Below are 288,358 nucleotides of genomic sequence, written 5' to 3'. Positions count from 1 at the left end.
GAAGGGCAACAAAACTGGAAGTAGAATATCGTCGACGTATCGCTCTGCTGTATGGGTGACTACTAAAGAGGTCCTGCCCTGAAAGTGAATGGTACACCAGACCATCACTCCTGGTTCCTGGGCCTTATGGTGGGCAACAGTCAGGGTGGTACCTCCCAGATTCCAAGGCCTCTCCAGACACGTCTTTGCTGGACATTGGGGCTCAATTAGAAGTGGGGCTCATCGCAGAATACTGTTCCAATCAATGAGATTCCTGGCCAAACTCGCGTCTGGAGACGACCCAGATGGTCATGGGATACCAACCTTACTGTGGTCCGCCATATGTTCTGACAACCCTGAGTGATGCTCAGGGGTGTCATTTGTTTTCACAGCAGGACCTCTCTGGTTGCCATCTGTCGCACCCTTACAGCACACCAGTTCGTCTATGGTGTTCTACACCCCGTTTTGCGTAGTGTATCCCCACCTACCAATAGTATCACCAGGAACATCACTTATGTGAGGTTTTGGCGGTGTCTGGAACATCCCGTTCAGCTCAGTGTTAACACGCCTTACAGCAGTTTTTACCCAGGACCAATCCTGGCGCTGAAAGGCCTCCACAAACACGACATTTGTTTGGCCAGTTCCTGCTCCTATTTTATTCAGATTACTCCCAATAGTACACCTTGGATTCATACCCTAGGTTGTTTCCTGCTCCCCCAAATATAATTAAATGATCTCCCTTCTCAAAGTCCCTCCATAGCTGAGCTAAGTTTTCAGACACCTGGCTAAGGCTAGCATTTGGTTTCACTGAACTTGTGACCTGGTACACTGCACTGTAATATTAGTAATTTTCGCTCACAAACATTAATATACGCTCAATAGTAAACGGCTGATGGCCTGAAGTTATCGAACAATTGTAATGTAAAAGAAATGAACCATCGCATAGCAGCAACTAAATCTATTAATATTTATATTTGCTGCTCCTGCACGGTTGCTGTAAATCTCTATGTACATGTATCGATTAATGATAAAAAAGGAATTCTGTTGTTTCAAGACTAATGAGGTCTTGAGCGCTTCACCTTTTACTGTCCCTATTCCATGAAAGGCGGACGCGGACTTGTCGCGTTCCGCAATCGGTATTTTATAATTTGTGAAAAATGCTCTGTAAATGTGCTAATTGTTGTTTCCCAATCAGAGAACATGTAGTTTCATATAACTGATTAGAAACAGACATCATCAAGAGGATATTATGATTGAATATTGACTGTTATCTGTAAAACATTTGTTCATATGAGCCATCCATTGTAATTTAATATAAAAAGGTACGCAGCATTTAAAAAAAGTGTCTCAGAGATAAGTGTGCTTATTTTAACAAATTATCCTTAAGTAACTCCATCTCCTCGTTACCTGAATGTTAATCATTTTGTATCATTTTATTTCCAGAAACTACCATCATGCTGATGGACCGAACGCAGCATGAGGCAGGAAGAACATTATCGTTTTCCTATCATTTCTGAATCAATTCCTTTCTTAATTGCGTAGTGATGCTTTTATTTCAAAGTCAATAAATCTTTTGGGCCCTTAGTGTCGATCCGGGTATGACTACATCGTGACCACGAAAACGCACGGAAATGATTTTCTTGTTTCTTACCATTCTCAAGTAAACTAATCTGCTGGTATTGTTCAAAATAATGCAATCAGGTATTTAATGATTACCGTGAGTTATTACAAAAGTACAATCAATCCCTGTTTCTGTTGCCAAGTTACCCACCAAAATATTTAATTACATTTTCAAAAAAAGAATTTTTTCCTTTTCTTTCCTCCACTTCATAACACTACAGCATCTAATTCCTTCTGAAACTCCTGGCCTACACCCCTCCCATGACTGCTGCCTAGAAGCAGTATTCTTTTTTTGCTATTCTGATTTGATCCCGACCTGTCTTTTTTCTTTAAGCGATTGTTCTGCTTCGACCTACATTCAACTACATCTGGATGAGGAATTTCCTCTACTACTTCAGATAGCAAGCCAAATTGGTTTACTAACTGAATTTCGAAAGGTTGTTCTTTTTGATCCTTTGGTTCGACCTTTTCTCAGCCCCCGTCTGTTTTCTTCCCTTAGCCTACATAATTCCTTAACTGCATATTCCAGTTCAGCCATAAGGGCACAAATTTTTGGCCCCTGTTCAGTGATTTTTCTGTCCTTTCTACATAACCTACATTTCCATGGAGAAGCCTCATTATCTATCCCCGATTCCTCGTCGCTGTATTCATCCCAATGAAACCACAACCTACAGTCTTTACACTCCCTCCAGGTTTCTACGGCAGCCACCACATTTATTAGATATGTATTCATAGAAAAATTTACGCAAAAGCGGAGAATAACTTTGCACAAGAACACTGATGTTTCGTAACCTGTATTAATACGTAACTAAACGCTAATGTAAACAAACTTTTCAACATCTCAAAATCTTTATAAAACTACCCTTGTAATTCTTCCTAGGCCAGAAAGTATTTTTCAAACGTCGCATTTTCTTTAACGCCAGTGATCTTAGTGAATTGGACTGTCTGTGTCACAATGTGTCCCATCCAGAAACGCGATTTCCTTTTTAAATGCATGCCCACCACATCAAGAAAAAGTTACTTTGCAATGCCTTACTATGGACAGTGTGCAGTCAAGTCCTCCTAAAATATGAAATCTGCACTCGATTCCATATGTTTTAATTTTTGTTCCAGCACTCCTTTTTCCTTCAAAAAATTAAACTGTAGGAAGTGTTATATTTAACGTTCCTGGCATGACCCTTGGCTTAACTTTACGTACTTTGCACTACCATAGTCTCCGTAGTCATTGTTGACTGAAAACTGTTGCAAATGAAAATGAAAAAATGCGTATGACTTCAGAAATTTTACTATTCGCACTATCAATTCTTTTACGTGCTCCAGGCCTGCAAATTTACCACAAAGTGCTTTCTAATGTACAAAACAATGAATACCGTCTGTCGACATTTGTGTTTGTCATTGCCAAAATCTTTAAAATTTTTCTGCATGGTACAACGACGCCGAAGTAGATATTCCAGCACTTGAGTCAAGAACAGTTCTCAACATGAGTAATTTAGAGATAGATATCCTCGGAGTAGTGAAGCAACTTAAATCACTTAATAACAGCAAGTCTTCCGGTCTAGACTGTATACCAGTTAGGTTCCTTTCGGAGTATGCTACTGCAGGGGCTCCATACTTAACAACTATATACAACCGTTCGCTGGACGAAAGATCCGTAACCATAGACTAGAAAGTTGCACAGGTCACACGAATATTCAAGAAAGGTAGTAGGAGTAATCCACTAAATTAAAGGCCCATATCATTAACGTCGATGTCCAGCAGAATTTTGGAACATATATTCTGTTCGAACACTATGAATTACCTCGAAGAAAGCGGTCTATTGACACACAGTAAACACGGATTTAGAAACCATCGTTCATGTGAAACACAACTAGCTCTTTACTTGCACTAAGTGTTGAGTGCTATTGGCGAAGGATTTCAGATTGATTCCGCATTTCTGGATTTCTGGAAGTGTTTTTGACACTGTACCACACAATCGGCTGGTAGTCAAATTGCGAGCTTATGGAATATCGTCGCAGTTATGTGACTGGATTCGCAATTTCCTGTCAGAGAGGTCACTGTTCGTCGTAACTGACGGAAAGTCATCGAGTAACACACAAGTGATGTCTGGTGTCCCGCAATGTAGTGTTACAGGCCCACTACTGGTGCAGATCTACATAAATAATTTGGGAGACAATCTGAGCAGCCGTCTTGGGTTGTTTGCATATGATGCTGCCGTAAACTCAGCTAGTAAACTCATCAAAAGATCAAAAAAATGCAAAACGATTTAGAAAATATATCTGTATAATGCGAAAGCTGGCAATGACTCTAAATACCGGAAAGTGTGAAGTCATTGAGATGAGTGCTAGAAGAAATTCATAAACTTCGGTTACACGATAAATCAGTCAAATCTAAAGCCCCAAATTCAACTAAAAACCTATTAATTATAATCAAGAACAAATTTAATTGGAAAGAAGACATAAAACGTTGTGGAGAAGGCAACTCAAAGACTGCGTTTCATTGGCAGAATACTTAGAAAATGTAACAGATCTACTAGACAGACTGCCTACGTTACGTTTGTCTGCCCTCTTTTGCAGTACTGCTGCACAGTGTGGGATCCTTACCAGATAGGATTAATGGAGTACATTTCGGAAGTTCAAAGAAGGGCTGCACGTCCTTTATTACCGAGAAATAGGGGAAAGAGTGTTACTGACAAGATACAGAATTTGGGGTGGACATCAACAACGTGGTTTTCGTTGCAGCAGAATCATCTCACGAAATTTCAGTCACCAACTTTTTCGTTCAAATACGAAAATATTTTGTTAACGCAGGCACACTTAGGGGGAAACGATCATCATAATTAAATAAAAGTAATCAGAGCTAGCACGGAAAGGAATAGGTATTGGTTTTCTCCGCACGCTGTTGGGGACTGGAATAATAGAGTGTTGATGTGAAGGTGGTCCGATTAATCTTCTGCCAGGCACAGTGTGATCTTCATAGTATCCATGTACATGTATATGTACATCTAATGTCAGTTCATAGCAGATATGCACTACCTGTAACGTATGCGAATTGAGAATCGTCTACGCTCTCTTCTGTCACTGCCATTCATTTTAAAGAATTCCGACGGTAGATCGCTTGACTGCCTCCTTCGTGCAAACGATCACTGGACAAGTGAACCTCCCCCATACCGCGGACAAATAGCGAAGGGTAAACAGCGCTGACGGCACGATACTGCCGAACCCCAGAGACTTGTGCCGGCCGAAAGACGCCGCGCGGCGACGCCGGATGAAGCGCCGCGCTCTCCCGGGCGCCTCCTCCTCCGAGGAGGACCGAGCGGAGCCGAGCGGCAGACTTATGCCGGGTCCGTGGCGCCCTGTGCTGCGGCCCACACAACACGCGCTGCACGCGTGGCGTCTGGCAGCCGCGGCCGGCCGTGGTCTGGAGCCTCCACCCAGCTGCGGCGAAGTCATTCATTCAGCGCCTAAGGCGTCATCAGTGGCCAGAGGTGAACAGCGGAGACAGGTAGGATGTAAGATGTAATACTTCACATGTGTCCGTTTCATATTTTCCAGGAAAAAGATGTCCACTGTGGTGTCACCGCCAGACACCACACTTGCTAGGTCGTAGCCTTTAAATCGGCCGCGGTCCTTTAGTATACGTGCGACCCGCGTGTCGCCACTGTCAGTGATTGCAGACCGAGCGCCGCCACACTGCAGGTCTAGAGACACTTCCTAGCACTCGCCCCAGTTGTACAGCCGACTTTGCTAGTGATGGTTCACTGACAAATTACGCTCTCATTAGCCGAGACGATAGTTAGCATAGCCTTCAGCTACGTCATTTGCTACGACCTAGCAAGGCGCCATTATCATTTGCTATTTATCTTGTGATGCATGTACCATCAGACCGATGTTCACCAATTATGGATTAAAGTTAAGAATTCCAGAAGCCGAGTACCTTTTTTGCTAGTCTAAATACCTTGGCCTTGTTCCAGACCTCAAGCCAGCCTGCGTGAGCTTAAACGCGTGCCTTTCGGCTACCTGTCATTGTGGGTTGGCGCTCTGGCCAATCCACAACATCCACTAAGGTAAAAAGACCATTTTTACAAGTGACAAACAGCCAGCGTGTAAAACACAACGCATCAGAATGACACACATTAAAAGCAGAAATATTATCAAGGAATACAGCAGTATCAAGAGCCATCAGCTAAAGATAATTACAGAAAACACTGCAATATCTTGAGAAATAACATCAAACCAGCTGAGAGCATCAGCTGTGCGAGTAGTATGTACAAACCTCAGAACAATATCAAAATAAGCTGGTATATAACGAGGACAGTTGCATGCGAGCAGCGGAAATCTTCGATTATCATTTCACTGAATGTGGTAGTCTGGAGACGTTATTAACATTAATGGAATACGGAAAAGTTTAAACAATAAGTTCTTGTACGTCGGAGAAAAACTCAAACTCCTGTGCCTCACGTACTCAGATTGCTTGTAACACCATTTTTAATGTGACCAACTGAAGGTAAAGCTAAGGGATGCAAATGGTATGGAAATGGAAGCAGTGTTTATGCGATAATTAAGGATGTGGTTGAGATCATATATCATGTGGGACAGTGTATTTTTCTAGATCATACACTGTCGCTGTACTCGTTATGTCAGTAACGTAGCAAATAGATTTTTTCCTATACGAAAGTAAATATTCAGCTATGGGGCTGTAAAAATAACATGTTGCTAATGTCTAAATCTACTACCACTGTGAAAAGCGTGGCAGAAGGTATTTCCTGCAGTAGCCCATACTGGGCTGTCTCCCAGCCCAGTTCGCAACAGTGTGTGCTGTAATTAGTGCCATCTCGTCTTTGCTGTCCCTACGAGAGCGACAGCCAGGCGTCCCTATTGTATTCTCAGATTCTTCGCTTAATACAGCTTCTTGAAACGTTGGGAGAAGGTATTCATCTTGAGGTGATTTGTCTCCATGAAATCTCAGGTTTTTTCTATCTCGTCTTTGATTTAGTATTAGGAATTTGAAAAGATTCAACCTTGAACAAAAGTGGTTTCTTCTCTTTTTACCGATACGTATTCTGGCGATATTTCAGTGTCATCTGTGTGTTTCCTTTATTCTTCTCCAGAGTAAAGAGCAAAATATCGCTTTGGGATACGCATATTTTTCGGAATGTGCTATTTTTGCTCAAAACGTTATAACAGACATCTATACCATAGTAGCACATGCCGTTGTTCATGTCGCTACACGTCATCTGCGACACCGAGATACCACCCGAACTGGAAATAGCAAACAGGGACATCAACAACAGCATGTATCATTAAGGTATTCATTTTCCGAGAACGTTTCGAATATAAATGTCACAATTCTAAAATTATACGTTTTCCCGTGTAACAATATACTCTTTGTTTGGCAGAAAAATGAAGGAGAACTCTGATGATGGTAAAACTTCGCCAAAACATGTGTGGGTTAAAAACAAGAAATTGTGCCTTGCTGTAGGAAGAATATTTTCAAATAATATTTATTTGCAGGTAGGCTTTCACAAAATATTTGGCCTCTACCTCAAGAGATTGCCAGTACAAGTTTCTGTATTGCATACACCACGTGTTTCTGTGAATTGACTGATTCCAGATATGACTCACTGCTATGGCAATCGTAGGATAACTATTAGCTGCTTTTTTTGAGGTGCACAATTTTCCATTTACAAACAATTAAAGGAAGTTCACAGCCTTTACAGCAGTTTAACGCTCGAGTGGGCGCGTCCATGTATAAAGTGCCCCAACCGCTAATAGCATTGTCTTGTGCAATTCTCTGCATAATAAATAAAACTTTTACTTGTTTTTACAAAATTACGGATATTACCAGTACCTTCATTATGGCATCAACTAACTCAGTGGTAAGTTGTGTTGTTATACGTCCAAGTGAGCAGCTGTTACGTAAAATAAACAACGCGTGTGCCATTCCAAGATGCTACTCCAGGCGGGTGTAAAATGAATTTGCGCAACGGAAAATAATAGACGCTAAAATGCTGATTTGGCCCTGTCTGACTACCCCCTGAAGCAAATCTTAGGATCTCTTAATTCTCTTTTTCATATAAATTACCATCTAAACGTGAATGAATGCTCACGGCAATTAATACTACTAAATGAAAAACGTTGTTGCTCAATATATTTTTATTATAGGTTAAAAACAACCCTTTAAGTACAACTGTCTATATTTCCTAACTAAAATTGCAGACCAATTGGCCACTCTGCCCCTTTTCTTTTATGGCAATGAGATCTAACTTAAATAACACGAAATGACTGACATCTACGCACCAAGCACCAGAAAACACTACTTATAAAGATGATCTACGGTGGTGTTGAACCTCAATGGAAATAAACTAACGTGATCACAGCTGTGTAGCTTTATAGCCCTAATAAACCGAAGCGATTAGCGATACCACCGTATGTATTGCGTCTGGTGCGTCGGCGTGCTGGTTCTCGTACTCGTCTGCGGCGATGGAAGGAGCTGCAGCCACAAAGTGAACTCATCCAAACACGAGGGCGGCAGAAGGCGGTCCTCTGACTAATATACTCTAATACTGTCTTCTACTCTCTTCTACTCTCTGTGTTCTACAGGCGAGAAACGTGAACTCCCAGCCACAGGGACGGAGTTCAGATAACGTCTCAACGTAAGTATAGGCAGAAGTTCTCTCAGTTGCTGAACGCTGCGTACTCAACGATGACTTACAACCTGGAGGTCAAGTCCAGAATCGCATAGGTTCGCAACAGTACAGTTCCTAACTGTTCTAACAATATACTCATAGCAAAGACAGCAAGTCCGTCTGTACCAACAAAAGCTGATAGCGAGCGACCGTTACTCACGGGAGCTCAACACGGAAGGGCACTTCTCTCCACTGCTGGCTTCCCAGGAAAGCTCGGCTCCCCACCCCCGTAAGACAGAAGGCAAATCATGTTCTCGTAACCACGGAATATTCTCCCCCTCTACAGATTCTTCCGAACGCCGACCAAGAATATTTTAGTCTTTCGTCGTCTATCGCGCAAAGTTTGCAAGAAAATACCTATACTCGTACAATGGTACGCTTCAGAGTAAAAATCCTTGGAAATAACCCCGCCAGCGTGGTTTCCGAGGTGACACTTCTTCGTTCCTCTCGGCTGCGTCCCAGCTTTGCAGACTTTGGAAGTATTATTCGGTTATCCTTCTACATGTACTACAATAGCGGCCGGCCGACCATGTATTATGTCCTCGCTCTCCGGCGTCCAGACTGTCCGTCTCGGCACTTCCTGTGTGGAGCTGGACCACCACACCCGTGTCGGCCTTCCACTCAGGGCTTGAGTTTCGCCTGCCATTACATTTCCACTGTCGTTCCAACCTCTACTAATATAGGCAATCATTCACTACCCCATTTATATAATGAAGAAATTCTGTCACCTTTCATGCAATAAGCCTTAACAATTATCTACATTCATATATACTATGTACAACCTGTAAAATGATACCTAATTCTTGTTGTAGATCACGGCAGAGTATGTGGATGAGTGCCTGTAAGGTGCGAAATTACAGCCGCCTTACACCAGCTTAGAACACAAGGTACACAGTGCACCCAGCCATGTAAGTGATATTCCTTCCACTGTCATCTCGCTACCTTTTTTCCACAAGCGGGCAGGGAGGGAGAAACATAAAAATTGAATCAATTATGCGCTAATGTGGCTGCAAAAACAAGAAGAAAGAATGTTGTAAAAATACTTCCTGAGTCTGAAAGTGTAGGCAGGAAGGTCGCAAGTGAAATGGACAGTACTTAGCCCGGAAATCACTGAGGAAATAGTAAGTACACAAATTTATGTAATCAATCTAAGAAAGAAGGTGTGCAGTATTCGAGAGAGAGGGATGCTGTAAAAGAACTACAAAATGTGAAATAATGGCATTATTGGGATTGCTTTATCTCTTTAAGTCTACACAAGCAAGCCATACTAATATTGTCGAAGTGTGGAGAGGAGATGGCGGAGGTATGGAGATTACGAGAGTTGTGATCAGCTACAGAAGACTCCTGTTTATTTTACTTTGCATCCGTTTTGACGACAAAAGCTCAAGGCAAGGAAGGAGAGTAACTGATAAACTTTCTGCAACAAGGCAAGGATTTCAATGTAACAGAGAGAGAAGTGTACATAGTCGATCAACTGGGAGGTGCGTATTCCATAGCACGGGAGACAAGAAGATGGCCATTGGTTGTATCCTATTCACTAACGGATATGGAGGAATTAAGAGCTCAAATCAGTTTCCATGCAAATGAGGTAAATCCAAAAAGGAAGAGGAGCATTTTCTTGGGAGATTTAGCAGTCTCCCTTACGAAGCCTCAGCTAGTAAAAACAGATAAGATTACTTCACTTCCTGGCGACGTAGCAACTTTCCCAGAGAAATTCTAAGATACTTGGGTTGAAACAACTAGTAACCTGCCACCAACAAAAGAAGACGGCGTGTGACATGTGGACGAGAAAAATAAAACGCCTCTACTACATTAAGTTGCAGCTCATGCCGCTGCTTTTTTTAGCAAAACGCACGGGAAAACAGCGCTAACATGTGAAATGTTTCAAGTAGTACTGGAAAGTGCGTAAGACAGTTAACTGTTCAGATCGAAAGAAATTTGTGATAACTGACACTGTCCAACTCGAAGGTTAACATTTTATCCACATGTGATTAGGTATACGTGATGCTTCTGCTTTGAGGTAGTACTTTTGGACGTGGTGGTAGCGAGTAAAGGAATATTTTAGGGAACTGGTTTAAAGAATTTACTTCAAAGGCCCAGCGAAATCTTTACAAGTTTTCTGCCAGAGCAACTTACGCTGTGCCTACGTGACTCGAGTTGCCTGTCTTCCATGACCGTGGCAGTTCTGTCCGGTTAAGACAGCTGAGAATTGACGCCTTGAGCCCTGCACTGAAACTGCTAGTGAATTCACGTCACCGGTTTTAGCCAACACCGTGCGTGGGGTACAGGTCACGTGTGTGGACGCTGGAGCACTCTGCAGTGCGGAACACAGTTACTTCTCTCTCTCGTGATCCAGACCTGGAGCAGAACAGACGTCTTTCTCGGGGGGCAGAGCGTCTGGCTCTCTGTTCCGTGACCGGCCACCAACATCAGTTAACATGAATCGCCTCCCCTTCCGTTGCCCACTTCAATTAGTTGTTCGACCTCATTTTTTTTGGTCATCAGTCTACTGACTGGTTTGATGCGGCCCGCCACGAATTCCTTTCCTGTGCTAACCTCTTCATCTCAGAGTAGCACTTGAAACCTACGTCCTCAATTATTTCCTTGACGTATTCCAATCTCTGTCTTCCTGTACAGTTTTTGCCCTCTACAGCACCCTCTAGTACCATGGAAGTCATTCCCCCATGTCTTAGCAGATGGCCTATCATCCTGTCCCTTCTCCTTATCAGTGCTTTCCACATATTCCTTTCCTCTCCGATTCTGCGTAGAACCTCCTCATTCCGTACCTTATCAGTCCACCTAATTTTCAACATTCGTCTATAGCACCACATCTCAAATGCTTCGATTCTCCTCTGTTCCGGTTTTCCCACAGTCCATGTTTCGCTACCATACAATGCTGTACTCCAGACGTACATCCTCAGAAATTTCTTCCTCAAATTAAGGCCGGTATTTGATATTAGTAGACCTCTCTCGGCCAGAAATGCCTTTTTTGCCATAGCGAGGCTGCTTTTGATGTCCTCCTTGCTCCGTCCGTCATTGGTTATTTTACTGCCTAGGTAGCAGAATTCCTTAACTTCATTGACTTCGTGACCATCAATCCTGATGTTAAGTTTCTCGCTGTTCTCATTTCTACTACTTCTCATTACCTTCGTCTTTCTCCGATTTACTCTCAAACCATACTGAGTACTCAGTAGACTGTTCATTCCGTTCAGCAGATCATTTAATTTTTCTTCACTTTCACTCAGGATAGCAATGTCATCAGCGAATCGTATCATTGACATCCTTTCACCTTGTATTTTAATTCCACTCCTGAACCTTTCTTTTATTTCCGTCATTACTTCCTCGATGTACAGATTGAAGAGTAGGGGCGAAATGCCTTGTCTTACACCCTTCTTAATACGAGCACTTCGTTCTTGATCGTCCACTCTTATTATTCCCTCTTGGTTGTTGTACATATTGTATATGACCCGTCTCTCCCTATAGCTTACCCCTACTTTTTTCAGAATCTCATAGACTGGCATAAACCTGGTAACTTCCGACTCTAGGTGCGCAGCTTCCACACTTTATACTGAAATATACTCTCTTCATTTTACCAAGTTTCCTGTCCTGTCATTTAACGGCAGCCCTGTATGCCCCCTTACAAGCCCTGCCTGCTCGAACTCCTGTACGTTGTTTCAAGCAGAATCCAACAACCTTCCCCCCCCCCCCCCCACCTACTCCCTGCCCATGCACACTTTATTACAGATAACTACACCATGTGTACAAAATCTGCGGCGGCTGCCGACTATGTCTGCTACATCATTAACGTCCTACATGTACAGCAGGAGCCCGGCAGCCCCCCTGGGACGCGCCTGTCAGTGGCCCTCGGCGTGCTGTCCACAGGTTGGCCGAGCCGTCGCTTCTCGGGCCTGTACCGCCACAGGCCTCGCGAGCTCACGGGACGACTGTGGAGGAGGTTCCCGTCAAGACGTGCTGAAGCTTTCAGCCACTCTCAGCCGCCCTCGCCCCAGTTCATGTGGCAGGTGTAGTACAATTTCATCCAGCCGAGGATCCATCTTTCAAGAAAACTGGACATGTGGTTGCTTTAGAGGTTGACAACTGAAAACATGACTCGTATGTACAGACATCTGGACACCTACAAGTCTAGTTTGGCAAGGATGGGGCAGACAGTCTGCTGTGAAGTCATAGAAGGAATTATCTGGGCGTTTGCTTGAAGTAACTTAGGGAAATTACGAAGTAACATAATCAGGACATCTGGAGGGAGTTACAGCCAACATCATCCTAAATACAAGGCCAGAGTGATGGAACATCGCAATGTCGTTCCATTTCTCCCTAACGCACAGTACTGCTTGATGCATGTAATCATGCAATGTCGTTACTTCATCACCTAAAAATCTAGCACTACAGTGTTCACTCGTTTCTTAACACCAACCAGTTCACACTCTACACCCCCTACATGCACACCATCAGCAGAGGATAGGGTCATATCGATATTGTTGGGTTTCACTTTTTTCATTAGCTTGCCTGAAAAATTGAGCGCTCATTACTGGATAATAAAGGAGAAGTTGAGGTCAGCAAGATGTTGGTAAATTCAATAAAAACAAAACATAGTGCGAATGTTAGTTGGAAATGACAGAGGTGTTTTACTATTATTTACTTGTCTTACATTGTTTACCAAACCTCTACTCTGTGTTATCTAAGAAATTCAACTAGCTGAGAAATACAGCTAGTTATTAACTACTCTGTGTTATTTAAGAAATACAACTGTCTAAGAAGCGAGTTTTTGTGACTGAACTTAGATTGTAATCTTTGTATATATCGAGAGACCGCATAAAGCTGCACTATCAGTTAAAGGACTGTCCACAGTGCCAGCCCTTCACGGAACGCTATTCACCATCACAGCATGTGAGATAATATTACAACAGAATTCATATAAGTAGCGAATGATGTTTTAGGCCAAAAGCGACCTGTCCATACGGTTTGTGGTGTAGTTCACATATATCAAGTACACTTTCATTTAAAGAGAGCGACATCCTCGTACTGACATGACAGCACATTTCATTTACTATGAGATTTTTGGATGCCAACATGCACTTGCTTGAAAGGAATAGTAGCAGACATTCAGAGTATGCAAGACAAAAGAAGGAACTGAGGTCTGGTAGAGTCGAACCTAGACACTCCGAACCTAAGCTAAAAGATTTCTCCTGGCAATGTGTCACTTCTTTCAGATACCCGAGTGCCTCATGTCTACTTCAAAAACTATAAGTCAACAAAATACATTGAAAAACTTGTAAACTGTTTGTCAAACAACGATACCTGTTCCCTCTATTGTGAGTTAGGCTTTCTGCTATTTGCCCAAATCATTCGGAAGAAAAGACAGGAACATACATACCAAAATGCCATGGTCCACATCTTACCATTCCGAGAATGAGGTGCCAGAGAAAAGATAATGCCACAATTGAACCTGTGAATACAATTCGTGAGTCATGTCTCTATACAATAATTTTATCTGGAGCTCTTCCACTTGCTCCTTGTTCGCACCAAAAAAAAAAAAAACCTACATAGGAATTTTGGGTCCTGTTTCATGCAAAACGCTTTTCTTGTTTATTTATTTATTCCACAAAATATTTACAGCGACAAATATCACCATCAGCAATGGGTTCCTTAAATCTAAAACATGCAAAAATAGCATAGTTATAAAACACTGTAAAACGTGATTACATGTGTTTGTTTTATGAATATTGTTTTCTGTGAGTATTTTCGTAATACCTCATTTATTGCACAGTACAACATGATTTTAAGATTGTTGTCGCTGTTTGCCGCATATTTTCTGTGTTTCTCTGTGGCCGTTTGTCTCGGAATACATCATGTCATCTGCAACTGTGTAGGCGGCTGTTAGTAAACAAATACAAAAAAGTGAACTTACGTATGTCGGCGTTATGCAGTTGGGATTGTAGTAGTGTTGTGGATACAGTTTTGGTGTATACTGAGTTCTTACTTAGTTTTTCGTGAAGTCACGTTTTCTGGACGACTTGCAGAAACTTTTATACACAGAAAAACATAACTTTCTCACTTCGTCCAAAATCCAAAACATTACACCATCTTGCCGTTAGCATGTGTCGCGAGAGCTATGAAAATTTTAGTGGAAGTTCTGACGACATCTGTTTTTCATTTATGCCTTTATGCGTGACAGGGGAATGGAAGTTCTGACGACATCTATTTTTCATTTATGCCTTTATGCGTGACGGGGGAGTGACTCTTTCACGTGTGTGTGCTCTCTGTTATGTGTAGATCACTTTCGATATTAATGAGTTATAGTTGCTGTTCATTAGCTGTTCTGCGAAAGTGGAATGTGTGCTGTCACTTTTTAGGGCTGTCATGTGCCTTGTGTATCTCGTTCGGAAATTTTTCTTGTTTGTCCTATGTGTTGGGCGTGACAGGAGTTACATGTGAGCTGTTATATTCCATCATTGCTAAATTTTTCTGAGGTTCTTTTGTCTGATCTTAGCCTTTTTTGAACTTTGTTCATTGTTTTGGATGTTACTGGGATCCCTTGCTTTTTCAATAAGTTTCCAATTCTATGTGATATTTTATAACTGTATGTTAGTGTGTACCATCTGTTTCCGTTTCCCGATGTGGTGTGGTTTGTTGTGTTGTCTGTGTTTTGCCTGTGGGTTTTCAGATTCTTTCCTTGTGCTCTTCAGTCGGAGTCAACTATTTTTGTGTTTCATTTTTACTTTGCTGTTCAGCTTGTTTATGTGGTCTATTTTGTAGTCATTTTCAACAGTAATTTTTTTGATTATATTTAGTTCCTGTGTGTTGTCTTCCAGTTTAAGACGTATTCTGTTTATCCTGAGGAGCATGTGTCCGAAACTGGCATATTTACGCAGTGTCGCATGGATGGATGACCTATGGATAACAGTGGTTGTGGATGTGGGTTTTCTTAAGATGGAAAACTAATGATGATGCTTGTTTCTTGCAGTTGTAAGATCCAAGAAATTTAGTTTCTTGTTTTCTTCTCTTTCTCTTGTGAAGTGGATTTGTGGGTGTACTGTGTCGTTGTTTCTGTGTAGCTCTTCTGTTTTGTGTTTCATCTATAAGACAATTATGTCATCCTCGTATCGGTACCAGTAAGTTATTTTGTACCCTTCTTATTTTGAAATGTTGTTGAATATTGTTTTCTCTACACAAACCAAGAAAATGCTGACAAATGTTCCACTGATGGGGGAACCCATGGCTAGTCCCTCTTTTTGCGAATAGAAGTTGTTGTTTAAAGTCAGGCAGTTTTGTTGAGTGATTAACCTAAGAATGGATGAGATTTAATTTATTTGTATGTCCGGGAATTTATTTATTTTTGCTGTTGTTCTACAATGTTTATAGTTTCTTCTGTCGGTATGTGTGTGTACATGGATGTATTGTCAGAAGATACTCAGTTTTTCTGTTGGGAGGATGTTGATGATCTTAATTTTCTCTATTATGTCTCCTGCCGTTTTAAGGCTTCTGTTGCTTGTGTATGTGTATGTTTTCTCTAGGAATGTGTATATGTGTCCCTCTGAAGTCCACTACTGGTCTGACTGGGGTAAGAGGTTTGTGGACCTTTGGGACGGTTGTTTAGAGTAAAGCTTTAGGATTCTTTTGTATCTTCCTTTTTGTCTGGTTCTGTGTAGGGGTGCGTGTGATGCTTTTTAAGAGAGTCTTTAGGTTCCTTTGATATCTTTGTTGGATCATAGGTTATCTTGGTTATTTCGTTCTCTTCTAGAAATTTTTCTGTTTGTGCCAACAATAGTAGAAGAAAATTATTACATACAAAAGGCTATAGTAGAAGCGAAAAACGTAATAAACAAAAACACAACACTTTGCGAAATCACAACCTTTCCTGCTCTGTGAGAACAGGCCCAGGACACATAACAGAAAGCACACACACGAAAAGAACCACTCGCCCATCACGCACAGAGTCATAAATGAGGGACAGAAGTCGTCATAACTCCAGTTGCAATTTTCATAGCCTTCTTGCAACATTCGATACATTTCTTGCGACACACGCTAATGGCAAGATAGCGTAATGTTTTGCGTTATGAACGAAGTGCGAAAGTTATGTTTTTCTGTGTATAAAAGTAGCTGCAAGTCGTCCAGCGAACATGAGCATACGAGAAACTAAGTAACAACCTAGTATACACCAAAACTGTATCCACAACACTACCGCAATCCCAACTGCATAACGCTGACATACGTAAGTTCACGTTTTCGTATTTGTTTACTGATAAGCGCCCACACAGTTCCAGATGACATGATGTATGCCGAGAAAAACGGCAACAGAGAAACACAGAAAATATGCCGCAAACAACGACAACAATCTTAAAACCATGCTGTAGCGTATTATAAACAAGTTATTATGAAAGTACTCACAGAAAATAGTATTCAGGAAACAAACACTACACGTGTAATCACGTTGTACAGCGTGTTATAACCATGCTGTTTTTTGTATGTTTTAGATTTAAACAGCTCACCGATGATGGCGATATTAGTCGCTGAAACTAGTTTGGGGACTAAATAAATAAACAACAAAAGTGTTTTGCATCAAGGTGGACCCCCAATTCGCACATTGTTGTTCACATCTCGATACTTTAGTTGGTGAGATGAATATCCCCAAAAGGAGGAGGACTGGGTTTGAGTCCCAGCCTGACACGCAGTTTCCATCTGTCAGCAAGATTTTCGTCCGTCCTATTACTGATATACATTAATGTGAAATAACTTTATTACCGTTATCAATACAATATTTGTAGCTATTTGTTGTCGTCGTCGTTAGCTCGAAGACTGGTCTGACGCAGCTCTCCTTGCTACACTCTGCTGTGCGAACCCCTTCACTTCCAAATAACTACTGCAACCTGCATTCATTTGAACCTGTTTCCTGTTCTCATCACTTGGTGTTCCTCTACAATTTTTACTCCCCGAACTTTTTCTCCATCACCAAACGGACGATTCCCTGGGACCTCAGGAGGGGTCCTGTCAACTTATCCCTTGTTTTAGTCAAGTTGTGCCATATTTCTTATTGTCTCTAATTCGACTCAGTATCTCCTCATTAATTAAACCATCTACAAACCTATTCTTCAACAGTTTGCTCTAATACTACATTTCAATAACCCTATTCTCTTCCTGTGTCAACTGGTCAACGTCCATGTTTTACTTCGATAGAAGACTATATTCAAGGCAAATACCTTGAGAAGCGAATTCCTTACAGTCAAATTTATGTCAAGCAATAAAATTTCCTCTTTTACAGAGCTTCTTTTTGACCTGTAGCCAGTCTGTATTTTACATCCTGTCTATTTTGGCTATCAACAATTATATTGCTGCCCGAATAGTGCAACTCTTCCATTGCTTTAGTGCCGTACTTCCTAATGTAATTACACTTTCGAATGTGACAGCCCAACGTTTTAGGAACCTTATTAGCTCGCTTAATAAGATCTGGGTATGTTGAGATGTATTTCACTTCTAATATGATGGAGACATAACCGCATTTGACAGAAAATGAAACTAAGTAAATGAATTGTCGTTCGATGCTTGACAGAGCGTGACGATAATATCACAACGGAAACATTTTCCCGATGTTGTGCAGCTGTTACGAACTTAATCACAACCCATCATGTTGTCACTTGATCATAGCATAAGAACCTGACTCCTAGTTTGTGATTACGTAAATAGTACTTGCAGAACGTAAGAGAAGTTTTCCTTTATTATATTAAAAGGGCGTTATGTGTTAATGAGGAGCTAAGATTTGAAATTTGTATATATTCAGTGAACAATACAAGTATGCCTCTAAAAGCAATAACAACACTTGTGTGGTGATCGTAAAACGACACGTCTTTTGTAGAAAGAAATTAATTTACCGATAATGATACACAATTTATGAGTGAAACTAAAAACAAACGAAGTGTGCTTCAGGACACCAACTACAAAGTTATTTCCAACCTGATGCTTATCATGGCGAATTAGGTGTAGGCTGAAGGTGTACAAAACCCAGATCCTCTGGAAAGCATGAAATAATCTCCTCAGACGAAATGATATGCCTGCACTTAACTGAGCACAGGGGTCGCTTTGGAGTGCTGGACGCTGTGGTGCAGGGGAGGCACCAGGCGGTCACGTGACCCTCCACCTCTGACGTCAGCGGTGACGGTGAGGTGGCGATCGCGGTGTGTACGTGCCAGTCGCTCGCGTGGAATCAGCGCGGTCACCTGGGTCGACGTGGCGATGTCGAGGAGTGGCAGGAAGGAATTTTAGCGTTTGGACATGTCCACGACCACACCACGAGTAAAACTCGTCAATCTGTTATTGTGTCAACGCGGACTGTCCAAGTATCTGCAACAAATAGTGAACCACTCGTAGTGATGTAAGGCAGTGGCGTAAAAAGATTCTAGCCGACGAGGCTGGTGACGTGTGTCACTCCAGGTCACCGGCGATCGGTTTCAAACCAGACGCAAATTGCCACTGCCAGTCGAAGCAGCTCCTTCTGAACCAGCTGCCGAGCAATCGTTGCGAAGGCAGCTGCACAGACTCGATATTTCGAGTCAGCGACCGTCGCTCACAGAGACACACACAGATGTGCGCCTTGAGTGGGCCAAAAACACAGTGGCTGGTTGGAGGTGCGTTATACGAGTCGCGATTTCGCCTATTCTGAAGTTATTGAGGTGTCGATTAGACCGACGGCTTATTGAGGCGTTTAAGATACAGTGCGTAGAGGATGTAGTTCAGGCCAGTGGTGCTTCCATGGTGTTATGGGGGTGTTTCTGTCACCATGACTTTGATTAAGTCATTAAGGTTAATGTGAACCTGAACCAGCACGTTTATTTCAGCAATCTCGGTGACGAAGTGTTGCCATATTTTCTGGACACTTGCACTGTAGCAGATGATACAGTCGTGTTGTCAGCGCTGCGTGCATACACTCCTGGTTTCACGAACAATCAGGCGTCCTTCAGCATCTCGAGACGCGCACTAGACAACCCAGTCTTATAGCCGCAGACGTTGTGCGGTACTGTTTGGAACAGCAGCTGCCAGGTGGCAGCCGACTTCCCCGCTGGCTGGTAGCTCTACGGGATCTGATCATCAGTGGCAGGGTTCGGGTAGATGCTGCGCGTCTGAAGAAAATTTCCGTACTATCATCCGTGCCGAACTGACGGAATTTTCGAGGCTAGAGGCGGTAATATCGTGATGCCATTGCATGATCCTTCAACAAAAAGTTGGCTTGAATCTGGCTGTCTTACTGTATCTTAATGATGTATGGAAAGAATGGAAATCATGCAACCAGCTAGTTGTACGTCAAAAGTTTATTCAAATCTTTACATATGTTTCAACAGATATAAACCGGTCTTCCTTGGAATTAGTAGTAACACATGTTAACTTATTGTGTAAAAAGAGAAACCAGCTCATTAGGCTCAGTCAACACTAAAATGATCTGCATAAATGCTAAGGTATAGCCACATGGCTTAATGAACAGTAAACCAAGGTAAAAGTTTGAATGAACTTGTGATGTGGCACTGGTTGGTTGTATGATTCGTATGGCTTCCATAATTTTACTGTTGTTGGCTGCTGCCATGTTAGAGATTTTAATATACAGCAGATGATGTGGAGCATTACTATTATCTTATGGTGCAGGGTGTTGACTCTATAATTACTACTTTTTTGTTGTTCTATTGTCAGCAAAATCGATTTTCGTTCACTTAGTGACCAACCTCAGTGCTGGAAGTTAAAAATTTCCACATAACGATCAGAGATTATAAAACCGAAAATCACAATTACATCTGCGTATGAACATAACAGTTGGTAGGAACACAACTGTAATATACAATTAAAATTGGTAGGCACTGGTATCAAGCTATAACCACAAGCTTAGAGCGATCACATAAACTGAGGCCGCTGTTTACATGCATCTGTACAGCAGACCTCGGTTTGACAGGGCTTAGAACGCCCTCTACGTGACGTGTGTCGCGTGAAGAATTAATATTACTGGTTTTGGAAGATATTAACACAAAATACTTCTTGTGCATTTGTCAGTCATGATGGTTTCTCGATGTATGATGTATACTACTTGTTCACACCTTTTATTTTAAATTTATTTCCATAACCTCAATTAGAATTAAAGGTATTGTTAGGTCTGCTTCTATTTCATATGGGTCCAACTGCTACTATTAGTTATGTAAAATTAAATTATTTTTGTTAGTATTCAAAACCCGTTGCTTGGCAATTTTATTACTCTTTTATCAACCTGTGAATGTATATATGGGTTCTGACCCAATGCTGATGTGGAAGCGTACAACCAGTGTTATAAAAAATGCTAGCTTGTCCAAATGGGACAAATGATATGTACACCATCGCATCGTTAAGTATAACAAAATTGTTAGTCTGCACCCTCAAAACGTTTTTTTTCTTTTTTTTTTTTTTTTTTTTGCTGTAATGAATATTGTTTCATGGTATTTGAATTGTTTCTTAGTGGCATTTTTCGTACTATTACTATTTCTTATATGTTCGACACCACAGTTTTAACGTAATATTTTACGTAAATCAAGAACGATATAGGTACTTCTGACTTCCCACGCCAAATTTTGGGTGCTATGTTTTACATTTAGCAACCGTATATGTTTGATGTCATGTATGTATGGGTTATGACCCAGTGCTTATGCAGAAGAGTATAACCATTGTTATAATAATGTTAGCTTGTCCAAAGGGACAAAAGAGATGTACATTATCATGTCGGTTAAATATGATAACAAAATTCCAGAATGAGATTTTCACTCTGCAGCGGAGTGTGCGCTGATATGAAGCTTCCTCGCGGATTAAAACTGTGTGCCGGACCGATACTCGAACTCGGGACCTTTGCCTTTCGCAGGCAAGTGCTCTACCAAGTGAGCTACCCAAGCACGACTCACGCGCCGTCCTCACAGCTTTACTTCTGCCAGTACCTCGTCTCCCACTTTCCCAACTTTACAGAAGCTCTCCTGCGAACCTTGCAGAACTAGCACTCCTGAAAGAATCTCATTCTGGAAACATCCCCCAGGCTGTGGCTAAGCCATGTCTCCGCAAGTGCTAGTTCTGCAAGGTTCGCAGTAGAGCTTCTGTACAGTTGGAAAGGTGGGAGACGAGGTACTGGCAGAAGTAAAGCTGTGAGGACGGGGCGTGAGTCGTGCTTGGGTAGCTCAGTTGGTAGAGCACTTGCCCGCGAAAGGCAAAGCTCCCGATTTCGAGTCTCAGTCCGGCACACAGTTTTAATTTGCCAGGATGTTTCACGATAGCAAAATTGTTTGTCTACACCTTCAAAACTTTTTTATAATGAATATTGTGTTTCACGACATTTTAATTATTACGTAATGGCATTTTCGTACTATTACTGTTTTTTTTATATATTTGACTCCTTAGTCTTAACGTAACGGTTTACGTAAATCACGAACGTTGTAGTTCTAACTTCCCACGCCAGATGGTGGGTAATATGTCTCTTAAAATGCTGTGTTATACCTCATTTCATGTTATTCATGTATTATTCAAAAAAATGGTTCAAATGGCTCTGAGCACTATGGGACTTAACATCTGTGGTTATCAGTCCCCTAGAACTTAGAACTACTTAAACCTAACTAACCTAAGGACATCACACACATCCATGCCTGAGGCAGGATTCGAACCTGCGACCGTAGCAGTCCCGCGGTTCCGGACTGCGCGCCTAGAACCACTAGACCACCGCGGCCGCCTCATGTATTATTCTTTTTCCTTTTCTTTATCTTTTACTTGTCCTGCACGCTGACAACTTATTATCGATCTGTCTTTCCACCTTCGTCTGCTATGTTTTTTACGTACATTTTAAATTTGAATTACTTCATGAGTCACAAATGCACAAGAAGTATTTTGTGTTAATATCTTCCAAAACCAGCAATATTAATTCTTCACGTGACACACGTCACGTAGAGGGCGTTCCAAGCCCTGTCAAACCGAGGTCTGCTGTACAGATGTATGTAAACAGCGGCCTCTGTTTATGTGATCGCGCTAAGCTTGTGGTTATAGCTTGATACCAGTGCCTACCAATTTTAATTGTATATTACAGTTGTGTTCCTACCAACTGTTATGTTCATACGCAGATGTAGTTGTGATATTCGGTTTTATAGTCTCTGATCGTTATGTGTAAATTTTTAGCTTCTAGCACTGAGGATTGTCATTAAGTGACCGAAAATCGATTATGCTGACAATAAAACAACAAAATACGGCAAATGCTGATTTTCTTTCAAATTCTATCCACTATTTGGTCGTGGTGCACACAACACGCCATGGAGTCGCCAATCTATAATTACTTCTTTCTAAAAAATAATTAATTTAGCCACTGTTTGAGTTTATTGTTCATTTTTGAACTTATTTACAACTAACTACGAGATCAAGCTATAGCTGTTGTCGTCGCAAGTGACACAGTAGTTTTATTGATTTTTGATAATACGGTTGGGAAATAGGGATATAAATTAAATTTTAGTAAGGCAATCAATCTCGATCGCAAAATGTTTTATTGCTGGTCACCGCTTTCAATGTTTGACTATCTTCATCAGACCATTTATTGTCTCCTGTAGCGATATGTGGAGACAGCGAACGAAGAGAGACATATGCCTCAAGGCACACTGACTAATCGGTGGAAAGTGTCAACAGAAGAGGCGGAGGCAAAAGGTATTAGCGAGCTGCCTCCTTGAGTCTCACTAATGAGTACTTATTGCCAGAGGTTTAGCCTCGGAAAATATGAAATGTAGGTGAGAGCATTGAGAATAAATTTAAGGGAAGGGGAACAGGATTAGTTGTACAGTTAAGTAGATACGGCGTCGAGTGGCGTACGTACCTCGGCACAGAGCAGGAGTCGATGCAGTCGCCGGCGATCCGGCAGTCGAGCTCCTCGACGAGCTGCCAGGCTTCCTCCCACGCGAGGCGGCGGAGCTCGGCCAGGGCGCCGGCGCACCCCCCTCCCCCTCCCTGCCGCCCACCACCTGCGGGCGGCGGCGGCGGCAGTCCGTAGTCCCAGATGCGGGCCGACAGGCGCTCCACAGGTGAGTCTGCGGCGGACGGATGATGCTCTGGGGGCCCGTACGCTACGGCCACCGGGAACCATTCTGCAAAACGCGACTCACTCACCTCGAGGTCAGCACGCTGACAACTGACACGAGCTTCCATTGACTACTGCTATCCACACCAGTACTAACAGACACTGAAAGTGAAACACTAAGAAAGCAGCGGCCAACAATACTCGACACGGCGCGAGGTGTACTGCACACTTTTGCAAGCAAACGGTCAGCAAGTCAGCTGACTGTCAGCACGGCGGCCACTGCTGTGGATCCCCTTGACGAGGAAGCGGGCAGAGCTGCGCCGACGCCACAACACTGGACACTCAACACTGTGCCGTCATTCCAGACGAGCCTTCGTTCTGATCGCAGCATCGCAATGGACGATCCGTGCATCAAGGACCCGAGCAGAGTGGAGGGTGGCACGGTGCATTCTTCGTTCTCATTCTCGCCCATCTCACGGGGAGCCACTTGGTATACAATACGTAATTTCTTACATGGGTCGCAGCTGTTACATTTCTGAGTCTTTGAGACAGATCGCTTGCGATGTTTCCGACATCCTTTCCACAAGATAATTGGAGGCCGCATGTCAGCCGTGCTGTTCTGCACGGCTACAATGGGAACGTGGGATGTAGCTGGCTACGCGCAGGCAGTATTATTCAAGTGAAAAATACACTTATGGTTAAATGATTTGATTGGCGAGATTGGGGATAAGACATATGGACCCCTGCTCATAAATCTTTGCAGAACGCCAGGGCAGAGACAGTTTTACGTTGGTATCAGAGCTGGCAGTGCGGGGCTGGACAGGAGACTCCAGGCTGGACGAGAGGCAGCTGGACTGCAGGCTCCAGGCCGCTCCAGACGGCACCCCTCACTGCAGCGGCAGGCGGAGGGAGCCTCTCCTGGTGACTCCAGAGCTCCAGTCCAGGCTGGGCCGTCAACGGTGACTCCACACATTCTGTACTCTCATCTCCTGGAGCGCCACACAGTTAGCCAATCTCATCACAGTCTACCTGCCAAGGATTGCATCAAAGTCACAACAACCGCAGCCAGAAAAGCTGCAATTCTCATTGATGTAATCGGCATACCACTCTTTTTTCGCTCTAATCGCTGGAATACGCCTCTGAACAGTATTTTACCCTTAGTTGTGGCCGTTTTTACCCAGGGTATCTCATTAGATAAGTAGCAGACGCGCTGTCGTTCGTTGTTCTCTACACTTCCGAGGCAGTACATGCACTTTTGTTCCTTTGTACTTGTGTGGGAACGTTCAGCTATTACGAAACAGGGAGGAAACAAATGTATAGCGAAGTGCTCATCTAATATTGAGATCATTTTAGAAATAATCAAACTGAAATTGTCGACCGATGTGCTAGTGCGGTTGGCAAACGGTTCCTCGCCGCAAGTGAAGCAGCAATGAAGGCACTCAGTGCCTGAGAGTGTCTCTGCACTAAAAAGTGCTGATCAGTTTTCATCTGCCAGAAAGTTCACGGCAGAGTCTCTGGACACACAAAAGGTATTGTGCCTGCTCATTCTCTCACGAAGGACGAAACAACAACGGACGAGGGCGACTCAAGTCTTTTTGAGCAAATGCGTGATAAAATCCGCAGTGAGTTAGACTGCAAAATGAAGCAAAGGGAAAGAAGAAAGCGTAACGTCACAGTAGGGAAACGACGGATGGCCCGCGCAGCTACACCCGACAGATCCGCTTCGCTGAGGGGGTCAAGATGAGGTTACCTCGCCGGTGAGCTAACCTCGCCAGAAAGCATTCTAAAAGTTTCGTACCTGTCCAGTGAGCCCGCTAATTCTGATGATGTCTCTCGTAGTCGGTGTGGCTACCGGGCTGTAAACATGCAAACACTGGCTTGTGATGGGACTGCGTGCGGCTACTACTTAACCGAAAAATCGGGATGCCAATAGCGTACGTCTATTGTAATTAACCACTGTGAACGTTCGAGTAATACACACCTGATACCAAGAACGTAATTGACTCGTACAGTGGAGAAGTCCACGCTCCTGACCCAACCCGGAGACCTCGGCCTCGTCGTGTCTGAGAGCCGACTGACTCACTTGGCGCGCTACGTAACCTGCGATGTACTCTTGTGTTTCTCGTATATTCTCGCGAGTGCCTGCCCCCGTCAACTGAGCAGCGAAACTTGAAGCTTCCCGTACTGGAATAACACCACAGTTACGGCCAGTGGCTGAGGGACTTTTCCTGACAAACTCTGTAACGAAAAGAAACTGCTCCTAATATCACTGAGCGAGCTACGGCCGGCTGGCGCGCTCCCTCCACGCACCCCCCGGCCTGCGTGGCCGGCTGCAGGCAGGGCGGCTCCCCACGGCCCGCACCCCCGCACTGGACGACTTGTGCCGGAGGGCCGCTAGCGTTCTCCAGCCGTTCTCCAGCCACAACCTGGAACCTCTACAGGCCCGGAAACCCTATAAGCCCTGGAAAAGAGCTGGCTGTGCAAATTACAAATGTATGTAACTAAATAATCGCCCTTCGATTCTGCCTCCGTATGAGATCGTTTTATCTGCATCTTCAGTTTCTATCGTTTGATAAACTTTTACGTTGTTCAGATACCAAGCGTGTTTCTGAAAGCATTACTCGGGGACTGCTAAGGTTCACTTTGTCGTCTGAACCTCTGCGAGTAAGTTTTATGGGCTTTCCTCCAGCAGAGACGAGCGATGGGATAGCTCGCCAGTAATACACAGGTGGAGAAAAATCGCAGCACACAAAAAAAAGAAAAAAAAATTAGAGTAATGAAATTTCGGTAATACATTTCTCTAGATGACACACCTTAAAGCTTCGAAGGGAACTGTGAAACAAAGGCATTCTGCAGCTCCTTTAATGTAAATGTATGTAAAAGGAACATTTGGGTTTCCTGCTTCACTGCTACCAATAACTCATCTTGTTTTCCGTGTTTGCTGTTAGCGAAGGGTAAAGATACTACCTTGACATGTACTGGCATGTCAGATCTAACGGCATTCGATGCCCCATATATTGCCTACCATGGAAGTGATTGTATGGCGTTGTTGGCTGGGATTTTCGGCCGCCGTATTGCAAGTCCCTTTTAGGTGACGCCACGCCGGTGACTTGCTTGTCAATGATGATGAAAATGGACACACAACACCCAGTCCCCTGCCGGGAATCGAACCCGGGCCCCCTGGGTGGTAGGAGGTAACGGTACCGCTACGCTATTGAGGCGGACATTCCCAACCCAACACTGGCTGCTAATGCCAACAGGGGGCGGGACTGGAGGTATCGAATGCTGTTCACAGCACGAGGGTGCAGAGCGTAGTTGGACTGATTGGTCGACGAGTAACTCACGACAGTGCCACAGTGCTACTGGTGGCGATACAAAGAAGAGCAATGGCAACGATAAACAAAGCAAACATTCCATTATGTCTTCAATAACACTAGCCGAAGTTGAGATTTCGTCAGAAAGGAACCCAAGAAATTTCGCTGGGAGAGAAACAAGTCGCGGATGAAAGATTAGCCTTTCTGCAAGATGAGTCAGTGGAATGCTTGGTGCCGTGCGAACAATGCACGAGAGGAGTGCAGTGATGACGACACGTGCATAGCAATAGAAAGTGGTACTGAAACAGGTGTGGTGTAGTTAATCGTCGTTGTCGGACAGGGAGCCGCAATTCCCGTCTCCAGTGAAACGTAGTGAACGACAATCGTTGTCCAATGAGCGGGTGCTAAACATAATTGCGTACTTGGAAAGTGACACACAGCATAACAAAACAGCAATTACGAACATTTTGGACAAGTCCGCAGAAATACAACCGTTAGTGCGTAAGAAAAACTACGGACATTCAATGCAGGACAAGGCGCACTTATCGCAAAAACTGATGTTTGCACGTTTCAAGGATGCTCGATGCAATTTACGGGATGTACATGCTAGTGACCCACTACTTTATCTACATCAAATTGCGCGCGACATACATTACAGTGATTTCAAGAGAAGCAGTGGATGCTTGCATAACGTCAAACAGTGCCACAGAAGTGGAAGACATGAGATAACAAAATTTCAAACAAAGCGTCAACTTGACGATGCACAGCAAACTACGGAGTCGGCCCAAAAATTTGTAGAGGAGATAAACAAACTTATCCCATTGTTCAGTGATGAATTTCTTTTCAACTGCAGCCAATCGGCATTTGAAGAGGAAACATACGTGAAAGGGACCCTGGAAATTTGAGGTACCTAGAGAGATCTATCAAGATCATCTGATATCAATTCCTTGACGCATTGGTATACAGTTATGCCGACTGATTAACCGGTTGGTAAATTGGCTGGAACGCTATTTATTGCTCTGCGCCCTTTGATTCTTTCTCGTGTGTGTGAATTTGGCAAGGGCAATAGGGAATATTTATATCACAGCAAGAGCGGGAGATCGGGTGTGAGAGAACTACAGCTGTGGTATGAACACTGCTTTTGGCCAATAGCTCGTCTGAATGAGTTGCTTTTGTTTGATTCCTAGTCTGCGTATGAGAATCATACTCCTAAAGAACAAACTATCGCTTCTGGAAAGTGTCAGAGCCGGCTGAAGTGGCCGAGCGGTTCTAGGCGCTACAGTCTGGAGCTGCGCGACCGCTACGCTCGCAGGTTCGAATCCTGCCTTAGGCATGGATGTGTGTGATGGCCTTAGGTTAGTTAGGTTTAAGTAGTTCTAAGTTCTAGGGGACTGATGACCTCAGAAGTTAAGTCCTATAGTGGTCAGAGCCATTTGAACCATTTGAAAGTGTCAGACATTGCAGTTCATACCACCTGGAACCACCAAATGCATTCAGCCTCCAGATGTTTGTCTTTTCTGTGCGTATTAAACATATTACCGCACTATCTGCAGCAACTCCTTAAAGGACAGCCAGTTTTACGATTAGCTCCACGACACGCTGTTTCGCATTCGGTTGCATGCCATCACATTCCATCAGTTCCCGTCACCCTGTTACACCAATGCGATTTCTATATGCATTTCTTAAGAGTGGACACCTAGCTGAACGTTTTACACGGTTTGTAACTCCCAAGCAGCTCGCTTTTGATCTTTATGGTGCTAACCTTTGTTATCATTGAGACGAGCCATTTTTATTCGGTTTTCATGGTCCAAGTTAATGGTTTGTTTCGAACATTTCTTGAATGTCGACAATGTCCATTTTGTGAAGTGTAATAATGCATCCCATAGAAGGTTCATCTCCGCACCTCCTGGACTCTCGTTTTCTGTGGACGTGCTGAGTCATTACTAGTTAATATTTTTCCTGACGGAATTTTCACTTTCAAATAAGCCTCACTAAAGGTTGCTCTTGCGAACTGGCACTCAACAGGTTCCTTGTAAGTCATCTAACGGAGAAGCTTAAGAAGCGTGAGGAATCTAATGGACATAAGAAAGCTTATTTAGGTTTATCAGTCGTTGGAAAAGCAGAAATTAAGCAACACCTTAGCTTTCAGGCAAAATACAGAAAGACAGAACTGCAATATAAGAGAAAGTCGCAATGTTCTTTCCAAGATAACTGGCTGTATTAACTTATGCAGTGAGTCTGAACCTGCGTTACGTGTACATGATGAAGCAGTAGAATGTAACAATCCTAGAATATTCAGAAAGCGGGTAAATTTCACTTCCGCTTTAGCTGCGGATGTGAAAGAGCACGTTTAACAATGTTGCTGTCTTTTAGGTGCATCCAGTGGTATACAAAAGAATTTACTAGACTGTACGTTACGTGTGTGTCAGGACGAAAGTAATTCAGAAATACCTAAGACAGATTTTGTGTCTGTAACAGCAGATGAAACATCTGATGTACGTTCTAAATTTCAGTTGTTTGTAGTATTTAGTTTTCTGTTATCTACTGAGGACCCAGTTGAAAGTCTTTGCATATTTTCAAATCAATCGCGTATCAGTGCTTCCTCCTTGGCTGATTCAATTAAAGATGTACTCGCCGATGTTGTCCAAGAAACGAAAGAAAACGTAAAATCTCAAATTTATGACGGAGCCTGCGTCATGCGTGACTGTCATACAAAAATCCAAAGAAGTGTAAGAGAGGAGCATAATTTCGTGTATTATGAGCATTGTTGTGAACACTGACTGAACTTAATTCTTGCCCAAGCTACAATTCAAAACAAACAAATAAAACTGTTTTCAGAACTACTGCAGAGGTAGCAATACCTTTCCGTCATTCCGCACGAAAATTGTCTGTTCCATATGCAACTGTGAAACGAAGAATCCTTCATGTATCAACCATGACGGATTAAATCGAAAAAAGTCCTCACAGTTCACGAGCATAAAGAGCCCCTTCAAGAATGTTAAACACATTGAAGACGCCAACAATCAGTTGTGAATCAAACATATGGTGTAAGCCTAAAACTCGATGATACCACAGAGCAGTCAGAGGCTTAAATTCTGCAGCCACTTGTTGGCCTCCAATTTACTTAACCAGCACTTCTTCCCTTCACTGTAAAATAAGTGTCCTGAACAAATTCTTTCTGCTGTTGCGCAGTCCTTTCCATTTTTGAAGTAAAGCTGAGTTAAAAACAGAACTACAGACCATTTGTTCTGGAAATAATTTTCAAGAAAAGAAAAGCGCAGTAGCCCTCATAAAATTTGTCGTTGAAAATAATCTGGAGGAACCTTTTGGAGACGTCATGAATCTGCTGAAATTAGCGGCTGCTATCCCATGAGGACGTGTGAAGCAGAGAGGTGTTTCCGCACTCTGTCGCACATCAAACAGTTTCTTAGAAGTACCATAGATGAAAATAGGCTGTCCGCTCTTGCCATGCTATTCATTGAAAAGGAGAAAATTCACAGGTCTCCAGATTTCAACGACAGAGTCATTGATCCTTCACGAAAAAGAAAAGGAGGATGGACTTTCTGCGTGCGTCTACAGGTGATTCAGTCCCACGAACTTTCTCAGGCTCATTGTAATGTAATTTTAGAGCTACATAAATATTTTACTTAATTTAGAAAATTAAATTATTCGGAAAGGTAAGATGTACATTGCGGCAAAGGTAGCGAAATCCGTCCCAATCACTTTAGGCATCAGCCGACGCAGGCGACTGTTGATTTCCAACGCGCAGAATGCTGTCCGCCATTTTCCCTTGTCACTCGGAACTCTCCACTCTTGACTGTGTTTGCGCAACGATTGAAATTTTGTGCTCAGTTTGTATTTCATTCTCTTTCTTGCCGATGTATCCCTGTACTTTAAATAGTTAAGAGCCGTTTGACATCGCTATATTGATTCTGAATTGTTTATTATTGTAATGTCAATCTCCATAATTATTTGTAGAATACATAACTACAGAAAATACGTAAAGAGTGCGATAATGATCAGGCACGTCAGAACCTCTGCACGAAAGTGTTTTGGTTTTACAAAATGAACTCATTATATTTGGCAACATCTTACTTCCGTGTATTCTCACACATATGGAAAAAGTTTTGGACTCAGTTAGGAAATATAGATGGTTAATTTACCGTCTATCGAAATCGTACATCTTGTCACTCGGAATGGGATGTTACAAAGTTCATTGACCGAAAATGTTGAGAACGAAATGCAGTTTGCCCCTAATAAACTGTCAGGGACAAAACGTATAATCTTTGATAACAGCATGTGTAGGCCGAGCCGCCTGCCAGTGTGTGAAAACTGCACTGTACACAACGTCTTGCCGATCTGTGCTGCACGAGAAAGCACTTACCGGGATATTCACAGTAGTGGAACCAGATGTAGCGTTCACCGGCACTCGCTCCCCAAATGCTACCAGGGGCAGTGACGTGGCGGAGGTGGGTGCAGACGCAGTCCAGCACCGTCCCGTCTGATGCCAACAGAGCGGCGAGGGAGGCTACGACCACCGCCGGCTGCATTGTCTGCTGTCGACACTGGGGAGCAAACAGAAGCAGTGCGCGTCAGCAGGGAGCGCGGGCTCGATATCAGGACGAGCGCAGCGGAAGTCTGCCGCAGGACGGCCAAACCACAGGAAGCGTGGCTTCTCCCATCCGGATCACAGCCGTAGTCCCGTTTGCTTAGTAGCAACTCACAAAAGTCGTCGAGTAAAATAAAAGTGATATCTAGGCTTCCGCACGGAAGTGTTGTAGGCGTCCTGCTGTTCCTAATCTATGAAAACGATTTAGGAGGCAATCTGAGCAGCCATTGTTTGCAGATGATGCTGTCTTTTGCGATGTAGTAAAGTCATCAGAAGCTCAAAACCCATTGCAAAATGATTTTTCAGAAGGTATCGATGTGGTACGTAAAGTGTCAGTTGATTCTAAATAATGAAAAGTGTTACGTCATCCACAGGAGGAGTAGAAGGAACCCTTTAAATTTGTTTTACTCGATGAGTCACACAAGTCCAAAGGGTGCCATTTCAGCTAAATGCCAAGAGGTTACGATTAGGGCCAACTTAAATAGGAACTATCAAATAGAAAATCCTGTAGGGAAGACGAGCCAAAGACTGTGTTTTGCTTGCAGAACACCTAGACGATGCGACATGACCACTAAGGAGACTGTCACTTGGTGGTGCTAGAAGCACCCTCCGCCACACACCGTCATGTGGCATGTGGAGTACTGCTGCAGATGTAGATGTACGTCTACATCTCCACGCATACGCCATAAGTCACAATATGGTGCATGGCGGAAGTTGTTTTGCACCATCACTAGTCATTTTCTTTCCTGTTACGCTCGTAAATACAGCGAGGGAAAAGCGACTCTCTTTATGCCTCCGTCATCATCAGTTTTCTGCTATATTAGCAGGTCCTTTGCCTCTCCATTTTCTGCGATCCATTGCTTCCTTCTTAAGGCTGCTGTATGTTGTACCGTCCATCACGTCATCCAGTATCTGAAATCTCCTCCTTCCTCGCTTCCTTTTCCCTTCTACATAACCTTCTAAAACTGCTTTTAACAGTCCGTCATCCTTTATTAATATTTGCCCAATTCCATTTCATTTTCTTCTTTTTATTACATCTAGTAACTGTCTTTTCTCTCCAACTCTTCTCAGTACCTCTTAATTTTTTGCTCTGTCTATCCAACTTATTCTTTCCGTAATCCGACATGTCTACATCTCAAAAGCCTCGAGCCTTTCTCTCTCTTTCTTCCTCAAAGTCCATGTTTCAGGGCCATACAGAAGAACACTCCATACAAAACATTTTATGAGTCTTTTCCTCAGTTCTCTGTCCAGACTGGTGCAGAAAATTCTCCTTTTCTTATAAAATGCCTGTTTTACCATTGCTATCCTTGTTTTAATTTCTATGCTGTACGTCCAGTTGGTGTCTATGCTGCTTCCAAGATACTTAAAATTTTGCATCTGTTGTAATATTTCTCCATTCAGCATAATTTTTATTTCATTATTTGCTCCTAGTGCCAATACTTTTGTTTCTTTGTGTTAATTTTAACTCCATAATTATTTCTGTTAGCTTCAATGGTGTCCACTAAATCCTGTAATTCTTTTTCCCCTGTGGCTAGAAGCAAACCTCAAACACCCTACTCTTCTTCCTCCACTTTCTACTCCTTTGTCATCTAATGTGCATATTTTTCAAGTACAGGCTGAAAAGGGTAGGTGATAGACAGCATCCTTGTCTTACTCCTTTTCCTAGTCTAATCGAGTTTGTACACTCCCCCCTCTCTTTAACTGAGGCTCATTGATTCAGTTATAATGAGTTTACAAACCTTCTGCTTTTCCAGTCCACTCTCTTTTCCCTCATTATAGGCTTGTCCTATGTCACATTGTCAAATGCTTTTTCTAGAACGATGAAGCACATATAGAGGTCTCTTCCTTTTTCAATAAACCTTTCTCCCACGATTCGTAGGAGCCCTATTGCATCTCTAGTGCCCGTATTCCGTCTGAAGCCAAACTGCTCCTCACCAAGATTCTCCTCCATTACTTTTTCAAGTCTCTTATTAATTATTCTTAACATCACTTTGGCTGCATGTGAAATGAAGCGGATTGTCCTGTGCTCACTGCATTTCTTGGTTCCTTGTTTTTTCGGTAATGGATTCATTACTATTGTCAGGAAGTTCTCAGGCCATTTTCCACTGCGATATGTTTTATTACATAACTTCAATGTTTCTCTTATTCCATCTTGGTTCAAGCATTTTAATATTTATCCCGGTATCGTATCTGTACCTATTGCTTTGTCATTTTTCATTGCAGCTATGGCAGACTTTACCTCTTCCATTATGACGGTTGGTCCTTTCTCGTCATCACTCACACTGTTGAGTAATTCAAGTTCCAGAGTTTCTGGTTTGCGATCTGTGTCATATAGCTTTTTACATATTCTCGCTATCACTGGAGGACATCGTCAACATCTTTGTACACTACCTCTTCGTCTTTACTCAAAATTTCCATAGTAGCACTTCCTGTTTTGATCCCATGTCATAGTCTTTATTCTGTTGCATAGCAAGCCGTATATTCCCTTCCTGTCCAATTACATCACATTCCTCTTTTAGCCAATTTTTCCTAGCGTGCTCTGTTTCTCTTCGCAGTTCATTATTTAACCTTCGGTAAATCTTCTTGCATCTTGATGTCCTGCTTTAATGATTCCTTCTTTCAGCATATTCCACTAGTCGTTGACAGTATCAGGTCGGTCTTTGTCTCGTAATGTGTTTAGAAACTCAAGTGACAGCATTTCTGTAATATGTTCTCTGTTGGATCTTATCTTCTGTAGATCCCATTTCTTCACCATGCTTCCACAGGCACCCTAATTTCTCTGTTTAGTGCTCCTTACGCGAAATGAACGTTGACGCCAGTGAAATCGTACTGCGGTCAGCTTCGAATGTCGGTTTCTCTAAATTTCCTGAATAGTTTTCCTAGAAAATAACATCGTCTTCCCTACAGGGGAAACCACTTGCACAACACTAGCATGTTGTTCGAACGCAGAACAACTGTGGCTGCATAGTTCAATTGCTTCGACGTTGTGTGGATCCAAAACACTCCAACAACGCTCAATAATGCGTTGTACTAGTGTCCTATATTCTGTCTTCTACAGATGAACCGTTCTTGTTTAAAATTCTCCCACTCGAAGTCGAGCATTCACCTTCTCTGCTGCAGCCTTACATGCTCATTTCATTTCAGATCGCTTTGCAACGTTACACATAGATATTTCATGGACGTGAGTGTGTCAAGCAGCGCAATGATAATGCTGTATTCGAATATTTCTACATTTAGAGCTAACCACCATTCATCTTACCAACTGGGAATTTTGTTTAACTCATCTTGTACCCTCCTACAGTGAATCAACAATCACACCTCCCCGTATACCACAACATCATCAGCTCATCCTGTCTGTCAGATTATGCTCTGTGGCACTACTGGCGATACCTCTGTCTCTCATGAACACTCGCTGCCGAGTACAATGTAAGGGGTTCTGTTATTAAGAAATTTTCGTACCACTCACGTATCTAGACACCTATTCAGTAGGCTCGTTCATTCGATAACAGACAGCAGTGAGGCACTGTAGCACAGGATCACTGTGGATTGCGAGCCAAATCGCTGACTGAGGATGTCTCAGTACTTTTTTTCTGGTGTCATATCACAGCAGACACCACTGCTTACGTCGCCCTCCCGTCCGCTCACCATTCCCTTCCCACTCCAATCCCCCTACATTCCCCTCCCCCACACTGCTCTCACCCAATAAGGATCACTTCAGGTCTGTATACAAAGCGCTGGCAGAAGGATGGGCCAAAAACCAAATATATTCCATTGCACCTATGTATTTTTTCAGCAGGGCAACGAACTCCAGCTGGAACGCAGCAGCAAGCCACAGACTACCTTCCAGATTTACCAGACCTTCAGTCTTTCTACTGTTTCACACAGACATCAGAGCTTTCTCAAGTCCCCATGTCTCAGTTAAGTTGCAGAAGTGTACAGCTTTTGACCAACACATGTAATTTGACTGTTGGTCTATGTAAATGTGTGAATGTAGGTGCAGAACCCGACAGTGAGTTTGGGATGGCTGTAGAAGTAGAAAACTTTCGACGTGTTTTTGATAGCACAGGACTATCTGTGTAGCAAGACGGAGTATACAAAGTAGCAGATGTCAACAGAGTGTGGCGCACTACAATCACCAATCGACATTAAAATGTGTGGGAGCAGGGTTTCGTCAGTGGATATATACGGGGGAGCTATGAGTGAATCAACTTCAGGGGACACAAGCATTTAAATAAGGCATTCGAGTGTGCAGAATTTGGATGGTTTATGCTGTGTGTTAGCGACTGCTACAGACAGACTACATACAGGGATCTGAATTTAAGAGGGGCAGTGTATAAATGCATGTATTCTCGCAGTGCCAGGAGAGCCTATTAGTATCAAGGGCACTGAAGCAGAGTTCAGGGATGGTATATCTACTAATATATATGTTGATGGACTTGTAGGACTGAATACTGCACAAAGCCGAATGTAAGACTCATATAAAGCAACTTCTCGGAAAACGTTGCTCAACACAATGAGTATAAAATGGACATATGTAAATAAAAAAGTACGAATTAAATGGTTCTTTCCGTACCATCACATCCCAATCCCCACCACTCAACTGCCCATAAACGTGCCAAGAGTCAGTCCTTACTGGAAAGTCTCCAGCACTGTCGTCGTTGTCAGGGCGCAAGACGCCTCTGTGGGGAGGCCGCACTCCAGCAGACCGGCGCAGAGCTGCCTTATGCCGCGGGCCCCACCTGGCCACTGGTGGCGGCGAGCAGGAGGCGACCTGCATAGGTGGGAGGGGGGGGGGGGGGGCGCAGCCAGCTCCCCACCCAGCCTGTGCCTCCACAGTAGTGCTGGCGCCACAGCTCGTGGTGGACGCAGGAGAGCAGCCAGGGAGGCGCCACGTCAGAGCATGTGGCCGGCAGCAGTCAGCACTTTAATGTTACGATGATCAATTGTATTTAGTTACTGTAACTCAGTGGTAATATTTTACGATTCTGCTGCGACTATACATAATATTATTAATTCCTATTTTTTTACCTAGAAGTTTACTACTGAATACACTTTATGCTGATAGATAAAGGTATCTATTCATGAAGAAAAGAAATGCGTAATGCAGCACACAGTAAATAACTAACCACATCTTACAATATTGTTTAAGAAAATCCTTCTTTTTCATCATTTACATCTGGCTAGTCGTTTGTAGGGATTACGTTCTTTTCTCCGAAATAACAATGATATAACAAAACAGTAACTAATGGTTTTTAGTTAATGATCGATGTGTATTTTTTATTATGCACATTTCGTATATTACTTAATCACATATAATATTTCACATTTAATTCCATATACATTTTCAAACTAACAAACAATCTGTTTTCTTCCATTTAATTGTCTACCATATTTGCATTTAATTCAACGTACAAATTAAAAACTAATAAGGACTCTGTTTTCCCAGTCAACCATTTCTTGTTTTCTGTTTAACATCTGTATGTGAAAATAATATTGGTGGAATAGTAGCAGTAGGTGAAAAAAGAACTAGTCATAGACACATGCACACATATATACACTGAAGAGCCAAAGTAACTGGTACATCTGCCTAATATTGTGTAGGGGCCCCACAAGCACAGACAAGTGCCACAACACGATGTGACTCGCACTCGATTAATGCCTGAAGTAGCGCTGGAGGTAATTGACAACATGACTCTTGCAGGACTGTCCATAAATCCGTCAGAGTCGGATCGGGTGGAGATCTCTTCTGAACAGCACGTTGCAAGGCGTCCCCGATATGCTCAATAATGTTGACATCTGGGGATTTTGGTCGCCAGCGGTAGTTTTTAAATTCAAGAGAATGTTCCTGGAGCCACTCTGTAACAATTCCGGACGTGTGGGGTGTCGCATTGTCCTGCTAGAATTTCCCAATTCCGGCGGAGTGCACAATTTACATGAATGGATGTAGGTGATCACACAGGATGCTTACGCACGTGTCACCCATCAGAGTTGTATTTAGAGGTATCAGAGGTCCCATATTACTCCAATCTCACACGCTCCATACCATTACAGAGCCTCCACCCAAGTTATGGCGGCAAAGTTAGCTCCGTGTTTATGTCTCGTTTATAATCTACACTCCTGGAAATGGAAAAAAGAACACATTGACACCGGTGTGTCAGACCCACCATACCTGCTCCGGACACTGCGAGAGGGCTGTACAAGCAATGATCACACGCACGGCACAGCGGACACACCAGGAACCGCGGTGTTGGCCGTCGAATGGCGCTAGCTGCGCAGCATTTGTGCACCGCCGCCGTCAGTGTCAGCCAGTTTGCCGTGGCATACGGAGCTCCATCGCAGTCTTTAACACTGGTAGCATGCCGCGACAGCGTGGACGTGAACCGTATGTGCAGTTGACGGACTTTGAGCGAGGGCGTATAGTGAGCATGCGGGAGCCGGGTGGACGTACCGCCGAATTGCTCAACACGTGGGGCGTGAGGTCTCCACAGTACATCGATGTTGTCGCCAGTGGTCGGCGGAAGGTGCACGTGGCCGTCGACCTGGGACCGGACCGCGGCGACGCACGGACGCACGCCAAGACCGTAGGATCCTACGCAGAGCCGTAGGGGACCGCACCGCCACTTCCCAGCAAATTAGGGACACTGTTGCTCCTGGGGTATCGGCGAGGACCATTCGCAACCATCTCCATGAAGCTGGGATACGGTCCCGCACACCGTTAGGCCGTCTTCCGCTCACGCCCCAACATCGTGCAGCCCGCCTCCAGTGGTGTCGCGACAGGCGTGAATGGAGGGACGAATGGAGACGTGTCGTCTTCAGCGATGAGAGTTGCTTCTGCCTTGGTGCCAATGATGGTGGTATGCGTGTTTGGCGCCGTGCAGGTGAGCGCCACAATCAGGACTGCATACGACCGAGGCACACAGGGCCAACACCCGGCATCATGGTGTGGGGAGCGATCTCCTACACTGGCCGTACACCACTGGTGATCGTCGAGGGGACACTGAATAGTGCACGGTACATCCAAACCGTCATCGAACCCATCGTTCTACCATTCCTAGACCGGCAAGGGAACTTGCTGTTCCAACAGGACAATGCACGTCCGCATGTATCCCGTGCCACCCAACGTGCTCTAGAAGGTGTAAGTCAACTACCCTGGCCAGCAAGATCTCCGGATCTGTCCCCCATTGAGCATGTTTGGGACTGGATGAAGCGTCGTCTCACGCGGTCTGCACGTCCAGCACGAACGCTGGTCCAACTGAGGCGCCAGGTGGAAATGGCATGGCAAGCCGTTCCACAGGACTACATCCAGCATCTCTACGATCGTCTCCATGGGAGAATAGCAGCCTGCATTGCTGCGAAAGGTGGATATACACTGTACTAGTGCCGACATTGTGCATGCTCTGTTGCCTGTGTCTATGTGCCTGTGGTTCTGTCAGTGTGATCATGTGATGTATCTGACCACAGGAATGTGTCAATAAAGTTTCCCCTTCCTGGGACAATGAATTCACGGTGTTCTTATTTCAATTTCCAGGAGTGTATGTCTAGAAATAGGCCACGGAAAATCACAGAGGTAGTTACAATGAAGTAAGTCCGATAGACCTTGTTGCTTGCTGGATGTTCTGTAAAAAGCATCTGAAAAGATGATTGGTGTCAGACGGTCTTCTGAGTGGTGTGAACTACTAACAGCTCGCTTTCCGTGACCACTAAGAATGCTGCAAATGCAGTACAACAAGTTGTCTGTCCAGCCGCGTGAAAATACGTAGTCGGCGGCACGGTGTCGGTACCCCCGAGGCTCACGACGACTCTCGGTGGCGGCCGGCGCTGTTCTCTCAGGCAGTGGGGGCTGCGGTGCGAGTGGCTGAGCGCTCACTGTCGAGATAGCCGCCAGGGCTACGGCATCGTGGTAAACGTTCTGGGAAACTGGTGCGAGTTAACCATCTGTGACACCAGCAAAGGCTGCATTTTCTTTTTTTTTCCGAGGCTACATTTGGACAGCCAGCGTCCGCCATCTGATAATTTTTTGCGGACCTTAGTGCTCCACTGAGTGGACTCAGCCGACACCAACAGCCCCCGCCTCACAGCGATGGCTGGCTGCGCAGGTGACGTCACGGCCACCGTTGCCCGTGCACTGCCGCGTGGAGGTCTTCTATCATTTTTTTGTATAAGATACAGCTGAAATTAATTACTTCATGAAATTATAATATGTGCAATTTCGAAAAGGAAAATTATTAAATTTTTAATTTTTGAGAAGAGAAAAAAAAGCAATATAGGTATGAGTAGCAGTTGTCCTCTCACCGGCACTACTGAGGAAGGTGGTCTCAGAACATCTCCTGGAGCCCGACTGCCCTGGGCAGTGCCTCCCATAAACTAATAAGTTTATCACATGAGATATTTCGCGCCTTAAATGTCACGAGACCAGTCATCCCTCACATAACTGTTCTAATGTCTAAATGTACTCGTGGGAAGACAGAAAAGACGATAGAAAGAATCACAGAATGTGACGAGGTATCCAGAATTACTTACCCTGCAAGGTCAGCTTGATGGTATTACTTGCAGCAATTAACATCCACCAGTTTACCCATTGCTCACAAGCCACACTGGACAGCGTAGTCCCTGTTTTCCAGTTGGATTGATCACACAGCAATACACAAACTTTGCCACAGCCAACACTTGTTCCTCAGGGTGTAAATGAACCAAAGAGTCTGACTATGCCTAAGGTTTAACGACGTTGCGTTTGGGCAGAGATCTTCTTTCGTCAACAGTAGTGATCCTGAAAATTGCACACTGATGACACTAAACATACAGGGTGTGCCACAAAAGGAGCTGGTAGCTTTGGAATGATACAGAGATATACTGAGAAAACTACAGAATCGATTGATGTGTCATTTTGTAGCAAAGAACCTCAAGTTTCAAATAAAAGTGTAATTTTGTTTTTGATTTGACTAGCATTTATGATGCGGAAAACATCTCACTGGTAGTCAATTTCTTCCCACATTCGTTGCAGCAAATCGGGCGTAACTTGTGCAACAGCAGCGTATATTCGATTTTTCGGGTCAGCTAAATTGTTTGCTAGGCGAGGAACATAAACACGCTCTTTAATGAAACCACCTAACAGTTTCAGCAGCGTTCGCCTCATGGAACCAGAACACATAGCGAGCACACTCGACACCAGTGAAAGCAGCCATCTTAACTGTGCACAACGCTGGCGCTCCTGGGGGCGGAATGGGGTACTGATGGACTGATGTACATGAGGTTGTTTGCTCCAGAATCATACATCTACCAATTCTAGAAGTTATCTCAATAATTTTCTATATCATTGTAAAGTAGCAAATTACTTTTTGACTTCCCTGCAACTGGCACAGAGACAGTCTTGTAGAAGACGTTCTGTAACTTCAAATGGTGAAGTCTTCTGATACAAAAACTTTATTTGCCAAAATCAGAATTGATTGTACAGTGATGGTTGGTTGTTTGGGGGAAGAGACCAAACAGCGAGGTCATCGGTTTCATCGGATTAGGGAAGAATAGGGAAGGAAGTCAGCCATGCCCTTTCAAAGGAACCATCCCGGCATTTGCCTGAAGAGATTTAGGGATATCACGGAAAACCTAAATCAGGATGGCCGGACGCGGGATTGAACCGTCGTCCTTCCGAATGTGAGTCCAGTGTGCTAACCACTGCGCCACCTCGCTCGGTGTAGAGTGATGACTAGTTTCGACAAATTTGAATTGCCATTTTCAGATTATTCTCCCTTAATACATATCTATATATATAAAACAAAGTCGGGTTTGTTACAACACTTATAACTCGAGATCTGCTGGACCAATTTTCATGGTTTTTGATTTGTTGGATTTGTCTCCGCCCCGAATAGCAGAATACATCTTAAAAATAATGAAAAATTGACGAATACTTGAAAAATGCGTTTTTTTCCCTAAAAGTTCTTTAGTTTCGGAGCTGTCAAATTTTTTTGTCAAAATCTGTAAGTAATGATTGACATTTATGCATGCGTTCATAAACTATTTAAAATGGATGAATAAACTATTATGTGTATTTTTTTTAAAAAAGATTGAAAAATATTACGTGTGCGTTCAGAAATGTGTAATGAATACTTAATCATTTCAATAAATGCTCATTTGTTTATTACATGTCAAACATTTGTTGTCCAATCCTGTCAAATACTGTAACAACTATTTATGTGTGCGTTCAGAAATTTATTTTGTGTAAAATGTCTCGAAAGTTCAGGTAGGTACTGTTATATTTGTTTGTTTTAGACATTAATTTGTGTAAATTATTTATTAAATTAATTAAACATTTATTCTACAGGTTAACAAAAGTGTAAATGTCTTTTCATAGGTTGTCTATGATTTTTCTTGATAAGCTATTGTGTATGTCTCGATTGTTTTATGTGATTTTGTGCGAGTGCATATTCAGTATTACTATTAATAAAAATGCCGCGTCCTAGAAGATCTAATCTTTCCCAACGGAGCCGTAATGCAATTAGGCAACGGAATATCGCGAGTCAATTATCTGACGAAGAACGAGAAATTGCCCGAGAAGAGCGCCGCGTTAGGATGGAACAAAGAAGGACCTTAATTCGTGCTTCTCAAACACAAGAGCAAAGAGAGGCAGCCCGTGAAACGGCTAGATTAGAAACGAGAAATCGTCGAGCTTATCGTACAGATGAACAGAGGAATAATCTTCGAAGTGCAAGAAGAAATGGTTCAAGTATTGATTTGGATCGAGCAGCGTTTCGATATGATTGCACCATCGACTACAGCTTGCATCGCTTAGTTTGCATTGGTCCAATGGACGTTGTTTGCCAGCATTGTGGCGCACTGAAGTTTGCTGGTGAAACGCCGTGTTTGTGCTGCCTTAGTGGTAAAGTGACATTGCCATTAGTGGTCCCGCCACCAGAGCTATTACGTTCCCTGCTTTATGGCGAAACACTAGAATCACGACATTTTCTAGCGAACACTCAAAAATACAATGTCTGTTTCCAAATGACTTCACTTGGGGCGGAAATTATCGAAGAACACGGATATAATCCGACATTTAAGGCAATTTACGTTAAAAACTTTATTTTCTATGATTGTAAAAAAAATTTGGAATGTAGTTTGTTAGATTTCTGTATTTGTCTCTAAAATTAAAATGGTATGTTATTATTTAAAAAAAAGTGTTTGTAAATCTAACTATAACTATGGCTTTGAATTTACAGATTCAAGGCCAGATTTGCCATCGCATTGGATCATTGCAACCTATTGAAGGTGCACAGCACAAATTCTTGCAAATATACTTCATGGGCAATATGGAAGAACAACTTGACCGGCGTCAAGGGATCAACACAGCTACGAAAAGAGCAATTCTCCAAGATTTGCAGCAAATGCTTCATGAACATCATGCATTGGTCAGGCTGTTCAAGACTGCTTTAGAGCGCATGCCAAGTGATGACTATAAAGTTGTAATCAGAGCAGATAAAAGACCAGCTGGAACACATGAACGCACATTTAATGCTCCAGAAATCGATGAAGTGGCAATCCTGATTGTTGGTGAAAACTTGGAAACACGTGATATTGTGCTTACACGACGCAATACTGGGCAACTACAAAGAATATAGGAAACACACCGTTCATATGACGCGTTACAATACCCGCTGATGTTTTGGCAAGGAGACGATGGATATCACTTTAATATCAAAATGATTAATCCATTGAATGGTAAGATCAATATCATTGTTTTCATTTTAACTTGATATACATTTTATTCTGTTTGCTTTTGGTACACAAAAAAAGTTGTCACTCCTAATTTAGTAGAGAGCAGCTGTAAGAGTCGTTAACCTATTAGGGGTTCTAAAACACAATTTTTACTGTATTTGTTTCAGGTGAGGAAACTACCAAGAAGGTTAGTTCGATGAATTATTACGCATATCGTTTGATGATTCGTGAAAATTGTTGCGATTTCGTCGACTACTTCAACAATACTGAGTTGACATGTACGTTAAAATCGAAACGGAGCGCCTGACATTCATCCGGTTGAATCAAGCTAAATTGCGTTCGGAAGAGTATATTCATTTACGCGATGCAATAAGCACAGAAGGAGATTCAGAAAATGTTGGTCGATTGACTATTTTACCAGCGACATACACAGGTAGCCCGCGTCATATGCATGAATATGCGCAAGATGCAATGACATATGTTCGTCATTATGGTCGGCCAGATCTATTCATTACATTTACATGTAATCCGAAATGGATGGAAGTTATTCAATTGCTGCTTCCCGGACAAACATCAAGTGATCGACACGACATCACCGCACGGGTTTTCAAGCAAAAAATTCGGTCACTAATAAATTACATTGTTAAGCAACACGTCTTTTGGATTACTCGATGCTGGATGTATTTAGTCGAATGGCAAAAACGAGGCCTACCGCATGCTCACATTCTAATTTGGTTAGTAGACAGAATTCGGCCAGATCAAATAGAAGACATCATATGTACGGAGATTCCTGCTCCTGAAACCGATCCAGACCTACATGATGTTGTAATCACGAATATGATTCATGGACCATGTGGCACTATCAACCGCCAATCACCGTGCATGGTCGACGGCAAGTGTTCCAAACGGTATCCGCGAAAATTCACGGCAGAGACCATTACAGGCAACGATGGTTATCCATTGTATCGGCGTTGATCGCCCGATGATAATGGTAGAACTATCACAACTAAAGTGAAAGGAAATGATTTCATAGTTGACAACAGTTGGATTGTTCCATATTCGCCACTTCTTTCCAAAACATTCAAGGCACATTGTAATGTTGAGTATTGCAATTCGGTCAAATCTATTAAATACATTTGCAAATATGTCACGAAAGGGAGCGACGTGGCGGTTTTTGGTATCCAAACATCCAATATCAACGATGAAATCACGCGCTATCAGGTTGGTAGATATGTGAACTGCAATGAAGCAATTTGGCGTACATTCTCATTCCCTATTCACGAACGTTATCCCACTGTTGTACATTTGGGGGTGCATCTAGAGAACGGTCAGAGAGTATATTTCACAGCGTCGAATGCTGCTCAACGTGCCGAAACACCTCCAGCTACAACACTGACCAGTTTCTTTGCGATTTGTCAAAACGATCCGTTCGCACGAACTTTGCTTTACTCGGAAATGCCACGTTATTACACTTGGAACGCTACATCGAAGAAATTTCAACGTCGGAAGCAAGGCGATGCAGTTCCTGGTCATCCAGATATGCGTTCAGCTGATGCTCTTGGTCGTATTTACACAGTTCATCCGAAGAATGATGAATGTTTCTATTTGCGGTTGTTGCTGGTACATGTTCGAGGGCCAACATCATTTGAATCACTACGAACTGTTGTTGGTATAGTGTGCCCCACATTTCGTGCAGCATGTCAAGAGCTGAATTTGCTTGAAAACGATACTCATTGGGACACGACAATCGCTGAAGCAATTATTTCTGCATCTCCAAGTCAGATACGCACATTATTTGCTATCATCATTTCGACATGCTTCCCATCGAACCCACGTGACCTGTGGAACAAATACAAAGATAACATGTCAGAAGACATTTTATATCGAATTCGTGTCAGCTCAAGAAATCCAGATCTTGAGGCGAATGAGGAGATGCATAACCAGGCTTTGCTCTTGATCGAAGATATGTGTTACCTCATGTGCGGCAGTTTGTTAGTTAGGTTAGGAATGTCAGCGCCAGATCGCGGAATGAATGACGCATTTAATAGAGAATTGGAACGTGAACGTGAATATGATCCACATGAACTAATCCAATCAGTTCAAACGAATGTACCACTGTTGAATCCCAAGCAGAAGGAAGTCTATGATACACTGATTAATGCAATTGATGATGGAAATTGTGGCTTATTTTTTTTGGATGCCCCCGGTGGAACTGGGAAGACATTCCTCATGTCATTGATTTTGGCCACTGTACGTGCGAGATCCGAAATTGCGGTAGCAATTGCTTCTTCTGGAATAGCGGCCACATTGTTAGACGGATGCCGTACGGCTCAATCAGCGTTAAAATTGCCATTAAACCTTCAAACTACTGAACAACCGACATGTAACATTTCGAAACACTCCGCAATGGCCAAAGTTTTAGTAGCATCAAAAATCATCATATGGGACGAATGCACAATGGCGCACAAACGCGCATTGGAAGCACTAGACCGAACATTAAAAGATCTGCGCAATGACTCGAGATGTTTTGGTGCTTCAATGATTTTATTATCTGGCGATTTCCGACAAACACTACCAGTAATTCCAAGATCTACTGCTGCCGACGAAATAAACGCTTGCCTCAAAGCATCAAATCTGTGGCGATATGTAAACAAACTTCAACTGTCTGTAAATATGAGAGTTGCATTGTTGAACGATCTATCTGCTGATGATTTCTCGAAGCAATTGCTGACTATCGGTAATGGCCGTGTTCCTGTTGACGAATCGAGCGGTTTGATTTCATTTCCTCCAAATTTTGGCAATTTCGTCTCATCAAAAGACGAGCTTATCAACAAAGTATTTCCGGATATCATTGCTAACCACAAAAATACTAAATGGTTAAGTGAGCGAGCAATTTTGGCGGCTAGAAATAAAGATGTAGATGACCTCAATTTTATAATTCAAAATCAAATCGTAGGTACTCTGAATTCATTCAAATCTATCGACTGTGTAACAAACGAAGAAGAAGCCACTAATTATCCAACTGAATTTTTGAACTCCTTGGATGTGCCTGGTTTACCACCGCACAATTTACAACTGAAGGTTGGCTCGGTAGTCATCATGCTTAGAAATTTAAACCAACCAAAACTGTGCAATGGAACGTGTTTGGTGATAAGAAAACTGATGAGCAATGTGATTCACGCGTCGACACTTAAACGAAAATTTAAAGATGAGGAAGTTCTTATTCCAAGGATTCCGATGATCCCAACAGATATGCCCTTTGAGTTTAAACGAATTCAATTCCCGATTCGTCTTGCCTTCGCCATGACGATCAACAAATCACAGGGCCAATCCTTGACTATTTGTGGCCTCAATCTAGAAAATGCGTGTTTTTCTCATGGTCACGTGTCGGCAAACCATCCGCATTATTTGTTCTTGTGCCTGACCAAAAAACAAAGAATGTCGTTTACCACAAGGTGCTTGAATGAAAATCCGATTAATGAATTAATCAGAGTGTATCCTAACCTGCACAACATAGTTTTCAATGATTTTTTTCTGACATGTGTTTGAAATACTTAATTATTATTATTTTTTTAATTTTTATTCTCATTCTGTATGTATTCATCATCATTCATCAAAATAAAATACTTTTATATTTATATCTATATTAATATTATTTTGTATCATTGTATTACGTTCATCAAAGCCTAAATTAGTTCAGCTAAAAGGTAACACGACATTCATTGACTGTTAGGCGGTACGAAGTTCGCCGGGTCAGCTAGTTGATTATAAACTAGACGTCAGAACTTGTAACCCCACACCCTCTATAAGTTGCAAATCATTGTCGCCAGATCAGGATTACAGATAGAACAAGGCTACAAGGCTTCCACGGACATTTCCAAAAAATGGTGGAAGTGGTTCTGAGCACTATGGGACTTAACATCTGAGGTCATCAGTCCGCTAGAACTTAGAAGTACTTAAACCTAACTAAACTAAGGACATCACACACACCCATGCCCGAGGCAGGAGTCGAACTTGCGACTGTAGCGGCCGCGCGGTTCCGGACTGAAGCGCCTAGAACCGCGCGGCCTCAACAGCTGGCAAAGTTATCTATTTTAACTAGAAGTTACTTGTGATTTTATGTGTATGGCTAGCGTTAACTAGAGGTAGAAGATGGACGCTAATGATCTCACAGTATAGAATTATTGTCTGAAAATGTTGCGACACACGGTTGATAATACACTGCCAGAAAAAAAAAGTAGGTGCTTTTGGAGGTTGATAGCTCACTCAAGATTTATTGTTGCAACACTGCATGTGGAGTACGTCAAAGACTCTGCCATCCAGTCGATTGTACGGATGGTGAATACAGCCCTGTGATATGTTATGCCACGTAGTTGTGTAAGAGTTCTCGCTTGACATGTCGCACCTGTCACTGTCCCATCATATCCCACACATGCTCAACTGGAGAGATCGTGCCAGCTAGGGAAGTTGCCACACGTCTTACAGGCCAGATTGAGCTTGAAGAGCAGTATGTGGGCGAGCGTTATCCTTTTGGAACAACAGACCATCTTCCTGTTGCAAGAAAAGCGAAAGAACATGTTTAACAAGACTTTGCATGTCCTCTCCAGAAACACCATAGGTGAACGGAAAGGCCAGTGTGTTTTGGAAGAGTACACTCTTTGAGATGGCACTCACCAGCTCTGCATCGTACGCACAACCGAGCATCACTTGCACACAGGCAGGATCTGCCGCCGTCGCTGAAGACCACGGCGCGCCATTCCTTCTTCCAGGTGAAGCTCTGGCGGCACCAGTCGAGCTCTGCACGTCGAGGCAGTGGTGTGTGTGTGTGTGTGGGAGGGGGAGGGGGGGGGGGGGAGACGAGCCAGAAGTGTGGGTGCCCGTAGTCTCACTACTAATACGTGGTTCGGAACAGTTTTTGTTCACGCGTCTGGTCTCACGAGCTGTCTTGTCTGAGATGTGGTAGCTGTACTATCTGTCACTGCTGCCCCCGGAATACGGCGGGCGTCAGTGCTGTGTGGACGCGCAGAACCTCGTCTGTGAGTGCGAGAATGTTCACGTGACCACTGACAGCAGCACGACTGACGCAGCACGTCCACCTTATGTGGCAGTTCTCTGAAAGGACGACAATTTGACATCTTACAAATATATGAGTGTATGAAATATTTATGAAGAATGATCAGGGAAAATTTGAGTTTTGTGAAAAGAATATAAGATTTTTGGTTGGTTAATGTTACGAAACATCCTGTTCTGGTAATAAATCAAGAGACTCTCAACAGACAGTCAGCAAAAGCTTATGTAGCTGACGTGTAGTTACATTCATCGTTGAATGTAGAGGAAACATTTGGACTCCGTAAGGAAAATATTTGACCGTGATTTGTCGTATGAACTTAATGAGAATATTCGTTTTGCTTACTTGAAGAGCATCACTTTCACTGTTCTGTCTTTCATTTGAGTTGAATTCGTTGTTCAGTATGTTTCTTGAAGTGAATGGCATCGATATAATCCTGCAAAGTTTAAAAGTATGCGGCGGAACGCCATTTAAGTTTGACTGATACTGCGTTCTAAAAGGAAAGAAATGATAGCTGTTAAGCTATTTAGTCGCAAGACGGGCTTTGTGTTATATCCTAGCCAGTAATGCCATCCGAGCCCGCTGCCAAAAGGTTGGCAGCATCAAAGTCCGGACGCCGTCCGCATAAGCAGCGCCAGTGAGACAGGAAATCGCCGCAAAGTCTGCGCGCGCCACCGCTGGCTTCTGGGTTCTTAAGCGCTGGAGTCGCGAGCGCTAGGACAGTTCTGTATTCGCCGCTCAGTTGTGTACTCGCCACCGAATTGTGTACTTGCTAGTCAGTTGTGTGTTCATCGCAGCAGAGTTGTTGTTTGTCGTCAGCCGACGCTGACCTAGCCGCTCCGACTCGAACTAGACAGATTCTGTAGACACGGAGTTCACGACCTTGTTTCTGTATCTTCGTAATAAAGATAAGTACCGACTTTTATTTAATCTGAGTGTTTGGGCTTTCATCTTTCTGTTCACTGTTCCAGCGGACCGGTCGGCCCGCTATTAAAAGTGTGGCGGTGACTTCGTAAGCCGTTTCTACAGCGAATTGCTTGTCGCTACGAACACCGCCACAAAACTTTGACAGTAAATGCACTATTATTTTCACCTCATATCCTTACTGTATTGTTGAAGGAATTGAGCTACTGTTGTTGGATATTGGTACCGAGTTATTAGACCAGTTGTGTGTGTGTCTGTCAGAGCGGCAGAAGCTGGAGTCAGTGCAGCCGCGACTGCTAGAGCAGCTGGACGGCAGGCGCGGCCGTCCTGCGAGCTGCCGCGGCCCCCCAGTGGCAGAGCGGTCAGCGCCGGGGCGTCGCTCCGCCCCCACACGGCGGCGGCAGAGGCCGGCGCCGCCTCTGGTGTGGGGGCGGCCGGGGGCCGAGCGCTGCGCTGTGGCACCGCGGCTACCTGCCCGCCTCAGTTTGCGCAGACTTGCAGTCGGAAGCTTTTCACGTAGAACGGCGTACTGTAGAGCTTCATACACTGTGATCAATGTTGGTTCGCTCGCGTGTGTAAGCCGGAGGGACGTGAATAACACAGGGCGTAACAGCATCCACCAATAGTGGTGTACGCCGAAATTCTACATTCGCGTCGGCGATTTGTTCACTAGATTGTTCCGTAAACTTGTGTCTGTGATTCTATTAGTGAACGTAATGCAGTACTACAATCGCTAGAAGTGTTGCTTGATGAGAACTAATACCGACCACACCGAACACAGTTACTTGTTAAATCACTGATCCTGTATCAGCTGAAACAAAGAATAGCAGATGCCCACTGTGTTTTCTTAGCAAGACCACTGGTTGTAAGCTTACATATACGTTTACAGTACAGACGAGTACGGTGTCGATGACTGATTTGCTAATTTTTGACACAATACAACTTTCACTCCTCCAAATTATTCGTTCCTTTAAGCAGAAAAGCTGTTTTAGATGCGAAGAGCATTATTGTGTTGTAACATAGCTTCAACAAATTTTTATTTTAAATGGTGGACATCTATTAGTTCGTTTTTAACCCTGCCGGTTGCAAGCCTCGTCAAAAGGATTGAGCGACCTGTGTTGACGACGTGTTTACAATGGTGAGTTTTCTGCAGATGTGAAGACAAAAGATCCGTTGTGAAAACTATTAAAAGCACGCCGCATTGAAGTCCGCGCAATATTTTGTGTTTCTATAAAAATCACCAATCTTGCTGATATTGCGTAGTCTTAAATTTCCCAGGTTTTTTTTTCTTTTCTTCTGCAACAGTGGCCTGTTTTGTGCACCAAGGGACAATAGTGCCGTCTCTTATTGACATGTTTGGCACAAATCTGTCGATTAGTGGGAAGCTACTGTTGCAGCATCGCGATTTCTCGCCTCAAAGTCGTATTTGCGTAAGTGGACCATTGCGGATGTGCGCCAGCAATACTCCAGGCGTTGACGTGTGTGTGTGTGTGTGTGTGTGTGTGTGTGTGTGTGTGTGTGTGTGTGTGTGTGCGGGAAGTGCGTCATGTCCTCGCTGTGACAGCATGCGGTTAGCGGCCAGCGGTCAGCTAACATCCCGTTTGTGGTCTGGGGCGCTTCCCGCTTCCGACAGCCCGGCTGTGGGCGTCACAGCAACACAGGGCGAGGGAGGCCAGCGGGGGACACGGACAGAGTCCACACAGTAGGGGGCCCACTCTAGGGGCCAACCCAGAATCACTGCAGTGGTGGTACGTGACTGCAGTCGACGGTTACCGGTACGTCGATAAGCAGTACAGAAAACGAAATATAAAATTCAGAATTTTCCTCTTTTGCAAGAACAGTGAACCGGAAGGCGCTGCACAATTTTGAATCAGCATCTTCCAAAACGTTGAAGCCGTCGTCCTTGCTATGGCGGCACTGCGCTCTCTGACATCGAGACCTAAATTTTGGGCGTCACACCGTTTGTCGCTTCCATGTTGCGCGTGTCACCATGGGCTTCACGCAAAATGCCTACAAAGAATCTGAAATAAATTTCCTCTGTTTCGAACAGCTACACCCATTGCTAACGGCTTCATTAAGTTATAACTGTATATCTACAGATATAAATAACTAATTTATAAATTTTATATAAGCATATAAGGACAAGATTAATACGATTAAGTAGACATATAGATATCAGAGCAGCAAATCTTACCTGGCGATTAACAGTGCAACGGAGAATACAGAGAATCTGTGATACCCTCATGTCGTTTATGCACTAACTAAAATATTCGACAATGTAAATTAAATTACTCCAATCCACCTCCATTGTTTAGGGAAAAGACCCTCGCCACCGAGGGGTGGCGTGCGTGCCTCAGTGATGCAGACAGCCATACAGCAGCTGCAGCAGCGTGGAAGGGGCGCCTATGCGCGAGACAGACCGACATGGCGTTCCTGTTACCCATTTTTCAAGAGTTTCTTTACACCGCCCAACACCAGTTCGTAATCTGTTGAGGGACTTCCAGGCACTTCTTTTGGTTGTCTCCAGCCTAGAGGAGCAGTCTCTACTCTCTTCCTCCACGTTTCCAGCCTTTAGTTTGTGTTGTTGCTGTTTACATAGACCCCTACAAAACTTTTTTTTGGACTTGAAGCGAAACGGTGCTGGCGAATGGCCAAATAATGGGTGAGTGTCAGATGTCCAGGCTCTGCGTCACTTCACTGATCCTCACTATATTTGGACTGAGCCTTAGGATTTCATTTTTAAGTCTTCTGTGGTTCAACGCACCGACTCGTAAAATGTTACCCTTTTACTGGGTAATCAGTCTCTTTCTCATGGTCTCCTCACTCTCGGCAGTCCCCTCCAGAAGATCCGAATGGCGGATTAGTTTGAAATCTTTTGCCAATGCAGTGACAGTCATGAGACTCTTTCAGTTACACTCCACATGTCCTGTGGATTCACATTATGTGTCTTTGATGCAGTGGTTTTCATTACCTTCTACATCCTAATGCTGTTGATAACTACTAGTTCTTCCGTCTTACAGGGGCAGTTTCCCACCCGTAGGATAAGAGAGGGTCCTGAACCACCATCGCCTGTCCACCGTCTTCCGTCTTTGGCAAGGCCACTGGCGAAACGAGGCTGACTTGACTTCCTATGCCGGAAGTCTTCAGCTGACATTGCTGTTGATTTTTATTCAAAAATTAAGCAGAGCTGAGGTTAGAACCAGCGACCCAGGACGTTTTTATTACTGATAAAAGACACTAACCCACTTTTTTGTAATCTTATTATGGGAGGTTTGAAAGTGCTTAATAAACTAACGGATTTAGCACCTTCTGCTTACTTTTCATTTTTTTTAACAGTTTGGAAAGAATAACCCGGACAGGATTAGATACTGTGAGCCTACGGTTCGTAGCTAAATGGTCTACCACTTTTACTTTTTTTTAAAAATTCCATAACACATTTTCTATTCAAAAAAGAATAAAACAGTATTTCCTGCCGTTTTCTTTTTTCTAATTTGAAACGAGACCAACAATGTCAAAAGATTTGATAAACTGTGAATTAATATACCTAATGGGCGATGACGAGAATACAACAAGGACTCCCTAACTCAACCGATACCTTGACGACAAAATACAAGGCTCAACATATTGGCAAATAAGTCGCTATACCGTGCAGGCGCACACGCTTCCAGTATGCAGTACCCATGTCCTGGTAGAAGGCAAGTGGCTCCACATGGTCTCCTCATCTACACTGTAATGAGCACAGTGCTCCAGTAGCCACGCAATTGTATCTGACTTTGCCCTTGACAAGTAGGAGGAGACTAGATGCAAGAGAATACCACCCAAGAAGGCAGTCTCACCAGATAGAGTAGGAAACGCTAATTGTTTTTTAAGCCAGTTCGCTTTGACATAACAGGTAAATCAATCTTGTAGTGTGTCTACGGCAGGAAAGCGACTGCACTGATCGGTGACTCTAAATGCATTACGAAACTGACGCTCATTGGTGAACAGCTGTGTACCACGTGTTACCACAAGGACGCCACCGCCACCGTAGAACTGAAAGGCTGAGACGAAACCACACCGGCTTCCAAGAAGACTGCGGCGATGACTGTTCACCAGGTGCCGTACAGTCCACCCTCCCCTTCACATTAAGAAACGTGTGGCAATGTGAAGCTGCCTCTGTAGAATACGAGCCCCCAAGTAACTAACAGCAATATAAAATTCACGGTCACGTTTTAACTGGAAATTCAATAGACCAACATCGACAGGCGTATCTAGACCCCCCAGCCAACATTTTTAGGCTAAGAGCGCATTGAGATGAACGCCGAATGAGGAGCCCAGAACTGTTGAATTACATAATAAGGTTATTTATCTCAAACATTGATCCGAAACATTATAATTCATCCACTGCTACCATACTGTGTTTATGCTGCAGCAAGCTTGCAATCAAATTTTATTACACACTTGTACCCTAAGTACACTTCTTCGCGATCCATTACACACATTAAATTTTAATGGTGAAACCTGAACCATAAATGTTACCACCAGTCACACATTCACACACAACACAAATGGCGGCCATAAGGACAGACCCGATAACAATCTTTACAACACAAACACATAAAATAGACAGGTACAGTATGCATATTCACGTACAGGGGAGACATGTTAATTGAGAGTCGCTTCCCCGGTGTCGGCACATAATTGCGATGCTGCAGTTTCTGGGTTGTTCAGAAATACGAAGCGGTGTCTCTGCGGACATGCATGCGTGCATATATCCATGCATGTCCGAAAGAACATTGCACTGTACTTGTGAAGAAAACGGATAGAGTGTAAGTAGGCTGTTTAGGTTTTCATGTTGGTAACGCCACGTAGCACTCTGTATGAAAATCACTCTCTATGCTGTGTGCAGTCTGTGGCGGGTTGGACTCATTGTTGGAATATTCGCATGTGTAGTGTTGGGCAGTTAGATGTGAACAGCGCGTTGCGTTGCGCAGTTGAAGGTGAGCCACCAGCTGTGGTGGATGTGGGCAGAGAGATGCGGAGTTTGAGAGGTTGCCATAAGCAGACGATCTGGACGTTGGACGTGTGTCCGCCAGAAAAAGGAAATTTGTGAAGTTGGATGTCATGAATGGATATATATATATATATATGATGACCTTTGAACACTATTAAGGTAAATACATTGTTTGTTCTCTATCAGAATCTTTCATTTGCTAACTATGCCCATCAGTAGTTAGTGCCTTCAGTAGTTAGAAACTTTTATTTATCTGCCAGTATTGACGCTCGCTGTACTACAGTGCTTCGACTAACGAAGATTTTTTTTTGAGGTAAGTGATTCATGAGAGGTATAGGTTATTGTTAGTCAGAACCATTCTTTTGTAGGGATTATTGAAAGTCAGATCGTGTTGCGCTAAAAAATATTGTGTGTCAGTTTAGTGATGATCAGAATAAGTAAAGAGAGAAATGTCTGAGTACGTTCAGTTTTACTCAGCTGTATTTGTATCAAATAACGTAGACGTTTACTAGCACAGTCATTCGTAATTTTTCTAAGGGGACGTTGCAAGACTAGTATGGTGCTGACTGATGAAAAACTCTCGTCCGAAGCAAAACCTTTGACCAATATTTTAGTCACACTCTTTGTATAGTCGTTCGTAATCTACAGGGCCAGAAATAATGAACAATTGCCCTGCGAATCAGGATTAAACCTATGGATGCTAATATCTGTAAATAATGTTTTCAGTTGTAGCTAATGACATAAAGAATTCCCGATACCTGCAACCATTCAGCGGTTAGCTTCTTAGTTTTTCTGTACTACCACACACTTCGTTCCATTACCTGATTATGATTCCTTGATACTTGAGGATGGATGCTGTCAATCGATTCCTTCCATAATTTTCATGACTTCTAATCTGTAAGTCTTCATTATGAACTCGATTACCCATCTTATTTTCAGCATTATTTTGTACAGGCTATAAGTTGGCGCTTCAACTTTCGCCAAATAAAATATTTCAGAATATTTCTACCAGAATGAAGAATGTCGTCAGAGAATGGTGTTTGTAGCAGCACAACAGAGGATGTAGGCAGACTGAATTTCAGGAAATGTAATTAGCATGTTGTGGTTTGGTAGTCGCCCTATGCTGTATGATTGGTTTGAAAACTCAGAATTCTTTTCTGGACGACTGAATGACTACGATACAATTTTTTGCTTTGTTGTGAGTAGTCATTCAGCCTTTATACACCGGAAAGAAAACTTGATAGGTACAGTCGTGCTCAAAAGTATCCGAACCACCTGAATTGCATTTCGCCTGATTCGCATGCAACCCACATAACGCAGCTGTCTAGCAGGTCCTCTAATTGGTCCTTGGTACAGTCGTTTGACTATTGAAAATGGTTCCAACAATTCACCATTAGAAAGCACTGCTCTGTATTGCAATAACTCAAGATGTAAAGTAATACCAAGGTACAGCAAATATCAGGGAACACCTTATCACAGATAAGACTGTCCTTAAGGCTTGTAAGCTCACATTTATTACAATAAATGACATGCGTGAAATGTTACCACTCTCATTATTACATCAGATAGCTAATGCACGTAGTAAGTTCGTCGTATCCATGATTTCCTCTTCAACATAACATACTGTACTTATTGTCTAACACAAAATTTCATTAAAAATTTAAGTTATTCACGAGCAGCTAGTTGAGAATATGGATGAACTTCAAATGACACGACGAACTGTCTCGTTCTGCATATGGATTCAAACCCAGGTCATACAGACTAAGCAAAGACTTCATGCCTGACGGAAACTAACAGTCATTCCTGACTATGCACACAAAGAGTGATATACCTCGATTTTAGACAGTATCAGTTAGCAAATATCAACTTTAAATTACAAAACGTAAATATTTTTAACGGACGCAAATTCCTACCCGGCATCTATTGTCCCTGTTAACGAAATACAAGAGATGTTAAATATTGCTTTTTCACAAGTAACTTACTTGAAATGCCGTGAGGTAAAGCTTTGTGTTGGACAGGGAATCGAACCCAGAACCTAATCGGAATGTTATCGAAGCACAATCAACTGTGACATATCGAATTTTCTCGGCAGTAGCTACATGTTTTAACTGAAATGAGGAGGCGAAACATTAATTTTTTCCTTCCCAGGACTCCAACCTGGCACCTATCGCTGTTATAGTCTAGAGAAAACGAACGTTAAATATGGATTTGTTACACCAGCAATTATTTGTGGGCATCTTTGAACTAGAAATAATATTACGAAGAGTTCAGTGCTGACTGGGAATCGAACCCCATACATATCGTTGTTGACTGCACACAAAGAGGCCGGCCGCAGTGGCCCTGCGGTTCTAGGCGCTGCAGTCCGGAACCGAGGGACTGCTACGGTCACAGGTTCGAATCCTGCCTCGGTCATGGATGTGTGTGATGTCCTAAGGTTACTTAGGTTTAAGTAGTTCTAAGTTCTAGGGGCCTAATGACCTCAGAAGTTAAGTCCCATAGTGCTCAGGGCCATTTGAACCATTTTATTTGACCCTACATAGCGTTTGTTTCGTCACTTGAAATAAATAATTAGCATAAGAAAGGTTACTGGTGATAGAGTTCTACGAGTCGCGACTCCTGACTTTATTGTGGTTCAACCTAACGTCTACATGGTAGAGAAGGAATATCGTGATTAACATGAATTTCAGACCACAATGCCATTATACCTTCTTCACTTGGCGTAGCCAGAAGAGAATAGAATTTGTCTCTCCTTATCAAAAATCATCAGCAGAAGCTGGAATCGAACCCACACCATAAGTATATGAACCTATCATCAATACAACAGACCACCAATCCTCTTCTCTGTGACTCATTTTTCTATCATAACAACGTTGCGCCATACTGGATGAGAGTTCTCACACACAGGCTCCCTGTAGTGGTTTGCAACATGTTCAATACATTCATTGCCATGAACTAGCTGCCTCGGCTACCTAGTGCATACATTCGACTCTATTTTGTAATCACCGAAATAAAATCACGTACCTGCCACCTACGCAGAACTGCCAACAGTGCAGGATGCAGAAATTCAAATATCAAGTGTTCCTTTCCACTTGAGCTACTCTATTGCGCTATCCGTTTGTTGAAAACGTCGTACAGTGCAAAAGAAAAGCTGTAAATGCCTGTCTCTCGGAAGTCTATATCCGGCCATATGCATTAGCTCAAAGCACTGTGGAATGTGGAACTTCTGGAGAAATTGTTTTTGACTTCTGGACGCGCTGTAGCTATGTTTCAGCTCATATCGTAATGGTAAACGTCGCGAGTTCGAACACATTCACTGCTACATTTAAAAAAATGCAATTCTGCTGTCTGCTGAAGTTATCAATCTAATGGAACTTTGAACATAATTCCCTTCACTTCTCAAACCAAAATAGTCGCATGTGGAAAAAGGGCTAACTTCTGTGACATTTTGTTCTTTTCAGGTTCAATAGAAGGCCATGCAGCATATGCATCTCGAAACTTTTGTATTATCTATGGGGAGAGCACATCGTGCCCCAATACGTCATAAAAGTATTTTCTACATTAGCAGTCGTGTAGTAGTGGTATTTTCTTCTTCTTCAAACCTTGTTTGACAGCTTTAACTCAGAACAAGTTTTCTACATGCATATAATCAATAAACTGCATGTGCATTGTCAGACTGTTATAGATAACATCAGAGAATTCGCATATATCGTTGATGATTAATTTCTCTCGCATGTTTACCATTCTTTTAACAACACTAAAAGAAACCTTACGAAAATTGTGCACTGCATTATAAACAATGAAATTAAACTACCAATGATAACCTTGCGACACGAAAGTCTGTCGATAAAACTGAGTGTCTGTACACAAGCTTGCCCCTATCTGCACGAATTAGTAAAATACTACCCAATTAGATTTCGATTTTGTCTGTGTTTGATTGGTATGCTGTGTCATACTCAAGTGGTATGCAAATGTGGCATTTCATAAATAAAGTTATGTATTCCTAGAAACCCAAAATTTGTTTGTCAGCAGCGGAAAGAGGCGTTACCTGTTGTTCAGCACTGTAAGTTTTTCACCATTGCACTATGAGCCGAAAGTATTTTCTTGAGATTTCTTTACCGATGTTTGATCTGACTGTTTGTAGCTCTTTCACAGAAGGGATAAAAACGTTACAGTCCTCAAGACTGGAAATACAAACCATAAAAGACGCTTTTTCTCAGGTCAGCACATTACCACAGAGCTAGAGAAGAGACATGTCTTTTGACAATTTGTCCATTATATTTGGACTGTTGAGCTCCGTGGCCGTGGATAATGATATTTCATTGTAAAAATACAGCAACCAGCCACTTTTTAATGCGTTTTATTTATGCCAATATGCATTTCGGGTTTGCACCCATCTTCAGCTGGCAAATTACATGGATCTTCAGTTACTACAGTAGTACAATCTCGACAGCAGTTTGGATGCTGCAGCAGGCCTGTGCAAAAGCAACGATTCTAATCATTTTCTTCAATTTCGCGAGTTTAAAGTTACGCACTATCAGTTGTTCATTTTACTTTCATTCTCCTCTCCTTGTTTTTTCTTGGCTTTTCTTCTTTCTTGCAACAACACAAACACTTTTTACCACGTATTTTACACAGGCGCACTGCGTTATCCGCCATGTTATCGACTGACAGTTTTTGTTTACATACAAACGGTTTATTTATGGACAGAGTTACATTTTTCGAAAGTGTTGAGGTTATAAGATAAGCTACTGTTTTCCAAACATTGACTTGGGTGACAGAAGTATTCTAAGTACAATGTATACAATTTTTTTTGTTGTAGTATTGAAGATAATAAACTAACATAACACATTTATACAACGCAGTAATTCATACATTTACAATATAACAAAGATAGAATTAAGATTTTTATGTTTTATACTATTACATGCATTTGGTTAGGTTTATATTACATTATGTTATTTCTTGATTGTGCTTAGTGAGTGGTTTGATAAGTAGAGTGTGGAAGTTTTTAAGAAATATTCGGTTTGGTATATCTGTTTGGTCGTTAAGTATGTCAGAAGGGGATGCATGTTTATGTGAATAAATTTCGATTTCTTCTAGGAGGTTCATTCTTTTTCCTTTGTTGGCTAGGTGGAGAACTTGTAGGTTATGGGATATGTCTGTTACTTGATGTTCTTCTTCTGCTACATGTTGGGCGAATGTGGATTTATCTAAGTTTTTTAAACGAAGAGCATCCATGTGTTCTCGAAACCGTATGCTGAAGTTTCTCCCTGTTTGGCCTATGTATGTTTTTGGACATGAGTTGCAGTTAAGTTTGTATATTCCTGATTGATTGTACAGTTTGGTATTATTTTTAATGTTATGGATAGCTTTGTCCTTTATTTTGTTATTTGTATAGTAGCTGATTTTGATATCTGTTCCTCGGAACAGCTTTGCTATTTTATATGACAGCTTTCCTACAATTGGCAAGCTTACATATTTTTCTTTTGGCTGTGTTGTGGCATTCTTTAATGTTGTTTTGTTATTGTATTTGTTTATGTGGGGATTTATCTTAGAGTTTAGTTCATCTATTAATTTTGGATTGTAACCATTATTGCAAGCAGTTGCTTTGATGGTGTTTAGTTCTTCTATTTGATCAGCTGGTTCTAGTGGTATTTTGTGCATTCTGTTTAGCATTGCTCTGTATGAAGCCGTCTTATGTTTATCCGGGTGGCAGGATGATGTTGGTTTCCTGTATACTTGAAATTTGTGTTTGTTGTTGGAGTTACTTATGCAGAGATCCAGAAAATTTAAACCTGCTTCTGTCTGGTGTTCTACAATGAAGATGATGTTCTGATGCATTTTATTCATTATTCCGAGGAACAGATATCAAAATCAGCTACTATACAAATAACAAAATAAAGGACAAAGCTATACATAACATTAAAAATAATACCAAACTGTACAATCAATCAGGAATATACAAACTTAACTGCAACTCATGTCCAAAAACATACATAGGCCAAACAGGGAGAAACTTCAGCATACGGTTTCGAGAACACATGGATGCTCTTCGTTTAAAAAACTTAAATAAATCCACATTCGCCCAACATGTAGCAGAAGAAGAACATCAAGTAACAGACATATCCCATAACCTACAAGTTCTCCACCTAGCCAACAAAGGAAAAAGAATGAACCTCCTAGAAGAAATCGAAATTTATTCACATAAACATGCATCCCCTTCTGACATACTTAACGACCAAACAGATATACCAAACCGAATATTTCTTAAAAACTTCCACACTCTACTTATCAAACCACTCACTAAGCACAATCAAGAAATAACATAATGTAATATAAACCTAACCAAATGCATGTAATAGTATAAAACATAAAAATCTTAATTCTATCTTTGTTATATTGTAAATGTATGAATTACTGCGTTGTATAAATGTGTTATGTTAGTTTATTATCTTCAATACTACAAAAAAAAATTGTATACATTGTACTTAGAATACTTCTGTCACCCAAGTCAATGTTTGGAAAACAGTAGCTTATCTTATAACCTCAACACTTTCGAAAAATGTAACTCTGTCCATAGATAAACCGTTTGTATGTAAACAAAAACTGTCAGTCGACAACATGGCGGATAACGCAGTGCGCCTGTGTAAAATACGTGGTAAAAAGTGTTTGTGTTGTTGCAAGAAAGAAGAAAAGCCAAGAAAAAACAAGGAGAGGAGAATGTAAGTAAAATGAATAACTGATAGTGCGTAACTTTAAACTCGCGAAATTGAAGAAAATGATTAGAATCGTTGCTTTTGCACAGGCCTGCTGCAGCATCCAAACTGCTGTCGAGATTGTACTACTGTAGTAACTGAAGATCCATGTAATTTGCCAGCTGAAGATGGGTGCAAACCCGAAATGCATATTGGCATAAATAAAACGCATTAAAAAGTGGCTGGTTGCTGTATTTTTACAATGAAATATCATTATCCACGGCCACGGAGCTCAACATTCCAAATATAATGGTTAAATTGTTATTGACACTACCTAGCCAGGTACTAAGAGCTTTACATGACTTCAGAAAGTACAAAATTAAGTTAGAAAGAACAATTCTTAGTATCAAGTTCAATAAAAAGTGTTTAAGTGCGAATGTAACTCCAAAATATGTCAAAGTGAACATCAACAGTCAAAGCAAAGCAGCGAAAATAGCTAAAGAAAGAAGTGAAATTATATGGCTCCAATCTGAAATCCGAAACCAACACAGAAAGAAGCAGTTTTTAAACCACCAGTTATATAGATTACATTTAGAGCTAGGTAAACAACTTACTCCCACACAATTCAACCATGCATTCGATTTTGTCAGTACAATAGCTATGAAAGAACAGCATAAAGTCAGATGTAGGCATAACAATAAGTTGAAAAAGCTTATGTCACAAATTCCAAAGGTGAATGACAATGTACCTTCCACTAAGCATAAATTCTCCAAACGTCTAGTAAATTCAACAAACATCATCTTCAGTGATAAAGAAGTAAGTTTGCTGAATAAAGGGCTTCAACGTAATATCACCCCACCTCTGACTGAAAATAATATTAAAGAATTAATAGTAGGCACCAAAATAGCCTGTCATACTGCAAAACTAACTCAGAATGATCAGATTGCCATAGGCCACAAAGTTAACAATTTTATCACCAAACAAATAGAGAAAGCAAATAATAATAATAGTATAAAGCACCATGACACTACAATACTTAAAAGTGTTAATAAGAAACTAAGCGACAATAAAGCTTTAGTAGTAAAAGCAGATAAAAGCAATGCTATTGTTGTAATGTATGAAAGTGAATATGTAAGAAAAACCATTGAATTTTTCAGTAACAATAATATAGTAGAAATACAGTCTGATCCCACTCTTAAGTTACAGAACAAACTTAAAAATATGATGAAAAAAAGTGATTTCCTCTTAAATGCAAAAGATATACATAATGCACTGTTATGAACCCTTATGCACCACATCTACGAGCACAACCCAAGACCCATAAAGTTTACTGTCCCATACGTCCAATTGTTAATTCTCGGAGCAGCCCAACTTATAAAATCAGCATGAAACTGAATGAGATCCTTAGCAACACATTCAAATTTGAAGAGACATACTCAGTAAAGAACAGTTATGAACTTATTAATTGTCTAAAAGAAATTCAGATTCCTGATACTGCTAGGTTTGCATCACTTGACATCACAAACCTCTACACAAACATACCAGTCAAAGAAACAATAGAAATAATTAAAAACAATTTACTTAAACATAAAAATTTGGCATTACCAGAAATATATGAATTCATTGATGTATTAACACTAGTACTATCACACAACTATTTTTCTTTTAATAACAAAATGTACCAGCAGAAAGAGGGCCTGGCTATGGGTAGCTGCCTTGCCAGTTTGCTTGCAGATATTTTCATCAATAACTTAGAATGTAAATTTTTTAAAGAAAACCCCCAGATAGTAAACAAGATAATTTATTACAAAAGGTATGTTGATGATATAATAATCCTATTTGATGGCACAGCAGAAGAAATTGATAACCTTGCAAAAGAAATGAATAAAATGCATCAGAACATCATCTTCACTGTAGAACACCAGACAGAAGCAGGTTTAAATTTTCTGGATCTCTGCATAAGTAACTCCAACAACAAACACAAATTTCAAGTATACAGGAAACCAACATACACAGATAACACAATTAATAAATCATCCTGCCACCCGGATAAACATAAGACGGCTTCATACAGAGCAATGCTAAACAGAATGCACAAAATACCACTAGAACCAGCTGATCAAATAGAAGAACTAAACACCATCAAAGCAACTGCTTGCAATAATGGTTACAATCTAAAATTAATAGATGAACTAAACTCTAAGATAAATCCCCACATAAACAAATACAATAACAAAACAACATTAAAGAATGCCACAACACAGCCAAAAGAAAAATATGTAAGCTTGCCATTTGTAGGAAAGCTGTCATATAAAATAGCAAAGCTGTTCCGAGGAACAGATATCAAAATCAGCTACTATACAAATAACAAAATAAAGGACAAAGCTATACATAACATTAAAAATAATACCAAACTGTACAATCAATCAGGAATATACAAACTTAACTGCAACTCATGTCCAAAAACATACATAGGCCAAACAGGGAGAAACTTCAGCATACGGTTTCGAGAACACATGAATGCTCTTTGTTTAAAAAACTTAAATAAATCCACATTCGCCCAACATGTAGCAGAAGAAGAACATCAAGTAACAGACATATCCCATAACCTACAAGTTCTCCACCTAGCCAACAAAGGAAAAAGAATGAACCTCCTAGAAGAAAGCGAAATTTATTCACATAAACATGCATCCCCTTCTGACATACTTAACGACCAAACAGAGCTACCAAACCGAATATTTCTTAAAAACTTCCACACTCTACTTATCAAACCACTCACTAAGCACAATCAAGAAATAACATAATGTAATATAAACCTAACCAAATGCATGTAATAGTATAAAACAGAAAAATCTTAATTCTATCTTTGTTATATTGTAAATGTATGAATTACTGCGTTGTATAAATGTGTTATGTTAGTTTATTATCTTCAATACTACAAAAAAAAAAAAATTTGTATACATTGTACTTAGAATACTTCTGTCACCCAAGTCAATGTTTGGAAAACAGTAGCTTATCTTATAACCTCAACACTTTCGAAAAATGTAACTCTGTCCATAGATAAACCGTTTGTATGTAAACAAAAACTGTCAGTCGACAACATGGCGGATAACGCAGTGCGCCTGTGTAAAATACGTGGTAAAAAGTGTTTGTGTTGTTGCAAGAAAGAAGAAAAGCCAAGAAAAAACAAGGAGAGGAGAATGTAAGTAAAATGAACAACTGATAGTGCGTAACTTTAAACTCGCGAAATTGAAGAAAATGATTAGAATCGTTGCTTTTGCACAGGCCTGCTGCAGCATCCAAACTGCTGTCGAGATTGTACTACTGTAGTAACTGAAGATCCATGTAATTTGCCAGCTGAAGATGGGTGCAAACCCGAAATGCATATTGGCATAAATAAAACGCATTAAAAAGTGGCTGGTTGCTGTATTTTTACAATGAAATAACATGTCTTTTGGTTTCCACTTACGAGACCAATAGTGGCTAGAACTCGTAAACAGCTATTTAAAGTACGAGATTAGTTGCGATTTCCACGTGCAACGACTTTCCTGGGCAGAAAACTGTAAATTTACAATCTTTTGATACACCTCAAGCGATAATAACTCAGATTATTCAATGGAAATGAGAGGAAAAATCAAGTGTACTTTGAGGCTTAGTTCCGTGCACACCAGGAAGTAACTCGTCGATCACAGAGTTGCCAAATATACCTTGCCTTGTTGTCAAATCTCAGTTGCATTACCAGCAGGAAGAAGACGAACCGATGTGATTCTACAGCGGGCTGGGAAGTGACCAGAGCTGGCGTCTCTAAGTCGCAGCTGCTACGGCCTGGAATACGTGATGCGTCTGATTCACGTTTCTGTAACTAGGTTTAGGGATTGGAGCGTAGTTACTAATAATACTCAGAACTGACTGCAAACAAAGCATCATAAATAAGTAACTCTCATAGTTGTTTTTATATTTCTTTCGTAAGTGTACTCAAAACTAAGAAACTTATTGACAGACGTTCTTGGCCAAGAAATCTCACGCTAAAATATTGTTGAACCAAACTGTTATTACCAATGTGACAGAAAGCGAAATATTTTGTAGATTCGCTTGAAATACACTCATAACTTCAGCACCGAGAGGAAAGGGCCGATTAAAATTTTTTCGACACGTGCTTTCGGTTGCCAGACATCGTATTAGCTAGTCTCGCGTTTTACCTCATGACTACAGTCGTAGTCAAGAATGAACTACTCAGACTGCAGTCAAGACTTCCTCCGGGAGTAGCTGCAGTCTGCAGTGTTGTCAGATCGATCATATTTCCGGACATAGAATTCTGAAGGGAGCACAACTGTATTGTCCACATTACATGAAGGAATCGGTGGTCCATTTTTTTTTTTTTTTTGTCTAAGACTGTATCTACAACACATATTGCACACTGAAGACCCAGAAGAATTAAAAACAACAAAACTAGCTTATGAGAGCAACGGTAGCTACATCGTTTGAAGTATTCATGGTATTGTGTAAGTGTGTGTAAATGCCTTCCAATGCCCACTCAAGGAAGACAAGGATACACAGTGTAGCTTCAATACTATAAATACCGCTCAGTTTGTGGATGAACTCAGACTTTGCTTGATAATCATTTTGAATATTCAGCAGTACTTTACCCATTGGTGTTAAACTCGTTTTCAACCAATGATTCCCACAGATACAGGATCACTACTTGTGATACCTCTTAGGCAAAATACTTACGCAGTGCTGTCAGACGAAAAGATCAACCCGACACAAACTTTGGGAAGTTTGTTTACCGACCTTTGTACCTGGATACAGAGCTTGTCCTATTTGAGATATCTGTGAAAGTTGCTGCATAAGATGATTTGAGAAGAAACTAAATTCCTTCAGCTACGACAATGTTTAAAGAAATCGTCCTAACGGTGCTAAATCGTGGTTTGTGAATCGTTTACTGGCCATACTCTGCCGCATTCCTCTGGTTGGAAGGCAAAAGAAAAAAAAAAGCTTATTGACAAATTTCACAGAAGGGGAAATGGGACGAGATGTCTCCCACTGGAAGGTCATGTTGTTTTATTTAAATGATTACAAAATCAGCTAAAACGAACTGTGAAGCTGTCAGTATAAGCACATTACTGTTGTCAGTATGATGCACTGCAGAGGGTCTTTAATGATAAAGGGCCTGTTTAGGTCAGGCATATTGTATAAAGAAGTGGAAGAGAGAGCATCACTAAATTCTACAATCCGTATGCATTGAATACACACAGAAATTACTGTTTCAGTGTACTAATGGTGCCCAATGAGTGAATTGCATATTTTCCGGTGAGAAAGAGCACCGGTGAACAGTCTTCGCTACATTAGGTTCCTTACACTGGTCTCGCTCTGAGCTAGAATTTATGGTCAGTGACGTAAGGTCAATGAGTCGGATGAAGGTTTTGCAACTGTGAAATATTTTCCTACATTATAGAAGTGAATATTAAATTTGAACTAATATTGCGAAAATTTTGAACTTGGATAGCTTGAATGAAAATCTTCCTGTTCATTGCAAAGGAAAACAATTAATTTTCTAAAGCATGCTCTGTCACACACAACTTGAAACAGGTCACCTCGACCAAATCATATTGAAGAACTGACAGTGACGTATATCGGAATGCAGTAAGATCCCTTGGCTTTTAGGCTGGCAGTTTTCGACAGCCATTTCTAGGAGCAAGTAAATTAAGAAAGGCAGCGCGTTTTCGTTATCAAGTAACGTCTTCATCAATTACTTTAGTTTTAATCTAACCTACGAGTAATTGCTGATGTTAGGTATTAACATGAAAAGGATTCCATAGACAGGGAAAGAACCTGTTCTTGGGCAACTACTTCTATAATGACCAAAAGGCACTAAATGATCTTCAAGCACATGTGTTGCAGCAGCGGTATGAAGAAAATAATAGTAATAATGACGGTAATCATCGAATTACCTGGTAACATCACACTTCACAGTGTATTTTCTCGAACTAAGATATTTGCTGAATTAGTGAAAATTTCAAAATGGCTTCACATCGAGGCTATGATTCCTAGAAGAGTCTTTACATTCTGCTGACATGAGAATTGCATAATCTCCGTGACAGAACCTTGCTTGCTTCTTAACCATTTAATAGACTCGCTTTTTTTCCACTGTGACTAATTTTGTAAGCTAAGCACATCATCCGTTACAGCACACTCCTGGGGCTGGGAAATGTGGCCACAGTGGTCTGGTAGAACGAACTATCATAGGTGCAATGCGTGGGTTCAGGCATTTACTTTTAAGAGGCACAAAAATATTTACTTTACCTCTAGCAACCTCAAGAGAAAGACGCTATAATCCAGCGCTGATGACCTCGATGTTGAGCGCCCATAAACCCCAGCTATAATCCAGAATCCTCATTAAACCTCACGTTCCTTCATTACCAACTGCGCAGAGCTGGTTTACGTTGGGAAATGACATAGGTGAAAGTCATGGTAAACAGAAATATTGTCGCCAGTAGATTTTATTTTATTTGATGAACCGCTAGCCATTTAAAGGAACAGGGCTCTTCATTTACTTGTATTTGATTGAACTAGAGACGAAAAATTTGGTGCTGGACTGTGATTCGAATTCGTATCTCCTCTTTCGAGGATCTGAATCCCTTGGAACAGTATAGTTCAATCATTTCGTTCCTTTTCCCAAGGCCGAAATCTTCTTTAGGACTCCTTCAAAGATAAGTATGTTGGTCCGTATCCTGATCAAGTAAAAAAATTTTTATAATTTCATTTAAAGCCCTATCACGTGCTAGGATAGTGAAAATTAACGTGCATTTTTAATGTCTCTTCATGTGTTGCCAAAAATTTTGGTCAAACACGCACACATCTTACTGTTCGTGAGTAAGCAATTGATACTTAAACTATTTTCGTGGATGATAAAGAAGGACAGTAGGTGTGTGGTTCGATTGACGCTCAGGCACAAAAATTTGTATCCTTATTTTAGATTCCAAACCTAGCAGCTAATAAGAAAAACCAGATCGTAATATTTGATTTTACTTAGTTAACAATCAGATTACTTGTTGGGTTCGTCCCTCCATCACAGAACTTCACATCATGTGCTTCATCTTTAAACGCATGCACACTTTGTTACTTCTGAATGAAGGTATCTCAGACATCTTCGTGGTTAGTTAACAGGAACGAAAGGGTCTCGATAGGAGTCCCGGTTTATTACAAAAACCGTCGTCTTTTATTTTCAAGTTTAAATTTGGTTACTGATATTGGCAAAAATTTCGGTAATTCATGGCTCTTCATGGCTAGTCAGCAAAATGATATGATTAGATTAGATTAATACTTGTTCCATAGATCACGAATATGACATTTCGTAATGATGTGGAACGTGTCATTTTAATGAAAGATTTCTTTACATAACATGATTCAAATGGCTCTGAGCACTATGCGACTCAACTTCTGAGGTCATCAGTCGCCTAGAACTTAGAACTAATTAAACCTAACTAACCTAAGGACATCACACACATCCATGCCCGGGGCAGGATTCGAACCTGCGACCGTAGCGGTCGCTCGGCTCCAGACTGTAGCGCCCAGAACCGCACGGCCACTCCGGCCGGCACATAAGATGATTCAATTTCTTTATAACGATGTTTACTCTCTCTCTCATCCTTTCTTTATTTTTATCTCTCTCTCTCTTCTCTCTGTCTCTCTCCCTCTCTGTCTCTCTCCCTCTCTGTCTATCTCTTTCACACACACACACACACACACACACACACACACACACACACACATTCTTTTTTATTTTTATTTGTTTGTAGTGTTCGACTATCGGCAAGGCACAACAACGTCCATCAATGAGTTTCTTAGTTTTGAGTACACTTACGAAAGAAATATAAAAACAACTATGAGAGTTACTGATTTATGATGCTTTGTTTGCAGTCAGTTCTGAGTATTATTAGTAACTACGCTCCAATCCCTAAACCTAGTTACAGAAATGTGAATCAGACGCATTACGTATTCCAGGCCGTAGCAGCCGCGACTTAGAGACTCCAGCTCTGGTCACTTCCCAGCCCGCTGTAGAATCACATAGGTTCGTCTTCTTCCTGCTGGTAATGTAACTGAGATTTGGCAACAAGGCAAGGTATGTTTAGCAAATCTGTCATCGACGAGTTACTTCCTGGTGTGCACGGAATTAAGCCTCAAAGTTCACTTGATTTTTCCTCTCATTTCCATTGAATAATCTGAGTTATTATCGCTTGAGGTGTATCAAAAGATTGTAAATTTACGGTTTTCTGCCCAGGAAAGTCGTTGGACGAGGAATTACTTGCAAAACAAAACACACTGAATGTGACACTGTTCACTGAGGCACTCCAAGTGAGAGAGCAGACTTACGTGGAGCTGGCCTGAGGCTGGAATCGATGGACGCGGATTCGGTACCCAGATCATCTGAATGAGAACTCCGCCAAAATGCGGAATCTAAGGGATTTAAGGAGTCGCGTGGGGACACTGTTTTCCCACTTAATAAAGCAACCCAGACAATCCCGTAGGTATCTTGCAGGTGCCTGCCAATCACGGCTTAGTTAGGTCCCCTCTACTGCTCCTAAGTCGGGGATGTTAATGCAGTTGCACTAACTAAGTCAGTATTTGGTATCAATATTGTTCAGCTGAAAGTTAACCGTAACTGCTCTGCCAAATAAGACTTGCAACATTATTATACGTCATTTAGCCCCGTCCCTCGGGCTCCCTGCAGTAGATACTGCTAGGTCAACAGTTTTTTTGCGTTTTCGCTCTCTTTCTGCCCCTTGTGAGCCTACTGACGTTGCTGTTCTCAGGGCTGGTATCAAGCTGGCTTCATACGCTACTACGTGCCTGTTGGTTACAAAGTTCTACGGTCGCAACCTACCACAGCGTCTGGACGACATATGAAGTTACATGTTACTTCCTTGAAGTGGGACCACGTCTGGGGGCGTCTGCATTTTCGCAAGGCTCTCCCCTTACGGTTTATTTCATGTAACAATATCTCTCCAAGTTTCGTCTGCCCACAGCATCGTCTCTACTTCCGTGCCTTGGAGGTCCTGTCCTCCTTTCTCACAGCTTCAAGATAACACCACAGTAGTATGACAAATAAATATATTTCACTTCCCCTTGTGGAAGAAATTTGTTGACAATCAATAGCCAAGAAATTTGTAAACTCGTTTCTGTTGTGCTTAAAATATCTTACCTCTAGAAATGATATTTATTATATTCATTTTTTGCTAAACACTTCAGTCTATGAACAATCCTTTAGTGTCTTCTCACAACATAAAACACTTTTCACTGCACACATAGTGTGGGGCGGCGGGTGGAAATTGTTGTTAATGAAATGAATAATGACAAAAATGTTTTGTTTGTCTTTCCCGGCACATGCACCATTCGTGGGGCGGCGGGTGGAAATATTGTTATTAAAATGTTCCTATGATTTATTTAATGCTGTTGTTTGCCGTTCTCAAACTGGCTCTCTAACTACAGTATTGGCAACCAGAAAGTGATTAGCAAAACGTGAAGCCTGTAATTAGAATTCCTAGTCCCCACTTTATCTAAGAAATACACTTATAGCTACAGCTTATAGCTCTGAGGAATTAGGAGATCGTCTGGAATTCATAATCAAAAACGATTCACTCTAAAATGTTCACTATATTCTGAAAGCCACAGATAAAAAAGAATCCACACAATCCAGCTACCAGAGCAGTTCAGAGTCTAATGCGCTGATGCAACTGTAACTGTTCAAATTAAATGTTTAAGTGAATGCTCGCCATAATTTGATGATAATGTTCATCAAACGCCACGCTAAATAATGGTAGAATGTCTGTCCCACGGCGGCACGTGAAAATACGACATACGCAAACTAAAGATAGATCATTAAAGTCATCCCAGAATTAACACTTCACTCGAAAACGATTTCATGGTTACGCGTATCCCGAGTAACTTATTGCGGCACCTGAGGCTGTTTATAGCAATGATACCGACGCGATGCGACTCCCGGTACAGATGGTGCGCTGATCAGCGTCTGGAGAGAACTAGGGCCTTTTTTTCTCGCGCAGCGTTCTTACATATGAAGCCACGGTGCGGACGGCTAAGGGAACGCCTGATTAAATCCGCTCTCCCGACTAGCCGCTGGGCTAGTAATGCACCACTTTAAGTTATGAAATAAATCATTGCTTCCTTTGCTGATGGCCGATGAAGCTCTCCATTTAAATGTGCAATCAGCACACAGGTAAGTAATCATAATAAAAGTCTGACGTGGCTCAGTCAAATATTTTGGGCGAGAGAATTAATTTAATTACACTACACGCAGTAGACGAGCTCTGAACTTGCCCTTTGGAGTTACGCTACGCTATAGTTTTATAGTTGTTCTGTTAAAACTTCTCACATCTTTATGATTATAGCGGATCTCCCTTCTACTTAAATTTAAACATCCTAGCTTTATTTATTCGCCCACTTAATCCATCTTGCTTCCTTAATTTTTAAGATAAAAACCAGAAAATCATGAATTTAAACTAAGATTTTAATTTATCAGATCCAGAATACTATTTCTACTAAATTATTATGCAAAAGGAATCTAAATATAAATTTTTCAGTTTCTAGCTCTTTTCTGTTGCGCCAATGATTTTTATAGAAAAACGTCCAAATTTCGAAAATGGTTAAAGTTATTGAACTGATATTCAACACATACTGATTTAGTATTACTCCTGACATGCTAGGAACGTTTCAGGTTATTTACTTGATTTTTAAAGTATTGCGCAACATTTATGATGTCAGACAGCGGACTGGCTGGCACACAATGGAAAGACTGATGTGAATTTTATACGGCGTGAGTAGGCTGCTAGCCCAACAATAGGTCATCACTATAAAATGGTTCTCTTTTGTTAAATATACTTTAGATGAAAACATCGTTGTCACAGATTGTTTTACAAAATGTAAATACATCACATGTACATATACATCCAAAATTTAATACATTTACTTACTTAATTGCTATTTTTGGTTAATTGTTTTTCTATATTCCATAACTTCTTTTTTCATCACAGATACACAAAAACCAGAAGTTGAATGTTACATTTAATATATGCAATGTCAAAACAGTATACATTTTTACATTATTCAGTTTACATAGAGTGACATGAATCACAATATTGGTTTCTTATGTACAAACGGGGGTTTTCTGCAGTGTCTTTTTTTTGATCTTTGATCCCTACATGGAACTGGCATCGGTAGCAGGATATTTACTTCATTTCGTGCTGAAGTCCTCATTTCGCTCGTCACTACTTCGACCGTTGTTTTGGAGGGGTCGTCTACTCTGGATGCGTGTCATTTATGACCCTTCGCACATATTTACTATTGTTGTTCGCGCACATATTTGGCCACAACAATTATCTCCAACGCCTTTCCACAGTATTTGAAACAATCTCGGAAACATTTGCAATTTTGGTACAAACAACATTTAAACAAAATAGTCAGTAATACAACTCCTAGGTAAGACCAGAACGAATAATGATACCAAGAGATTTCCAAGAAACTGTGCTGTTCCTGGATTGCTATCTCTTCCTCTATTTCAGCTATTTTATGACCGGCGACCTTGAGGTCGTCTAAATGCTGTACTACATGTTCTAACGGCATGTCTAGCGTCAGCTCCGATATGTTTCTTTGTTCTTTGTTAATTATACAACAATCAATCTGCATGTTTAGAGCGGGCACCATATCCTCATTAGTCATGTTAGATCTTATGATTTGTTCAGACTGTATGAACTTGTGTTCCATATCCCTTGCACCTGCCATAAAAGGTCAGTTTTTCTGTACCTTTTACTCGTACATCTGTGGGCTTGTTATCGTTACACGAAACTGTCAACCCTTCCTCTTTTGGGGCAACGAACATCCATTGATCCTGACTCAAGGGAATCCATATACACTTATACAATTTCACACACTTTTGAATGCAATCGCTAGGAATTTTCCTTATGGGTTGCAGCATTCTACCTTCACACGTTTCATGATCGTACGTGGACATTAAAACAAACTTTTGTTTACAAATTTTTCAAAGACGATTTATTTCCTTACACAGTCTAGAACCGCGCGACCCCTACGATCGCAGGTGCGAATCCTGCCTCAGGCATGGATGTGTGTGATGTCCTTAGGTTACTTGGGTTTAAGTAGTTCTAAGTTCTAGGGGACTGATGACCTCAGATGATTATTGCTCAGAGCCATTTGAACCATTTTTTGACTTCTTGTTATCAAAGGCCTGGGGGATCAATTTTAACGTGTTGCTTATTGAAATACTAGCCATAGCCAGTCCGCTCTCAGTATAGGCAGAGTTAAGGGTCGTCAAGACTCATTGTGTTTGCAATGCGACGTGTTGAGTAGATGGCGCTGCGCTTTTCTGGTACCTACAGATGCGTGCCGATGTGCTGTCCTTCGAACCGAGTTGCTATCGCCTTTCCGCAGCCACTGAAGCCGCTGCCGCTGCTGAAGGCACCTGCTGACGCCTGAAGGACGTGTCTCGGCGCTGTCCTGGCTCGGGTCGTGGGTGCGATGCCCTGGCAGTCCTCCCAGGAACGCGATAAGGCCACGTCTCGTTGGCGCTCCGCCGCCCCCGTGACGTCCGCGGTGTCGGCAGCCGTGAACACAGGCTGCCCTGGCCCCGTCTTCCGGCGTCCGGCATCCACGTCCGGCCTCTTGTTCTTTCTTCTGTTCTTCTCGCTTCGTCTGCTCTCACTGGAGTGCCAGTGCTGCGTCTAACAGAGTCTCAAAGCCGTCAGTCCTGTCAAGACCTCGGGATGAGCAGGAACGATGTGTCTACCTATCTCAAAATTCAATTAAACCGAAAATAACCTCACACCTGGCACCAAAATATTGTTCCTATGTCATGTCCAGATATAGGTGGGAGAGGGAGCAAATGGATAATTGGTCAGTCTGCGCTCCCGAGCGGTACAGAGTAGAAGGCAGAAGGACAACTCACAGTGAAGGCATTTGATTGTTTTCTTCTATCTGAGCCAACACTGGTACAGGCATTTACTAGAAATGCAGGTGGTGAGACTCGGTAGGGAGTTCATTGTGGAGACTCTTGGACAAACGGGGTTTTCAAATAGTTGTTTATTCCAGACAGGACTAACTAATACACTGGCGGCTAATTCTAGGGTTAGATAAAGCATGAATAACACTGTTTTAACAGATCAGTGCATAAGTCATAAGTCCCAGGGGTGGGTGCTAACCACAGTAGCAAACACTAGCAGCATTTTAAGGCAACAACTTAATTGCAAAACAAAATGCACTGAATGTGACACTGTTCACTGAGGCACTCCAAGTGAGAGAGAAGACTTACGTGGGGCTGGACTGAGGCTGGAATCGATGGGCGCGGATTCGGCGCCCAGATCGTGTGACTGAGAACTCAGCCAAAATGCGGAATCTAAGGGATTTAAGGAGTTGCGTGGGGACACTGTTTTTCCCACTTAAAGCAATCTAGCCAAACCCGTAGGACTCCTGCAGGTGCCTGCCAATCACGGCTTAGTTAGGTCCCCTCTACTGCTCCTAAGTCGGGGATGTTAATGCAGTTGCACTAAGTCCGTATTTGGTATCAATATTGTTCAGCTGAAAGTTAACCGTAACTGCTCTGCCAAATAAGACTTGCAACATTATTATACGTCATTTAGCCCTGACCCTCGGGCTCCCTGCAGTGGATACTGCTAGGTCAACAGTTTTTCTGCGTTTTCGCTCTCTTTCTGCCCTTTGTGAGCCTACTGACGTTGCTGTTCTCAGGGCTGGTATCAAGCTGGCTTTATACGCTACTACGTGCCTGTTGGTTACAAAGTTCTACGGTCGCAACCTACCACAGCGTCTGGACGACATATATGATTACATGTTAATTCCTTGAAGAGTAACTAACACCCTGGGACCGCTTCTGGGAGCGTCTGCATTTTCGCAAGGCTCTCCCCTTACGGTTTACTTCATGTAACATTATCTCTCCTAGTTCCGTCTGCCCTCTGCATCGTCTCTGCTTCCACGCCTTGGAACGCCTGTCCTTCCTCACAGCTTCAAGATAACGCTACAGCAGCAAGGAATAATCAATATATTACAAATTGTTAAGAATGGGTACTAAATTTTTGTGGTCAGAAGAGTGCCAGCGTGCTTCGGAGGAATGAAAAGAGGTTTTAATATCGAGTCCGATATTGGTATTTCCGGATTTTAACAGAGAATTTATTTATCGTGTGATGCATGAAATCATACACTAGAATTTGTGTTGCCACAATAAATAGAAGCCATAGAACATCCGGAAACCAGTGCATCAAGATAACTAAATTTTGTGGATAGATATTATTCGACAATGTAGAAAGAGATGTTAAGCCCTATTTATGCAACAACATATTTCAAATGTTATCCGTACAGTAAAAAGTTTAGAGTAATAACGGATCATGCGGCATTAAAATGGTTGTTAGGATTAAAGAATACTTCCAGTAGATTGTCAGATTGGACTGTAAGACTAAGTGAATTTGATTTTGATGTTATTCATAAAATTTGGGAAGAACCACAGAAATGTGGGCAGCTTAAGTAGAAAAGTAGCAGTATTACATACTGGGGGTAATAAGCTTATGGATGGCAAGTTCCACAAACAGCGGATGAAGAATTAAGCAGTATTTTAAGCAGTCATAGTTTTGTATGGAGGATGGGATCCTATGCAGAGAAACCAAGTTGGGGCCGCAGAAGAAGCTAAGGAATAGTGTGCTACAAGAAGCTCATAATCACATATTATTCAGTCATGGAGGTTGCAGATCGACCAGCAGAAGAGTAGTGGAAAAGTGTTGATGGAGGAACAGGCAGACAGACGTTGCGGAACTGCATACAGTGCACACTGAGAACGGATTTGTGTCCAACGAGAGTTGTGGTTACCTGAAGCATAAGGTTTTTCTGGGGATTGATGTTTTAGGTTCATTTAATAAAACACCTGCAGGGAATAAGTACGTACTCACAATCATAAATTAGTTTTCACGACACTTGGAAACGGCCACAATGCCAAACGTGTAAGCAGAATCAGTGGCACTAGCTCTTTTGAGTAATAGGATATTGAATTTTGGATTGCCTGGAGTAATAACAACAGACCCAGGGAACGAACTCCATGTCAGATCTATTCAAGGACTTGCGTAAGTTACTGAATGTGAAGAAGTTAAGAATGAGCTCTCGCCATCGACAAGTCAATGGAAGAAGTGAAAGAGTGCATAGGACGATCACGGACATGCTTGGATACTGCAATGACTCACATCAAACCAACTAGAATGTCTATTTGGAGTACATCGTCTCCATCTACAATTTAAAGCAGCATACAAATCCAGGATTATGGTTATATGAAATAGCATATGGTTGTAAAACGACATCACCATTTGACATATTGAAAGTGAAGAAAGGGAAGACTAGAGAGTAATACAGAGATAATGTCACAGTGTAAGTTTGATCCGCGGATGACGCTGTCAACTTCATATACGCCTAAGGGAAAGACCAAGATGTTTTTTTGCAAAGTATCAGCGGCCATACAAAGTGATAGGCACTACGTCACCAGTAAACGTCAATATTCAGTTGTCGAGGAGACCGATAATTGTGTGTGTAGAGCGGTTGAAAGCTTTTCGAGAGAGTGCGGAAGTTAAATCAGGGATAGGAATGTGAACCAAAAAGGGAGAGTGAGGCGAAAGATATCAGAAGAGGAAAAAAGAAGTTGTCAAAGAAACAGTAATGAGGAACCCGTATAGATTAAGGCCTAGGAAACAGAGATTAACATTTTTTTAAGGTTATGTATACATTTATGGCAGTTAGTAGGAGCAGCAAAGAATTAAAGGAGGAGGGTAGTAATAGATACTCCTGCTCATAGACGAGATTTGGAGAAGGATGTATTGAATAACACACGACTACTACAACTCACCTGGAAAGTAAAGCAGTATGCCAGAGCTGCAGAAGAGGCACCTAATCAGAATACCAGGGAACTACAAACTGTGCTAGAAGTCTTACATAGGGATGTACCAATGACAAAGTGCTTGCAGTTCGTAGGAGTTGGTGTTTGGGAAGCACAAGGGAAAGGGAGAGAACTATAGGAGACTATGTAGCAGGCTGTAAGGGGTCAGTTAGGGGTAAATTTGCTGTCGGTAGAGCAGTATTTAAAGGATCTAATTAAAGTACAGAAGGAACTACCACCGTAGTTGAGGTTCGTTTTAGAATCCAAGCGCAAAATCTCACCCTTTTATTTCAAGATGGACATAGCATCAGTGAGAACGGATGAAGCAAAATTTTGTATTTCCGTTTCTATACCAGTAACAGGGACACAAGCACATTGTTGGTGCTACATAGTTCATGCAAATCCTGTAACGTGGAGAACATTGAAGAAATTTGTAAGAGTAAAAACGCAGTGACTGCTGTTTATTACAAACAAAAAATGATTCAAATGGCTCTGAGTACTATGAGATTTAACATCTGAGGTCATCAGTCCCCTAGAACTTAGAACTACTTAAACCTAACTAACATAAGGACATTACATACATCCATGCCCGAGGCAGGATTCGAACCTGCGACCATAGCAGTCGCGCGGTTCCAGACTGAAGCGCCTAGAAGCGCTCGGCCACACCGGCCAGCTTAATTACAAAAGACAAGGGAAGATATGTACAAATGGAAGAAGGAAAATTACAAAAATGCCGCCGAGGAGGATTCACAGTCTGTCCAAATATAGTAATAAGAGAGGGGCCGGATTCCTGCACAGTTAAATTGCTAATGGGACAAAAGGAAGTAAGAGAATGCAATAAAGAAGTGCTCGAGTCAGAATTGCACATTCAGAAGGTTGAGGCGCATTGGTTATACTCTAACAAGATGGTAGTAGCGGCTAGTTGTTTTGATCAGGGGAAGCTTAATCCAGCGAATAGGCTAGAATTAAATAGGAGTGATTTGTTATTAAATGGAACAGCGTGCAATACGATGGGGCCTACTGTCTGTCTGCCTGACCAGATTTCAGGGATAACTCACCTTTCGGAACCTCACTTGTATTGGCCAGGGGAGCTCAAGGAACTGCTACCTGCCGGAAATCTAAGCAGCTTAAATCAAACTCTAGGGTAGTAATTAACGCAGACCATAAACACGTTTCAGAACCAGCAGGAGGGACGATTCTCCCTGGAAACCCTATAGCAGCATTTAATTCATATCAGGAATATCAGTACAGGAAAGAGACAATATTGACTATTGTCCTATCAACCACTACAGCAGCACTTGTTCTGCTGTGTAGTTCTTCTTTTGGTACATAGAAGACGAAGCACAAGACCCAGCCGTTGTTCAGATTCGAGTGGATTAGACGCCCTGGGCGTAAAAGCAACAGAATGGAGCTGGGCGCACGGGAGGCTAGTATTAAGAATAATTGGTTCATTTCAGCTTTTAAGTTGGGCATAGAGAGTAGTATTTGCGCGAAAACCTTATAATGAACAAGTTCCAAGGTGTTTGAGTTAAAGAGCAGGACAAAGGGCCCTGTGGCAATGTGTAAGATTAAGTGATCGGCTTTAAGGAAACAATTCTTATAATAATTCTTAAAAGACGAAACAGGGCTGACAAAGCAGGTCGCCTGGAGCTCTTGTGTAAAGGATAATCTAGTCTGGTTGACCTGATGTGATAAACAGGACGGCAGTCTAGCGTATCGACCGTATTTGGTCCAAAAATACTCTGGAGCGGAAGTGATTTGCAACAGAGACCGCCGCAGGGAGGCGAGAGGGTTATGCGTTGCGAAGCAAAACACGGCCGGGTGGCATTGTGGTCCGTATAGCAACATGCGACGCTGCAGTACACTAGCGGAAGGACGGAAAAACTTCCCTCACTTGCCACCACGAAAATGCTTAGAGTACGTACCTTAAGTCTTTAATGAATATAGTCTACAGCATATAAGTACTCAGCCATTCGTTTAGTAAATGACTCTTGTCTTAGAATCACAGCCTAAACCATGAGCCTGTGACACTTGGAGTGGCATCCTGGAATGCAGTATGGACTCCAATGTTCAACCAAAAGACAGGGCAGCTCAACCTGAGTCACGAGAAAGCTGCCCACACACTACAGGAAGTTCACAGCCACCATCGGCTGCGCCGTCACGCAGTCTTCATGATTCCAGCCAGAGGAGTCGCTGACAGTGGCTTTAGAGTAACATCATTCTCGGCCTTGCTCTTCATGAATTTAAAGCTGCCCACACACTACAGGAAGTTCACAGCCACCATCGGCTGCGCCGTCACGCAGTCTTCATGATCCCAGCCAGAGGAGTCGCTGACAGTGGCTTTAGAGTAACATCATTCTCGGCCTTGCTCTTCATGAAGTTAAAGATGACAGCTGTCAATTCTTTTGCATCAGATCAACTGGACGCCTCCACCAAGCTTTTCCTGATGTACTATGGCCCAGCGCCAGAACAAAGAATATAATATATATAACAAACCTACTGTCATCCTGATGTCTCATTTCACACTCCAAACTCTTAAGTCTCATTTAACGTTCCAAAGATGGATTATGCAATGAAGGGCAAGATAAGAATTTTTGAAAATGTGAACGATATTCCTCCACTTATGGCGCCTGCTATATATATTTCGAAAGAAAAACATCCAAAAAAGGGCAAGAACATCACATCATAATGATTCCAGTAATGAACATTTAGTCTTAATGAGATTTGTATAAGTCTAATTCTCTAAACACCACTTTAAAATGTACAGTATTAATGGTAACTTTATTATGAAAATTAATTTGATCAACAACTCAAATCCATTTTGTCATTTTAAGTCTCTATTTTTGTACTGCATTGAGGGTTACTTTATCTAATATCCGGTGAGAAACTTAATACGGATATTTTCAGTGTAGAGATTGTTAAAATTGAAGACTTGTTGTTGTTGTTGTGGTCTTCAGTCCTGAGACTGGTTTGATGCAGCTCTCCATACTACTCTATCCTGTGCAAGCTTCTTCATCTCCCAGTACCTACTGCAGCCTACATCCTTCTGAATCTGCTAAGTGTGTTCATCTCTTGGTCTCACTCTACGATTTTTACCCTCCACGCTGCCCTCCAGTACTAAATTGATGATCCCTTGATGCCTCAGAACATGTCCTACCAACAGACCCCTTCTTCTAGTCAAGTTGTGCCACAAACTCCTCTTCTCCCCAATTCTGTTCAATACCTCCCCATTAGTTATGCGATCTACCCATCTAATCTCCAGCATTCTTCTGTAGCACCACATTTCGAAACCTTCTATTCTCTTCTTGTCTAAACTATTTATCGTCCATATTTCACTTCCATACATGGCTACACTCCATACAAATACTTTCAGAAACGACTTCCTGACAAATCAGTACTCAATGTTAACAAATTTCTCTTCTTCAGAAACGCTTTCCTTGCCATTGCCAGCCTACATTTTATATCCTCTCTACTTCGACCATCATCAGTTATTTTGCTCCCCAAATAGCAAAACTCCTTTACTACTTTAAGTGCCTCATTTCCTAATCTAATTCCCTCAGCATCACCCGACTTAATTAGACTACATTCCATTATCCTTGTTTTGCTTTTGTTGATGTTCATCTTATATCCTCCTTTCAAGACACTGTCCATTCCATTCAACTGCTCTTCCAAGTCCTTTGCTGTCTCTGACAGAATTACAATGTCATCGGCGAACCTCAAAGTATTTATTTCTACTCCATGAATTTTAATACCTACTCCGAATTTTTCTTTTGTTTCCTTTACTGCTTGCTCAATATACAGATTGAACAACATCGGGGAGAGGCTACAACCCTGTCTTACTCCCTTCCCAACCACTGCTTCCCTTTCATGTCCCTCGACTCTTATAACTGCCACCTGGTTTCTGTACAAATTGTAAATAGGTTTTCGCTCCCTGTATTTTACCCCTGCCACCTTCAGAATTTGAAAGAGAGTATTCCAGTCAACATTGTCAAAAGCTTTCTGTAAGTCTACAAATGCTAGAAACGTAGGTTTGCCTTTCCTTAATCTCTCTTCTAAGATAAGTCATAGGGTCAGCCTCACGTGCTCCAACATTTCTACGGAATCGAAACTGATCTTCCCCAAGGTCGGCTTCTACCAGTTTTTCCATTCGTCTGCAAAGAATTCGTGTTAGTATTTCGCAACTGTGACTTATTAAACTGATAATTCGGTAATTTTCACATCTGCCAACACCTGCTTCCTTTGGGATTGGAATTATTATACTCTTCTTGAAGTCTAAGGGAATTTTGCCTGTCTCATACATCTTGGTCATCAGATGGTAGAGTTTTGTCGGGACTGGCTCACCCAAGGCTGTCAGTAGTTATAATGGAATGTTGTCTGCTCCTGGAGCCTTGTTTCGATTTAGGTCTTTCAGTGCTCTGTCAAACTCTTCACGCAGTATCACATCTCCCATTTCATCATCATCTACATCCTCTTCCACTTCCATAATATTGTCCTCAAGAACATCGCCCCTGTATAGACCCTCTATATACTCCTTCCACCTTTCTGCTTTCACTTCTTTGCTTAGAATTGGGTTTTCATCTGAGCTCTTGATATTCATGCAAGTGGTTCTCTTTTTCTCCAAAGGTCTCTTTAATTTTCCTGTAGGCAGTATCTATCTTACCCTTCGTGAGATAAGCCTCTACATCCTTACATTTGTCCTCTAGCCATCCCTGTGTAGCCATTTTGCACTTCCTGTCAATCTCATTTTTGAGATGTTTGTATTCCTTTTTGCCTGCTTCATTTACTGCATTTTTGTATTTTCTCCTTTCATCAATTAAATTCGGTATCTCTTCTGTTATCTGAGGATTTCTACTAGCCCTCGTCTTTTTACCTACTTGATCCTCTGCTGCCTTCACTATTTCATTCCTCAAAGCTACTCATTCTTCTTCTACAGTTTTTCTTTCCCCCATTCCTGTCAATTGTTCCCTTATGCTCTCCCTGAAACTCTGTACAACCTCTGGTACTTTCAGTTTATCCAGGTCCCATCTCCTTAAATTCCCACCTTTTTGCAGTTTCTTTAGTTTTAATCTACAGTTCATAACCAATAGATTGTGGTCAGAGTCCACATCTGCCCCTGGAAATGTCTTATAATTTAAAATCTAGTTCCTAAATATAATGTATCTGAAACTTTCTAGTATCTCCAGGATTCTTCCATGTATACAACCTTCTTTCACGATTCCTGAACCAAGTGTTAGCTATGATTAAGTTATGCTCTGTGCAAAATTCGACCAGGCGGTTTGCTCTTTCATTTCTTAGCCCTAATCCATAATCTCCTACTACGTTTCCTTCTCTTCCTTTTCCTACTGTTGAATTCCAGTCACCCATGAGTATTAAATTTTCGTCTCCCTTCACTACCTGAATAATTTCTTTTATCTCATCATACATATCATCAATTTCTTCATCATCTGCAGAGCTAGTTGGCATATAAACTTGTACTACTGTAGTAGACGGGGGCTTCGTGTCTATCTTGGCCACAATAATGCGTTCACTATGCTGTTTCTAGTAGCTTACCCACACGCCTATTTTTTTATTCATTATTAAACCTACTCCTGCATTACCCCTATTTGATTTTATATTTATAACCCTGTATTCACCTGAACAAAAGTCTTGTTCCTCCTTCCACGAACTTCACTAATTCCCACTATATCTAACTTTAACCTATCCATTTCCCTTTTAAATTTTCTAACCTACCTGCCTGGTTAAGGAATCCGACATTGCATGCTCCGATCCATAGAACGCCAGCTTTCTTTCTCCTGATAATGACGTCCTCTTGAGTAGTCCCCGCCCAGAGATCCGAATGGGGGACTATTTTACCTCTGGAATACTTTACCCAAGAGGATGCCATCATCATTTAATCATACAGTAAAGTTGCAAGCCCTTGGGAAAAATTACAGCTGTAGTTTCCCCTTGCTTTCAGCCATTCACAGTACCACAACAGCAAGGTCGTTTTGGTTAGTGTTACAAGGCCAGATCAGTCAATCATCCAGACTGTTGCCCCTTCAACTACTGAAAAGGCAGATGCCCCTGTTCAGGAACCACACGTTTGTCTGGCTTCTCAACAGATACCCCTCCATTGTGGTTGCACCTACGGTATGGCTATCTGTATTGTTGAGGCACGGAAGCCTCCCCACCAACGGCATGGTCCATGGTTCTTGGGGGGATTGAAGAGTTATGAGGCAAAATTTAACATTCATAGTTAGTTGTTGCATTGGAAGTGTATGAGTTAGGGGTTGCGTTTTTTTTTTACCCAAGAACTTATGATTATATTTATTGTTTCAACATGACATTGCTGAGAAAACAACTTACATTTGTCTTATTACTGAAGTGCACTACTCAGTGGTAGTGTTGTATTAACAAGCATTGAAGCAAAAATATGTGAATAAATAACTGTGCACCATAATGTAACGAAACTACATTTAAAAAATTTACAAAAATCTATTCAGTTCAACTCAAAGTCACAGCCAAAATTTATTATTATCTGTGAACAAAGAAAGACACCAAAAGTAACAATCAGATCAACATTATTTAAATAGCTAAAACTTACTGTAATACTTGAGATAGCAGACAGTATTACATTGCAAGAACAAAAACAATAAAATTTAAATTTTATTCATGTTTAATTAAATAAAAATTACTACTAAATGTGATGATCAAACATAAGCTGATAGAAAAAATTATAACACCTAAAAATAATTAATGTAGGCTATTGAAATTTCAGGAATACATATATCTAGATAGCATATTTATTAATATTGCTAGATCACAGGTTAATGTAAGTGCAACAAAATCCATTGTGTATATGAAATGCTAGTACATTAATAACCACCATAACCGCCTAAATGTTGAATGCAAGCAAGCAAACATGCACAGATTGTGTTGTACAGGTGTCATTTGCCAGTCTCTGGGATGGAGTTCGATACCTGTTGCACTTGGTCGATCAATACAGGGTTGGTTATTACTATTGTACGTGACACTGGAGTTGTCGTCCAATAATGTCCCATATGTGGTCGACTGGAGACAGATCTGCTGATTGTGCACACCAAGGCAACATATCAACACACTGCAGGGCACATTGGATTGCAACAGTGCTATGTGAGCGAGCGTTATCCTGTTGGAAGACACTCCTTGAAACGCTGTACATAAATGGCAGCACAACAAATCAACTCAACAGCCTGACGTACAGATTTGCAGTTATGTGGTGTGTGATAACCATGAGAGCGCTCTTGCTGTCATATGAAAACAAACCCTTGCCCATAACTCCAGCTGTAGGTCCTGTGTGTCTAACAAGCAGACAGTTTGGTTGCAGGCCCTCAACTGGCCACCTTCTAACCAACACAAAGCTATCACTGGCACAAGCAGCTGTCATCAGAAAACACAAGAGACCGGCACCCTGCTCTCCGATGAGCTATCGCTGACACCGCTGAAGTCGCAAATGGCGGTGATCTGGGGTCAGTGAAACGCATGCTACAGGCAGCTGGCTCGAAGCTGTCACTGAAGTAGCCGATTTGTAACTGTTCGTTGTGTCAATGTGATGCTAAATGGTGCTCGTATTTCTACTGCAGATGCAGTACGATGGCCCAGAGCGATACGCCAAATATGATATCTTTTCTCTCATTAGTGCCACATGGCAATATGGAGCCCAGTCTACTTACGACCATACATTCCCATGACCACCGATATCACCAATCATGTACAGTGGCACAATCCCTGCCAAGTCTTTCAGCAATATCACAGAAGGAACATCCAGCTTCTCATAGCGCTGTCACATGACGTTGTTCAAACTCAGTGATGTATTGGTCGCCTTAAAAGCATTCTTGACTAAAATCAGCTCACCACGTCCAGCCTCAAAGGTAAGTTATAATCAAGACCATTACACCGTGCCGGCCGGAGTGGCCGTGCGGTTCTAGGCGCTACAGTCTGGAACCGAGCGACCGCTACGGTTGCAGGTTCGAATCCTGCCTTGGGCATGGATGTGTGTGATGTCCTTAGGTTAGTTAGATTTAATTAGTTCTAAGTTATAGGCGACTGATGACCTCAGAAGTTAAGTCGCATAGTGCTCAGAGCCATTTGAACCATTACACCGTGTACTTAAAATAAATCTGATATGGATTTTCGTAGTGGAGCTACTAACGCCACTCTTATGTGACTGGCGCGAAAGGTGAATAGACATCATCTTTCAGATGAGGAAACAAGCCTACCAACTTTCATTTATGTCGTACAACTCTTTCTTGGTGTCGCGATTTTTTTCAGTCAGTGTACTATGATACTCTAACAAAAACAAAAAAAAATTGTAATGACATACTGAGACGTTTACCTCAATACATACAGAATATACACAGAACTAATCCAACATGAAAAATATAGTGATTCTCTTGTACATGCCCTGCAAGCAGAAAATACATCTCATATATTTCGTGGCTGCACAGAAAACCGTTCAGAGAACTAGGTCTATATAATACATAGGTGATCCCCATAAATAAAAGATTGTAAGCACACCCACTGATATCATAACATAAGCTACTCACGGCCAAACAATCCATAAAACCAATACAAACTTACATGCTCATGGGTTAGGCTTGTCAGTGATATGTGCTCTCACACAGTGAAATAACCAGACTTCCACACACTGACATTATAAAAAGAGACAGTACAAAGTGCCTGCAGGGGCAGATGTCAGTTCATACATGATATGTCCCCTTTATGCAAAGATTCTGACTTGTCAATACTGCCTTCATGCACATACAGAACACCACAATTAAAATGTCATGTGATGGTCAATGTACTAGGCTGAGTGCACAATGGCTAGCATCTCACGGGAAAGCTGTAAGCTAGTAACCCTGCTATCATCATATCTAAGATGTCGTGAAAAAGCACCATCGCCAACACACTAAAACCGCCCATTAACAAAAGATGCACTATTATTACATATAGCAACACTAGTAGTAAACCAATTGCACCACTAACAGATGTGATAAGAAGTAAGTGAACATACCTCCTACAATGCCAATAATAGAATCTGATACCACCACATAACAGTACTAGTAATAGCAGTAACACCACTAATAAGGTCAGATACCACAATGTATCAAGACAGACATAAGATTGTCACTGAGTTGTAGCCAGTATGAGCTTTCAGGAAGCTAATGCCTCTTGGACCCAAGCCTTAAACGAAATTTTCAAAACCACCAACATATTAAGATCACTGTTACAATGGCAATATCAATTGAAATGCAACTAATAACCACATATTGAACGGAATGGACAGTGTCTTGAAAGAAGGATACAAGATGAACATCAACAAAAGCAAAATGAGGATAATGGAATGTAGTCAAATTAAATCGGGTGATGCTGAGGGAATTAGATTAGGAAATGAGACACTTAAAGTAGTAAAGGAGTTTTGCTATTTAGGGAGTAAAATAACTGATGATGGTCGAAGTAGAGAAGATATAAAATGTAGACTGGCAATGGCAAGGAAATCGTTTCTGAAGAAGAGAAATTTGTTAACATCGAGTATAGATTTAAGTGTCAGGAAGTCGTTTCTGAAAGTATTTGTATGGAGTGTAGCCATGTATGGTAGTGAAACAAGGACGATAACTAGTTTGGACAAGAAGAGAATAGAAGCTTTCGAAATGTGGTGCTACAGAAGAATGCTGAAGATAAGGTGGGTAGATCACGTAACTAATGAGGAGGTATTGAATAGGACTGGGGAGAAGAGAAGTTTGTGGCACAACTTGACTAGAAGAAGGGATCGGTTGGTAGGACATGTTTTGAGGCATCAAGGGATCACAAATTTAGCATTGGAGGGCAGCGTTGAGGGTAAAAATCGTAGAGAGAGACCAAGAGATGAATACACTAAGCAGATTCAGAAGGATGTAGGTTGCAGTAGGTACTGGGAGATGAAGAAGCTTGCACAGGATAGAGTAGCATGGAGAGCTGCATCAAACCAGTCTCAGGACTGAAGACCACAACAACAACAACCACATATTAGGAATCAATGTATGAATAAGAACATATTAAGAAACGAGAACCTTCAGCAAGGAAGCCTGTAAGCAACAAATGCATAATATAAGAACTAGTCAACCATCCTGAGGTGAACGAGTTCAAACCCACTGTAATACCTACTACACTTATTTAATTCGCGATGAGCAAAGCACTCGAACTATAAATCATTAACACAGCTTAAAAAGCCAGTGGCTTTCTCTTGTCCATATAATTACACATCAACATACGTGAGTCCCTTAGTCGGAGCTCCAGAAAAAAAAAAGTCGTGGCGGAAGTAAATGGAAAATATATAACAATATAAATATAAACGCAAAACACTGAGATTCTTTACCTTTTACATAAAATAAGGTTTGTCTACTGGGATACATTACCTCAAAAATGTTATATATATAGATACGAAGCATTGCATAAAACCTTCACGCAGTTTGTTAACATCACTCTCTGGACGCTTGATTTTACATTTCATGATTACAATTTCTTCCAAGATGTCAGTGTTCAGCCTATAGGGCATTTGTGCGAGATATCTGAATCTTCGCTAACAACCTGCAAGTTCTGTTTATTAAGCACTAAGTGGAAGTAAACGACTGACAGGATTATTCATTTCATCGTGCTCCCTACATCTGATATGGAAGCTTCACTCATCTGGCCTGCGCATCTCGTTCTTCATGATCTATAAACCATTGCCCATTTTTCTTGGATGTTAAATACACAGTTATTACATTTAAGTCTCTCAGCCACCGACCCACCTTACCTGAAACTGGTCGACGTTAATATACTTTGCAATATCTCTTCTTCTTATCGTCCACATTCTACTTAAGGAGGACACTACCCACTGATCCCTTTTTCGTACCATCTCTTTCAATATTCAGTTCTATTTGTTAACCATCTCCCAAGGATAATCTTTCACGTGGGCCATATGTCTAATGGTATCTAGTTCTCTCCTTGTCTCTCTATTGCTCAACGGAATTTCCTGCACTCTATAGAGGATTGCTCTAAAGGCAACGTGTTTAAGGTACGTGGGATGTCCAGAAGAACTTGGTGTCAAATTATATGTTGTGGTGGTCATATCATAAATACTGAACAGAATTTTTCTTTCATTCAGAGAGACGTTTAAATCCAAATAGGATGGCTTATCTTCCTATGATAATACGACGGTATATTTAATATAAGGATTTTGGCTATTAACCGCCTTACACATTTCATCTAACTGATCATTATTACCATAAAAATCTCAATTATATCGTTAGTATACACCTTATAGCCCACTGTCTTGTCCTTGAACGTGGCTGGGCATTAAGGAATCTTTGTTCAAAATGGGCCACGTGAGGCAGTGGCTGTGCGGGAGCCCTCGGCCAACTCCATATTTCATTCGTAAGTTTGTTCCCCTAATTAGAAAGAAGACTACCAATTATAATTTCGTAAGATCAGCAAAGCTCGCAGTCGTCTTGAAAAGTAGTGCCTCCAAATTTTTTATTCTGTCCTCAATATCGGTTGAGATTTTATATGTCATGCATAGCACTTGGTGAACCTTCTGGCATCTGAGGACGACATGATCACCACAATCCTCCTCTCCACGTTTACAGATTCGTGTGTTACTACATCCCAGAAGGTGCAGAATTTTGGGATATGGACCGTGCCCTCGACCTCGTGCACCATACCTAGTTGTGCAATTTGAATATGTTCCCGATGCTTGACTATATGTGTTACACACTCTTTGTAGTGCTCCTAACATCCCAATCAGACAGCTATTCATCTAACTTCGAGGCTCATAAAAGTCTTTTATCAATGATATGCATACCTGTGATCTCATACACATGATCATATTGCTCACACCCTAACCGAAACAGCACTTCCCTATAACAAACCACGATATCCATCAGACATATCCTAATTATCACGAATAAACCCTCTATAGGTGTAGTACAAAAGGCACAGTGAGCTCCACTGAATTTGTTGCAGTATTGTTTTGTTGCTCCCTAGTCTAAGATGATGAGTCAAGATGCTGGTAGTGACGTCCATAATGGTGTTGAAGTTAACTTCGTGATATAACCATACCACATGAAATGGTAATTTATAGTCAGTAGTCCCAGCACAGGCAATATTATGCATAATTTTTGCCGCTTTCTGAGTAACAGATTTTTAGTGTTCTAGATAGTATCTTTTCTCGACTAGAAGAAAGCCTAAATATCTGCTAGCAGTTCTGCGTTTTTCAGGTATTCCATCAAGCCTCACGGAAGGATTCCTACTTAAGAGAAAGCCTTCCCTTCAGAAGTATGTACGTGGTTCTATGAACAGCATTAGTCAGTTTGTTGCTCTTGCACCGACGCTGCATCTGAGGAAGAACATCGCTCGCCTTTGCCTTAAGTCTCGCCATGGAATCTGCAGACACACCTGCTAGGATGTCACAGATGTAACTGGGTTCAATACTAAGATCTCAAACCAGTGGACTACTTACAGAACTTTGAGGTTAGCCCTTGGCAATATTTTTAATTACCTTTCTCTGAAGCCCTGGCATACGATTTAGCAGAGCACTACTCCAACAAATGAGAAGTCAGCTACTACAGAGACCATTTATCCACTTTAAGGCACAAGTTGAATGAATATTTTGAAGTGTTTGCTGATCAGATATGAGCTGTGTCAGGTGGCACATATGTGTTAGGGTGGGGCGCCACATGTAATGACGTGTTAATTGAGGTAGCTAGAGCCAGAACAATTGACGTCTTCATATGTGGAATAAATCTGCAGATATATAGAGAACCAAAGGTGGCCTCACCTACTTCACTACATGAAGCAGTAAGACTGATACTTTTTTGCAAGGTGACTGCAAGGTTCGTCCCTACTCTGTCGCAAAGCAATAAGCTGCGCTACGTTTTTGTAAATGGTACGCATTCCAAACACTGGTATGCAAGTACTGCCTGTCCAAAAGATCAGAGACTGAATCTTCAATAGCTGAATTCTCCACGTGATAGTAGAAAAAAGTGTGAGTACACGTTGGGGAAATGGTCAGGGATCAGGCCCCACCACCCATCCTCCACGCAATGTGGGCAATGTATCCAGCCCAAGACAGAAGTGTAAATGAGGTGACAAACAGTTTTAAAGGCCAATATCAGAGGAAGAGCTGCCAAAGTGTCAGTAGACACAGGAACTCAAATTAAAGCATTATTTGTTTCTCTTAATAATAAGAGTGCACTTAAATCGTGCACATTAGTGTATTAAGAGCAGAAGTAATACTGCCCACAGGAATATGTTCTGTAAACCTGCAGATGCATGGTAAGAACTATGGTTTTGTTATGAAACTTGGGAGAAGAAGCAGAAGGGATTTCAGTGTCATTCTAGAGAAGGATTTCCTACACTGGCACTGAGTGGTGGAAGATTATGGGACGCATATTATTCGATTCAGTGTGGCAGCTATTTCTGTGGAACTCGCGACCCTCAATCGTTAGGAATTTGTGGAATGAGGCCTCTTCCACAACCTCCAACAGAACTACATACATGGGCATTTGGAATTTACACAACTGGTAACAATCAGCGCCTGGCACAGGACAGACTTCACGATCCAAATACTGCCTAGATTGGACTTTCTCGTTGGTACACTCAGTCTAAACAACGTTCTATACAGGTCGTAGATTCATGTGAGAAGTAGTGTAAATAAAATAGAGAGACTGGTAAAGAAGTTTTGTGCTCCAGTATTTATTGATGATTTTCGGTAAGGTGATATAGACATTACACGTGGAACAATACTTGCTAGTGCTCAGGAAGTTGTTGAGGAATAATTTCAGTGAGAAAATAAGTTAAAGCGTAAGAGCAAGAAGCAGCTGACAGAAGGAGAATTTGCACGGTAGCGCCCTTACTTGAAAATCAGGCCTATGAGAAGTTAGCACATTTGCCAGTGTCAGTGTAATCTTTTGTACTCGATATTAAAGGAATATGCTTGGCTGTTCGAGGAACAGCAGTATATGTCAGTCACTGACATTGTACAACACGGAATTCAAACTTAAGACATTAGGCCACTTGCTCAGAAACGGGACAGGTTCGGAACCGGACAGATTCCTATTTTATCTACAATCTGTTGTTCAGGATGTTACACAACAACTGCTAGTTGCAGGGATAGATCAATCCTCTGCGAACTCCTGCGAGGTTCCTATCGTTGTGGTACCCAAAAAGGCAATCAGTAGAGAGAAAGCCTATCGCCTATGCATTAACGTACAAGCAGTAAACAAGGTAACTACCACTGATACCTACCCTCTACCCCATATCGACGAAACATTAGACAGACTGGGAAACTGTAAGCATTTTACTACCTTTCATATGTATTCTAATCAGCACCAAATTCCGATTGCACCAGAATACCTAAAAACCGCATTTGTGGTTCCATGAAGGTTGTATGAGTTTTTGCACATGCCTTTCAGCCTTACAAATGCGCCTGTCACTTTCCAAAGATACGCTGACTTGTTACTAAGATGATTGAAGCCTACAACGTCTTTAGTGTATTTGGATGATATCATATTTTCAAGGAGTACTGAGGAACATTTGGTGAGATTGAGGTACGTTTTACCAAGGTTACAGCTTACACATTTGAATTTAAAATTGTTTTTTCTGCACAATCAAAGGTTAAGTACCTGGGACATATTATCAGTTCAGATGAGGTTAAGACAAATCCACAGCTATCCAAACCAGTTGAGACTCTTCCAGGCCCACTAATGTTAAGGAGATGCAACTTTTCTTGGCCTCACTAATTATTATCATCTTTGGTCATGGATTGTGCTATGACACTCAAACGATTAACTAAGTTGTTAAAGCAAGTTGCAGTGCTTTAGCGGACAGAAGGAATTGAACAGGCTATGAGGAAACTTAAATATGATTTGACAGGTACACATTATTAATATACTGATTCGGAAAAGCCTTTTATCCTTTGAACAGACACCTCGAATATCCTATAAGTGCTATTCTTTGTCAGGAATAATTGCTAGCACTTAAATTCGGAGACAACTATTTTAGATGTTATTTCTACAGAAGAAAATCACTGTGGTCTCTGATTATACTGCTCTTTTGTAAAGGCTCAGTTTAAAGGACCCCAATAGTCATTTGACTCGTTGGGCATTAAAAATCATCAAAGAAGGATTATGACGTATGCCACAAACCAAGCTGTTCACACCTGAGTACTGATGCATTGAGCCATAAGGTCAAAATGATTCAGACTGACAATGTTTTAATAGAAGCATTGAGAGATGTACAGTGTCACTGGTACAATTCTCTTCCACATTTTGTCGCAGTTGATCATATTCCATGACACATAAATCCCCCTGAGCAACAGAGTCATAATTGCAGAAAGAGTTGCAAGCATGTATAATAGCTCAGTATCATGGCACTTTGCAGGCATGTCATAATGGACAAAAACCATGAATGCCAGAATAGACACACGGCATTGAACGGAAGATAGACGGACTAATGTTCAGAAGTACATCCAAAACTACTTGCTTGTTGTCAGAGGTCAGTCCCACCAGGAACTTAATTTGCCTTGCAAACACTTCTAGACGCTACAGACGTTGCAAACCCGTTTCAGAATGTTGCCTTAGACAATGTCAGGTCGTTCCCACAGACCACACAAAATAATAAATATATCCCATCTATCACAGATTTTTTCTTAGATATGCAATTATAGTACAAGTTGCAGATATGACTACAGGAACAGCAACAAGTGCCTTTGTTAATAGTTAAGTTTTATCATTCGGACGTCCTGATAATATTTTGACTGAATGGAAGACTAATTTCATATTCACCCTGTTTTTACAAGTGTACAAATTACTACGAAACAAAAAAAAACAGAGAAACACTCCTTTTCATCCAAAAGGTAATAGCCACCGCCAATGTGTTCATCAAACAACAGTTCGGCTGTTGTCTTACTACATAAACCACTCAATGACTGGGACAGGTAGGTTTCCTATGTAACTTCTGCGTAAAATAGTCATATACATGCATCAACTAGGCATACATCCTACGAGGAAGTATATGACGGTCTATGAGCTCCCCATCTTAACATGATAAACTCCAATCTGTCGTGGATCTGGCAGAAGTTGTCACCTCAAGGCTATCCGGAAGGAGATCAAGCAAAATAAATATAAGCAACCCAGAAAACAAAATGAACGACGTAACAAAGTGGCTGTGCTTTCTCTGTATAAACCTGGGGACCTACTTTTGATTCGTAAGCCCATGATTAAGAAAGGGAAGACTAAGAAATTCATGCCTCAATACGAAACCCCTTTTTCGATCATACGAGTAACTTCTGTTAATGCAGACCATACAGTGGTAGTACATTATGTCTGGTTACAACTGTATCATGATAAAGCTCTGCCACCCTCTGTAGTGTCACTTAGTCCAGCTCAAAATAGTTTATGCAGAAATGCAGGAAAAAAAGGACAAGTTGCTGTCAGCATATACTCAGTATGCCTTGAGGTCATGGGACTGAGGTATTGTTTGTTTGAACGAGTTTCATGTGACATTTTATTCTGTATAGGAGTGATTTCACTGTGGGAAGAAATGTATTTTATTGATGCAGTTGTGAGTAATAATTCTGTCGTTCAGTCAGTCATTTTGACTGACTAGTGCAAACGAATTGTGCTAGAATGTGAACCAGTCTCCAGTTGAGGCTAGTTTGCCATCTCTCTTTTGCAGTTTCTTTTTTTTTTTTTTTTTTTTTTTTTACGCAAGAATTGCTTTCTACAGTAGGATTGTGCCTTGCTGTCTTCTAAGTTACTGTATATTAATAGCAAAGTAACGAGAGCAATGATAACGTAAAAGATTAAAGTGTGACGGGAAGTAATTGCTTATACAGTGGACAAGAGTTTAGAGAGATCAGTTGTTTTACAATTATAATGTACCACTAAAAGAGAATGTGAGAGGCTGCTATTCATCATCATCAGGAGGTTACTATGTTACTCTGTAAAGCTTTAGAAGTTCCTTTAAGTGAGAAACGCACTGTGGTGATACATGAAATGACTGTAACTTTTGCGTTATGTGCACTAAAGATTTTATATCATGTGAAATGGACTTTTTACGAACGCATTTACACTAGTGAAAGCGAGGTTTAATCAGTACTACATTGCTATAAGATGAGAATGACAGTTTTAAAGTAGAAGAATGTTTTTCTTAACCAGCTCATAAGCAGCGTTGAAGTGAAATAGAAAACTGGAAACGTTAAAAACAAAGTGTCTTTCCAGTAACTGCTATTAATTGAATGGTTTCTTTACAGCAATACATATTTTTCTTTTGCCGAGTTTTGTACGAAAAACACAAACACCATATTTTCACTTATTATCAGATGTCATGCTATTTCCACTTCACTATCAAAATTTACTTTAGGATTCATAGGTCTCTTGTCCACAATAGGCAAATAAAGTACTTAATTAAATACATGAAGAGACAAGAGATAGGTGCATTCATTTATATAACAGTTAAGAATCGAATTTGGAACAATCAGCGGACCTCTACAGGGTGGTCCATTGATAGTGACCAGGCCAAATATCTCACGAAATAAACGTCAAACGGAAACACTACAAAGAACGAAACTCGTCTAGCTTGATGGGGGAAACCAGATGGCACTATGGTTGGCCCGCTAGTTGGCGCTGCCATAGGTCAAACGGATATCAACAGCGTTTTTTTAAAATAGGAACTCCCATTTTTTATTACATATTCGTGTAGTACGTAAGGAAATATGAATGTTTTAGTTGGACCACTTATTTCGCTTTGTGACAGATCGTGCTGCAATAGTCACAAACGTATAAGTACGTGGTATCACATAACATTCTGCCAGTGCGGACGGTATTTGCTTCGTGATACATTACCCGTGTTAAAATGGATCGCTTACCAATTGCGGAAAAGGTCGACATCTTGTTGATGTACAGCTATTGTGATCAAAATGCCAAACGGGCGTGTGCTATGTATGCTGCTCGGTATCCTGGACAACATCATCCAAGTGTCCGGACCGTTCGCCGGATAGTTACGTTATTTAAGGAAACAGGAAGTGTTCATCCACATATGAAACGACAACCACGACCTGCAACAAATGACGATGCCCTAGTAGGTGTTTTAGCTGTTGTCACGGCTAATCCGCACATCAGTAGCAGACAAATTGCGCGAGAATCTGGAATCTCAAAAACGTCGGTGTTGAGAATGCTACATCAACATCGATTGCACCCTAACAATATTTCTATGCGCCAGGAATTGCATGGCGACGACTTTGAACGTCGTATACAGTTCTGCCACTGGGAACAACAGAAATTACGGGGTAATGACAGATTTTTTGCACGGGTTCTATTTAGCGACGAAGCGTCATGCACCAACAGTGGTAACGTAAACCGGCATAATATGCACTATTGGGCAACGGAAAATCCACGATGTCTGCGTCAAGTGGAACATCAGCGACCTTGGCGGGTTAATGTATGGTGCAGAATTATGGGAGGAAGAATAATTGGCCCCCATATAATCGATGGCAATTTAAATGGTGCAATGTATGCTGATTTCCTACGTAATGTTCTACTGATGTTACTACAAAATGTTTCACTGCATGACAGAATGGCAATGTACTTCCAACATGATGTATGTCCGGCTCATAGATCGCATGCGGTTGAAGCAGTATTGAATAGCATATTTCATTACAGGTGGATTGGTCGTCAAAACCACACCAAAGCCCGCACGTTCACCGGACCTGACGTCCCCGGATTTCTTTCTCTGGGGAAAGTTGAAGGATATTTGCTATCGTGATCCACCGACAACGCCTGACAACATGCGTCAGCGCACTGACGATGCATGTGCAAACATTACATAAGGCGAACTACTCGCTGTTGAGAGGAATGTCGTTACACGTATTGCCAAATGCGCTGAGGTTGACGGACATCATTTTGAGCATTTATTAATGTGGTATTTACAGGTAATCACGCTGTAACAGCATGCGTTCTCAGAAATGGTAAGTTCACAAAGGTACATGTATCACATTGGAACAACCGAAATAAAATGTTCAAACGTACCTACGTTCTGTATTTTAATTTAAGAAACCTACCTGTTACCAACTGTTCATCTAAAATTGCGAGCCATATGTTTGTGACTATTAGAGCGCCATCTATCACAAAGCGAAAAAAGTGGTCCAACTAAAACATTCATATTTCTTTACGTACTACACAAATATGTAATAAAAAATGGGAGTCCCTATTTTAAAAAACGCAGTTGGTATCCGTTTCACCTATGGCAGCGCCATCTAGCGGGCCAATCATAGCGCCATCTGGTTTGCCCCTTCAGGCTAGACAAGTTTCGTTCTTTGTAGTTTTTTCGTTTGACGCTTATTTAGTGAGATATTTGGCCCAGTCACGATCAATGGACCACCCTGTATATCAAGTGTTTGGAATTAACACTAAAGACTAATTTATGGAATGAGTAACCTACATAGATCATGTACTTGACACACTCGCTTAAAATCTGGAAATCACAGCTATTTTAAATTACCCAAGAGGCTCGTAGTACACACTGGTGGGAAGTTAAAATGTATAAAACAGTATTATCTGGAGGTTGTGTTAGCCTTTTGTAAACAAAGAATAACACACACTGCAAAATTTTACTAGTAGTCAGGCAAACGCATGCATATAGTGTAGCATACGTTAATGTTTGGCAGCACCTTTGCACGTCAGATGATCTATATTCTTTGTATGTAAAGGATAAAATGGTTCAAATGGCTCTGAGCACTATGGGACTTAACTTCTGAGGTCATCAGTCCCCTAGAACTTAGAACTACTTAAACCTAACTAACCTAAGGACATCACACACATCCATTCCCGAGGTAGGTTTCGAACCTGCGACCGTAGCGGTCGCGTGGTTCCACACTGCAGCGCCTAGAACCGCTCGGCCACTTCGGCCGGCTAAATCCTGGTCTTCGTAATTTGTGGTGGAATGTATCGTACCTCATGTGGACTGATCTGGTGAAACAAGCGATTTATGGTTATGAGTTTTGTCATATGCCATTATAGAAACTGTATTACGCCTTTAAGAACTACACTTTCCTCGTTTCTCAACCTACTTTACAATAGACTTCAGACGTGAAATTCTGAACATCATCACAAGTAAGTCCATTGTCAGAAGACACTGCTACGTGTTGAGAACACAGATCCAGCATGACATAAATACAGGGTATCAATAGTAGGTCAGGAGAACGAAAGCATAGATAAGTTGAATTATATAGTGCTTCTGTATCACAAATAACTTAACTTCATTACCAGACAATGATACTTGAAACGCACTAAAGACACAGAGGGTGTCAAACGCAGGTTCCTAGCAATGGTTTGTGAAAGGTAATGTTTAATTATATCCAGTTCTATATGAAGTTAAGAGACAAACAATTTTCAAACAACAGTAGCACCTTCACTGTCGTATTGATGAATAAGAAATACTTAGGGTTTTGCAAAGAAGGGTAGATGCATTGATTGTTGTAATTACACAGTGATGGGTTAACTGTTCTTGTCACTGCGACAGTTACTGTGAAATCATGCCATTCATAAATGTTCATTTGCATTTAACTTTAAATATTTCCATGAGTACCTCTTTTTATGCTTTGGTTACTTTTTTCTGTATTTTGTTTACTGTATTTTAAGTGTGATAAAAATGACGTCATTATAGTCACTGTGCTCTGAGACTTGACAAAAACAGTGAGATCGTTTGTTGTACTAATATGTGGGAGATTACCTTTCTTTAAGCTTTAACACAGTATTTCATTTGAAATACTCTGATCGTCAGTGTGCATCGTTCTTATACAACAATGATTTTATTTTTTCCTTTTGTGGGTAAGCCAGTAACTGTGATTTAATATCCTTCTGGGAAAACTTACTTATTACATGCACTGCCGTGACGCATGTTATCTTTCCATCCACTTTTGGTATCATGAACTACACTGCGTGTACTCTGGCCAAGTAATACAGTACTATTTCTTAATTGTAGTTGCGCTTTCACTACATCTACCAGTATTCAAATGTGTACGCATAATTAAAAAGAGTTATTCCCACAAGACCTGATGGGAGTTACCTGTATTAGAAATGGTAAATATCCAAGTGGACATAATTTTGATACAACCCCACAGATACGAATAAAGGTATGTATGGATCCATGGTTGTACCATTTTGCTGTTAGACAATCCTATGGTGCTTGCACGTGATAATGAAGATTATGCTAGCCTTTTTTTTAACCTGGCTATCTGCTAAAAATGCATGTAGAGTCACCGATTCTCATTCTCAGTAAACAAGGAGGAATAGGGACAACCTCTCAATGACATGGTTTCTTACACTACTGCTAATGTGTGATGAACAGTCACCCTGTACTGCTGGAGAAATTCTGTAGTCACATATCATTGCAGTTAGTTTCTTAACCCTTCCCTGTTACTCCTGTCCCTACTATCATGTCCCTCTATCTGTTCTGTTCTTCTTCTTACGTTAAGAAGGGACTAGTCTGAGCACATCTTGACCATGTGACTCTCATAGTACCATAGTTCCAGTTCTATTTCACTATTCCAGCCAATACTATGAGTTATCGCTGCTGCCTTGTTGCAGTGTCTGCTTTAACTATTCTCCAAAGACTTATTGCACGGTATGTGCCGTCTCTCAATTGGTTAGTTAACCAAGGAGCCAGGGTTATTTTCTAGAGGAATGATTTGGCACATCAGTTGCCAAACGGTAAGTGTTTTATCAGTGACAGGAATATAGCTAAGTACTTCATCTAGGCCCCCAATAAGCCTACTTATTATTTATCCACATCATCTTGGCTCATATATCTTACCAATGGGAATATCACCACTCCATTCATGTGTTTCACAAATTAGATGTATACCTTGTTAATTATGGACTTACCACTCCATAAGAGAACTATCTGGAACCTTGATCATTCTTTTAAGATATTCATATGGTGTGTTTCAATTGGACAAAGGTGATTCCAGAAAGTTTAGAACTGCTTCCAATGTGCATCATAGTCTGAAAGTAATAGCACTGCTCTCTCTTACACTGTCTTTCTTTACAACAACTTATATTTAACATAAGGATGTACGACCAATAAACAATGATATAGTGTGAGAAATGTGATATGCCTTGTTCGATGTACAGCCCTCCTGTTTATTCCATATCATTAACTGCTCAAAAATTTATGTGTGAAAGGAACCAATGAGACTCGCTAGACAGGCAGTTAGTGTCTTTCAACATCTACCCCATGCAAATGAGACAGGAGGATGTTGCTTGGCCTTCTGGTTCCTCCAGGGGCGTCCTCCTAACACGGTGTGGTTAGCCATCACAGACTCTGGTCTGGTCTCACCACTTACTTATGATTTGTCTTTATACTATGGTCCTTTCTACCATCATTCATCTTGCTGTCACACAAAAACATGAGTGCCCCACTTGCACACTGAAAACTACAGTACCTCACTTATGGTTGTAGTGGCTCCACTCACACACAACAGAAACACCTATGAAACACAACATTCGCTCTTGGACCCTAACAAAGTGTTCCCTGAACGGGTAACTATCTCTAATTCATACACTATCATGTTATTTTGACTCATCATGTTTCACCTACCACTGACACTGCTTTTAATACTCTGTGTACACAGGCAATAATGTTCCACATTGTTTCCAGTATTAACACTGATCTACCCTTGAGTATCTATCTCTTTAGTATATTTTTAAAATAATACTGGAGCCTCCATTTGATGCTTATGAACACTTGTGCTACATTACTCGTCGTCATTGAGCAAAAGGGGACCTAAGAGATTATCTACATATTCCACTGCATGAAATGTATCATTCAGCAGTACACAATCACATTTATCAAGCAGTTCCTGGCACCACACCAATTTCAGCCTTGCTCACTCCTTCAAGAAGAAATATGAATAATGATGTCTTTTCCCAATGTGGCCGCCACCAATGTTATCAGTTACGCTCATACTCTAATTAAATACTCACTAAACCACAATTTTGTGCATTTGTCCCTCCAGTGATGTGTTTTACCTACCAGTTAGGCTCTGCTATTTTGATGACATGAGTGCAAACACATCTGATGACCATCATTCCGTGTATGGAAAGATTTAGAATGCTTCAAGCAATCTGTTCAACTGCTCTGTGCTTGCCCATCTGTCACTAAGCATGAGAGCAGTGACTCTGTATATGCATACATTTCTGATACTGGTTACTTTTGTGACTCATGTCCACTAATACGTACCACATTATGCATTCACATGTAGTACACTATAAACACGTATACAGTTGGACACACCCCAGTGTCTTACATACCTACAAAGATAACGTACTACTTGCCAGCATTGCATCACTGAGAAAAACTATGAATGCTTTGCCTCTTTTAACTCATTTACTTACCACGTGTATCTATAGGCGTTTCTGCCCATTTCACATTCCTTTACTACCTTTAGCTTTGACATATTTTTATAGCACCAGAATAAAATTCTATGGCTTTATGACACTAATCTTGTATGGCAGCAGCACACTCACTTCGATTCCTACTACTCATAAGTTCATTACACCTTGATAGGCTGATGAGATGACGAAAAACGACTGATTCATCTAGCAACAAGCTCCTGCCCTTCCTATTACTTCCCTTTATGATTAAATGTAAGTTGCAGTAATTGTAGTGCATGATGTCACCTCTTTTCCTGTTAATTTATTTGTTTCTCACTTCATACTGTCATGTTCTGCCATCTGTTTATTATCACCTAATTTAATTAGGACTGGCTTGGACCAGTAAGGTCCCTCAACAGTCACAAGACTACAATCCTTTTCAAAAATTGACTACTGTGAACACCTGTTTTCAGTCCATTACATAGGCTACCCTGTATGGTGCATAACATGCTGGTTTGCTTGAGACATCACGTGCATGGACAGTTGATCATGATTCCCTACCTAGTTCACCTCCCATCCTTATTAAACCATCTGTTATATTTTAATACATTATAATTATAATTGTAACCAATACCAGCAACTTTAATTTCGTTACAGACAATTGAAGCTGGTTTGGCCATTTTCCTATCAGGTTAGCCCTCTACTCTTTCCCATAGCTCACCAAGGGAGGTATCACTACTGGGTAGGTCCACTGGCTCCTATTTTGACATCCTTGTCCTAAATCTAACATCTCCATATTCATGCCCGTTTACATAATGGACACTTCCAAAATGTGGTTTCATTCTCATTAGATTTTCAGAAAAGTGAGGATAGAAACTCACATTCGATTTAACAACAAAGTATATAATTAGTACAGCTACAGTAAACCATACACATTAGCCAACTGTTGACCAAATTCTGCAATATGCTAGGCTATAACGTCTTATGTCCCTTCTAAAAGGATGCCAAAAGCAACTGGCTGTGAATTCAGTCCTCTCAACATTCAGCCCTACTCAACATAAATCATCACTATTTTTTCGAAAGAATACCGAACTTTTAAACTTGTGCAAAATTTCAAGACAACTAGCACCTGTGAACAAGCTATAAATACTGCTGATCAATCATCTTGACTGTGAAGCCATCGAACATTTGTACCCTGTTGAAATTGCCTCCACATGAGTGCTAACTTTTGCAGCATGCAAGCAGAAATGACCAGACAATGGGTACTACCATCTCTGTCTTTTCATACTGATTTAATTCTCCTTCACTAAATTATAGACTCTGTTCATCCTGTAAACAACCAGTCACAGTACCACTCCGCCATGCTATGCGAGTTTGGTTTAATGGAAGTGCAGCTGTGCTGAAAACAAATTTGGTATCCCTGATCAGACTGACGCTGATCGCTGTGACAAAGCTCCCCAGCGAGCTTCATTCTTTGTTACGCAGTATCATGAAATCCTAGTATGCTTGCATGTATGGCTCACTCACAATGAAGACCTTTCAGCTACCAACTGACAAACCCATAATATAGTCACTGTGCTAATACTGCAATATTAGGGACTTAAAAACGCGCTCCAGCGTGACTTAATAACCATTCACAGGGAACTGTGCAAACTCACTGCTACTCTGGAAATAACTAAAGCCTTACAGATCTTGTTGTATAACACCCAAGCAACAGTTGAATGTTCAAACCCTGCTCACTACCATTCAGCCATGACTGCAAGAGAGACTCAGCCCTAACTTAGTGCCAGCTGAAACCTTCCAGCAAAGCATAACTAATAATTCATTTCATGCATCAGTACACATGCAAATGATCTACTCCACGTAGGTATCAACCTTGCTGTATTATTGCACTAATGCTATTGTACAACTGTCATGATATACAGATGTGTTAAATGTGCAGATATCCCTGCCCATGACTTCCACCAGTTGCAAATTTGAATGTTATCACCTTTTCTTTACTTGTCGCCTGTGTAGCTACTTATGAACGCCATGTTTGGCAAATGGACGTCCTGTTTGCTTGCAAGTGTTATTCATCAGACTGTCATGTAGTTCGAGTTTCACCTGTGCATTTATAATAATTATTATAAGAGGCCTAACTTATTACTCTGAGCCAGTGTCATGAATTGTGAAATTGCATTGCTTTTAGAGGGTCCTAAATAATTCCGTTGCTCTAGCACATTTGTTGCAATCCACAAATCTCTATTTATGCCCATTGGGAACAGATTACCGTATTTGGTAGCACAGTCAACTATAGCAGCAGTTCTCTGCTGTAACCATACATTTACACTTCTGACTTATCGAGTTTCTCTAACATATGATGCATATAACAATTATGATGTATCACACCCACCATTAGCTTATCTGCTCATTTAACTTACAAACACAACAGCTTTAAACTTTTTCTGCTAATTTGCCTGAAACACCTTTTGTGACGGCACCTAACTGACAGCCTGTCTAAACTACCAAACAAATCGAAGACTCGCTTTCTGCAAACCACTGACGAATACTAGCTTGGGAAAATTGCAAGTTACCACTGACCACATCAATGCACACTTCACTGAGTGGAGTAAGCTGGAATACCTACATACAGTGGTTGCCCTGGTGTCATCTCTCTTGCAGTCACTGTAGTTGTCCTCATAATTGTTATATGGATCATATGTAATCAAGGATATTGTGAAGTATTCAGATCACCAAAACCAGTGGTGGACAGGCAGCAGCTGTTGGGTAATTTTATACTTAAGTGGATTTTGGATCCTGGCACAATTCAGTCACAACTCTCGTTTATGACTAAGCATTAGGAGAAGGGATGCTAATATGTATTAGTTTGTTTCCATTGCATAATTTTGTCATTTTTCTTATTCTGTAACATGGGAGAGTTACATTCCACTCAGTTAAGGACCAAACCAATGAGGTAGGATTTAACAATCAGTATCAATTGAGTACATGAAATAAGATTTAATAAAACAATGATAGTGCTACAGTTGTCTTAATGAGATTAGCTTATTATGGATATATAATCAGTTTGTAATGTATCCTTCAATAACTTTGTAATGTTAACTTTTATACTACAAACTGCAGAGATTATAGAAAAATTATGAATCTTACCAATATTATTTAGCTAAACCTCCTTTTGTATTGAAATACCCAGCCTGCCTTTGCTGCTGCACCCCTTCGATGCTGTGTTACAGTCTTTCATGATCTTCACAACTGGTAACAACAAATGGTGGCCCCAATGCTGTCATTCCTGACCACAATACTATATCACTGCCCACGGGAATCACCACTGCAGCAGCCTAGCCACTGCACAGCTGACGCATCTTGACAGCCCTCATGCTGTCCCTGCTGCCTCAGAACGTGGTTGGCACATCTGTTGCCTCTGCACTACAACACCACTGTACCAGTGCATCATCTCACTTGGCTGTATATATTTCTACAATAACCAAAATCAGTCAATTCGAACTCATAATTATTGTACTATTATCTGTAACTTCTTAAATACTTTTGAGTTTTCTATTTCTGTCCACTTTTTTTACTGTATTTTGGAAATTCTTTGTTTCCCATATTAGAAGCTTGCATCCCTTAGCAAGAGCCACCCGTCCAAAGGATCATTTTCAAACATTAAACTACCACTTTTGTAGTTTTGAAATAATTAGCCTGATGCTATGGAGTGAGACTGAAATGTGTGTGGTAGACTGACAGACTGAGTGGGAAAAACTTCATGAAATATGTTTCACTGCAGAGCTGTGACTAGGCAGGGGCTGGTTCTGTACCAGTTACCACTGTATATGCCTTCCTCACATTCATACCATTCTGACAGTGAGGATGCTGATGGGTTACACTTCCAGGAAGCATTGCTAGTGAGGAAAAATTCCATAAACCTATCCAGCAACCAATCAGACAGCTGTTAATGGTCACACAGGGTCAAAGAGCATAGCGAGGTTCAATTTGGCTCTCTTGGAACCAGCTTTCAGTCTGATCAGATGTGCCCTGCCACCCTATTCTCCAGCACTATGCCCTCAGTTGTTAGTGACCTTACAGGTAGAGTTCTGATGTAAACACCAGTCAGAAGTTTTAAAGCACTCTCCGTTGTTTTTTTTTAACAGTATGCTTGATTGCCATGTGTTCCTGGAGCCACATCCTACAATTGACTTTTCCTTGACAATTCTTGTACAATAATTTATTCTGTAGTGATTAGCTTAGGTAATTATTTAAATAGGTGCAGTTACACTCTTTAATTTGTGGGTATGTACTGTGTTTATGTAGACTCAGTTCTTTGGGTAGTTTTCCACACAACCACTGAATATGTTTATATTCTGCTTACATCTCTTGTACTAGAGAAACGCTACATAACCCATCTTTAGCTGACACCCTTAGACATTCAGTTAACATTGTGAACCTTTTTTAACATGTTACTACAAATTTTACTGTTTTTCTTAGAGATTCATAATATGTAAAGTCGCCACACTTGGTAGTATATTTTCAGATTCATCTGAATATAAGGCTATTGTCCTGAAGCCTGGTTTTTCTTTCCTTTTATTGGAAAATATTTAGTAAAATATTTAAAAATAAATAATAAATAATAAAAATAAAAAATAACAATATTTAATAAAAATGCATCTGGATGTCCTATCATGAGAAAGATGGAATAAATGTAATCACATCTCTACAAAGTGTAGTAAAACAGAACAGTGCCAATCACTTAATTATAACCAACCCCAGTTGTTACACATATGATGGAACATGTACTAAACCACTTTCACAAATAACAAATAGGGAATCAAAAATAAAAACAATCGTTCTAAAATTAAAAATGAAGCATAAGTACACATTTCCCAAAACGTCATGTTTATTTACACAAATTAAGAAAAATATCCAGAATGGAAACATCTTTGAATATAACACTAGACATATTTAGTACTCACGTTCTCAGCTCTCCAAAGTTTATTCTTGCATGTACCTTACACAGTATTAAATGCTTAACAAAGAATTAAGAACTTTGGTGCATAACACTTATCTACAATATTTCTGAATTATGTACAGAGCTTTGTGAAACAAAAAAATTTCACAAAAAAAATATAGCTATTGTGCACTGGTGTAAATGGTAACCAAGCACAATGATTTTGTTAGATTACACATTTTCCCATCTGACCCATTTACATGAAGATGCATTGATGAGCAAAAATACCATGAACACTGCCTGTGAGGAGAATGAATGCCATGTTGTACACTAATGATGCAGTAAGCAGATTACATGTATAGCAGATCAGAGATTAAGAAGGAATTGTTCTACCAATTAGATAGGTTGTGAACATGTAAATCCAATGACGTAAGTGACTTTAGCAAAGGACCGGCTACAGTGGTATTGCAGTTGGGAACTAGCACCTCAAAAGTGGTGAAGCTGGTTGGCTGGACCTATGCTACTGTTGTGAACATCCAAAGAAAGTGGTTGAAAGATGATAAATCCATAACCTTATGAAAAGATGTAACACATCTATACCTCATTACAAATCTTGGAGATCAGAGGCTTGTCTGCTCTGTAAAGCTGGAAACGTGGCAATATGAGACATATCTGATGACAGAAAATAATGCTGGAGAGGCAATACACATTTTAAAACACACAATTCAGTGTACATTTTTGAACATAGGGCTCCACAACATATGGTCTCTGTATGTTTCCATACTAACCCACCAAATTTTTCAATTGCAACTGCATTGCACAAGGGATCATTGATGCTGGAATGAAGGTCAATGCTAATGACAACTGCCAACTGTCAGGACGTGTGACATTTCTTGTTACACCAGGTGAGATGCCACATCCAGATATGCAGTCATGTAGGTGAATGGCATCAGATCGAGGGCCCGTTATGCTATGGGGCAAGTCACATTGGCTCCTTTGGGACATCTGGTAATAAGTGAAGGCATCATGACAGTTGCAGACTATGTCACCTTTATAGCAACTACATACATTCCTTCATGCCTGATGTGCTCTCCCACAGTGAAGGCAGCTTTCAGCAGGTAACTGTCACATGTAAAGAACGACTACACAGTGGTCTGAGTAGCATGGTAACTAACAGTTATGTCTCAACCACACCATTTAGCTGATCTGAATGTGTGCAGTACAACTAGTGCGACATACATCCAGAAACATGAAAACGACATGTCAAGTCCATATCATGTAGAATTGTTCATGTATTCCAAAAGTGGACAAACATGCTATTAAGTAGATTGTTATATTTGTTGTTACGTTTACAAATGCAGGGTTAATATGAACAAAACATACATGTACACACTATTAATGACACACACAGCAGATCTCTTGAGAAAACATACATTAGTTAAATAATGCCATAATCACGTTTCTCCAGTGTTGAGTTTACTAGTCTTTGTGCAGGAAGTGCCATGGATATATTTTTGATAACATTGTTTCTAAAGTGCAGTTATGAGTACTACATAATGACTATGTCTGGAATATTAAGCAGCAAGTCATCACATTTCCTTGGCCTTATACTGAATATTGCATTGTACTTATGATTACTGACGAAGGTAAGGATTTATCACAATTCACAATCTTCTTGTCTCAAGATCGATAGGAAAGAGCAGCAGTGTTAATGACAAAAACAGATTTGATTCATGTCTCTGGAGTATTTAGTAATACAAGTTCTTGACATCACAATCTGTAGATATGGATTTTTATATTGTCACATTATCTTATACCACTCTATAGTACACATCATTGCTCATTTTTTTCCACAATTCTACCACATTTTAATATTATTTCACAGGAACTGCAATTTATTGTCCCCTGTTACATCCATTACTTTATAGGCCTTGAGGGCACAAACCAGGAAAACCTATTTGTGTAAACCAACACTTACTTGTAGTTTCTTTCTGATGTGAATTAATGCATCTGTCTTGAGAGTACCCAATTTAGTGAAACTTTTGTCACAGACATAACATTTGTGAAGTCACCTTCCAATGTGTTCTAATGCATGTGTCTTGAGATCGCCTGACATAGCAAATGATTTCCCACTAATCTCACATCTGTGAGGTTATTTTCTAATGTGAATTAATGCATGTGTTTTGAGAATGCTGGATACAGCACAAGATTTCCGACAAATCTCACATTTGTAAGGTTACTCTCCAATGTGAATTAATGATAGGCCTTGAGATTGCCTGCCCTAGCAAAAGACTTCCCACAAATATCGCATTCGTGGGATTTCTTTCCAGTGTGAATTAATGAGTGCCTCTTGAGAGCATTCAACAAAGCAAAGGATTTCCCACAAATATTACATTTGTAAGGTTTCTTCCCAGTGAAAGCAAAACATCTCCCACAAATCTCACATTAGTGAGGTTTGTTTCCAGTGTGAATTAATTCGTGTCTCTTGAGATTGCTGGACCTAGCAAAACATCTCCCACAACTCTTACATTTGTGAGGTTTCTTCCCAGTGTGAATTAAAATGTGAGTCTTGAGATAAGCCCTAGCAAAAGACTTCCCACAAATATCGCATTCATGGGATTTCTTTCCAGTGTGAATTAGTGTGTGCCTCTTGAGAGCATTCAACACAGCAAAGGATTTCCCACAAATATTACATTTGTAAGGTTTCTTCCCAGTGTGAAGAAATACATGTTTCTTGAGATAACCTGACAAAGCAAAACATCTCCCACAAATCTCACATTTGTGAGGTTTGTTTCCAGTGTGAATTAATTTGTGAGTCTTCAGATTACCTGACTGGGCAAACGATTTGTCACAAATCACACATTTGCGAGGTTTCTTTCCAGTGTGACTTAATAAGTGTTTCTTGAGATACTCTGACCTAGCAAAAGATTTGCCACAAATCTCACATTTATGAGGCTTCTTTCCAGTGTGAACTAATTTGTGTCTCTTGAGACTATCTGACATACGAAAAGATTTCCCACAAATCTCACATTTGTGAGGTTTCTTTCCAGTGTGAATTAATTTATGATTCTTCAGATAACCTGACTGGGCAAACGATTTGTCACAAATCACACATTTGTGAGGTATGTTTTCAGTGTGAATTAATTCGTGTCTCTTGAGACTGCTGGACCTAGCAAAACATCTCCCACAACTCTTACATTTGTGAGGTTTCTTCCCAGTGTGAATTAAAATGTGAGTCTCGAGATAATCTGCCCTAGTAAAAGAGTTCCCACAAATCTCACATTTGTGAGGTTTCTTTCCAGTGTGAATTAAGTTGTGAGTCTTGAGACTCCCTGACTGGGCAAACGATTTGTCACAAATCACACATTTGTGAGGTTTGTTTCCAGTGTGAATTAATTCGTGTCTCTTGAGATGGTTCGACCTAGCAAAACATCTCCCACAAATCTTACATTTGAGACGTTTCTTTCCAGTGCGAATTAATTCCTCTGCCTTGAGATGACCTGACTGAGAAAACGATTCCCCACGAATCTCACATTTGTGGGGTTTCTTTCCAGTGTCAAGTAATTTCTCTCTCTTGGGATGACCTGACCTACCACACAATTTGCCACAAATACCACATTTGTGCATGCTGTCTGCAGTAAGTAGATCACCCTGGGTCCTGACATTAACAGCTGTAGACAAAGTTCCATAGTCACTTATTTTGTCAGCATCATTTCCCATAGGTGTGTTACACATGTCATTAGAGGACTTCTTTGAAGGTTTCCAAGTTTCCTTGTATGAAGACCACACATTGTGTTCTGTAACAGAAACTTCTGGCAAACTATCCAAAAGGATACTGCTTTGATGCCCATCACTATAGCCATATTTTTCATGGATGCCAGCAGTTAAGACGTGATAATTCTCACTCATTCTCAGATGTTTTTTCAAACTAAATTTACTGTCAAATATCTCACAACACCACTTACAAACATACAAAGGTGGTTGCATGCCATCAATGTGCATAAACACATGCTTTATGAGTCTGTATTTTGAAGGAAAGCCCTGTTGGCAGAAATTACAGCTATATACATGTAATTCCTTTTCCCTCGCACTACAGTCATATTTGGTAGCAACTGAGCATTCACTATCAACAGTCACATCTCCTGTATGCGTACCAAACTCTTGTGTTGACTTCTCCATATCTATCACAAATTCATCCTGGACCAGTTGATGGTGACACGTTTCTTCACATATGCCACACCTCCCACCAGTACTCTGAGTCAATCTGAAGAGTGAGGAGCAGAATGTTTATATATATATATATATATATATATATATATATATATATATCAAAGAAACAATATTTGAATGTCCATAAATCCAGTACTATAGGGCACAAGTCATAAAAGTGCATAAGAAATCATATATTTACTGTTAGCAATTTAAAATTATAATAGTCCACCAGAAGGAAAGAACTGATGAGGTAAAAATGGTTTAAAACGAAAATAACCAGAGGAAATTCAATAATGATTAATCTGAGACACTGTCACTTTGATTTGAAATTTTTAGATCAGCATTAAAATAATTGCATGTGTTACAATCTTTTTAAAATACATTGCTACAAGTCGATAGTCTACACAAATTTATTAAATTTATCAAAAGATGTATCACTTACATGTTATAATTCAAAATACTTAAGTTCAAGGCATTTAAGATTGAAATCAGAGAAATAATTTTTAAATGTTCCTCTTCCATTATCTTAGCTTGTTAAGTGCCTTTTCTTTGTTTTGCAGACACTTTCACCTCTGGCAATGATATATTTATTTCACCCAGTAAACAGATTTTTTTTGTTTGATTCCCAGTGATTCAAGAACTAGTGCAAGCTTCAATATTTTGATTAGGTATCTAGTATGGATGTTAATTAGGTGGATAATGACTGTTCATGAACAAGAACATTGTCACAGGAATCAAGGGGGAAAAACTGCAAACTGATGAATGAATGTACACTTGCAGATGGTTTCAATCTAAGACTGCGTTTTTGGCACTGCAACTTATATGAAGCCTTGAACAAATGGAAATACTGTCTGAAAGGATGGAAATGGTTGTAAATTTTCCAGTACATTTGCAGTGAGCCTTTTTTAAAAGTTCTACATCTTCCCAACATCTGGTCATCTGGCATTGCAGAACACCATTGACTGAAGGACACACACATTAATGGCCACATCATCACCATTAAACACTGCAGGCTGACACTTCATACTGAGTGGCAGTGATAACAGCTGATGCATGAGCTACCCCTGTACTATCTGGGTCCCATTATTCCACCTGCAGTTAAACCCTTTCCCACAGATCAAAATTGTGATGTGTTTCTGGTCCCCAGTATGTGGAACATGTTGGAAATAGAAGATTACAGATACTGAAAGCGTGCCTGCTCCAGTGTTATCTTTTGTTCTGACTGTAACTTTTCACTTTTTTGCAATGTGTTGGGTATATAGTTCTGTTTGGCATGGGTCTGGTAAATTTCGAGTGTTTATAAACTTGTAATTGGGATCACACGATTTTTGAACGTAACTGAGATCATGGTGTGTGTCAGATTCTAGAAGTTGACAACTGAATCACTAAATCTTGTTATTTATTTTTAACTCAATTAGATACAACATAGGAAAGTGAAGTAACTGTATATTAATAATTAAGAAAGAAATCGGAAAAAATATGCAAGTAAAGTTTCAAACAAATACCTTTCTGTTTCTCAAAGTACTAGAAATGAAACTTACAATTAAAATTTTATGCTATGCCAGTCAACCATAAACAAACCAGAAATTGAAGAGAATATGTGGAAAAGTTCAACAATAAATAAATTTTGATGTTAGTTATTTATCAATTGTTTTAGAGACCTCCATGTAAGCATTGTGTAGGTACTGGGTACTTGTGTCAAATCCTTAATCTTTACTGCACAACAATTTTTGTTGCAGGTACATTCATACACTATTCATGCAGTGTCAATGGAAGTGCAAATATATTTTATTGACACACATACTACACCCTGGACAATAACACTGCTAATGGTTTAGACCACATATGTTATAAACGTTGGCACTGCAGATGTTACCTCTACTTTATTCCTTTGTTGTCTCGATTCTCAAACCAAAGAGCTGTCATTATGAACAAAAACGCTTTCTTACAATGTATCTATCTACTCTGGTACCCCTCCATCTGACAACTAGTAAGGTCGGGGGATTAATAGGACATCTCGCCACCTTTACTTGGTCTTTCGGCTGAAGCTGGTTGCGAAGTCCCACTGCATATATATAAGCTAGTATTGCAATGGGGTCACCACTCCCGAAGACTACCAACCCCCTCAATAATCAATATAGTTGAAGTACGGTTCTTTTAGGCTCAGAACTCATGGATGATGATGTTTGGTTTGTGGGGCACTCAACTGCACGGTCTTCAGCACCTGTACGAAGTCCTACTTTTTACACATTCTATTTTTTTACACAGTCAAAGGTAGCCACTGTCACAGATGATGATGAATAAATGATGAGGACAATGCAAATACCCAGTCACTGGGCAGAGAAAGTCCCCAACGCGGCGAGGAATCAATCCTGGGAACCCATGATCTAGAAGCAGCAATGCCAGCTACTAGACCATGACTGCGGACAGAACTCATTGAGAATAATAAGTCTGTTCAGGCTGGTTTGAATGGTTAGAGAGACGTGGGACACACTGCATATTGTAAAAAACACTGGCAACAGTCACCATAGTTATTACATTGTAATAACAATAAACACACACTGTTGATAAAAATTCCTGCTGAGTAGCAATCTTAGAACGAGTTAGGTATCTCTGCAAGACATCATAGCAACTTCATTATGACTCTACTTAGGACAAAATTGTCTGAACAGCACCCTGTTTTCATGACAAGAAGTCGATCTGGGGCGTTTCAAGTGATTATATTTAAACTGACAGTGTTCTGGGTGCTGCAGTGTGGGCTCTATACTTTGCAGGATGCTGTAACATTGTAGGGTGTTCATTAACTGGTATCCTCACCAAGTACACTGAAAAATAATTTTTCAATTTCCGCCACCAGGTGAAAATATGGCGCTGTAAGCAGTGAGAATGAGGTATCAGTGCAGGAAAAAAGAGGAGAAACGATCAGACCAATGATAATGATGGTTCTGATACGTGTATTAGGATATGATCAGAAGTTACATGTTCAAAATGGTCTACTGAATTTACAAAATGCTGGTCCATGACATGACATGGTTAACAGTTGCCTACAGCATATCCAGTTTAATAAGGTTGATTGTCATCATATGATATCCTTCTCATCAGGAGTATCTGGATACATCCCCAAATAATCTTTCACATATCCCAACATCCACATGTCACATCAGTTTAGGTCAGGGGATCTCGAAGGCCACATATCTATAAACTACATAGATATAACGTGGATGATACTGAAGGTTTCATGAAACCAATTGTTCACTCAACAACTGACATATCATGCCACCCCATCTCACATCAAAATAATGTCACAGACACTATTATGTTCTTGAAATGATGGAATCTCGTCGCATAACAAGGTCTTTATAAGGTTCAGATGTGACTTGTGAAATCACACCACACTGTCACGTAAGCAGAGTGGAGTGGATGTTCCTGCACAAGATTTGGGAAGACAACCCCATATGTGACAGTTCTGTGTATGCACAGCCCCATGCAGAGTAAAATATTCCTTGCCCATCCAAAGAATATTCCCCAGCAAAAGGTCACTCATTTCCATGCATGCCAAAAATGAAAGCAAAGTCACAGCGTTGTATCCTATCATGGGTTTCTTTAGTCATGGGCTTTCTTTAGCAACACATTCTGAGCCTTAGAGAGATACTAGTGTAAAATGTGCCACAAAATGTTTTGAACTGTTGATTGGGATGAGGCACAGTCAGAGGCAGAGTGTGAGTGTGAGTACTCTAGCACTCACTGCAGAATTTGAGCCATCTGCTGCATGGTCGGTTGTACTAAAAGCAACTTGAGCAACCACTATGAGTGTTTGCTGCACCACTCAATTCACCTATTTCTTCAAATTTCTTGATTGTATTCTTCAACACATTTATTTCAATAATATTCCTCCAATGCAGTGCCACTGGTCTGATAAAACAAGCGTACCACTAGTGCACAGTGTTTCTTGTCAATAGGCACTTCATTGCATATGGAAGGCTTAAGCCTTAACTAGGGGGTATACTTTGGCAAGAAAAAATTTCCCAGATTTCCCAATTAGAAACGCGCTTTCTAGGCTCAAAAACTTTTTACTGGATGGAAGTACATTCTTCCATGTCAAAAGATGGTATCATTTCCCTAGGAGCTGTAAACCATATCAATCCCTTGAATGGTTATGGATTTATAAACCTATGCATAACTTCCTGGAACTTTATGAATCTCAACCTAGCAAAAATCAAAGCATTTTTGAAAGATCTTTGATGCACGGAAACATGTACACTACATATTTTTGTATCACGTAAGTATAAACACAATTACATTACGCTAGCTTCCAAAGCACTGAAATCATGATTGTGGCATGCTTTTGCCAGCCAAGCATTGCTCGTCACATGATCTCGCCAAAGATGGCACAAATATGCAGAGCATAGGCAATGATGTAGTCAGCCAATGACAACATGAATGTTAAGATGTGCAAACACACAAACGGAAGAAGTTAATGATTAAATTAATATACATCAGTACAACTACAAGAGAAGCTTAGTGTTGATATATAATATTGACTTTTCAAAAGTTTTTGCTGTTTTTTTCGAGGTGTGGTTAGGCGGGACCCTAGGAGCACCAGCTTCAATTTTAGCAGCTTTATATTTCTGACAAGCACGATTATAAATGTCACTGATGTGCACTGGACACTTCGTGGGTTACATGGCTGTTTACATGTTCTGTACACCACTGACTTTTCCCACAGTAAAGCTTGTTACATGTGAAATCGCTCAAGGACTTACTTCAGTCTTGTTTTTGAAAAGGCAACTATACTTTTTGCCAGCATTAATGCATAATCTGTAATCAATGAAAGAACTATAATAATTATGAGACACTAAACTCGAAACTTGGTCATTTTTTGTGTGTATTATCTTTTCAAGATATATGAAATGCAAGTGTGCCAACAAAATTTAAAATTATGGCATAAATTGCTGGTATTTTGAGACCAAATTTTTCAACATTGCTGGTCCTAAGCGTTAAGTCTTGAATGGGAATATAATGCTCCATGATTTAAGGAATTCATCTCACAGTCTGACACGCATCATCATCTTACATTTACGTTGAAAGGAACACTTCTGAAACCTACATTCGCGATATTTCACCATCTTCTGTTAGAAATGTAAGCAGCTGTGACGTCACTAATCAAAATCAGCCCAAGAATGAAACATACTGAAAGCAGTTTGTTGTTAGAAAATAATGCAGAATTTTTAACATCGATGTCTGCAGATGCCTGTGTGTGCACTCGTTTTGTTGTTTTGAATGGCGCATTTCCTTTGCAACAAAATATTTCTTTTGGTGATATTCCCTCGTTTTTGTTTTATTGCTGCAGTACTACCCTGCAATAGCGGGATAATGTAATTTTTTTATTAGTGTATCAGGTCTTAGCAATCAGAATTACAAGAATTTAACTTAAAAATAAAATAATAAATTACTGGAATTCTGAAACATCCCTAATCCGGATCTGAGCAGATCCGAGTACTTTTTGTGTGGCTATATTAAAGACAACGCCAGCCTGGCTGGTTCCCCTTATTCCGCCTCAGTTACACTATGTCAGCGATTGTTGTGCAAACAAGCTCTCAACGTATGCGTACACCACCATTACTCTACCACGAAAACATAGGGGTTACACTCATCTGGTGCGAGACGTTCCCTGGGGGTCCACCAGGGGTCGAACCGCACAATAACCCTGGGTTCGGTGTGGGGTGGCAGAGGGGTGGACTGTCGTAGTTGTGGGGTTGTGGACCACTGCAGCTGCAGTGGGGATGGAGCCTCTCTGTCTTTCCTAGGTCCCCAGTTAACGTACAATACAATATTAAAGACACGGTGTACAGCAGTAACCCCAAAACCATTACTGAGCTGAAAACCGACATTGAGGGGGTCATCAACGACATTGATGTTCCGACACTTCAGTGGGTATTGCAGAATTATGCACTCTGGCTGTATCACAGCATCGCCAATGTTGGCAGGCATATCAAACATGTCAATCTAAATCAGAATATCTGTAGAAAGGTTTACATGTGGAATAAAGTGTGTAAACGCTGTAGTTTGTAACTAATTTACGATTTTTTCATACAGTTTAATAATTGTCACCTTGTATCTTTGCTAAGTGACAGACTGGGCACTGGACTAAGTGCTCCATATCCATCACTGCTACCTGTGTTTTTACTGAGCAATTCAGTTACAAATGTTGGTGTGGCTTTCTGCCCTAGTTGAGAGTGAGGTTATTATTTCCTTTGTCATAATTCATAGGAAGTTGAAATCACTGAATGTTCATCATCCTTTCCCCACAGTATCTCCCTGATATCCTTCACACTCTGATTCTATCATGGAAACAATTTGTGATAAAGAGAAAAATTAAGGGACCACCCATTGAAGCTTTCCGCATTTGGTGAGGTTTGTATACTGGAGAGTGTACATCATCCGTGTGGGTACACACACACACACACACACACACACACACACACACACACACACACACACACACACACTTTAGAACCTTTTACTCTAAATATCTAATTAAGTGTACAGTCCCTGCCTGGTTTCATGATATTACACTACATTACATTACACTACATTAAATTACATTAATACTCGTTCCCCAGATCATAAATATGACATTTTGCCATGTGGAGCTTGTGAGTTTAACTTTAGGTTTCTTTACACAACGAATATTTTCTATTTACAATCACTATTTTGTAATTAAAAATTCATCTGCTGAGTAGACGATGCCATCATTCATAAATTCTTTTGATTTATTTTTAGATGCTAGTTGGCTATCTGTCAGACTTTTAATGCTACCTGGTAAACGACCAAACAATTTTGGGGGAGCACAATTCATCTCTTCCTGTGCCACAGTCAGATTTAGCCCACTGCACTTTTCTGTTATCTTTGAGCCGGCCGCAGTGGTCTCGCGGTTCTAGGCGCGCAGTCCGGAACCGTGCGACTGCTACGGTCGCAGGTTCGAATCCTGCCTCGGGCATGGATGTGTGTGATGTCCTTAGGTAAGTTAGGTTTAAGTAGTTCTACGTTCTAGGGGATTGATGACCACAGCAGTTGAGTCCCATAGTGCTCAGAGCCATTTGAACCATTTTTTGTTATCTTTGAACTGTGGTTCATCATTAATAACAAATTCCATAAGTTAATGTACATATTGTAAATGTACTGCTGATACCTCCAATTCCCTAAGTATCTGCAAGGTGATCTTGGGTGCTCTCCACCTATTATTCTGATTATGCACTTTTGTACAATGAATACTTTTTCTCTTAATGATGAGTTAATTTACTGATATGTTTGTCACCAAAATTTGCAATAACCCTTAAAGCATAAGATGCTGAACTGAAATGTTTCATCAGCTCATTGATGCGTTTCTTCCAGTTAATTTTTCATCAATGCACACACCCACAAATTTCGAATATTCTGCTTAGCAACAGATTTCTGTTCCAAATCTATATTTATCAATGGTATTATGCCATTTACTGCACAGAACAATATATACTGTTTTCTCAAAATTTGTTGTGAGATTATCTGTAGACAACCACTTCATTTCCTGAATGACATAAATCACAATTTCCTCAGCTAATTATTGTTTGGGTATGATTACTGCATCATTAGAAAAATAACTAGTTTTGCATCTTCATGAATGTAGAGTGCCAAGTCATTAACATATATTAAGAAAAATTTGGGGAACAAAACGAACACTGTGGGACATTGTTCTTGATACCTCCCCAGTTAGAGGACCGCTGACTTTACTGTTACTGTTAATTTCTACCTTCTGGACTCTTCCACTTAAATACGAATTAAACCGTTAGTGCATGTCCAACTCACAACAGGCTTTCAGTTCTCTGCTGGAAGTGCTATCAGTTCCATGCGAGCTTTTACTTTGAGCGAATTTATTATTTTCCTAATTTCAGTTGAGGTGCGTTGAATTTCAATTCTATCAAATTGCACAGATACTGCTTCTTCCATGTACATCCTATTATTTCCTAATAAACACCTGGATCCTATTTTCTTTACACCATTTACAAAATGATTATTGAAATTACGTCTTACTTCTGGTTTTTGTTAAACTTTTCATTGAGTTTGATAGAAATACAGTCTTCCTGTGATTTCGAATGTCCTGTTTCCTTTCTAGCAATATCCCAAACTGTTTTATTATCAGAGGTGCGAATCTGAGACATTATGCACACAATTCTTGACTTTTTAATACCTTTTCTTAATACAGTGCAAGTTTTTTTGTAATACTTTGCTCTTTCTGGATAATTATCCTTCTGGCTGTAAAATAAATTTCCATTTTCTGCATAAAACATATTCTTATCTGTTTACTAAGTCACAGCTTTTTAGATTGTTTCTTACGATTACGTTTTGTTTGATTCCTTAGGGAAATTATTTTCGCATTAAATTTGAAATTGGCATCAGGTTCCCTGTAGATCTCATCCCATTCTCTTGCTAGCTCTTATCAAATATATGCTTCTGTCCAGTGTGCACACTGACAGTGACTGTCAAAAAATCTGCAAAGCCATGTCAATAGCAGCATGAATTAAGCAAAGCATTACCATATGACCTTGTCTGTCTGGTACTCACTGCTTACAATGCTATTCGAAAGGCACCCGTGGTGGAAATGACACTGCGGCAAAGGTATGAGCTTAGAGATATCCACTAAGTCAAAATAGGCCAAAGAGTGCTTGTTGGCATTCAAAAAATGGAGTGAAGATGAAGGCTGTGAAAACTGGCATAACCCTCTCAACCACCACTTGTCACTCTATGATGTAGAGCAGCACAAACTTTATGCAAGGAAGCAATCTTGTTGCCTTTCACAAGTTTCCTGTGACAAGTTTTTGCAAGCCCAGTGCATGTCTTGGCCAAGTGATACATGATGTAGGGTCATTGCGCACGGGTTTAACAAAGCAGGATGGGTGGAACAGGAACCAATATTGACATCGATCAAGTTTACAATACTGAGTATGACCTGTTAAAATAGCATCTACAACGAATTGTACAGATGCAGGCTTGGTTGCTGCTTTCATGTGGGCGGACAAAGAGAGATAGAGAGAGAGAGAGAGAGAGAGAGAGAGAGAGAGAGAGAGAGAGAGAGAGAGAGAGAGAGAGAGAGAGAGAGAGAGAGGCGACAGGGGACAGGGAGGGGGACAGAGAGAAGACAGTAACGGAGCTAGGGCCTGAGGTGCACAGGATGAACAGGGGATATTTGAGCGGACGTTGGAAGGAAAACAATGACAGGACCTTCCTGCCTCCTCCATGTGCTTCTGCTGATTGTACATGTAGCAGCTCCTGTTCCAAGTGCCCTCTGCTCTGCATTCACAGGGTCAAAATTCCGCTCAGTTGAGATGCATGTCATTTTTCACTGATATCAGCGTTAGCATCCATCCATGAACACAACCACACCCATGGCCACTGCTCCAGCAACTTACGGAAGCACACACTGCCCTGTTCTCCTTACATCTCTGAGCCCATCATGTCATATCACATTACTACAACTAACATGAATTAAGTGTTGCGTACGTTTGAATTGTTTAAAATGCCTGTCCATACAACGAACGTTTAAGTACTAATGTACCTGAAACTCTTACTATGTTTCGTTACTATTGTGTCAGTAGTGGGTGGTACTTTCTTTTTTAAATATCTACGTACAACTCCCTCGCAGCATTTGCATCTTGATAATAACTGATGAATACGTCTACTACGTATTATACACAGTTAATACACTTTTTGGCCATGGCATGCTGTAATGGGAGTGGTGGTGATGAAGATACTGAAGCAACTTGCTGCTGTTGCTGTGGTATTCCAGAAAATGAAATGAGGGTACAGTTGGTAAATATGTGAAGAGCAACTGGCTTTGAGACAGTTAGCCACACCACCTAAACGTCCTAAGCCAACGAGCATAGACGTATGTAAGATGACGATGATGGCTGATCTATATCTACATTAGTATTCTGCAATTCACAATTAATGGCCTGGCAGAGGGTCATGGAACTATCATTTTAATCTACTTCTCTACCATTCCACTCTCACTGCGTGCAGGGAAAACGAACATGTACATCTTTCCATGTGAGCTCTGATTTTTCGTACTTTACTATGATGATAATTTCTCCCTACGTAGATGGGCACCAATAAAATACCACACTGATGACAAAATTCGTGTTTGAGATTTCATGAAAAAGTCTTGCTGTAGTGAAAAACACCTTTGTTTTTTACCACGACCCCAGTTCATGTAGCATATCTATAGCACTGTCTATTTCGCGATAATACAAAACGAGCTGTCCTCTTCTGAATTTCTTTGATGAGCCCTACCACACAGTAATACTCCACAAGAGCACAGACAAGCCGTTTCTTTAGTTGACCTGTTACGTTTTCCAAGTGGTCTGCCAAGGAATCAGTCTTTGGTTTGCTTTCTCCAGAGCATTATCTACATGAATGTTATGATTTTATTTATTCGTGAGTGTAATTCCTATATATTTAGTTGAGTTCACAGCTTTTAGGTTTGTATGATACATATATTGTGAACGAAATTTAGCACATTCCTTTCAGTACTCAGGTGGTTGACTTCATAACTTTCATTATTTACAGTCAATTGCTATTTTTCACATCATACCGATATCTTTATCACTTCACAATTCGTTTTGATCATCTGATGACTTTACAATAAGGTAAATGACAGTATAATCTGCAAATTATCGAAGAGAGCTGCTCAGATTGTTTCCTAAATCGTGTATGTAGGTCAGAGACAAGAGAGGGCCTATAACACTTACTTGAGAAACGTCAGATATTACTTCGATGGCTTTCTGTCAGTTATTACGAACTGTGACCTTTCTGGTACAAAATCACGAATCAGTGCACACGACTAGGGTGCTACTCCAGGGGCACACAATGTAATCGAAAGTCACTTGTGAGGAATTGAGCCAAAAGCCTTCTGTAAACCAAAAAATATGGAATTCATGTAATGTCATTTGTCCAAATCAGCCATTACTTTGCGAGAATACAGAGCTTGTTATGTTTCACAAGAATTATGGTTGTCGAATATGTGTTGGCTGTTTGTCAATAAATGAAGTCTTCAAGGTAATTCATAATGTTCAAACAGATAATATTTTCCAAAAACCTATTCCAAAGCGACTTTAGTGGAATATGTCGGCATTTCATTGGATTACTCCCATTTCCTTTCTGGGTTCTGGTGTAATTTGTGTAAATATCCTGTCTTCGGGTACCTATCTTTCTGCAGTTGAAGAGTTGTACATGACTGCTAAGTATAGAGCTATTGTATCAGCATATTCTGATAGGAATCTGAGTGGTGTACAATCTGGACCAGAGGCATTGCTTTTCTTAAGCGTTTTAAGCTGCTCCACTACGTTTAGGATACCCACTTCTAACTTACTCATGTAGGCAGTTATTCTTTATCAGAATTTTGGAATACTTACTTTGCTTTTCCTGTGAAGGAATTTAGGAAATTCGCCTTCACTAACTCGTTTTAGTAGCACTGTCGTCAGTAACTTTACCATTGTTATCACGCAGTGAAGGTATTAATGCACCATGTCAGCTGTATACTTTACATACAACCAGAATTTCTTTGGGTTTTCATCCAGATTACGAGACGGAGTGTCGTTCTGGAAACTATTAAAAGTCTCTCTTATTGAAATTCGAGATAAATTTTGAGCTTCTGTGAAACTTCGCCATATTTGTGGTTTTTGCATTCTTTTAAATTTGGCATGTGAATTTCATTGCTTCTGCACCAAAGGGCTGACTTGTTTCGTGTCAGCACCACCTCTTAATTTGACACATATCTCTCAGTTATTACTTATTTTACTTTAAAAAACATCTGGACTATGTTTAGAAAGATTTATCTGGAGGAGTGGAAACTGTCTCTTCGGAATGTGTCAAGCGAATTTTTATCTGCTTTTGCAAGGGCAAAAATTTTGTGTTTATTTTAGTTAGTTTCGATGTTACAGTGTTCACTCTTGTGAACTCTTCATGGCTACAGAACACTGCGGTCACTAATCCCTTTATCTGTTATGCTCCCTGTTTGGTCAGGGTTATTAAGATATCAATGATGTTTTCGCAACCATTTACACTTCAAGTGGGCTCCTGAACTCATTGTTCGAAATAATTTTCAGAACGGTTTCTAACGACGTTTTATGCCTACCACTGACATTAAACATTTATTTTCGCCAATATATCAAGGGTAGACTGAAATCCCCACTAACTATAATTGTACGATTGGCATACCTATTTGAAATGACAAGTTTTCTTTGAACTCTTCAACTGTTTCATCGAAGTCAGAGCGTCGGTAAAGGGAACTTATTAATTTACTCCAGTCGGTAGGTGTAAACTCCACCCGTACTAATCATAATGTGTTGACTTTCAGTCAGCATCTTCATCTTCATTAGTTAAAACGTCTGGCCTCGGAGGCTGTGGTCGATCTGTGAAACTACTTCATGACATTTCATTGCCAACTGCAGGCAACAACTTCCGAGGTGAGTCAACGACTGGGTACCAGGCTGTGCAGGTCCCAACATTGCCTGTCCATGACTGATTTCCAGTATGATAATGAGTTCCACGAACAAGCATAAGGCATGGCCACGGGCATTCCTCTGAGTCCAGCTGTTGATAATCTTTTCATGGAATTTTTTGAACAGGCGCTGCAGTCTGGCAGTAAAACCCCTTTAAAGTGGTATCGGTATGTGGATGAGACTTCTGTGATATGGAATCACAGTGAAGAGAACTGTATGGTTTCTTGGTGTGTCTGAATAGTATTAATCCAAGGATACAATTTACTATAGAGGAACAGAGAAATGGACAACTAAATTTTTTGGATGTATCAGTAATTAAACAGGCAGATGCGAGTCTAGGGCAGAAAGTGTATAGAAATGAAACACACACTGAGCATTACCTTCATAAGGATTTGAACCATCATCCCAGGCTGAAGAGAGGTGTTATTAGAACACTGGTGGATAGAGATAGTGAGATGTGTGAGCCAGTATTTGCAAGATGATCTAAATCATTTGCGAATGACTTAAGAAAAATGGATATGCTGACAACGAGATATATCAAGCACTTCATCCCAGAAGGAAAGTGTGTGACAACATTCAGCAAGAACAACTGTCAGCTGGAAAAGTTTTTGTTCCATTTATTTATTAATATATACTACGAACCGTATTGGGAAAGTTCTGGCCAAGTTTCTAGTTGAAATAGTCTTTAGATCCACAAAGAAGATTAGTGAGTGGAAACATAGGCTTCTGAGGCCGTCGTCACAGCTAATAAAATTCTTCTGGGTTTGAGGCCGCATTGTCAATTATAAAATTTTGTAGTTGACAATGCGACCTCGAACCCAGAAGAATTTTATTGACAATGCGGCCTCAAACCCAGAAGAATTTTACTGACCAAGATTAGTCAGTGCTTAAGATTGGCAAAAGACGCACGACACCTCTTAAGCAACTCCTGAGGTGTATGAAATTCCATGTGGCTGTGGGAAGGTTTATATTGGAGCAAAGATAAGAAGTGTCGATACCTGCTAAACTGAACACAAAACTGTCAAATGGGATGTACCGACAAATTAGCTGAAGTAGAACAAGTTTTTAAAGATGGTGATCATGAAATAAAATTTAGTGAGACAAGAGTATTCGCCAGAACACCAATTATTTTGCAGGTATGTATACGAAAACTATAGAAATTCAGGACCACCACAATAATTTCAACAGAATAAAGGAAGGCTTAAAGTTAGACAGGATATGGTGGTCCACTTTGTTCCAACGACGTGACGATCGATTACATTCAATCCAGAATAATGACATTAGTTAGAGGTAGACTTACAGTCGGCCCCATGTGACGTATGGTGATGCCCTCTATATAAATGGGATCTCCACGACCTGGCTGCTATCATTGACTCACCTCCGAAGATGTTGCCCGCAGTTGGCTACGAAACATCAGGAAGAAGTTGTTTTACAGATAGACCACAGCCTCTCAACCCGTATCTTTTAATTGATCACCTGTACTACCTCACAGGAACAATCCATTTAAATTTCACTACAAGGTAAACTATTTCGAATACCAATGAACACTACACCACCAACTGTATTTCAACTATTCTTTGTGAACATGGTTAGGTCTCTTGAAAAATTTCAGCTCAACTTATTTCCATACATTTATTGTGGTTGTATCTACCCTCTTTCGGTGTTGTACTTGCATCCTTTGAAACTGAAGACATTTCTGCACTTACCTGAGACTCTCTAACCTAAAAAAAGACCAGACTCCTCTACACATTCCCCATACTCGTGGAACTGCTTCCTTTGTATAGTTGACTCCTGACCCACTTAGCAGAACTCATAAATTCACCACCTTTTGGCGCTAGGCGACGTATCTGCAACCTACACAGTTGCAGAACAGTCTGGGACTGATTCAGACCTTCACTCCACTCTGCACCAAAGAACCACTTTCAGTTCTGCCCAGGATGCTACAGATGGAGAGCTCCACCTTCATCTCACAAGCAAGACTGGCAGTCTTTACTAGTAAGTCGCCTGAAACCAGAGACAACCTCTTCCAATCCGATGTGGCACATATTGTTAGCACCCACGTGAGCCACCACCTACAGATGGCTATGCCATGCTTTTTATGGCATCCGGAAGCACCCATTTCTTATATGTAAATACACCTGCCAGTATGCACACGGAATGCACAATGGATTTCTTCCCCGCATATGCAGTCTTATCTCTAAATAGTACCATTATACACTTATCAGATCTTTCAATTACCAATAATACTACTCTCTTAGAATGCCCAGTCTTGCATGTTGACAGGACTCCTCTCGAACATGGCAAGTGACTTCATCTGGCTCATCAATTTCATTAGCCATAGAAAGCACCCAAATCTGTTCATCAGACGAAATAAGCAGGCTCTCCAAATGGCACCGTGGAAATTCTTTCACTGCCACCCACATGCAGGAATGACTTCCCACTCAACCACAAGTGCGAAGTCAATCTCAGAGTGGGCTGTGTCCAAGGTGACTGCAACAGTGGACCAATTGGTAGACAACACTGCCTGGAGCTGTGAGCGAAGAATCACCAACTTGATTCTCATCTGAACACAACAATTACTATATCTGTCCATACCAGAACTGGCATAGTAAATACACGGACATATACGGAATATAGGAGTTGAAGGTAAGGAACGCTGACAAAATTTAAAACAAGTCGCTTCTTACAAAAACATGTGTCAGCTCACAGTACTCTGATGTGCTACTGCTGTTACTATGAGAGCTACCACTGGATTGGGTGATTTAAGTGCTGCAAGTAACACAAAACAAATGGGTGATGCAATGTAGACAGTGGTTCTATGCACTACACAGTTAATAAAGTGTATAAATGTGTCTGATAAATACACAAATGTGCACAAAATAAGGGATCTGAAGCTAAAGAACAATAATAAAATAATACAATGATATTAATAATAAAATAATATATAATTACAACAGTAGTAGATGTCACGAAAACATAGTTACAGCAATTGATAAATAGCTTGCTCGCTTGTGACAAACATCAAAGGATAACGATGTCAAGCCATGTATCAGAAGTCCCTACTGTGAGCCTGTTCAAGTATTAATGCTGATGAACAGAGAAAATGAGCAAATAATCCTCTAACAATATGTGCTTTCGTTGCAGTAAAGGTGAAGATGTTGCAGCAGCAGGCATCAACATAATGTTGTTCAATCAAATCTACTGTTTGAATACCAGTGGGTGTAAGCATGTTATTGTCAGTGTAATATCGAATAGGGATTTCTTGAAAACCATCGATTTAGTGATGACAAAGTAATATTCGACTTGGATGAATGACATTGACCATGCAATGTGTCAAAGCAGATTTCAGCATTGTTCCACAGAAAAGTTTGCTCTCCCCTGATGTTACTGAGTCATCGTATGATCTCTGTAGGGGATTCAGTTGGTACAGTTAAAATATTTAATAACAGATGGAGCACACATCTACAACAGCAGATTTTTAACATTTTAATGAAATGCGGTACAGGATAAGCTAGGGTGTGGGCAAAGATGTCAGTCACATATCCTCCAATTCAACGACACATTGTGCAGTAATCTACTTTTGATAGCTTGCCAAACTATCCACTCATTGGAAACTACCATAGCTCCACTCCACGATGCATTCTGTGCATTGATGGAAGTGGAAATGTATTATTCAACATTACCAGATGTGCGCACTGAATTACGATCTAAATTAAGTTTGTTGGAATACCCAGCTGTAAGGAAGAGTTTATAAAACCCTTCTATTTCAATGTAAATAAACAATTACCACCATAACCAAGTGGACAAAATAGTCTCACCACAAGGGTCTTTAAATGATTGGTCCTGCAATGATGAAGGTAGAAACCAGAAGAACCACAAAATTGGTTCTGTGGGAGTCCACTTAGAGCATGTATATATTTTTCAAAAATTCTGTTTCAGTCAAAATATCAGCTACTGCAGGAGATTTTGCATGGAGTTAAGCACTAACATACTGAACTACCAGCAAAAGCAATGATATTCTACCACCTGAAAATGTAAAACCACACAGCACATTCTTATTTGTTAACATCTCAGTGGAAAATCAGGATATCTGCAGATATTTCTGCTTTGATCGCCACATGCAAGTCAATATATTTTATTTCAGTGAGACATACTTAAGCATACTACAGCTGTTGGTCTGAACTTCTGAACAGGACAATCTGAATTTAAAGCATATTTTCCAAGCATGTGTAGGAGCTCACATGTCACTCAATGAATTCGTTATATGTGAGGACTGCCAGAGTAACTCTCAGTATAGCTTGCTGGTTACAGATAAAACTAGTAAATTGAATGAGGGTCAATAGAAACAAAACTTCAACAAGTTTCTTCAGAAAGGCAATGCACCAAAACGTGCCTGTGTCAGTATATTGTACACTATGTACAAATTTGCGCATGTGCTGCACAAACATTCAGAGGACGCAAAGCAAGTGCGTTTGACCAAAAAATGGAGCCAATCAACACTAAATTAATGGAACTGAAGGTCTTGTTAATGGAGGTGCTACAAATGATGTGTTGTTGAATGCTTGAATACAGCAATGTGAACTGTGTGTCAATGAGAAATTAAAGAAGTCAATGCAAAACTAACGTATGTGTGGAACAACAATGTGATAGCTAAGACACTTCACTCCCATCACCACCAATTGTCTCAAAGTATATGGAAGTTGTAAATTTTCAAAAATGGCTTAGTATACAGCAGCATGTTGGCGAAAAAGTGTAATGTTAAAAACTGAGGTGCAGATGGCAATTTGACAGGAGTTACTTTTGTGAAGGTTAGGTCAACTGCAACGAGACGAGCATCTCTCAAACAATTAGCCAGTGTGGAGATACTGACATCAGAGAACATCATATACAGTGCCGCTATGTGTGGGAAATACGGGAGTTATGCTGACTGATGGTGGGGCTTATAAACCAAACTGCACCTTCCAGTGTGACACCAACGTGAATTCTCTCTCCTGACTTTAAACTGCACGCAAGAATGAAGAGCAACGCCATGGCCTGGCTACTGGGACACATTGCCTATGCTAATTTTGAGATACGACAGTCACGCCATGCACCGACAGGCTGAAAGAGCTGTCAGGGACTATGGATAAAAGCAGAAACAGGAGGAGTAATGCTGAGTTAAGACAGAACATATGGGGGTCATCAGGGCAAAACCATATTTGTTAGGTAAGCACTCAATATGCTTAACCAAGAAGGCAATAAGAACAGGGAACAAGTAATTTCAAAGATTGCCTAGGTTGTTACAGTTAATAATTTCGAAAATATCAAATGTTAAAAATATACCCTGAAACTCTAAAAACATGTGGTCCAATATTATGCATGACCAATGCATGTAAAACCCCAAAAGGATGAACGGAAGTCTCAGAGCGAGAAATAGAGCAATAGCAGCTCCACATAATGTAGGTAAAATAGTCGAAGTTCAGACACTGAGACACTGAACAATCCACCTCTAGTAACTAAATGAAATCATAGCTCGATTATGACTGCTTACAGCTTCAGCTGGTAAAGAGAATGCAGATCACATGAACAAAATATTATCGATCTTACCTGAGCTTAGAAAAATATACATCGTCGAGTAATTGAGGAGAGAGTTGTTCATGAGCTTTACAGACCTGCATGCAGAATATTTCTGATAATATGAGGAATGGATTATGTATGGTAGGCTGATCTCAAATACACAAGACTACTAACAATCAAATAATGGTTTCTCAGGGTCACAGACACATTCCAATTTCGCTTGGGCCTTACCTTTGAAAGGAAAGATAGGGAAGGAGGTTTGAGAGGTTTCTGAACAATTGTTGCACACAGGACTAATCGACTGTCCAACAACCTTGAGACATGATGGAAGTGAATTTTACGACAGGCAGTTCAAAACAGAATTGGAATGATGTGGGATAAATCACTATTCAACATTCTCCCATTTGGAAGCTAGTATTGCCAATTGGTTGCACTGAACAATTAAAAACCGAACGTGGAAGCAATTGATCTTCAACATATGTGCAAATGGCTGAACATACAGCCACAAATCATTGACAAGTATAATCACATTATTCACCACAGAATTAAGAACAAACCTACTGATGTCACAAATGAATTACGGGAAAGCTTTGAACCCAATATTTTCCTCATAGAGCTGGTCATAAGATGTCGAGGGAACAGGACTTTGATGAAATGGGGTAGTTTCTCATCAAAGCTCAACAGCTGGGTGAACACTCACAATCCTATGTAATATGAACAGCAAAGCTCAAACCATGCAGTAGTGGGACATGAGTGCTAGGAAACGTATCAACAAAGTTGGAGGTGGTATTCTCGAGAATCTGCCATCAGAAGTTTGTATCTCTGGATACAATTTCTGTATAGCTGGAACAAAATTGAAATAGCACCTAGCTTATGGTGATAAGGGCTTTAAGGTTCTGGACAGTGTATGCAAAGAGGACAACACTGCCTACACTACAAATAAATCTCATCATATTGCAGACCAAATGCTCACTCATTGATAAGGCTGTGCAAGTATGTCATTGATAAGGCAGTGTTTGCTTGAACTTAAATTGGATACCGGACTAACCTTCAAGCAATACTGAATGCAGCTCACTGCATACTAAAGAAGAAAAACCTATGGGATGTTTAAAAAATTGGTATATATGAAGACAGTAACTGTTCTCGAGAGAACAGATACTGTAGATGACTGTGCAGCTTTTCCCTGGAATAAGTGATAACTGAAACCCTCAGCTGCTGACAGGTGTTGTTGATATACCTCGATGTGGACAGCTGAAAATGCGTGCCCCGACCGGGACTCGAACCTGGGATCTCCTGCTTCTATGGCAGACGCTCTATCCATCTGAGCCACCGAGAAGAATAGCGCTACCGTAGGGACTCATCACTTGCACACTTCCCGTGAGACATTCCCAACTGTCCACAATTCTACCTATGTAATGTACCTTGTAGACATTTCCAGTGAAAAGCTGCACGGTCATCTACAGTATTGGTTCTTTCGAGAACAGTTACTGTCTTCATATATACAGTTAAAGGCTACCCAGCCATTGACCTTCGTCTGTGCGAATGCGCACAGATTGCCCAAACTCTTATGGGAATCGCCAAAGTGTGCGCGAGTAATGAGTGAATGAGCAAATGTCTGTAAGTTACAGCCACTGGTTTCATTAGATAGGAGAGCTGAAATCATATTTCGAGCAGTACAGAGTGCCCGAAAATGCGAAAATTAATTACAAACAGCAAAAGGCATAATATGACCATGGAGGCCATCGCTATCATTAAAGGCCTATCTTTACAAAACAGGAAATGGCTTGGGCTGTACATTTAAAAAAAGGCCCACAGCAATGGTACTGGAAAGAAGGATTAAAAACATAAGAGCTGCTTAAACTCGCCAGAAAATTTAAAATAACGAGATTTCACAGCGTTTTTATGTAGGATACACTGCCTGAGACAATGTGGAAATACAAGAAACGTGGAACTGTCAATTTGGATGTTGTTTGGGATACGGAGCTCTTTGTGATTTAAGGCCACCTGAAGAATTGTGTTGTCACTTCACCAATAGGAACCAGCTCCTGTACAATGTTCGACTCTACCATGACATCAGTTGATACCTCTGAAGATATTTCTGCATGATACTTTTCCTGAAAATTGCATAAAAACAAGAAGTATGCAAGTCTCCACATCATCTGAATCTACGATGTAACGACGTTCACTCTAATCCTAATTGATATAAATTGAAAGCAAACTACTTTCCTCCAACATATGAGCATGGGGTAGTGATGTGCTGCATTGGCTGGTCTGGAAACACACAAAAGCATGGCTAACGTCACTGAATTAATAATAAATTGCATCTAGGGAATGGGGAAGTTGTGGCAATACCTCCTGGCTCTTGCGACACTGACAATTCATATGCATACTTGAAACATTTTCTTAAAGGATTTGAGGTACATGCAAACATTAATATGTTGAAATCAGAGATAAAAGCAAAACACATTGAGGACCTTAGTCACAAATATTCAATAGGATGGCTACTAGGTGTCTCGAAAGGTCAAGTGATGGTGCATAATACTGATAAAATTTTTTTAGTTATCAACCGGTGGCCATATCACCTGTCAGTACAATTCGTGTAGAGTGTAATAATATTGCAACGGATTTTCTAACTTGACAACAGATTAGTCCATACTATTTATGCATTTTTTCCTACAGTGTGTCCTGCCTATACGAGTGAAGAAAATGAAGTCCATAATGAACATGGGCTTCTACATGAAGGTTCACAACCATCAGGAATGTGGCAAGTATCGTGAAGTTACACTGCTGAAGCAGAAGCCAAAAGTGAACTCCGGGAGGTAACGAAGGAGTATGGCGTGCCCCATACTGGCAGACAAGGGAGTCATTGAATAAGAGGGAATAGGACAAGTGGCCAGGTGTGAAACGGCATGCCTATCCAATGAGGACATCATGCCAGTATGACTAGCAGCTCAGCGTCTTCTGCATATACTCTCAACCGGGCTTGTAAAAAGCCGCCAGTAGCGAAACATATTCCATAATAGTGGAGTGTGTTACGACTGCACATGATGGACAGAGGTGCTGAGGAATGAACTAAACACCCACAGTCTAGTTATGAATGGGCATGGGATAAAAAAATGGAGGAGGGTTGTCTGATCCTCTACCCTGGAAGTACCACTTAGGACTGGGTACTATGTACAGCCAGGTAAGAATACATGGGATGACCAAGAAAGTTTCCTATCAGACATGAGCGCCAGGAATTTTCTAGTTACAGCGAGTGGAAGAACAAAAGGTGCAAGATTTAAAGAGGGTGTAAGATACTCATTCCGCCTCCAAATATTCATATAAAAGATTTTGGCAGTGGAAAAGTGAAAGCCACTGCCCATGCCTCACGAGAAAAGACGATAGGAACGACGCTGAAGACGCCGCTCAAGGAGACAAGTTGATGTAGAACTGCAACAGATTGTAAAATCATTGACGAAAAGGGAGCTGAGATGCCTGGTGGGAGAGTCCACAATATGGTTAATTGGGATAGCAAAGATAATGATACTCTGTACGAGTATTCAGGCTTCTCCTTTTCCTGGATAAATGTGACACAGCCAAACCATATAAACCTCGAGAAAACTTTGTCTTTCAGAACTTCCTGTAGTAAATGGGGGCAAATACCTCTGAAGCCCCGCATGTATAGAATACAGAGAATACCAGCCCTCTAGCAGATGCATCAGGATGATGTTTCAAAATGTGAAGAACACATTTCTGCAAGCAAATCACATCGCTGCATGCCTCAGTCCACCAGGGACCAGGACATGCTACAGTAAACTTGAAGTGCATGGTATTGAACATACTGCAGCAGCAAGGATAACGTTCAGAAGACACTTTACCTGGTCATCACATCTGCGTACAGGTCATGAGGGAGGAGTAAAGCCTCCAGTCGGCCTTGGAAAGCTGCCAATTGGATTTGCACTTAGGTGGGATAGGAGTCCGTGAATGGATAGCACATAGAATGTTATCACTTGAGTATGTGTCAGAGGGAATGGGCCATTCAAGACGATGGATGAGCTGGACAGTGCAGAACGAGAGGTCCAAATGGTAATAAATGTGCATGGAATCTGAAAGGAACGTGGGTGCTCCAATGGTAAGAGAGATGATTCAGAAGGTCAGTTAATAGGGAAGCTCTTGGACAGGTTCTCCATGAGCCCCACAGCAGATGGTGGGCATTAAAGTCGCCATGCAGCAAAAAGAAGTAAGGGAGCTGAACAATGAGCTAGAGCAAGTCCAACTTGGTAACAGCAAATGATGGTGGGGTGTTGATGTTACAAAGAGAAAAGGTGAAATGAGGAAGGAAAATGCAGACTGCAACAGCTATCAGTGGAATGTTTAATGAGATGGATCACCAGCATGGTCTCCCTGCGAGGTGGAATGGTGTCCTTGGGGGAAAGGTTATAGAGGACCTGAAGGAATTTTTTTTTTTCTTGGAAGCAGAAAACAAGCGGACACTGAAATTCCAAGGGCAGCTGTAATTCCTCCTTGTTGGATCTAATGCCAGGAATGTTTCATTGGAGAAGAGTTATAATGGGGATTGGGGATGAGGGAACAAATGAAGGTTAGTCACCCTGATGGCTGCTGGGTGCCAGCCTTCAAAACTTCACTGCTACAGAGGGCAGAGGCTGGAGAATACTGTTCCATGAGATCTACGAACATACTAGCATTCTCCCTTGGTCAGCCAGTGAATTCCATGGCAGAAAATCGGTAGGCAGTGGGCACCAGCAAAATGGAGGTCAGCTGGGTGAGGGTGTATGTGCCAAAAGCACTGAAGGGGATCTCCAAGTCAGGAAAGGAGAAAACCGTTTGTTTTTTGTTTCATTTCTTAGAGCTTTCTAGTTGGAAGATGAAGACCATGTTTTTGGCTGTAGAAAGTCTTTGCACAAGTATTGCTTTTGATCTTTCAGCCTGACAGTTGTGCAGCAGGTGATTTCGCCACCAGGGCAAAGATCTGATGGCTTGTTGCGCAGCTGTAGGAGGAGTTGGGATGCTACTGTGGCCTGAGTGATTTCACTACTGCAATACTGAACTTGAGGTTGCAAGTCTCGGTGGGCATAGTCTCCATTATGCATGGCATAGCAAAAACGGTACTGTAAATGTCAGATGGTAAAATGCACGGATTTAGACTAGCTAACAACTTCAAGTAACAGGGTGGGGTTTTATGTCTGACTCGGATCTCCTGGATGGGAACAGGATAAATCTTGAGGAGTGATGCTGTAAGCAGTTGTTGGGCTTGAAAATCGCAATACATCTTCAGAAGCAAAGTTGCATTACATAAATGAGAAAAGAATTTCACAGGGCCTGCAACTGCAACAACACCTTTCGGAATAATGCACGCATAAAACGTAGCAAAGGACTGACCACCTCTGGTACGTGATACCATGAGGAACTTACGTGCAGCTGAGAGGGACTTCAAATCTTTAGCCTCATTCTGTTTATGTTTAGTAGACACACTAAGATGGTGATATTGAGTCACTGAAAAAAAATCCCCCATTATTGCCAACATCTCCAATGGCATGTTCCCTCCACCCTAAGTGACTGTTCACACCTCAGGCCACACCTCCCGAACTCCAGGCAGAGGGACCAATAGGCATTTGGGAAGGTAACAGCTTAGGCAGTCACTCCTCTCTGTGCCTGGCCTGTATCAGAGGGTATGTGCAAACCGTACCTGTTGACCTGGAGCTGGGAATTGCGCATTACCTTGTGAACTATGCAATACCTTGTCACCTGTAATGTGTGTAATGAATGGGCAAGCCTTCAGGAACACACTGGGATGAAGGAGAAACAAAGAGAATGAGGATTCAAAGGTTAAGTCTTCACAACCTTACTGAAACTGGCACCAGCTAATTATGTTTCTTCTTGATGGTGGCCCATAAACTGTCACCACTACAAGCTTGTGTGTTTCCTGAGCACCACTGTGGCACAGCATTGAAAGAGCTGTTCAACACTATATTCATTAACCTAGAAGGCTGGGAATCAGCTCAAATTTTTGGGTATATAGCCACTCACTCTTTCTTCTTTCTTCTTCTACGTCAGTATGACATTAGCTTGTGCCCATCAAGATGAATCTGTTGAATTTCATGTGATGTTCTGCATTAAGCACAATACAGCTGCTGATATACCACCTGAACTTTTATTTTCCTGTATGGATATTAGACATTTGCTCTATTTCTCTACCAACAGTCACATAATGGTTGTTGCAGAGAATAGCATAACTGACCATACTATCTTGTAATGATGTTGCTTATTGGTAATACTGAATAATTACAGTAGTGCATTTTATATCTTAAGTACTTTAACAAGTAATAATAATTTTTATTTCTCACAAAGTTCTGCAGTGAATTATGAAAACTTACCTTGCGCTATCAGATGGGTATCTTGTTGAGGTTTCCACCTGAAATATTTGAAGAAATTACCAGTGATTTACAACAGATAAGACAGTAAACAGATTTCTATTAATGCCCAACATGTGATTGGTCCACAAAATGCTGTAAGTGAGGCTTCAAAATATCATTAAAGAGGACATAATAAACTGTTGCAGTTAATGATAGTAAGAATTCACTCTCCATTTTCTCACTTTGTTTTCAGTACTGTAAATAACTACACAAGCCAATAATTCAGCTGTGGCCATACTTCTTATTAGACACTTCACAAAGAAAAGTGACTACAAGCATCTTTAATCTGTCATGCTTTTACACCTTGTGTACGATTTTCATTCACTTTTGTTTATTATGAAAACTGCCACCCACCGACAATGAATCGACCATCATAAGCGAAACATTTAGGTCTCTGTCCTCTGGGCAGCCCATACCAACTTGTAGAGGTGAGGAGTGACTTCTAAACCCAACAGCAAGTTACAAAAATGGCTCTGAGCACTATGGGACTTATCTTCTGAGGTCATCAGTCCCCTAGAACTTAGAACTACTTAAACCTAACTAACCTAAAGACATCACACACATCCACGCCCGAGGCAGGATTCAAACCTGCATGTTCTAAAGATTGGGAGTTAGCAGTGTAGTACATCTGGAGACTAAGGCATATCGCAACCACAAACAAATGTGCACAGTCAATGGCAAGAACAGGAAATAACAGTAATCAAAAAGCCAAGGTCCAGTCATCCTTGAAGAAGAGCAAGGAGGGTGGACAGAATGATTTGTAAGCAATCAGCTGCTGCTCCAAGAGAAGCTTCTCAACAAAACAGGGATCATCTGAAGCAACATAAGGGACTGAGCTGACACATGTCTAGTCACTTAGTAACAGGTGATTTACATGATAAATGAAATAAACCCACTCATAAATTCAAAAAAATTAGAACTGGATAGAGTTCCCAAGGAAACCCCGAACTTGGAGTGCCAAAGACAAGTCTAAGGTTTTATGGAGTGACAAAAGTTAATTTAACGTATTTATTTTCTGATGGTGTCCAGTATACAGGGTGAGTCACTAACTATTGCCACCAAGAATAATTCTGAAATTATGTAAGAGTTGAGAAGTTTGTGGGACAAAAGTTGCAGGATAGAATGGGGGCCATAATATGACTTGGGTTTTATGTTGCTTCAGAGATATAAAGGTCAACTTTCTTTTTTTAAATGTGTTGCTATGGTTTGATATATATTTTCTTATAGCGGCTACGGAGACAAATTCAATTGTGTGTAACAGTAAGGTCTCTGAAGGTCAACAAAGCGTCACAAAGGTGGCATGAACATCCACTTACAGGTGTTCAAAGTGATGGTCATTGGTATGAATGTAGTGCTGCAATGATCTTATCATGGACTGAGTGGTATTCCCTATCACATTGACACGTGTCGAAGAACATGCTCTAACAATTCTCTCTCATATATTTTCAGGTGTAGCTAGAATGTCTTTATGAACAATCTCCTTCGCAAATACCCAGGGATCAATGTTGGGGCCATTCCTGTTCCTTATTTATATAAATGATATGCCCTGTAGTATTATGGGTAGTTAAAATACTTATGTTTGCTTATGACACTAGGTTGGTAGTAAAGGATGTTGGGTGCAACATTGGCTCAGTTTCAAATAGTGCAGTACATGACCTCAGTTCATGGCCTTTAGAAAATAAACTAATGCTAAATCACAATAAGACTCAGTTTTTATGGTTTCTAACATACAATTCAACAAAACTTGACGTTTTGATTTCACAGAATGGGTCTATGATTAGTGAAACTGAACAGTTCAAATTTCTAGGTGTTCAGATAGATAGTAAGCTGTATTGCAAAGCCAACATTCATGATCTTGTTCAAAGACTTAATACTGCCATTTTTACTATTCGAACGGTATCAGAAGTGAGTGATCGTTCGACATGAAGATTAGTGTACTTTGCTTATTTTCATTCACTTATGTTGTATGGTATTATATTCTGGGGTAACTGTTCCCATTCTAAAAGGTTATTTTTGGCTCAGAAACGGGCGGTTCGGGTAACAAATGGTGTGAGTCAAGCGCCTCTTGTCCACTTCTGTTCATGAGTCTGGGTATTTTGACATTGGCCTCTCAATATACAGGGTGGTCCATTGATAGTGACCGGACAAAATATCTCACGAAATAAGCGTCCAACGAAAAAACTACACCGAACGAAATTCGTCTAGCTTTAAGGGGGAAACAGATGGCGCTATGGTTGGGCTGCTACATGGCGCTACGTTTTTTAAAATAGGAACGCCCATTTTTATTACATATTCGTGTAGTATGTAAAGAAATATGAATGTTTTAGTTGGACCACTTATTTCGCTTTGTGACAGATGACGCTGCAATAGTCACAAACGTGTATATACGTGGTATCACGTATCATTCTGCCAGTGCATACGGTATTTGTTTCGTGATACATTACCAGTATTAAAATGGACCGTTTACCAATTGCGGAAAAGGTCGATATTGTGTTGATGTATGGCTATTGTGATCAAAATGCCCAAGGGGCGTGTGCTATGTATGCTGCTCCGTATCCTGGACGACATCATCCAAGTGTCCGGACCGTTCGTCGGATAGTTACGTTATTTAAGGAAACAGGAAGTGTTCAGCCACATGTGAAACGGCAACCATGACCTGCAACAAATGATGATGCCCACGTAGGTGTTTTAGCTGTTGTAGCGGCTAATCTGCACAGCAGTAGCAGACAAATTGCCCGAGAATCGGGAATCTCAAAAACGTCGGTGTTGAGAATGCTACATCAACATCAATTGCACCTGTACCATATTTCTATGGACCAGGAATTGCATGGCAATGACTTTGAACGTCATGTACTGTTCTGCCACTGGGCACAAGAGAAATTACAGGACAATGACAGATTTTTTGCACGCGTTCTATTTAGCGACGAAGCATCATTCACCAACAGCAGTAACGTAAACCGGAATAATATGCACTATTGGGCAACGGTAAATCCACGATGGCTGCTCCAAGTGGAACATCAGCGACCTTGCCGAGTTAATGCATGGTGTGGCACTATGGGAGGAAGGATAATTGGCCCCCATTTTATCGATGGTGCAATGTATGCTGATTTCCTACATTATGTTCTACCGATGTTACACAAAATGTTTCACTGCATGACAGAATGGCAATGTACTTCCAACATTATGGATGTCCGGCTCATAGCTCGCGTGCAGTTGAAGCGGTATTGAATAGCATATTTCGTGACGGGTGGATTGGTTGTCGAAACCATACCAAGGCCCGCACGTTCACCAGATCCGACGTCCCCAGATTTCTTTCTGTGGGAAAAGTTGGATATTTGCTATCGTGAGCCACCGACAACGCCTGACAACATGCGTCAGCGCACTGTCGATGCATGTGCAAACATTACGGAAGGCGAACTACTCGCTGTTGAGAGGAATGTCTTTACACGTATTGCCAAATGCATTGAGGTTGATGGACATCATTTTGAGCAATTATTAATGTGGTATTTACAGGTAATCACACTGAAATAGCATGCGTTCTCAGAAATGGTAAGTTCACAAAATGTTCAAACAGTCGAGTGTTCTGTATTTTAATTTTAAAAAACCTACCATTACCAATGCTTGTCTATTAATTGTGAGCTATCGGTCTATTACAGCGCCATCTATCACAAAGCAAAAAAAGTGGTCCAACTAAAACATTCATATTTCTTTACAATCCTACACGAATATGTTATAAAAAATTGGGGTTCATATTTTAAAAAACGCAGTTGATATCCATTTGATCTACTGCAGTGCCGTCTATCGGGCCAACAATAGCGCCATCTGGTTTCCCCTCCAAGCTAGACTAGTTTCATTCTTTGTAGTTTTTTCGTTTGAAGCCTATTACGTGAAATATTTGGCCTGGCTACGATCAATGGACCACCTTGTATATATTCCTTATTGTCGTTTCTTGTTACCAATATTAGTTAATTCACAAGAATAAGCAGCTTTCACTAGGTTAATACTCACCAGAAATCAAACCTGAATTTGGATTGGACTTTCTTAACCCTTGGGCCAATAGCTCTGCAGTATACTGCTGCATCTGTTTTCAATAAGGTACCACCCGAATTCAAAACTGTTTAGCAGTAATCCACGCGCTTTCAAATCGAAACTGGAGTTCTGGGTCACTCTTCGTATTGTCAAGGAGTTTCTTGAAAAATTAAGCTGATTCTTATAGTATTGGTGATAACGTTTACTTACACATATGGACCGACATTTTCAGGTTCATGAATATTTATTTTTATCTCTTATTACTGTTATGTTGTTATTTCATGTACTGACACGTTCCATGACCTTTGAGATTTGCTCCTCAATTTGGTCCTGTGGAACTTCATGTGTAAATAAAATAATAATAATAATAATAATCCCCATGGAGGCCCAGGAAAAGAATAGGCCTCCGGTATGTTCTGCCAGTCGTAAAAGGCGACGAAAAGAACAAACCACTAATAGGGCTAACCCCCTTTTAGTGTGATTAGTTGGTTCAGGACAGAACTAATGAAGCCTTGGACAAGCGTCGTCATGGTCGGGGACGACGCTTGAACCCTATGCCCGCCCACAATGGTAACGACGACACTGCTAGCCAACTGGAAAATGATTTAAATCCAAATAGAGATGTTTCGCAGGATATGCTTCCTGCAACCACCCTAGAAGGAAAACAAAGACAGAGGATGAGATGGTCAGATGAAGTTAATCGACACCTCATGTTCTGTTATTACCAAGCAACAAACCTAGGAACCAACACAACTGGATACAGATCACAAGAATACACAACATTTATTACCAGATACCCAGAATTAAAATTTTTAACAGAACAACGACTAGCTGATCAGATCCGTGTAATAATCAAAAATAACAGGATACCCCAGTCAGAATTAGAAAACATCAAACAACAAGTACAACAAATACTGAAACAAAATATTGTGCAATCAGAAGAAGAAGAAAATACAGTAATGGACTCAAACATCCCAAAGCAAACAAACAAAGAACAACATGCACCAATTAAACAATCAGAGGAAAACGAAATCTTAAGACAGCCACCAGAACAAGCACAAATAGAACATGAAGTGACACAGATGTTAGATATAGAAGAAAAATTTCAGCTAACATATATAGAATACAAAGACACAAATACAGACATTAGACCATTCTTGCATAGACCACCAAATAACCCACAAGTCGAAACAACAATAAAAAGTATCAACACAATCATACACAACAAAATAAATGAAAACACAACTATGGAAGAGTTACAACTACTGGTTTATATAGGAGCACTCACTACACTAAATATACACACTAGGCAGAGATCAGAACCAACCAACACACAGAAGAAACCCACAAAACCAGCATGGCAACACAGGTTACAGATCAAAATAGAAAAACTGAGAAAAGCCATCGGACAGCTAACACAATTTATAAGAAATGAAATCTCGGAAAAAAAAAACAAAAGGGTTAGGTAAAATCTCACAACAAGAAGCGATAGAGCAATTAGACGAAAAGAAGCAGAAATTACAAGCATTCGCCAAACGACTCAGAAGATACAAAAAAAGTGAAAATGGAAGGAAACAAAACCAAACATTCAACATAAACCAAAAGAAATTTTACCAGACAATAGATAACACACACATTAAAATAGACAATCCACCAAACATAACAGAGATGGAACACTTCTGGAGCAACATATGGTCAAACCCGGTACAACATAACAGGCATGCACAGTGGATACAAGCAGAAACAGACACATACAAGATGATACCACAAATGCCTGAAGTGATAATTTTGCAACATGAAGTCACCCAAGCAATTAATTCTACTCACAATTGGAAAGCCCCTGGAAATGATAAAATAGCAAATTTCTGGTTAAAGATGTTCACCTTAACACATTCACATCTAACTAAATTATTTAACAGTTACATTGCAGACCCATACACATTCCCTGATACACTTACACAAGGAATAACTTATCTGAAACCTAAAGATCAAGCAGACACAGCGAACCCAGCTAAATATCGCCCCATAACATGTCTACCAACAATATACAAAATATTAACTTCCGTCATTAAACAGAAATTAATGACACATACAACACAGAACAAAATTATAAATGAAGAACAACAAGGCTGTTGCAAAGGAGCACGAGGATGTATAGAGCAACTGATAATAGATGCAGAGGTGACATATCAAGCTAAAACTAAACGAAGGTCACTACACTACGCATACATTGATTACCAAAAAGCTTTTGATAGTGTACCCCACTCATGGTTACTACAAATATTGGAAATATACAAAGTAGATCCTAAATTGATACAGTTCCTAAACATAGCAACGAAAAATTGGAAAACCATACTTAATATCCAAACAAATTCAAATAATATCACATCACAGCCAATACAGATTAAGCGCGGAATATACCAAGGAGACTCATTAAGTCCTTTCTGGTTCTGCCTTGCTCTGAACCCACTATCCAACATGCTAAATAATACAAATTATGGACACAATATTACTGGAACATACCCACACAACATCACACATTTGCTATAAATGGATGATCTAAAACTACTGGCAGCAACAAATCAACAACTCAACCAATTACTAAAGATAACAGAAGTATTCAGCAATGATATAAGTATGGCTTTTGGAACAGACAAATGCAAGAAAAATAGAATAGTCAAGGTAAAACACACTAAACAAGAAGATTACATATTGGATAACCACAGCGACTGCATAGAAGCGATGGAAAAAACAGATGCCTATAAATATCTAGGATACAGGCAAAAAATAGGAATAGATAATATAAATATTAAAGAAGAACTAAAAGAAAAATATAGACAAAGACTAACAAAAATACTGAAAACAGAATTGACAGCAAGAAACAAGACAAAAGCTATAAATACTTATGCTATACTCATTTGGAGTAGTGAAATGGAGTAACACAGACCTAGAAGCACTCAATACACTTACACGATCACAATGCCACAAATATAGAATACATCACATACATTCAGCAACAGAAAGATTCACATTAAGCAGAAAGGAAGGAGGAAGGGGATTTATCGACATAAAGAACCTACATTATGGACAGGTAGACAATTTAAGAAAATTCTTTCTAGAACGAGCAGAAACTAGCAAAATACACAAAGCAGTCACTCATATAAATACATCGGCTACACCACTGCAATTTCATAACCACTTCTACAACCCTTTAGATCACATAACATCAACAGATGCGAAGAAAGTAAATTGGAAAAAGAAAACACTTCATGGCAGGTACCCATATCATCTAACACAGCCACACATCGATCAAGACGCATCCAACACATGGCTAAGAAAAGGCAATATATACAGTGAGACAGAAGGATTCATGATTGCAATACAGGATCAAACAATAAACACCAGGTATTACAGCAAGCATATTATTAAAGATCCCAATACCACAACAGATAAATGCAGACTTTGCAAGCAACAAATAGAAACAGTAGATCACATCACAAGCGGATGTACAATACTAGCAAATACAGAATACCCCAGAAGACATGACAATGTAGCAAATATAATACATCAGCAGCTTGCCTTACAACATAAACTTTTAAAACAACACATTCCTACATACAAGTATGCACCACAAAATGTACTGGAGAATGATGAATACAAATTATACTGGAACAGAACCATTATAACAGATAAAACAACACCACATAAACCTGACATCATACTCACCAATAAAAAGAAGAAATTAACACAACTAATCAAAATATCCATACCCAATACAACAAATATACAAAAGAAAACAGGAAAAAAAATTGAAAAATACATCCAACTGGCTGAGGAAGTCAAAGACATGTGGCATCAGGATAAAGTTGACATCATACCAATTATACTATCAACTACAGGAGTCATACCACACAATATCCACCAGTACATCAATGCAATACAGCTACATCCAAACATATATATACAACTACAGAAATCCGTAATTATTGATACATGTTCAATTACCTGAAAGTTCCTAAATGCAATATAACATATACCGTACAGTTAAAAGGAAGTGACGCTTGATCAAGGTCCGCGTCACTCCATTTTTAACCGGACTTAACGTCTGAGAAAGTGAAGGAAATAATAGTAATAATAATAATAACAAAAACAATAACAATCCACAGGTGTCAAGCGGTGACGACACATCACCTCTGTGTCAAGTCCTACGATTTGGGAATTTTCTCTGCAACTCATTTCTAACCATCAGCGAAAAATGTGCCGGACACCCATCATGTTAATACCACATTCTGCTCCTTGTTCCTACAGGTTTTTAGTCCAATAACAGACCTACTGTTTCTTGCAGGAATGTGGTGTACTTCCTACTATTAAGACTGCCTTCTATGACATAGGGGCCTATAATTCTGTCCTCCAGAATCCCACACTACACCATCACTGACCTAGTGTGCACCTTGGAGCAACCAACATGGATTTTCAGTTGCACAGTAATGAATGTTATGCAATTTAACATTTCCATGGTCCATGAATGTAGTCTTGTCAGTAAATAAAATTAAATTAATAAATGTGTCATCCCTCTGAATCTGAAGTTGAGCCACCAGCAGAATTTAATGCGAAGCATACAATCCATACAAGTTAATTCTTGGTGGAGATTGATATGGTAAGGGTGGTATTTATGGTGATGCAGAACATGAACAACACTACTCTGGCTCATGCCAGATTCTCTTGTGATTTGATGCAAAGTAGCACAAGGATCTTTAACCACAGTGCAACAGTACCAGCTCTCACTGAATTTCATTGGCATTCTCCGTAAATGAGAAGCTTATCAACCTGTTCTTCAAAGGAATACATCATTCACATTCACTTGATTCAACGATTGTAGTCTTACTGTTCCTATTAGTGTTCTATTGCAAAACCATCAAATAGTGTTTACATGTCAATGGCACGTTAGATGGATACGCCCTATTTGGCGAATATTTACTATTTGCATAAGATATGAGAGAGAATTATAAGAGCATGTGCTTCGGTAAGTGCTGATGTGATAAGGAATACCAGTCAATCCATGACAAGAAGATTGCAGCACTGCATTGATACCAATGATCATCACTTCGAACACCTTCTGTAAATGGACGTTCATGCCACCTTTTGCTCTTCGTTGACATTCAAAGACCTTATTGTTGCACATCATTGGATTCATCTCGATAGCCGCTATCAGAAAGTAAGTACCAAACTATAGCATCCCATTAAAAAAACAAAGTTGACCTTCATATCTCTGATGTGACCCCACCTAGCAACTAAATACCAACGTCATATTATGGCCCCCGTTGTACCATGCAACATTTGTCCCACAAACTTTTCAGCTACTCTCATACTTTTGGAGTTATTCTAGGTGGCAATAGTTACTCACCCTGTATGCATAACAATAAAGCTAAAGGGAAAAAACGAGGATCACGTGTAGATCATTAGGCATGGTGGTTGAATTGTCATGTTGTGGGGATGTTTCCTGTACAGTCACATTTTAAAAAAGAATATGATTCCATGTAGGAGACACAACATGTCACATAATTGGCTATTTCAGCAGATCATGATTCGAAACACATCTCCACCTATTTTCTAAAAAATTCTTTCCAGGCCAAAAACAAACTTTTTAAGTGCCCAAGCCGGTGCCTGGATCTAAATTCAACTGGCGCCTCCGATATGAGCTGAATTGATGTGTTCATGGTAGAAGCTACTAAAACAAGGTTCAATTTATTATCTTACTGGATCCATGGTCTGAACTCTGAATTAACGTGTTACAAAAGCTTGTGGATTCACTGCCAAATTGAAGTGCAGCTGTAATCAAAGCCCATGGGTATGCAACAAATACTGATTTGTTCTTCAGATCTCAAAATAGTATTATTTTTACACACTTAGACCTACAAATTACTTTTGATTCAGAAGAATTACTTGTCTCTTGATGCAACATAACCTTGTTGAAACTACATGTAGACTTTTACTAAATAGATTACAATTTCATGTTTTTCAATTACCCAATGGCAGTTTTTTCCATTACACAGTTATGTCTATGTAGTTGTAATTAATGCTTTCTATAAAACATTTTTGGGTGCTACTGTAATAGGACTGTGTTTACACGCATGGTGAGATGAAAGGAGCATATAGTAAACAACAGTGGCACTATACACAATCTGATGACCCTCTGGACAGCAGCAACAATCCTTAAGTGCATTGTTTGATGTCAGCTCATCACATCAAATCAAACTCCTTTCAAAGAAAACAACTACCATATTTTACTGACTGTAAGGTGAATCTTAATTTTCAAGCAATTTTTAAGAAAATTAAATTTTTATCATTTTTTTATTATGTTGCAAAGTCAGCCTTTAAAAATCACTGAAATTCATTATCAGACCTTTCCTCTTTCCTCAGCATCACTGTTCTCTTTATTTACAAGATGGTCTTCACTACCATTAAGAGCATTATTTCTTGAAAGATTTAACAATATTTTCCCTCACCCAAGATGACAACTGCTTTATTGACTGACACACTTGTTTCTTTGTAGATCGTTTTAGAACTCCATTTGTCATGAACTCATGTTGGGCTTAATCCATCATGCATTTGGTCCATTCCCCTTCCATAGACTTTAAATACACGTAAGTGCTACAGAAAACTGGTATAAGCATGCATATTCAAAGACTGACATGTAATGCATGCATAATGACATGCAGAATATGACAATGGTCGGCAATGATCATATAAGACAACATATGTCTGGCACAGCTGTTGTATCAGTTACTATAGATCTAATCTAATCTCTAATCTACTGCTGCAACAATGGCAGGCAATTGAGATGTAACCGAGTCCGAATGTGATGTTATAGCCAGAGCATGAGTGATGGGACACAGCATTTCTGAGTGTAAAGATGGAATCTGTTAAAATATAAAATTTCTGAAATCGCTGTCGCCAGAAAAAGATACTACATGAACGAAACTAAGAAAAAATGAAGACAATCATTCAGTGTGATGGGAGTGCAACCCTTGTGCAAATTGCTGCATGTTTCAATACTGGGCCATCAGAAAGTATCAGCATGCAAACCATTGAATAAAACATCACTAAATTGGGCTTTTGGAGCCAAAGGCTCACCCGTGCACCCTTGATGACTGCACGACACAAAGCATTACGCCTCACTTTGGCCTGTCAATAGTGACATTCTACTGTTGATGACTGGAAACATGTTGCCTGGTCACATGGGTACCATTCCAAATTTTATTGAGCAGATGGATGTGCACAGGTACGGAAACAGCCTCATGAATCTCTGGACCCTGCCTGTCAGCAGGGAACTGTTCAAGGTGGTGGAGGCTCTGTAATGGCGTGGGGCAAGTGCTGGAGTGATACAGGACATCTGATACATTTGGATATGACTGACAGGTGACACATACGTTAGTATCATGTCTGATCACCTGCATCCATTCACATCCATTGTGCAATCTGACAGACTTGGGCAATTCCAGCAGTAGAATGTGACACCCCACACCTCCAGAATTGCTACAGAGTGGCTCCATGAACACTCTTCTGAGAAACACTTCTGCTGGCCACCAGATTCCCCTGGCATTAACATTACTGAGCATGACTGGGATGTCTCGCGACATTCTCCTCAGAAAAGATATACAATCCCTCATACTCTTTCTGATTTATGGTCAGCACTGCAAGATTCTTGGTGTCAATTCTCCCCCAGCACTACTTCAGACATTAGCCGAGTCCATGCCACAATGTCTTGCAGCACTTCTGCATGCTCACTGGGGCCTGTAATGATTATTTACGTGACCATTACGGCACTCCAACCCCAGTTCCCGATAGCAGTAATATCGTACTACTTTTCTGCGAAGTGACAGACTTTTAGTGACAATATTCACATTTGGTTTTATTAATGTAAAGGTACTCTGATGTATCGATATATTACAATGATATGGTTCTTGTGTGTATTCATTTCTGTGAGACTGTCATAATCTTTGACTTAGTTGTAACTGTTCCGGTGTGAATGCGCACAGAGCAATCTTTGTTTCACTTTGCAGAAGTTGTTATTTCGCTTTGTATAAGAACATTCAAGTCTTGTGTTTGGTTAAATTGGAAATTAAATAAATGAAGATTGATACAAAACTGTTTTCTTGATGATGTGACAATTAAGAAGAAATATATGTGAATTTACATTTAGTTTAATAAAAATGTGGATCGTGAACACCAAGCCAAAAATTATTTCTATCATACCGTTGTTCTGATCTGGGATTGTTTGATCATTAACAATTTCCTGAAAAACGCATTTGTTATGTCTTCAAATATTGCTAAAATACAGATCTGGACCTTCTAGCAGTCAAAGTGGAGTCACCCTAGAATCAACAAGATGAGCCATAACTTCAACAAAATCTACATAGGAATCCATTCAAGGTAAGTGCCAAAATTAATGACTTTTTTACAGTGACTTCATTATTTCCATTCTGACAATACCATCCACAGTCAAATTTGTTGTTGCCCGATAAAGCGAACATATGCTGTGGGAACAACATTATTGATCCGATTTCTAACCTACTTTGCAAGTGGTGGTATTGTTAAGAGGCCCTACCTGATATACCAGCTTCTACGGCTCTTCAGTGCAGTGTATTTGTCAAGACTTCAAGAAGTTGCAATTGTGAAGTAAGTCATCCTGCAATAACAGCAAGCTCTGTATTTAACTGCTTCAATTTCTCTTTCACAAAATATTACAAATGACTACTAATGTGATATAGCACAAGAAGAGAATTCTTCTTCAACTAAGTGACTTTCCTTTGCTTCAACATTGTTAATCCACAATTTCATATTGGCCTCCTCCATCCAAGCCTTGTCATGTACATGAACAACACCTGGAAGTATTCAGAAGGTTTTGACACTGTTTAGCACTTGAAGATGATCACTGGATGAAGTTTAGTACAATCAACACAACATCAAAAAACAACAGTTTAGTGCATTTTTTTATGTTCACTTGTTTTTATAGTTACCATTTTAGCACCTTTCATGGCAACAATTTTGTTACTTGGTTACTGGTGAAAACTGGATCTCATTGGGATATCGAGACTCTCACACTAAAATAGTGAGTGAGGAAAATATAGGAATGGCTGGGGAAATGCCAGCCTATTATATAACAATTCCAAACTGCTTCAACAAGCCTTACAATACAATAACTGGAAGCAGGGAGCAGTGGGAAAAACAATTTGTCACCATATGGGGGACACTGCCTGGTTCACTGAAAAGTCGAAATCAGACCAAGGTGTTTGAGGCCAGGGTGTACGTGGTTCAGCCAAGACTGGAGGCCATCATCCCTCTATAAAAACTGGTCTCTGTATTTCGAGCTGAAATTACTACAATCAGGGTGTGTCTGGAGGAGATTATACATAGCATCTACATCTATTTAGACAACCAGGCAGCCCGGAAATCATTGGCAGCTCCTGCACCAAGATCTAAGCATGTCACAGGGCTCTAGTGGAGCTAGGGGAAAGCAATAGGGTAAACCTAATGTGGGTCCCTGGCCACTCAGTGATTGGTGGCAACAAACAAGCCGGCAGATTGGCCAGGATGGGGGCAAAGACTCCATTCATTGGACTGGAACGTGTCCTGGCAATTACCAAGGCTTTGATCAAACTAGAACTACGGAACTGGCTTAGAAGACAGCACACAGAACACTGGACCAAGGTCTATACCAAAAACATGATAAGGTAATGTTGTCATAGCCGTGTTTTGAAATAAGATCTCTAATTCTGGGCTTCAATAGAAAAGAGATTAAACATATGGTAGGACTGATGACCAGCCATGGGAATTTCAAACAACACCTACATACAATGAGTATAATGGAAGAAGACCCTAAATGTAGCATCTGTGATGAGACAGAAGAAACTGCTGCACGGTATTGGTAATTTTCGGGGCAACTACAAGTGTAGAAATTGGGTCTAATAAAGAACTGGTAAAGGAACTCCTAGCACTATATAAGGGCATTGGTTGGTATTACTAGATATCCAGGGAGCAATACTGCAAAACAAACTGTTTCGGTGTAGGTCGTGCCAGATTAGACCAAAGCTGTTTTAGATTTCATACAAAAATCAAATCGAATCGAATCAATCATCCTTAGTGAATTTGTGTTTAGGTATTTTTTTTGATGAATTAACTATTACGCAGTGTGACCAAGATGGGTCCAGTTCAATTGGTTGTAATTTGAACTTGGTATGTGCTACATAGTAACCTAAAGCGCCATGTAAATGAGCAGGAAATTATGATCCCACCTGATTTGACACACTTGTTTGTATAGAAATATTTCCTTGTATTTGGTTATTTTAACAGTTGCATATGATGGCAGTTTATCATGTTTTCACTGGTATTTAATGTAATATTTATCTTAGAATGTTTAATAAGCTTCTAAAGTGACCAACATGGGAAGGTGATTATTTCAAGTTGTTTAATTTTAACAAAAACTATGTACTTTCAATCATTGTTATTTTAATTTACTTTTGTAAGATGGTTTGAAGATGACTAGCATGGTATGGTTTCTTGAGGTTTTAAATAAGCAGTGCCTCATAGTCTTTGGTAATATATTTGTGTTTCTGACATAGTCTGGGCTGGTGAACAGTTACTGTTAAGTCTGCGTAGGTTTTGACAGTAGTTGAACTGAAGTCTCTGGGCAGCCAACCAGTTGTGCCATTTCAGTTCTCTAAAATTGCATGGATGATATGATTTTAGCAAAACGTGAGGATTTTCACATTTTCTGATTACATTCAATTGATGTATCTTTTTGTGACTGAAGAACTTTCACTTTGTGCAACTGATAGTTCTGTTTTGTGCTGAACTTTGATCAGTGACACAGCATCAAAGATGAACTTATATTACCCCATAGTTGTAACTTAGATTTTAGTTCTGGTTTCGAAGTAGCTTATGTAATTGGGGAATCTGTTAAATATCCCTAATTATTCACATAACTGAACTGCATTATATTCAGTCTGAAGTATTCAACCTTGCTATGTAAATATATATAATTCAAAATAATGATTTTAAGTATGGCTATTTCTACTTTTGTGTCTTACATTGACAGTATACACCATTCAATTTAACTTTGCCACTGTTTATATTTCCTTATTATCACTGCATTTAAATTCAGTTTACACATCTTGTTTAAGTATACCTTAACAATTGCAATGTATGCCTAACTTCGTACTTTTAAATGGTGCTTGACTGACAAAATCTAGTCTAGACAGATGGTGCTTTTAACAGGGTAGATACTCAGTGGTGGATGTCCTTGACCCATGCATGGGACTGTAGAAGTACACTCCGACATCAGATCTGTTCACTAGCCTGAAACTCAATACATCATAGGACCAATTTCGTAACATTAACATTACGCATCGTGATTGTTATTCTCAGTAAGGAGTCCTAACAGTGTCAGCAGTTGGACTGAAATCACCATCAGGCACCCTACTGGCACACAAACTGAAGATAACACACACATGGCCAAAATATACAGTTTGCTCTTCCAAACCTATTTCATCATTGGATATTGCAATGGAGTTCCTTCTTTCAGTACCGGCAAGAACACCAAACTGACAGATTTTTGAGATGATCAATTTCTGTCAATTTTCTACTGTGTAGCCACTTAATAGAAAAAAAACACACCTGGACAATATGAGGTGGCTGTACAATACTGCTCATATTACACTGAACTTGTTCCTTCTATAACACTAGCTTACCAAACACCTCAGAGGCCATGAAAGTTTCCTAGTGACTGGAAGAAGGCACCAATCAATCATATTCTGAGTTAGTGTCACTTGATAGATGAACATAATCATAGTAAAATGAAGCATGTGCATTAATAATGCTGTCTTGCACATTTCAGACTTTTATGAAAGTGACAAAAACTGTTAATAACAAAGTAATAGCAGATTTGTATTGTTTGCAGGGGCAGACTATTGAAAATGGTTGTGCTTTTTAAAATTGCACTAAAGACAGATTTTAGAAAATAAATAACTATTAAAACGAAAAAAAATTATAGCAACTGATTTATGGCATTACTGCAGATCACTCTGTATTTTGCTGTAATGATAAGGTTGCGTAGAATTCCAAAGTTTTAAATAGGAAAATTATAGCAAGATACAAACTAATATTTATTTTAAACTGATTAATTTGGTCCTAAAAAAGCTATAGAACATGAGTGTTGTTAATTTGGTCCTAAAAAAGCTATAGAACATGAGTGTTATCAAGTTGAGACCCAAAGCTGGCACATTACACACAGATGGCACACTGAATGTTTTCATAAAATGCCTTTACTTTGATTCCATGTACTTCATCATGTACAATAGATCACTTTTTTTCTTGTTACAAGTTTCAGTACACCACTGTAGAGCAACCAAAAATCAAAAAACAACAGAATTTCTTTTAATTCATGTTCACAACCATGTTTCAAAATAAAATGTCTTTCACGTGGATGAAATAAGCATATGCCTCAAGGATTGTTACTGCATAACTTCAGACAGAGAACACCAGGAATTTTCTACGCAGGTGCTGTTTTGAGAACCAGCTCAACAGATCCTATGCCCTTCAATTCCTGCATCATCTCCTCAACGGTCAATTTTGAAGGTTCTACAGAGGCCTAAGATATGACATGTTTCCATTCTAAAGGAGCCATAACTTATGACACATTCTTTTCTCAATCACTGCAATGTTCCAGTCACGAGGTAGGAAACTGTGATTTCAACACAAAAACTTTTTGTGTGTTTCTCCACAGTACTTGCAGTTAACCAGATGGAAATAAAGTGCTAAAATTCTCCAGTTATTGTTCTGCCCAACATGGTGGTCAGACCATATAATTACTTTGTGTTCCATACCTTCTTCAAGCATCACAAATTTAATCCGACGGGAAACTATTTTGGCTGAACCACACCTTGCGTCAGATCCAGCCCCTAAATTTATGGTGTTATTTAAGTACTGAAGTCATGAACCATGAAATTATATGATGGCAGCTATCTCTGGCAGAATACCATGGAATGTGTCAATGTATGACAAAGTAGAACCTGTTGTAGGTCAACATATGTTACATATATATTGTTGTTCCTTTGTAGCCATTTCAGATTTTTTTTTTTTTAGCAGTTTATATGCTCGGTCTGCTTTTGTGTGACAACTGACGTAAGTTCTATGTTGTGCATTTGTATCTCATCTGAATCTGCAAGCATAAAGAATCTATACATTCTGCAGAGTCTGAGATTGTGGTACAGACATTCTTTTGAAGATTTATTCCTACTTTGAGGAACTCAAATTGAATTCCTAATTCATATACCTCTCATCATTTGATAAGGCTTTGGCCTACACTATTTTCCTCAACCATCTTCAGGAGTGGTCACTCCTCTGTCCTGTTTATGTTGAAGAGAGAGTTTTCATTGCTGGGTGATGCAGAATATGTCAAGCAATGTTTTTTAACGGACTTTTTTTGAATGGACTTCATATTTGAAACTAGCTTGTTTCCATGATGTACTATCTGTCGTACCTTCCTTTCGTCTGGCTGGCACGCCTATTTATGTAGAGTTTATGAAGTAAATTGATTTCATTGTGCACCAAGGCATGGTAATCTATGTACAGCTTTACATTAATTTACATATTTCTGTTCTAGAATCCTCCTTTTGAACACAATTATGTATTGCGTAAAATACTGAATCATGCTGTCAATATTACTACCCAATATTCAACTGAATTATCGTACTCCAAATTCTCTTTTAATAATATAGCAGTGTGTATTCTACTTTTTCATCACTGATAAAGATAGAACTGTAGTAAGTTTTATCCACGTGACTTATTTTTACTGTAATATTGCCAGAAGATGCACATAAGATATGTTGTTAGAGCCATGTACTCTACAGGGATAATAAGCTGCTGTTCAGCACAGTTGTTATTCTATAGACATATGTCATTTTACAAAACCAATGAAACCAATCCAGCATTACTCCACTCACTTGTGTTGGTGACTGTTTTGCATGAACTACCTTTCCTATTGTGATTTATATTCCGATCCACCATCATGAAGTCTTCTCCTCTTAATATCCTGCCTGTTACCCAAGTTAATTCTCCTTTTTGTAGCACTATTTGCGCTTTTCAAACCACTTGCTGTAAGCATCACCTTGCTCCACTATGCATTTCCTGTAACACCTTGCAAGCAGACAATATGGTGGTCATCTCACACTGTGGTCACATTGTGTCCTCCAGCATCACCTTGCTCCACTATGCATTTCCTGTAACACCTTGCAAGCAGACAATATGGTGGTCATCTCACACTGTGGTCACATTGTGTCCTCCAGTACCTTGTCTCCACTGGTTCTGCATCTGCCTCAGTGTTGTTGGAGCTCGCCTTGTGTGAGCCAAAACATGACAGAACAACCAATAATTCTGCCCCATGAACACACACAAATCCCGATATTCCAGCTTGTGGAACTGGAAAGGAATAGTGGCACTTGGTTACATGTTGCTACACTCCTGGAAATTGAAATAAGAACACCGTGAATTCATTGTCCCAGGAAGGGGAAACTTTATTGACACATTCCTGGGGTCAGATACATCACATGATCACACTGACAGAACCACAGGCACGTAGACACAGGCTACAGAGCATGCACAATGTCGGCACTAGTACAGTGTATATCCACCTTTCGCAGCAATGCAGGCTGCTATTCTCCCATGGAGACGATCGTAGAGATGCTGGATGTAGTCCTGTGGAACGGCTTGCCATGCCATTTCCACCTGGCGCCTCAGTTGGACCAGCGTTCGTGCTGGACGTGCAGACCGCGTGAGACGACGCTTCATCCAGTCCCAAACATGCTCAATGGGGGACAGATCCGGAGATCTTACTGGCCAGGGTAGTTGACTTACACCTTCTAGAGCACGTTAGGTGGCACGGGATACATGCGGACGTGCATTGTCCTGTTGGAACAGCAAGTTCCCTTGCCGGTCTAGGAATGGTAGAACGATGGGTTCGATGACGGTTTGGATGTACCGTGCACTATTCAGTGTCCCCCCGACGATCACCAGTGGTGTACGGCCAGTGTAGGAGATCGCTCCCCACACCATGATGCCGGGTGTTGGCCCTGTGTGCCTCGGTCGTATGCAGTCCTGATTGTGGCGCTCACCTGCACGGCGCCAAACACGCATACGACCATCATTGGCACCAAGGCAGAAGCGACTCTCATCGCTGAAGACGACACGTCTCCATTCGTCCCTCCATTCACGCCTGTCGTGACACCACTGGAGGCGGGCTGCACGATGTTGGGGCGTGAGCGGAAGACGGCCTAACGGTGTGCGGGACCGTAGCCCAGCTTCATGGAGACGGTTGCGAATGGTCCTTGCCGATACCCCAGGAGCAACAGTGTCCCTAATTTGCTGGGAAGTGGCGGTGCGGTCCCCTACGGCACTGCGTAGGATCCTACGGTCTTGGCGTGCATCCGTGCGTCGCTGCGGTCCGGTCCCAGGTCGACGGGCACGTGCACCTTCCGCCAACCACTGGCGACAACATCGATGTACTGTCGAGACCTCACGCCCCACGTGTTGAGCAATTCGGCGGTACGTCCACCCGGCCTCCCGCATGCCCACTATACGCCCTCGCTCAAAGTCCGTCAACTGCACATACGGTTCACGTCCACGCTGTCGCGGCATGCTACCAGTGTTAAAGACTGCGATGGAGCTCCGTATGCCACGGCAAACTGGCTGACACTGACGGCGGCGGTGCACAAATGCTGCGCAGCTAGCGCCATTTGACGGCCAACACCGCGGTTCCTGGTGTGTCCGCTGTGCCGTGCGTGTGATCATTGCTTGTATAGCCCTCTCGCAGTGTCCAGAGCAAGTATGGTGGGTCTGACACACCGGTGTCAATGTGTTCTTTTTTCCATTTCCAGGAGTGTATTTCATATGACATCTCTGCACCAAGTGCTGTGTAATACTGACCTGTCCTATCACACAAAAGACTGCTATATTGGGCCTATGGGCACACCACCTCTCTGCCATTTAAATCACGTATTATGTTACTACTGTTGTACAGTCCTTTTGTTGTGGCAAGGTGCAGATCACTGCTTCTGAATGTGTTACTTTTTAGAAGCAGTAGTGTATTACAGGGAGCACATGAAGTCTGGGAACACTTATTTATTTCAGAGGAACCAAACATTGTACAGATATCATACATATCTCATTTTGAAGAGAAATACCAAAATGTTTTTTTGATGTCTACTGCCACAGCGTAATTTGGTAATATGCTGATAATCAGTACTAGTTGCAAACACGGCAAGTTCAGTTGCAGAGCGAGCTTTCTGTGTGTTGGAGTTTGACAAAAACAAGTGCGCTACAGCTGTTAAACAGATCTTTAGAACCAAGTATGGTAACAAGCCGCCAACAAGGAACGCCATTTACCACTGACAACAAATTCGTTACAACAGGTTGCTTGTGCCCAGCAAAGAGAAGTGGACATGCCAGTGTGAGTGAAGTGAATGTGGAGCACGTACGAGAGACATGCTGGGATGGAAATGGCAAGAATTTGATTACCGTATTGATGTCTGCTGTGTTACTCATGGTTCGCATATCGAGTGTTTGTAAAAAAAACTGTCAGTTTCTTTTCAAAATGCAATGGGTGTGATATCAGTACAATGTTTAGTTCTTGTGCAATAAATAGTGTTCCTGGACTTTATGTACACCCTGTATTTTAACGATATTACTGTATCCATATTCTGGAGCTACATGTACACACCTCAAGATGAAAATAAGTAACCTAGCAAACTTCAGACTTATGAAATTAAGTTACCTATTTTTGATCTACATTTTGATCACCCCAATTATGTTAGGAACGGTGCACCTCCTGCAAAATGTACTTCACTTTAACAGCACCAGCTGTAAATTCGAAAGAAACAAGGTGAGTTATACTACTACTGTAACATGACCTTCACTCATTTACACTTTGTGACTTGCAACATAAGAATATTTGAAGTAAAGAGATCTGTCTCCAGTTACAGATGAGACACCACACACTTTTAGACAGTGAACAAACATAAAAGCAGCACCAAAACAGTATTTCGCAAACACTTTATCCACTCAACAGTGTAGTGTTCTTGCTCACGCATGATGCTAGAGTGGGGTGGAGTAACCGTCAACTTATGCACGTTCATCTTTAAAAGCTGTATTTCAGTTGGTTATAACTGCAAAATATTAGAATTATGGAGCAAATTTCAGTGTCAGATCAACTGCAGCACTGACGTCTTGCAAGCATCATATTTTATGGAATCAAGTAATGCAGAATCCTGCATGGAGTGTAACAATATTATGAAGAGCAAAGTTGATTGACTGGTTGGTTTTGGGTATAAAGGGACCACACTACAGGGTCATCAGTCCCTTTTTCCTGATGGAAGCAAGGCTGAAGGTACAAAAACACCCAACACCACACCTAGAACAAAAAAGAATGGAACAAACAACAGGGAAAACATACACCATAAGGAAAAGAGGGTATTCAAAACACAGAGCATGTGGTCTGGGCTGGCTGATAATAATAAAAGAGGATGAGCCAGCCACTCTGCAACACATTAAAATGTTCACCCCAAAAAAGACAAGGCGAGATGAAAACATGTAGGGAATAGATGACCATGAAGACAAACAAATGCAAAGAAAGTGCGACAGAGTTAAAATGGAGGGAGAATGATGACCTCAGAGGGAGGCTAAGTGCCCACCCATAGATGGTATAATAAAACCCCCATCAAGAATAAAACATAAATCTGCTGTTGAAGCACTGTTGCCCAACACCGAAGGTAGGATGCTGTAAAGGTTAAAAGTTCACCACAGAGTGGCTAGAAGTGGGCAGTCCAGCAAGATGTGGATGACAGTCATGTCAGCCACAGTGACAACAAAGCGGGTCCTTGCGACAACAGAGTGCCTGCGAGAGGCTCGCATGGAGGTCTTCCACACATTCATAGTCTCCTTCAGGGCACACAGTTTGTTGTGCGTACTGAGATTATGCCATACCATCTCCCAAACCTGAAAAATATTGTGACATAATAAGGATCGCAGGTCAGTTACAGGGATGCTGATCTCCATAAGTGGTTTCCAGCCTGTTGGAAAGTTCATTTCGTGGGATTCCGACATGCCCTGGGGTCCACACAAACAACACTGAACAACTGGTCCGTTCCCGGGCATAGATAGACTCCTGGATGGACGCCACCACGGAACATTCAGGGTAGCACTAGTCAATAGCTTGTAAGGCAGCTCAATGATTCAGTACAGAGAAGAAACGACTCAACAGGACATGAGTGGATGCACACAATAGCACGAGAAATGGCTGCCAGCTCTGCAGTCAAAAGACTGCAGCTGTCTGGCAAGGAGTGCTGTTCAGTATGTCCCACATGAACATACCCAAAGCCAACGTGACTATCACCCATCAAGCTGTCAGTGTAAACCACTTCATGACCCCGTTACATGTCAAGAATGGAGAGGAATTGACAGCAAAGAGCTGCAGGGTTAACTGAGTCCTTAGGGCCCTGTGAAATGTCCAGGCGAAGCTTCGGACTCAGTGTACACCATGGAGGTTTACGTGAATGGATCTTGAGCATAGGTGGTAAAATCAAGGACGCCACTTCAGACACAAGAAATCAGATGCGAACTGCCATCTTAAGCCCTGACCTGGGCCTCTGATGCAGGAGATGAAATGCTGTGGATGGGAAAGGGAGACAGTAATTCGGCTGCTCAGGAGAACTAGGAATGTGTGCAACGTAACTGGCGAGCAGTTGTGCACACCTAATCTTCATTGGAGGCACTCCAGCCTGGTCACTGGACTTGTCCTGAAACCTTGCTGCTAGTCAAACGCCACAGTGGTGCACTGGGTCTAGTAAACGTAACGCCGAGGGAGCTGCCAAACAATAAACCAGACTCCCATAGTCAAGAAGGGACTGAACAAGGGCTCGATAGAGCTGCAGCACCATAGAGTGATCTGCACCCCAGTTGGTGTCACTCAGGCAGCAGAGGACATTGAGATGCTGCCAGTACTACCACTTCAGCTGATGAAGATGAGGAAGCTATGTCAATCGGGCACTGAAATCCAGTCGTAAGAATCGAAATTTATCCATTACAGTGAGTGGTGGATCATCATTAAAGTAAAGTTCTGGTTCTGGATGAATAGTACGACGATGACAGAAGTGTGTGACACACTACTTCACAGCTGAAAAGTGGAAGCCATGAGCTAGAACACATGCCTGCACCTTGTGAATGGTTCCCTGTAGGCGCTGCTCAGAAACACCATTACTAGTGGAGCAGTACGAAATGCATAAGTCGTCTGCATACAGAGGTGAGGCCAACAGCCTGACAGCTGCTGCAAGACCGTTAATGGCCACTAAAATAGAGATAAACTCAATACAGAGCCCTGCAAGACCCCATTCTCCAGTATATGTGGGGAAACTATAGGAGGAAACCAACTTGGACATGGAAAATACGGAGTGATAGGAAATTTTGGATAAAAATCGGGAGCATGCCTCACAGACCCTACTCACATAATGTGGCAAGGATATGTTGCCAGGTCATGTCTTCAGCAAGATGGCAACCAGGTGTTGGCATCTGGAAAAGCCTGTTCCAATGGCAGACTTGAGGGAAACTATCAATGGTAGAGTGACCCTGGCGGAAACCCTCGCATGCAGCCAGCAGGCCATGTGATTCCAGGACCCAACACAACCACCGACTTACCGTATGTTCTAACAGCTTACGAAGAACGTTGGTGAGGCTGATGAGCTGATAGCTATCCACATTAAGTGGGTTTTAACTGGGTTTGGGCACTGAAATAATGGTGCTCTCCCACCATTACGATGCAAAGATGACATCACTCCACATCTAGTTGGAGATGAGATGTTGCTTGTAATCAAACAAGAGATCTTTCATCATCTGACTGGGTCCGATCTGGCTCAGGAGCTGTGGCATGGCAATGTGAAAGGACGATGAGGAACTCCCACTCTGAAAATTGAGCATTATAGGGTTCAATGTAACGTTCAGTGAACTGGAGGGCTTTCCATCTGCCTTCTGAGGGTGCAAAATGCTGGGGGATAATTCTCTGAAGAGGAGGCTCAACCATAGTGCTCCGTAAATTGCTCGGCAATTGTGTTTGCGACGGTAGGTAACACGCCATTGATGTTAATGCCAGTAACACCTGTCGGGGTCTGGTACCAACACACACATCTGATCTTCGTCCAGACTTGGGATGGGGACATATGGCACTCAATGGTCGAGACATCCCTCTCCTAACACGCCTGTTTCTGTCTCTATTTTAGCTGGCGAACGCACGTACAAGCCCTTTAAAAGCCATTAGTTGTTCTAGGGAAGGGTGGCACTTACGTCACTGTAGAGCTCGCCAACGCTCTTTAGTGGCTTCGGCGATTTCCGGGGACCCTCAAGGTACAGACTGTCGCCGGGGCCACCCTATAGAACAAGGGATCGTGTTTTCTGCCACAGAAACGATCGTTCTAGTGACCTGCTCAACTACCACATCGATGGTACAATGTGAAGTAGTTTCAATGGTGACAGCAGAGATGAAAGCTTCCTAGTCTGCCTTGTTTAAAGCCCATCTCTGTAGACGTCCTGGGGAATGGTGCTGGGGGAATGACAGGAAGATCAGAAGGTAGTCACTACCACGCCAGTCATCATGGGCTCTCCAGTGGACAGATGGGAGAAGTTCTGGGATAAATCAATGGCGGAGTAAGTACGATGAGCCACACTGAAATATGTGGGGCGCCCAGTATTTAAGAGGCAGAGGTCGAAATGAGGCACTGTAGTTTCAACATCTCCACCTCAGCCAGTAAGCACAGTGCCAATGGGTTAAGGACATTAAAATCTCCAAAAAGGAGGTAAGGTTTAGGGAGTTGTTGAATCAGTGCAACTGCACCATCTGGAAGAAGATATACATTGCAGACAGTTACTTCCTGCATCATCCTTATCCTGACAACCACAGCTTCAAGAGTGGTTTGAAGGGGCACAGGTTCACTGCATACTGAGTTCAGGACATAAACTCCACCTGATACACTATTATTGTCACTACAGTTCTTGTAATATCCCCTACAGCGATGAAGGGCAGGGGTCTGCATTACTGGAAATCAGGTTTCCTGGAGGACAATGCAGAAAGCAGGTGTGAAGCTAAACAATGCCATGGCTGAGTCAGGTGATGGAAAAAACTGCAGCTGTTCCACTGGAGGATGAGATTATCGTGAGGCCAAGAAGGCATGAAGCACACAAGGAGGCAGGTTATGCATCAGAGTCACCTGCTGCCACCGACTGAGTATTTGTATGCATTCCTATTGTGGATGAGGCATCAGTGAGATCCAGGTCCTCAGGAGATGCTGAGCTCTCCACCTCATCCGCAGGTGCAGAATTGGTAGGTAGTGGTGGTGGTGGTGTTGAGGCCACAGGAGGGTTCTTTTTCTTAGCAGACTTCTTTGCTTCTTTGCCTTCTCACTTCTCTTTAGGGGCTTGCTGGGAATACTTCTCTAAAGTAGCTTCAGCCATCGAAGAAGACCGTGAAGCTCTTCGTCCAGCAGCTTTTGGCTCCTTTAGCCACTGGTTAGTGTCCTCTGTGGCATTAATGGAGACCTTGGGAGAGAGGGTCCAAATGGACCACTTCCTCACGAGACGAGCCAGAGGAGGCTGTTGCTTCTCCGGCTGGGAGGAGGGCACTTATGTCCCCTGCATTTGGAGGAGTCCTTGCTCCCAAAGTAGGTACTTGTGATGGCAATGGGTAATGTAGCTGCAGCATATATGGACGTCAACCAAACGCGGTGGAATCGTCCAAATTACGTTTAGCCTCTTGGTAAGTCAACTGGTCCAGGGTCTTGTACTCCATGATTTTCCGCTCCTTTTGGAGTACTGTGCAGTCTGTCTAGCTGGGGGAGTGCTGCTCCCTGCCGCTGGTACAAGTGGGAGGAGGTGCACAGGGAGTCTCGACATATAGCGTTGGAAATGCATCAGGAAGACATGTGCCCAAATTTCCAGCACTTATTGCACCACATAGGGGGAGGGACGTATGGTTTAACATCACAGTGGTAAACCATCACCTTGACCTACTCAGACAATGACTCACCCTCAAACGCCAAGATGAAGGCACAGGTAGCGCCCCTGTTGTCTTTGGGTCTCCTGTAAACACACCAGATGAAATGAACAACCACCATTCTAGATTTCTAGATTGGCGTGGAGCTTGTTGTCAGACTGCAAGAGGTCGCAATGGAAAATAATCCCCTGGACCATGGTGAGGCTTTTATGGGGAGTGACACAAACAGGAATATCACCCAGCCTGTCAGAAGCAAGTAATGCCCGGGATTGGGCTGGGGATGCTGTCTGAATCGAGACTGCACCACTTCTCATCTTGGACAGCACTGTCACTTCCCGAAACTTACTACCCTCAAGATAACAAAAAATTGAGGCTTCGTACACAGAAAGGAGTCCCTGTCCATTCTGCTACAGACTAAATGACGAGGCGAATATGGCTCTTCTTTCTGTAGCCCTACGACCCTCCCATGGCATAGCAATGGAGGGAAATGATTTTGGATCATATCTGTCAGCATTGTACTCGATTTTGCCCTTCTTACAGACAGGTTTAAGTGTCAGGAAGTCGTTTCTGAAAGAATTTGTATGGAGTGTAGCCATGTATGGAAGTGAAACATGGACGATAACCAGTTTGGACAAGAAGAGAATAGAAGCTTTCGAAATGTGGTGCTACAGAAGAATGCTGAAGATAAGGTGGGTAGATCACATAACTAATGAGGAGGTATTGAATAGGATTGGGGAGAAGAGAAGTTTGTGGCACAACTTGACTAGAAGAAGGGACCGGTTGGTAGGACATGTTTTGAGGCATCAAGGGATCACAAATTTAGCATTGGAGGGCAGCGTGGAGGGTAAAAATCGTGGAGGGAGACCAAGAGATCAATACACTAAGCAGATTCAGAAGGATGTAGGTTGCAGTAGGTACTGGGAGATGAAGAACCTTGCACAGGATAGAGTAACATGGAGAGCTGCATCAAACCAATCTCAGGACTGAAGACCACATCAACAACAACAGACTGCTGGCGCCATACAGTCACCAGCAAGAGGTGACAGTCTGCTTAACTGGGGGTCATCTGCCATGATGCCACCCACTGCCCCATGGGCACCACACAGCCACAGCAAAGGCCACCTGGCATGATGGCTGTAGCTGGGAGTCCTGGCGCCCCAAGAAGACAGGCATCTACTCCTTGGCATACATGGGCAGTTTACAGCTCAAGCATAAGCAGTGTGATCCCTGTGTTGTCAGGAGACTACCACCAAATGGTTACATGGTGGCCCTACCACAACAGACTGGCTACTGTACTGGATATTGGGCGCCGAGAAATCCAATACTGTCATGGGGGCTGAAGAGTACAGGAGACAATGGAAGAGGACATACCCGGGAAAGTGTCCTTGCCCAAATAATTCATCTGCAGGTGGAGATGCAAAGCCATGACAAGAGGCTCAGGAGATCGTATCTAAGGGCACTATGGATAACTCATGCACCACGTAAGGTGTCCTTCCCCAAATGGCCTGAACTTCTGTAGAATTTGGAAAGTGGCAGGTCAAATCATAAAATGAGACCGGAATTTATAGGCATGGAAAGTGAGACAATCCTGTTAGTCACCTCTTACAATAGCCAGGGATATCTCAAGCCTATTCTAACCCCTGGACCAGCAGGGGGAAGCAAAGTTGACAACACTTGCCATATTGTGAAGATGCTAAGTCATAGATAGGCAAAACAAAAAGAGTGTCACAAATAAAACTTTTGGCCTATAGTTCCTAAATCAAAAATAAGTGACACACGCAAACACACACACACGCAAACACACACACACACACACACACACACACACACACACACACACACGACTACAGTCTGAGGCAATGCTGTGAGCAGCAACATGATGGAAGTAGTGGCTGAGCAAGGGTACAAGAAGGCTGGGGTGGAGAGGCATAGTAGGGTAGGGGTCACATACAGTGCAGTGCTGCTGGGGAGCATGCAAGGATAAGGTGGAAAGAGGGTATGGCAGCTATGTGGTATAAGGCGGGGCAGGGGAGAGGCGGGGCAGGGGAGAGGCGGGGCAGGGGAGAGGCGGGGCAGGGGAGAGGCGGGGCAGGGGAGAGGCGGGGCAGGGGAGAGGCGGGGCAGGGGAGAGGCGGGGCGGGGGAGAGGCGGGGCGGGGGAGAGGCGGGGCGGGGGAGAGGCGGGGCGGGGGAGAGGCGGGGCGGGGGAGAGGCGGGGCGGGGGAGAGGCGGGGCAGGGGAGAGGCGGGGCAGGGGAGAGGCGGGGCAGGGGAGAGGCGGGGCAGGGGAGAGGCGGGGCAGGGGAGAGGCGGGGCAGGGGAGAGGCGGGGCAGGGGAGAGGCGGGGCAGGGGAGAGGCGGGGCAGGGGAGAGGCGGGGCAGGGGAGAGGCGGGGCAGGGGAGAGGCGGGGCAGGGGAGAGGCGGGGCAGGGGAGAGGCGGGGCAGGGGAGAGGCGGGGCAGGGGAGAGGCGGGGCAGGGGAGAGGCGGGGCAGGGGAGAGGCGGGGCAGGGGAGAGGCGGGGCAGGGGAGAGGCGGGGCAGGGGAGAGGCGGGGCAGGGGAGAGGCGGGGCAGGGGAGAGGCGGGGCAGGGGAGAGGCGGGGCAGGGGAGAGGCGGGGCAGGGGAGAGGCGGGGCAGGGGAGAGGCGGGGCAGGGGAGAGGCGGGGCAGGGGAGAGGCGGGGCAGGGGAGAGGCGGGGCAGGGGAGAGGCGGGGCAGGGGAGAGGCGGGGCAGGGGAGAGGCGGGGCAGGGGAGAGGCGGGGCAGGGGAGAGGCGGGGCAGGGGAGAGGCGGGGCAGGGGAGAGGCGGGGCAGGGGAGAGGCGGGGCAGGGGAGAGGCGGGGCAGGGGAGAGGCGGGGCAGGGGAGAGGCGGGGCAGGGGAGAGGCGGGGCAGGGGAGAGGCGGGGCAGGGGAGAGGCGGGGCAGGGGAGAGGCGGGGCAGGGGAGAGGCGGGGCAGGGGAGAGGCGGGGCAGGGGAGAGGCGGGGCAGGGGAGAGGCGGGGCAGGGGAGAGGCGGGCAGGGGAGAGGCGAAAAGGAGAGAAGTAAAATGACTGTGTGTGATGGTGGAATGAGGGCTGTATGGTGCTGGAATGGAACAGGAAGCTGGATGGGTGAGGACAATGACTAATGAAGGTTGAGGCCAGGAGGGTTACATGAATGCAGGCAAAGTTCCCACCTGCACAATTCAGAAAAGCTGGTGTCAGTGGGAAAGAACCATATGGCACAGACTGTGAAGCAGTCATTCAAATGGAGGATGTCATGTCTGGCAGCATGCTCAGCAACCAAGTAGTCCACTTTTTTCGGTGGCCAGCCATGCGTACAGATGGCTAGTTGGTTTTCATGTCCACACAGAATGCAGCACAGCAGTTGCAGCCTAGCATGTAGATCATGACTGGTTTCAGAGGTAGCCCTGTCTTTGATGGGATAGGTGTTTGTGGTGGTGGTCAGAGGATGTATGGGGCAGGTCTTGCATCTAGGCCTATTACAGAGGTATGAGCCATGAGGCAAGGGGTTGGAGCAGGAGTTGTGTAGGAATGGACGAGTAGATTGTGTAGGTTTGGTGGATGGTGGAATACCGCTGGGGGAGGTGTGTGTAGGATAGTGGGCACAAAATTTCTCATTTCAGGGCATGATGAGATGTAGTCAGAACCCAGATGGAGAACATAATTCAGTTGCTCCAGTCCTGTGTGGTACTGAGTTACAAGGGAAATGCTCCTCTGTGGCCAGACAATGGATGGTTGGAAAGATAAGGCATGAGAGATTTGTTTTTGTACAAGATTGAGAGGATAATAATGATTGGTCAAGTCTCCAGTGAGACCCTCAGTATATTTTACAGACTAGAAGATTCTTTGGGCTATGAGGCACACTTTCATTTTTAACCAGTTCTTTAAAAGTAACATTTCTACAATTTTTAATATTAGATTGGAAAGCCAGGCTAAAAAAATTCTTAGTGTATAAAAGCAAACTGACCTAAAGGCCCCTGAATATCACAATTTAGTTTCTCCTTCATGACCACTGTCTTCTCCATGTAAGAGATGGCCTTCACTGCCTGCTAGATCATTACTTATGCTGTACTTCTTGAAATATGTGACCATTATGTCTTCTCTTACTCTATACCATGACTTTTTTCCCACTGACACACATGTTTGATTCTAGGTCCTTTCAATTATCTCTCTGGTGTGAGTCCTTGTTGGGTTTTTCCTGCAGCATGTCAAGTGAATTTGGTCAGAAAATACACCAGAGCAGAAGTGAGCTGCAGGGTGGGAGTATTACATGCTGCAAAGCAAAACACAACCAACTGGCATTGCGAAGCTGTCAGCTGGATGTGGTACAGCAACAGCCAATGCTGCAGTACATTAGTGGAACATCGGGAGACTTTCCTCACCTGACATCAGTTGTGTTTAAAATATTTGCCTGAAGCCCTTAACGAACATAGCCTGGAATGTATAAACATTCAGCCATTTGTGTACTAAATGACTTGTCTCAATATCAGAGCCAACAACACCCACAAGTCTGTGACACCCAGAGTGACATCCTAGAACGTAGTGTGGGGTCGCCGTTTGACCATTAGACAGCCTGCTGTGATGCACGAGGGGGCTGGTTGCTCACTGGAGGAAGTTCACAGCCATAATCAGGCGCACCACTGTGGTGTCATCACTCTCGTAACCAGAGACACTGCTGACAGCAGCACTGAGTGACCCCACATTCAGCCTTGCACTGTCAGCAATGCTAGATGTCTACTATTTCAAATGAGAGGCAATTGGAAGCTTCTAATAAGCTGTTCCTGATGTACTATGGTTGAGGTTTGGACAAAAGAAACTAATTCGACACATCTACAGTTGAGTTGTCCTGACATCTCATTTCACTCTCCACATGTGACAATCCAAGGGTCACGCAACACTGATGTCAGAAGTTTGCCTCCTTTTTAGAGCAATGTTTGAACCTACACCCATGTTACAGTGAATAAAGGGGTAATAGAAAAAACATCTGACAGTCATGAATTTTATGAAGTTGATTTTATTGCAAATGGAGAACCAGTGGATTTTTCTACCCTTAGAGGTAATGGAAGGCATGATTAGTTAGTGACTGTTAGATGTGCACAGTGTAACCTTGAGAGTCACTAAGAGCAATGTATGAAATCACTTCTAGGAAAATGTTACACATGTAATCATTTGGGCCGCATGTGTATGCAGTGCTGGGAGTCAATATGGCTCATAATTACATCTAAGAAGTAAGTTAATGTATTTTGTCTTCTTGTCGTGTGAATGTTAGTTCTCAAAGTGAGTGTTGTCAAGAACAAAGCTTCAATAGAACCAGAGACACAAGGTGTGCCATAACCAGAAGCAGTATGCATATTGTTAGGAAAGGTAGCAGAAATACCAGCAGATTATATAGAACTTCATGGGTTGACAGAATCACAATCGTTATACAGAGTGTAAATCTGTCAGACAAAAGTTGAATTGTTCCTTGTCCTGGTAAAACAACTGACATTGAGCAGGTCTTCACCTTCTGTATCTGGCTCAGATGCAAGGTTGGTCTAATGAAGTATTATTGACTGTTACAAAACTGAGGGTAACAGGAGATGTATTTAGGATATATAGAAGCTCTGAAGGGAGCCATAACATTCATTCAAAGAATTTAAAGAAAGGTTAATTCAAAGACATATGGAGCAAAATAGTGCCAGTCGCTATAGAGAACAATTAGAGGTAATAACTAAAAAAATACAGGAACTGTGCAAGAATTTGCAGACAGAATAAGGAAAATTAATGGGAGAACCTGTACACTGGGGTAGGTTGCTGAAGTCAATGACATTATTTCGCAAGAAGCAGAGCAGAGTATCTTCAATGCTTTTTTGAGAGGGCTGCATGCAGAAATAACACAATGTGTTGTGGACAGGGTGTCCAACAGATTTGTGCACAGCAGTGTGGCTAACTACAAAGCATGAGGAGTTCAATTTGTTGACTGGAATGCAGGGCAGATGGTCAGTGTTTGCAGCTAATAGAAGACATTTCAAGTTTGAATGAACAGGCCCTATAAGGATGAAATGTTGCCAGCCTCAGGGTGATGTGAATAAAGTAAGAAGACATAACAGTTTTAAAAGTAGAGGAGCAGGAGAAATAAGATATTAAACACTAGCTGGGACTCTTTGTCCACCTACGGTGATTCCCAGTAAGACTAGATGAAACAAAACTGTATGCAGAAGTAGATGCGATAAGATCAGTGCGTGATAAGAAGAGTAGTAGGAAGAAAAGGATTCCATGATGATATTGGATGCAGGGATCATGTTTCAGCTGCCACAAGTGATCTGGTGAAAAGTAAGCACTTGGACCTACCACAGTACAGACTGCATTGAGTGGGAATGAAGACTTCACACCATTAGGATGGTGGACATAGGCATCCACCTGGATACAGCTTAACTTAAACAATAATTAGAGATTGTGCAACACACAATTAACGGCTATGACATGATTCTGGGACTAGATTTCTTTATTCAGCATTCTGCTATAATTAACTTCCAGCTACCTAGTGTGGAACATGACAGCAAAATGCTTCAGTTAGGTTAAGTCATGGTAGAGAGGTGGCAAGGAGGGTTTGTTGCAAAAGATGAATTAATTAAACCATGAACAACCATACTAAGACTTGATTTTCATGATTATGTATCTAAGGGTACTGTGAAATTACTTTGGGTCAGTGATGAGTCTAGCTTACCAATAGGAATTTTGTGTTTGGTGGAACCATTAGAAGAGAAAGAGGTATTAGAACAGGTGGGTTGTTTATTTAACAGACATATCATGCACATACCTGTTTCTATGTAATGTTTCAGCACAGAGGGCATACGATTAACAAACCAGTTATTAATCACTAACATGAATATCTTATAGGAAGAAGAATGGGACATGCGGTGTGTCAGAAAAGGAGAATTGCCAGATATTACTTAAACAGTATGGGGAGCAAAATTAAAGCGCTTAGAGGAAAGCAATAGGGAACAGATGAAAAAACTACTTTTGGAATTCAATGATTTATTTTTTCCTAAAGGACCATTATCAGGTACGCATATTGCACAACACTACATACCAATAGGAAATGAATCATCAGCCTATCATAAACCATACAGAATAGCTAGCAACTTTCACCCAATTTTGGTGTTATAAATCGATCACCAGCTGAATGATGGAATAATTGAAGAACGTAATAGTCAATGGTGGGCAGGAATAGTTGTGCCAAAAATATAGATTGTGTTTAATTACAGACACCTAAATGTGAAAACCATAGCAGATGCCTACCCTTTCCCACACATCACAGAAACTATGGATCATTCTCAGCAATGCTAATATTTTCAACAATGGATTTGAAGTGTATCACCAAATAGAGCCTGCACCACACGACTGACACAAAACCGAATTTCTGGCCCCCTGGGGACAGTACCAAATCAGAAGTGTGCCATCCTCATTAAAAAAGGCACCTGTAACATTTCAGAGATTGTTGGATGCAATACTAATAAGTTTGCAACTATGGAAATCCCCTGTGCATCTTGACGACATAATCATCTATGGAAGTGATATCAAACTGCACATTCAGTGATGAAGGGAAGTATTCCTAAGGTTAAAAGCAGTGAAGTTCACACTGAGTACAGGAAAGTGTGATTTTGCTATGGAATAGGACATATCAGAAGATGAGTTAAGACAGACCCAAGATTAATTAGAGCTCTAAGTGAATTTCCTATAACATAATCTGTAAACGAGTGGAAATCATTCTGGACTTTTGTACTATTACCACCAGTTCATAGAAGGATGTGCAGATATTGCCAGAATGTTACACAATTTAAAAGGGTACCAAATTTGTGTGGTCAGAACAGTGCCAACATTCCTTTGAGTTTAAAGAAGCTTTAGCATTGAGTCCAATTGTGGCATTTCCAGATTTTAATAGAGAATTTATTTTATTATGTGATGCATAAAACCATGCACCAGCCCGTGTCTTATCAGAAGAGGTGGAATGCATAGAACATCCAGTAGCTTACACTCAAGACAACTGGATTCTGCAGAATGAAATTATTCCATAAGGGAGAATGGAATGTTAACCTTATTTATGGATTCACATATTTCAAATTTTAACTGTACGGTAAAACATTTAGAGTAATAACAGATAATGCGGCATTAAAATGGTTGTTGGGGTTAAAGAATCCTTCCCAATAGGTTGACACAATGCACAGCAAGGCTAAGTGAATAAGATTTTGAACTTATGCATAAAACTGAGAAGAAAGATGGAAATGCAGAAAGCTGAAGTAGAAAAGAAGCAGTATTACATATTACTCAGAATATCAGTGCTCTGCAAACGCAAGTAGAAGTCTTGGATAGGGAAGTAGTTATTTAAATGGTTGCAGTCTGTAGAAGGTAGTGTTTCAGCTAGGGATAAATTTGTTGCAAGAAGAGAACTATTTAAAGGTTCTAAGGAAAGTACAGAAGGAACTATCACCAAAGTTGAGGTTGGTTTCAGCACCTGAGCACAAAAACTTGCCTTTAATTTGAAGTAGCCAAGGCGTAAGTGAGAATAGATGGAAGAAAAGTTTCCATTTCTATTTCTGTAACAGTAGCAGGGAAACAAGCACATCATGACCGCTACGTAATTCGTGTATTGCTCGTCAACTGGGGAATACTGAAGAAATTTGTGAGAGTAATAACTCCGTGACTGTTATTAACTGCTAAAGACAAGGGGAGATATGTAGAAATGGAGGAAGAAAAGTTACAAAAATGCCACTGAGAGAAAATCATAGTCTGTCCGAGTATGGTAATAAGAGTGGGGCAGGATTCCTGTGCAGTGAAATTGCTAATGGGACAAAGGAGGAAAGAGAATGCAATTAAAAAGTGGTCCAGCCAGTATTGTACTTTCAGCTGGTCGAGGCACATGGGTTGGACCCTAGCTCTGACAAGATGGTAGTAGCATCTAGATGTTTCAAGAAGTGAAGGGGTACATCAGCAATGAGGGCAGGATGAAAGGTGAATGCTTTCTTATTAAATGGAACAGCGTGCAACATAATGGGGCCTACTTTCTGCCTGTCCACAATGACTGCTGGGAGAACTCACTTGAGTATTTCCCAGCCACATTTGTACTGACCAGAGGAGCCCATGGAATTGCCACCTACTGCAAACCTAACCAGCTTAAATCAATCTCTAGGGCCAGAACTAATGTAATCTATGAACACACTTCTGAACCAGCAGGAGGGACCAATCTCCCTGGAAAACTTATTGCAGCATGTAAATTCATATTGTGAAGATCAGCACCAGAAAGAGACAACACTGACTATTGTCATACCAAAGACTGCATCAGCACTTATTCTAATGGGTCTGATGTTGTTCTGGTACATAAAAGACAAAGAACATGACCCAGTTTGGACCCAGCCATAGTTCAGGTCCCACTGGGTTGGATAACCTGAGCATAAAAGCAGCAGAATGAAGCAGAATGCAGTGATATTCTACAAAGAATAACTGATTTATTGTCGCTTTTAAGTGGGAAGTAGAGAGTTAGGAAAAACTGTGCAAGGAGCATAGTAATGAAATTAGTTCCATGGTATTTGAGTTAAAGTGCAGGGCAAGGGGCCCTATGGAAATGTGTATGATTCAGTGAAAGGTTTAAGGTAACTGTTAGAATGATACTTAGGAGGTGAAATAAGGCTGGAAATAACAGTCACCAGTAACTCTGTCCCTCAGATTGACCAACATATACTACTCATTACACCAGGGTCTTGATTAAAATGTCAATGTAGTGTATCAACCATAATTGGTAAAAAAATGCACCAGAGCAGAAGTGAGTTGAAACAGAGCCAGTTGCAGATGGGTATGAGTGTTCTACATCTACATCTACGTTTATACTCCACAAGCCACCCAACGGTGTGTGGCGGAGGGCACTTTACGTGCCACTGTAATTACCTCCCTTTTCTGTTCCAGTCGCGTATGGTTCGGGGGAAGAACAACTGTCTGAAAGCCTCTGTGCGCGCTCAAATCTCTCTAATTTTACATTCGTGATCTCCTCGGGAGGTATAAGTAGGGGGAAGCAATATATTCGATACCTCATCCAGAACCGCACCCTCTCGAAACCTGGTGAGCAAGCTACACCGCGATGCAGAGCGCCTCTCTTGCAGAGTCTGCCACTTGAGTTTGCTAAACATCTTCGTAACGCTATCACGGTTACCAAATATCCCTGTGACAAAACGCGCCGCTCTTCTTTGGATCTTCTCTATCTCCTCCGTCAACCCAATCTGGTACGGATCCCACACTGTTGACCAATACTCAAGTATAGGTCGAACGAGTGTTTTGTAAGCCACCTCCTTTGTTGATGGACTACATTTTCTAAGGACTCTCCCAATGAATCTCAACCTGGTACCCGCCTTACCAACAATTAATTTTATATGATCATTACACTTCAAATCGTTCCGCACGCATACTCCCAGATATTTTACAGAAGTAACTCCTACCAGTGTTTGTTCCGCTATCATATAATCATACAATAAAGGATCATTCTTTCTATGTATTCGCAATACATTACATTTGTCTATGTTAAGGGTCAGTTGCCACTCCCTGCACCAAGTGCCTATCCGCTGCAGATCCTCCTGCATTTCGCTACAATTCTCTACTGCTGCAACTTCTCTGTATACTACAGCATCATCCGCGAAAAGCCGCATGGAACTTCCGACACTATCTACTATGTCATTTATATATATTGTGAAAAGCAATGGTCCCATAACACTCGAGTTGGGTCTCACACGATCACTCTTTCCGGAATCCATGTTGATTCCTACAGAGTAGATTCTGGGTTTCCAAAAACGACATGATACTCTAGCAAAAAACATGTTCTAAGATTCTACAACAGATCGATGTCAGAGATATAGGTCTATACTTTTGCGCATCTGCTAGACGACCCTTCTTGAAGACTGGGACTACCTGTGCTCTTTTCCAATCATTTGGAACCTTCCGTTCCTCTAGAGACTTGCAGCACACGGCTCTCAGAAGGGGGGCAAGTTCTTTTGCGTACTCTGTGTAGAAACGAATTGGTATCCCGTCAGGTCCAGTGGACTTTCCTCTGTTGAGTGATTCCAGTTGCTTTTCTATTCCTTGGACACTTATTTCGATATCAGCCATTTTTTCGTTTGTGCGAGGATTTAGAGAAGGAACTGCACTGCGGTCTTCCTCTGTGGAACAGCTTTCGAAAAAGGTGTTTAGTATTTCAGCTTTACGTGTGTCATCCTCTGTTTCAATGCCATCATCATCCCGGAGTGTCTGGATATGCTGTTTCGAGCCACTCACTCACTGATTTAACGTAAGACCAGAACTTCCTAGGATTTTCTGTTAAGTCGGTACATAGTGTTATGCACTTCAAAGCAAAACATGGCCAACTTGCTTCACAAAGCAGAGCCAGCTGGGCATAGTAGAGCAACAGTCAATGCTGCAAAATGCTAGTGGAAAGGTGGAAGCTTTTCATCACTTGCCACTTGCCTTAAACCCTAAACAAACAATTTGGAAAGCTGAAGTACTCATCGGTTCGTATACTACATAATTCTTGTCCCTTTATCACAACCTACACAACACACCTGTGACAGACAGTGACATCCCAGAATGCAGCATGGGGTTCACCATTTGAACACAAGACAGGGCAGCATGCCCTGGGTCACAAGCAAGCTGCCTGCTCACTCTAGACATTGCCTTCTGTGAAGATGTGTCAGAGTTAGACATACAGCAGGTCTCCGACAAAGGCAACTCTGGCAAAGTCATTTGCACACAGTTTACTTTGATACAACACATCCAGCGGACGCAGCAAGCCCATATGCCAGTTGCCATGCAGTACTCATGTGATCTGTTGTGACCTTACAGCCAAATAACAGTCCTCTCTTCTTAAGTCACACATGGTCAACCCTGTCTTCGATTTTGGGATACAGTTTGAGTCTCTATGAACTGTTGTCCCATACAACAAACAACTACACGATTCACATTAAGCCATCATACCACATCAATTTTTGACTATCTTGCTTCCTTTCTTTCTATGGCCCTCCACTGCCCGGTCTAGTAGGCATTTCCTCTGTGTCCACCTGCATTGTCTGTAGCTGTGTACATGGTGATTGTGAATGTGGGGCTACACAACAAACACTAACCCATTTCATACAATCACTGACATCACTGGCATAGTTGTCAATTGACCAGACTGCCGTATTCCATGCAGAACACGATCGTATGGACATCTGGTTTACAGTTTGTAGGATTGTATGGTGAATGAAAAACAGGGCGGGGAAGTAGTTGTTTCTTGCTTTAATTTTGGATACCATGTAGTTTTCGCCATTCTGTATTCGGTCCTCAATTTGCACATGTAGTCTTCTTCATTTTTTCAGTTCTTCCTTACTTGCAAGCCAATCATGAATGGCTCTTTCTGTTGGAGGAGGACCAAAATACCACTCAGCTGCTTTGTTTCCATATTGTTCTGCATGTGCTATTACCTTCAATTTATAGCCCATATCATACGAAACCTCTATTTTTCCATTAGGAAACTACTAAATAAAATACTCCTCTGTTACCAATAACACAAATCGCTTTCAGTTCAAGTTCACTGGCACTCTAGACTGCAATGACACATTGGCTAGGGAGTGTTCTGGGTTTGGAATGGCAGGACAGGAGGGGGACAGTGTTAGCAAGCTTGTGAGGCTCCACAACTTTTTCATCGCATCAGTGCACTACTGCTGCCAGTTGACTCCAGTGTTGCCAGATAGAGATAAGTTTCCCACAGCATTGAATATATGGCCTTTTTTAAGCCTGGCAGGAATTTTAAATCAAACACTGGACATTTATACATTACTTTTGAGAGTAAGACACACCTGAATGTTGTAGGAAATTTAATGAAGAAAAAAAGTGTCATAATCTGTAAAGTATGGTATGCTTTTGTTCTCTAAAATATAAGGTCAAACTGATGATGTATCTTTGTGAGTGGCACTCTTTGGGTGTCAGTGACCTGCCCTTCTTTCCCAACCTTCCTGTATCCATTACTAACTCTTTCCAGATAAGGTAACTGCTAATTCAAAAAGCTATGGAAGTTCCTTGTACTTTTGTGTGCATGTATTGCCAGAACTAGCTATTTCACCTCCTGAAGCTAGCTGAAGGCCAGCCATCTAGCCTGGCAAATTTGTAGTTCTGAACAATTTCAAAATGTGAACACGAGAGTAAAATATAATTTTCTGAACCTTATCTTTGTTTTTGCATCACGGTTTATCTGTAGTATCTATTTTCCTGTCTGCGGAGGAAAAACGTAAATAATTTCCCACATCTAATTTTTGAAAGTTAGAAGAAGGGGTTACAATGATGTGAAGAATCTTTGTCTTCACAATACATACCTAACATACTGATCAGTATGACACTTCCTGTGTGCTGATTTGAACTGTGTAGACCATGTTACAAAGTACATTTTGTCTGGCTACAGTGCTAGAGGCATTTTAAGTTTAAATTCATAATGTTTGCTGCCATATATGCAACTAAAAATACTGATTAAGTTTAATGTCAAGGATTCTTACTACTCAGAAGGTGGGTCAGGAAGAAAGTTTATATTTTTTGTTCGTTAACTTTAACCTACACATTTATAAAATGTGCTGTTAAAGAATTTACAGGGGATTTCTTTTATGTATGAAACAATAAAAGTTTCATTTGCTGAATAATTTACATGGTAATACATCTGCATATTAAGGCTCGTGCAATTGTTACACATTATTAATACTAGCTTTCTGTTAAAGATAATGTATAGTAAATTTGAGAGAGAGAGAGAGAGAGAGAGAGAGAGAGAGAGAGAGAGAGAGAGAGAGAGAGAGAGAGAGAGAGAGAATGTTGCAAAACTATAAACAAATCAGTTACAGTTGGTTCAATGTAGAGAAAGTGACAAGAAAATATCACAAGACTTCAGAAGAAAGGAAAGAGAGCAACTTAGCAAATGTATGGATTTAAAATAAAGAAAAAGTGAAAGAAAGAGTTGTGAACTCCTAAACTTCACTCCACATTAAATAATGAAATTTACTTATCAATAAGTAAAATGGAAAAAAAATGAATTGACGTTGACAGGCAACAAAAATATGAAGTAGTTAATTGTACCATCACTGATGTGGTGTCAGAAATTGATAAGCAAATTTTATATTTAATATTTCACTGTTTCATTAAAAGCTCTCAAATCTGCTGAATTGGGGATATGTGCAAAATGGATCTCTCAAATCTGGAGATCTACAGACAGACTTTGTAGAGAATGCTTCTTGGCGTAATGAGACAAAGGTCGAAGTGCTCATCATCACATGAACAAGTACAGGCTTCACAGGTTTTGCTTGGATGCTGCGGAAACATTTTATCATGCCATCATCACCAATGAGATCTAACACATGAAAGTTTCTATAGCTATGTTCTTATATATATATATATTACACCTGAAGTAAAGAAGATGATCTCATGTCTCAAAAAAGTTTACAATTTGTTGAGATGGTTGTACTCCCCTATTAGAAAATAAGTACATGTTATCCAGTTTGTGTTCGAAAGTATTTAAAGTGAAAATGGACTGTTATTTTTTGCAGCATGTCATGGCAAAGTTGTGATGGATGCTATTTTGGTAGAAAATAAGAAGAGGAGTGTGGAAACAGACAAAACACAGAAAAGGGTATGCTGGCTGAGCTACAGATTTTTATAAATGAGCACAAACTCTGATTCAAGCAAAAACCATGTTTTATGGTACTGGAAGATGGTTTCTGTACAACTTAGTGAGCATAACTTACATTCAGGTCAAACGTTTTGCTCATATTCAAAACAATAATTATTATTTACCTTCAGCTATCATAATATTGTTGTCACTCCAACCCTGAAGCTTGAAAAAACCAACATCTTTTCATAACTGAGGATGCAACCCATCAAAGATGTGCTGGGTATTCGGAGGTGGAAAATGATTCTTGCGGGCACCAAATGCTGCAGACGAAGACACAATAGCAACAGATGCTGTCAAGGATGTGCATATTGATCTGATAAATCCTAGACTGTGTCATGGCAGAAATTTTAAATGAGAGAGGTGTAAAACAATTTATGGCATCTCTGAAAATGCAGAGGCTATGGTAATGTTTTTGAAACCCATTACAAAGGCTACAATGTATTCACACAATACAAAAGTGGCAGCACTTTATGTTATAACTGAACAGATTTGAATATTAATAAATTAACCAATGATTATTTAAAAAGCCATAGATAGTACTTATATCTTTAGAATTGGGACCTACAACTGTGTTATGAGATAAATCTTTTTTTAAAATAAGAAAATGTAGTATAATTAAAAACTGAAAGACTTATGTATTTAAATCATACAATTTATGTACAGTTTTAGTTTTTTATTGTATCAAAAATTGCATTATGAATAATGCTATTTGTGTGAGGCATGTATAGAATCTATGATGTCCCAAATGCAATTAGTTTTTGACTTTTATCTTCAAGATTTCAAGTTTTAGATATAATTACTGCATGTCTAATGTAACACATTCCTTGTGTATTTCTATTTTAACGGAAGGGTGCAATTCAAATAATTTATGATTTAAACATAATTTTCAAAAATTCTTTCAGGAGCTATTTTAATTCCACACAGCCAACCGTGTGAACACATTATCAATCATTTAGAAAAGTAATGTTACTATAGGCATTTAATGAGTAACTATACTGTTGTATTCCATTAAGAAATAGTTGTATCTCTATCCACTGCAACTACGAGGCCTACTGATCATACAACATATTCAAATTATTTCAAACATCAACTGGTGGATATTTAGTGCTTCAGCCATTTCTACAAGGAAGTAAACCAATTTATTAACTAATTTACAGGATCTTCATTGCATTTTATTCATGTCAAATTACTTTTAGAAACAATGCTCATTTTTTGATAATATTTCAATGCACCCCTTGAATTGTTCATTAAAATTATTTCAACCAATACTGTACCTCAGATCAAAAGTATTTAGTTTTCATGTTGGATAACTGTCACAACACAGCTGACCCATCACTACTACTCAAATGTTCTGAGAAAAAATGGTGCACAGATTAAATTAACCTCTCAACAGAGCCATGTCATTTTATGGCAAGAAATTAAGAATCTTCTGACATTTATTCGGCCATAACCTCACTTGGGGACCCTATATATTTTGAGAAAATATTAAATTCTTTATAACTTGACAACTAAAGACAATATGATTCATCATTGAAGACTTAGCACACATGCACTGAGTTAACTGTGTTGCAAAAGATATGTACAATACCAATCCGTGTTAGCACCATATGTACCCAGACAATGTGCTTAACAGACCAAGTGTTATTTTGAACATTATACATATTGGTTAGACAGAGATGAATGGAAACAGTTTACCAGTAAAATGAAAAAAGGTTACACCTATGTACCCATTTGTTGCAAGTATTTGGATGGTACATGGTTAATTGGATTTTTCTGTAAGTTTAATAGATAACAGAGACAAAGAAGGGAGACTTAAATAATCAATGAAACGTTTTCCTTCACTGTTTACAGCGGTCTCCCAATCCTGGGATGACTTTCATTCTGTAACTGCAGAATTCACATGGTTTTAAGGTGAAGAACACTTTGAACAAGGTTCACAGTGTATTTACATCTTGAAAGGAAGTCCCTTGAAGGTTGTTCAATAGAGAGCAGAAAGGGAGAAAATCTGAGGGTGCAAGATCATTTGAATTAGGTGGGTGTGCAATGATTTCGAAACCCAAATCATGTGTACTGTTTTTGGGTCAGTCTAGCAGGCTGCGGGCAGGCATTATGCTGGAGTAGTGTCTTCCTGGTCGTTGTTCATGTACTGCATCTGCAACACATCTCAGTTGTTGACAGTAAATGTCAGCAGTAATCAGTGGTTACATCTCAAGGATGCAATTCGAAGAACACCACACAGGATGTACAACATTGTCTTTTGTGGATGCTTTTTGTTGCTGCTTTGTTTGGGCTCAACCATTCCTTTCTTTTCCTTATTTTAGCACAAAGCCACCATTTCTCATCAGCATAATGATACAGTCTAGGGACGATTAGTGTTGCTCACAAGCAACTGATGACAGGCAAGCAAGAATGCACATATGGCCATCCAGTTTTGTGATTTTGGTTTAGTGCATGTGGTATCCATACACCCTATTTTTAAGCCTTCCCCATTGCATGAAAATGTCAAAGAGTCATGAAATGATCACAGTTCATTCAATTTGCCAGTTCTCAAGTACAGTAACATGGCTCATTTTGAATTAATGGATTTAAATGATCATCAAACCCTGAAGCTAAGTCAATAATGGTAAAACAAATCTCCTTACAATTACAACCCCATATTCTTGCAAATCTCTGTCCAATGGCATTAAACAAACAGGGTGCAAATGTTTCTGGCTGCCTCCACTGCTATTACCCCTGTACAGAATCCAAACAAATGAATATGTCAACAGCACTCCTATTTCTCCACTTGGCACTCCACTTTCTAGTGATCACAGTTCCACTAAGTATCTCCAAATGACAAATGGAGAATATGTAAACTCAAATATATGTAAACTCAAAAAAAAAAAATGACAATTGATAAATAAATCCTCAGCAACTGGAATACCAACATGCAAAATGAAAGTGCTATCAACTTAAGCACAAGCATAATGCTTAGAAAAACTGAGATAACATCAGGCCATCAGATGAATGGTCAAATCAATTACAAGAATCATCTAGTGGCAGAAGCAGGAACTCTTCTTGTAATGATCTAATAATCTAATTAATAAAATATTGTGCTGAATTTACAGCATAACTGAAGTATGTAGTAGAAGTGGAGAAAACCTACTGGCAATACATTACAACCTTGATCTCCCTTTACTTGGGAAACTACAGTGTTACTGTGTTAAAAGAATTACACTTACAAGAACTGAATCTTAGCTTAACAATAAAAAACTGTGTCATAGTACTAAATGGTACCTTGGGAGGAAACCTGGATACAAAATGGAGAAACAATACATACAATTCCCACAGGGATCAGCATTTGATTCATCCTGACGTACATAAAAGTTGTGGTAAAACCATTGCAGATGCCTTCAAAATCTGCAATGCTTGCTGATGACAAGAACACTGATAACTGGCAAACACATTCTTACTACAAACAGCCAGGAGAATAATGGAAGATGCTTGTAACTGGTTTACAGGCAACAGAACAAAAATTCAACATTTATACTTACAAAAACACACATAATGCAATTCCAAACAAATCCAAATGACTTACAGATACAAGGAGATATCAATGACAGACACTAGATGAGGATCCATGAGTTAAGTTCTTGGGCATTCGGATTGATAATGAATTAAGGAGGCACCAGCATGAGAATGAGTTACCCAAAAAGCACATGCCTTTCTGCCTTGCAATTAATCAATGTTCCTCCAGAGTGTCAACTTGCAGAAATGCTTCTTAGCATCCTTTCACTCAGTAGTATCATATAGGATAATCTTATAGGGTATGGCAGCTATGAACAAATTAGTATTAACAAGCTTGTAGTAGGAATGTGATGTGATGTTGACAACTGAAAACCTTGCATAAACCTCTTCATTGACCTAGAGAATCTTTCATCTATCAGTAATGTCTATTTCTTCAAGTAGCAGGCCACTTCTGATTGCTTTACATGTTATAAAATGAGTCTTCAAGGGATGACTAACTGGTAGCTGCAACATTAATAAGGGTAATGTGCTGTGCAATATGAGACAGGAAGTTTTTTGGTAGTGATCATGATTTGTAATTCAAATTATGTAATGTGATGAACAGTTTAGTGGGATTAGCACTGAACTGAATCTGAAGAGAAGGGATTTCTGGAACAAATTTAAGAAAGTTGACAATATTAGAAAACACATAGATGGACTAACAGAAGAGATGGAAAATTATCAGACATACAATTTTTCATATGGATGGTGTATCACTGGATTGGAACCTGCACAGAACAGCACTTCTTAACAGCAAGCACCCTGAGTGATTGATGAGCTAACACGGCTGCAGACCTGACCTTGAAATTTGCTACAGCTCACAGTATGGTATCTTTTTTATTGATGGGAGTTTGTGAAAGGCTCCACCTATGTGCCTCCTCTTCCAACAACTTTCGATGAACTATGATGCTACATGCGAACAGCAGTGAGTTTCCTAAACTGACATGCTTGCAAATGCATGGATCAAGTCTATCGCCTGGATGCTTATATGTGTTGAAAGGAATTTTGATATTTGTGATCAGTAAATAACGAATATGATCCTAAACACAGCTGTGAAAAGCACCTTAATGTTGTATGTGCACACACATAAAATGTAAGGAACAGGAAAATCATATGGTTCCTTTGTAAATAAAGGCCATGCAGGCATGTATAGAAGTAAAAATGTGACCAAAATTCTGTACCTTTATTTGTGACAAAGTTATAGCCTTGTGAAATCTGATGATTTTAAACATCATGAAGAATTGCTTGTACACGTATAACTTCTTTCAGTAAAATTTGTCTTGATGGGTTGCATCGATTATTGGAATGTTTCATAATTTTTTTCATAAAATTAAATTTCTTTTCAACACTGTAACCTCTGCTCCAGCTAGAGTTGGGGTGTGAATGATATTCATTTGTTCATTCTTTGATTTACACATTGCATTCCATAAAAAAAATGTGGATGGATGTGGGATGAGCCAGGCTGCAAATCTGAAGGCAGAAGCTCCCACAGGAATTTACCATTGCGAAGAATACTTACAACCAGCTGTTTATGACGCACTAATCTACCGAAACTGTTAATTATGGGAATTGCTAATAGATTATTTTGTATATATGTATACATACTTTACTATTAAAAACATCACTGTCACTCCTATTAAATTAGTCAGCTACTTATTTTGCCTAGTATCTCCAAATACATCAATACTTTGCTATCCACCTAATGGCATGTGGCAAAGGGTACCCCATAACACTGCTGGTCATTTCCTTTCCCATTCCACTTGCAAAAATGAGAGAAGAAGACTGTATATGTGCCTCCATGACAGCCCTGATTTCTCAGTTTTTATCTTCATAGTCCTTATGTGCAATTTAAGAAACAACAAAATCGTTCAGCAGTCAGCTTCAAATGGCAGTTCTCTAAGTTTCTCAATACTGTTCCTCAAAAGAACAACCCCTTTTTCTCTGGGAATTCTTGTTTGAGGTCCTGAAGCATCTCCGTAACACTTGTGTGTTGTTTGAACCTACCAGTAACACATGTAGCAGCCTGCCACTGAATTGCTCCTCCAACAAAGTGTTACTTTGCTACACTGCTAGCTTGCTCTAGCTTCTCATACAATAACCAAATATAATTCCCAATTCAACAATTAATACAGAATATTGCTGGCCATGTGCCAGTATCAAAATGGTCAGTCCTATTTTTCTGCATCATTATTAAGCACTAGCATTTTATGTTCTCCATACCACGAAGACTGCATGTCGTGCTAGCTGACAGAACTACGATGTTCACCTCACAGCTGCATGTGTTACTCAAGATCACTGTTATGGTCACACATCCTGCTCTTACATTTGCTGCTCAGGTGTCTACCACTATTTAATTTATGTTACATATTTTCAGAGTAACAAGTGGGGTACACGTCAGTGATTTCAGTGCCAACAACATGACATGGTTTTCCAGACCACACAACCAGCAACACACTGTTCTGCACACTTGCTATGGGAGCAGCACTCCCTGCAGTGGACACTATCCCTGAACCTCTGGCCCTAGTGCTATGGGGACATCTTGTTTGACCTGTGATCTCTTGGGCTGCATACGAAGGCCAGTAAGTGGTCACCAACTACAATCCAGCCACTTTGACAACTACAGCTATGCCCTAGAACACACTACAGTTCGCTGTTTTGGTCAAACTCCTCATATGCACATCCATGACTACTATGCATGGCATTCTCATTTCTGCATAACCTTTTTTGTGAAACACTACTACTGTTTCACTTACTGTCTTGTCTGCTTGTGATGCAATGCATCCCTTTAATTTGTTTAAAATGGCATAGTATGAGTCTATGTGACGGTAAGTCTTGGCCTGTTAGCTGTGAATCAGCTACACTCTTTTACATACTCTGAGCTGTCCCTAGCATGATAGCTTGATTCCTTGACCTGTATGCTTGTATAATCACCACACATTTCAGTGCCTGAAGTATCCTTTATAACTGCAACAAGTTGTTTTATGAACAATGAGATGAAGAATGAGCCAGTGCCTAACGTTCTGCAATTGTGTGTTGAATGTTCCCCTCTCTTTGCCTTATTTCAGGTTGTGGCCAAAGTATCAGGGCTGATCCGCAATACACCAATTTTATCTCTCTTTTTCAAACCCCCAAAAATTTTTAGGACAAATTCAAGAATAACTATGATTCACACAAAAGATAAGAATAGCCAATCTCCTTTTGAATTGTATTTATCAGAAGTTATCGAAAGGAGGAATATTTCTCAAATGATCTACACTATTAGAACTTACACTTCATCCAAACGTGAATTCTGTTTATCCATCACACACAACCATTATACAATATACTTGATATGAACAAGGTCAGCCACCAGTCCCCTTCCACTTCTATTTAAAACAGCACGTACCAGGTGGCATGAAAGTCAGGTGCAGGAGTACAAGAATACTCTACAATTATGAACAGAAACAAGTTCCAGAAAACTGACAATCTGTAACAATTCCACTGCAATGCATCCTATATTCTACACTATTGCCTGACTACAAGCAATAAATCAGAGATGTAAATACTTACAATATTCTCTGTTACATTCATTTCCAAATTTAGTTCAGGGTCCTCCTTGATAAAATCAGTGGACCAAGATATTCCCATTGGATCTCTAACAGACTGAAAGAAGAAAACAACCTGAATTATAACTGCTGACTAACTTCTGTACGTATGACAAATTTTTGGTCATTAATCAAATGAATATGGCATTTGACACAGTATCAGCAAAATGAACCAAATTTAATGCTATTTATACAGCTTCTTGTTCTGTTAGCATGTATGTTCAGTGCCTGCTCTTTAGGAAACAAAATTTATGTCATGTGTACCGGACGAAAATCATACAGAATTACATACAGCGAAAGTAGGATTTCAGCAATGATGTAAATACTACAGTGAATAATGACTAGGAACTTTACAATATGCCCATCACATATCAAAGTTCCACATCATCTGCTACAGCAGTGTGAGAAAGAGACATAACATTAACATTTACTTCCAAAAGCAAGTCTTCTTCGCTCTGTTGACACCGAGTATGTACTGAAAGCATTCATTACATAGAATCATAATAAAAAATTAATGCAAGGTTAATGGTTTGTAAGGATCTGCTTGTTACAAGTGCTGTTAAAATACCATCGGTAATAACCTACAAATAGCACATCTAAATAGTGTCAACTGGAAGACCACAAAAAGTCTTGAAAATAACTGGTATCATAGGTTACAATTGTTCACCATCCATGAAAATTCAGCTTGAATTGCCCATTTTTGTATCATGACATTCTTACTACACTTTCGAAACAATACAGTGCTTACATGAAAACTTATATTATGCTCAGATCCAACAGCATTTTGTTTCAGTTTGGGATCTTGCTTTACCAAAACAGTAGCGCCATCAGTCTTTAATGGGTCTTCAAGAAACTGAAAAATGGAAATTTTAAGGGCTCAAGGCTTCTGTCTTATTCCTACATGGCTCTTTCATAGAGTGGTGGGGTGGAGTGGGTGCGGGGGTTGTAAAGAGAGGGGGTTGGGTGGAGGTGGAGAGGGAGAGGGAGACGGAGAGGGGGTTGGGTGGAGGTGGAGAGGGAGAGGGGGTTGGGTGGAGGTGGAGAGGGAGAGGGGGTTGGGTGGAGGTGGAGAGGGAGAGGGGGTTGGGTGGAGGTGGAGAGGGAGAGGGGGTTGGGTGGAGGTGGAGAGGGAGAGGGGGTTGGGTGGAGGTGGAGAGGGAGAGGGGGTTGGGTGGAGGTGGAGAGGGAGAGGGAGAGGGTGGTGGATGCAGAGGAGGGGGAGAGGGTGGTGGATGCAGAGGAGGGGGAGAGGGGGGTGGATGCAGAGGAGGGGGAGAGGGGGGTGGATGGAGAAGGAGAGGGGGTGGATGGAGAGAGAGAGGGAGAGGGGGGTGGATGGAGAGAGAGAGGGAGAGGGGGTGGATGGAGAGAGAGAGGGAGAGGGGGGTGGATGGAGAGAGAGAGGGAGAGGGGGGTGGATGGAGAGGGAGGGGGGGTGGATGGAGAGGGAGACGGGGTGGATGGAGAGGGAGACGGGGTGGATGGAGAGGGAGACGGGGTGGATGGAGAGGGAGACGGGGTGGATGGAGAGGGAGACGGGGTGGATGGAGAGGGAGACGGGGTGGATGGAGAGGGAGAGGGGGGCGGATGGAGAGGTAGAGGGGGGCGGATGGAGAGGTAGAGGGGGGCGGATGGAGAGGTAGAGGGGGGCGGATGGAGAGGTAGAGGGGGGCGGATGGAGAGGTAGAGGGGGGCGGATGGAGAGGGAGAGGGGGGCGGATGGAGAGGGAGAGGGGGGCGGATGGAGAGGGAGAGGGGGGCGGATGGAGAGGGAGAGGGGGGCGGATGGAGAGGGAGAGGGGGCGGATGGAGAGGGAGAGGGGGCGGATGGAGAGGGAGAGGGGGCGGATGGAGAGGGAGAGGGGGCGGATGGAGAGGGAGAGAGGGCGGATGGAGAGGGAGAGAGGGCGGATGGAGAGGGAGAGAGGGCGGATGGAGAGGGAGAGAGGGCGGATGGAGAGGGAGAGAGGGCGGATGGAGAGGGAGAGAGGGCGGATGGAGAGGGAGAGAGGGCGGATGGAGAGGGAGAGAGGGCGGATGGAGAGGGAGAGAGGGCGGATGGAGAGGGAGAGAGGGCGGATGGAGAGGGAGAGAGGGCGGATGGAGAGGGAGAGAGGGCGGATGGAGAGGGAGAGAGGGCGGATGGAGAGGGAGAGAGGGCGGATGGAGAGGGAGAGAGGGCGGATGGAGAGGGAGACAGGGCGGATGGAGAGGGAGACAGGGCGGATGGAGAGGGAGACAGGGCGGATGGAGAGGGAGACAGGGCGGATGGAGAGGGAGACAGGGCGGATGGAGAGGGAGACAGGGCGGATGGAGAGGGAGACAGGGCGGATGGAGAGGGAGACAGGGCGGATGGAGAGGGAGACAGGGCGGATGGAGAGGGAGACAGGGCGGATGGAGAGGGAGACAGGGCGGATGGAGAGGGAGACAGGGCGGATGGAGAGGGAGACAGGGCGGATGGAGAGGGAGACAGGGCGGATGGAGAGGGAGACAGGGCGGATGGAGAGGGAGACAGGGCGGATGGAGAGGGAGACAGGGCGGATGGAGAGGGAGACAGGGCGGATGGAGAGGGAGACAGGGCGGATGGAGAGGGAGACAGGGCGGATGGAGAGGGAGACAGGGCGGATGGAGAGGGAGACAGGGCGGATGGAGAGGGAGACAGGGCGGATGGAGAGGGAGACAGGGCGGATGGAGAGGGAGACAGGGCGGATGGAGAGGGAGACAGGGCGGATGGAGAGGGAGACAGGGCGGATGGAGAGGGAGACAGGGCGGATGGAGAGGGAGACAGGGCGGATGGAGAGGGAGACAGGGCGGATGGAGAGGGAGACAGGGCGGATGGAGAGGGAGACAGGGCGGATGGAGAGGGAGACAGGGCGGATGGAGAGGGAGACAGGGCGGATGGAGAGGGAGACAGGGCGGATGGAGAGGGAGACAGGGCGGATGGAGAGGGAGACAGGGCGGATGGAGAGGGAGACAGGGCGGATGGAGAGGGAGACAGGGCGGATGGAGAGGGAGACAGGGCGGATGGAGAGGGAGAGAGGGCGGATGGAGAGGGAGACAGGGCGGATGGAGAGGGAGAGAGGGCGGATGGAGAGGGAGAGAGGGCGGATGGAGAGGGAGAGAGGGCGGATGGAGAGGGAGAGAGGGCGGATGGAGAGGGAGAGAGGGCGGATGGAGAGGGAGAGAGGGCGGATGGACAGGGAGAGAGGGCGGATGGACAGGGAGAGAGGGCGGATGGACAGGGAGAGAGGGCGGATGGACAGGGAGAGAGGGCGGATGGACAGGGAGAGAGGGCGGATGGACAGGGAGAGAGGGCGGATGGACAGGGAGAGAGGGCGGATGGACAGGGAGAGAGGGCGGATGGACAGGGAGAGAGGGCGGATGGACAGGGAGAGAGGGCGGATGGACAGGGAGAGAGGGCGGATGGACAGGGAGAGAGGGCGGATGGACAGGGAGAGAGGGCGGATGGAGAGGGAGAGAGGGCGGATGGAGAGGGAGAGAGGGCGGATGGAGAGGGAGAGAGGGCGGATGGAGAGGGAGAGAGGGCGGATGGAGAGGGAGAGAGGGCGGATGGAGAGGGAGAGAGGGCGGATGGAGAGGGAGAGAGGGCGGATGGAGAGGGAGAGAGGGCGGATGGAGAGGGAGAGAGGGCGGATGGAGAGGGAGAGAGGGCGGATGGAGAGCGAGAGAGGGCGGATGGAGAGCGAGAGAGGGCGGATGGAGAGCGAGAGAGGGCGGATGGAGAGCGAGAGAGGGCGGATGGAGAGCGAGAGAGGGCGGATGGAGAGCGAGAGAGGGCGGATGGAGAGGGAGAGAGGGCGGATGGAGAGGGAGAGAGGGCGGATGGAGAGGGAGAGAGGGCGGATGGAGAGGGAGAGAGGGCGGATGGAGAGGGAGAGAGGGCGGATGGAGAGGGAGAGAGGGCGGATGGAGAGGGAGAGAGGGCGGATGGAGAGGGAGAGAGGGCGGATGGAGAGGGAGAGAGGGCGGATGGAGAGGGAGAGAGGGCGGATGGAGAGGGAGAGAGGGCGGATGGAGAGGGAGAGAGGGCGGATGGAGAGGGAGAGAGGGCGGATGGAGAGGGAGAGAGGGCGGATGGAGAGGGAGAGAGGGCGGATGGAGAGGGAGAGAGGGCGGATGGAGAGGGAGAGAGGGCGGATGGAGAGGGAGAGAGGGCGGATGGAGAGGGAGAGAGGGCGGATGGAGAGGGAGAGAGGGCGGATGGAGAGGGAGAGAGGGCGGATGGAGAGGGAGAGAGGGCGGATGGAGAGGGAGAGAGGGCGGATGGAGAGGGAGAGAGGGCGGATGGAGAGGGAGAGAGGGTGGATGGAGAGGGAGAGAGGGAGAGAGGGTGGATGGAGAGGGAGAGAGGGAGAGAGGGTGGATGGAGAGGGAGAGAGGGAGAGAGGGTGGATGGAGAGGGAGAGAGGGTGGATGGAGAGGGAGAGAGGGTGGATGGAGAGGGAGAGAGGGTGGATGGAGAGGGAGAGAGGGTGGATGGAGAGGGAGAGAGGGTGGATGGAGAGGGAGAGAGGGTGGATGGAGAGGGAGAGAGGGTGGATGGAGAGGGAGAGAGGGTGGATGGAGAGGAGAGAGGGTGGATGGAGAGGAGAGAGGGTGGATGGAGAGGGAGAGAGGGTGGATGGAGAGGGAGAGAGGGTGGATGGAGAGGGAGAGAGGGTGGATGGAGAGGGAGAGAGGGTGGATGGAGAGGGAGAGAGGGTGGATGGAGAGGGAGAGAGGGTGGATGGAGAGGGAGAGAGGGTGGATGGAGAGGGAGAGAGGGTGGATGGAGAGGGAGAGAGGGTGGATGGAGAGGGAGAGAGGGTGGATGGAGAGGGAGAGAGGGTGGATGGAGAGGGAGAGGGTGGAGTGTTTCTGGGATGAAACGGATCAGACTGCCACGGTCATCGGTATCTTTTTCCAGATACTAAAAACACCCACAGAGAATAAAAACGATTAACAGAATAGATCACAGACGACACAGAACAAGAGAAACTTAGACAAAGACCAGACAAAATGGACTAAAATCACATAGTGTGTGACGATGGTTGGCCGACCATAGAAATAAAAAAGGAAAAGCCAACCACTCAGATACACATTAAAAATCAGTTTAAAATCGTAGGCCAAAAGCCAGAATCAACACAAAACAATAAAATAAAATGGAAACACTCAGATTAAATGATAAAAAACCCCTGGCTGAATAAAACGGAAAACTAAGTCAGCCGTTGCAGAGTCATCTGTTGTAAGAGCAGGGAGCGTGTCAGGTAATGCGAACGACTGCCTGAGCACAGCTAAAAGTGGACAGTCCTATAAAATGTGGACCACTGTCAAAACAGAGCCACAGCGACATAAGGTGGGTCCTCACGTCGCAATAAGTGGCCGTGCATCATCCATGTGTGCCCAATGCGCAGCCGGCAGAGGACAAGAGACTCCTTGCAAGAGACCCGCAAGGAGGAGCTCCACACACCGGTAGCCTCCTTGATGGGCCGAAGTTTATTTCGTGAAGGCAGGACGCGCCATTCGGTGTCCCAGAGGTCCAGAAATTTTGATGCGTAGGAACACTCGCAAATCTGTCTCCAGGAGGCCAATGTCCAGAGATGGTGTACTGGTGGCCTCTTTCGCCTGGCAGTTAATATTTTCATTTCCGGGTATCCCAACATGGCCTGGGGTCCAAACAAAGACCACAGAGTGGCCGCAACGCGCAAGAGTATGCAGGGACTCCTGGATAGCCATCACCAGATGAGAATGAGGAAAACACTGGTCAAGAGCTCGTAAACCGCTTAGGGAATCGCTACAGATCACGAAGGACTCACCTGAGCAGGAGCGGATATATTCTAGGGTACGAAAGATGGCGACCAGCTCAGCAGTGTAAACGCTGCAGCCAGCCGGCAATGAACATTGTTCAGAATGGTCCCCTAGAGTAAACGCATAACCGACACGACCAGCAACGATCGAGCCGTCAGTGTACGCAATTCCAGAGTCCAGATACATTGCAAGGAGGGAAAGAAAGCGGCGGCGGAAGGCCTCCGGAGGGACTGAGTCCTTCGGGCCCTGTGCCAATTCCAGCTGAAGGCGAGGGCGAGGCACACACCATGGGGGTGTACACAGAGGTGCCCGGAAAGGAGGCAGAAGAGGTAAAGCCCCAAGCCCGGAGAGTAGCTCTCGGACGTGGACCGCGATCGCACAACCTGACCAGGGCCAACGTTGTGGCAGATGGATGACCAATTGCGGGAAAAGGAGATGATAGTTTGGATGCCCGGGCAAGCTTAAAACATGGGCAGCATAAGCGGCCAGCAAACGTTGGCGCCATAACCGCAGGGTAGGGACACCTGCCTCCACTAGTATGCTGTCCACTGGGCTGGTCCAGAAAGCACCAGTGGCAAGGAGTATTACGATGTGTAGGAGTGGATCCAGGAACCGCAGCGCAGATGGGAATGCTGAGCCATAAGCCAGGCTCCCATAATCCAGACGATACTGGATTAACGCCTGGTAGAGCCGTAACAGGGTAGACCGGTCGGCGCCCCGGCGGGCGTGGCTCAAGCATCTCAGAGCATTTAGATGCTGCCAACTCGCCTGTTTAAGCTGCCGAATATGAGGCAGCCAAGTCAGCCGGGCATCAAAAACTACACCCAAAAACCTGTGGGTCTCCACAACAGCAAGGAGTTCTTCGGCAAGATAAAGCCACGGCTCAGGATGGACCGTTCGGCGCCAGCAGAAATGCATAACGCAGGTCTTGGCAGCCGAAAACTGAAAACCATGCGCTACAGCCCAAGACTGCGCCTTACGGATAGCGCCCTGTAGCTGACGTTCAGCAGCTGCAATGCCAATAGAGCTGTAGTAAAGGCAGAAGTCGTCAGCATACAGGGAAGCAGGGACAGACATCCCCACCACCGCAGCGAGCCCGTTAATGTCTATTAAAAACAGGCAGACACTTAAAACAGATCCCTGGGGCACACCGTTCTCCTGGACTCGGGAGGAACTATGGGAGGCCGCGACTTGCACGCGGAAGGTACGATACGACAGAAAATTGCGGATAAAGATCGGCAGAGGGCCCTGAAGACCCCATCCATGAAGCATAGAAAGGATGTGATGACGCCATGTCATATCGTACGCCTTCCGCATGTCGAAAAAGACAGCGACCAGGTGCTGACGGCGGGAAAAGGCAGTACAGATGGCCGACTCCAGGCTCACCAGATTGTCGGCGGCGGAGCGGCCTTTACGGAACCCACCCTGAGACGGAGCCAGAAGGCCCCGAGACTCCAGTACCCAATTCAACCGCCAGCTCACCATCCGTTCAAGCAACTTGCAAAGAACGTTGGTGAGGCTAATGGGACGGTACCTGTCCGCCTCCAGAGGGTTCTTTCCAGGTTTCAAAACGGGGATAACAATACTTTCCCGCCATTGCGACGGAAACTCCCCCTTGACCCAAATACGGTTGTAAAGGTCGCGGAGGCGTCGCTGGCAGTCCACTGAAAGGTGTTTCAGCATCTGACGGTGGATGCCATCTGGCCCAGGAGCAGTATCAGGACAAGCGGCGAGGGCACTGCGAAATTCCCACTCGCTGAATGGAACATTGTACGATTCAGGATGGTGGGTGCGAAAAGAAAGGCTCCGACGTTCCACCCGCTCTTTAATGGTGCGGAAGGCCAGTGGGTAATTGGAAGAAGCGGAACTAAGAGCAAAATGCTCTGCCAAGCTGTTGGCAATTTCATCGGAGTCTGTACAAACTGCTCCATTCAGTGAGAGCACAGGGACGCTGACAGGGGTCCGATAGCCATAGAGGCGTCAGATCTTGGCCCAGACCTGCGATGGAGAGACATGGAGGCCAATGGTGGACACATACCGCTCCCAGCACTCCTGCTTGCTTTGGCGGATAAGGCGGCAGGCCCGCGCACGCAGCCGTTTGAAGGTGATGAAGTGTTCAATGCAGGGATGTCGCTTGTGACGCTGGAGTGCCCGCCGGCGATCTTTAATCGCTTCAGCGATCTCAGGTGACCACCAAGGCACAGTCCACAGCCGAGGGGACCCAGAAGAACGGGGAATGGCAGATTCGGCAGCAGTAACGATGCCGGTGGTGACCGATTGAACCACCGCATCAATATCATCAGTAGAGAGAGGCTCAATAGCGGCAGCGGAGGAGAACAATTCCCAGTCAGCCTTATTCATAGCCCATCTGCTAGGGCGTCCAGAAGAGTGTCGCCGTGGCAGTGACAGAAAGATCGGAAACTGGTCACTACCACACAGGTTGTCATGCACTCTCCATTGGACAGACGGTGAGAAGCGAGGGCTGCAGATGGAAAGGTCGATGGCAGAGTATGTGCCATGCGCAACTCTGAAGTGTGTGAAGGAACCATCATTTAAAAGGGGAAGATCGGGCTGTGCCAGTAAGTGCTCAATGGTGGCGCCCCGACCGGTCGCCACTGACCCACCCCACAGAGGGTTATGGGCGTCGAAGTCGCCCAGTAACAAGAAAGGAGGCGGCAATTGGGCTATCAGCGCAGCCAGGACATGCTGCGCATCACCACCATCTGGTGGAAGGTAAAGACTGCAGACGGTAACAGCCTGTGGCGTCCACACCCGAACAGCAACAGCCTCTAAAGCTGTTTGTAGAGGTACAGACTCGCTGTGAAAAGAGTTAAGGACATATATGCAGGCGCCACCAGACACCCTTTCGTAGGCTGCCCGGTTCTTATAATAACCCCCATAGCCACGGAGGGCGGGGGTTTGCATTGCTGGAAACCAAGTTTCCTGAAGAGCAATGCAGAAGAAAGGGTGAAAGCTGATAAGTTGTCTGAGCTCAGCTAGATGGTGGATGATATTGTCCATTGATGGGAAAGGCGTAAAGGTGCTGGGGAGGCAGATTACGCGTCCTGGGCCCTGCTGCTACTGAGTCTCTACCTGTACAACAGCCATCCATTGCGTCTGAGGGATTGGCGAGATCCAGGTCCTCAGCGGACGCCAGAATCTCCACCTCATCTTCGGATGCAGAGTTAGAACGTTGCGGTGGGACAGGTGCCACCGTAATGTCAGGATACTTGGGAGCTTTTTTCTTGGACTGCTTTGCGTGCTGTGCCTTCGGTGGTTCTGGCTGGGAGGGCCTCACTGGGTCAGTCTCAGGGACTGAAGACGACCGTGACGCCCTACGACCAGCGACTGCTGGGTGTTTGAGATACTTGCGGGTGTCCGCTTTGGCACTGGGCAAAGCCTGGGATGGGAGGGTCCCAAGGGACCCCTTCCAGGCGAGAGGAGCCGAAGAAGGCTCATGCTTCTCCGGCTGGGAAGGGGGAACAGATGTCCCCGATGGTTGGGGAAGTGTTGCTCCTGAAGTAGATGGAGCAGGAACAACAGGGAGTGAAGTGCCCCCAACAACAAAGGGGGCCGGGAATTCTGACAGAGCTGAGATCGAACTGTAGGTGACGACATGGTAGAGGTTCAAACCAGTGTTGCAGCAGCATCATAGGTGGATGTCATGGGCACAGGATGTAGCCGCTCATATTTCCGCCTTGCCTCGGTGTAGGTCATGCGGTCCAGGGTCTTATATTCCATTATCCTCCTTTCCTCCTGGAAGATCCGACAGTCTGGAGAGCAGGGGGAATGGTGTTCTCCGCAGTTAACACGGAGCACATGGAGTATTGGGATGAGAAGGACGTCCACAATCTCGACATGTGATGCCGAAGTACAGTGAGATGACATGTGCCCGAACTTCCAGCATTTAAAACACAGCATCGGAGGGAGGGATATGTGGCTTCACATCACAACGGTAGACCATCACCTTGACCTTTTCGGGTAAAACATCACCTTCGAAGGCCAAGATGAAGGCACCGGTGGCTACCTGATTATCCCTCGGACCCCGATGGACGCGCCGGACGAAGTGAACACCTCGTCGTTAGGTTGGTACGTAGTTCGTCAGACTGCAGAAGAGGATCCCTGTGGAATATAATACCCTGGACCATGTTGAGACTCTTATGCAGCGTAATGCTAACAAACATCCCCCAACTTGTCACAATTGAGCAACCTCCATGACTAGGCAGAGGATGCTGTTTTGATGAGTACTGAACCAGAGCGCATTTTGGACAAGCCCTCCACCTCCCTGAACTTGTCCTCTAAATGCTCCACAAAAAACTGGGGCTTGGTCAACAAACGATTCCCCATCAACTCGCGTACACACGAGGTACTGGGGTGAATATTCTCCACTGCCTTCTTTAGCCATACGTTCCTCCCATGGAGAGACCAGGGAGGGAAATGATCTTGGTTCGTATTTCTTGCCGTTGATAGCTTAGAGACTGCTGGTGGAGGCGAGAGATGATGTACCACGCTTCATTGCGGGTCATCCACCCCGATGCCACCCACTTCAACCAGGGGCTCGCCACACGGGCGCCACCCAGGCACAGCAAACACCACCTGGCAGGATGGCCTTTGCCGGGAGTCCCGATGCCCCAGAGGAATAGGCATCTACTCCTCGGCATACGTGGGGAGGTAGCAGCAGTGCGATCCCTGTGTAGTCAGGGGGCTACCACCAAGAGGGTACATGACGACACCACCACAACGGACTGGCTACCATGCTGGATGTCGGGTGTCTAATATCCATATGTGTCAGGAGGGCAAAGATGGAAGTTCATAATGGAGGGCTTGTATGCTGCCCGGAACACACAGCAGCTGACGAGGCTGGAAGCTCAGTGTAAGGCCAACTCCATGACAATATCGGTTGTGCCAGATCCTAGAGCAAGATGGATATATAATACACCACATAAGGCGTCCTTGCCCAAATGGTACGCACCAACAGAAAATTTTGAAGGGTAGTGGTCAAACCGCCTAGGGGACAACCACATTAAGGCCAGAACATTTGAGACTCCTTTTAGTCGCCTCTTATGACAGGCAGGGATACCGCGGGCCCATTCTTAACCCCAAACCCGCAGTGGGGGAGGGGGAGAAGGGGCTGGATGGAGGGCGAGAGGGGGGGTGGATGGAGAGCGAGAGGCGGGGCGGATGGAGAGCGAGAGGGGGGGCGGATGGAGAGCGAGAGGGGGGGCGGATGGAGAGCGAGAGGGGGGGGCGGATGGAGAGCGAGAGGGGGGGGCGGATGGAGAGCGAGAGGGGGGGGCGGATGGAGAGCGAGAGGGGGGGGCGGATGGAGAGCGAGAGGGGGGGGCGGATGGAGAGCGAGAGGGGGGGGCGGATGGAGAGCGAGAGGGGGGGGCGGATGGAGAGCGAGAGGGGGGGGCGGATGGAGAGCGAGAGGGGGGGCGGATGGAGAGCGAGAGGGGGGGGCGGATGGAGAGCGAGAGGGGGGGCGGATGGAGAGCGAGAGGGGGGCGGATGGAGAGCGAGAGGGGGGGCGGATGGAGAGCGAGAGGGGGGGCGGATGGAGAGCGAGAGGGGGGGCGGATGGAGAGCGAGAGGGGGGGCGGATGGAGAGCGAGAGGGGGGGCGGATGGAGAGCGAGAGGGGGGGCGGATGGAGAGCGAGAGGGGGGGCGGATGGAGAGCGAGAGGGGGGGCGGATGGAGAGCGAGAGGGGGGGCGGATGGAGAGCGAGAGGGGGGGCGGATGGAGAGCGAGAGGGGGGGCGGATGGAGAGCGAGAGGGGGGGCGGATGGAGAGCGAGAGGGGGGGCGGATGGAGAGCGAGAGGGGGGGCGGATGGAGAGCGAGAGGGGGGGCGGATGGAGAGCGAGAGGGGGGGCGGATGGAGAGCGAGAGGGGGGGCGGATGGAGAGCGAGAGGGGGGGCGGATGGAGAGCGAGAGGGGGGGCGGATGGAGAGCGAGAGGGGGGGCGGATGGAGAGCGAGAGGGGGGGCGGATGGAGAGCGAGAGGGGGGGCGGATGGAGAGCGAGAGGGGGGGCGGATGGAGAGCGAGAGGGGGGGCGGATGGAGAGCGAGAGGGGGGGCGGATGGAGAGCGAGAGGGGGGGCGGATGGAGAGCGAGAGGGGGGCGGATGGAGAGCGAGAGGGGGGCGGATGGAGAGCGAGAGGGGGGCGGATGGAGAGCGAGAGGGGGGCGGATGGAGAGCGAGAGGGGGGCGGATGGAGAGCGAGAGGGGGGCGGATGGAGAGCGAGAGGGGGGCGGATGGAGAGCGAGAGGGGGGGCGGATGGAGAGCGAGAGGGGGGGCGGATGGAGAGCGAGAGGGGGGGCGGATGGAGAGCGAGAGGGGGGGCGGATGGAGAGCGAGAGGGGGGGCGGATGGAGAGCGAGAGGGGGGGCGGATGGAGAGCGAGAGGGGGGGCGGATGGAGAGCGAGAGGGGGGGCGGATGGAGAGCGAGAGGGGGGGCGGATGGAGAGCGAGAGGGGGGGCGGATGGAGAGCGAGAGGGGGGGCGGATGGAGAGCGAGAGGGGGGGCGGATGGGGAGCGAGAGGGGGGGCGGATGGGGAGCGAGAGGGGGGGCGGATGGGGAGCGAGAGGGGGGGCGGATGGGGAGCGAGGGGGGGCGGATGGGGAGCGAGGGGGGGGCGGATGGGGAGCGAGGGGGGGGCGGATGGGGAGCGAGGGGGGGCGGATTGGGAGCGATGGGGGGCGGATGGGGAGCGAGGGGGGGCGGATGGGGAGCGAGGGGGGGCGGATGGGGAGCGAGGGGGGGCGGATGGGGAGCGAGGGGGGGCGGAAGGGGAGCGAGGGGGGTGGATGGGGAGCGAGGGGGGGTGGATGGGGAGCGAGGGGCGGTGGATGGGGAGCGAGGGGGGGTGGATGGGGAGCGAGGGGGGGTGGATGGGGAGCGAGGGGGGGTGGATGGGGAGCGAGGGGGGGTGGATGGGGAGCGAGGGGGGGTGGATGGGGAGCTAGGGGGGAGTGGATGGGGAGCTAGGGGGGTGTGGATGGGGAGCGAGGGGGGGCGGATGGGGAGCGAGGGGGGGGCGGATGGGGAGCGAGGGGGGGGCGGATGGAGAGCGAGGGGGGGCGGATGGAGAGCGAGGGGGGGCGGATGGAGAGCGAGGGGGGGGCGGATGGAGAGCGAGGGGGGGGGGCGGATGGGAGCGAGGGGGGGGGGCGGATGGAGAGCGAGGGGGGGGGCGGATGGAGAGCGAGGGGGGGCGGATGGAGAGCGAGGGGGGGCGGATGGAGAGCGAGGGGGGGGCGGATGGAGAGCGAGGGGGGGCGGATGGAGAGCGAGGGGGGGGCGGATGGAGAGCGAGGGGGGGGCGGATGGAGAGCGAGGGGGGGCGGATGGAGAGCGAGAGGGGGTGGGCGGATGGAGAGCGAGAGGGTGGTGGGCGGATGGAGAGCGAGAGGGTGGTGGGCGGATGGAGAGCGAGAGGGTGGTGGGCGGATGGAGAGCGAGAGGGTGGTGGGCGGATGGAGAGCGAGAGGGTGGTGGGCGGATGGAGAGCGAGAGGGTGGTGGGCGGATGGAGAGCGAGAGGGTGGTGGGCGGATGGAGAGCGAGAGGGTGGTGGGCGGATGGAGAGCGAGAGGGTGGTGGGCGGATGGAGAGCGAGAGGGTGGTGGGCGGATGGAGAGCGAGAGGGTGGTGGGCGGATGGAGAGCGAGAGGGTGGTGGGCGGATGGAGAGCGAGAGGGTGGTGGGCGGATGGAGAGCGAGAGGGTGGTGGGCGGATGGAGAGCGAGAGGGTGGTGGGCGGATGGAGAGCGAGAGGGTGGTGGGCGGATGGAGAGCGAGAGGGTGGTGGGCGGATGGAGAGCGAGAGGGTGGTGGGCGGATGGAGAGCGAGAGGGTGGTGGGCGGATGGAGAGCGAGAGGGTGGTGGGCGGATGGAGAGCGAGAGGGTGGTGGGCGGATGGAGAGCGAGAGGGTGGTGGGCGGATGGAGAGCGAGAGGGTGGTGGGCGGATGGAGAGCGAGAGGGTGGTGGGCGGATGGAGAGCGAGAGGGTGGTGGGCGGATGGAGAGCGAGAGGGTGGTGGGCGGATGGAGAGCGAGAGGGTGGTGGGCGGATGGAGAGCGAGAGGGTGGTGGGCGGATGGAGAGCGAGAGGGTGGTGGGCGGATGGAGAGCGAGAGGGTGGTGGGCGGATGGAGAGCGAGAGGGTGGTGGGCGGATGGAGAGCGAGAGGGTGGTGGGCGGATGGAGAGCGAGAGGGTGGTGGGCGGATGGAGAGCGAGAGGGTGGTGGGCGGATGGAGAGCGAGAGGGTGGTGGGCGGATGGAGAGCGAGAGGGTGGTGGGCGGATGGAGAGCGAGAGGGTGGTGGGCGGATGGAGAGCGAGAGGGTGGTGGGCGGATGGAGAGCGAGAGGGTGGTGGGCGGATGGAGAGCGAGAGGGTGGTGGGCGGATGGAGAGCGAGAGGGTGGTGGGCGGATGGAGAGCGAGAGGGTGGTGGGCGGATGGAGAGCGAGAGGGTGGTGGGCGGATGGAGAGCGAGAGGGGGGGCGGATGGAGAGCGAGAGGGGGGGCGGATGGAGAGCGAGAGGGGGGGCGGATGGAGAGCGAGAGGGGGGGCGGATGGAGAGCGAGAGGGGGGTGGATGGAGAGCGAGAGGGGGGGTGGATGGAGAGCGAGAGGGGGGGTGGATGGAGAGCGAGAGGGGGGGTGGATGGAGAGCGAGAGGGGGGGTGGATGGAGAGCGAGAGGGGGGGTGGATGGAGAGCGAGAGGGGGGGTGGATGGAGAGCGAGAGGGGGGGTGGATGGAGAGCGAGAGGGGGGGTGGATGGAGAGCGAGAGGGGGGGTGGATGGAGAGCGAGAGGGGGGGTGGATGGAGAGCGAGAGGGGGGGTGGATGGAGAGCGAGAGGGGGGGTGGATGGAGAGCGAGAGGGGGGGTGGATGGAGAGCGAGAGGGGGGTGGATGGAGAGCGAGAGGGGGGGTGGATGGAGAACGAGAGGGGGGGTGGATGGAGAGCGAGAGGGGGGGTGGATGGAGAGCGAGAGGGGGGGTGGATGGAGAGCGAGAGGGGGGGTGGATGGAGAGCGAGAGGGGGGGTGGATGGAGAGCGAGAGGGGGGGTGGATGGAGAGCGAGAGGGGGGGTGGATGGAGAGCGAGAGGGGGGGTGGATGGAGAGCGAGAGGGGGGGTGGATGGAGAGCGAGAGGGGGGGTGGATGGAGAGCGAGAGGGGGGGTGGATGGAGAGCGAGAGGGGGGGTGGATGGAGAGCGAGAGGGGGGGTGGATGGAGAGCGAGAGGGGCGGTGCATGGAGAGCGAGAGGGGGGGTGGATGGAGAGCGAGAGGGGGGGTGGATGGAGAGCGAGAGGGGGGTGGATGGAGAGCGAGAGGGGGGGTGGATGGTTAGCGAGAGGGGGGGTGGATGGAGAGCGAGAGGGGGGGTGGATGGAGAGCGAGAGGGGGGGTGGATGGAGAGCGAGAGGGGGGGTGGATGGAGAGCGAGAGGGGGGTGGATGGAGAGCGAGAGGAGGGGTGGATGGAGAGCGAGAGGAGGGGTGGATGGAGAGCGAGAGGAGGGGTGGATGGAGAGCGAGAGGAGGGGTGGATGGAGAGCGAGAGGAGGGGTGGATGGAGAGCGAGAGGAGGGGTGGATGGAGAGCGAGAGGAGGGGTGGATGGAGAGCGAGAGGAGGGGTGGATGGAGAGCGAGAGGAGGGGTGGATGGAGAGCGAGAGGAGGGGTGGATGGAGAGCGAGAGGAGGGGTGGATGGAGAGCGAGAGGAGGGGTGGATGGAGAGCGAGAGGAGGGGTGGATGGAGAGCGAGAGGAGGGGTGGATGGAGAGCGAGAGGAGGGGTGGATGGAGAGCGAGAGGAGGGGTGGATGGAGATCGAGAGGAGGGGTGGATGGAGAGCGAGAGGAGGGGTGGATGGAGAGCGAGAGGAGGGGTGGATGGAGAGCGAGAGGAGGGGTGGATGGAGAGCGAGAGGAGGGGTGGATGGAGAGCGAGAGGAGGGGTGGATGGAGAGCGAGAGGAGGGGTGGATGGAGAGCGAGAGCAGGGGTGGATGGAGAGCGAGAGCAGGGGTGGATGGAGAGCGAGAGCAGGGGTGGATGGAGAGCGAAAGGAGGGGTGGATGGAAAGCGAGAGGAGGGGTGGATGGAGAGCGAGAGGAGGGGTGGATGGAGAGCGAGAGGAGGGGTGGATGGAGAGCGAGAGGAGGGGTGGATGGAGAGCGAGAGGAGGGGTGGATGGAGAGCGAGAGGAGGGGTGGATGGAGAGCGAGAGGAGGGGTGGATGGAGAGCGAGAGGAGGGGTGGATGGAGAGCGAGAGGAGGGGTGGATGGAGAGCGAGAGGAGGGGTGGATGGAGAGCGAGAGGAGGGGTGGATGGAGAGCGAGAGGAGGGGTGGATGGAGAGCAAGAGGAGGGGTGGATGGAGAGCAAGAGGAGGGGTGGATGGAGAGCAAGAGGAGGGGTGGATGGAGAGCGAGAGGAGGGGTGGATGGAGAGCAAGAGGAGGGGTGGATGGAGAGCGAGAGGAGGGGTGGATGGAGAGCGAGAGGGGGGTGGATGGAGAATCCCCCATGGAAGAACCCCAAAAGTGCCCCACTTGTGACAGGATACTTTCCAGGACTGGATCAGACTCTGAATGTGGCTCTCCAGCAGGGATACGACTTCCTCAAATCCTGCCCTGAAATGAGATCAATCCTTCATGAAATCCTCCCCCCTCCACCAAGAGTGTCTTTCTGCCGTCCACCTAACCTTCGTAACCTCTTAGTTCATCCCTACGAAATCCCCAAACCACCTTCCCTACCCTCTGGCTCCTACCCTTGTAACCTCCCCCGGTGTAAAACCTGTCTCATGCACCCTCCCACCACCACCTACTCCAGTCCTGTAACCCGGAAGGTGTACACGATCAAAGGCAGAGCCACGTGTGGAAGCACCCACGTGATTTACCAACTGACCTGCCTACACTGTGATGCATTCTATGTGGGAATGACCAGCAACAAACTGTCCATTCGCACGAATGGACACAGGCAGACAGTGTTTGTTGGTAATGAGGATCACCCTGTGGCTAAACATGCCTTGGTGCACAGCCAGCACATCTTGGCACAGTGTTACACCGTCCGGGTTATCTGGATACTTCCCACCACCAACACCAACCTATCCGAACTCCGGAGATGGGAACTTGCTCTTCAATATATCCTCTCTTCTCGTTACCCACCAGGCCTCAATCTCCGCTAATTTCAAGTTGCCGCCACTCATACCTCACCTGTCATTCAACAACTTCTTTGCCTCTACACTTCCACCGACTGACATCTCTGCCCAAACTCTTTGTCTTTAAATATGTCTGCTTGTGTCTGTATGTGTGGATGGATATGTGTGTGTGCGCGCGCGCAAGTGTATACCTGTCCTTTTTTCCCCCTAAGGTAAGTCTTTCCGCTCCCGGGATTGGAATGACTCCTTACCCTCTCCCGTAACACCCACATCCTTTCATCTTTCCCTCTCCTTCCCTCTTTCCTGATGAGGCAGCCGTTGGTTGCGAAAGCTAGAATTTTGTGTGTATGTTTGTGTTCCTATCGACCTGCCAGCGCTTTCGTTCGGTAAGTCACATCATCTTCGTTTTTATATATATTTTTTCCCATGTGGAATGTTTCCCTCTAATATATATATATAGCTCAGTTGTTTGAGAAAATTTGTTGCCAGAATGTCAAATGTACTTTTGGCCACTTGTAGGTCACATCGGTTATGTTCCCCTTCCCTACCACCCCGCCTCCACCAACCTAAGTTTCCAACAGGTGCTTATGGCAGTGACAGCTACAGCACGGTTAAGATGAATGACAAAATTAGTAAATGAGGGTAAAGCTCTCACATTCCCACAAACAAGGAAAAGCTAAATACTGATAGAGAAAAGCTTACAATATTGGTTTCCACACAGACACAGTAAAAGGAAATTATTAACACAAATATATTTATGCATCTGCTAATATTGCTACTGCAGAAGTGCTGTATTTGTTCTGCACACATTGTACCACTCAATTAGCTTTTTTCTTTTTTTATATAGCAAATGCCATGAGAATCTTTCAGATAAGTGGCCCAAAAAAATAAAGCTTTTATGCCACAACTTTTGTAAGGGATAAATTTGTGATACTGGATATGGTGGATGCATAGAAAGTCCACCCATCAGGTAGGAGATCTCAGAAAAATCATGGAAGAAAACAAATATGGATGTAACAAGAGGGCAGTTGCTGTAAACTTAACTTTGGTGCCGTGCATAGATGTTCACTTACAGCTATAATTGTACCAAGAGTGTGGCTGCATCATTATACCATTTGACTACGAAAAGTGGTGGAGAGTAAACCAGCTGTGAAATTGTACTGTACTCCACATAAAACAAGTGTTCACCGCTTTTTACATCAAAGGCCATTTGCTGTGCCTGTTCATCATCGCAGAAAATTTCTCTCTAGTTTTGGATTCCTAGGACAACCACCATAGGTGCCCAGATGGCATACGTGAGTTGTTCGCTGTGAGTCCTGGAGATTGCTAGTGGTGCAAGCAAAACGATTATATTTATTTTTATTTGTACAGATTTAGGTCAAATTCACAATTACACTAAACTGTAAAATAATTAAATTTATAGCTTACATGGCATCCATAATTCACCACTTCACTACCGTAATAGTGATACTGGAGAGACGCAGAAAGTTATGATATCTTACATGTTATCTATTTTGTACAATAATGATGTGGCATTGCTTTTCAGAATGAAGGAACTTTCATTTAAGGAAAACTAGTGGAATTCTTGGCTTCATCTGGCTATTTGTTTACTCCAGTTCTAACCTCCTTGACCTCAATTACCTTTCACTCCATTCTCTGTCCATGTCCCCTTCCCTCCCCTCCCCAAGGGCCTTCTAGGGTGATGCATTGATGCAAAAGGTCAAGGTGATGGTAAACTGATGCGATGCGAAATCATAGGTATCCCCCTACCGCGCCCCCCCCCCCCCTCATGTAGTGCTTAAAGTGTCTGGAATTTAAGTATGTCTCTGCATTGCAGCTCTAACCTTATCTGTAGAGATTGTGGATAAGTATCACTTGCAAATGTCCTGTGTGCCCCTCTCCGCATCTGTGTCCACTGTGGAAAGCACCACACTCCCTGCTCACCAGATTACACTCTTTTCTACAGAGTGAATAAGATACGAGAATACAAGACTCAAGACAAACCTACTGACAAAGAGGCCAAAAGGAAGTGCAAGCTGTTGTCCCCAGCATGTACACAATGTCATATGCTACAGCTACAAAGACATTTCCCCTTTGCCGATGGTACTCCTGCCTATTACTCTTTCTGTATTGGGCCCTCAGGGCCACTTATCCATCCCTGCCCCCCCTGATGGTTTGGGGCCTCCCCTCCTGCTGCCTTTTCCATACATGTTTTGGGATTGATAGCTTCCCATCCACCAGGGACATTTGTCCCCACCTCGAAGCCTGAGACAAATACGCTTCTTCTGGCTGCTCTTGGCAGGAAGGGGTCCTTGGGGACACTTCCTTCCATGGGTTGCACTTATCTAAAACTGGACACCAGCAAGTGGCTGAAGAAGCCACTGGCTGTTGGTTGCACTGCTTCATGATCATTATCTTCACCTGAAACTGAGTCAGAGAAGCCCTTGGCATCATCAAAATCCTCTAAGGAGAGGAAAGACAAGAAAAGTGCTTGAAGGAGGAGGACCTTCCAGTAACCCCACACTGGCAGATCTCACCTGTTCAACTCTTGTGGCCAATACAGTGAATCCAGCAACCCCTGATGACCCAGTTCTCACCACACAATGGAACTTGGAATGGAGTTTGCACATATGTTCTGGATACACTCTCTAGCAAACGTCAGCCCCTTGGTACACCTTTGGAGGCTGTGCGTGCTTAGGTAAGTGCATTTCAGCATATTACTGTCTGCAGTGTTTACCTCCCTCTTGATGACAAAGCATCTTATGACATATCATTTGCATTGGTTTCTCAGGTCCCCTCCTCCCCCTCCCCAATCTTTCCTAATCTTGGACAAGTGCAGTACACATAACCCTTTGTGGGTTTTAACCATGATCACTGGTCATCATAAGGCCTCGAAAACTTGTTGGCACAACTTTAACTTTGCGTCTTGAATACTGATACTGCCGTCTTGAATACTGATACCGCCACACTCTTCAGCATGTTACACAGAATTTTCTTGGCCATTAACCTTTTCATCTGCAGCCCTTGGCTTCTCACATCCATCCAATGGGGAGTTCATGATGACCTGTGTGGTTGTGACCATTCCAAAATCTCCCTGTCCCTACCTCAGCATCACTACCCTGGATGCATGCCCAGATGGGCTCTCACCATTGCTGATGGCAGTGCTTTTGGCTTTGCTGTTGGCCTTTTCTCCCCACTGCATAGAGGCATCAACAATGCAGTCCAGAATACAATTACAGCGATTCATTTGGCAGCTGATTTAACAATCGCCTGTTTGTGTTCTTCTCTGACCGAAGAGTACCTTGGTGGTCATCAGAGATTGCAGAGGCCATTAGCGATAGTAGGCAGGCGCTCCAGCACCATAAGTGGCACCGACCAATGAAGCATCTTATTTACTTTAAGTGGCTTCATGCCCGTGTCTGCCACCTGATGAAATGATGTAAACAAGAACGCTGGGAGCAGCATGTTTCAACCATCGGACCACATATCTCTAATATGAAACTTCCTGGCAGATTAAAACTTTGTGTGGGACCGAGACTTGAACTCGGGACCTTTGCCTTTTGTGGGCAAGTGCTCTGCCATCTGAGCATACCCAAGCATGGCTCACACCCTGTCCTCACAGCTTTACTTCCACCAGTACCTCATCTCCTGTTGTCTTCATATCAGTGCACGCTCCGCTGCAGAGTGAAAATCTCATTCTGGTCACATACCTCTCCTTCGCAGGTTTGACCTAAGATGAGATGTGCCTAATATACCATACACTAGTAGGTGTATCTGCTACTGCCTTGAAATTGCACTGTCTTCAGTGACCCAGACACTATTGCTGAACAATTTGCTCTGCATATGCCAAAGTCTCAGCATCTGTGAATTGTCAACCTGTCTCATATTCCCAAGCAATGGGTGGAGCAAAAGCAATTATCTTTTACTACATGCCACCTAGAGCTGTATAAAGCCCCATTCATTGAGTGGGAATTCATCAGTGTCCTAGCCCTCTGCCCTGATACAGTCCCAGAGCTAGGTCACATCCACAACCAAATGATGAAGCACCTTTCAGTGGATTGTCAGCATCATATCCTTGTCATCTGCAACTGTGCCTGGGGCGAGAGCCAGTTCCCATTGCAACAATTAGAAAGCACCATTATCACAGTGCTGAAACTGGGTAAGTGCCTTTACATATGAGCAGTTTTCGCCCAGTTAGTGTCACCTATGTTCTCCATAAATTACTTGAATGATCAGTTAGCTGGCAGCTGTGTGGCTCCTTGAGTCTCGTAATCTTCTAACTGCATCCCAGTGTGATTTTTGCCGAGGCTGTTCCACTACTGATGATCTGGTTTGCCTGCAGTCTGCCAGCCAATCAGCTTTTGCTCAGTGTCAATGCATTATTGCCTCCTTCTTCAACCTGCAAAAGCTGTATGCCTCCAGGAACTGACACCATATCCTTGCTATCTTACACAAGTGGAATCTGTGGGATCCATTCCCAATTTTTATCTAGAATTTCCTGTCACAGTGTGTGTTCTGGGTTCTAGTTGGTGCCTCGCTCAACACTCCCCACATCCAACAGAATGGAGTCCTGCAGGGCTCTGTACTGAGGGTCCTTGTCTTTCTGCAAGCCATCAATGGTCACCTCCAGCTGTGAGGTCATCAGTATCACCATCCTTGCATGCTGACTATTTTTGCCTCTTACTATAGCCCCTCTAGTGTGGGTGTCACTGAATGTAGACAGCAAGGTGCCATATGAAAGACACTGTCATGGGCACTCACCCATGGATTTTGGTTTTTGCTGCCAAGACCCATGTCATGGTTTTCTGTCAACATCGTATGGTTCATCCACAACCAGAACTTTTTCTTCCTGACAAACTACTCAAGTGGCAGAAACTTACTGCTTTTTAGGACTGGTCTTTGGTTCTTTGTTGACATGAATTCCCAGTATTTTGCACTGTAAGTGAAAGTGCTTGCTGCACCTCAGTACACTGTCACGTGAGTAACACCAGCAGGGGTGTGTGGTGCACTACCCTTCTGCAGCTTTACAAAGCCATGATACAATCCTATCTTGGTTATGGGAGTCTGGCATATGATTCAGCATCATCCTCAGCATTGTGCATACAGGATCTGATGCACAATTGTGGGATTTGATTTGCAACAGGAGCCTTTTGAACTAGTCCTGTGGACAGATTACTCATGGAGGCTTGGGTCCACTCACTGTGTATCAGGTGCCAACAACTATTTCTCAGTTATGCTACCTATGTTTGCAACTCTCCTAAGCATCCAAACTATCATCCTCTCTCCAAACATGGAAACCCTTGCTCTTCAATATGTCCTCTCGTCTCGTTACCCACCAGGCCTCAATCTCCGCTAATTTCAAGTTGCCGCCACTCATACCTCACCTGTCATTCAACAACTTCTTTGCCTCTACACTTCCGCCTCGACTGACATCTCTGCCCAAACTCTGTCTTTAAATATGTCTGCTTGTGTCTGTATGTGTGGATGGATATGTGTGTGTGTGCGCGCGCGAGTGTATACCCGTCCTTTTTCCCCCCTAAGGTAAGTCTTTCCGCTCCCGGGATTGGAATGACTCCTTACCCTCCCCTTAAAACCCACATCCTTTCGTCTTTCCCTCTCCTTCCCTCTTTCCTGATGAGGCAGCCGTTGGTTGCGAAAGCTAGAATTTTGTGTGTATGTTTGTGTTTGTTTATGTTCCTATAGACCTGCCAGCGCTTTCGTTCAGTAAGTCACATCATCTTTGTTTATATATATATATATATATATATATATATATATATATATGAGAAGCAGAGTTGCTGCCAGGTAGTCTGAAAGCTACAATCTTCACAATAACTTAAAAGTGATAAAAAGTGAACAACTGCATTACTGGCTATTACCATGGACTTCAGTCAGTATTGAGCTTAGTGTTCTTAGAAATATGGGGAGTGTGGATGAGTGTGTTTTAGTGCTAAGTGTACCAGTGTTGCATTTTTCAGTGTGAATAAAGTGTTTGAGAATAATTGGCATCTAATTTACCTACATCGTAACAATACAATAAAATGGATCACTATGTAACACAGAAAAAAAGTAGAAACATCTGATGATTCTGGTCACCATTCAGCCACAAAAATACCACCAGATGTAAAAGCAGAGCCCAGCACTTCATCGAAACTTCCACAATAAAGTTCATCGACTGATTCCTTTAATCCTATGGATATTGGCAATTATTTGAATATATTAGGATCAGGAAATATTAGTGCTGATATAAAACACAAGCTTCTCGCAGCCCCAAGAAAACCTGGAAATGGTTATGCCTTTCCTACTTCTGAGCACAACAAGGGAGTTCCGGTTGAATGTAGACATGTGCACGATAATCATTTTGAACAATATCCATGGCTGGTGTTCTCACAAGTCAATAAGGGACTTCTTTGGATTAACTGTTCAATTTTTGTGAAGAATAAAATGGCTTGAGGAAAGAAATCCATTATAGCCAAGAAACTTGTGACTGAACCACTAAAAGTTTGCCGAACTTAGTAAAGATGGTGACCCTGAGACCCACTCTCAGCTCAAGCACCATGTTGAAGTGTCAACAGGTGCAAGATTATTTTGGCAACACGAGGAACGCAAACTTGAGGTCATAAATCAATTGTCAAGACACAGAATGGAAAGCATAAGGGAAACAGACCATCTAGTACCTATAATAAAAACAATCATATTTCATGGAAAGCAAAATATTCCCCTACAGGGGCACACAGATGATGAGAGTATATTAGAAAACGATAATGATCGTGAAAGTATAGCGAGTAACACGGGAAACTTTAGAGCTCTTATAAGATTTAGAATTGACGCTGGAGACTTGAAACTAAAACATCACCTTGAAACCACTAAAGCAAATGCCACTTCCATACATAAAACAATGTGTAACGAACTTAAGTCATGCTGTGAAACAGTGATGTTATCGAGATTACTGGAGGAAATCAAAGACTCTCATTATTACACCATAATCTTTGATGGGACTATGGACATAGTGCACATTGCCCAATTGAGTTTAGCTGCAAGTATCAATGAAGATAAGGATTGTAGTGGAAACATTCATGATGAATCTCAAGAGTGTCAACATGAACAGCGTATTGTTACTGGTGAAGTATTTAAGTACAACGATTCTAGGGAGAATGGAAAGCCTTTCTCTGTCCCTGGAGAACTGTGTGGGTATAGAATGTGATGGTTGCTCAGTTAGTATGTCAGAATTGATAGGAACTGTGGCTACAATATTAAAGAAAGCTATCAACGAGCAAGTAGCACCATGTTGAGGTCATCAGCTCAACCTTGCTGTCTCTCGCAGATGCGAAGTTGCAAGTGTGAGAAACTCACTTGGTACTATTGAAGAAGTAGTATCATTCTTTACAGTGTCTAGCAAGCGGTTTGCAACCTTGAGGAGTCACCTAAAACACTTGCTCCACTCACACTGTCAAATGAGATGGGTTGAGCGACATGATGCTGTTATTCAATTCGCAGCTGATCTCCAAATAGTTTGCCAAGTTCTTCAAGAAATACAGTTTTGAAGGGATAGAACAGCAGCTGCCAAAACCAATATTTTTGCTTGAGTTCTCTGTTATTGTGAGTTTATCACTCTGTTTACACTGAGTGACACTATGTGCATAACATATCCAGTCAGCAAAATCTTGCAAGTCTCTATCTTGGACGTCACAATGGCAGAAGTAAAATTAGATTCGATGTTCAAGGTGTATGACGACATGAGAGCTAATGCTGATATCCGCTTTGCTTGTATTGTTAGAGGCAAAGGCAGTTATTGTAGAGTTAGACATGAAGGCAAGTGTTCCTTGTCTTACAGGCAGACAAAGACACTGGGAAAACTGCGATCAGAATGATGATGCTATGACATATTGGAAAAAACTTTGTATTCCAACACTGGACAATGTTACAACTGGCATGAGAGAATGTTTTGCTGAAGAAAATATTTATCATATAAAATTCAACATACTTTTGCCTTCACAACTACTGAAACATGATGGTAGTGATCCAGTGCGCAAAGTGAATGATTGCTTAACTGAACTACCATTCTTTGAAGAAGAATCACTCTGATTAAAAAGAGACTAACAAGACAGATTCTTCAATACAAGCAATGACCATAAATGCCCTTAATGATTGGCATTTGTAATGCAAGCATAGTCTCTCTGTCCTAGATCTGACTATCCTCCTTTGCACACAGTGTACAAAATATTTGCCTGTCTACCTGCATCTGTTGCTACAGTAGAAAGAACTTTTAGACTTTGTGGTGTACAAAGACATTTTGCCAGGAAGAATAGGTGCACAGAATTCATCATTTTAGGAACACTAACACAATTGTATCTTTTTTATAGCATAAGATGGCATTGTCTTCTATATGTGTATAATCAGTTTGAGTAAAACTTTCTTAAACTTTCCATGTGACTTAATAAGAAATAATGACAGAAAAAGTAAAGGTGGCTTAAGATATCTTTAGTGTCCCTTCCCGGTTTTTCTTTATCTGCCACTATCTCATATGAGATCTGGTGCAAGTTCTGTTGGCCAGCTCTGAACTGTAGCTCGTTTGCAACAACAAAATCTGTTGGTTGGGCTCAGAGGACATCCTAGGCTCACTTTTTGGCTGTTGGCTGAAGAGGTAATGAACGTTTCTTAGTGAGACAAAAGAATATCTTTTAATTTGTAGAGTCAAGCTGCAGATGAACAACTATCACCAAATTTGGAGCAGAGTTTAAGACTCAGATCAGACCTTTTATTAGTTTTGTGATCTCCACTACATATTCTGTGGAACATGGTAGGGTCCTCAAGTAGCAGCAATGAGTATGTTTCGGAGATGTAATCTCATCTTTACAAAACTGTAATGTGTAGATTTGTGCAGTCTATTGCACAGTCGTCTTTTGTTTGTTTTGAATGGCCAGCAAATGCTTGTCACAGAGCTTCAAACTGCAGTATGTAACACCAGCAGAGCACTGTACAGGATGCACAATTACTACTGAAAGAAAAGCATATTTTATTCACACCAGTAGAAGATATCAGGTATCAATCACTTAATGCTCCTAGTATGCATTGTTGCTGCTTTCAGATGCAGTGATGCAACTGCACTACCAGTGAGTGTTGACCATAATGGCACAGTGAGAGGAGGAATATTGCACTGGCTGAATGTTTGTTTCCATCATTGTGGGTTGACCCCAGCAAGCAAAATTATACCATATTGTGAAAATTGTTTTTATCAAGAAATGATCATAAGTACGGAATGCCAATATTACACATTCATGTCCACAACACTGCCCAAAGGACTGCTGTAAGGAAAACACGTTCCGATCGTTGGAACAGGATACGACAATACATCTAAATGTCTGAAAGAACAGACCCCACATACACAATTAAGGTGATGTCAGACAATGATCCTTGCAATGTAGATGCACACCACACTAACTCTTACAGGAACCAATTAGACACCATGTGTACTGAGGATCATGAGCATGAGCACTGCATTAGTGGTGTGTGAATAAGTTGAGAATTGGGTGTGACAGGAAGCACGCTAGAGTAGTCCATGCAGATGTGATGACCACTGTGTCTAGATGGCATAGTTGTCACTGCATTGCCTAGTCAGCATGAAACTCTGTTTCAAATCCTGGTTCAGCACAAATTTTAAACCCTCCCCATTGATGTAAATTAATGCCCATAGACAACTAATGTCTCTACTTCCTTTGTGCTCTGAGTCATTGTGCTATAGGATCAAAATACTATCTGTCCCCTTGGACATGTCCAAAAGATTAGACAACACATGCATATTTCATGTGTCGAGATTAGATATTAATAAAATTTATTTTGCAGTGATAGTGACTCCTTCCATTTATGTTTAACCAAAAATACGTAGCTTTACTTCGGGATACATTTCATAACCTTGTTTAGTCAAAAATCTTTGCTCCTGAATGTAGCATTACTGAGCTGAAACAACACCCATAGCAGTCAAAACCAATTTGCATGTATGCATTGGGTTACCATTACTTAAAACAAGGATTAATTTGGTACATTATTCGACAGCTAACAATACCGTAATTTAATCGGGGTTGTTTCAGAATCAAGTTACAAAAGTAGTGCTCTGTCTCTCTAATTTTATAATTACATTCCTTCCATGTCTCTCTAGTCAAGAGGTGCAATCTCATATTTTTGTAACTTTAAAGCACATTTGCAGTCTGTTGCACAGCTCTCAATTCTTTTGAATGAACAACTACACAGTGCAGTAATGCATTAGCATCCACTGGTGAAACATCAAAACAATATCAAGTTATACATTGCTTTCTCTGTGTGTTTTATAGTTAATTCTTGAATAGTAGTACTGGAATGGATATCACATGTGCATGCCGTGTGCAGATGGAGAAGCTGGCCTCAGTTCACGAACATCTGAAGATGCTTTTTGCCATGTTCAGCAGCGTTCAGACTGCTTCCTATTGTAGTAGTGGTGGCTGAGAATTTGGCTTGTCACATGGGATGCCTAAGGTGCCACCTATTTTGCCCATTGGCTCTGCTGTCATGACACCTTGTGGTGTACACAATGTGGCTGAGTTGTCCTCATCAAATGGTGAGGGATGGGTCGCAACAGTTAGCGCTGTTTGAGGGAGAGAGTGATGTGGAGACTGCCTCACCCATTGACCCTATGAGTGGACTGGCAGGGGTTCATTTGTCAGGGTCCAGACAGGCCCAAGTGGAGAGAAGTTTTCTAGTTAATCAGGGCCTCCAATGTCAAATGCATTATGGAGCTCCTTGAGGAAATGGTGTCCAGTACTGGAAATTAATCCCGTGTGTACTGAATATGTCTGCCAGGGAGCCTCATCCGAGATGTGGAAAATGTCCTGCTGTGGCTATCAGGCACATAGGGTGTGTTTGGGTTCTGAGGCCACCTTCTGTTTATATTGAGAGGTAGCACAAATGGCGAAGAGCCCCTGTGTCACACGTAAGTGCATGCAGCACACACGGTTTGTATCAGCATTCCCAGAACTGATTCGAGTCCTTTGGTTTGGTGTGAGTGGAGGGTCTCAACCAAAGGCTTCATCGATTCTCTGACTGTCCAGACTGCAGACTGCTGGCCATGCGTTATGAGGTGGAGAATTCTAGGAATACTTGATGGGTCAGGGCTGCACTACACAAAGCAAGCTTTTTTTAGGCTAGGCAGTTGTTTGGGGTCCTCTGATGAATGCATGCTAGTCAGTGCAGAGATACAGAAATCAGACTATATAAAAAGTAATGACCATACTACTATCAAAATGTTAACAGTAAATTCTTGATGTATTTGCAGATCCAGAATTTAATGCCCTCCAGGAAAGTTGTCATGATCAAAATACTTTTGGAACTGATAGCTGGCTGAATCCTGAGGTAGAAACACTTGAAATATCTAGCAAAGCAAGGAATGTACAATGAAGAGACAGAGGAGACACCACTGGGATGGGAGTGCCAGAAGAGACGAGGGGAGAGGAAGGAAGAGAATGAATATGGATAAAATTTGTACTAAAAATCAAAGCACATGCTATTGGTGGTAATTCCTCAAATACTAGTGCAAGTAGGATTCTCAGATTCATTAATCTTTTTGAACAGTTGATTCGCCGGGAAATTTTCAAATTTTATATCAGACTAAACAGTTTCACATGACCAGTAATTATGGGATCCATTTCCATTCTTGCAGATGAAATTATGTTTTCAAGAGCCATCATACAGAATTACAATCTCAGTCAAGATTTTTACACCAGCTAGGTATGTCTGTAGTTTTGCACGTAGCTAGTGATCATCATCTGCTTTCCTCCAAAGATACCCCAGACTGGTAAATGACTGCCTGTATCGATGTCTCTGACCCAATGATATTATGTAGAACCTGAAAAGTCTCCATGTTCTTTGTAAAATCAGTTGCTCATGTATGATTGTGGCAGTTGTATGCTTCAAACATGTATCTTTTTACAAACACATGAATTTCCATTAACTATTGCCAGTCACCACTGTACATACTTTTTTTGAACTGAGAGTACAACTGTGTTTCCTCAGCATTTTCAAATTTTGTTATTAAACTAAAGTGGGTCTTTTCTGTCTGCAATCCAGTTACTCACCACATACTTATTCATTGTGTGATTTATAGTCCATTTAATGTTTGCCCATATTCCTCTATGTAAATCATATTGGAAGTAAATGACATTCACTCATTGCCTAAATGGGATGCTGATAACTACGTACCTGCTCTTTCTAGCAAATTTATTCTCCTACCCTTCTTTAAGGACCCATTACATCCATTTACCATTGTTGATTTGCTGGCATCATGATCACTAACCCCTCTATGCACTAATACCATCTATAAGGACATGCTTGTTCATAGTTACAAGGTCTAAAGTATTTCAATTTTGTGTGGGCTGTCGAAGTAGCAGCTTACAACAGTTTTCAGACCACTGTTCAAAAGTACTTCACAAGACTGCCTGTCCATACCACTTGCAATGTATGCACAGACATCTTAGTCTCTACTCAGTAGGTTAGGATCACCTACTTTTTCTGCACTACTTTGTGTAGACTTTTCTTGAATGATTCTGTAACTGTCACAGCAGTATAACATGGTGAATAAAAACATCCAATGCTGGTGTTCACATACACAGATCCATTAAGGAAACTGCTTTAAAACAGGAAATCATAGCTTGAGTCTTGCTAGCAATTATCATATAACTTCGCCAATGCTATCTCATGTAATTCTTATTTGTGCTTATGTGAAGAAGCAATTCTACAAACTCACAAACTAAACTGTTTCACCAGCTCAAAGGTAATATTTAAATCCATATGGGGTAAAGTGTAACAAAATATTCTATTTTACCTGTTTCCTCGTTTCCAACCTGGGGCATACTAAATAATGTAAGTCTTGTCATCTTTACCCTAAAGTAAAAACAGGACTGATCAAGTGAATACACACACAATTGACAACCATCTCATTTTCACCCCAACTCAGCAATGATTAATTCCATGCAGTCATATAAATTCCAAAATTACCTCTTCCTTCGCACCCTCCTCCAACTCTTCTTTTACATTCATGCTGATTGGGAATACTTGGCCCTGTGGCAAAAATAACAAACTGTAATAAAAACAATTTTGTCAAAACAAAACAAAAATTTTGTGAAAAACTGACATACTGAGCCTGTGGCTGTATACGAAGTATAGGTTGATTCTTACACATAAGATTACAGCAACCAGCCACTTTTTATAAAATGGTTAAAATGGCTCTGAGCACTATGGGACATAACTGCTGTGGTCATCTGTCCCCTAGAACTTAGAACTACTTAAACGTAACTAACCCAAGGACATCACACACATCATCAATGCCCGAGGCAGGATTCGAACCTGCGACTGTATCGGCCATGTGGTTACGGACTGTAGCGCCTATAACCACTCTGCCATTACAGACAGCCCACTTTTTATAATGCTATTTATTCACTTAAATAGCACAATTACCGATTTTAAACCGATTGTTCCATCTTCATACGGCTAGTTCACTTTTTACATTACATTTTGAGTTTTGTTTCCCCATCTGACAAAACTTCTTTGGAGTGGTAATGCCCTACAACCAAAACAATATGTGAGACAGTGTCTTTTTAATCGTAATTGTGCTTCACAATAATTTTAAGTGATCTAAACAAATTATCATTAAATGGAAGATGTTTTGGTTACTTACAATGAAGAAATCTTGTCATTGCGTTCCACTGAAGGTTGTTTAATATCTTGCAACATCGATAACTGTATAATGCATTTTTTTGTGAATATATATGCATAGAATGTAATGCACCACTTACATAGAAGTTTCGTCACATGGATGTATGCATACAAAGATGACGATATTACATCCATAACAATGCCAAAGTCTTCCACTCTCAGAGATATTTCATTATGTACTTGCATGTGATGGATATTTACAAATTGCTAATGTTACATTACTTACTACTTACATTGAAAGAGAACTGATTAAAATGAAAATAAACAAATGGAGCAGTCAGTTATAAAGTGTTACTGCAGTGATATTATGTAAATATTATGGTATACATTGGAACAAAGTTAATGAGAAGGGCGAGACCTACATAAATAAATGTTACAACTATGGACACATTATTGCATACATTGAAAGCAGTAAATGGGTTCGGATGGATGTGCACATATAAATATTGCAAATATTTTAAAAATGGACCTTTATTTATTTATTTACTTTTTCTTGTACTTTAATTTGGAAAGCAGGTGAATGAAATTTTGAAGAAAGACAGCATTGGCTAACTCTGTTTGTTCATAGAGGAGATTTTGTGGTGATTTGCTTTCATATACATATAATTCAATCTCCTCAAGCAAATGGAATGTCATGGGGTGACCTTTCCTCACCTTTTATTTATTTACTGCTAAAAGTTGGTTCTGAGTACTAAATACTGGTTTTTCTTTTTAAATGGCATTCTTGAGCTTCCATGCACGCACATTCACTTACTGAATCACTTACGCAGTTTCTACAGTATACCTTAATACAATTTTCACTGTGTCTGAAGCCAGTTATATCAATCTGTGCACTCTCATTCTCTTTTAATTACCTAACTGCTCATTGGGGGCAAGATTTAAATAAACTTGCTCTGTCTGCCTGAAGGCAGCTCTAGAAATCAGTGCACCGGTTTACTTTATTAAATTATCTACATGCACTTTGAAGTGTATTTTAAAAATTTCCTTTTTCTAGTGGTTCCAAGGCAGCTATAAATTCCTCCGTCTTCCAGTACAGCTATTCAGTTTTAACCTTTGAGATGAGTTATGCAACTGTCTTGTCTTAAAGAGACATCTGTTTCCAAATAATTATTTGTTCATTTGTTGAAGCATTTTCTTTAGTTGCAGTTTGTGAAGGTGGAAATTTTGAATCTAAAATCTAAGAACTGGTGTCAGACACAGCTTTTGTCTTTAACTATTGCCTTATTTAAATTATCACTAAACTAAAGTGCGTAATGTCTTAAATTTGATAGTTCAGAGTATTGTTTGTAATCCTGCTAATGTATCTGATTTTAGTTATTTTTCTTAAATAAATACATTTTAATAAACAATGGTGACTCATGTGAAGCCCAATCCATCCAGTCTTTCCACTTAATTTCCCCTTTTCCTGCTGTATGTTTGGTTGGTAACAGGATGGTTATTTTCCTGGAAGTAAAGGGGGAAGGTATCCTCATACTGTCATTCACAATGATATGTGTGTGTGTGTGTGTGTGTGTGTGTGTGTGTGTGTGTGTGTGTAGGTACCCACTGCTGAACATGAGATCCCATGACTGTCCAAGTTTGTCCTTATTGAAGAAGCAACAGTTAATCTACAAATTTAAAGTGCATCAGTTTCCGTGTAAGGGCAGTGTTGCCAGACTTGAGGCTCGTCTGCAAGCCGGTGTGGACAACTGCTTGGTGATTAGTACCAACTGCACCGTGGAGGTATATGTTGCACTATCTGACTGAGCTCCGGCCATGACAACCTTGTGTCAGAATGTAGAGTATTTAGGAAGTAGTCAAGCCCACCGTAAGCAAAGATATACAATTCAGGCACAATTGATCCATTGGGATAATCACTTATGTGGTATTCCACAATGTAATCTCTATTCTAAGCCAGTTATATTGGCTCTGCAGTTACAGGGGTAGGTGCATGACTTGCAATGTGGTGTCAGTCACCGTGATTTAAGAAAATTAAGAGCAATAGGTGGTGAACAAGATTCTCCTACCAACAGGTAACTCCTGGAAGTAGTAGCAATGCCACAGACACCTTTAAGGACCAGAATGGAATTCATTTGGGAAATTACCTTACCAAATAATATTACTGCTTGAAGCTATAATGGAACTTTCAATTTAGAATTTAAAGACAGATGAAATCCATTCTGTGGATCATGGCCAAATTTACATTTCATGCTGACACTTTGGCCATCTCCAATAACATTGTTGTTCAGGCATTGTACCTCCTGTGCTAAGCTGTGTTTTCAGTTGAATTTTACACAAAATTGCAACATTGAGGGAGTTGTGGAAATCAATTATTGGGCTGACATTGTCATCTCATATTAAGAGGCTGCTCAAGCATAAACATTTTTGGCTAGTGCCGTTTCCTCATGAACTTTTTCCTGGGTACATAGATGAATGCATATCGCTATTCCATCCTTGGAATTGCAAGTCACAGAGATACAAAAACTCAATAATATATTACAGAAAATGCAGCCACACGACCGTTTATTGATCACCTTCGCTAATAAATGCACATCTTTTACTGAATTAGAGGCTTTCGTGTCCGCCATTGAAACCTGAGTTTCGCAGACCAGCAGTGATGGGGGCTTAAGTGTCATTATCAGGATGGGGATCGAGATTCCAGGCAATTTAAAAGGACACCACCCATACGGAACAAGCGCAGGATGTGTTTCCAGTGTAACAAAGAGTGGTATTTGGTATGGCAATGTCTGGTTCCATGGAAATAGAGTCAAAGAGCTGACATCACAAGGAATGAAAGAGGCATGGTAGTGCTCTACTGCCGAAATGCTGTGTCTGTGCCACGTCCGAGGTAGGGGAAACCCTGCCTTACCTTTGGGCACAACTAAACCAGGAACCAGTGTGCACCCTCATCCATTCTGGCAGTTCAGTTTCTCATTTAGATTATCTGTGGTATTTGGAGTTCTGCCATATCTGTGAATTGTCTCATTTGCATCTGTCCTCCCAATGTTGAGCTCTCACTGGGCAGATGTAGCCTCTGATTAGCAAAACTGAGTATGGGAAAATTTTCTTGGCCTGTGAAGTGGACAGTAATTATAAATCTTTCAGTGAACTTAATTTTGGAGTGTGTTTTTCTAAGTGGTAGTGTGTTGTTGTTAGATTGTCAAGGCAGGGTTGTTTATTTTTAGTTTAACCCAGCTGAAAAATTCACATTGTGCTCCTGTCAGGTTGCCACAGGAATTCGTAATGTGTTACTGCAATGTTCACAATTTGAGCTCTGTCACCTTGGTCTAGTAGAGATGAAGCAGGTACTGGAAGCTCTTGATTGTTTACCATAGGTGTTGACTAACAGATTGGACATCACCAATAAAATCCAGTACAAGATTCACCTTACAAATGACATTCCAGAGAGGCAGGATCTTTACAGGCTTTCTCCATTAAAGACGAAATGTATATGTGCTCTAATTAATAATATCTTGTTCGATGAAGTCATCAGACCCTCAACCTCAGCCTATGCTTCTGCCATATTCTCAGTATCTACGGGCAGCAGTGGGGTTTTCATCCAGTCGTGGGTTATCATGCAGTTAATGAGAAGGTAGTTTTGGAATCTGTGCCACTTACCAAACTGCATAATTCTTTTACTTGGTTCAGTCGGGCTCAGTATTTTACTGTCCTGGATCTCAATCTTATTTATTATCAGATCATGTTAACAGAGGATTCCAAGCATATCACTGCCTTCTGTACAGATTGGAACCTCCACGATTTTAACAGGGTGCCCTTTGGTTGCCATTATGTCTTGCCTTCTAGATTTTGTTATTGGTGATTTCACGTTCAAGTGTGTCTGTATTTAGCTAGATGGAATGGTAATTTACAATTCTAGTCTGTCTGAACACTTGCAACATCTTGAGGCAGTTCTGGTTTATCAGAGGGAGGTGGGACTTACTGTGAAACCATCTAAAATGACACTGGCACATAGGTTTCATTATTGGGACATCTTAGTTGACTCTTATTGCATTAGAATTGACCAGGAGCAAACTAGTGATTTGCGAAAAATTCCAGCTCCTAGAAATAAGAAAGGTGTGGCACACTTCAAAGGCATGACAATTTTTTTTCGAAATTTTGTGCCCAATTTTACTAAATTACTGGGACACCTTAACGATTTAAGAAATTTCAAATGGGATGAAAGTCATCCGGAATCTTCTGAAGTGATTAAGGTGGCACTTAGCAACCCACTAGTATTACCCATACCCAATTTTGAGCTCCTGTTCCTCTTGCAGACAGACACCTAACTCTTCTGGAATAGAAAGTGGCAGGTGTCCTCCTGCAGGAACAGAATGGGAGAGGAGGTGTTGCGGGTTGATGCCCTATAACCTATGCATCTTGGAAATTTTCATCTGCGGGGATGGAGTATTCTATGCATGAATGGGAAGCCTTGGTGGTTTTGTTTGCCCTTGAGAAATTCAGAATTTATTTGGAACACCAGGAATTTTGTTTTGAGACTGACAATCAAGCTCTTAGTTAGGTTTTGGCTCATTATTTCCTTAACACCCTCTTAGGCAGTCATTTGGACATTTATAAAACTGTTGTCAAGATCAGACCATACATCACCTAGTCTTCCCAGTGTATGGAAGCCCAGAGGTTGGTGGGGGCCAAGGTCATTCAACATGTCACCTTGTCCTCCCTGTATAAGGATGTCCAGAGGTTGGTGGGGGAGTGAGAGCAATAAGGGAGCTAAGATCAACCCAAATTCCCTCATGGGGCTTTTAGAGTCTACCCATTAGGAATGCCTGATGCATAAATTTCTTGTTGATTATATAGGTCTACTTCCTCATGTGTGTGGGGGTATTAGGCACCTCTTAGTTATCATAGATGACTTTTCTCGTTTTTTTTTTTACTCATTCCAAGCAGAGGAGTGACCATCCTGGTAGCTATCCAGCATGTCTTATGAATTTTTTCTATTTACAGGCCACCCAGGATGCTTGTTAGCTTTTGTTTCCCAGCTATTCATGACATTCTGGCCTAACAATTCACAGCAAGGTTCAGACGAAGTGGGACATGTCAGTACCATGGCTCAATTTTGTCTTTTACACTGCACAACTCAAGTCCCTGGACGCTACCCCTTATGCTAGCACATCTGGCCAATTCTCCTCTTGTCAACCTGTGCTCAATCAATGACTTGCTTCCAGAACAAGTCACCCTAGCAGTAACACAGCACAACTGGTGCTAGGCTGGGTAAATACTAAAATTGCACATTACAAGCTAGCCATCTGCTACAATCAGGGACTAAATGATTGAGTGTAAAGGTTGGGGACAGAGTGCAAGTTTGAAACCCTAATATTGCTCAAAAATGGGAGTTGGGGCACTAGCAAGATAGCTCCTCAGTTCTTGGGACCCTGTGAGATTGTCAGGGTGGTGAGCCTGGTAAACCTTCTGGTTCTGAATTTACACAAAAGTAAAGCTTCATGCATGCACATTACACAGTCGAAGGAGAGTCAGATGTAAAGGGCTCCTGAATGGTAGGGAAGGGGGAATTTGGTTTGGTGGGGAAGGTTGAGCCATGGTGCACTCCCTCTTTGAATTCCAGCCCCATGTGTCAGGCAGATGTCACTTCTCACAGCTCTGAGCTCATGGTGCCAGTGGGCATTGTGGAGCCAAACTGGGTGTACAGGAACAGCAGTGGATCTCACAGACAGTTGGTGTCTTAAAGGTGTACTGGAGGGTGAACCATGCAGGGGTCATGGGCAGCATGTGCTTTTTGGCTGAACTTCATGTGCCACTTTAATTATCACCATCACTAAAAAAAAATCTTCTTTCAATAATGGTAACTGCCATAGTCTGATCAGCCCCAATATTATCATCACTCATCTAAAAGCTGGTATGTTCACCTCTGGCACAGGTAACGGAAGGGAGACATTGTAGCATGGAAGCAATGAGGCCTTGGTACATCACTGGATGATGTTGGCACCATATCTGTACACTCAGGTCACCTCATTCCCATAAATTCTGAAAGGGGGAATGATCTCTGAAGTTATGTTAAATCACATCCCAAATGTGTTCGATCAGGTTCACAGCTCACGAGTTGGGTGGCCATCACATCAATTGGAACTCACCACTGTGTTCCTCAAACCATTCTATCACACTTGTGGCCTTGTGAAATGATGCATTATTTTGATGAAAAATGACACTGCCAGTGGGAAATATGATCGGCGTGAAGGGGTGGACCTAACATGAACCATGGACCTTGCCACTGGTAGGGAGGCTTGTGTGCCTCAGCAGTACAGAGAGCCATTCGGTAGGTGCAACCCCAATGGAGGGGTGTCTGTTGAGGGGCCAGACAAATGTGTGGTCCCTGAAGAGGAGCAGCAGTCTTTTCAGTAGTTGCAGGGGCAACAGTCAGGATGAATAACTGATCTGACCTTGTAACATTAACCAAAGAACCCTGCTGTGCTCACACTGCGGACAAATGAAAGCAAGGGGAAACTATGGCCATAATTTTTGCTTAGGGGATGCAGCTTTAATGTGTGGTTAAATGATGGCATCCTCTTGGGTAAAATATTCCAGAGGTAAAATAGTCCCCCATTCAGATCTCCGAGTGGGTGTAACTCAGGACCATGTCGTTATCAGGAGAAAGAAAACTGGCATTCTACGGATTGGAAAGTGAAACGTCAGATCCCTTAATTAGGAAGGTAGATTTAAAAATGGAAACAGATATGTTAAAGCTAGATATAGTGGGAATTAGTGAAGTTCGATGACATGGGGAACAAGACTTCTGGTCAGATGAATACAGAATTACAAATACAAAATCAAATAGGGATAATGGAGGAGTAGGATTAATAATGAATAAAAATAGGAGCACATATAAACTACTACAAACAGCATAGTGAACACATTGTTGTAGCCAAGATACACACAAAGCCCACACCTACCATAGTAGTACAAGTTTATATGCCAACTAGCTCCACCGATGAAGAGATTGAAAAAATGAATGATGAGATGAAAGAAATTATTTAGATAGTGAAGGGAGACGAAAGTTTAATAGTGGTGGGGGAGTGGAATTCAATATTAGGAAGAGGAAGAGAGGAGGAGGAGGAGGAGGAGGAGGAGGAAGAGAGGAGGAGGAGGAGGAGGAAGAGAGGAGGAGGAGGAGGAGGAGGAGGAGGAGGAAGAGAGGAGGAGGAGGAAGAGAGGAGGAGGAGGAGGAGGAGGAGGAGGAGGAAGAGAGGAGGAGGAGAGGAGGAGGAGGAGGAGGAGGAGGAGGAAGAGAGGAGGAGGAGGAAGAGAGGAGGAGGAGGAAGAGAGGAGGAGGAGGAAGAGAGGAGGAGGAGGAGGAGGAGGAGGAGGAGGAGGAGGAGGAGGAGGAGGAAGAGAGGAGGAGGAGGAGGAGGAGGAAGAGAGGAGGAGGAGGAGGAGGAAGAGGAGGAGGAGGAGGAGGAGGAAGAGGAAGAGAGGAGGAGGAGGAAGAGGAAGAGAGGAGGAGGAGGAGGAAGAGGAAGAGAGGAGGAGGAGGAGGAAGAGGAAGAGAGGAGGAGGAGGAGGAAGAGGAAGAGAGGAGGAGGAGCAAGAGGAAGAGAGGAGGAGGAGCAAGAGGAAGAGAGGAGGAGGAGCAAGAGGAAGAGAGGAGGAGGAGCAAGAGGAAGAGAGGAGGAGGAGCAAGAGGAAGAGAGGAGGAGGAGCAAGAGGAAGAGAGGAGGAGGAGCAAGAGGAAGAGAGGAGGAGGAGCAAGAGGAAGAGAGGAGGAGGAGCAAGAGGAAGAGAGGAGGAGGAGCAAGAGGAAGAGAGCAGGAGGAAGAGGAAGAGGAAGAGAGCAGGAGGAAGAGGAAGAGGAAGAGAGCAGGAGGAAGAGGAAGAGGAAGAGAGCAGGAGGAAGAGGAAGAGGAAGAGAGCAGGAGGAAGAGGAAGAGGAAGAGAGCAGGAGGAAGAGGAAGAGAGCAGGAGGAAGAGGAAGAGAGCAGGAGGAAGAGGAAGAGAGCAGGAGGAAGAGGAAGAGAGCAGGAGGAAGAGGAAGAGAGCAGGAGGAAGAGGAAGAGAGCAGGAGGAAGAGGAAGAGAGCAGGAGGAAGAGGAAGAGAGCAGGAGGAAGAGGAAGAGAGCAGGAGGAAGAGGAAGAGAGCAGGAGGAAGAGGAAGAGAGCAGGAGGAAGAGGAAGAGAGCAGGAGGAAGAGGAAGAGAGCAGGAGGAAGAGGAAGAGAGCAGGAGGAAGAGGAAGAGAGCAGGAGGAAGAGGAAGAGAGCAGGAGGAAGAGGAAGAGAGCAGGAGGAAGAGGAAGAGAGCAGGAGGAAGAGGAAGAGAGCAGGAGGAAGAGGAAGAGAGCAGGAGGAAGAGGAAGAGAGCAGGAGGAAGAGGAAGAGAGCAGGAGGAAGAGGAAGAGAGCAGGAGGAAGAGGAAGAGAGCAGGAGGAAGAGGAAGAGAGCAGGAGGAAGAGGAAGAGAGCAGGAGGAAGAGGAAGAGAGCAGGAGGAAGAGGAAGAGAGCAGGAGGAAGAGGAAGAGAGCAGGAGGAAGAGAGCAGGAGGAAGAGGAAGAGAGCAGGAGGAAGAGGAAGAGAGCAGGAGGAAGAGGAAGAGAGCAGGAGGAAGAGGAAGAGAGCAGGAGGAAGAGGAAGAGAGCAGGAGGAAGAGGAAGAGAGCAGGAGGAAGAGGAAGAGAGCAGGAGGAAGAGGAAGAGAGCAGGAGGAAGAGGAAGAGAGCAGGAGGAAGAGGAAGAGAGCAGGAGGAAGAGGAAGAGAGCAGGAGGAAGAGGAAGAGAGCAGGAGGAAGAGGAAGAGAGCAGGAGGAAGAGGAAGAGAGCAGGAGGAAGAGGAAGAGAGCAGGAGGAAGAGGAAGAGAGCAGGAGGAAGAGGAAGAGAGCAGGAGGAAGAGGAAGAGAGCAGGAGGAAGAGGAAGAGAGCAGGAGGAAGAGGAAGAGAGCAGGAGGAAGAGGAAGAGAGCAGGAGGAAGAGGAAGAGAGCAGGAGGAAGAGGAAGAGAGCAGGAGGAAGAGAAAGAGAGCAGGAAGAGAAAGAGAGCAGGAAGAGAAAGAGAGCAGGAAGAGAAAGAGAGCAGGAAGAGAAAGAGAGCAGGAAGAGGAAGAGAGCAGGAAGAGGAAGAGAGCAGGAAGAGGAAGAGAGCAGGAAGAGGAAGAGAGCAGGAAGAGGAAGAGAGCAGGAAGAGGAAGAGAGCAGGAAGAGGAAGAGAGCAGGAAGAGGAAGAGAGCAGGAAGAGGAAGAGAGCAGGAAGAGGAAGAGAGCAGGAAGAGGAAGAGAGCAGGAAGAGGAAGAGAGCAGGAAGAGGAAGAGAGAAGGAAGAGGAAGAGAGAAGGAAGAGGAAGAGAGAAGGAAGAGGAAGAGAGAAGGAAGAGGAAGAGAGAAGGAAGAGGAAGAGAGAAGGAAGAGGAAGAGAGAAGGAAGAGGAAGAGAGAAGGAAGAGGAAGAGATAAGGAAGAGGATTAGAGAAGGAAGAGGAAGAGAGAAGGAAGAGGAAGAGAGAAGGAAGAGGAAGAGAGAAGGAAGAGGAAGAGAGCAGGAAGAGGAAGAGAGAAGGAAGAGGAAGAGAGAAGGAAGAGGAAGAGAAGGAAAAGTCGTAAGTGAATATGGGTAAGGAATGAAAGAGGAAGCTGTCTGGTAGAATTTTGCACAGAGCATAACTTCATCACAAACTATGTGCTCAAAAGTATCCGTACACCCCCAAAAACATACTTTTTCATATTAGGTGCATTGTGCTACCACCTACTGCCAGGTACTGCAACTCAGCGACCTCAGTAGTCATTAGACATCATGAGAGCACAATCTGGCACTCCGTGGAACTCATCGACTTCGAACGTGGTCAGGCGATTGGGGGTCACTTGTGTCACACATCTGTATGTGAGATTTCCACACTCCTGAACATCCCTAGATCCACTGTTTCCGATGTGATAGTGAAGTAAAAACGCGAAGAGACACTTGCAGCACAGAAGCATACAGGCCAATCTCTTCTGTTGACTGACAGATACCGCTGACACTTGAAGATAGTCGTAATGTGTAATAGGCAGACATCTGTCCCGACCTGAAGGAACTGCAAAAAGGCAGGACATTCAAGAGATGGGATGTGGATAAACTGAAAGAATCAGAGGCTGTAGAGAGTTTCAGAGAGCATTAGGGAACCACTAACAAAAACTTGAGAAAGAGATACAGTAGATAAGTAAAGGGTAGCTTTGAGAGATGGAATAGTAAAGGCAGCAGAGGATCAAGTAGGTCAAAAGATGAGGTTAGTAGAAATCCTTGGGTAACAGAATAGATACTGAATTTTATAGATGAAAGGAGAAAATATAAAAATGCAGTAAATGAAGCAAGCAAAAAGGAATACAAATGTCTCAAAAATGAGATTGACAGGAAGTGCAAAATGGCTAAGCAGGGATGGTTATAGGACAAATTTAAGGATATAGAGGCATACATGACTAGGGGTTAGACATATACAGCCTACTTGAATACTGAAGAGACCTTTGGAGAAAAGAGAACCATCTGTAATAATATCAAGAGCTCTGATGGGAAACCAGTTCCAAGCAAAGAAGGGAAGGCAAAAAGATGAAAGGAGTTTATAGAAGGTCCATACAAGGGTGATGTACTTGCGGGCAATATTATGGAAATGGAAGATGACGTAGACAAGGATGAAATGGGAGATACGATACTACATGAAGAGTTTGACAGTGCTGAAAGACCTAAGTTGAAACAAGGCCCTGGGAGTAGACAACATCCACTGAAACTACCGACAGCCTTGACAAAACTCTGCCATCTGGTGAGCAAGATGTATGAGAAAGGCGAAATACCCTCAGACCTCATGAAGAATATAATAGTTGCAATCCCAAAGAAATCAAGTGTTGACAGGTGTGAAAATTACCAAACTATCCGTTAGTAAGTCACAGCTGTAGAATACTAACATGAATGCTTTACAGACGAATGGAAAAACTGTTAGAAGCTGACCTCAAGGAAGATTAGTTTGGATTCCGTAAAGATGTTGGAACACGTGAGGCAATACTGACCCTACGACTTATCTAGAAGATAGATTAAAGAAAGGCAAACCTACATTGGTAACATTTGTAGACTCAGAGAAAGCTTTTGACAATATTGACTGGAATACTCTCTGAAATTCTGAAGGTGGCATTTGCCAAATACAGGGAGTGAAAAGCTATTTACAATTTGTACAGAAACCAGATGGCAGTTATAGAAGTGAAGGACTGAAAGGGAAGCAGCGATTGGGAAGAGAGTGAGACAGAGTTAAACCTTTCCCCAGTGTTATTCAATCTGTATACTGAGCAACCAATAAAGGAAACAAAAAAAAAAAAATTCTGAGTAGGTATTAAAATCCAGGGAGAAGAAATAAAAACTTTGAGGTTTGCCAATGACACTGAAATTCTGTCAAACACAGCAAAGGAGCTGGAACAGCAACTGAGCGGAATGGACAGTGCCTTCAAAGGGGGATATAAAAGCAAAACAATGATAATGGAATGTAGTCTAATTAAATCAGGTGACGACGATAGTATTAGATTAGGAAATATGACACTTGAGGTAGCAGATGAGTTCTGCTATTTGGGGAGCAAAATAACTGATGATGATCGAAGTAGAGAGGATATACAACGTAGAGTGGCAATGGCAAGGAAAGCGTTTCTGAAGAAGAGAAATTTGTTAACATCGAGTATACATGTAAGTGTCAAGAAGTAGTTTCTGAAAGTATTTGTATGGAGTGTATCCACATATGGGAGTGAAAAATGGACAATAAATAGTTTAGACAAGAAGAGAACAGAAGCTTTCAAAACATGGTTCTAGAGAGGAATGCTGTAGATTCAATGGGTATATCATGTAACAAATGAGGAGATACTGAATAGAATTGGGGAGAAGAGCAATTTGTAGCACAACTTGACCAGAAGGAGGGGTCTGTTTGTAGGACACATTCTGAGGCATCAAGGGATCATCGATTTAGTATTGCAGGGAAGGGTTGACGGTAAAAACAAAGATGGAGACCAAGGCATGAATACTAAACAGATTCAGGAGGATGTGGGTTGCAGTAATTACTCTAAAATGATGAAGCTTGCACAGGATAGAGTAGCATAGAGAGCTGCATCAATCCAGTCTTGGGACTGAAGATAACAACAGAAGGGGTTGGATGTGCTTTGCAACCTGTTTACAATACTCCTTTTCTGACAGGGCCCTGCACGAGCTCCATTGAATCATGGGTGCCCACATGGATGTTTCCCAGAGTATAATGAAGGCCCCACCACTACAGCACTGAAGGAGCTGTTCCCTTGTGGGTGACAGAAATGCACCCTCCCAAAGACATGATGAAGGTATCAGGATTTGCCAGACATGCAGTGCTCTGTCATTGTGCAAACATCCAGTGCAAATTGTTACATGTGTATTTCAGTTGTAGTTGTCAATGTCATGGCATTAACACTGGCACATTGGTGGGTCATCAACTGCACACATTCATCATTCGGAGTGTTTGCAGCATTGTGCATTCAGACACACTTTTACTCTGTCCATGATTAATATCTGATGTTAGTTACGCCACAGTTTGCTGTCTGTCTTGTTTTACCTATGTGCCCAGCCTATAATGTCTACCATCTGTCATGAAGGGTACTTGCCCAACCCCATAGTGTCTGGACATGTCACCTTTGTTTCACGCTGTGTTGAAGGCAACTGCCACAGCACTCTTCAAACACCCAACAAGCTGTGTAGCTTCCAAAATGCTCATCCCAAGCCGTCAGGCCATCAAAATCTGCTCTAGGTCAGACTCGGATAGATTGTGTGCAGTCCCTATTTTACACCCTGTCAGCATGCTCACAGATACTCCATGCACTGCACATGTCTGACTAGAAGACAAGGTGGTGCTATTGCCTGGATGAGTTTATATTGATAGCAAATCCGTGGTCATGTTTTGGCTGATGTGTGTATGCTGGGCAATTCCAAGGGAACCATTCCACAACATTCAAGGCAATTGTCAAATGCATCAATTTATTGCAAGGGTGTACCAGAAAATAATGCCTCCAAAATTTTGATTCTGTTCTTAATATCACTTGTCATGCACATTACTCTGTTGATGTTACCATTTTGCTGATTCAATATGCAGCAGCCTCCTGCTGTAGGGTTTGAACTACAGTGTGTAACATGCGTGTGTGTTATTTAACCATGTCAGCACATGAGAAAACCCTCAGAAAACAGAGCAAAAATTCAAATAGTTCATCCACATGTGAAGCACCCTCTCCTTCAGCGGGACAATGCCAGACCATACACAACTTTTTTTGCACCTGGAACAGTCTGACGTCTTTGATTCATTATTATTGATCATCTTCCACAGTGAGCCAATTTGAGGCAATGAATTTTCAAATGTTTCCAAACTCTAAAGAACACCTTCAAGGACCTCACTTTGATAGTGATGAATTGGTATGAGCAGGGGTGAGGATGTGGGTCTGCCAACAAAGTCAAACATTCTACAGTGATGACACCAACAGCCTGGTGTCTCATTAGGAGAAAAGTGTCCAGTGCCATGGTGACTGTTTGAAATAAATATGTAAACACAAAGAATAAAGATGTAAAATGTCAAAGTCTGTTTTAATTAAAATGCTTCAAAAATTTTCAAATAAAAATTGTGTGCCATTACCTTCCAGCATGTGCTAATGCCCAAAATATACATCAATAAAAAATTAAGCTATAATTAACAGGCACAGAAGGTGGCTTTCAACTAATATAATATGAACATGGATCTGTTAAGGTCACAGGAAAGTTCAATCTATCAACTAACACAGAACATAGTGTATGTGAAGTTTTCTTGCAGGTAGAAGTTACATTACAGGCACCATTTGGATTTTTTGGTTAACATTAGGCTGTGCTACTGGTCAATTTGTTACCACATACTTTACTTGGCTTTCACATTTCTAGGCTTCGTCAGCTCACAGTCACATTGCCACCTTTCAACATAGGCCAGGCCTTGAGCTGCACTATGGATCAGTCTCTCACCACAACCAGTATTTCAAGGGGGGAGAGGGTCTAGCACCACATTTTAACCTTGCAGCCTCTGAATAGTTCTCAAGTTCAGGCCCAAGGTCAATGACTATTCAAGTTGCTTTTCATTCACATAACGTGTGTTATGCATACATATCATTCTGTGTGCCAAACCATTATTACATCAGCAGTCAAAGCCAAAGCCTGAACTATGTTGGGTCTAACCACTCTTACCGTATTTCATACAATTTAGTGTATTTACTTTCCTACCATTTCCTCACAGTGATAGTTTAGGATTATTGTTGTGATACAGCTTATCGAATGAATTGCAAGCTGATCACATAGTTTGTACAAACTATAATGAAGCACTTACATATATTCAAATGCAAATGCTGAATTAATGCTATCACAGTACTTCTGCAGTTGCACTCTAGATGGATGTTGTAACAGATTTTTTCAGCACAGACAGTACACAAGTAGTTTGTGTGATTGTGTAAGGACCTTCAATTCTGGTTGGCACAATAAAAATACTAGTGGCACCAAGTGAAATTGTTTGCCTGCTGATAGCTGAGTACCCTACAAATGGTTGCACTGCATTGGATTTTAAGTGACATGTATATGTAAGATAATTTTCCACCAGTAAGTGTAACATTCTGGCAGTTTCACAAACAATATGAGTAACAACATGCAGCAAACACAAAGTGGTTATGAACAAATCTATCAGTATTTAATGTGTAGCCCCATGGCTTCATAGATACTTTACTGCCAACATAAAAATTCATTCTGCACCTATGGGCTGTGTAACTGTTTAAGCTTCCATGTGATTTGTCTGAAATTTAACTTTACTGCTGACAGTTCCACTTACACTTTGTTCACATATTCAAAGTCAACACCTAATGTTAATAGTGCTACAGAATGTACTTCTCAGATTAGTGACCATGTGAATGTCACTTCAAAATTATTTACAAATAATTTATTTTATATCATCATCAATAAATAAATTACAACTCTCATGCCATACCACAATACACTGCAATAATGCATTAACTGCAGCCATACCATTTATAAATTTAATGGCACTGCTAACATTTACAATAGTCAGTTATTCTTAAGTTGCTCATTAAGGTTTTCATTTAAAAGAAGCATATCAGAGCAGAATATACCCACTTTATCAGCATAATTTGGTTGTGCATCAAAAAAAGTTTTCCATGTTTACTGAACATTAAACTCTTGCTCAATTCTATGTGAGGCTTAATACAAGGATTATCTCAATGCACTGTGCAAAACGCCATATTTAAGACAAAGTTCACTTTTTTTTTTAGTAAATTGAATTACTCATGTCTCCAGCTGTATGACATCAATTGTATGTATTCACACACCATACTGCTCACAGAAATTAATGAAACACTGTTAAGAAATACAAGTAAATAGCTTACCATGAAGCGTAACTCAGTTTGTACTTCATCTGTTCCCTCTTTTTTTATCCACATAGTTGGCTCCTGGTCCATGGCTTCAGTTCTACAGTCTGGAGAAAAAAAAAGCATTCAGATAAGAACAGCTGTAGGTCTACTCAGTTTCCATTGTTACCATGTGGTATAGCTATAATGGAGTATTTTCACTCGCCTACTGGGTACAGTAAGAGGGTGATTACACAGGAAACAGATTCAAAGTGGTTAAGGAAAGGAGTTTTCCTTGATATAAACTAATTCACATTTCTCAGGTCATGAACAATCATAAAATAATATGCACTGAAAACAGAATTTACAGTTGCTACCACTCCTTTCTAACACTGGCTTACAGACACTGTTCTATTGTGACAATTATGAAAGATTGTGTATTTTTTTGTGCATGCACTAACTTCAGCATTACAAACAATCAAAGCATTCAATAGATTGCAGTGAAATTACGGAATTAAACCAAATACTTCATTATACACTTTGCTCGTAGTGTTAATTTTAATCTGATAGGGAGGTGATGAAAATCCAGACATACAGACTTTTTTTTTTAATCAGTGAATATGCATTTTCCACATAGGTATTACCTCCAAACTTACTTTATCTGTATTCATTCACAAACGTATACTCTACAGTAAGCAAATCATTTTAGAATTTTTACCAGCTTTTCAAGAAAACCAGATACATGTAACGTAGATTGCACACTCCAATGTGGAAGTTCTCATTCTTGATTACCATCAAGATTGGACATTGTTTAGTTTTTTCTTACAAAACTGATTTACTGAAACGACTTCCTACTAACTGTAAGATGAATGATCTATTAATTTCTGATGACATGTAATGCTTTATGTTAGACGAATTACAGTTAATTTGTACCCTGTATTTCGCCAGTTCGTAAATAACGTTACAGTACTCTTATACAGAACTCCATTAAAACCCACACGCTACAACAAACTGTATTTACACATGATTTGACGAATACTAACGACACGAGTGATCAAAGCACAATGAAAACTAACAAAATGCAACAGAACTACAGCATTTCCTTTAATGCGAACATACTCGAACCATGAAATGATGTAACTGTGGGCACTTGAAAAATGCTTACGTCAGCCCTAAAATCTGGAGCCGCTAAATGTCTACATCACAGTAAATTAACATCACAATCATTATTACAGGTAAGTCAACATAACCGCACTAACATTGCGAATGGTTGAACTTCACTGTCCGCCTTTTCTCGTCAGATTATGGCGGAGATCACTGCATAGGCAAACTGCACCTGACAACACGTCACAATCTCAGCCGTTTCTTTTACGAAGATAAAGGTAGCGATTTTACCGGACACACCAAAAACAACAAGGACAAATAACTCAAGTATGTGGCTGTTATGAAGATAGCCTGAAAAAATTACAACATTCACACACCATCACCAAGTACACCATAGGTGATGTGATCACTATTAAATACAGAACAAAATTTCATTCTTATGTACCAATTAAAAAAATAATAATAAAAAGAACAGCAACCTCAAACATAGCTATCACAGCGTCATCACAACATATCGCGAACTATTACACTCATCAGACGCAACTGTTATTGTGATAGAATGAAGTGCCGTGTTAATTTACTTCCCGAAACAATTTTCTTCGCTTATTCTTGTTTACGGTATAGAAACGCTCATAAATTACCTTGAGAATGTCACACACATTTTTCCGCCAAAGCACGAGGTTGCAGCTGACTGCACAGCACGCAACACATTGAAACCAGCTAAACCAAAGATCTTGCAGTAAGACAAACCACTTTGCCGTGGACTATGAGATAAGCAGTATGGGAAAATTGTGAAGATAAAATGCAAAATTAAATTCCGTAGAATACCTACTCTACCCCTTTGGTAATTCCTTATCGCTATTTTAGTTCAACAAACAGGTAACTTAAAATAGCTGTTATTGAAGAAATGCGTTTGAAAATTTCTGGGAATCTTTAATTTTCACTGTACCCTTTTGGGAAGCACTGATCTGAACAGTTTTCCTTTGTTACAATCACGACGGGCATGTACAAGGTGCTTGACAATGAGATCTAGTTGATTTTTCTTGTTTGAGTTATGAGCCCTTAACTCTTCGTCAAAGTTTTCTTTAAATCGCATACCAAATAGAAGTTCTTTTATGACATTCCCATCCGAAGAAGAAAGGAAGATTAGATTTAACGTTCCATCTACACCAAGGTTAATCTAATCTAATCTGGACTACTGGGGGGCCAAAATTGTCTGTCTCTGGAACGACTTCGTGACACATGTCGTGCGCCCTCCCATATTTACATGATCCCTTTCCTATGCTTTGGGTACTGGCTGTTCTTCGTGCATTTTAATGAAGCTATTAATATGCAGGGTGTCCAGGAGGAAAGGTCAATATTCAGGGAAATGACAGTAATAATAATTCTAAGCAAAAAAAGTGTAGTAATCATGGACTCTAAAATGCATATCTAAAGACTTGTGAGTACTTGATTTGTAGAAGACACGTGTTTCACAGTGGTGAAGATGAACAAGTGCTCATAGCTCTTAAGGTATGCTCTGTAGAGCCTTTAAAAAAAAAAAAAAAAAAAATTAGTCTGACATGTTCCACATCCTGGAGGACCTCCTCACTACGGATCAATTGGAATGAAAGTAAATCTAATCTAATCTAATTAGAGACAATGCACATGCTCGGATTGTGTTAGGGATGGGGAAGGAAATCGGCTGTGCCGTTTCAAATGAAACATCCCAACTTCTGCTTGGAGCGATTTAGGAAAGTCACGGAAAACCTAAAACTCTATGGTCAGATACTGGTTTGAAACATAGTTCTCCCAATTGCGAGTCCAGTGTGTTAACCACTGTATCACCTCACTCGGTCTAAGCTATCTAACTGGTTTCCTGTTCACATCTTCTTTCGTAACAGCAACATAGCAAATCACATGATACTGTCAATTGATAATTTTCTCACGTGTTGTTTCACGAACAATAAAAGGTTTGCCACCCCTTCTTCTCGCATATTCATCATAGTATTCCTGTCAACAGGCTAATCCACTTTTACCAACTTTTTTAAAATTCTGTAGTGACTGCCAAATGCAATGAGATAAATTCCATTTCACTGTGACGAAATAACATGAATTTTAAATCAATGAATTCTAGGTTTTTTCCAGTGTTTGTGCACATCAGTAATGTCACCTTTATTGGCTGTCTACAATAGCTCTGAACTTTGTTACCATCAGTAAGCTTTAATTGCTACAAATTTAAATTTGCTCATTTTTGTGCCTCTTCATCTGATTCATAACCAGATGTTAGTTGATATTCCAAAATAGAAGGAGAGATATCCGATGGCGAATATGAGGTATGATTGTTGTCACTGGTGAGGAAAATATAGGGAAAGTGACTGATATAGGTGGTTTCCCATTCAGCAAACATGAAGAATCAAAGCTACTTTCAGAAGAACAGAAACATATGCTAGGGTATTGTGTGCTCTATATTTCAAACTTTCCTTACTCTTCAGCTTCACAAAAATTTTAAAAAAATGTTTCCACTCTGTGTCCATAGAAAATGAAGGAAACAGGGAAGAGAAATAAAGTGTTGAAATTTGATTCAAAAACTACAGTATTCAGAAGAATATTGTTACACATACAAGCAAGAGACTACAAATTCTATAGAACAAATTCCATCATATTTTTCCTCTGGAACTCATAACTAACAAATTAGTTCTATAAGAGAGCTCTGAAACCAAACAAATACCTCTGATTTTTTTACTCTTTATGGCATAAACGGACAAAGCCATAAAGAATGGGCAAAAATACTCACCAAAGGTTGTTGCCGATATAAACAGTGTTACCATCACACACATACCACATAAATATTTCCCTGTATGAAACTTAGGTATTACAGTTGTGTAGTTCAAGATATCTGCCTCCGGCATTACTGTTATCCTATCATTCACAGTTCTTATTAAGGAACACCTGGGCAATTCAAGACAGCTATTTGTAGCAGATAAATGCTCACTGATATTATATTTGCATATTTGTTGAAGTGAGTATTGTGATCCAACAGTAAATCCTGAGAGATACCTAGCTGTAGCACAGGGAAAAGTAATAGTGACGACTCAAAGGTGGAAAAGATCGAGTAACCTAGTTATCGTACTAACGTGACGATATTTTTTAGCACTTGTAAAGATTGGTTGAAATACTATGAATAACTGTATGGCAGCTAAAGATACAACGCGCAGACTAGTAAAAATAACCTCAATCAAAGCAGCCAGAAATATTAGAAAATGTCAATAGAAAAATATTACAAAAATACTTAGTTACAAAATATATTATCAACAAAATAGAGTCCATAACCTCCATATAGTTTAATGTGTGTTAAGGTATGATTTTCCAGCTTAACATTTTCTCTGGAAGCATGTATCAAATTTTAAAGAATTTCAAGTAAAGCAAGCATGATCCCATTTTAGCAATGTTATCCTCGTTCAAAAAATCTTTCACCCAGAATTTAAATGCAAATCAGCTTGAAACAAAATGCAGTTTTGAGAATTTTCGTAAGTTGCAAATGCTACGCATAGGATATTTCGCAGGAAATCGGCATTTGTGTTTATAAGAACAGTTTTTCATTCTGATGGGATCTGATGTAATTTCAAATTCAGCTTTAAATATCTGAAAGCACTAATAAATTTTCTGTTGCTATTTAATTGTAACAATTGTGACCAAAAATAGAAAATCAATTTATTATGCTGGAATTAAGAGATCTTAAAATTCGAATAGTTGTGCAGTAATGTAAATATCTATGTGCCTATACTCAATGTTCTCTAAAATTATTGTCACTGTTTGGTAAGGGAAGTAATTGCTGAAATAAAGAATCAGATTCATTTAACAAAGTTTAACTGAATTTTGCCACTTAACAAAAAATTTGTTTAAATTTCATACTTGCAAAATGATAGCTCATAGAACATGTTAAAACAGTGTCTATTCATTAATTAATTAGTATCAAAACCCAATAATAGAAAGTTGCAACATCACCTACATCTAAACTGACTTACCTAATTTCTTTTTTCTGGTCAAGACTATACGTTTCCTCCTTTCATAGTGTTTAAAAAAGTACTCATGTCTAAGCTCAGTGCAAAATACATAGCACAAAGCTCCTCATTCTAGTTTCAATATAGTTTACATATAACATGGAGTTTCTTTTCTTGAGAGATGTATGTGCCAATTATGCACCAAATCGATGATGATTGTAGTGTCTACAAATTTAGTGACAAAACTTACCTGCTGATACAGGACACAATGTAATAAAAATCACTGTTTAGATGGTATATGTCTTTTTTTGTTGTGTGACAACAGACAGACATATACATATGAATGTAAACACTGAATGAAAGTGCAGTTACAAAGGCAGCTGTCAACTGCAAATCTAGAAGCTCATTCGGAATTTTCTATGGCCTCTAAGGAAAGTTAGCTGGTATTTTATTCTCTTAGGTTACAATTTAATCACTCAGTCACAGTCTTTGGCCAAATCGGAAACAGGACAAACAAGTAGATTACTGCAATGTTCAACATATATCTCAGGTTGCAGTACACATCAGTTTTTTATTTCAGCCATACTTCCATATTGAACTTCATTGGCTTTGTGGCTCACAACTGAACTGTCACTTTCCAACATTTCAAGGACTTACGCTACTAGTACTCTGCAGATCAGTCTGTCAGCACACCTACATTTTCTTCCATTCACATTTGTTGGCTTCGCCAACTCACAGTAAAGTGGTCAAACTCCAGCCCTAACCTAGGCTTCAGGCTTCACTACAAGTCATTGTGTCACTACATCTACTTTTTTCCATTTATCAAACAACTACAGAAATCAGTAACCTACCCTAAAATTTATAATAACCAGACACATAAAAGTTATTTAACGCTCTCCATATTAAAAATAATATAATCAATTCATTTCACTTACTGAAAGAAATAATTATGTTAAGTGATTCTTATTGGCTTCCATACACTGCCATCCAATTGCCTGTGACCAGCATCAATAAATTTCCATCAGCACACAATGCAAGTGCCACCAACCCTGTATGTGTACTCAAGCCAAATTCTGTTATGAAATATTAATCTTAATCACCTGTTACACATCAGGTGCATGTTAGGTAATGGTAACAAATGATTTAACTCACCCGACTGTTATTACATGTAATTTACTTATTGTTACCACAAGTCAGTATTCATACTTCTACATCTACATCTACATTTATACTACGCAAGCCACCCAACGGTGTGTGGCGGAGGGCACTTTATGTGCCACTGCCATTACCTCCCTTTCCTGTTCCAGTCACATATGGTTTGCGGGAAGAACGACTACCGGAAAGCCTCCATGCGCACTCGAATCTCTCTAATTTTACATTCGTGATCTCCTCACGAGGTATAAGTAGGGGGAAGCAATATATTCGGTACCTCATCCAGAAACGCACCCTCTCGAAACATTGACAGCAAGCTACACCGCGATGCAGAGCGCCTCTCTTGCAGAGTCTGCCACTTGAGTTTGCTAAACATCTCCGTAACGCTATCACGCTTACCAAATAACCCTGTGACGAAAAGCGCCGTTCTTCTTTGGATATTCTCTATCTCCTCCGTCAACCCGATCTGGTCCGGATCCCGCACTGATGAGCAATACTCAAGTAGAGGTCGAACGAGTGTTTTGTAAGCCACCTCCTTTGTTGATGGACTACATTTTCTGAGGACTCTCCCAATGAATCTCAACCTGGTACCCGCCTTACCAACAATTAATTTTATATGATCATTACACTTCAAATCGTTCTGCACGCATACTCCCAGATATTTTACAGAAGTAACTGCTACCAGTGTTTGTTCCACTATCATATAATCATGCAATAAAGGATCCTTCTTTCTATGTATTCGCAATACATTACATTTGTCTATGTTAAGGGTCAGTTGCCACTCCCTGCACCAAGTGCCTATCCACTCCAGATCTTCTTGCATTTCGCTACAGTTTTCTAATGCTGCAACTTCTCTGTATACTACAGCATCATCCACGAAAAGCCGCATGGAACTACTGATACTATCTACTAGGTCATTCATATATATTGTGAAAAGCAATGGTCCCATAACACTCCCCTGTTACTTTAACGTCTGTAGACGTCTCTCCATTGAGAACAACATGCTGTGTTCTGTTTGCTAAAAACTCTTCAATCCAGCCACACAGCTGGTCTGATATTCCGTAGGCTCTTAATTTGTTTATCAGGCGACAGTGCGGAACTGTATCGAACGCCTTCCGGAAGTCAAGGAAAATAGCATCTACCTGGGAGCCTGTATCAAATATTTTCTGGTCTCATGAACAAACAAAGCGAGTTTGGTCTCACACGATCGCTGTTTCCGGAATCCATGTTGATTCCTACAGAGTAGATTCTGGGTTTCCAGAAACGACATGATACACGAGCAAAAAACATGTTCTAAAATTCTACAACAGATCGACGTCAGAGATATAGGTCTATAGTTTTGCGCATCTGCTCGACGACCCTTCTTGAAGACTGGGACTACCTGTGCTCTTTTCCAATCATTTGGAACCTTCCGTTCCTCTAGAGACTTGCGGTACATGGCTGTCAGAAGGGGGGCAAGTTCTTTCGCGTACTCTGTGTAGAATCGAATTGGTATCCCGTCAGATCCAGTGGACTTTCCTCTGTTGAGTAATTCCAGTTGCTTCTCTATTCCTTGGACACTTATTTCGATGACAGCCATTTTTTCGTTTGTATGAGGATTTAGAGAAGGAACTGCACTGCAGTCTTCCTCTGTGAAACAACTTTGGAAAAAGGTGTTCAGTACTTCAGCTTTACGCGTGTCATCCTCTGTTTCAATGCCATCATCATCCCGGAGTGTCTGGATATGTTGTTTCGAGCCACTTACTGATTTAACGTAAGACCTGAACTTCCCAGGATTTTCTGTCAAGTTACATAGATATTTTAACTATAATGAACATAACACAGATAAAAATTCTAAACAAAAACCAAAATTTATTCACATCCTGCAGATATGCATCCATCATTAACATATACCAACAAGAGGTGATAGTTTGCTGCACACACAACAGAGATGCAACATGCCCAAAAATACTGGATATCAACCTTGAGACACATCTAGTCCCACAAGTGCCCCCCTCCCCCTCCCCTCCCCCCCCCCTGCCTTCTGTAGCAGATCAGATCTTCAAAAAGTATGGAAATTTGTGTGCAACTTGATGACCTATGCTTTTGCAAACAGTTGTCTGGGACACTGTAGCATGAAGGGTATCCTCAGTAGAGTATGCATATTGGTGTTGCTGCCATCTGTGGTTCGATGAAATAGTTCGTCGCTTTTTGTGACAAACGAGATTGGTGCTAAGTTGATAGCTGGTCTCTTGGTAACAGGTAAGCCGTTTTTGCCCTTTTGAGTGACACTGTTTATGGGTTATCATTGTTTAGTGTATGCAGTTTATGCAGACAACAAGCCCACCACTTTGGTTTTTACAAGGCCTAAAGAAACCTTTCCCTGATGTGGTTTTGGCAGTTAGAATTATTAGTCAATTTTCCACAGATGGGAGACATGTTTAAGGGACTGAAAACATGATGACCAACTACCTTTCGAGGTTAGTGGAATTTTCTATACCATTGATTGGGCAAATATGTGTCAGAATAAGCAGTCAACATGCAGACAGAGGAGCTTATGTGAGTGGAGACATGGGAATTCAGCTCAAATGAATTGTATTTTAAGGGAGTCAAAAACTTCATTGTAGTGCAGTACATCTCAACTACCTCCCACACCTTATCTTACCTACTGCTGTCTTTTGCAAGCAAGTGTTCATCAAACACTCACTGTGGATCTAATACCACAGTTAAACTTGTCAAGGACAGCTACATTTGGCCGTGTACTAGGAAATGCTGTTTATCATGCACTAGTTCATGTGTGTCACTTCAGGCAGCAAAAGCTATCACTATGTACATTGGCCAATAGGTCATTTTTCGGATCCCACGGTGCGTTTTTCCTATGTACACATGGAATCTATGTGCCTACTGCCTCCAGCAGAAGGGCCCTGGTAAGTTCTCAAGGCAACTGAGAGATACACCTGTCGGGCTGATATGTCTCCAATTATCTACATTTCTGTTGATGAACCAGCCAAGACTTTTCTTTGTACATGACTCACTTGGTTTGACTGCCTGGTATACATTAAAATGGACCACAGACAACAGTTCAAGTCACCATCATTCCACAAACTGGATATGTTATGAAAATCTTGTGGAACAGACTGTATTTCTCCTAAGTACGCTCCCATCAGGTAGAAAAATATGTTATTATCAGATTAATATCTGCCATGTCCTGATTTACAGGACTAGACTATTAAGCTCATTTTTGGTTTATGATGGGGCGCTCAAAGCATTATCTACCTCTGTCACAGAATGTCTTGTCATGTTTGAACTCTCTTAAAGTGACCAAATGCCACATCACCTACAAAGTCTCTCAAAGTAGCAGCACAGAGGAGTTGTAAATATCAAGTTAATGCTACATATCACTTTATAAATTCGGTACTGTAGCTAAATTTAATATGATCTTCTCTCCGTGTGTAGTTGGGAGATTGAAATTCCGTTGACAAATTTGACCACAAAGAAAAATTGATTGACTAATTAATAAAATTGATCATGACAGTCTCTTTGCACAGTGAGTAATTTTTTTTCCTGCTGTCAGATTACACTCGTTAGGTAACCATTACAGATGCTCCTGTGGCATCTCCGGAGGCTCCCCACAGGCTAGGTAGTTACTTCCTCTGATACCAAAATGGGTGCTAACTGTCTTAAAATAGTTGAAGATATCCAACTCTAACTCTAGTCTGCTCTCGGTTGCCTTGTCATGCTGGTGGAAGTAAGTCACTTAGAATTCTGGTATGCCATTCCCAAACCATTCCTGCTGAGACCTGTCGGTGTACGGGTGCAGGGAGATGTTTCACTCCCCTCACCACTCCGGCATCGCCTCCACCCCAATCATCACCCAGCCACTGGGTTTCATGTGAACAGCTGTTACCCGCACCACTGGGTCGTGGACTCCTGCCCTCGTATTGGGTCTACTGCTCTGGTCCTACACCCCACTACTCACTGTGTCAGGCAGCTGATTCCACACCTGCAAAAGTTGTCCTACCTTTCTCAGAAGGAGTGGGAGCTTAAATGCCACTGGGGTAAATACCACAATGCTCAACAATATGCTCCCCTCACCTCTTCTGCAAACGAAAACGTTCTGAGATGTGTTTTCGAAATGGGAATCCACAGAGGGAATGTGATGTTCTTGTCAAGAAAAATTATCGAGAATCAACACCTGAAGCTGACTGCAGAAGAACTCTACTGCTGCCAACATACATTCTGCTTGGACCACAAAGATAAGATGAGAAAAATTAGCGCTCATACAGAGACGTGTACGTAGACCATGTTTTTCTCCCTGTCTCTGTTTGTGAATGGAATAGGTAAAGAAATGAGCAGTAACGGTACATAGTATCCTTAGTCACTCACCATACAATGGCTTGTGATGTATGAATATAGATATATATGTAAATTTAATATACATATTAAAATGTTAGTTCATCCATTTACAGGCACACAAAACATTAAGGAAGAACGTCGTCTCCAATTTATCGAGAAAACAAAGACAGAACTTCTGCTGCTGATTGTCTCTCTGTAGATATGTTCATTTTAGCCCCTAATTTTCTCATTGCAGTCACGTCGCGAGATGTATGTGAAAGGTTGTAATGTGTTTCGCCAGATTATCGGTTACCTGTGATATCCTCACGAATCCACTCATCTTCGATAACAGGATTTGGATACATCTGATTTCGAGAGTAAGAAGTGTCCTCCGCCAAGTTGCAGACATCTGATGTTTGTCTCGCAATCTCATCATATTCTAAGAGCTCTATTCCCTTTGTTAGAAGGCTGTCTAGTCTTGCACCCATCACTGACTAGACAGTGAGCTATCACATCGAAAAAAATTGCACACTAGTGTACAGGAGGAAATTCACAACCAAGCACAGTATGCATGGACCACACAAAGAAATTCAGCTGTCTACACATATCCCCTTGTACATGTCCTAATTCCTTTATGGTATTCTTATGATTACCACATCAGAAATAAGACAGTGTAATGGTGTCTGAATCTTTATTGATGGCACAGTGTATCTCGCTCTCTCTCTCTCTCTCTCTCTCCCACTCTCTGTCCTCATTATATTTGTAAGATCCACTGGAGCAAAACTACAAACCACAAAAATTTCATGATCGCGACCTGGTAGAGAACTGAGTAACATTTTACTGTATCTCTCTCCTGTAATATCAGAAACAAATACCATATCCTTGTTGACATCGACCATATAAATGTATTGGCCCACTGGACCAGGTGGCCAGGTGGCCAGTGATCGAAGTCATTTCCACGGATCTGAATAAAGTTTTGTCGCCTGTACTGGAGGAAGACCACAGCCCACAGACTATCAATCACAAGGAGAGTGTTCTTGTGTTGTTGTTTCATATGCAATTTGATACACTGTTTTTGTTCTAAGACACTGAAGCAGTTTATGACTACAGCTATATACACAGCCACACATGTTGTTTTTCTACCATAACTTTGGGGTCCAGGTGAGGTTCGATCCAACTCTAACACGTTTTGTTCCATTGGCTCTCACACAAAAGAATAGACAATGCATGATGTAAATTATGCTGCTACCACAATATATGGAATGGTTGGAATAAGAGAGAGAGGTGGTGTTTCTTAATGACAAAAATGTTGAATATACTACAATATATGGAAATTGGAAAAGTTTGTGGCGTGGCACAATGTTTCCAAACAGCTGTCCAAAGGTGATAACCTCTACATTTAATCTCATCTTCTACAGTGATTACGTATTATCCATCAATTTCGCAAGTGTACAACGTTTTCCTTAATTTCAACACATTTTATCCAGTTACACAAGGTCCAAACCACTACCTTCGACGAGTTGTCAAGTCAACAGAATATCTCATCACGTCACTGTCGCGGTGTTATCAGCCAATGACATTGCAGCATGGTTCTCAATTTCTGTATCATTGCAAAACCAACTCCGTCATTAATCTGCAAGGCCCGTATACAAATGGATATATCATGAACCCTATTACGCTGCCTACAACACATGACACAAATACTGTTTCTTAGTGTAGGAAATAGCAATCAGCAGAGAGAAGGTGCGAAAACAACCTTCCTTAGGCAAAAAACTTCATAAATTCGGTGAGATTTAATGAAGATTTGCCATATAACTCTATGTGGATGGGATTCACAAAGTATTCTCGCATTTGTAGGACAAAGTCCGAGAATGAAAGAGCTCCCTGCATTGTCTTTGACCAACCCTTTCTGCAACACAGTTGCCGATTTAATTTGCAACTGGCCGTATATAAGAGGGTACTACACCCACTACATTCAACATCTCATGAAGGAACAGAGTGAGCTCGAGCTGAGTATGTGACTGCTGCTCAACGAAGAGTGTTCCACATCAACCTTACTCTCAGCACCCATCCAAGTCCACAGGATCTCTCTGGATGTGTGCATGTCGAGGAGGTGAGCACTCCTTATCAGTGTATAGTAGATATGAGGGTGCTGTGTTGATGTAACAGATGGTTAACAAGAAATGTGTGGCTTATGTATGATGGAGCTCCAGACGAAAGGAGTTTGAAAAATTTTACATAAATCAGCTGTGATATAAATTCTGGCCTATTGTTCTAGTGTCTGGAGTCAGCACTAAGAAGGTATTGGCAAGATAAAAATGATTGTAGAACATAAACACATACACTCCTAAGGCTATACAGTTGTGCACTTAAACACACTATAAAGTTAAATCCATATGTTTTTCTGAAATATTAGTCGTGCAGAATGCAATGCTCTCAATGCTCTACTGCAGGACATACATGTCCAACTTCAGACATACATCCACCCTGCCAGTTTTCTATTCCACTTTCTACGTTGACCGACTTTAAGATGATAAAACTACTTCCTTATATAACAAAGAAAAACATAGATTTTTGTGATACATGCGCAATATAGCCTTCCAAAGTGCATAGTGTCCACTGTTCACAACCGATTACAGTTCAGAAATTATGCTATGCTGATATCAGTCCTATAAAATGATCGCCAGCAATGGAAAATGCATCTTATGAGGAATTAAACAAATGCATAGCAATGGTATGTGACATGTGAAATTATGGACCAATATGCTCTATCTCTGTGAACAGGACAACTGTCATGCAAATGCACACACAGGATAAGCAGTATCTCACAATGCTATGTCAGTGACTTAGAATCAAAGTAGTTATGAAACTCATGACTCGATTCATGTCCAAAATGTGACATTAAAATGATGTACTTCACATGCGTCTTCATTCATCTGAAGGAGGGGTCCAAAATAGGATTTCCATCGGTTTGGTGGACATGCTGCACTAACTCCATGTACAGAACACTCTCTCTTCCTGACAAAGATTCAGACACACACACACACACACACACACACACACACACACACACACACACACCTGTCAGGCAAATGTATACATACGCTCTGCAGTACCTAAAAAAAGGACCTGTCAGTGACTTAGAATCAAAGTAGCAATGAAACAGCGACTTTATTCATGTTCAAATTTGACCAGCACCTTCGTTAATGTAAAAGAGGATTCTGAAATAGGTTTTCCATCTTTTTGGTGGCCATGATTCGTCATACATGCGTTGGAAGTTCTCTGTTGGCTGTGGTATGGAGAGGTTTGCTGTTAACGATTGCAGGTAGCACTCTAACTCACACCCTAACAACAGTCTAGAAAATCATCCATGACCGCAGCCAACTTGCAGGTACTCCTACCACTTCAGTAGACATACTGTATAATGTCATTGAAAAAAACCATGCAGCAACTGTTGTGTAAGGTACCAGGATCACATTGTTATTACTGGTAGAGAACACAGATAAGCACATTGTAAATGATGCTCATTAGAGTTTAAAACACTTAGGCAGTATTGTACAGGGTCAAGCATGCAATCCATTCAGTAGTTACATAATGCAGCCCCAAACTTGGTAGTACAACACTCATTACCTGAGAAGGATGTAAAAGATTTTCGTAGTCACATGCCTAGATTTTAGAAAAATATGTAAGATAGGTGGTTACAGATAAGTTTGTGGTCATACCTGAGGTTGTGATCTGACATATATAATTTTGTTACACTACATTTCTATGTTATCCGCATTAAACAGTATATTCGAGCTGTCTTATTATAGTCGATCATCACTGTTTCCCTGGGTCACAATGCTTCCATTTCGATTTTTTTCTCGTATCGATTTTGCTCTCACACACTCGTGCCCATGAACAAGAACTTGCCAGCAGTAAGCAGACAAGTAAGTACTCTCTCATTCTCCCCCAATTTTCCAGTATTTTGTCGTATCTCCCCTGAGTTTATATGTACTTTCCCTCAATTTTCGTACTTTTTACCGTTTTCAGGTCTTTTTCTGCACATTTCTTCTATTTGCATATGCTCATATTGCTAACCAGGCGTGGTTTGATTTTATACATGTAATATACACCAACCTTCTAAAAAAAAAATCATACGAATTTCCCTCTTTCTGATGATTTACATGCATCCAATTCCGATGGAATGAGCATGAAAGTAATCGAACTACATAGTCGCTTTGTAGCTATATGTGGCTCTACGAGTGCAGCGTGTGAAGGATATAGTGAAAACTCGAAGTCTGGAAACATTTTAATGTCTCACACCGATGCATCATAGAATGTGTCAGCAGACTCGTGTAGTGCTGCAGTTGATGGGAAACAGTTGTGCATGCTGACTTGATTCCCACTGAAACTTGCAGGGAGCAACAACAAGGAGATAAGTAGTGTACACAGGTCCATGGGAGCGACTTCTGTCACTTGTCGCCAGCTCCAGTGGAAAAATACATATATATTTAATGAGATCACCACATTGTTGATGTTGATATGCAGAAACTATTTGTTTCCGATGTATCGGGAGAAAGAGATGCTAAATGTTGTTGTGTTCTCTACCAAGTTACATTCGTGTAGTTTGTATAGTTCGTCATCTTACTCCACTGAATATTACAAAAATAAGGAGGAAAAACAGATATAGTGTGTGAGAGAGAAAGGCGATGGGAGACACTGTGCTGTCAACAGTACACTGTCGTATTTCTTGTATGATAATCACTGTTTTTCTATACCTTCCAGTTACGACTTCTTATAGCGTTATTGCTTTCATTATTCCTTTTGCTGGTTCACTCTCCTGGTGTGTCTCAATGCAGACATTAGTTATGTGTTTTATACATGGAACAGAAAATACTTGTAACTAAAAACATGAAATTGTAACAATTATATACACAATATGAAAGACAATTTCAGGTTGTGAACTATTTTTATGTTAAACTGAAAAGAAATGGCAGCAACGTTAAAAGAGACTGGAGCCTCTTTCATTAAATGACTAAATTAATTCGGAACTTTTACAAAGGTTAATGCAATGTCTTCTGAAAGTAGCAACGGCCACGGCTTTGGCTTGGAGAGGAAATCTTTTGGTAAAATTTATTACTGACTGTGAATTGAAATATGTGTCCTTGCAGAAATTAGTATTAAACTGATTATCGGACTGTGATATTAAAATGATTGAAGGTTCTATTGTATTTCACAAACAAAAGACTACGGCACATGAAATTTAATAACTGAAAGAAAAGCTTCCATATTTGAAAAAACACACAAAATTGTGAATCTATAAACGGAGGAAAGAGGTAAAAATGAAATATGATTAAACTTTAACAGTACATTTTAAGGGAATAAAAGTCAATTTACACTATTTCACACAGCATAATATTGAAAACAAAAGATCCTCTACATGAAATGAGAGATATTCAAACGCATGCACTTGGTATTCTGATTTCTAATAACAGTTCAGATAATTAAACACCAATCTAAGAAAGATCTCCTACAACCAATTCTTCGAATCCACTGAATTAACTACGTTACAGAATCAAGCTAACCGAGAGAGACAAACACAATGGCAAAGCGGAAAGAACAAAAGAGCAGTGGGAAAAAAAGATAACATCGCCCTTGTTTGATGACTGTTTATATTACTTAGAAGTTATGATCTTTGTATGAATATCGATGTATCTTCTAGAGGTATCTGGCATAGTTACATTACTTTGGGTAAATTTCGTGTAAAAGTTGGGGGCGTTGTAAAATGCCCCATAAATGTTGAAATGATACTGCTTTGACTGTTGTAGATCAATATTTAACTAATGTCGCTTCATTTAACGTTTTCATAGTACAGTTTTACATGGATACCACTTCTTTCATTTGTGAAAAAGGGTGATAATTTGAGTACATTTACATTTACACTTTATTTAACATGTTACAAGACAGTACAAATATTACAGAAATTCATAGGCATTTTGTCATGTTACATTCTGAAGTCCATAAAACTTTCATGTCAAGCAGGATTATTACACATAACGTTCAGTTTTTAAACTGTTCTTTAGTGTAAGAGTCTCTTATCATACAGCTTTTTCATTTTAAGGTCACATTATGTGAGTTTCTCATAAACGTTCTTCCTCACAAATCAAAATCGTAAGTCTTTATAAAACTGACTACGATTAAGAATTATCACATTTTTACAACGTCAAACAGAATGGTTTGTAGTTGCGATGATATATGTTCCAAAGGATTGCTAGAACGATGGTTCTTGCTGGTAGACAGCAGATGATGCCATGACCCTCAGGTACAGACAGAAACATTGGAAGACATGCCAGGATTTGCAACTGGTTACTGGATACACGTGGCTAGGTCTTGTTCTTTCGCAGGACCAGCATCTCAGGTGTGGGGTACATGGGACACAACAAATTAAGCATTAATATACAAGCATATAATTGTGCGGTTTGGCTGAAAGAGGATGTATTAGTACATGTATTGTCCTATGGGTGGATAAAATGACTGTATATTCTGTTTGTGGTGATAGTTTAAAGTTCGCTCTGCCCATTTATTTCTTTCGTTTGCGTTTTGTTTGCTCCGTTGAAGTTAAGGTACCGTACCTGTAGTGTTGTCCATGTTGTCGTTTCTTTTCGATTTCATCATGATTGTTACTTGTTTGCAATGAGCACTGCAGTTTATTTATTGGCATATTACGCTATCACTATTAGCATATCTTGAATTGCTGCTAGTACTGAGCAATCACATGGCTCGCTTTCCACCTCAACAATCCAGAGCTTCATGTGGAACATTGTGAGGTGTGGTTTGCGTTGCTCTCTGTGTACACTCGGTTCGTAGCAGTGTGAGTTTCCTAGAATGGCTACTTGTGCTTTACCTAAGAGTTTTTTCATTTTTATTTATTTACATGTCAAGTTCCATTGGACCAAATTGAGGAGCAAATCAACAAGGTCATGAAACATGTCAGTACGTGAAATTACAATATAAAAGTAATAAAAGATAAAAATAAAATTTTTATGAACCTGAAAAAAGTCGTGCCATAACTTTCAGTAAACGCAATCAACAATGCAACAAGAATCAGCTTAATTTTTGAAGGATCTCCTCGACAGAGTAGAAGGAGTGACCCATGAGCAAACTCTTCAGTTTTGATTTGAAAACGTGTAGATTACTGCTAAGATTTTTGAATTCTTGTGGTAGCTTATTGAAAATGGATGCAGAAGTATAACGGATACTGCACCTGTACATATGACTGAACACTTCACTGAAGTTAAGCGTCAACGTTATTCCACATTTTGCAACACTAGTATTTTCACTTTTCTCACAGACGAGTTCTGTTGCACAGCTTTGTTTATTTGTACATAAAGTCCACTTACTATGGTGTTTTCTGGTAGTCTTTAATAGCACTGACTTTTGCATTCGTTTTGATACTCATTTGCAGTTACATAGTCTTTTGAGTCAATTACGCTGATACTGAAACTATGCATTTCATCTAACGCCCAAATTAGCTTGTTCGTTTTCTGTGTGGAGAATCATTGGAAACGACACAACCTTACACTACTTACTTAACATTTACATTGGAACATGGCTGCTTGTGAATGGTAATTATATCAGTTTTTGCAATATCTTTGAAAATTAGCGATGCAAATTGTTCGGCCATTATTTTGTGTGTTATGCTGCCGTGCTTTGCACGTATTTGTTTCGTTCGTATTTTGCAAACAGTTTATTTCTTTATTCCAAGTAAAACCCAGTTAAAGGGCCATTTCCAGTTTTGTACCATATTTATGAGATAGCATGCATAAAAACAACTCTAAAATGGGAAACTAATGCCGAAGGACATCAGTAAGTGCCAAAATAAGCATATAGTTCAATTGCAAGATAGAGGACCTAGGCCCCTTGCCTGCTGGCTAAACATTGACGTAGGACATCATCCTATAGAAAATATGTCCTTCAGTATTTATGCACATGAGTACATATACTATTATTCAAAACTTTTATCTCTAGCTTGTACAACATGCACTTCTGATATGAATAATGCAACTATTTACAACTAATCACATATTTCCGACACAAAGTATAAATTAGTAATCTTAAAACAGACACCCTATCTACAATTTCTGTTTAGAAAACTATACTACAATTTACAATTTATTATGTGAGGTATCTATATAACACAGGTTTAGGCTTTACAAGTAAAACTGAGTGTTGACAATAATTTTTTAGTGGTCTTTAAATGCATTTCACCTTCTCTTTACAATAGCCATATATCTGCTTTGAGACATCTGCTTTCACAACAAACTCTACTATGTGCATAAGATAGAAATGAAATATTTACACAGATATATACAACACAAATATTACATTTATGAAATAAATTTCTTGAGATGTTTATGTTTGAATTTTTATTTGGTAGTCAGTTGGCTAGTAAATAGCTTCCTTTATGAGGAATGTCCTCAATTTTGTGTAGACCATTTTACTTCAGCTTCAACTTCTTATTCTTCTTTTTCAACAAGGAGAGTTTAAAAATAGCTTTTAGTAAGTCTCTGTCCCCAATTCGGTAGCTCTGTACTGTACCCAAGTTTTTATCATATTTATGTTTTCTAAGCTGTGCTTAGTGAGCTAACGAAGCTTCATTACAATTTAATTTTTCCTCCCACGCAATTTCTGTTGTAGGCATTTGTGGAAGGGATTTAATCCATTCATCATTTTCATGTGTCTTTAGCGTACGTTCTGCAGGTGTAAAAGTGGTGGATGAGTGTGGCAAATTGTCAATAATTTCTTTGAAGGGTTCTATATATTCAATCCATTTGGTCTGTCTATGAGGTCTTTAAGTTCTGATAATCTACTGAATACGCTGCATACTTTTTCAGGTGGTAGCGGGATAATAAAATTTGCTTCAGGTTTTGTTCTTTCAAAAAGAATTTCTTCTTACAGCTGGTGAAATTACTGCATTTTCAGAAAGTATTGATGAAGGCTTTCCTATTTTAGGCATGTAATCATTAGCAATGCGTTTGATTATAGAAGCAGAGGCAGTGGTTTCCGTAGCATACAATTTCACATGTTTTGTGACTACACCTATAAATGCTACTACATACTTAACACCCCCACGTGACCTTGGCAGGAGTTCTCCGACGTCAGTCGCCATGGTCTCCAGTGGTTTAGTTGCCAATATTGCACATAATTTTATCCAGGTACACACATTCATGGATTTGGCTTTCTGACGTGTTATACACTTTCTCAGTATTTGAAGACTATTCCATTTCATATTGGGAAAATAACAATAACGTTTCAGTTTCTCATTACATTTGTTTATGCCACAGTGGCTCCTGGATTAGTGTGTACACCTTACCAAAGGCTCTTGGTATTCCAGTGGAATACGTACGCACCATTCGTCTTTTCCTGTATCATGACGTTGGAGCAGAATGCCATTGTGTGAAGTAAAATGTGGATTTACTGATCCGCTGAGCTATTGCTTCAAACATTGTGTTGCACCCCGTGTCATCCTTCTGTAAGGTCTGCACATTGCGACACATATTCACGTATGACCTCCAGTATGTAGGTTCTTTGAACAACAGTACTTTAAATTCAGTAATCTGTTCAACAAAAAGTTCTGAATACCCATGCAATCCTTGCAGTTGGCCATATAGCACGTCTACTACCAAGTTTTCGTTTTTGCTAATGAGAACACTCTCTAAGTCACATTCTTGAAGCACACAGTGACTAGCCCGCCAAACGCTGATGCAGCAACTTACATCTCACGAGGAAACTCAAGGCTTGGTGATCACAAAACATCTTGTCGTGTTTACTATTCACATTGTAATTAAATTTCTTTCATGACCATGTTATGGCTAATACTCAAATTCGGTGGCATAGTAAGATCTCTTACATTGCAATGGAGTCCTACTCGCAAACCCTATGACTCTAATGTCAACATTGTTGGCACTAGTATCCATCTGGAAAAGTCAAGCACCAAGTCTGGGGAATACGCATCCGTCGTCAGACAGAAATCTCTGCTCATATCCAGGTGACGCAGAATTTGTGCAACTAGTTGAGCACATTTAATTTTATCTAATGCAATCTAGCACCTGTTTGTCCAACACCGAGGTGCGTTTTTTCAAAGTAAGTTTAATAGTGCTTCACTATTAAGTAACTGACTCGGGACTAAACGACGAAGGAAACAAGCTAATCCTAAGTAAGCCTTTAGCTGTTATTTAGTACAGGGAGGTGGCATGTTCTTCTATACCTCAATCCTACTCGGTTCTGGTTTTATACCTTCAGGGGCTATGATATGACGTAAGAATTTTATTTTGTATATTACAAACTTGGATTCCTGCATATCTGCAGTGACACCCGCATTCTGGAGCTTGTGAAGTATGTGTCAAGTAACTCAATATGCTCGTTCTACGTTGCAGTGGCTATCAGCAGATCGTCTACGTATACTGTTACTTTATCCAGTAACTCGAGACCTAATAACGTATCTAGAGCGGTGATAAACACACCAGCACTCACTTTTAGCCCAAAAGGTGGTACATGAAACTCATAACTTCTGTCATCGTAAATGAAAGCTGTATATTTTCTTCATTCCTCGCACAGAAAAATCTGACAGCAGGAATTTCGTAAATCTATCGAAGATAGATGTTGCACACGATAATATTTCTGTATTTGTTGTTCTATGTCTTCTGGCCTTGTTTTTAAAGGTAATGTAATCTTACTGATCGTTCGTGCATTCAGCACTAATCGTAAACTATCTTCTGGCTTAACTTGCATGTGGTATACATTCCTTTTATTATAGCTGGTTTTTCTGCAAAGACCTGTGGATATCTATACAAGAAATTGCATATCTCATTTCTCTGCTGTTCACTTAAGTAATCTGATTGTAAAATCTTGCCTGGTAATATTGTCTCGAGATCTTTCTACTTGTCATGAACATTAGCACGCTTGGTTACATAAGCTAGAGCAGTTTATCTACCACTTGTCAGTGGGGGTCCAATGCCGACAAATTTGACTTCATTCGCTGGCAGAATCTGCCATGGCGAAGCTTTTGTTTGAGCAAATCCAGAATTGTGTTTTTTTCCATCAACTATAATGTAGCATTTGCCTGCTACGAAGTCAATTTTTGCGTCCTTCCCTTGAAGAAATCCTACAACAATATTACAGTTGGCTGAGAAATCCTCAACCACTAGGAACGTGCAGCAAAAGATCCATTTCCTGTCAAGATTTCCAACTCAGTCTGCTAACTAATATTCTTTACCCTGGTGCATATTGCACCAATAATTCTACAATTCTGGGCTGGTAGCCTGGGAGGTGTACTCTTCTCACATACTTGTTTAAATATACTATAAGAAATAACGTTTGCCATTGCAGCGGTGTCAGTTATTACTACTGCTGGTACTTTACCTACTTCAGCTTCAAATGCAGACTGCACCACTGTATTATTTGGCTCTCTGCAGTAAGTTTCCTCATAGAGGACGCAAGGAGAATTGGCCACTCTTCGGGGGCAGGTGGAGGCTTTGTCTGTTAGGCTCATCGAGCTCGAGGCGCAGGCGTCGGCTCGTAGTGGCGTTGGGGCAACTGTGGTGAGACCTATGCCTACTTCGGTGGCCTTGGAATCACATGGAACCCCTGATGTCGCTGCGTCTTCCGGCAGTGAGCATCTTACCGGTCAGCCATCACTCCAGGGTGAATGGCGGACAGTGGTGGGCTCGCGCGTGCCTGGTCGAAAGGCAAAGGTGGCAGCTGCCTTACCCCTTTCCAACAGGTACGGGGTGCTTCCTAGTGGTGATGACATCGTTTCCGAGCCACCACAGGATGCCTCGCCTGTTGGGCCAGTGGCCGATTCTCCGGCAAGATCCCGACAGTCACAGAGGGCGGGCCTATTAGTTATAGGGAGCTCCAACGTTAGGCGGGTTATGGAGCCCCTCAGGAAAATAGCGGGTAGGTCGGGGAAGAATGCCAGTGTGCACTCGGTGTGCTTGCCGGGGGGTCTCGTCCGTAATGTGGAGGAGGCCCTTCCGGCAGCTATTGAACGCACTGGGTGTGACCGGCTGCAGATAGTAGCACATGTCGGAACGAATGACGCCTGCCGCTTGGGTTCTGAGGCCATCCTTGGTTCCCTCCGGCGGCTGGCTGATTTGGTGAAGACAACCAGCATCGCACGCGGAGTGCAAGCTGAGCTTAATATCTGCAGCATAGTGCCCAGAGTCGATCGCGGTCCTCTGTTTTGGAGCCGTGTGGAGGGTCTAAACCAGAGGCTCAGACGACTCTGCGACTATAATGGTTGCAAATTCATCGACCTCCGTTATTGGGTGGAGAACTGTAGGGCCCCCCTAGACAGGTCAGGCGTGCACTACACACCGGAAGCAGCTACTAGGGTAGCAGAGTACGTGTGGCGTGCACACGGGGGTTTTTTAGGTTAGAGGGACCCCCCCTTGGACGAAACGATAAAATACCTGACGGCTTACCAGAGAGGACATTATCATCGTTGATAAAGAACGTCCGTCCTCAGAAACCAAAAACAGGAAAAGTTAACGTAATATTGGTAAACTGCAGGAGTATCCAGGGCAAGGTTCCTGAACTAGTATCTCTTATTGAAGGAAATAGTGCGCATATAGTATTAGGAACGGAAAGTTGGTTAAAACCGGAAGTGAACAGTAACGAAATCCTAGACACAGAATGGAATATATACCGCAAGGATAGGATAAACGCCAATGGTGGAGGAGTATTTATAGCAGTAAAGAATTCAATAATATCCAGTGAAGTTATTAGCGAATGCGAATGTGAAATAATCTGGGTTAAGTTAAGTATCAAAGGTGGGTCAGATATGATAGTCGGATGCTTCTATAGACCACCTGCATCAGCAACCGTAGTAGTTGAGCGCCTCAGAGAGAACCTGCAGAACGTCGTGAAGAAGTTTCGTGATCATACTATTGTAATAGGGGGAGACTTCAATCTACCAGGTATAGAATGGGATAGTCACACAATCAGAACTGGAGCCAGGGACAGAGACTCTTGTGACATTATCCTGACTGCCTTGTCCGAGAATTACTTCGAGCAGATAGTTAGAAAACCAACTCGTGAAGCTAACGTTTTAGACCTCATAGCAACAAATAGACCGGAACTTTTCGACTCCGTGAATGTAGAAGAGGGTATCAGTGATCATAAGTCAGTGGTTGCATCAATGGCTACAAGTGTAATAAGAAATGCCAAGAAAGGAAGGAAAATATATTTGCTTAACAAGAGTGATAGGGCACAAATCGCAGAATATCTGAGTGACCACCATCAAACGTTCATTTCTGAGGAAGAGGATGTGGAACAAAAATGGAAAAAATTCAGAAACATCGTCCAGTACGCCTTAGATAAGTTCGTACCGACTAAGGTCCAAAGCGAGGGGAAAGATCCACCGTGGTATAACAATCATGTACGAAAGGTACTACGGAAACAAAGAAAGCTTCATCATAGGCTTAAGAGTAGTCGAATCATAGCTGATAAGGAAAAGCTGAACGAAGCGAAAAAGAGCGTAAAGAGAGTAATGAGAGAAGCATTCAACGAATTCGAACATAAAACATTGGCAAACAATCTAAACAAGAACCCTAAAAAGTTTTGGTCATATGTAAAATCGGTAAGCGGATCTAAATCCCCTATTCAGTCACTCGTTGACCACGATGGCACCGAAACAGAGGACGACCGAAGAAATGCAGAAATACTGAATTCAGTGTTCCGAAACTGTTTCACTGCGGAAAATCGTAACACGGTCCCTGACTTCAGCCGTCGCACGGACGCCAAAATGGAAAATATTGAAATAAACGATATCGGAATTGAAAAACAACTGCTATCACTTAGTAGCGGAAAAGCATCCGGACCAGACGAGATACCCTTAAGATTCTACAGTGATTATGCTAAAGAACTTGCCCCCTTTCTATCAGCAATTTATCGTAGATCGCTGGAAGAACGTAAAGTACCTAGCGACTGGAAGAAAGCGCAGGTCGTTCCCATTTTCAAGAAGGGTCATAAATCAGATGCGAATAATTATACGCCTATTTCGCTTACGTCAATCTGTTGTAGAATAATGGAACATGTTTTGTGTTCTCGTATTATGACGTTCTTAGATAATACAAATCTCCTTCATCATAACCAACATGGATTCCGCAAACAGAGATCATGTGAAACTCAGCTCGCCCTATTTGCCCAAGAAATTCACAGTGCCGTAGGCACTGGCGAGCAGATTGATGCCGTATTCCTGGACTTCAGGAAGGCATTTGATACGGTTCCGCACTTACGTTTAGTGAAAAAAATACGAGCTTACGGAATATCGGACCAGGTTTGTGATTGGATTCAGGATTTCCTAGAAGAAAGAACACAACATGTCATTCTTAACGGTTCAAAATCTGCAGATGTAGAGGTAATTTCGGGAGTACCGCAGGGAAGCGTGATAGGACCTTTATTGTTTACAATATACATAAATGACTTAGTTGACAACATCGGTAGCTCCGTGAGGCTATTTGCAGATGACACGGTTGTCTACAAGAAAGTAGCAACATCAGAAGACTCGTACGTACTCCAGGAGGACCTGCAGAGGATTAATGCATGGTGCGACAGCTGGCAGCTTTCCCTAAACGTAGATAAATGTAATATAATGCGCATACATAGGCGCAGAAATCCATTCCAGTACGATTATGCCATAGGTGGTAAATCATTGGAAGCGGTAACGACCGTAAAATACTTAGGAGTTACTATCCGGAGCGATCTGAAGTGGAATGATCACATAAAACAAATAGTGGGAAAAGCAGGCGCCAGGTTGAGATTCATAGGAAGAATTCTAAGAAAATGTGACTCATCGACGAAAGAAGTAGCTTACAAAACGCTTGTTCGTCCGATTCTTGAGTATTGCTCATCAGTATGGGACCCTTACCAGGTTGGATTAATAGAAGAGATAGACATGATCCAGCGAAAAGCAGCGCGATTCGTCATGGGGACATTTAGTCAGCGCGAGAGCGTTACGGAGATGCTGAACAAGCTCCAGTGGCGGACACTTCAAGAAAGGCGTTACGCAATACGGAGAGGTTTATTATCGAAATTACGAGAGAGCACATTCCGGGAAGAGATGGGCAACATATTACTACCGCCCACATATATCTCGCGTAATGATCACAACGAAAAGATCCGAGAAATTAGAGCAAATACGGAGACTTACAAGCAGTCGTTCTTCCCACGCACAATTCGTGAATGGAACAGGGAAGGGGGGATCAGATAGTGGTACAATAAGTACCCTCCGCCACACACCGTAAGGTGGCTCGCGGAGTATAGATGTAGATTTAGATGTAGAACAAGTCATCACGTATATCAGCTCCGTTACTATAATGGATCAGGCTGATCTATTTTTGAGCATTACCCCTACACTATTCTCAACCACTATCGAAGGGATCGACGACACCGAAATTAGTTTGTTGGCAGGCTGTTTGAAGGTTGATTACTTTCAGTCACTTCAGTTAGCCTCACAGGTTGGTTTTGTACCCGCCAGTTCGCAATATTATTATTGTTATTCTGATTACTTCGGTTTGGGTAGTTATTCTGTATCAGATGCTGTTGCCCACTGTTTCATTGTGCATTATACTATAGCCAATTAGCTTGTTTGTTGTTTGGCCATGTTGGTGCCGTTATGTTGTTACCCTGATTGTCCCTGTGATTGCTATTCCGATAACCAGGATTACACCGATTGTCATACCTTCCTTTCTTTCCGTAGTGCTGTTGGTTTTACCTTCCTGTGCATGGGCACTTCTGTAACCTTGCTGGGGTGTATTTCCGTTGTTTCCATGCCTATTACCGACACCTTACTGTTTTGGTTTGGTATCTGGTTCCCGTTAGCACCATTATTGTAGTGCTTGCCAATTGTCTGCTGTGTGTTCTCATGTAACAAGTCTGTTGTGACAACAACAGACATAAACTACTCAATGTAATTTTCAGCAGCATGCAATAGTTTTTGTTTTAAATTTAAAGGTAATTTTGCATTTAAAATTCGAATAACATCTTTTACTGATGTAGTCATCGCAGTATCTTCTCTCACTGATATGCTTCTCAAAGTACTTTCGTAGAGGATCCTGTTTACTGTTATAAACCTCGGGTGAGTACACTTCTTTTCTTAATCTTTCTTAGTTCTCTGGAGGACAGTACTTTGACAGAAACGCTCGAATTGCTCATACGTTTAACATACCTGTGTAATTTCTGATGCCCACAGCGCACCTTCACCTTGTACATCCTAGGCAACAAATTGTATTCTTTGGGTGTCTGTCCAGGATCTGGGGAGTATCTCTCTGAAACTCTTTATGAAAACAACAGGGTGTTGACCTCCTTTCTTTTCTGGGATGTATATCTGAAACTGACATTGCTTGAGCAAACTCTCGCAACAAGACGTTTGTCAAAGCATTTACCGCCCCCGTATTACACGATGATTATCCTCCATTCGTGTAAGTATTGTACGATGTTTCTCTTTACAACATATACTACTGTGGAGACAGTAAATGCATATGTGGATTGTTTGTTGCCGTTGCTGCTGGGTTTCTGCCTGCATTACTGGGAATGACTGACAACTCGCAGTTCAATTTGCCAACGTGTTTTTCCACATCATGCTTCCACTTAGGAAGATCACGTTTTAGCATAGCTTTTGTTTGTTCTAATTCTGTTTTTACACCAATATTCCTCTTGTTGTGCTGAGATAACACATCAGCACTAGAGTTTTGACTTACGGTGTGTAATTTGTTCCTAAGTGCCTTGTTAATATGTTAGTCCTTCTGATGTAACCAGTTCACAAAGTCGCTATTATTTCTTTCACTTCATGCTGTTAGCACTCGGTAACCTGCTTGTCTTTCGTCATGCAGCCAAGTAACAAGCTCTTCATTCTGCTGGCGATTTTGCAGAACAGTCTGTTGTGCAGTACTTTGCAATTCAGACTGCATTTCTTTTATTTCGCTCATTTCCGAGTTCATCTGTCTTACCAACTCGGATATGTCTTTACATGCAATTTGTAACTCAGCAAAGTTATCAGTAACAGTTTTTATCTTCGAATTTATTTTTCTTATTTCAGCTGGCTGCTCTTCGCCTAGCTGCCGAAAATCTCCCCTAACTCTTCCTCTAAGCATTCGAAATCAACACTCATCTGGAACTGAATTTGGCCACTTATTTGTTTCTTTTGCTGATTTCCAATTTGCTTAAAATCTTCGTTCATTTTGTCCTGAACAATCGTACTAATTTTTACTGTCTGCTCTAGTGCAACATGTATGAAATTTTCAATCATTTGCACATGTGGTTTTTTTGCAAGTTGTTAGAAACTTTGCTGTATAAGATCTGTTAGTCCCTTATACCACTCGGCAAAAGGACAAGATACAGGAATTGGTAATTTAGTTTTGGCTTCCAAGTGTGCCGGCACATCAGTTTTGCTTGTGGAGCTCTTGTAGCCTCTGGTTCAACTTCCGGAAGTTGCCGATGGTCGGTATTTAATTCCTATCGTGTGCATTCACCTCGTCCTCAACTGCCGGATCCTCTCCTACATTCCCCATATCCATGAGTTATACAGACCAAAATCGTAAACGCAAAAATACACTTTCCTACAAACACGTATTCTACATCGAAAAATCACTGTCAGATGTGATGATTACCAACAAAGCTAAAAAATCTAACCACGCATAGCCATTACGCGAATCCACTAATAAATTCTACCATCTTGTGGCACGCAACTTTCATAGATAAATATCTAAAAGTCACACGAAATAATTTTATAAATTCACACAGGAAAGCAGTTCAGGCCCATCTATTTTCTAACACGAAATGCAAGATTTAACCTTGGACTGTTTTTTCCATACCTTACAGTAGCCACTTCTTATTGTGTTGTTGCTTTTATTATTCCTCTTCTTGGTTCACTCTCTTGATGTTTCTCAATTGCAGACATCAGTTATGTGTTGCATACATGGGACAGGATATAAATATAAAGACAAACGTGAAATTGTAACAATTATATACACAATATAAATTCATTTATTATTTACTCCTTGGCAGTCCTCGTCTGAGGTCTTCATTCATCGTCACTGTCTGTTAATTAGGATTTAATTATTTTACTTGCAAATAAAATGACGGACAGTTTCGGGTTGTGAACTATTTTTATATTAAAATGAAAAGCAATGGGGGCAACGTTAAAAGAAACTGGGCCCTCTTTCATTAAACGACTAACTTAATTCAGAACTTTTACAAAAGTTAATGCAATGTCATCTGAAAGTAGCAATGGCACACAGATTTGGCTTGGAGAGCAAATCTTTTGGTAAACTTTGTTACTGGCCGTGAATTGAAATATGTTTCCTCGTGGAAGTTAGTATTAAATTGATTATCGGACTTCTTAATATTAAAATGATTGCAGATCTATCGTATTTCACAAACAAAAGACTATGGCGTATGAAGTGTCGCACGAAAACTATAATAACAAAAATAAATGCTTTCGTATTTACTAAAACGCACAAAATTCGAAGTGTGTAAACGAAACAGGTTTATAAATGAAATATGGTTAAACTTTAACAGTATATTTTAAGGAAAAAAGAAGTTATCTTACACTATTCGACACAGTCTAATATTTAGAAGAGAAGATTCTCTACATGAAACGTGCAATATTTAAACACACGCACTTGGTATTCCGATTTCTAATAGTTCCAGTCGCAAATAATTAGGTAAGAGCCAAAGAAAGTTCTGCTACTCCTAATTCACCGAATCCGCAGAATTAATTGCTTAACACAAATCAAGCTAATCGAGAGAGGCAAGCACAATGGCAAAAAGAAAAGAGCAAAAGAGCAGAGCAAAAAGAAAAGAGAGTGGTGCCCTTGTTTGACAACTACTTATACTAATTATACATTATCCAGAGGCCTCAGGCGTGTTTACATTGCTTCGGTAAACTTCGTCTAAAAGTTGGGGAAGTTACAAGTCCATGTGTACTCTGCATGGTTGTGAATTTCTTTCTGTACGTTAGTGTGCTATTTTTCTCATTGTCAGCCTTCTACCTACTCAGCGACAGGTGGAGGACTAGACAGACTTCTAACTAATAGAACAGTGCTGTTGGAATTTGTTGATATTTCGAGGTAATTAATAGGGGTCTCACTCTCGAAATCAAGTGGATTCAGACGCTATATATCGAAGATTGAAGGATTCCTGAGAATATGGCAGGGTAAGCGATATTGTGATGGAAGAAGAGTCGAAAGGTGAGCTCAACACCTTTCTTCTAAGTATTGTGGCCAAACATATTATAATCTCTCTCATATATCTCGTGAAGAGATTTCAGTGCGAAAATCAGGGGCTAATATAAAGGTTTCTACCTAGAGACAATAAGCAACTGAAGTTTTCATCTTTTGTTTTCTCTCTACATAAGAGACAAGATTCTTCCTTGAGTTCTGTTTGCCTATAAAAGCATGAACTGACACCTGAATAGGTAGACTAAGTTACATCTATATCTCTATGCATACTCTACAAGCCATTGCATAGTAAATGGCTAAGGGTACCCTCTACCAGTACTAGTCATTTCCTTTCCTATTCCACTCGCAAACAGAGCGAGGCAGACAAAGACTGTCTATATACCTCTGTATGAGCGCTTATTTCTTGTACCTTCTCTTTGTAGTCCGTTCACAAAATGTATGTTGGCGGCAGTATAATCCTTCTGCAGTCAGATTCATCATATGTTGGTTCTCAATAGTTTCATTGAGAAGAACATCATAATCCATTCAAGGATTCCCATTTGAGTTCTTGAAGCATCTTCCCATTAATTTGGCAAGAACCAATACGAACACTTCTATAGGATTCTGTTCTGAGGGAAACCTAGATCCGCAGACTCGTACACATTTGAGATGTTGCGGTAAGTAGACAGGTATTTTAATACTGTTCACTGGGTCATTCTTTCCTGGATATTCCGAAAACACGTCTTAGAATGTTTAGATTTGCAGAAGGGATGAAGGGGAGAATATTGTTCAGCATCCTGGTATTCACCCTGGTGACATTCAAGCTACCACTCCTTCTGAGGATGATAGAACAAGCTTTTGAGAGGTGGATTCATTGACAGCTGCCTGGCATGGTGAGTGGTTGTTGTTGGATGGGAGGGGTAGTGCCCTGACACGAGGTCAGAGGTTCGCAACCGGATGATGGCATTGGCAGCTGTTCACATGCGACCCAGTGGCAGGACGGGAGGGGGGGTGGGGGTGCTGGGGCGACTCAGAGGTGGAATGGAGAGTGAAACATCCTACTCTCCCCAGTCTCAGCAGGATTAGTTCGGAATCAGTATACCAGAATTCGAAGTGACTTACTTCCACAAGCGTGACGAGGCAATTTAGAGTCAGAAAACAATAATGTTGGATGTCTTCAGGTATTTTACGGCGGTTAGCATGTATTTTGGTATCAGTGGAAATGACTACCTAGGTTGTGGGGAGCCTCCAAGAAGTCACAGAAGCTTCTGTAACGGTTCCCCGACTGCAAGAAAAAGAAATTACTCACCATGCAAAGGCACTCTCATCATCATTTGAATTAATTAGTCCATCAATTTGATATCAATGACTGCCGCGCGGATGGTGAGGAGAGAGTACCACAGATCTCATTCGAGAGTTGAAGTTGTAATGAGGGTTTTTTTGTGTTGCAACGAGACCTTGTAAAGGAATTTCAATATCCCACCTACACAGGGAGAGATGCTAATCAGATGAAAATCAGCTATATTACCGAATTTGTAAAGTGATAGTAGTACAAATCTGATATTTACAACTCCTTTGTGCTGCTGTGTTGAGAGACGTCATAGGTAACGCTGTCATGTGGTTACTTTAAGCAGTTCGAAAGTGGGGAGACATCCTGTGACAGAGATAGGGCATACTCTTATCACCCTGTCATGAACCAACAGTGAACTTAATGTTCTAGTACTCTGGTGGTGGACATGGAAGATATTAAGCTGATAATAACATATTTTTCTACCTGGGTAGAAAATGCTTAAACGTAACCTATGCCATAATGTTGTACAGGATTTTCGCAACAAATAAGCGATTTGAAAACATGTGTATGGTCCAGTTTCTATCTACAATTCACATAAGAAATTCAAGGTGTATTGGCACAACAATATCCCCAGTTGAGACTGGGTAAAGTGGATTTTTTTTTTTAAACTAAGGCGTCTACGTCAGTTAGTCACACACGCTTGTCTTGCATTGTGTCACAGCAGTGATAGGAATGGTCACCAGGCGTCAGGGATAGGAAGACGTGGCTTAAGGCCCAAGAGGTCATCTATTCAGTTACACAATATGCACGGTAGATAGCGCTGAACTGCACTGGAGGTGACTCGTCAGTTTTCGTTTTCGTCTTGAGATGCTATGTTCCAATAAGTTTGTAAGGTGGCAGAATAAATGGTCAGATTCGCATCATACGTGAGACCTTTACAAATCGCAATGAGAAGGTGAAGATGACACCTAACGTAAATCGACAGTTATGAGAGCATTTGCCTATCAATATGTACTGCAAAAAGGAATGACAGTCAGTCAACGGTAATTAACACATCATTCCTATACTATGCATGTCTTTGAGCGGAAGGTAGAACAGGGAACGCGAGTCGGGTCGCTTCAAGTTTTGAAAAGCCAGCTCGACAACGGCGTAGCGAAGCCGTGCTGCGGGAGTTACGCCGGCAACCACTTTAAGGGGGTGGCAGAAAGGAGGACAGCGACCCCGGGCCAGGTGATTCAAGCTGGAGGGCCGCCTGTACCGAGGGCATCGGTACAAGAGCAGAGAAGAAGCTTCAGAAAACTGCGTTTCGAAATTCCAACAGGATACGAACAAAAGCATATTCGTCCAGCAAGTGCGACACATTGGAAGGTCAATGTACTTTATGCGTCTCGAACGGGCACAAAACGTGCGACTGGTGGAAACTCACTAGGAAGGAGAAAACTACTGAAGTTTCGACGCAGGTTGATAGAAGGGACGTAGTGATTGGTAGAGGGTGTTTCTACAAAATGAGAGGAACGCTCCTGTTGGTCGAAAAAAGCCGTGACGTGAAAAAGGAACCCAAGTGGAGGGAGGCAGTTCTGCCACGAGTAACACAACAGAGAAATTTTGGAGTAGGGCTCTTCTCTGAACTGGTGTCAAGCGCAGAACGGAGCGCTTAACACTCCATACGACGGAGAGAAGAAATTGGTGTGGACACTGCGTTCACAGCGGCTGCACTCCAGCTAAAATTTGCTGTAGCAACATTTAGCTCCAACTGTGGAGAAACGAACCAGTCAAATTAGTTAAGTGTTCTTGCAAGAACTGAGAGCGCACTATAATATGCACGCTGCTCCAAACATGCGCGTGTATATCGCCACATAATAACACTAGGGCTGAGTACATGTTTTCTCGCATAACGAGAAACATAGGGAAAGTTTCTCCGGTGAAGTTCAGCAAAGGCCAGATTAGTTTTGTAGGAATTTCAGTGGGAGAGAGAGGCCATGCAGACAACAGCGCGTCGCAGCTTAAGGTAAATACCCCGTACAGAGGTGTAAACTTTGTTGGTTTACCATCTTGCGTCCACTGTAAACTCGAGCGGCCTTGGGTAATCTTGCGCTCAAATTTGTCACTTGACTAACCATCCACCGTAGACTTGCTTGTCATCCTAAATAGTTCCGAACTTTGAACCGGAATCGGAGGATTTTCGTAGTGCTCACCAACATCATAAAGTATGTGTAGGAGCAATTTTGTAAAGAAACGTCCAATGAAACTTTCATATTATTGTGCTCAGGATTAATGTAAAGAAACCTCCAAGTAAACCTCCATAATATTGAACTTAAGATTAATGTTCTTTCAGAGAGTTAATATTTAACATTGTTGTGTATATTTCACTTTTTGAAGTTGGCAATATGTGTTATCCATTGCGCTGTTTTTATGTTGGCGAGCTGAAAACTGTGTGAAAAGCTGTAATGTGGTTAGAAATATTGCGACATTAAATTTGTCATATCACCTCACACAGTGTTCGCAATTCTAGAATAAGCAAGCAAGAACAACAAAACCCCGGAACCTTACAAGGTAATGAGCATTACAGTCATAAAAATTTTGTACAATGTATTTCCCATGTTTCTGTTGGCTAAGATAAGACTTGCGACTCGTAAATAGGTTAAATGTGTCGCCACAGGAGTCCTTTATATACACGCAGTGATTTTTAGGCTCATATATAAAACCTTATTACAGCAAAGAAACGCCAAAACTGGCGCCAGATCTGTACACGATTCAATGCCAGCCTCCCTATCAACTCCTCCAAGTACTGGTCCACCTTCCATCACCTTACTGTTTCCCATTCTGCACCCCATTACCCCATAACGAACGCCCCCTTCCCGACAACCTCAGTAAGGCCAACCACTTCGCTTTCCACCTTTCCAAGGTCTCGCCATCCCTGATGATCCCCACTTTGATTATTCTCTTTTCCTCACCATCATGGAATGCACCGATACCTCGGTCGCTCCACTTGCTCCTAGTCTCTGGTACTTGGGGCAGTTGCCCCATCTGACATCAACACTCCAGTCACAGCATAAGACATTAAACTTAGTCTCTGGTCCAAATGCAACACAGTCCCTGGTCACAACTGTGTCACCTACCGCCACCTTAGACAAAGCCTCTTTTCGTTCCTGACTGTCATTGCCCATCTGTATAATGTCATCCTCCAACAAACCACCTTTTGTCGCCTCTTCCTATCGTACCATCTGCTTCACCTCTGTCTTCAGTAAGGTCTTTGAATCCATCCTCCCCTGTTGTATTCATCAGCACTGTAATCAACACCACTTCTTCCTCCTTACCCAGTGTGACTTCCGACCCTCCTTCTCTGCCAAAGACCAACTCCTTAACCTTGTTCACCTTCTCTCCCTCCACCTTAACTCCCGCCACTCCGCCATTTTTGTTCCCCTCGACCTTCACAATGCCTATGACCATGTATGCCATCACAGTCTCTTCTTTAAAGTCCAAAACTACGCCCCGCCTATCAGTTTTGTCCATCTGGTCGCTTCCTTCCTCTTGCGACGTCCTTCCTATGTCACCCTCCACAACACCAACTCCTGTCTCTTTTACCCACTGCAGGCCTCCACCACCACTTCTTCCTCCTTACCCAGTGTGACTTCCGACCCTCCTTCTCTGCCAAAGACCAACTCTATTTCTTGTACATGGCTGATATGCCCACGCCACTCCCACCTGTCCACCTTCTCCAATATGCTGATGACATCACCTTCAACGGTCCCAATGCACCCTCCAAACCCACCCTGACCAGTTCACCACTTGCTGTAACCAGAGGTTCCTTCGTCTCAGACCCTCCAAAACCCAGGCAATCATCATTGGCTGCACCAAACACTCCTTCCGTCTCCATGATTTGTATCTCACCCTTTGTGGTCATCCCATCCAGCTCACCCCCACCCTGAGATACCTTGGCCTCATTCTCGACCATCACCTCACCTTGACCTCTTACCTCTTGACCATCCAGCAGAAAGCCCATTTCCACCTCCACCTCCTGAAACTCCTGTCTGGTCAGACACGGGGATTGCATCGTTCCTCCATCCTCCACGCCTACAAATCCCTCATCTGTCCTATCATCTGTTCTGCCAGCATTGCCTGGATCTTGGTACCCACCCACTTTTGCAAGGCCCTCTAAATCCTCTAACGCCATGCACTCTGTCTTGCCTTCTCTATCTGCCTTCCTTCACCCACACACCTCCTGTACGACCTCATCCCCTTCCCCTACCTCCTTCTTTTCCTCTGTCATCTCTGCATCCTTTACACTGTCTGCACGCTTGATCTCCCCACCCTCTGCTTTTCTCCTTCCTCTCCGCCACCCTCCCCAGTGTCCCTCTTTTCCTCTCCCCTCTTTCTCCCAGAGCTGATTTTCCTCCTCCCCTTGAGTCTCTATACCCCATCCTCAACTCTTACCTCCCACATCCTTCCCTTCCTGGCCCTCTTTGGCATGCCCCCCGCCCATCTCCCCCCCCCCATTTACCTCCCTCCCTGCTTTCCTCCTCCCTCACCTCCATGTACCTGGTGGATCCTCCGTTTCTCTCATCATCAGTGTGCTACATCAGTGTTGTGTTTGGTGCTGTTCTCCTGTGCTTCGAGAGCTGTGATTTTAATTGTGTGTTGGACTTGTACATAGTGTTACTGTCATTGATTGTTATTTGCTACACAATCTGTTGATACCTTTATGCTCCAGTCACACTTCGCCTTGTGTTCTTTTAATTGTCCCAGTGTGTGGTATTGTGTGCACTACTTTTTAAGGTTTTTACCTCCATTTTACAGTCACTCCATTTTTGTCTATTTGTTCCATAATGTTCCCCCTTTATAAATATATATATACATATATATATATATATATATATATATATGCACATCATATTTTCTCCTTTATGTTATATTTAAATGTCTTCCATTGTATATTCTTCTATGTATTTTGGCTGAAGAGCAGTGCATATGCTGCTGCCAGCCAACCCTTATGGGGAATTGAAATACAATATATATATATATATATATATATATATATATATATATATATATATATATATAGACTCACTGGGACATTGGGTCGCTGTTCTAACATTATGTCGCTGTTCTAATGTTATTACCCATTGTTATGTTTTTCCCAGCATGTATTTGCATGTAGATTGGCAGGAGGCTACTGTGATAGGTTGCTATCCTATCACTGTTACCCACCCTTCCCATATAGGGCTATTGGCTAGAATGGCTGGAGCACCTCTCTGGTGCTGGGTTAACAGCGAAAATATCTTCCAACATCCTGCAGTTATTCACGAAACTGTATAGAGCTATTGTCTAGAGCTAGATCAGTGGCAAAGCCAGAAGAAAATATTCGGATTTGCTTGCCAATGTTTGAATTTCCAACCAATAGGAATAGGGACATTAGACTTCACAAGTGATCTAGGTCAGCCATCTTGCATTGTGAAGTCTTAATTAGACTGTGTTAGTATTCCAAAATGATATGCAAATTCAATTTCTATAAAGAATATTTTATTATTAATTATTATTATGTCCTCTGTAATACATTGTCATTAGCGTTTGAATTTACTGTCAGAATTCGAATTTACGTCTAAATTTTAAATTTCCCATCAAAATTTGAATTTTCACCGTTTTTTGTAGGTGAACGGAGGGGAGGGGCAGGGATTTCCCAGAAGGTTGTTGGAGGAAGGGGACACACACTAACTATGGAAAACCCATGATGTCATCAGGGAATGGAGGTAATTAGTTGATCAATTTAATTAATTTGTATAATTAATTTGATATCAATTGGCATCAAAAGTGTCCTCATACTACCACTTCTAACACTTTTGACTACAAGAAGCGATTTCAAGTCGGACTGAATTCAAATTTCACACCGCATCCACATCAGTTGACTTGCAAAGTCTATCTTCTTCTCTGGATAGCTGGCTACATCGATCTCTGAAAGCTTCTTCTTCCTCAAAGAATAATGCTGGTTATAGGAATTTATCAGACTCACTCTCTACTCTTGAAATAATTAGGTACTCGCAGAAATCTTTTGATTCAATCATGGTATATTTCACTTTCCACAAAGAACAAATTCACTATTTTTCGACATCAATATTAAAACTTGTGCAGGTCAACTGACTTGCATAGCGTCAGACGCGATTAGAACACATTTACAATATAGTTGGCTTAATAAACACCAGCACTTATGAACACGTCTTGTTTCTCTCAAGTCCAATACATAAAGTTATTTGAAAGTTTACATTCAGTTGTTCATTTTTCTTTTACAATAATCATAGTCACTAAAACAGCACAGAGTAATACATAACTGCTCCTTGTTCCTTCATCACAGCTGCCAATTTTTGAGTTTCCCGTTCGACTGCCGCGTCTACAGTCTTCTTACGATGAACTTCAAACCTGCACACACAGATGATGCGCAGTAAATAGGGTTCCTTTCTCTCACTCACATCTAAAGTATCGGGTTGTAAGTAGGCTGTTTATGTTTTCTCTATGTAAGTAGGCTGTTTATGTTTTCTTATTGGCAACGTTACGTAGCGCTCAATATGAAAATCACTGGCTGTGCTGTGTGCAGTCTGTGGCTGCTTTGCATTGTTGTAATTCTCGCCATTGTAGTGTTAGGCAGCTGGATGTGAACAGCGCGTAGCGTTGCGCAGTTGGAGGTGAGCCGCCAGCAGTGGTGGATGTGGGGAGAGAGATGGCGGAGTTTTGAAATTTGTCATGAACTGCTATATTTATATATGATGATATCAAGGTAAATACATTGTTTGTTCTCTATTAATATCTTTCATTTGCTAACTATCCCTATCAGTAGTTAGTGCCTTCAGTAGTTTGAATCTTTTATTTAGCTGGCAGTAGTGGCGCTCGCTGTATTGCAGTAGCTTGAGCAGCGAAGATTTTTGTGAGGTAAGTGATTTGTGAAAGGTATAGTTTAATGTTAGTCAGGGCCATTCTTTTGCAGGGAATTTTGAAAGTCAGATTGCGTTGCGCTAACAAAATATTGTGTGTCAGGTTAAGCACAGCCATATATAAATTGTTCAAAGGGGACGTTTCATATGTCGACCCTTAGCCTAGGATACCTCACTGGAATCTTCTGATTTTTCTTGTAGTTTGTGTAATTAGTGTAGATGTTTTTTATTGCTAGCGCGTAATTGTAGAGATTGTAGAGAGAATCTCCTTTGTAGTTGTAGCCTTTCATTGTTGTACAGTAAAACAGTTGTGGCATGCATGTAGATTTGCACCAAGTATTTCGCAGCTGCGCTGGCAATTAAGTAGACATTATTTCCATTGCTATGTTATTTTATTTTGCTCTTCAAATCGTGCTTTTCTGTGTTATCGTGTGAAATATTGTGACAATTATGGCGTGTGAAAAACGTAATACTAGGCTCTAAAGTAAAATGAGAAATGACAGTGAAGACGAAGGCAGTGTGTTAGCGCCGCAGAGTAATGAATTAACTAATGTTCAAAGTAGTAATTTGGTAATTGCGCATAGGGAAATGGAGCGGGCGGCAAACAATGGTGTAGACAGTGAAACAGGTAGTGAACAGGGAAGCGTTATCGATCGATTGGTCGGCAACAGCTCGCCTCAGGAATCGGGAATGACAGAACACAATATCGCAAATACTGTAGATTCAGGTTTTGGGTCATCACCGTTTTCTCAAATAAGTCAAGACACATTTTCTGCTTGTCAAAATGTGAATGTTGCCGGTGCAAATGCACTGCCGAAAAGCGTAGAGAAACAGATTCCAGACACTAATACATTATTATTGCAATTAATGCAACAAATGGAACAAAATCAGAGACAAATGGGACAAAATCTTAAAAAGTTAGACACAGTGGAACAAAATCTTAAAAAGTTAGACACAATGGAACAACACCAGAGACAAACACAGCAACAGTTAGACGCAATGGAACAAAATCTTCACACCACGCTTGAACAAACACGTGAAGATTTAACTACTGAGTTACATAACATTGAATCGAAATGTAAAAAAGTCTGTAATGACGTAAAAACACAAATTTGTGAGCATTTTCAACCTATTTTTTCGCGGCATGAAAATGCATTGCAGAATCACGAAGCAGCCATAAAAGAACTGCAAGCCATTGTTCATGAAAATCATGAGACCTTGTGGGCTAAAATTGACTCAGTTGCATCTACCGATTCGGTTACGCAACTTGCAATAACTCAGGAAAACTTAAAGGACACAGTAGATTCGATTTCAACACAAATGGACACTCTGAAACTTGGTTCAGAAAAACACACTGAGGAAATGTGTTCACTATCGGAGAAAGTAGCCGAACTTTCGGATCAGGTCACTAACTTATCTACAAAGGTAGATGATGATCTGAATGACACAAGACCTGTAGCCTTCACTGACACTGAAGAGTGCGAACAAATTAGGAAATTCAAACAAAATCAGAATCAGATTAATACGCGACACCAAAGAGAAATCCGGGAAGTACAAGATCAGCTGACACAGTTAATACAAGAATTACGTATTTCAGAGGACACTCGCGCTCCAATACGGGAAGAGGGACATAGAAATACGGAACAGCCACAAAATAATAACACAGCGCATTTCGGAAGTTATGAAAGAAATTGGCAATGTGCACCGAATTTTGAGATGGAACGGCCGACACGACCTAACAATGACCGATATGCGACACGCCGACATGACGATTTTGACTATAAGCTGTTCATTACCACACGTAAATTCAAAACATTTAAGAATTCTGGCAACGACATTCATCCACAAGCATGGGTCCATCAATTCTCTCATTGTTTTCCTCCCAACTGGTCGTTGGAACACAAATTAGAATTTATGTGTGGCTACTTAGAGAATGAACCAGCTGTAAGAATGCGATCGGTCATTCACGATTGCCACAGTGAAGGAAAATTTTACCATGCCTTCCTCTCAGCGTATTGGCCTCAAGCCACACAAGACCGCGTAAAACATGGTATCATAATGATGAAACATTTCGAACAATCTGAATTCTCCAGTCTTGTGAAATATTTTGAAGACATGTTGCACAAGAATCAGTACCTGTCAAACCCATACAGCCCCTCAGAACTCATCCGCATTTGCTTAATCAAATTACCTGAACATTTACGGCATATTATTTTAGCAGGACGTTGCAAAGACGACATTGAAGCTTTTCAGGGACTGTTACAAGAACTAGAAATTGACACTGATAATCGCGGAACGCGAAAACAAGGACACAACAATTACAGGTCACATCCGTCACAATTCCGTGACGACAGAAACAATAACCGGACACGACTGGTCTATTCTTACAACGCAAATCGTGACCAAAATAGACACCACCCGTACGACAACCGTTGGCAGAGTAGTAATAATTACAGGGAAAGATCACCTCTCCGCGGTAGTGACTATCACAGAGACAATCAGAGAAACAGACAATATGGGAACCAAAATAATTATTATCAAGGGAGACAGAATAACTTCAGACGCAACAGTTCAGCGCGCAGTTACGATTCAGGGAGAAATTCTCCACCACTTAACCGACAAGAAAGAAACTACAGGAACTACCGACATGACGACAGACGATGTGATCGTAACGACAGACCTGAATTGCATCAGAACTGGCGGGATTCAAACAGAGCAGGGCCCTCTCGAGGAGGTGAATTTGTAGAAGTTAGGTCTCCAAATCCCAATAACGACGCGCGCCAACAAAGAGACAATAGGCAATGACTCACACCGCTGGCAGCCACAAAACGTTCTTATGACACTAACGACGCATCTGCCGTAGCTAGTAATTACGTAAAAATGGAAGACATTAGGGACATCTTACTCCAGGAACACGACGTAAAACATAACAATATTGCATATCCTGTGATTCACATTACTGTAAATGACGTAAAATTTACGGCTGTACTTGACTCTGGCAGTCCCATTTCAGTAATCAGTGAAACAGCCTTTAGCAAATGCAACAAATCGAACGATTGCCCCACACTTCCGTTACGTAAGATTAAATTACAAGGTGCAATCTTTGGAAAAAGTGTAGATGTACGCCAACAAACCAATTTAGAATGCTTTTGTCAAAGCCACAGCTTCTCTATGAACTTTCTCATTGTTCCATTATTGTCGACGGAAATTATATTGGGAGTAGACTTTTTGAATGAATACAAAGCAATCTTAAACTTTCACGATGCTGAAATAAGTTTAGAGAAAGAAGGTAAGTCAATAGCTTTGAAATTTGAAGATTGGCTCTCAAACCATGACGAGGAAATTAATCGGCTTTACATTCTGTTGGACAACAATTCGGAATTTTCTACGGAACTAGACACTAACAATCACTCTGCAAGAACTGACAGGGATGATATCGACGGCATATTTGAAATTAATGAGTTAATTCAGAATAAAATTCAAACAATTGAGAATTGTAATGACACTGATAGGCAGGACCTTTTTGAGATTTTACAAGAACATTCCACAGTTTTTACTCACAAAACAGGAACAATCAAGGGATTTCAATACCAATTTCGTGTTCGTGAGCATACTAAATTTTGTGTTAGACCATACGTAATTCCGGCGCTTTATAGGGACCGTGTTAGAACAGAAATACAATCTATGCTTGACGAGGGCATTATTGAGCCTGCAGTAAGCTCATACAACAATCCGTTACATGTTGTTGAGAAGAAAAATGGATCGATCAGGCTTGTCTTAGATTCGAGACAAATCAATACTATCATTATTCCTGAAACAGACAGGCCGCAGACTATGGAAGAACTTCTTCAAAATTTTAATGGTGTAAAAGTGTTGTCTTCCATTGATCTCAGATCCAGCTTTTATCAGATCGAACTTCATCCAGAATGTAGAAAATACACAGCTTTCCTTTGTTTCGGTGTTTGTTCTCAGTTTCGGAAACTTCCCTTAGGTTTGAACATTTCCTCAGCAGCATTCATTCGCGGGCTAAATTCGATATTACCTGAGTTCTTAAAACGTCACATCACCTTATATGTGGACGATATTCTAATAGCAGAAGCTTCATGGGAACTACATAATCGCATCCTCAACAGTTTGTTACGTATTTTTGCAGAATCTGGAATTACAGTTAACTTGGAAAAGTCTGAATTCGGTAGGACAAAGGTGAAGTTTTTGGGACATATTATTTCTTCTGAAGGCATTCAGCCGGATCCTGAAAAGTTAGAAGCAATCAGAGCCATTCTAGTTCCATCCACAAAAAGACAAGTCCACAATTTTCTAGGTCTCGTAAATTTTTACCGTCGTTTTCTGAATATGCAAATTCTTGTTACACCAAAACTTTGTTCTCTCACTGGAAAAAATACTATTTGGAACTGGGACGAACAAGCACAGTTGGAATTCAATTCTTTGAAAGAAGCGTTACTTCACGCGCCAATCTTAGCTCATCCAGATCTGTCACAAGATTTCTGCCTTAGCACGGATTCTTCTAAAGTCGGTCTTGGTGCCCATTTATTTCAAGAAGCCATAGAAAATGACACTACCGTTCAGAAAACCATTGCTTTTGCTAGCCGAGTGCTAACAAAATCTGAAAAAAATTATTCCGTTACTGAATTAGAAGCTTTAGCTATCGTTTGGGCATTTAACAAATTCCGTTTCTTTCTTTCTGGTAAGCACGTAAAAGTATACAGTGATCATCGTGCATTACAATTTCTTATGTCTTCAAAATTAAATCATGACAGGTTAAAACGTTGGGCATTGTTTCTGCAAGAATTCCGCTTCACAATAGTCTACATTCCCGGCAAGGAGAACATTGTTGCGGACGCACTGTCGCGTGCGCCGGCTGGGCTTGAGAAAAGTACCACAGAAGGCAACCTCGAGAAAAATTTCAGTATTCTTTACATTCAGAAAGTCGCCTTTGAAAACTTCATCACCACATCCTTAAAGGACATTGCTCATGAACAAGATAAAGATCCGATTTGGAAAGACATCAAGAGCAAATGGCATGAAAAGACACACACACAGATTCGGCATTATTATCTGGTTAGAAACAACATACTGTTCAAACGCTGCACTGTTGATGACAAGCTATGGGTACTTTGCATTCCTGACGATTTTGTTAATAAGCTCATTTGGTACATTCATTTCAGCTACGCACATTTTGGCCCACGAAAATGTTATCATATTCTTCGAACGACTTGTTATTTTAACAATATGGAAAAGCGAATTCGAAGAGTCTTGTCTATTTGTAAACTTTGTCAAAAGGCGAAACCATCTACTGTCTCACATCGTGCTCCACTGTTTCCTATCATTCCTTCTAAATTAAAAGAATTTGCTGCTGTTGATCTCTTGGGACCGCTTGTCAGAACATCTAATGGATTTTCGTACGTTCTAGTCGCTGTTGAACTTACTTCAAAATTTGTTTCTTTCACTCCGTTACGTAAAGCCACTGGACGATCTGTATCCAACGCCTTTGTTAAAAATTTCTTACGTGAAGTTGGCCACGTTGCTAAAGTCATTTCAGATAACGGACCGCAATTTAGATCTGCTGTTTGGTCACGCACGCTTCGGAATCATAAAATCAAACCTGTTTTTATTTCATTGTACTCACCACATTGCAACCCGTCTGAACGGATTATGAAAGAAATCAATAAGCTTTGCAGACTTTATTGTCACAGAAAGCATCAGCATTGGGACAGATATCTACAATTATTTCAAAATGTGCTGAATGAAATGCCTCATGATTCCACTGCTTTACCACCTACTCTTGTACTGAAGAATGAAGAACCACCGAACAGAATCAGAGAGCTTGTACCTTTCCCGAATACACGTAAACTTCGACACAAAGACATAATTGATTTGGCTCTTAAAAATATAAAATCTGCAGCAGACAAAAGGAGAGAACTAAACGGTAAAGCAAATGCAAAGAAATTATATATTGGTCAGAAAGTTCTCATTAAAGCTCATTCATTGTCACATAAGAAGAAACACTTGAGTCACAAATTCTTTCTAGTTTACAATGGACCTTACAGAATCCGACGTATACCACATGATAATTGCGTTGAAGTTGAAACTCTGCGTACTAGGAAGAGTAAAGGTTTACACCACATTTCACATGTAAAACCGTTTATTGAAAGATAATCTGCTTTTTAACTTAGTCTTTGTCATAAAATTTTTCGCTTCACATTACTAATATGCTTTGTCAGATTTAGAATCTGTTAACATGTAACAATGTTTGAAGTGAAATATCCAGTCAAGAACCAAGAGAACTTATTTAAACAGAAATGACGAATGCATTGTTATAGTGAACAGACGTCACAGTGTTATTGTGTGTGTACATTCTTGCTTGTTTGTTGCACGATTACGTAACGACTATAAGGCTCACATACTTAGAACATTTACCAGTACTGCTAATGAGATTTTAATGCAACATTTTGGTTTATTTGAAAATACATTCTGAATTTAAAGTGCTTTCTGAGAGATACCAGATGACACAGAGGTTAGTTTATGTGACAGCTACACGATTTTTATCACGATGCTACTAATGAGTGACAATTTACAATGTTGCTTTTGCGGTGTATCTGTTTTATATCTGCACAGTTTTCTGAATTCTTCTGGAAAGAAAAACATGTTTTAGTAGTAACTTTTGTGGTATAGCAACAATGAGACAGCCTTTTTCGTGGCACAACATTACGTTACAGTACAGTACTTTCTTCATCACGGCAATAAGCGTAATAACTAAGACATTTATACGCAAAGCATTTCACTTTCGTTTATCATGAGGTAAGTACATTGACTTCTGCAGAACTTAGCTTTCGGAGGACGATAACTACGACACTTCCACAGAGATTATGTTGCAACAAGACGCACATTTAGCGCTACAGGACACGCATTTGAGTGATTAATTTTGTACTTTAAAAATTTATTTTTAAGATATTTGAAGTACAATGATACGAAGTTTTTCCATGATACATTTCATTCCATTGCTGTAATCTGTAACACCTGAGGGTATAATTACATTTATCCTCAGGGGGGTACACGCTTACTTTGTGTACCATGTGTGTGGCAACCACAAGGAACCCTAGCTAATATGGTATTTGCTTATACAACTTTACACATCGGTACCATATTTCTCTAACACACAAATTACGCAGCTATCTGATCATGTAACTGAGAGATAAACTTTTTTATTACATCAGTGACAGATGTTTACGCAATTACACAGTTGGATACCTTCACACTTATGAAACTGTATTTTGTCTGTACTTTGTAAACTGTTCATATTTTTTCGGAATCATTGTGATACTATGAGAGCTTTGAATGATGTATTTGGTATGAGATCATGATTTTTAAAGTACGTTTGAGGCAGCTGACACTTTTGACATGAGCAGAGAATTATTTTAGGCTTAGAAATTATTGGAGGAAGTTACGACGATTTTGAGATTTGACTGACGTGTTATGATGTTATTATTACGACGACGATGTGTATTATGTTGTTGAGGAATGTTTATTATGCTACGTATTTCTCACGATGAAATATTGAAGAAGTGTCGACGAATATGTATATGTATAATGAGGTAAGGAATAATGAGTAGTGTTTAGGGACTCTGATTTATGAAAAGGATGTTGGAAACCAAGAAACGTACTTTAAGAGTTATGAAATTCGTGACTGTATCACAATGCTGACGAATATTTTATTTGGACACTTATATTTATAGGATTTTGTTTCTACAGATTTGCAACGCTAATTCTTGACCTGTGAAATATTTTTATATGAGACTGCAACGGTAGCAGAAACTGCTGTCGTAAATATTTCCGTACGAAAGTTAAGTGACCACCTGCACGTAATGCGTCGCGGGCACCCAGCTGTGTCAGACGCCTGGAGAAAAAGCCATTATTGCGAGCCCTTTTCAGCGGCACAGGTAGAACAAAAAAAAAGGGGAGGCCATTATCCTCGGAAATATTCTTACATCTGCAAACCTGATAATGACAAGTGTCTTTCTACGAGAATTGAGAGCTACTGACTTACGAAATGCCACATAGCTATTGAATGATATTTTTATGCTTTGGTTTGCGTAATTGCTTATTTCATTTGATATCTGGTTTCCAGCTGTGTTGCAGCATTGCTTTTATAAAATGAAATGCATTTGCTAATGTGAACACTTTCTGTCAACAGATCAATTAAATAATTATTTTATGATCCACATTCTTTAAAAAAGGAGCACTTGGAAAGGAAAGAACAATAAGAAGGAACTAGTAACAGTAACACATAATTTTCTTTTCAAGTACATGGTAATATTTCTTTTTACAATCAGTTGTTGTGGTGCACCACTTTAATTACATAGACATTAAGATGTGAATATACATTTCCCTTATCTGCATTGTTATCTTTAGTGTACTATTTTTTCTGCTTGAGCTATGTCATGTTTAGATATAAGCTGCTGTTTGCCAGGCATAGTGCTACTGAACTTTAATTTGTGTTACTCTGCTAAGCCAGATTTATTTTTTGTTTGCTGCACTGCCTCATATTAGTTGTAATGTTGAATTGCTTGGTAATTTAGATTTACTGTAGCTTGCTTTGCGATTTTCCATTTTTTTTATTGCTGTTTATATTAATTGTTTTATGTGCTGCTGCATTGCCTCGTTCCTTAGTTTAGTATCTGAGCTCAGTAGATTTAAGTTAGCTTAAGAGGGGGTAGACTATATAAGAACCTAACTATGGAGAATAGGGAAAGAATGCTTTGAAAGTTATATGAAAACGATTTGGGCCTAAATGAGTATTGCACAATGAGCCATATTTCTTTTGAAAGAAATATGGTTAGAATACAGAAAACAGGTTTAGGTAGGATTTTCTTGGAAATAAATGTTGAGGTGAGAAATGTGTGAACATATAAATACAGAAAGCATGCTTAGATAGAATTTTTTTGGTGGAAACAAAGGATGAAATAAGAGGAAAGATATATGAAGTTTTGGGTTGGACTGCAGTACCAAATGTGACACTGAAAACGAACCCTGTCCTTTCCTATTGGTGTTATCCCACTATGTGTTTGTGTACCCTTGTGTATTTGTTTTCTCCCTGTCTCTGTGTAGTTTCATAGAATTTTTTCTTCTTTTAATATTAAGCTAAATTCAATATGATGAGGAATACTGTTATCCTTGAATATAATTGGCATTAATAATATGTTATTTACTTTGTAAAGATGCTTAGACATTATTTATTCTGGTTTGTTGCTCACATGTGAAGGTGATGTTTGAAAAGTTCTTGTGATCTTTATGTATTTACTTATGTCATAATTCCTGTAACACTGACGTATATGTCTATTTCTATTCTTTTGTAAAGCCCCTATTACTACAAATGTTATCTGTATTATTATGTTTTTAGTGATGTATTTTGTACCTTTGTTATAGTATTCTTATGTTATAAAATTGTAATTGTCACCAGTTCATGATATTATTAACTTGTTAGTTACATTTCACTGCACACATTTCTGTTGGTCATAGTATATGGATAATATGTGAGAAGTAGGGACTGTTAGTGTTTGCACGTGTGTTGATAATTCAGCAAGGGACTGGATAACAGCATTGCTGGTTCTAAGGACAATTCCAAAAACTTTGTGAGTGCACAAGTGGTGGTTATGGACTTGCTATATTATCCGCAAGACTCTTCAATGGTGATTGTGCACCTGCACAGTTACAAAAGATGGCTGCTGGCCATTTCTACAAGGACTACAGTGGGTCTGCATCTTTGATGACCCACCAATACCATTATTTCTACAAGGACTGCAGTGGGTCTGCACCTCTGGTGGCCCACCAGTACCGTAATCTCTACCAGGACTACAGTGGGTCTTCTCTGTGATGACCTACCTACCAATATTCTTCAAAACTTCGAATGACTCTGCTGTGGGTTTGCTCTGTTGTGACCCATTACTTGTCTGCATGTCGAGAGTCAGCACTGTCTTTCCGTTGGAAGGACAACACTACTTCTTCAAGACTGCATGGAAATCCACTACTTCCGTGTGCATTTTCTTCTACTGCTCAGACTTTGAGAAAAACACTATATTTCACCGTAATGAATGATCAGGACTGTCTTTATGGACTGTGACAAAATTTTAGCTTTTGACCAACGTTGTACCAATAAGTGTGTGCATTTGATATCTTTGTTATTGTAATTATGAAAAAAATTTTTCAAATCTGTATTGGGCACTGCCCAAACCAATTTGTAAAATTTTTTGTGGGGAGCATGGGGGCTATGTAAGTACGCTGTTTATGTTTTCTCTATGTAAGTAGGCTGTTTATGTTTTCTTATTGGCAACGTTACGTAGCGCTCAATATGAAAATCACTGGCTGTGCTGTGTGCAGTCTGTGGCTGCTTTGCATTGTTGTAATTCTCGCCATTGTAGTGTTAGGCAGCTGGATGTGAACAGCGCGTAGCGTTGCGCAGTTGGAGGTGAGCCGCCAGCAGTGGTGGATGTGGGGAGAGAGATGGCGGAGTTTTGAAATTTGTCATGAACTGCTATATTTATATATGATGATATCAAGGTAAATACATTGTTTGTTCTCTATTAATATCTTTCATTTGCTAACTATCCCTATCAGTAGTTAGTGCCTTCAGTAGTTTGAATCTTTTATTTAGCTGGCAGTAGTGGCGCTCGCTGTATTGCAGTAGCTTGAGCAGCGAAGATTTTTGTGAGGTAAGTGATTTGTGAAAGGTATAGTTTAATGTTAGTCAGGGCCATTCTTTTGCAGGGAATTTTGAAAGTCAGATTGCGTTGCGCTAACAAAATATTGTGTGTCAGGTTAAGCACAGCCATATATAAATTGTTCAAAGGGGACGTTTCAGGGTGTACGAGACTGTGAAAGGCTGAGTGTATCTACAATTTACACCGAAATTCTCGAAGCACTACATATCCCTCCCCTCAGCTCGAACACGCAATATTTTATACTTAATCACTATGTACGTTAATATTCCAGGTAATTCTAGTTCACATTTTAACCAGTAGACATTATATTTCTTTTAATAACTGTGGATAGCCTTTTACTTAATACTTAGCTCTTCTTTTTTTCTCATTCTACTTTGATAATAACAACTTGAGCATTACACCTAATGTTGGAGCCAATTCTTTCATATCTAGGAATCTTGTGGACAACATTCCTGATTTCCAATCGTCAACTTCAGGTGTCACGGACACTAGAGTATTTCATCCTTTATTCTAATTCTTTATACTATTTTTTCTTTAGCACATACTAGTTTCATTATTTACAGTAGTTTGTAGTCTGGAGGAACTCAAGGCAAATGGCAGTATTCTTTCGATACTTGTAAACTCATATAAAACATAATAATACGAGAAATGCATAGAATTCAAACTTACCAGCATAATTTCTATTAAATGTTGTGACTTCCCTAGCATCAGTACCTATACCTTACATGTGGGCTGACGCTATTAGTGCACTTCCTCCTTCCGTTCTGGTAGGTACGCCCCTTTTTAAAACACCCCTATTCTTCAGGCCACAGGTCGTCCTATCTTTATGTAAATATGGCTGCCCTATATCCTTAGCAAATGCTTATGTACACTATAATTAAATATTCTCTGGAAAAAATATGAATCTGTTATACACTTCACATATCCTTGTTGATACTTCATCCAATCCTCTACAGTCCTCCTCTACTTTTCAACTCCTACACTCTTAATAGACACTGTCTTTAGATACAAACCAACTCTTAGTAGATACTACGTCTATCTATACTCCACCTGTTAGTAGATACTATGTCTACCTACATTGTTCAAGTCCTACGATCCTACTATTCATAAATTTATCAGAGTATTTGCTACACTGACTTTTCCTAAACAAGCGGCACAATTAACTCAAATTTGGCTTGCGTTCTCCTTCACAACCCATGCCTCTAGCTTATGTAGATTTGAAGTGGGTCGTTACAGTTTTTCTACAATCGTCATAGTAATATATATATATATATATATATATATATATATATATATATATATATATATTTATATTTATATTTATATTTATATTGTGTGTGTGTGTGTGTGTGTGTGTGTGTGTGTGTGTGTGTGTGTGTGTGGTGTTGTGGTCTTCAGTCCAGACACTGGATTGATACAGCTCTCCATGCTACTCTATCCTGTGCCCTGTGCAAGCTTCTTCATCTCCCAGTACCTACTGTAACCTACATCCTTCCGAATTTGCTTAGTGTTTTCATCTCTTGGTCTCCTTCTACGATTTTTACCCTCCACGCTGTCCTCCAATACTAAATTGGCTACACTCCATACTAATACTTTCAGAAACGACTTCCTGACACATATCTATACTCGATGTTAACAAATTTCTCTTCTCCAGAAACTCTTTCCTTGCCAGTCTACATTTTATATCCTCTCTACTTCGACCATCATCAGTTATTTTGTTCCCCAAATAGCAAAAATCATCTACTACCTTAAGGGTCTCATTTCCTAATCTAATTCCCTCAGCATCCCCCGATTTAACTCGACTACATTCCATTATCCTTGTTTTGCGTTTGTTGATGTTCATATTATATGCTCCTTTCAAGACAATGTCCATTCCGTTCAACTGCTCTTCCAAGTCCTTTGCTGTCTCTGACATAATTACAATGTCGTCGGCAAACCTCAAAGTTTTTACTTCTTCTCCATGGATTTTAATTCCTACTCCAAATTTTTCTTTTGTTTCCTTCACTGATTGCTCAATATACAGATTGAATAACATCTGGGATAGGCTACAACCCTGTCTCACTCCCTTACCAACCACTGCTTCCCTTTCATGTCCCTCGACCCTTATAACTGACATCTGATTTCTGTATAAATCGTAAATATCGTGTCATTCCCTGTATTTGACGCCTGCCACCTTCAGAATTTGAAAGAGAATATTCCAGTCGACATTGAAAAAAGCTTTCTCTAAGTCTACAAATGCTAATAACGTAGGTTTGCCTTTCATGTATCTATCTTCTAAGATAAGTCGTAGGGTCATTATTGCCTCACGTGTGCCAACATTCCTGCGGAATCCAAACTGATCTTCCCCGGCGTTGGCTTCTACCAGTTTTTCCACTCGTCTGTAAAGATTTCGTTAGTATTTTGTAGCGGTGACTTACTAAACTTATGGTTCGGTAATTTTCACATGTGTCAACACCTGATTTCTTTTGGATTGGAACTATTATATTCTTCTTGAAGTCTGAGGGTATTTCACCTGTCTCATACATCTTGCTCACCAGATGGTAGAGTTTCGTCAGGGCTGGCTCTCCCAAGGCTATCAGTAGTTCTAATGGAATGTTGTCTACTCCTGGGTCCTTGTTTCGACTTAGGTCTTTCAGTGGTCTGTCAAACTCTTCAAGCAGTATCGTATCTCCCACTTCGTTTTCATCTATGTCCTCTTCCATTTCCATAATATTGTCCTCAAGTAGGCCTACATCGCCCTTGTATAGATCCTCTATATACTCTATAACGCCGGAAATGCATATCCTCCTATTTCCATCTATTGTACTATTATTTTTTTCCTTGTTTTGTTACCTCAAGATATGACATTTCTGTCTCTTTATATATTGTAATTGCTTTACTGTTTGGATATATATATATTTATGCACTTATGTCGATGTATAATTGGTTTGTTTCGTAAATATTATTTGTATTTTTACGCTGGGTCTTGCCTAGGGAAAACTGCTATCGAACGATTACGTCGATAGGTCGTGTGAAGAATCAAAGTGTGTAGGATCTTTGGTAGTGTTAACTCTGCCGCATGGAGCGCGGTCAGAGGGAGTCTGGCGGGAGTAGCGAGTGGAGCAGGTGTTGTGTGACGCTCCCGCGAGTTGCCGCGCTTTCGGGGTTTGGCAGCATGTAATTGCGCTCGACTCGCGATGATAGTTTCTGACATGGTGTCGCGGACGGGAAGCATTAGCTGGCGCACATCAAGAGCCCGTTTCGCCTGGTGACCGTGTCGAGAAGAAGGCGCGCCAACATCCAGCTTCTGCAACAGCGACGGCCGACAATGAGTGACTGTCGCCACCTCCTCGATCGACGGCTTCAAACCTTCAATCAACCAACAAGGAAGACTAAAAGCACGTAAAGTTTCAGAACTGTATGGCAGACCTCAGCTTTTCAAATTGTTCCATTTGCCTCGCAAAATTACAGCAACTTAGCATGAACTTTTGTTGCTCATTGTCCCAATTGCATTGCCAAGCAGGGTCCCTTCCCTTTCCGAAATGAGCCCGAGGGTCGTTGAAATTCAAACGCCAGCATCATTCGATTTCACTGCTTTAATTTCAAAGTTCAGCTGGCTACAATATTTAGATTGCACAGGCACAAATTAAGAGTGCAAGTTTTGTTACCGTATTTTAGTTACCTGTGACTGCAGCTCAGCTTGGTACGTACTAAATTTTACTATTGTTAATTGTTCAGAATCATTTAATTCAAGTTCAAAGTTAATTCTCTTATTTCTAAATTGCGTAGATTCAAGCAGCTTTTGAAATGATTGTTGAGGTAGTCCAAGACTAACCTTATTTTACTGAATGTCGATGTGCTTCAGAAAGAAAGCTCACTATTAACTTCAGTCACTAAATTAACTTTCGATTTTCCGGTTTCATTAATTCTTTTGCTAAATTAAGTGTAGCGAAATTTATTACTTCTGACAAACTTTCAGTTTTCACACTACACGTGTCAACCTTCAATTGCCACGCTTCTAGTGCTAATTATATGTGTAATAACCTTTCTTTTTCAGTTATTATAGTAATTGTCCATAGGACTGGCGACCGTGATTTACCCCAAATCTCAAACATCTAATTACCGCTAGTTAATTGTTAACGTAACGGCCGCACATTTACTTTCTTCATTAACTTTACCCCTTTTCAAAATTAATTTCCACCAGTTTCATTTGCATTTTTTCTTTCATTTAGATGTAACCCTTTCCTCCCTCTTTACCGACAGATTAACTTGGGTGACGATTGCTTTTCCCAAATTTCCATTAGGTACACGCGGTTTAATTTTTCACTGTCATTAAGGTCGATAAGTGAGGGGGGAGGTTACACGTGGCGACCTGGTGACAGGACAATCTTCAAATTTGAGGTTGTTCTGGACACGAATTTTGCATTGTGCAAATCTCGTAACAAAGTACTGGTTACGAAATGGTCGATACGTCAGCGAGAATATTCGTGTGAGGAATCCTAATTAGAGTTGAGATTTTGCATTTATATTGAAAATTATTAAAATGAGTGAAGGCAACAATTACCAAAATTTGTTAGACTTAGATACGGAACAATCGGTCGAACAGTGGGAAACGCGCACAGCGGTACCCATTGTTCCGGGGCAGGCGGCTAGCATGAAAGATGCGACCGCCGAAACGCAACAAAGAGCAGAAATGGAATTCCAGAATTTAGAAAATGTTTCGGAATCGGAAGTGAAAATCAAATCTGAATCCCTTGATAACGAATACGGGGGGACAATGAAAGAGGAAGCCGCTACGGAAGTAAAACCGGTGGTTTCCGTGAATTTAACTGATTTATTGAATGTTTTGATTAACGAAATCAAGAGTCAATTGGCAGAAATTAAAGATCAGGCTGCCAAGCAAGAAGCTCAGGCTGCCGAGCAAGCAGCTCAGGCTGCCAAGCAAGTAGCTCAGTCTGAAAAAATTGAACGAATGCTAGACAATCAGAACAAAGCTATTAATGTTGTTAACAACAATGTTGAAGTTGTTAACACAAAAGTTGATAAAATCAAAGACGATATTGTCGTGATTAATACCGAAATCGGTAACCTTAAACAGGAAATGATAGGTGTTCAGGCGGAAATTGCGAGCATAAATACTCGTTTTGATTCCGAAATTAGCAGAATCGAGAAAAGTGTAGGAGACGCAGTTGCTCCGATCATCGAGAATAAGGTGACGGAACAAATTCAATTAGTGAGAAAAGAGGATCAACAGAAGGTGGAAACTTTAAAGGCTTTAGTATCCGAAGTAGATACCAAAGTGACGAAGCAGGCTAACACCTGCGAAGAGAAAAAGAGGGAAGTGGAAACGCTTTCGACAACCACTTGCCAAGTGATTACGAGGGTGTCGGAATTAGAAAGGAAACTTGACGAAAAACAGAGCTATGTGCCAATCTGTGCACATAGTTCGGAGTTGTTGACGAAAGAGGAGCGGTTCGACCCCTTGAAAAAAGGCGGTATACACCCGACGGATTTCATTAAAAATTGTGAAAGAGTTTTACCCAGATCATGGAGTAATGAGAGAAAAATTAATGCGGTTATTGATGTGTTGGCTGGTGATGCCAAGCGTTGGGGCCTAAACCTCAACATTACGAACCTGACTTTTGACGAGTTTAAAAATTTGTTTCTGGCTGAATACTGGTCAGAGCAAAAACAGCAAAGTGTCTGGCGCGAATTTGTCGTATCGAGGCCTTTCGATGCGAATTCGCGCGGCTCGATGAAGGAGTTTTGTGAGGGCTGGATCCGCAAGTTGGAATATTTGCGTGATCGCCGCACGGAATGCGAAATAGTCTGGGAACTCTACAAAAAGCTTCCAGATGATACAAAACGCTACGTAGGAAGCAATTACAGGACAATAAATGATTTCCTGGAAAGAATGGAGGACGAGGACAATTGGCGCAATAATCGCGACAGTGGTAGAGGCCGTGGTAACAACAACGGGTACCACAGCAACCACACCAACGATAACCATGGGAATAATGCATACCGCAACCATGGCAGCAATAACAATAATGGTTCGGACCGTAATAACAATCGGTACAATGCAAATAATAACCGGAATGACGGAAACCAGTATCATACTAGCGTGATACGGGCTGTGCAGAATAGTAATAACGCCAGAGGGTGTGACCAGCCGCCTCAGCAGTATCCGGGGAGCGTATCTGCTGGGACGAGACAGGGAAACCATTAGCCGCGCCGGTGAGGGGCCGACCGGGCGTGGAGAAATTTTGGCGGCCCAATAACAGGAGAAAACCCAGGTGTCGTCGTTATGAAAATTCCGTATGGAATAATCAACGGCGGGAGAGTGTGCCAGTGTTAGGAGAAAGGAGTGCGCCCACAAGTAGTAGATCAGCTGTAGACACGGCAGTAGGAAGTACATTCACTGTCAGTGAGAACAATTTAAGTAGTGTTCCGGAAATCGATTATAAAGTGGCAGCTGTAATACCCACAGCGGAACTGGAGATTGAGTTTAAGAATGATTCGCAAGTGTTGAAAGAAGATCAGATGTCGGATAAAACGTCCGTCATCGAGCGAGGAGATGCAGAGAGGGATGAGGTCTGGTTAAGGTAGTTCGGTCGCTTATACGACGAACTAAGAGATTATAGGGGCATGTACGGGAGAAGTGTTTATGGGGAGCGCGGGCAGGATTTGCCGCGTCTCGTCCCGCAGGAAGATAGTGATTGTGAAGTGATAGAAAGTTCTGGCCCTAACCGGCAGACTTTACTAGAAATAGTTGATGTTAATGGGGAGCACGAGCAAGATGCGTCGTGTTTCGTCCCGCAGGAGTTGAATGTTGAAGTAGTAACGGAAAGTTCTGGCCCTAACCGGCAGACTTTACGAAAGTTATAGTGGTAGAAGTAGCCGACCCATCCGACGCGAACGTCCAGTTTAAACATTGCGAGAGTATTAAGGAGAAAGATTACGAAAATTTTAGTGATAGCCGAACACGATTGGTAGAAAAGCACGTAGATTACAGCGTGTATGAGGTTAGAGCTGACATTATACGGTCAGAAGATAACAGTGTGGATTGCGCAGATCTAGAGGAAGTAATTGCAGATACTACTGGGCACATGTCTCCAGGTAAATTGGCAGATGAGATCAATCTGATTAAAGAGGAATCAACGAAGGTGACAATTAGTGAATTGATAACAGAGCAACACTCACTAGTTGACGAGTTACAGGAAAAGGTTTCGGTATTGGAGGCGACGCTACAGACTAAGCCTCAAGACAAACGTGTTGAAATTAAAACTGTATGTGAACAGAGGCTGAAAAAGCCGCCAGATAAACCGGATTTAGGATCAAAGCCGGATGGTTTTTTCTGGAATGACCTGGATATAGACGAGGATTTACTGTGGGAAAATAAAGGAACAGTCGAGGACAAGTGTAGACAGATAGTAGTGTCTGTTAATATGCACGACCTACAACTAAACGTGTTGATTGACACCGGTGCAGAATTGAGTGCTGTATCTGGGAAAATATTTGAGTTACTGAAAGACAGACCTGGCATCGTAGTTATGCCAGTAACAGGAGTGAAAATTATCGGTGCTACTGGGAAGGCCAGTAAACCGGTCACAAAACAGATTTTTGTCAACTTCGAGATATGTGGGGCACGATTTGAACAAGAGTTTGTCGTCGTGCCAGACTTAACTACGGAAGTAATTATCGGGTTAGATTGGCTATTAAGGTACCGTGCAGTGATTAACTGCGAAAGCAAAACTTTGACATGTACGTCCCAAGATAAAACAATAGTAGTTAGTTTTGACGAGGCAGGAGACGGTGTGCATAGGCAATACCAGCCTATACACATTGTTAACTGGTCGAATGGTATTGACGTAGGTATGAATTTGAACTACTGTAATGTGAGGAATCTCGGCATTGACAATAGTGTAGAAAGTGAATTGGAAAGTATTGTAGACGGTGTGTCAAACGTAACACACGAACAAAGACGAGGCCTGTATGAAGTAATAATGAGGAATAAGAGTGTGTTTTCAGACAAACCGGGTCTTGTGGAAGGATATAAATGCAAGTTGCATGTAATTCCGCACGAACCATTCTTCGTGAGACCGTATGCTATACCGCTGTCCAAAAAGGAAGCAGTGCAACGGGAGATAGATAAGATGATCGAATGGGGAGTGATTGAAAGAAGTACAAGTCCATACAATAACGGTTTGGTCATTGTAGCAAAACGGGATGGTAGTGTGCGTATCGTTATTGACGCACGCACGTTGAATACGGTCGTTCAACGTGAAACAGACAGACCAGAGAGTATGGAGGAGATTTTGCAACGTTTTCATGACGTTAAGTTCATGACTAGCCTCGATCTGACAGCTAGTTACTGGCAAATAGAACTCGAAGAAGAATCTAGGCCATACACCGCCTTCTTGTTTGCGGGCAGGTGTTATCAGTATAGAGTACTGCCGTTTGGACTTAATATATCTGTGTCCGTATTCATCAGGGCCCTAGATAAAGTGCTAGAACCGGCTTTGAGTTCAAGATTAACTGTATATGTTGACGACCTATTGTTGGCCAATGTCACTTGGCATGACCATTGTGACCTGTTAGATGAAGTTTTTAGAGCATTGCGCCGTGGCGGAATGACTCTAAAGCTAAAGAAATGCGAATTTGTGAAGCAGGAACTGAAATTTTTAGGGGATGTAATTACCACTGCTGGTATTACGAAAGACCCAGAGAAACTAGAGGCAATAAGGAATTGTCCTCCACCCAAGTCTAGGAAACAGTTAAAAAGTTTTCTAGGGCTCACAGGATTTTACCGTAAATTTGTAAAAGGACAAGTGTTTAATGATGAAAATTTGAATAACCTCTTACGCAAAAATGTTCCGTTTGTGTGGACTGACGGGTGTCAGACCGCTTTCGAGAGATTAAAAGACGAGTTGTTAAGATCTAACATACTATTTCATCCTGATTTATCGCTACCCTTCCATCTGGGAACGGATTCGTCGAATTACGGGGTGGGGGTAGAACTGTTCCAAGAAGTTGGTAAAGGAGAGGATAAGGAACACCGGACGATAGCGTTCGCGAGTCGAACTTTATCAAAAAGTGAGCGAAACTACACGATTTCTGAGAAAGAGTGTCTCGCTATCGTGTGGGGATTCAAGAAGTTCAAGGGTTACCTATGGGACCGTAAGGTGATTATTCATACGGACCATAAGGCGCTCACTTATCTGAAGGATTGTAAACTACTTCACGAAAGACTGACTAGGTGGTCGCTGTATTTACAGCAATTTAACTATGACATCTGTTACGTAAAAGGGACCGACAATTGCGTAGCGGATGCGCTGTCGCGGTTGCCAGAGTCTAATCAAGGTCTATTGAAAGATGAGGCAGATGGAGTGGTCAAATTGTACTATTTTAAAGAAGTTGAGGGACGTAAATTAATAATGAACATCTGTAAGAATCTACGTCGTCATCAGAACGAGGATGGTTGTTTAAATATGGTGAAAACCCGATATGACGAAAGGAGTCCAGAAGGAGAGAAATTAAGGAAGTATTACAAGATATACGATCATATCTTGTACATACGTAAGGGTGAAGATAGTAATATTTGGCGGGTATGCTGGCCCACCAAATTCGTCACGGAAATAATAGACTACTACCATTTGGCGTATGGTCGCTGTGGACCGAAGAAATGTACGGAAAAGCTGTGTGAAGTAGTGCATTTTAACAACATGTTAAAACGCGTTACTGACAGAGTGAAAACTTGCGATTTATGTCAGAAGGTGAAGGTTACCAACTGTACGAGTCGTGGTCCTATGCAAAGTATAAGGCCTAACGACACCTTTGAATTACTGTGCGTGGACTTGTACGGACCTTTGCCCAAGTCATCAGGAAACTTTGCCTACATTTTAGTAGTGCTAGAAGCTTTTTCCAAGTTCATCAAGCTATACCCGATTAGGAAAGCTACAGCCAAAGCGGTCTATAGCAAGCTTGTGAACGATTATTTTGTTCATATTGGTAAGCCCAAGGCGATTCTATCAGACAATGGGGCACAATTTACTTCTAAGTTGTGGAATGAAGGCATGGAAAGTAATGGGGTCGAGGTGATCCATATTTCAGCTTATTGTCCGGCTGGGAATCCCGCTGAGAGGTATATGCGCGAGCTAGGCCGACTGTGCCGTACCTATTGCCATCACAACCATAGGGCATGGGGCAAATATGTAGCAGTATTTGAGAGAATTATGAACACCTTGAGACATGAATCTACGGGATTTTCTCCAGAGGAAATCCTGTTGGATGACAGAAGTAAAAGTTTAGTGGAAGAGATAACCAAATTCCCTCCACGGATTGACATTAGTATTGGTGTGAAAAAGGATCGTTTGCGAGAAGTAATGAAGCTAAAAGCCGATGCTCGCATACGTCGTCATGACGCTAAAGCGCGTTTTGCTAAGTTTGCAATCGGAGACTTAGTACTTGTAAAAGCTCATGAGAAATCGAGCGAGATAGACAATGAAATCTCTAAATTTAAGTTTGTTTATAATGGGCCATATAAAGTCATTGGTATACCTCACACAAATGCTTATTGCTTAGAGTATCCAAGCTCTGGAAAACTATTAGGTATACGGAACATTGTAGACTTGAAATTGTACCGACCTAGGATCGATTAATACCACACAATGGGTAATTTATACAGTATGTAAAATAGAGTGTAAGTTTTAACGATTTGCTAGATTGCCATGCTTTTGACTGACCAAGGTCATTAAAGAAGTTGTAATTAATAAGTAATTAATTTTGATTAATCAATTTAATTTTAATCAATTTAATCATGATCTAATCAACTGAAAAATCCAAGCTGCTAGTTTAAGTTTTCAGCTGAGTCACAGTAGATTAAGGAATGTAAATATGATTTTTTAAATAGCTGTAAGATTTCATAAATATGTGATTTACTAGTCATTGCCGATGTACTTAGACGCTGTTTTAAGTTTCAGGCTAGTACACGCGTGTGATGATGGACAGTGTTGAGTTATCCACTGTGACAGTGTTTATGGACTCCTTGAGATTACTCGGGAGTGAGTTTTTCCGAAAGAATTCAGTGAAACGGACGTTCTGGAAACGCCGTCACAAGGGCGAGTGAGATCAAGCATGCCGCACACGCGGGCGCAACAATACTGGCGAGGCGAGCCGCTGTCGGCTCTTGTGCCGCTGTTGGCTCTTGTGCCGCTGTCGGCATTCTTTGTACTTGCGAGTACGGAAGGCGGAATTGTTTTTCTTCCTGGACAGCTGAAAGAATTCTACTGTCAATATTTATGTTTTTTTCGATCTGATGTGTGTTATTTTCTTGTTTAGCGTTTAATGGACTCCCATGACGAGAATATTAATTATGAAAGGGTTATGTAAAAATGTGTATTCTATGTAATTAATTATAAATTTGCGTATTTTGATCTACCTGTTTTTATGACCATGTACTCTGATTAATTTTGTAAATAGTATTCCATTTCTTGATACTGTTGGGAATTTTGACAATTTTAGAATAGCTAAACCATTTTCTATGTTTTCTATGAATTTTAATATGTTGTCAACCTGTTTTATTTTGTGCAAGATGACAGAGTGGAATAAGATTAGGAGTGTCTCCACTCAATTATTATGGTCTAAAAATTGATTTATGCTTAATTAGACGAATTCTAAATTTTGTTGATGTTTTGAGCATATGCATTTCCGCAGTTTCTTTTTTGGGACATTTTCTGAGTCTGTTTACGTTACACGAACATCCTCAGACAATGTGGGGCACGTGTAACGCCGGAAATGCATATCCTCCTATTTCCATCTATTGTACTATTATTTTTTTCCTTGTTTTGTTACCTCAAGATATGACATTTCTGTCTCTTTATATATTGTAATTGCTTTACTGTTTGGATATATATATATTTATGCACTTATGTCGATGTATAATTGGTTTGTTTCGTAAATATTATTTGTATTTTTACGCTGGGTCTTGCCTAGGGAAAACTGCTAT

At 42.0% G+C, this 288,358-nt stretch overlaps 1 protein-coding gene across 9 annotated transcripts; it reads right to left on the bottom strand.

Moving 5' to 3' along the window:
* Positions 1-82,962: 82,962 nt before the first annotated feature.
* On the bottom strand, positions 82,963-229,502 carry LOC126427086 (zinc finger protein 99-like). Of its 9 annotated transcripts, none has more exons than XM_050089269.1 (7): positions 229,413-229,502; positions 227,707-227,795; positions 211,634-211,696; positions 181,576-181,668; positions 133,623-133,660; positions 109,096-109,205; positions 82,963-83,108 (listed from the first exon to the last, which is right to left on the bottom strand). In XM_050089269.1, the coding sequence occupies exons 2-7, from the start codon at positions 227,776-227,778 to the stop codon at positions 83,086-83,088; spliced, it is 399 nt and encodes a 132-aa protein (XP_049945226.1). In that variant the 5' UTR covers positions 227,779-227,795; positions 229,413-229,502; the 3' UTR covers positions 82,963-83,085. The 9 variants fall into 9 exon arrangements, with proteins under 9 accessions (XP_049945226.1, XP_049945228.1, XP_049945222.1 ...); XM_050089265.1 differs by lacking the exon at positions 82,963-83,108 and adding an exon at positions 212,093-212,198 and having other exon boundaries at positions 105,004-109,205; positions 229,413-229,461; XM_050089271.1 differs by lacking the exon at positions 109,096-109,205 and having other exon boundaries at positions 83,020-83,108.
* Positions 229,503-288,358: the final 58,856 nt, after the last annotated feature.

Source organism: Schistocerca serialis, chromosome 11 (genome assembly GCF_023864345.2).
Source record: "Schistocerca serialis cubense isolate TAMUIC-IGC-003099 chromosome 11, iqSchSeri2.2, whole genome shotgun sequence".
Taxonomy (NCBI): domain Eukaryota; kingdom Metazoa; phylum Arthropoda; class Insecta; order Orthoptera; family Acrididae; genus Schistocerca; species Schistocerca serialis.
The sequence above is the reverse complement of the archived record's forward strand: the minus strand, read 5'-3'. Positions and strand labels throughout refer to the sequence as shown.

Bases quoted from the DNA above. Each gene is read 5' to 3' on its own strand.
- LOC126427086 (XM_050089263.1), bottom strand. From the start codon at position 227,778: ATGGACCAGGAGCCAACTATGTGGATAAAAAAAGAGGGAACAGATGAA. The intron at 211,697-227,706 runs GTAAGCTATTTA...TTTTTGCCACAG, and splicing joins AAACTGAGTTACGCTTCATG to GGCCAAGTATTCCCAATCAG. The intron at 181,669-211,633 runs GTAATTTTGGAA...TTCTTCTTTCAG, and splicing joins AGGAGGGTGCGAAGGAAGAG to TCTGTTAGAGATCCAATGGG.